Source organism: Suncus etruscus, chromosome 2 (assembly GCF_024139225.1).
Source record: "Suncus etruscus isolate mSunEtr1 chromosome 2, mSunEtr1.pri.cur, whole genome shotgun sequence".
NCBI lineage: Eukaryota > Metazoa > Chordata > Mammalia > Eulipotyphla > Soricidae > Suncus > Suncus etruscus.
The window spans coordinates 28,425,246-28,713,603 of NC_064849.1; the positions used below are offsets into that span (position 1 = coordinate 28,425,246).

The following is a 288,358-nucleotide window of genomic DNA, read 5'->3' on the forward strand; positions in this document are numbered from 1 at the left end:
TCTTCATATAAAAACTGTTTACCCTTTTTTCATAGTTCAAAGTGTATAATGTTTACTAAAGTCTAAAAATGTCAAATCATCATTTTGTTTTTCAGTAAGCAGAATATTTATTCACATATGTATTTAAGAATATACACACATTTTGGTTTACATGGAATATCATCATATCATGGAGAATCAGGATGTGAAACTTATTGGTAGAAATAAATTCTTCAAAAATTCTATTAAGCAGTTCCTGGGAACAAGAGAAATTACAGGAAGTGTGATTCACTTTCAGCTATAACCTTAGGAAAAATGATGCTAAAGTAACTTAAAAATTACCCCTAAGAGGGTTCGAGAGATAGCACAGTGGTAGGGCTTTTGCCTTGCCAACCCAGGAGACAGTGGTTTGATTCCTGGCATCCCATATGGTTCTCAGAGCTAGCCAGGGGTAATTTCTGAGCGCAGAGCCCTAAGCACTACTGGGTACAACCCCAAAACCAAAAAACAAAATTACTCCTAAATAAATACTCTTCAAAATAGCCCTCATTTCTGTAGAAGAAGCAAGTAAATTCTGATTTCAAAGCAAAAATTTTGGTAGCTGTATCCTAAAACATTGAGTCCCTTTTAGTTATTATTATTACTACTACTATTATTATTATAGACTTCAAAATGCCAACCTAATTAATAGGGATAAATTTAATTTCAAATTATTTATGCTTACAACACAAAGACATAACCAAACCTATATGTCAAATATTTGTAGAAACTTCTAGACTGCTTCTCATCACAGGGAAAATAAAATCCACATCTTCTCAAAGAAACTTTGAGATAAGTTACTTAATTCTACACTATTCTAGAACAGGAAAATGACCTGATTATTGATAACTTTGAAACAGTACATTGTTCCAACTCACAATGGCACTAGCCAAAGGGAAGAGATTTAGGCTTATGCTATACATAATATTTTAACAAGGGAGACAAGAACACTGAAAATAAAGTGATCCAAATATGCTTTCCAAGGACTAAAACAGAATCTCCAAAAAGATGGAAAGGATTTCTCCATCTCAGGGAAAGGCAGTGGTCCGTGGCTTTGCCTACTTTGTGGGGTGAAGGAAATAACTCTAGTTTATTTTAATGTACCATGTAATCTGGCTCATTTCCCATATTGTTCTGTGATTTGAACTGTGCAATTCAAAGGAAAACTTAGCCCAGTGCTTCAAATGTCATCTTGATACAACCTTTTACATTTCCAAGCTCACCTCTGTAATTTGTCTTTCTCCCCCTCCACCCTACCATAACTTCTTATTGCATTTTTAAATTTGATCCAGTTATAATAAAATCAGTGGAAATGATGATGATATAAGAACCAGGAAACACAGTTTTTTAGAATTGGAAAGCAGATTTTAGAGGCTTGGACACATACTTTCCAAGATGGACACATGAGGGCTGTTTTACTTGGATCATTTCTTGTTGGTAAATGCTTTACGTCTTACTCCCATTTCCATGATTCTGTCTCCTTATAGTTTGTCCAGAAGTTTTGTACTCCTGAGATTCTCTTGGTCTCTCTACATCTCACAGCCCCCCAGTGACCTTTAATACAAAGTCTCTGGTGGATTCTGGTTTTGTTTTGTTTATTTTGTTTTGTTTTTGTTTGGGGGCCACATCTAGTGTGCTCAAGACCTGACTCCTGGCTCTATGTTCAGGAATCACTCCCAGCAGGTTTAGAGAGCCATATGGGATGCTGAGGATCAAACCCAGGTTGTTCACATGCAAGGCAAGCACCCTACCTGCTGTACTATTGCTCCGACCCATTTAACCATTTAGTTTAAGTCATTTTCAACCACAGAATTCTGGCTTGTGTTGTGTCTCATGGAGCTTTGTTTAGAAACATATCAAATGAGTCAGTCACATGTTGCCTTCTGCATGGTACACTGTTTGTGGCAGAAGGAGTGACTTGCAATGATGAAGTCTATCCCTAAAAGATAGTGACACTGACCAGTAAGAAGGACTGGGATGATTTCAAAAGCTCTCTAACAGTGATTCTATTTCTTTTCAATCTAGAAATTCTCAAAAAGATAAACACACTAAACCCAAACATAAGAAATCATGTTTCTATTTTATGAAGAAAATGACTATAATATCTAACCATTTCACATGTGCACAATTACAGTAAAGCCTTTTTCAGGTGAATGATTTGTCTTTTGTTTTATTATGGCAATTTCCAACCTCACTTACAGAGAATTAGAGGGGCCAGAGTGGTGGTACAAGTGGTAGGGCATTTACCTTGCATGTGCTAATCTAGGACGAATTGCAGTTTGATCCCCCAGCATCCCATATGGTCCCCCAAGCCAGGAGTGATTTTTGAGCACTTAACCAGGAGTAACCCCTAAGCGCCATTGGGTGTGGCCCAAAGAGAGAGAGAGAGAGAGAGAGAGAGAGAGAGAGAGAGAGAGAGAGAGAGAGAGAGAATTGGAGAAAAATAACCTCTATGTTCTAAAGTAGAGAGGTGCAGCCAGGAAATGGCTCAAAAGACTGGAACACAGCTTAGCATGCCCGAGGCCCAAGTTATATTGCTGGCCTTGCATGGTCCCCCAAACACCACTGAAAGCAATCACCATGCAGAAAGAGAGCTGGAAGTTGCCTCCATTACTATTGGGTGTGGCTCCCAAATGCAACAACAAAAAAAACTTCTATCATTTCAACTCAAGAGGCACAATTTATAGTCTTTTAGACGTTAACTCAAAAATAAATGATCTAAAGTTTTCAGTGGAAAAGAATGCTTTATAATGAGATAACTTTTTTTTTTTATCATTTCCTGACCTTAGGAGGACCTGTTGTGTCAAGGCTGAAACATTTTGTATGTATTTGAATTAAGGGAACTTTACTTTCAAGAAAAGAGCCCATCTCACATGTTCTATTTCTCCATCAACATGAGCTGCAGCCCCAGATCATTTCCCATATTCAATTACAAGAGTCAGGAATTGTTCCAGCTCTAATTGACTCCAGGAATATTTTTCATTTAAAAATAATTGAATCCACTGCCATGTGTTTGCTGGAGTGGTTCTCTGATCTTGGCCCTGACAAGTTCTCTATCTTCACAAACAGGTGGGGTTTCTAAGGAAGCCAAGACACACGCTGAGCTGACAGTGCCACAATTTTCATTGGCTGAATCTACTCTTCTCAATGACCTATATATTTCTATAGCCTTATTATCTCCAGTATTTTTCCTTTATTTGTAATCGTTGACGTAGTCATGCTTGAATTGCAATGGTGAAGTCAGCTTTACATGCTAGATCAAAAAGATCATAGAGGAGCTACCAATTTCATGGCTCACAAAATAATGGTATCAATCTGTATAATTTAAGAGATACCAGAATCTTCTGACCCAAATGAAAACTCCACTGGCCTTGAAATGATTTGACTCATATCTGATGACAGAGAAGTCATATTAAGGTTTTGCTTAGAATTTTCCAGGTCAGTGAGTGTCTTTGCTAAATTTCACTGGTGGAACTGGGGAGTTTGGGAGGAATACTCATTTGAGTGTTAGAAGATGTAGAGTCACATTTTCTGGGAAAATGATCTCATCCAAGTTATAAGTTCATAGAGCTCATTTTTGTGCAGAATGGCTCTCTGTTAATAGAGAGACGGTGCTTAGCTTTACAACTAACTCAACTATTGCTTGTGTAATGAACTATTTCCAAACTTAGTGCTTGACAATTTATTGATTATCTTGAGTTTCTGAGTAATCCAGCTATTTGGGGGGGGCACATCAATTACTCAGGGGTTACTCCTAGCTATACACTCAGAAATTACTCCTGGCTTGGGGGACCATATGGGATGCTGGGGGGATTGAACCGTGGTCCATCTTAGGTCAGCTGCATGCAAGGCAAATACCTTACAACCATGCCATGGCTCTGGCCCCACAGTCCAGCTGATTTTAATTGACTTTACCATTGGGTTTGTTGCTCTCTAACTGGTAAGCCAAGGCCCTGCTACTCTAGGATGACTTCTGTTAAGAGCAATTTCCTTGCACATGTTGCCTCCCCTTACACCTATATCCAAGCTAGCCAGCTCAGTCATCTCAGGGTGGAAGCCTGCAAGGGCCCAAGGCTGCCAGGGCCTGGTGCTGCAGGCTTGCAGAGGCCTATGGGGACTGGTTGCTGGGTGGGTACAAGAGCCCAACAAGGGTCATCAACATGTAGCAACCACCCTCCTAGGTCAGAGAAACAGAAGAGATGAGAAAGAGAAATCAAGTACTTTTTATTCCTCCTAGAGTCAGAGACCTGCCACTGCCACCCAGGGGTTTCTGAGAGGAGAGAGATAGATGGAAATTCATCAGCCAGAGATATTTGGGCAGGGCCTGGATTTAAAAAAGAAAGAGAAAGGAATAAATACAAATCAGGCAACATCTCACTGATGCTTTAGCTCTAGCCCCCCATGAACCATCAGGCACTATTTGTTTTAAGTGCCTTCCCACTGTCCAAATCTTTCCCTTTATACTAGGCATGGCAGGGGGCTTGTATAGAGGACATGTCAGGGGGCTCATCCAAGTTCAACTGTCATTCAGTGGGGTTATCCAAGGGGCATGTCCAAGTCCAACTACCATACATTAACAGAAGCCTACCTGATAAAAAGGTTCAATAAGGTAAACAGGTGTATACTCACACCTTTCAAGCTTCTGCTTTTTCATGTTAACTGTTGTTCAGTAGGCCAAGAAAGTAATACCAAATAGCCCAGAGGCAGCATGGGAAGGTACTAAAGAGAACTACAGATTTTGGGGCTTCCCCTGGCTTGCTTCAACCTGGGAACTTTGATCTTCTCTGGCATTCATCCCCTGACAGCTTGCCTTGGCTGAGGTGAGTGTTTTCAGGCCGGAGTTGCGGATAAAGCTGACTCTGCTGGCCCCCTTAAACCCACCCATAAGAGGTCGAAGCAGAGGAGCATGGCCACTCCGCTTAGCTTCGCAGCTGTGCAATCCACCTAGCCAATGAATACCACCACAACACGTAGAAAAACCCACAGCATTAGCGTGACAATGGGGAAACTACGCAGACCAACTTCAGCCATAGAGAATGAAGATGGAAACTCTGATGAACCAACAATGGCCAACCACCTAAGCAGTCTTTCAGAAATGGAACTTAGAGAAGAAATATGGAGGATACTCACAGAACTCAAAGAAAGTATAGATCAGAACACTAATAAAAATCAAGAGAATATGAAGATAGAAATCAGAAAACTCCAAACTGAAATATCAGGTCAAATAACAGGTCTGAAAAACTCAGTAGATGAATTGAAGAACATAATGGATGAGCTTTCCAACAGGTTAAAAGCAGCTGAGGATAGAATTAGTATGCTGGAAGATGCGATGCATAACAATTTTACACAGCAGAAGAGATTGGGAAAAAAACCTTTAATCAAATGATCAGACAATGGAAAAATTACTCAAAAAATATGAGCAGATGAAAATAGAAGTCTTTGATAAGCTCAACAGAAACAACTTTAGAATCATTGGAGTCCCAGAGACCCAAGAAGAAAATCTCCAGGAAGAGTCAACAGTCAAGAACATCATCACAGAGAAACTACCAGAGCTAAGAAAAACATGTGACCAAATCCTGCATGCCCAAAGAGTACCAGCTAAAAAAGACCCCAGGAGAAACACTCCAAGACACATCCTAGTCACCATGATGAATCCCACAGATAGAGATAGAATACTGTAAACAGCAAGATCAAAAAGGGAAATTACATTCCAGGAAGCATCCTTGAAATTTACAGCAGACCTGTCACCAGAAACACTTAAGGCCAGAAGGCAGTGGTGGGATATAGTGACAAAACTCAATGAAATAAATGCTTTGCCAAGAATACTGCACCCAGCAAAACTCACTTTCAAGTTTGAAGGAAGTATACATGGCTTCACAGATAAACAACAGCTCAAAAACTTTACAGACTCAAAGCCAGCCTTAAAAGAAAAAATCTAAAAGAAAGATCTATTCTAAAGACAAGACAGAACAAAAAACACACCAAACTTCTACACAAAGATGGCAATAAATCCCATCACAATTATTTCTCTCAATGTCAATGGATTAAATACACCTGTTAAGAGGCACAGAGTGGCGAAATGGATCAAAAAACTGAAGCCAACCTTCTGCTGCCTACAAGAAACACACCTGAATAGTCAGAATAAACATAGACTCAAAATCAAAGGCTGGAGGAAAATCATTCAAGCAAACAACACCCTTAAAAAAGTGGGGGTGGCCATACTAATATCAGATAACACAAACTTTATACTCAGAAAAGTTGTAAGGGACAAAGATGGATATTATGTACTAATCAAGGGATATGTACAGCTAGAAGAAATCACTCTCCTAAACATATATGCATCCAATGAGGGACCAGCAAAGTATTTAATACAATTGTTGACAAATCTGGAGAGGGATATGTACAGCTAGAAGAAATCACTCTCCTAAACATATATGCACCCAATGAGGGACCAACAAAGTATTTAATACAATTCTTGACAAATCTGGAGAAGGATATCAATAATAACACAATAATTGTGGGAGACCTCAACGCAGGTTTGTCAACAGTTGATAGGTCAACCAAATGGAAACCCAACAAAAATATACTAGACCTGAAAAGAGAAATGGAAGAAAGAGGCCTAGTAGATATATATAGGACACTCCATCCACAGAAACCTGGAGACACATTCTTTTCCAACATACACGGGTCATTCTCCAGAATAGACCACATGCTGGCACATAAAACATACCTCCATAAAATCAAGAAGATAGAAATTTTGCAGGCTACCTTTGCTGACCACAAGGCTCTGAAGTTAGATGTGAACAACAAAAAGACACAGAAGAAAAAAATTAACACCTGGAAATTAAATAGTCTACTAGTGAACAACCAGTGGGTCCGAGATGAAATCAAAGGAGAAATCAAAAATTTCCTGGAAACAAACGACAATGAAAACACAAACTATCAGAACTTATGGGATACAGCAAAAGCAGTACTAAGAGGAAATTTTACAGCTTTGCAAGCACACATCAGGAAGGAAGAAGGAGCATACATGAATAGCTTAATGACACAGCTTATAGAATTAGAAAATGATCAATAAAAGAAACTAAAAATAGGGAGACAGAAGGAAATAACAAAGCTGAGAGCAGAAATCAATGAAATGGAAACCCAAAAAACAATCCGAAAGATCAACGAAAGCAAAAGTTGGTTCTTTGAAAAAAAATAAACAAGATTAATAGACCATTGGCAATACTCACAAAGCAAAAGAGAGAAAGAAACTTGATAACGTGTATTAGAAATGAAAAGGGGGAGATCACTAGAGACTGCAGAGATTCAAAGGGTATTCAGTGAATACTTTGAGAAACTCTACGCCACTAACTATGAGAACCTGGACAAAATGAATAAATTTTTGAACTCATATAACCTTTCACGGTTGAATAAAGAATATGTAGCATATCTAAACACCTCCATCACTATTGAGTAAATTAAAACTGTAGTCAAAAATTTGCCCAAAAACAAAATCCCAGGCCCTAATGGATTCACGAATGAATTCTTTTAAACCTTTCAAGAGGAACTACTACCAATCCTGTCCAGGCACTTTTATGAAATCGAAAAAACAGGAACACTTCCAAATAGCTTTTATGAAGCCAACATCACCTTAATACCAAAACCAGATAGAGATGCTGCCAAAAAAGAAAATTACAGATCAATATCCCTGATGAACACAGATGCAAAGCTCCTCAACAAAATCCTGGCAAACAGGATCCAGTGCCTCATCAAGAAGATCATTCATTTTGATCAAGTAGGTTTCATCCCAGGAATGCAAGAATGGTTTAACATCCATAAATCTATCAACATAATACACAACATAAACAACAAGAAAAATAAAAATCACATAGTCATATCAATAGATGCAGAAAAAGAATTTGATATGGTTCAACACCCATTCTTGATGAAAACTCTCAGCAAGATAGAAATAAAAGGAACCTTTCTCAATATAGTTAAAGCCATCTACCACAAGCCAGTGGCAAATATTATCCTCAATGGAGAAAAACTAAAAGCCTTCCCTCTAAATTCTGGTACAAGACAAGGCTGTCCTCTCTCACCACTCCTATTCAACATAGTACTGGAAGTACTTGCTATAGCGATTAGGGAAGAAAAATATATCAAGGTAATCCAGATAGAAAAGGAAGAAGTCAAGATCTCACTGTTTGCAGGTGACATGATACTCTACTTAGAAAACCCTAAAGACTCTACCAAAAGGCTTCTAAAATAATAGATTCATATAGCAAAGTGGCAGGCTACAAAATTAACACCAAAAAATCAATGGCCTTTTTATACACCAATAATGATAGGCAAGAGATGGAAGTCGGAAAGGCAATCCCATTCACATTAGTGCCACACAAACTCAAATATCTTGGAGTCAACCTAACTAAAGATGTGAAGGATCTATACAAAGAAAACTATAAAACACTGCTCCAAGAAATAAGAGAGGACACGCGGAAATGGAAACACATACCCTGCTCATGGATTGGCAGGATTAACATTAAAATGGCAATATTCCAAAAGCATTTTACAGAAAAGAGTAAATCTGTAGAGGTGGCTGGGTTCAAACATGGTGACTGCGAAGTTGTTTATTATTTTTTATACTTCATTAGTATACTTGATCTTCAAAACTGAGTTGGTAAGAAAAAATTTTTGCCTCTCAATCTTTTATTTTTTTTGGGGGGGGGTAACACCTGGCAGTGCTCAGGAGTTACTCCTGGCTCTATGCTCAGAAATTGCTCCTGCAGGCTAAGGGGACCATATAGGATGCCGGGATTTGAACCACCATCCTTCTGCATGCACGGCAAATGCTTTACCTCTCCAGCCTCATTTTGTCTCTCTATCTTAAGAGACTTTTAATTGCTAGTTTAATACAATTTCTGCAACCAATTGGATTTTTTCTTTGCTTTTGTTGTGAAAAAGTAGTTAAGTTTTGGACTCACAAGCCACAGTCATCACCATGTCAGCTCACTGGCCAGCTCCATTAATTAATTTTACTCTCTAGAGAGAGACAAGCCAATCTATGAAAACTCACATTAATCTATTCTCACAGCTGATAAGTCTTAGGCACCTCAGGAGGGTGCAGGCAATTTCCCATAAGCTGTTCCCATGATCTGCCAAAGTCTCTGCAACTGCACACACCCTTCGACAACCACTGCCAAACCAATGGTCCAACTTCATTCATATTACACTGATCTGTGCAGAGAGGCTTAACTGACAAAAGCTCTATATGACTCTTTGGGGGCTGAAAACTCTAGAGCCTTCTTAGTGTCAGGGAGGGCAGCCTTTCCATTTCCCTGCCTGATACATATTTCTGGAAACCCCATAAGCCACACCCATGACTCATAGTCAATGCCATGTCAGTTCATTGGCCCAGCTCCACAAATCATGGGATTTTTAGAGTGCACAGCTGTGTATTTTTCAATACTCCAAATTTTTCAAGACTGACACCCAAGTAGGAACATGTCAAATTATATATTAAATTATCACTAAAGCCACTAAGCTCAACAAATGAAGCCAATAAAACAGAATGATCAACTAGTAATAGCTTAATAAATTTTCAGATGAGATGATGACCCCATTATGAGTTATGAACATTTTTATAAATTTTCTTTTAGTGGAGGGTTTTTAAAAAAAATAATGTTATTATCATTTAGCTGTTACAAGCAATATTAAGTAAATTATTCATACCAGCCAAGGAGGCAGGCTTGGGAGAAGGTGGCAAACTGGTGACAATAATGGAGGAAATGTTACATTGGTGATGGCATTGGTTGATTATGATATGTGTATTCATTGTTTTTTTTTTTTTAAAAGAAGTACGTGGAGCTTGAGTGACAATGGGTAAAGTGCTTGGCTTGCATGTGGCCAACCTAAATTCAATCCTCAGCATACCATATGGTTTCCTGAGTCCCCACAAGGAATAATTTTTTTTTTTTTTTTTTGTTTTTGGGCCACACCCGTTTGACGCTCAGGGGTTACTCCTGGCTACGTGCTCAGAAATCGCCCCTGGCTTGGGGGGACCATATGGGACGCCGGGGGATCGAACCGCGGTCCTTCCTTGGCTAGCGCTTGCAAGGCAGACACCTTACCTCCAGCGCCACCTACCCGGCCCCAAGGAATAATTTCTGAGAGCAGATATTTGAGTTATATCTGAGCATATTTGGATTTGACCCAAAAACAGAAAAGAAAAAAAAAAGATACAGGATTATAGACTAGAGAGATTATAGGACAGTGGATAATGTGTTTACCATGCACTCAACCAACCAAGAGTTTGATTCATGGTACATATCGTCCTCTATGTTTTGCTAGGCGTGATCCTCGAATGTAGAGACAGAAATAAGTCTGAGATGGGGCCAGAGTGATAGCCGGTAGGGCATTTGCCTTACATGTGGCTGTGCAGGACGAACCTGGGTTCAATCCCCGGCATTCCACATGGTCCCCAAGCCAGGAGCAATTTCTGAGTGCATAGCCAGGAGTAACCCCTGTACATCACCGGATTTGGCCTCAAAACAGAAACAAACAAACGAAAAAGAAATAATTCTGAGCACATCAGGTTGTGCCCCCTACAAAAAATAAAAATACAATAAAACAAAAAGATACAGGCTATAAGTGATGCTAAAAAAGGGGGATATATAGTTTGGTTTATTGAGATTTAAATTTAGCTGGGCATCCATTATTGTTTCCTGCAATATCACATACAGAGTCAGGAGGACATCCCCATTCTCAAATCTTAGACAGCATTTTTTTTTTCTTGTGATCACCCCAAAGTCAGTTTTCAGTGCATATAGGCATACAAGGCTGAGGAAAAACAACATCTTGGTGATATTACTTAGAATTCTTTTCTATTGTTCTTCCAAAACTCAGTATTCCATGAACTTTGACATTTTTTTAATTGCAGCCAATGCTCTCAAAAAAAGAAATCCACTTTATTTCATGCACTTAGTGTATTTTCCATTAAACAAATGTCTTTCTAAAGACTCTCATTACAGACATTTGCTAATAGCTATTACTGTGGTGGTTTCATATTTGTGAGACTATTATGCAGATAAATATTATTGAATCACATTAAAATGCTTTTTCTTCTATGTAAAAATACATATTTAATCAAATATCCAAAGTATCTACAGAACATTGAACCAGTTTCTTCAAGATGTCAGTGGCTTGGAGCAAACAAATAGATATTCAAAAACTATTGCAGAATTAGAATTAAGACAGAGGTAAGATAATGAGCAGCCTTATACCATGAAGTCACCTATCGGAATCTTGATATGTAAAAACCATTTTTTTTAGATAGGGTTTTTTTTTTTTTTTTTTGCAAACAAGGAAAGTTTATGATCTGGATATTCAGGGAGTAGAAATGAATATTCATTTTATTTATTATCTGTGGTTATTTATTGCAATTAGGTTGGGGGGAAATGTAGTGCATTTCTTATTTAAAATTCTTACCACAATATTTACAGATAAAAATAACATGGTGTCAGGCCAGAGAGATAGCACAGCAATAGGGCATTTGCCTTGCACACTGCCAACCCTGGACAGACGGTGGTTTGATTCTTGACATCCGATGGTCCCCCGAGCCTGCTAGGGGCAATTTTTGAGCTCAGAGCTGGGAGTAACTCCTGACTACTGCTGGGTTTGACAAAAAACCTAAATAATAATGATAATATTAATAATAATAATAACAACAACATGGTGTCTGAATTGACTTTTAAAATGAAAGAGAGCAAAAGAGAAATGAGAAAAGGGAAAAATAAGAAAGAGAGGGAGGAGGAAGATAAAGAGAGGGGGAAATATGGGAGAATGAAGAATTTATTGCAGCAAGCTGACTATGGCTGCCAAACTCTTGTCAGACATTTATGAAAATTTGTGAAATTCCTGATATGTGTGCATTCTGGGAAATTTACATAATCCACTATGAAGTTTCCTAGAGCTTTGAAATATTAAATCAAAATGTTTAAAAGAGACCAGATTTTCTTTTTCTAACTTCTATATGTTGTTAATCACTTCATTTATACTTTCTTTTCTATTTCTAAAAAGCTGTATATATGCAATATCTTTCTTTTAAAATCAAAGAAGAAAAGCAAAGTACACAGAAATCACATAAAAACCCTTGTTGATAATTTGATGAGAAAAGTTCTCCTGAAACAATAAGTATAAATTGCCTCCTGATCTTTATTGTGATTACTACTACTACTATTATTATCACTTTATAGTTATTCACTTCCTTAATAAACATTTAGAATCCAGTACTTTCACTTTGGGGGCAGTTTGGGTCACACCTAATGATGCTCAGGAGTTACTACTGGCTATGTGCTCAGAAATCGTTCCTGGCTTGGGAGACCATATGGGTTGCCGGGGTGATTGAACCGTGGTCCTTCCTAGGCTATCAAGGGCAAGACAGACGCCTTACCGCTTGCGCCACCGCTCCAGCCCCTACTTTCACTTATATTTTAAGATTCATATATTCAGTGACAAGAGGTTGGCACATATAAGGAACCCATACAAGAAACCCAGGATTTGGGGCCAGAGCAATAATATAGCAAGAAAGGCACTTACTTGCATGTGGCCAACCTGAGTCAATTCACTCCATCACATATTGTTCCCTGAGGATAGACGGGAGTGAACTCCATAAGAGTAAGCCCTGAGCAACACCTGGTATGGCCCAAAAATAAACAAAAAGAACCCAGGAACGATCATATACATACTGTTCCTCCACTAGCAACTGAGAATATTTTCAAAAAGGGCCTAGAGTCTTGTAGCTACTCAACAAAATGTTTCTTTTTATCACTTCTTTATTCTTTCTGGGTTTTTTTGGGGGGGGGCACACCCAGCAGCGCTCAGGGGTTACTCCTGGCTATCTGCTCAGAAATAGTCCCTGGCAGGCAACGGGGGGGGGGGGGTGGGGGGGGAACACCATATGGGATGCCAGGATTTGAACCAATGACCTTTCTGCATGAAAGGCAAACACCTTACCTCCATGCTATCTCTCCGGCCCCTATTCTTTCTGTTTTTACTTTTTCCAGTTTAAAAAAAATTGGGGGCCACACTCAGGGGTCATTTCAGGTGGTTCTTGGAGGACTCTATAGAATGCCAAGGATTAAATGGTCTTAGGCAGTATAAGGCAACCATATTACCTCTTGTATTATCTCTCCAGCCCAATTCTCCTAATTTATTAACTTTTGTTTTTGTATATGCAATTCATATTGGTGTAAGACATCTCATTGTCCTTTTGATTTTCATTTTCCTAATAATAAATATCAATGAATGTTTTTTCCTATCCTGACTGATCATTTGTTTAAGTCAGAGGGAGAAGGACAAATATCACTCATCTGTGGCATATAGAGAAGCAAAGCAAAGGAAAAAACAGGATTAGATAATAACAAACCCTTGACCCTGAATTACAAAACTGAGAATAAGCAAGCAGAGAACTGCCCCTTAGAAAGTGTGTGTGTAAAGTGAAAGGAGCTGGAAGTTCCAGCTCACCTCAGGAAGCTCACCACAAAGAGTGATGAGTTTAGTTAGAGAAATTACTACATTTTAAACTGTCCTAATAATGAGAATGTATGAGGAAAATGGAAAGCCTGTCTAGAGTACAGGCAGGGGTCGGGTGGGGAAAAGGGAGATTTGGGACATTGGTGATGGGAATGTTGCACTGGTGATGGGTGGTGTTCTTTACATGACTGAAACCCAAACGCTATCATGTATGTAATCAAAGTGTTTAAATAAAAAAAAGAAAGAAAAGAAAGTGTGTGTGTGTGTGTGTGTGTGTGTGTGTTTGGGTGACTTTCCTTTTTACCCTGTCTAACCTTCAGCTCTCCCTCCTGCACCCTGGAGGAGGATACTTTCTTCCCTTAGCTCATGCACTCTTGCACACGCAGGTCTGGCAGCTGACTTGGTTCTGAAGCTGCATAGCCACTACCATCCCCTACAACATCCCTGGGATTAACACCAGAAAACATCATGTTGAACCTTCCCTCAGCTATGGGCTTGAAGAGCCCCAAGGGCCTTTTATTTATTCTCTTCACCAAGCAGGTTTTGATGAATTGGAACAACACAAAACCAACAAAATGTTTCTGTAAAGTGGACTATAAGTGAGCCCCCAGGAGGTTGAGTCTGGCTGGACCACAGATGAGTGGATGGGAGAAGACGAAATAATCGTCTCCAGATCACCTGGTCTGAAATCCATCCTTGGTGTTTGAGGGAATCCACCTTCAAGCACAGAACCAATCAGACCAACTGTGCATTCTGGAGTGTTCTTGCTTCTTTTCCTCCTGAAATTTAGTGTTTCTATGTATTCAAGAATGCATGAGGAAAGGGTGAACTTTTGTGCTTCATGTTTCCATGAGCCCACGCCTGTCCCTCTTTAATTTTCTTTTTTGTTTCTTTTTTCCATTCTCTCCTATTTCGATCTATGACTGGTCTTGACATCAGTGTTGGAAAGTTCCACTTTTGCATAGAATTAAAAAGCTGCCAAACTCTGATAAGGAGATCCAAATTTATCACTTGAAGGAAAAAGAAACACTATTTTTTCTATTTTATCTATGATCAAGTGAGGAGGGGAGTGAGCACAAACAGATGAGAATTTTGCCTTGTTAGTGTAATTCTGAGTCTCACAAAATGAGGCTTTTACGTTTCACATAGAGAATGAGCAAAGCATGGTGATTTTATATTAATAAATGAAAGACCAATATGATGCACATGCTTAGGAGAGAATTTGTTTTGCTCAGAAAGCTGATGTGGTTTTTCATTTGTTGTTGTTCTTGTTGTTGTTTTGTTCTGTTTGCTGTTTAGTTTGATTATGACTTCTATTTGTTAATGTTTGAATATCTATTTGAAATGGGATTTTGGTTGGATTAAATATGACACCAAAATGGGCATTGTATGTCTGTTGCACGTGTGGGGAAGGAGTCTCCTCATGAGTTGCCATGGTGATCATTGATTTCTCCATCACCCAACAAAGTTGAATCTTTCTTCCATAGATAACTTCCTCTTTCTTTGACAGCCAGATCCAAACCTCATAATCAACCAAACAACCTCTTCAAATGCATGTCTTATGTTGATTTCTTTCTTCCCTCATGCCAACAAAACAGGGTAAACTTGCTAAAAAATACTCCAATTTGGAACAGATTTCCAAACAGGGAGAAAATAAATTACAAAGCACTTTAAAATGTTTTTAAAAGAAAAGGTTTATAGCCTTTTTTTAAAAGAAAAGGTTTATAGCCCTTTCTATGAAGGTCTTAAATTATATGTAAAAATTTGTGTGGGAGAATGCGACAGGGTTGAGTGAAATGATCTATTTTGGTATTTGACACATCAGTAGGAACTTTAATGGACCTGAATTTTATAGTAGTTTTAATAATTATATTTTATAAAAATCAATTGTGACTTTATATTTCCAGACAGTAGAGAGTTCAGAACATCATGCTTTGAGGCCCCTGCTTACTTGACCTGATTCTCATCCTGTATTCTCCTTTTTTGCAGGTTTGTAACTTGATCTTTGGAAAGTTTATTCTGTTAGATGTTTGCTAAATCTTCTGATTTTTCTTTAAAAAAAAAAAAAAGCTTTAGAATGGTTTCTATACCCTTTGCACCACTGCATTGTCCCTGATCATCTCCAGTTTAATTGTATCTGACGGAAAAACTGAAACTGAGGCTTTGACAAGTCAGTTCCCAGTCCCAGTTGCAACAAAGTCCGTGTGAAAATGCAGGGCAAGCTGGTGCAGAGAGGGTGCCAATGTCTCTTGTCCATAAGGTCATGATGTGTCTCTGTGTCAAAAGTTCTTATATGTTTCTTTTAAAAGCTGTTTTATGTTTTTAGGTCCATGAATGGAACATTGTAAATGCCTGTCATACAAAAATTAAGAATAAACAAGCAAGGAAGGATTGTAGAGTAGGACAGGGGATGATAATGAGGACAAAAGACACTTGTGAGGACATAAGACACTTGTGGAATGTCTTAGGCACTTTGGTGATGGTGAGGTGTGGCAACTGTATACTTAGTGTAAATAGTAACGTTATTGTAAGCATGTGACCTAAACTAAAACGTTTTAATATTTAAAAGAAGTACTTTGCAAAATAGCAAGTATCTGGAAACAACCCAAATGTCCAACAACAGATTAATAGATAAAAAATTTTGGTATTGATGCACAAATGAAATACTATGCAGCATTAAAAAAGATAAAGTTGGAGAGATAGCACAGCGGCATTTGCCTTGCAAGCAGCTGATCCAGGACCAAAGGTGGTTGGTTCGAATCCCTGTGTCCCATATGGTCCCTTGTGCCTGCCAGGAGCTATTTCTGAGCAGACAGCCAGGAGTAAGCCCTGAGCACCACTGGGTGTGGCCCAAAAAACAAAAACAAAACAAAACAAAATAAAAGATAAAGTCATGCATTTCTCTGCCACTTGGCTAGAACTGGAGGAATCAACAAAATCAATTACCAAGCAACAGGATAAAGTGGAATAAAAGGATGGATGAATTAAAGATGACATAAGGATAATAGTGGAGGGTTGTGGGTACTTTGGTGATGGTGAGGTTCATTAACTTTGTACATCAATAGCTTATACTTGAATAAACTATCTTAAATTACAATGAAATTAAAAATAAAGTTTTATTTCCAGTTTTTGGAGGAATCTTCATATTGCTTTCCATAAAGGTTGGACTAGACGGCATTCCCACCAACAGTGGATAAGAGTTCCTTTCTCTCCACATCCCTGCCAACACTGTTTATTCTCATTCTTTGTGATGTGTGCCAATCTCTGTGGTGTGAGGTGGTATATCATAGTTGTTTTGATTTGCGTCTCCCTGATGATTAGTGATGTGAAGCATTTTTTCATGTGCCTTTTGGCCATTTGTATTTCTTCTTTGTCAAAGTATCTGTCCATTTCTTCTCCCCATTTTTTGATGGTATTAGATTTTTTTTCTTGTAAAGTTCTGTCAGTGCCTTGTATATTTTGGATATTAGCCCCTTATCTGATGGGTATTGGGTGAATATGTTCTCCCACACGATTCAGCTATACCACTCCTAGGAATATACCCTAGGAACACAAAAATATAATACAAAAATCCCTTCCTTACACCTATATTCATTGCAGCACTTTTTACCATAGCAAGACTCTGGAAACAACCAAGATGCCCTTCAACAGAAACTGTGGTACATATACACAATGGAATATTATGCAGCTGTCAGAAGAAATGAAGTCATGAAATTTTCCTATGCATGGATGTACATGGAATCTATTATGCTGAGTGAAATAAGTCAGAGAGAGAGAGAGAGAGAGAGAGATGTAGAATGGTCTCACTCATCTATGGGTTTTAAGAAAAATGAAAGACATTCTTGCAATAATTTTCAGAGACAAAAAAGAGGAGGGCTGGAAGTTACAGCTCACCTCATAAAGCTTACCACAAAGAGTGATGAGTTTAGTTGAGAAATAACTACATTGTGAACTATCCTAACAATGAGAATGTATGAGGGAGATAGAAAGCCTGTCTAGAGTACAGGCAGGGGTGGGGTGGGGAAGAGGGAGATTTGGGACACTGGTGTTGGAAATGTTGCACTGGTGATGAGGGGTGTTCTATACATGACTGAAACCCAACCACATTCATGTTTGTAATCAAGGTGTTTTAATAAAATACAACAAAATAAAGTTTTATATATATTTGAAACCACCGAGATCTAGACACATACATAGAGAAGATACCCACCTACAAGTCAAAATGAAAAGCCTTTGGAAATCTTTCCTACCATACCTTGATCTTATATTTTTACAGTGTCCAGAACTATGGGAAAAGGAAATTCTATTTATGTGTCATCTTGTGATGATAGCCGTAGGAAAGTAATAAATATGGTGAAAAGCTATTAGTTTTTTTTAATCTAAGTATGGGGAGTTGTATATAGTTGTTTAATGTATCTTTTTTTCCTTAATTAACTTTTACTTTCCACTGTAAACTTACATATTAAAAAGTTGGAAGGACAAACCCTTCTAGAACATCTTTTTAAGTTCTCTGGCTCTTAAGAAAATGTTCTCAAGCAATTAGAATTAAGTTCTGAAAGCGACAGATTTGGCTGCAACTTAGCTTAGAGAATAGAGAAAGCATTGGAAGTTGGACAGATGAAATGAGTAAGACATTGCTCATCACCCCAGCAGATCCACTGTTTCAGATTTCAGTCCACTGCATCTACAGAGACACTTAATGACATGATTGATTTGGAAGATGATTATTTGATGCAGCAGAATAGAAGGATAATGCAACAATTGTCAGCTTCAGGGTAGTTGGCAAACTTTGGGACACAGAGAAAAGACCAGAGCATGAGTTATATCAGTCTGCCAAGAATGCAAATAAATACATTTGATATTTTATTGCTTCCTTTGTAGATGTTTTTGAGGTCTCTGTCATATGAATTTATCCAAACAAATAAGAGGTTCACTTCGTTTTATTGTTGTTGTTTTTTGTTTGTTTTAGTTTTTTTTGTTTTTTTCAGACCTTACCCCCAAAGTTCTCAGGAATTGCTCTCAACTTGGGTGCTGGGGCTCAAACCTAGTCCTCTTGCACACAAAGCTTGCAAGTATTACAGCTTCTTCAGCTCTTTTTTGCCCCGATGTTGATTTTCTTTTCCTTTTATTCCAATCCAGGCCCAGACACCCCAGTGTATGGGTTATTTTTTCTCATGTGGCATTAAGAAGATAATAATGCAAATAAATGATAACTTCAGCTGTTACTAGTCTCTATAGATACTTGTATTTCTTTCTTTTTTTTTTTTTTGTTTTTTTTTTTTGTTTTTTGGGTCACACCCGGCAATGCTCAGGGGTTACTCCTGGCTGTGTGCTCAGAAATAGCTCCTGGCAGGCACGGGGGACCATATGGGACGCCGGGATTCGAACCAACCACCTTTGGTCCTGGATTGGCTGCTTGAAAGGCAAACACCGCTGTGCTATCTCTCCGGGCCCAGATACTTGTATTTCTTTTCTTTTAGTTTTGAACCAAAAGCATCCTTGCAGTGCTGGCTGTTCATGGTGCCAGGGATTGAATGGGGGGCCTCCAGCCCTTTAAGCTATATCACCAGTTTCAGCAATTACTTTTTTTTTTTTTTTTTGGTTTTTGGGCCACATCTGGCAGTGTTCAGGGGTTACTCCTGGTTATACCCTCTGGCATTATTCCCGGTGGGCTCAGGGGACCATATAGGATGCTGGGGATCAAACCCAGGTTGGCAACATGCAAGGCAAATGTCCCACACACTGTACTATCGATCCAGCCTGAGCAATTACATTTTTTTGGAGGGTATGCTTAGAGGTTACTCCTGGCTTAGAGCTCCACTCAGAAGTTGCTCCTGGCAGGGTTGGGGGATCATATGAAATGCAGGGACTCGAACCAGGGCCTGTCCTGTGTTGGCCTCATGTAAGGCAAAAGCCTCACCGCTGTGCTATGGCTCTGTCTTCCTAGCGATAACATTTTTAATGGCATCAAGGTTCTCAACCCTAGCAGAACATTAAAAGATTTTAAAACTAAACAAAATTATAAAGAATAATGAAGGATAATATCCCAATTATTCAGATACAAGTTCTAAGATAGGACTTTAGTATTGTTGGGTTTTTTTGTATTGGTGTTTTTTTTAATTTAATTTTTAAAGCTCGCCCTATAATAAATATCATTATACATACAACTAGGAAAAATGGAGAGAAAGTATAGGTGGTAAGGCACTTGCTTCATTCAGCCTGGTTTGAGTTCTCAGCACCACATGAGCACCTCTGAAGGTGGCTTCTGAGTAGAGAACCAAGAGTGGCCACTCCCTAGACCCCATAAGGAGAGTAACTCTAACCTAAAGCAAATTTCTAACCACAACTCCAAGTACTATTTGAGTCTTTGAAGGATCCTACTCATTAATTTCAATACGATTGATTTTTAGTTTAACAAAATTATCTTGAGGGACCTTTGAAATAGCTCAATGAGCTGAGTGTATGCTCAGGGTTTGATTTCAAGTACTTCATGGTAGCTGAGTACTACTGGATACAGCCTCCCAAATATAAAGCCAAGATATGTCCCTGACTAAACCAGAAATAAATAAAAACCATCTTGAAATAAAATTACATCTTCTATCATTTCACTCAAGATATTTTATCTTATTTTTGGTTTGGAAGAGAAACTTATTCTTGGTCATCTCTGTGCTTAGGGGTCACTTCTGGCAGTGCTCAGAAAACTTTATATGCAGTGTTCAGGGTCAAACAAGAGGTTAGCAAGACTTTAAATCCTTGTACCATTTATCCTCCCCAACTCAAAACACATTTTTTAAGTGTTTGGTATTGTTAGGAATGTAGAGAACTTGCCTTGCATGTGTGAGGCTCTGGGTTGGATCTTCAGCAACAACCACAAAGCGTCTGCCAGCCAAGCATGATATTGTGCATAAAAAGATCAAGTAGGATTATTGCACTTGCCAGCTATAGCATTTAAAATGACATTCTTAAACATAGAATTCTACTAGTGCCTGGTTTTTTTATTTTCAAATAAAATTTTCTCCTGAAAGGAATCAGGACTGCTTGAGAAAAACGAGAAATTTCAGGCATGAAGCACAGAAAGTACATCTGTTTATCCTACAGCAAGAAAGCTCTCAGCATCTAAGGAGGATGTTTCATAAAAAAAAAAAATGGAAACCAAAATGAAGGACTGCTCATGGCTACATGCGGGATTTCTTGAGCAGAAAAGGTATATTGACTTCAAGGTGATTTTTACACAATATAAAAAAAAAAAACTTTAGCTTATATTGACCTTCAAAATTAAGCAAGAAAAAAGAGAAACTAGTTTGCTACTAAAGTGATTACTTGGGGGCCCTTAGTGATAGTAGACCAGGTAAGCACTTTGCCTTGCATACAGTTGACCTGAGTTCAATCCCTGGCACCACATATGACCCATGAGTCAGCCAGCAGTGGTTCCTGAGTGTAGAGAGCTTTGAGCACTGCTGGGGTGACTCATAAACAAAGTAAATAAATAGTAATTATTAGAAAAAGTTTTTTAATCAGAAAAACACCAGTTATGGTATCTCTTCTGTTACACTAACAGTAGTAAGAGACCCTCCTCCACCCAACACAACTGTTCACCACATAAAAGGGAAGAATCAGTGCCTCTTAGTGAACAAAAGAAAATGATTATTGAGAGATTTAAATCCATGTGGTGAGTCATCCAAATGTCGCAGATTGAGTTAGTTTACAGGCTTCAACACAAGGAGAGGAAATGAGTTCGGTCAAGAGGACTTATGGGCATGCAAAACATAAATAAAAATAAAGTCAAGATATCTAGCATTTGTAAAACAAAAACCAAGTCATCAGCACAAAGAGATCCCTGGAAGTCTAAAGGGACTGCCTCTCAAGTCTTCAACTCAGGATTCTTTTAGATCTATATGAGGAAATAACTGAGATAGGGAAGATCACTGAAGGACTTAGGGAACATTGTATATAATTCATTCCTGACTGAAAGTAGTGTCCGAACCCATCAGCTACACTGGATTTTGTTTATTTTTTTCAAAGAACCAACTGTTGTTTTTATTAATCTTTCAGATTGTGTTTTGGGGGAGGTTTTCTATATCATTAATTTCTGTTTTCAGTTTCATTTATTTTTTCTGTCTGCCTATTTTTGGTTCATTTTGTTGACTATTTTACCAATTTCTTAAGCTATGCCATTAAGTTATTTATGTAGACTCTTTCTTCCTTCCCTATGATGCTTGCAAAACTATAAATTTTCCTCTTAATATCATTTTGCTGTGTCCCACAAATTCTGATAATTTGTTTCTGTATTCTCATTTGTTTCCAGGAATCTTTTGATTTCCTCTTTAATTTCATCTCTAACCCACTCGCTGTTCAGTATTGAGTTGTTTAATTACCAGGTGTTAAAGTTCTTTCTCGATGTCTGTTTGTAATTAACTTCTAATTTCAGTGCATGATAATCTGCTAAAATAGTTGTTACAAATTGTATCCTCTTGACTTTATGGAGGGATATTTTATGGCCCATCATGTGGTCTATCTTGAAGAATGTCCCATGTGCATTGGCGAAGAATGTATGTTCAACTTTTTGTGGATGAAGCCACTCTTTTCCATTTCTTCCTTCAGAACCAGTATATTCTGGTTGTTTCATCCAGGTTGACCTAACAAGAGGTGATAGGGTGGTGATGAAGTCTCCATTATTATTATGTTGTTATTAATGTCTTTCTTCAAATCTATCAGCAATTATTTTAAGTATTTTGATGGTCCCTCATTGGGTCCATATATGTTTAGAGTATGATTTCTTCCTGTTGTACATATCCCTTATTAATTAATGAGACTTATTAATATTATAAAATATAATACAATAAATAAGAAATGTCCATTTCTCTCTCTCTCTCTCTCTTTTTTTTTTTTCAGTTTTTGGGTCACACCCGGTAGCACTCAAGGGTTACTCCTGGCTCTATGCTCAGAAATCACTCCTGGCAGGCTTGGGGGACCATATGGGATGCCAGGATTCGAACCACCAACCTCCTGCATGAAAGGCAAATGCCTTGCCTATATGCTATATCTCCGCCCCCCCCCCCTTTTTTTGGAATTTCTATCTCTTTTAGCCTTACATCTCTTATAGCCATAACACTTTTAAGCTTAAAGTCTGAGTTGTCTGATATTAGAATAGCTACCCCAGACCACCCCATTCCTTTTTAGGGATAGTTTGCTTGAATGATTGTCATCCAACCTTTGACCTTAAGTCTATGTTTGCTCTAACTATTCAAATGTGTTTTTTGTAGACAGCAAAATGTTGAATTAAACATTTTTTATCCATTTTGCCACTCAATATCTCTTAATTGGTGCATTAGTCCAATGATATTGAAAGAGATGAATGTCTTTGGACTAAGTGTCATCTTTTAGTAGGAGTTTGGTGTGTTTGTTGGATCTGCCTTGGCTTAGAGTATACCCTTCAGTTCTTTATTGTTTTGTTTGTTTGTTTTTGTTTTTGTTTTTTTTGGGGTCACACTCGGCAGCACTCAGGGGTTACTCCTGGCTCTATGCTCAGAAATTGCCCTTGGCAGGCACAGGGGATCATATGGGATGCTAGGATTCGAAATACTGTCCTTCTGCATGAAAGGCAAAAGCCTTACCTCTATGCTATCTCTCCAGCCCCTCAGCTATTCTTTTAAGGTTGATTTTAAGTCTGTAAAGTTTGTGAGTTTTGTTTATTTGTGAAGTTGTGTATCCTTCCTTAAAACTTTGAATTAAAGTCTGGCTGGGTGAAGTAGTCTTGGAGAAGCATTCATTTTCATTGAGGTTTGTCACTATATTCCACCACTGCTTTCAGGCTTTTAGGGTTGCTTGTGACAAATCTACTGAACTATTAAAGATGAGTCTTCATATATAATTATTTCCTTTTTTCCTCAGGCTGCTTTCAGTATTCTATCTCTATCATCATTTCACCATTGTGGCTATTATGTGCCTTGGGGTGCTTTACTTTGGATTTTTTTTAGCTAGTACTCTTCGGGCACCCAGAAAATGATTGCATTCACTCTTTAGTTCTGGGAATTTCTCAGCAATGATATCCTTGACTGTTGATTCTTTCATCGGAGTTTTTTTCCTTGGTCTTTGTGACCCCAATGATTTTTATATTGTTTCTATTGAGTTTATCCTAGAATTCTATTGTCATCTGTTTGCTTTCTTTGAGGATTTTTTTAGCTTCTTCTCTTGTATGGAGGGATTATTCGATTCATCTTTTATAGCACTAATTCTGTCCTCAGAATCAGTAACAGACTCAGTAACAACAGCTATTACTCTTCTGGTTAGGTTTTCCAGTTAGGTTTTCATTTCATCTACCATGTTTTTCAGCCCTGATATTTCTGTTTGATGTTTTGTCATTTCTACTCTCATAACTTTTTTGAGTCTTCTGGACTGTCTTTTTCACATTTCTTTAAGTTCGTTGAACATTCATAATATTTCAGAATATTTCCTCTCGAAAGTCCTGGTCAGAGAGAACTTATGTTAGTGGCAGGTGTTGGTTGGGTCTCCAAAACTAGCATCTTTAGTCACAAGGTGTGGTGGAGTTCTGTGTAATTTTCCCATTGTGAACTTTGATGTATGATACTGTTATTAAGTGCTGTGACATAGCTCCTTAACTGGAAGACCTTCCTGGTCTCACACTCATCTGAACCCTAACTGGAATTATTTTCTTCCCAAACTCTGCCCACTACTGACAGGCTGCTGAGTCTGGATTCACCTATCCTTTCTGGAGGTTAATCCAATTTCTGGCTACTGCTTGTGTATACTCTCTTGCTGGTCTCATCCCATTAGCTAGATTGGAATGTCTCTTACGTCACAGATACAGTCCTTAAAATGATTAGGTTAACTCTAGATAAAATGTAACTGGGGATTCCACCTAACCAAAATTAATTTCAAATAGATCAAACTATTACCACAAAACTTACACCTGGGGCACAGTCCATAGGGCATTTGCCTTTAACAAGTCCGACTTGGCTTCCTTCCTGGCATCTGATATGGTTCCTAAACTTGCCAGGAGTAATTTCTGAGAGCAGAATCAGGAGTAATCCCTAAGTAACACTAGATAGGGCCCCACAAAAATACAAAAAAAAATTTCATACATTCTAGAACATAGTTGAAAGTATATATATAGGAATAATAAAAAACAACCATTTAATCAAAGGTGAATGTAATAAAATAGAAAAATTATAATCCAGGATGAGAAGAAAAAATAAATCACTAAAAAGTGACATATATAACACAGATGGCAGAGTTGGAAATTAAAATATTTTAAGGATTGCACTGCTATATTTAAGAAACTAGTGCAAAATTGAACTGATCACAAAATTGAACTTTGTTCAAAAAAAATAGAACAATTTAAAAAAAAAACTAGAAAAATTGAAGGCCCAGATGGTTTTATCAATGAAATAAGATAATCTTTTAGTCTTTAAAAAAATGAACAGATATTTTACACATTCTATAAAACAGCACTGTTCTAATCCCCAAACCAGAAGACTTTACAAAAAATAACACTATATATGTGTAGTGTACCTGAGACCCACCCATTTCTGGGAGGGGTCTTGGAAATCGGATAAGAGGTGTGACCTTACTTCCAAGACCCGGCCCATTCCTGGGAGGGGTCTTGGAATAGGTAGATAAACCTGGAAGCCAGGGGATTAAGGGTCTTTGCCTGTTTGCGCTGCTGGGCTTGGAGGAAGATGGCTGAAAGAGTTTAGACGCAGGGTAGCCTGGAATGGCTAAATGCTTAAAAGGTTATGAGATAGGCCACACACACGTGGTGGCTAGGCATGAATAAAGCTGATGGTTCCTAATGCCTGCCTGTGAGTGAGTCTTGATTACGCCGATTACCTGGGCCTGAAACCCGCCGGCTGCATGGGGGTTGCTGAGCCACGTGGCCTGGGATGGCAAAAAGAAATCCACCTCCATCCATCGCCATCCAGCCCCATCGTCAATTATTTAACACAACACATATGGATAGATTTTATGAACAGACATGCAAAAAATTCCAAATAAAAATTTAGTGATTAAATCAGTTGCATTTAAATAGGGGGATTTCTCTCAAGAATGCAAGGTTTGGGCCGGAGAGATAGCATGGAGGTAAGGCGTTTGCCCTTCATGCAGGAGGTCATCGGTTCGAATCCCGGCGCCCCATATGGTCCCCTGTGCCTGCCAGGAGCATAACCCCTGAGCTCAGGCATAACCCCTGAGCACTGCCGGGTGTGACCCAAAAACCACAAAAAAAAATAATAAAATAAAATAAAAAAAGAATGCAAAGTTTGTCGAACTTAATCATACCTAAAGCTAAAATTATAAAGCTTCTAAATGAAAACAACAAAAGAACTTTATGACAGAGCTAGACAAAAATGTCTAGAGACTCTGCAAATAAAATCATGAATGATAAAATTATATCAATAAATTGCATTGCATCATAATTACAACTTTTTTTGTTGAAAACCATAAGACACACTACAGACTGGGAGAACACACCTATGATTCAAAATGTGATTAAAAAGTACTTATATTCATAACTTTCACAATTCAGTAAGAAGGATCTTTAAACAAATACAGGCACAGCATTTGAACATTTTACAGACAAAAGTAGACAGTGAATAATTACATGAAAGGATGCTCAATATCATTACTCATTAGAAAAATAAAAATTGAGACTAATTTTATAAATATATATATAGAGAGATAGAATGCTAATTAGAATGACAAAAAATTTAAGAAAATGTAACCATACCAAGTGCTGATAAAGAAGACAAGGACAACAAATTGCTGTTACCCCTGCACAGAATATAAAGGTTATGCCCCTTTGGATGTTTTTGTAGCTCCTTTTTCTTCCATTTTTTTTCTTTACTTTTTCTTTTCTGCCGAACAAGATATTGAACTCAGAGCCTCACACATACTAAGAAAGTACTCTACTCTAAGCTACATCCCTTGAACCAACTTTGGTAGTTTCTTTAAAAATTTGAGGATCAGGGTTGTGGCACTAGAAGTAGAATACATGTTCAGCATGTATGAAATCCTGAGTTTAAGCTCCAGCACCACCACCACAATAAAGACAATTTTAATTATATATCTACCAATGAGATTTCTACAAGGGATAAGAAAGTGGGGGGGGGGCGCCTGTGTGAAAGCACAGTGGTAGGGCATTTGCCTTGCACATAGCCCATTCAGGACATGACAGTGGTTGGAATCCCAGCATCCAATATGGTCTCCTGAGCCTGCCAGGAGCAATTTCTGAGAGCAGAACCAGGAGTAGCACCTGAGGGCTGATGGGTGTGACCCAAAAATGAGAGAGAGGGAGAGTGAGAGAGTGAGAGAAAGAGAGAGAGAGAGAGAGAGAGAGAGAGAGAGAGAGAGAGAGAGAGAGAGAGAGAGAGAGAGAGAGAGAGAAGTAGATTACAAAAGGAAAGATAAGAAAAAACCTGTATCTTGGGCTGGCGAGATAGCATGGAGGTAAGGCATTTTGTCTTGCATGCAGAAGGTCAGTGATTCAAATCCTGGTATCCCATATGGTCCTGAGTCTGCCAGGAACGATTTATGAGAGTAGAGCCAGGAGTAACCCCTGATCACTTATATTCAGAACTTTCACAATTCAGTAACAAGGATCTTTAAACAAATACGGGCACAGCATTTAAACATTTTACATAAAAAGTAGACAGTGAATAACTACATGAAAGGATGCTCAACATCATTAGTCATTAGGAAAATAAGAATTTGAAACTAATTTTATAAATATATGTTATTTATTTGTGTGTGTGACCCAAAAACCAAAAACCAAAACCAAACAAACAAACAAAAAAAAACTGTATTTCAAGAGGAATAAAAATAAAAAACTACATTTGGAGTCACTCTTTTTGAGAATTATCCCAAATGTCCATCAACATGAGAATGGGTACAGTTAATGGTGCAATATTTATATAATAAAATTGATTTAATCACATAGACACATGCATAATTATGCTTAGTGAAAGAAGCCAGGCAAAAAATTAAAATACATACTCTGATATTCCATTCACATGAAATTCTAGAAAATGTAAAGTAATTTATGTAATAGAAAACAGATCTGTGGTTGCCCGTAAGGGGAAGGGGAGAAAAATAGTAAGGGGAAACACTGGGGAAATAATGAATAAATTTATGAACATTAGGGGCCAGAGAGGTGGCGCTAGAGGAAAGGCATCTGCCTTGCAAGTGCTAGCCAAGGACCGGCTATGGATCTATCTTCTGGTGCCCCATAGGGTCCCCCCAAGCTAGTGGTGATTTCTGAGCTCATAGCCAGGAGCGTTAAATGGGTGTGGCCAAAAAGACAACAACAATAAATTTATGAACATTAGAGCACTGATGACACCACAATTATTGATACACTTCAAAATTCACAAAATTTTATGCTTTAAGCACATACAATGTGTCATATAACAATTGGATATTAATTAGTCTGCTTTTAGAAGCACTGGAGCAATAATACAGTGCGTAGGGTATTTGCACAGAACCGACCTGATTTCAAATAGGTCCCCAACCCTGCCAGGAGTGATACTAGAGAGTAGATCCAAGAGTAAACTCTGAACACAGCTGGGCGTGGCTTCCCCAAACAAAAAAATATATACACAAAGTAAAAGCTGATAGAATGTTTGTATATTATCAGAGAGTTAGTCCACACATATAATATTTGAAAAGTTTAACAAATCTCTACAAGACATATAAGGTTGCTGACATAGTTATCAATTTATCAACTTTAATATGCTGGCATCATGTGCCTCCTAATGTCATTAGTAAGTTCTTGGCTTCATCTTTCTTTGCACAAAAGATTTAACCTGAATATTATCAAATCTTTATCCTCTGATTTCATGTTTATGGAAAATACCAGGCAAAGAAATTAAACAATACCTCCTTAAACAGTCAGGCAAAACCAGAATGGAGGATATTCTACTAGATAATTTTCCTCATCTCTTCAAAAAGTCAATACATGGGGGAAATTTATGTGGAATAACAAATGCCATCTGTGAATTTTTGCTGTATTCTACTTAAAAACAAAAGAAACGAAAACATTCTGGAGAAAATTGATAATTCAATAAGGATTAAAACTATCAAAATTTGTACTTCCTCCAGCACAAAAATCTTCTCTCAAGTTTGTTTACCACATGCTTAAATGGAAATTGCCTGCACAGAATTGCAGAAATCTTGGGAAGTCATTCTCTCTGGAACTGGTGCTGCAGTTTGTGTTTTGAAGCAGAAGAAAAATTGAAATGCTTCCTTAATGGAATAACACCATGCCCTGCTCCAGAACAACTGATGTATCTTGAACATGGAGGGAATCAGCTTCAGCTTCCAATGACCTTCCAGAATAATCACTTTTGGAAATAATTTTTAATTGAATCACCATGAAATACAGTTACAAAGTTGTTCATAATTTTTAGTCAAAAATGTCCAACCAGTGCACAGTTCCCACCACCAATATCTCCTGTTTCCTCTCCCTTGGATACCTCTACAGCAAGTGAATATCTCTCATCCTCTTTCTTTCTCTCTCTTTCACACACAACACACATTCACTTTTCTTTTTCTTTTTTTCCTTTAAGACACTGTGGTTTGCAAAATTGTTTCCGAAAGGATATGATGCATGTCATTTTACCTCCTTTCAGCACCCAGTTCTTATACAGAGTGATCATTTCCAAACTATGTTTGCCATTAGCTGTCCTTACTTTCTTTGCTATAACCTCATTCTCCTGCCCTTTGTGGTAAGCTTCCTATCACACACCAGTTTTTCTGGTCCTAATCTCTATTGTCTTCAGGTACATACTATCTTTTTGTATTATATGAATCTTAGAAGTGCAATCTTAAAATGAGTCTAAGTAAGTTAAATCTAAGTGATCTAAGTACGTTAAATCTAATCTAAGTAAGTTAAATCATTCTATCTAGCTTTTTCCCTCTGAATCCTTTTGCTTATCAAAATATCCATCCAGGGGCCAAAGAGATAGCATGGAGGTGGGGCATTTGTCTTGCATGCAGAAGAACAGTGGTTCGAATCCCAGCATCACAAATGGTCCACCGAGACTTCCAGGAGCGATTTCTGAGCAGAGAGCCAGGAGTGACCCCTGAGTGCTGCTGGGTGTGACCAAAAAAACAAACAGACAAACAAAAAATATCCACCCATGTATAAGCAAATTTCATGACTAAAAATTATTTTTCCCTAACTACTATATAGTATTCTATTTTGTAGATGTGCCATAGTTTCTTTATCCACTGACTTGTTCTTAGACACTTGGGTTGTTTCCAGATTCTGGCTATTGTGAATAGTGCTGCAATTAACATAGGAATGCAAATAACATTTCTGCATTGTGTTTTGGGGCCCCTACAGTATATTCACAGGAGCAGTATTGCTGGGTCATATAGGAGCTCAATTCCTTTTTATTTTATTTGGTTTGGTTTCGGGGTTTTGTTTTTTTTTAGGAACATTCATATTGTCTTCCAAAAAGCTTGGGCCAATCTCTCTTTGCACCAACAGTGAATATGAATGCCTTTCTCTGGAATTGATCTTTTAATTCCATTGTTGCCTTACACTGACACCATTAAAGAACATGTTTAAACAGAGCATGGGAGGATTGGTGATGGGAGTTGACACTGGTGGTGAGGTTGGTGTTGAAATATTATATGCCTAAAACTCAATTCTTAATAACTTAGTAAATCAAGGTTCTTAAGTAAAAAAATAAAGAAAGGAACCTGTGGGCCCGGAGAGATAGCACAGCGGTGTTTGCCTTGCAAGCAGCCGATCCAGGACCAAAGGTGGTTGGTTCGAATCCCGGTGTCCCATATGGTCCCCTGTGCCTGCCAGGAGCTATTTCTGAGCAGACAGCCAGGAGTAACCCCTGAGCAATGCCGGGTGTGCCCCCCCCCCCAAAAAAAAAGAAAAGAAAGAAAGGAACCTGTTTATAATCTCTTTAGGAAGATGAAAACCACTAATATATTTAGAGTAGAATTTAGAAAGTAAAACTTCAATTAAAGAATATTCTTTTTTCTAATTTTATTTTATTGTTGTATTACAGACATACAATGAATCAGGGCCAATTCCACCACCAGTGTTGACCTCCCTCCACCAATGTTCACAGCGTGTATCCTATAACACCACACTTTACCCAAGGCCTGCCAGTATAACAGGCCCATTCAAAGTTTAGATTGTTAAGAGGTTGGATCTCTTATTGTTTAGTTTGGCTTGGTTATTTAATTCTGTCCTTTTTTATCTCCACCAATACACCTGAGACTACTTGGCCCTTGGCCCCCATCCTTTCTTTTTTTTTTCTTTCTCCTTCTTAATTTTATGAAAAAAATGCAGAAATATGAGGTAGAACAGAGTAATTCATGATCCAAGATTCTATGTAAAAAGCAGAAGGCTTATCTAAAAGATAAATAGAATGTGTGGCAGTTTTTTGCATAGGTGCAGCAAAAGTTGAAAAAAATAGAAAGAATAAACCTATGGTTTAAAAACAGGGTGTTCCTACCCATGAATCAATCATCATGCCATAAGCATGATAAGTCAGGCATACTAAGTTGTCAACCCCCAAGGTCTTTCTTCATGGTCCCAGAAAAAAAAAAATCTTCTCAGTTATGGTTGTCACAGTCAGGCTTCAGTAATTAGAGATCTTGGGTTTTGAACAGATCCCATGTCAAAGTTAGGATGTCATGAAGTATCTTCTGGTTTCATCTCACCATTAGGTTGCAAGACAGGGAAACTTACCCTGAAAACAACTTAGTGCTGTTTCCAAGTCATCAGTGTGTCATATGAACCCACCCTGGAGCAAGTTGGTGCCAGGGCATCAATAAGGCCTTCCTGGTGCTAGTGCAGAAAACTGTGATGTTCCAAAGATGAGATCCAAGATTCAGGGGTAATGTCCAATCAACTGAAGTCTAGGTCAAGTCACTATGACACATGTTCCGGGTGAAAGATCCCCTGCAATAAAAAATTGTGCATAGTACATTATTAAAACAATCATAGTTTTCAAGTCTAGAATACTAAATAATATGGTAGAGAGGACTGTAAGAAGAATTTACACCATAAAGTATTGTCTAATGGGTCTTGAGCATCCTAGCTTCTTTCCTGAAATCAAACTGAGAACAAGGGCATTATATTATCAAATTAGCTTGAAGTTAAAATTAATTACAAAAATATACTCAATAAATGAGCACTCTAGCTAGAGTCTATGGCATGCAGTTGCCTATTCCAGTGTTATCTGTTATGTAAACATTAGGTCATATTAGTAGGCATAATCATATAAAAATAGATTAGAATATTTTTCAAGACATTATTGTAATGAGCACTGTATTTGGAGTCTAATACAATATAGCACCATAATGGAAACTAGGGTGACCCACTTATATGTCCAAGAACCATTGTGAACAAAAGATTAAAGAGTTATTATAGACATTAAAATTAAGACATTAAAAATCTTTTTTTTTTTTTTCGGTTTTTGGGCCACACCTGGCAGTGCTCAGGGGTTACTCCTGGCTGTCTGCTCAGAAATCGCTCCTGGCAGGCACGGGGGACCATATGGGACACTGGGATTCGAACCAACCACCTTTGGTCCTGGATTGGCTGCTTGCAAGGCAAACGCCGCTGTGCTATCTCTCTGGGCCCTACATTAAAAATCTTATAGTGAACACTATAGTGGAAGACCATGACTTCCAAATGCATTTCTGTGAATAAATGCATTAGAACATTATTATAGATGTCTATAAAAAGCAGTTAATTGGACACCTGCTTAATCTAACAATTGTATCTGTTGCTACAGTTCTCTTTGAAGTATAAAAGAGAATATAAACTTATGTGTTTCTCCTCTTCTGCTCAGTTTCTTTCCTTCTCCTTGGTATATTATGGAGCTAACAGTGTTCAAGACAATAACCATTTAGACCATTGTGAGGGTTTTTGGTGTTTTTTTTTTCTTTTTTGGTTTTTGTGTCACAGCCAGTGGCATTCAGGGGTTACTCTTGGCTTTACTCGCAGAAATCGCTCCTGGCAGGTTCAGGGACCATATGGGAGGTCAGGAATCAAACCCAGGTCTGTCTGGGGTTGGCTGCATGCTAGGCAAATGCCCTACAACTGTGCTATCTCTCTTGCCCCTCGACCATTGTGTTTTAAAAAATATTATTAATATTCTTTGTAGAGTCAGACCCCTGTGGTGCTTGGCAGAATATCTTTGGTTATAGTTTTGGAGAATAAATATATATGTTCTATGATTTCCTATTCAAGCAAACATTAATTTATATTCTTGTGATTGACAGAAATTATAAAGACTCTACTCTTTTGTCATTTATGCATAAGGTCATTGGCAGTAGGAGTGATAGCTCCAATGTTGGAGATAAAACCCAGGGTCTCTTACATCCAAGGTCTGTACTCTATGCACTGTGCTATATTTCCAGGCTCGCAGGTGAACATTAATTGCAAAGAAGGCTGTCAACCATACTGCAATAAATTTGGAGATCCAGTTTCTTGAAGGACAATCAGATTCATGAGATTCAGTGCCTTAGTTCACCACTTGTTCAGCATGTATTTCATTTACTTATTTTAAAACCCAAAGGCAGTTGAAAATTGAGTACTTTTCTTCTAGATAAAAATTTGACAAGTTTCTAAGAGATCTTGAACTCTTGGATGACATTAAGGGAAAAGAAATTATGTGGGGGGATTTGGAATGCTTAGAGTAAAGGCACATTTTCTTAGAACAATTGGACATGGATATACTTATTCATGGTAGATTTATTGGTGGATACTTTTTGATAAAATCAGTGAGGTCATTCTTTCCATTCAGAGTCTTATAAACTATTAGGAAGACTGCTGAATCTCTTCTTTTTACAAACTGCTTCTCTGGAAAAAGGAAATAGAGGAGTCAGCCACATTAAATTTTCAATCAGAGAACAAATGTTTCCTTTGGTTGAAATAGTACTTTTTCCCCTCTCCCAATGTTTCTACGGGCAAAATTCTGTATAGACTAGGAACCCTGAAAAATTCTTTTGATGGTTATTTCTGCTCCAGTGATCTTGAAATTTAATGTGTTCATGATTCTTAGCTGGCTGACTTCAAGCATACCAACCCTGCCAAAAATGACATCACAAAAAGAATTGGACTCTTAACCCAAAAGAATCCTGAAACACTTTGGTCTTCCTTGACTAAAGCCTGTGCTTGTCTTCCAAAGTTTGTGATGGGAGTTCTAATTCCATTGCTGTTTATGAATATATGTTTTCTCTCATTGTCAAATCAATATAAAATATTGAATGTAAGGGATGGCAATTGTAGGCTAAAGGATCTGATTCGGTGACAGAGTAAATTCCTCCCATACATGAAGCCTTGAATTTGATTCCCAGCACCTCAGATGGGAAAAAGATTATATTTGCATCTTTTCAAATAGCATTCTACTATATTATCTTCTCTTGTAAGCTAAAAATGCAGCTTTTTTCTTTGTGATATGTGCCAGTCTCTGTGGTGTGAGATAATGACCCATTTTTGTTTTGATTTGCATTTCCCTGATGATTCGTAACGTGGAACATTTTATCATGTACCTTTTGGCCATCTTTATTTCTTCTTGAAAAATGTTTGTTCATTTTGGAAGGGATTAGATGTTTTTGTCTTAAGTTTTGTCAGTACTTTGTATGTTTCATTTAATATCTTTATTTAAGCAGCATGATTGCAAACATGTTTATAGTTAGGTTTTACTTATAAAAAGAACACTCCCTTCACCAATGCAACATTCCCACCACCTATGCCCCCACCTCCCTCCTCCCCCAACCCCTTGCCTGTATTCCAGGTAGGCATTCTATTTCTCTCACTCATTGCCATTGTCATGATAGTTGTCAGTGTAGTTATTTCTTTAACTGAACTCACCACTCTATGATAAGCTTCATATCATTGGGCTCGTCCTTCCAGCCCTCATCTCTATTGTCTTTGAGTATTATTACAATAGTGTTTTTTATTTTTTTTAAAACCCATAAATTAGTGAGACTATTATGTGTCTATCTCCCTGTGATTTAATTCACTCAGCATGATAGTTTCTATGTACACCCATTTATAAGAAAATTTTATGACTTAATTTTTTTCCCTGATAGCTGCAATGCTTTCCATTGTGTATATGTTTCACAATTTCTTTAGACACTCATCTGTTGTCAGGCATCTGGTTGTTTCCAGATTTTGGCTATTGTAAATAGTGCTTCAATGAATATAGGTGTGCAGAAGGCATTTTTGTGTTGTGCTTTTATGTTCTTAGGGTATATTCCTAGGAGTGGTATAGCTAGAAAAATGGCAGTTTTAATATTAAGCTATGGAAATTTTCATACAAAGATATAATTTTAATCTGATCAATTATTACCTTAATAAAATTGCAGCTTTAATATTAAATTACTAGTTGATCAAATTAAATTATATCTTTGTATAAAAAAGTCCATATATTTTTATATGTTGACCATAATTAAGCATACTTTGTAAGAGATAGTCATAAATTTCTTCCTAAAATATAGAAAGAATGTACAAGCAAAATAATTTTTATATTCTACATATATAGGAAAATAGATTGTACTTGTCACAGATGGTATAACTGTGTATTTATATACATATATACATTTTTCTATGATAGATATCATTGCTTCTTAGTTTCCTAAAAGTGATACTGTAAATGCCTAAAAGAGCTAGGCATTATGCCAAGGGAACAAAACTATGTGTGGTATTTTTTAGTCAGTAGCTATGGCAGATATTATGAAGACTCTAGTTCTTTCCCATGCCCTAAAGCCTCACCTTTCAAGTATTGCTTTTTTCATCATTTATGCCTAATGTCATTCTTACAAGGTTGAGTTAAAGAAGTGGCAAGGAAGAAAAGACCTCTACATTCTTATGTTAATTGCAGCATTATTTACAATAACCAGAATCTGCACACAACCCAAGAGCTTGAGAACAGAGGAGAGGATAAAGAAACTGTGGTACATCTACTCATTGGAATACTATATAGCTGTTAGGAAAAACAAATTTATAAAATTTTCTTACATATGGCTATATATGGAGAGTTTTATGTTGAGTGAAACGAGTCATAAGGAGAGGGATAGACATAGAATAGAACTCATTTGTGGGATATAAGAGGGAAATAAGATAGCATGGCAATAATATCTAGAGACAATAGAGATGAGGACTAGGAGAGCCTGTCCATGGTAAGAAGCTTGCCACAAATAGAAGAGCAGGGGCCAGAGTGGTGGTGCGAGCGGTAGGGCATGCCTAACCTAGAATGGATGGCAGTTTGATCCCTTGGTGTCCCATATGGTCCCCCAAGCCAGGAGTGATTTCTGAGGGCATATCCAGGAGTAATCCCTGAGTGTCACAGGGTGTGGCCAAAAAGCAAATAAACAACAAAACAAACAAACAATGCCTAAATAGTGGAGCAGTGCAGTTAGGGTAAAGAAGAAATCACTATGACTATGATAGTTGGAACTAATCACTCTGGACAAGAACTGGGTGATGAAAGGAGATAACGTAATATGCATGGTACCCTTTCCTCAACAATAGTGCAGTGTCTAAAGGGAAAAAAAAGGAAGAAGTAAAATTCCAAGCACAGAGAAAGGCAGTGGGGAGGGTGGGAGGGAAACCAGAAACATTGGTGGCTGAACAATTTTGTGACCACAGAGTTTATATTAAAAGAAAAAAAAATTTAAGTAAAAAATGCTGTTGGAGAAATAGTACAGGATAGGGTGTCTTGCACATGGCCAATTTTGGCTGATCTCCCATCACTGCATAATCCTCCAAGAACCCCCAATAAACCCTATCACTGCATAAGACCCCCAAGAACCATGAAAATAAACCCCAAGCCTAGTATGGCCTGAAACCATCCCTGAAAAAAAAAAAGTGACAGAGGCTGAAGCTGTAGGACAATGGTAAAGAAAATTAATTGCCTTTCACATGGCTGACCCATTATCAATCTCTGGCACCCCATATGCTCCCCCACTCTGCTAGGATTGATCCCTGAGTTCATAGCTTTGAGCACCACTGGATGTTGCCCCCAAATCAAAATAGAAAAAAACCATGATAATGTAATATTGTCTACTTCATTTTTCTGGGATGGGGAGTCCCCAAGCAGTGCTCAGAGACCTAGAAGCCCACTCCTAGGCTTTCAGCCAATTGGACTTGCAGTTCAGTGGTGCTGTTCCGGTCCTGTGGTATGGGGACTCCCTACTTCACCCTAGGTGCTACTCAAGGCCTCCATGGCTGAACCAGGCAGTGCTCAGGGATCATGTGATGCCAGGGATTTGATCTGGGCCAGTTGTTGGAAGGCATGTGCCTTACCTTTCTAGCCCCTAGCTCCTTAAAACATCATTTTTTTCACTTTTGTTTGGGCCACAACTGGTGGTGATCAGGGGTTATGCCTGGCTCTGAGCTCAGGAATCACTCCTAGCAGTGCTCAGGGGACCATATGGGATGCCAAGGATCGAACCCAGGTCTGCCACATGCAAGGCACATGCCCTATCTGCTGCTCTATACCGCCAACCCCTATTGTTTTTCACTTTGTTAATTCCCCTGAACTTGCTCTGTTGCCCTGTTCCTCTGAGTTTATTTATATATAAATGTTGACCCTAAAAACGTAAGAGGTATTTTTATAGTTGATAAAATATTAAAGTATGATAAAAATAGAAAACTATTTTATAAGTAATCTTTGTGATGCCAGAGTATACTCAGGCCACCTTAATGGTGCCCAGAGTTCCCAGGGCTAAGTTGGCAGTGTTCTGGCTGCCAATTTATTGGAAGTTGAACAAGGATCAGCTTTATGCAATGCATGTATCTTAATCCTATACTAGGGGCTGCAATAATATAGTGGGTAGCGTGCATGACTTGCAACTAGCTGACATGGATTCAATCCATCTGCATCTCATATGATCTTCCAAGCCAGCTAGGAGTGGTTCTTGAGTACAGAGCCAGTAGTAAATCCTGAGTACTGCCAGGTGTCTTTCTACAAAAAAAACAAAATACAAAACAAAACAATACAATACAGAAAAACAACCCTTTATTAACTTTCTGGTCCCTTTCTTCAGATGTTTATTTTTTTACAGTTACAAATATTTTAAATTTAGAAATAAAAATAGTTTTTATTGAAATTAACAGTTTACTTTATCTCTAAAAATAATCGGAATTATTTCCTTTACATCCCCTGATGCCAGAAAAGTCAATGGGGTACACTTCCCAGATAATAATTGGCAATGGCCTCTTCTTCGTATGCTCACTGACCTTTGGGATGACAACTCAGAAAACATGTCTTTTTATCCTTTTATCCCATTTTTTGACAGGATTAGATGACAATACATATGAAACTTTATGAGAAGTTAACTTCTAAGACAAAAAAACAACAATAATCTTAGGGGCCCGGAGAGATAGCACAGCGGCATTTGCCTTGCAAGCAGCCGATCCAGGACCAAAGGTGGTTGGTTCGAATCCCGGTGTCCCATATGGTCCCCCGTGCCTGCCGGGAGCTGTTTCTGAGCAGACAGTCAGGAGTGACCCCTGAGCACCGCCGGGTGTGGCCCAAAAACCAAAAACCAAAAAAAAAAAAAAAAAAACAATAATCTTAGGATAAATCATAATTGAAAATCTAAATGTAGAATTGAGTAACAACTAATCTTTAAAGAGTGAATAGATCCTTTGTTATTTAAACTATTTTAATCCAAAAATATCACTTTATAAATCTAGTTCAACTTAATTTCACCTCCCAATAAAAAATAACATAGAAACATACAGTTCAAGAAGAGATAGTACAAGGCCGGCGAGGTGATGCTAGAGGTAAGGTGTATGTCTTGCAAGTGCTAGCCAGGGAAGGACCGCAGTTCGAACCCCTGGCATCCCATATGGTCCCCCCAAGCCAGGGGCAATTTCTGAGTGCTTAGCCAGGAGTAACCCCTGAACATCAAACGGGTGTGGCCCGAAAAAAAAAAAAAGAACAGATAATACAGGGGCCAGAGAGATATCATGGAGGGAGGTTTGCCTTGTATGCAGAAGGACAGTGGTTTGAATCCTGGCATCCCATATGGTCCCCCGAGCCTGCCAGGAGTGATTTTTGAGCATGGAGCCAGGAGTAACCCCTGAGCACAGCTGGCTGTGATTCCCCTTCAAAAAAAAAAAAAAGAAGAAGAAGAAGAGATAGTACAGTGGGCAGGATATTTGTCTTGGACACAGCAGGCCCAAGTTTGATCCCTGGCACTCCATCTGGTCCCCAGATCTGCTAGAAGTGACCCTTAAATACAGAGCCAGAGTAATCCCTGAGTACCATGCCAGATCTGGATGAAAACAAAACAAACAAAAACAAAAACAAAAATGAAGCAGAAAAAACTACAGATCAGGTTTATCTACAGATCACCTAAGTGACCTACCAGAAATTAGCAATGATATTCATTGGCATATAGTAAAAGAAGTTAATATAGCAGCTATTTTGGAAAGCACCCTGTAGTAACTTTTTTACATGTATAAACTCATTGGACAAACTCTAAGGACAAAGAAACTTGAGTAGATAAAGTCACTTTTCTGGCATGCCACAAAAAGTAGGAGTTAGCATTTATGCAAAGGCCAACTCAGCTGCAGAAAAACTTTCATATTTTTTTGTCATTAAACCAAACTGCTATCACCAAGCAGAACTTGGCCTGTAAGTATCATTAAACTTTAGTGAATCTTTTATAAAATAATTTCATTTTAAAGTATACTAAAAGAGACACCATTATTTGATTAATATTTAGCCATTTTCCACAGAAACACTCCATATAGTACAGAAAAGAAAACAACCTTTCATTTTATAAAGACCATTTATAAAATTTCCCTGAAAAACATACTAAGCAGTAACATATTGGTGTCATTTACATTAAAATTAGCATGAACTATGCTCACAAGTATAATTTCCACTCAGCTGAAATAAGAAAACAATCACAAATATCAAAACAGACACAATGATTTAAATGTCCTTGTTTTCTTCTTAATATATTATTGCATATTGAGAAAAAGTAAGATGTCCATGAGGGAGTAGAATAAAAGAAATTAGTAATGTGTTTAGAACCAAGAGGTGTGTATTTCTTTTTTTTTGTTTGTTTTGTTTTGTTTTGTTTTTGTTTTCTGGGCCACACTCGGCGGTGCTCAGGGGTTACTCCTGGCTGTCTGCTCAGAAATAGCTCCTGGCAGGCACGGGGGACCATATGGGACACCGGGATTCGAACCAACCACCTTTGGACCTGATTGGCTGCTTGCAAGGCAAACGCTGCTGTGCTATCTCTCTGGGCCCGAGGTGTGTATTTTTCGATTCTGTGAGAGGTCTTAACATGTCAAAATTTCCAGTGGGTATAATAATTTAATGTAAATTCTAATATTCTAAAATTAGGCAAAATATGGTTTATATGGAGGAATATATATTTAAGAATAGCCAATCACTTTAGAGGAAGCTGTATGCTTATGTACATACATTAATTTACATATACACAGGTGAAAAGTATGAGAGCTATATTTCTTGATAAATATTCAAATTATTTTCCTTCTTTGATTAGGGGTCCACACCTCTCTGCACTTAGGATTTACTCTTGGCTCTTTGCTCAGAGTTCACTCCTGGAAAGACTCTGGGACCACATCGTGGTGCCAAGGTTTGAATGTAGGTCAGCATCTTTCACTACACTAAAATATAAATGCAGCCAGCCCTCCTTCAATCCCTGGCAGTACATATTCCCCCAAGCACCAAAGGACAGAGCCTGAAGTAGCTGCCAAGTGCCATAGGTATGTGGCCCACTTCCTTCACTGAAAATAATAATAGGAAAAGATAGAAGTTGTATTGAGTGATTGGCCAGGCAAAGGTGTCTTGCAAAGCCCTGAGTTTGAGCCCTGGTCTTGCAAATATATAAAATTATCACTTGTTAAAATTAAAATAAGGACTGAAGAAATAGCATAATGAGAAAGGTGCTTTTCTTGCATATGGCAAACCCAGTTCACTCCTGGACAATGTCACATATGGTTCTTTCCCAGGAATGATCTTGGAACCAACAGTATATGATTATTCCCCTACCCCCCAAATTAAACTGAAATAAAAACTTGCTCCTTAAGCTCTCCTCTGCTTTGCTGTTGGTGTTGTTATTGCAGTGACCCCAAGTTACACACATACCTGTTTATAACTCGGTTGTGATCAGCCAGAGTTTACACACATAGTTGCACTAAGGATCTCAAATGACAGAAACACTGGAATCACACTCAGACATTTTGGAACAATTCCATGGATTAAACACACTGTTTCATGCCCACAAACCAGTGTTCTCCCAGTGAAATGTCCTTAGGATCCTAACATCAGCACTTTGTTGTAATTTGGTTGGTTTGGGTTGGGTTGGCTTTTTAGGGCCACACACAACTGTTCTCCGTGGCCAATCCTGGTGGTCTTTGGGGTGGAGGCACCATATTCAATGCTGAGGATGAAAGCTGGGGCCGTTGCATACAAGGCAAGTACCTTACCTTCTATTCTATCCCTTCAGTCCCAAACCAGTGTTTTATGACAGTGCTCAAGCTATATTGGAAGTAGGCACTAGCCTTGCACAGCACATGGCTGACCCAGTTTTGATTCTCAGCATCAAAACTTTTGGTCCCCAAGCAAGGCTAGGAATAATTCCTGAGTGCAGAGCTGGTAATTCTTGAGTACTGCCAGGTGTGGCTCCAAAAAACCAAACCCCCTTTCCCCAATAAAAACCAATTAGAGGACCAGAATAGTGAGTATTGCATTTGTCTTGCACTCAGCCATCCAGTGTCCCCAGTATCCCACATGCTCCCCAGAGAACTTTAGAGGTAATTCTTGTATTCTAGGAGTAACTTCTAAGCATTGTCAGTAGAGCCACAAAACCAAACCAAACTAAATCAATGCTTTATGATAGAAAAAGTTTGACTAAAAGTCTGCCACAAAATTTTAGGACCCATTAAGATAAAATACAATGGGAAAATGATAAATAAAATCTCAAACATTTCAAAACACTGCTACAAAACCATTTTATTTGGAATTTCCCTTTCTTTCTCAGAAAAGACATCAACGATCAAGTTAGGTGGTGCAAAAGGGCCTCTTAGAGATTTTTTTGGCTGAGTAGAAAAAAAGAGACTAAGGAAAATAAGAGTAGCAGATAAAATGTCCTCTAGGATAGCTGTTCCTGTCAGAGAAGAGGAAATTATAAGAATCAGCAAGAAGACTGCTGTAAGTTCAGCGGCAAGTTCTCTTACTACTGTTGTGTCTGTACTAAGGTTTCTGGAGAGTCATTTCCCTTCTAGCAATTAAAACACTAATTGCAACACGGGAACAAAATGCATCTCTTGCTTTTCCCTCCATGAAAATTGCACAATATGAAGCTTGGATTCTTGCTGTAAGTTCAGTAACAATCCTCTCTTGCTACTGTTGTCTATACTAAGAGTCATTTCTCTTCCATCAATTAAAATACTAATTGAAACAAGGAGAACAAGATATATCTCTTATTTTTCATGCCATGAAAATTGCACAATATGAAGCTGAGATTCTCTGTCCACCTCCCCAAGATGTGCTATCTTGCAAACGAGAAATGACCCATCCCATTAAAAACTGCAAAGTTATCCCTACTTCTGAATGAGCCTCTTCTTCCAGAGCACATCTTAGATGATGACTCCAATTGTCAGGAATTTCTATCTAGAGAAGTATCAGTCTCTCCCCGCCCCCCCCCACACTGTATGTCAAAGATAGATGGCCATGGTATAGGTTATAAATATTGTAATAAGTATTTGATAGAGTTAATCCACAATGTCCGTCTTTTAAGACATCAGACTAAGAGAACATGATGGGAGTACAAGAGTAATTCCATCTTTCACAAAATCACATGACAAATAACTCTTGTCAGAGTGACTTGGATCTGCTAGTAAGTAATTGATGATTTTGGTGCCCATTTACTGCCTACAGTGGAATTCTATGTGCATTATGTACATTTTAATTAGTGAGTTCTTGTCTCTGGAACTGAAATGCCAATATGACTGCAGTATCTTTCTCGAGAACAGAATTGAGCAGGTCTCTTGAGAACAGAGCTCAAATAGAAGTGCTAGGCTGCTAACCACAGCCAACTTGTTTCACAGTAGAGAGTGGGGAACACCAACACTGGAAATGTGCTGTTTGGGCAGAAAGGACTGTCACAGGTACCTCCCTGATTGCCTTTGCTGTCAGCACTGACCATGGCCACCATGTGCTGAATTTGACATACAAGTTTTCTTTTTTCTTTGTTTAGGCCACACTGTTTTGTTTGGGCAGTACTCAGGAGTTACTCCACCCTCAGAAATAACTTGTGTCAGGCTTTGGGGGACCATATGGGATTCTGGGGATAGAACCCATCCATACAAGGGCTTACAAGCAAATGCTCTACCTGCTGTGAAATTACTCTGGCCCTTAAGGAATGTAGGAACCTTAATGCTAAGAAGTAGCTTCTAAGCTCTGAACCAGCATTTTGTCCTCAGAGGCCACATACATGCTGTATGCCTCAATTCAAGTAAAATATAAAATGCAGCTAAATGACCTCATGCAGGTAGCCACCTAGATCTTCATATACTTCTCTGTGAAGAGCTATTTAGGTCCCTATATATCAAGCATTACTCACCAAAAGGGAGACAAATTAGGGTTATTTCACTTCTCTTTGGGTACTTGAATTCAATTAGTTTGATATTTTTATTATTTCATATTTAAAGGCTATCAAAGCTTATTATTCCTTTGTGTGTGTGGGGAGTGTTCACACCTAGGTATGTTCATGGGTTACTCCTGGCTCTGCACTCAGAAATTTCTCTTGTCAGTGTCAGGGTACCCTACAGAAGACCAGGGATTGAACCTGGGTCAGCCATATGCAAGGTAAGCACCCTTCTTGCTGTACTATCTCTCCAGCTCCCCAAAGCTTACTCTTATAGGAAAAAACATGTCCAAAAGCTCCTAGATATTATACCTTGCATTTGCATAAGGTTTTCAACAAGGGTGGGATAGAAAAATCTTTAGATTGTAAAATTCAAGGTGGTGAGCTAAAATATGGCAAAAGATCTAGAGGCCAGGCTTTGCAAGCACCAACCTGGGATTAGCTCCCAAGAACCACCAGAAGTGGTCCCACAAAAAAACAAAAAGATCAATTCAAGATGACATCTGCCCATTGAAGACACAGGTTTTTACTATTTTCTCTGGGAAGAACCCCATTAAATTAGTAGTATGAGAATAAAAGAAAAAATTTAAAATAACTCGATTCAGGGCACAATCTTCTATGGCAGTTGGGATTGGCAATGTGCTTTGAATCTCTGAGGAGGGTATAGCCTAGAATAGAGTGAATAGGAATTTATTTGTCAAGGCTCCAATGTGATTCTGGAGTTGGGCATGATACACAGGCATGACAAAGAGGAGACAAGGTTAAAAAGATAGAGATGAATCAAAAGTAGAATGTGGCAGCAGAACTGCTGCATCCATCTTTCCTATTCCCATCAGAGTGGCCAGACCATGTAGCACCAATGCCACCAGGAAAGAACTTAGTTTTCTCCTCCAAGAAAATGAATAAATCCCCAATTGACAAATAGGGCTGGCTCCATATCAATTATTTTGCTAGGTCACTGAGGAAGTTTGTTCCCAGACCACAGAGCACCTCCCATCTACTGACTGCACTCAGACTTCACGTTCAGCCTTTGTATTAGATGATTAGGAAAAATAGGTCTCAGAGAATACAGAAATAATTCAGATCATAGAAGAGACCTTCTAAATATCTCCATTATTAATCTTCTCCAGTTCATCACAGATAGCACTCAGGAAAAATATTTACAAGACAAGAAAAAGTTCTTCAAAATAGGAATATGTAGTAATAAAAAGTTTTAATCAATGAAATAGTTAAAAAGGAAGTTGTGATTATTCTTTCTTTCTTTCTTTCTTTCTTTCTTTCTTTCTTTCTTTCTTTCTTCCTTCTTTCTTTTTCTTTCTTTCTTTCTTTCTTTTTTTTCTTTCATTCTTTTTCTTTCCTTCCTTCCTTCCTTCCTTCTTTCTTTCTTTCTTCTTTTTCTTTCTTCTCTTTCTTTCTTTCTTTCTTCTCTTCTTTCTTTTTTCTCTTTCTTCTCTTCTCTTCTTTCTTTCTTTCTTCCTTCCTTCCTTCTTTCTTTCTTTTTCTTTCTTTCTTTCCTTCCTTCCTTCCTTCTTTCTTCTTTCTCTTTCTTCTCTTCTTTCTTTTTTCTCTTTCTTTCTTCTCTTCCTTCTTTCTTTCTTCTTTCTTTCTTCTCTTCTCTTCTTTCTTCTTTCTTTCTTCTTTCCTTTCTTTCTTCTCTTCTCTTCTTTCTTTCTTTTCTTTCTTTCTTTCTTTCTTTCTTTCTTTCTTTCTTTCTTTCTTTCTTTCTTTCTTTCTTTCTGTCTTTCTTTCTTTCTTTCTTTCTTTCTTTCTTTCTTTCTTTCTTTCTTTCTTTCTTTCTTTCTTTCTTTCTTTCTTTCTTTCTTTCTTTCTTTCTTTCTTTCTTCTCCTTCTCCTCCTCCTCCTCCTCCTTCTTCTTTTTTGTTTTTTTTTTTTGGGGGGGGTCATACCTGGATATGCTCAGGGGTTATACTCCTGGCTCTGATCTCAGAAATTGCTCCTGGCAGGCCCCAGGGACCATATGGAATACCGGAGTTCAAACACTAAACCACCATCTGTCCTGCATAGGCTGCGTGCAAGGCAAATGTCTTATCGCTGTGCTATCTCTTCAGCCCCAGAAGATGTGATTTTCAATAAGAAAAGGGTGCAATACCAGAACAACCAAACTTCAAGGAAATAGATCACAAATTCTTCCCAATGGAAAGATAGAGGATCAATCTTTATAAATAAAATTGTAATAAGTGAACTTTAGCACCCAAAGAGAAAAATGATAAAAGAAAACTTATATGTGATGTTTTATTGGTATTATATTATTTTGGGGGGTACACCCAGTGACCAGTGACACTCAGAGATTACTCCTGGCTATGCACTCAGAAATCGCTCCTGGCTTGGGGACCAATTGAGACACCAGGGGATCAAACTGCACTCCATCCTAGGTCAGCCGCATGCAAGGCAAATGCCCTACCACTGCGCCACCACTCCAGCCCCTGCATTATATTATTTTTGAGATCCTTTATACATTTTAAAATTTGGCGAAACCTCACCTCCCAAGTAATTTTTAGAGGCCCCGGAGGGATCACTTTTCATGATTGTTAGTCAACTGAAACAATGGTTCTGTGTAAAGGTCTGAGGCTATGGTGTTGCTTAGACATGCAGTCACCTAGCAATGTTCAAGGACCTCCAGGCTACACTTGGCCTGAGTGGGGACCATGTGATGCCAGAGATAAAACCCCGTGTCAGCTGAGCCTCTCTCAAGTGTACTCTCTTTCAGGCCCTTAGGAAATTTGTAGTAAATTAATGTTTCAGAATTCAAGCATATCATTGTGAAATTTCAAAGCACCAAGGAAAAAGTATTTTAAATTTTTCAGATTGAACAGGCCACCTATAAAGAATGTAATTCAACTTCAAGAAGTTTCTTACTTTGAGCTACATACATTAAAATGTTATGAACTGTGAATGGGAAATGGCCACTTTCCTTTCTTGACCATCAAAACTCACACATTTGCTTTGTATCATCTATTTTTAAGAATGTATGTGCAGATTGATACCAAAACAAAAAAGCCACTAACTAGAAATTTGATGACAACAAGTTTCCAGGTGCCAGCTAAGCAGCTGCTCTGAAGAAAATCAGTCCAAATTAGAATAGGACACCAGAGGTCTCTGAAAAGGCACACAACCGGAGAGATAGCATGGAGGTAAGGCGTTTGCTTTTCATGCAGAAAGATGGTGGTTCGAATCCTGGCATCCCATATAGTTCCTCATGCCTGCCAGGGGAGATTTCTGAGCATAGAGCCAGGAGTAACCCCTGAGCGCTGCCGGGTGTGACCCAAAAACAAAAACAAAACAAAAAAGAAAAAGAAAAGAAAAGGCACACAAGAAAGTAGAACACGAGAGAATGAAATCCAGCCAAAAGAATGAATGAGATATTCAGAATGTAATGAATGTAATGAAGATGGCAAATTATCTTTTATTCAGCAGCAATAATAGCAACCATAAAAATAACCATAAACTAGAAAAAACAAAAACACAATAAAATACTAAGCATTTGTATAACAATCAAAATCAGATGGGACTTAAAATAACTGGTAGAATATAAAAAGAAAAGTCATTTGACTTTGATGCCTCTACATGTCCTCTTGAGTGGTTCAAGGTTCATTCCAGGAAAATACAAAGGGGATATTCTTTCTATCACATTACACAACCCTGTGGAAGTCAGTATTCATAGAAACGAAAGCTCGGGGCCTGCACGGTGGCGCTAGAGGTAAGGTGCCTGCCTTGCCAGTGCTAGCCTAGGACCGACCACAGTTCAATTCCCCGGCGTCCCATATGGTCCCGGAAGCCAGGAGCGACTTCTGAGCACATAGCCAGGAGTAACCCCTGTGATTCACCGGGTGTGGCCCCCCCAAAAAAAAATAAAATAAAAATAAAATAAAAATTTAAAAAATAAAAGAAAGCTCATCTAAAAAAATATTTCAACATAAGGGCCGGAGAGAGGAGATAAGGCGTTTGCATTGCATGCAGAAAGTCGGTGGTTAGAATTCTGGCATCCCATCTGGTCCCCTGAGCCTGCCAGGAGTGATTTCTTTTTTTTTTTTTTTTTTTTTTGAGGGGGGGCACACCCAGCAGCGCTCAGGGGTTACTCCTGGCTATCTACTCAGAAATAGTTCCTGGCAGGCACAGGGGACCATATGGGACGCCAGGATTCAAACCAACCACCTTAGGTCCTAGGTCGGCTGCTTGCAAGGCAAATGCCGCTATGCTATCTCTCCGGCCCCAAGGAGCGATTTTTGAGCATAGAGCCAGGAGTAACTCCTGAGCGCTGCCGGGTGTGACCCAAAAACCAAAAAATAAAAATAAAAAAAAAATCAACACATAAAGAAAATAATGGCTGCTGACACTTCCCAATTATTTGGGGGACTGGGGGTGGGGGTGGGGAGGGGCTGGGGCCAGACCTGGCAGCACTCAGGGATTATTGCTGGCTCTGCCCTCAGAAATTACTCCTGGCAGGTTCTGCGGGGTGCTATATTTAATTCAGGATGAACATGTGCAAGACAAACATCTTACCCACAGTAGCATGGCTCTGGCCTTTCCTAGTTACTCTTATTTGAGCTGATACCTATAGAGCCTTCTCAGAATAGGGGAAGTCAAATCTCCTTTCAGCTTGAAGCACAACAGTCCAGTGCACCAAACCTTATACCCTTTAACAGAGACTTCCAACAGCAAAATTTAACCTTATTGAACTGCCAACTATCCATATTTGTTTCAGATCCGAGAACGCGAGCCCACGTGACAGCTCAAAATTATGTAGTAGTTGTAGTCAGCCCAGTCTTATCACAGGAAATCTGATGGAAAACTTACATAGAAATCTACCAAGTTGGGCCCGGAGAGATAGCACAGTGGCGTTTGCCTTGCAAGCAGCCAATCCAGGACCAAAGGTGGTTGGTTCGAATCCCGGTGTCCCATATGCCCCCCCCCCTGCCTGCCAGGAGCTAAGCTATTTCTGAGCAGACAGCCAGGAGTAACCCCTGAGTAACGCAGGGTGTGGCCCAAAAACCAAAAAAAAATCTACCAAGTTCACTGAGACAAAACAGTAACACAAAAGGGTCAATTAGCACCAACCACAGCCCATTTAAATCTTTAGATACTGACTTTAGTAACACCACGAAAAGATATAACAATCATTTCAAATTGACTTGCATTGATCTATGTTTTGATAATTCCATTTGCCTTTGTGTTGTAACAAGTAAAAAAATTTTTTGTGTCTGCAAGGGGGCAGCCTAGGGTGGTGAGTGGGAATTTGGGATACTGGTGAAGGGAATTCCAGCCACAGTGATGGTGAGATTGGTGTTTGAGCTTTTTTTTTTCCCAATGAAGATGGTTAATTCTTATTCTTTATTTTATTTTATTTTTATTTTGACCATATTGGCTTACATATCTTTCACAGTAGTATTTTATGCACATATTAACATTGAATCAGGGGAATTCCCATCACCAAAATTGTCCTCCATGCACCCCCCTCCCCTGTTCCCTTCCTGCAACCCATATCCCCCACCATCACCCCCGGGGTTCTAGAGTAAGTAGTCCCCTCTGTGTCTAGCTTACTATTAGTGATCATATATCTGTTTGGTCCTGGTACCCTCCCTTGTTTCCCCCTCTATTTGAAAGGCGGAGTTAGATAGTTGAGTTGTGTGGTTTTGTTTGAAGGAAAGAAAAGCACTAGAATGGGGTAAAAAATCAAATAAGCTGAAAATGGGCAGTCCTTCTAGAGGCTTTCAACCTCAGTCTGAGAGAGGACAGAAAAAAGGTAATTGAAACACCGCAACAATACAGAAAGAAATATCAAATAAAATATCCAGTGAGCTCTACAGCAATAAAGACAAGCACCACACAATAGTCTTGGTCCTGAAATCAAACCCTGCCGGAGTGTAAAAAGAAAGAGAAAGATAAAATAAAATAAAATTGGAGACATCAACTTCAATATTTACACCAAAACAAAGTCAAAAAATCGATCAATAAATAAAATATAAGTGGATAAAAGGATTATTTTGTGCTATTTTTTTTTCTTTTTCCCCCTGCATAGGCACAGTAACTATTGGGGACATTATAGAGGAAATTCCCTTGGCCTAGGAGATACAGGGTTTCTCCACCCTTGAAGTATACTGTCATGGGATTAACTATAGACTCCTTGCATGATCATTTACTCGGTGTTTGAACATTTAATACCTGAAATGACTCAATTATTAACAACTGGGTAAATCACAGTGTCATAATAAAATATTTAAATCCCCAAACAATTGATTCAGTTTGTAGATGAAGCACAGGAGGCTCCAATCTGTTTAGAATGAACTAGGATATAAATTTATGAACACTGATAAATTTTGAGAAATCTAAGCATTATAAAGTTTGAGGATCCTGATAGCTAATAGGAGGAAGGAAAATGGCTTAGTGTGGTGGTTACCATGTTCATTAAAATGGATAATCCCAAGAGACAACAAAATAAGAATGATTGTTAGTATACTAGTTACTACACTCACAGTTAGAAAAAGTTAAATGACACTATAAAAATACATATTGAAGGGGCTAGAGAGATAGCACAGAAAGTAGGGTACTTTTTTTATAATGGCCAACCCAGGTTCAATCTCTAGCAACCCCAAAACACAGCTAGGAATAAATTTTTTGCAGAATTGGAAGTAATCCCTGAGCACTGCCAGGTATAATCCAAAAAATAAAAAAATACATACTGGAAGAAAAAACAGGGGTAAATTCTCCTCCATGATAGCTGAAAATCAATATTTAATATCCAAAGACAGATCAAGAAGCAATAGTACCAGCACATAATTTAGTGATATATTAGCTGACCATGTATCTAACTCACGTAAGTGATTATGATGGTGCTCTGGAGAGATATGATGGAGGTGAGGTGTAATGAAACCGATCCTTTTTCACTGTAAATTGTCCTGAACTGTTGGTGTGTTTTTATTGTTGTAGGGAGTTCTGCAATGGAACTACAGAGCAGTAAGACCACAATGGAGTGGGGGATGTGATGACCATGAACATACAATACACGTGCTTGTACTCTAGAGACACATTTCTAGCCCCCATCTGCATTTTTCTGACTCTGTATATTATTACTCAATTTTTTAAGTGTCAAAGTTTTAGGGTCAGAATGCACGTTTTCATGAGGCCTAGTTCTATCCCCAATATCACATAATTTTCTGATCACCCAAGCCTGGAGTAGCCCTGAGCACAGCCAATTTTGCCCCAGAAATCAGAAGGGAAAAGATCCACGTTTTTAAAGTCCAAGTTAGGATGTTTCACTCCTTTTACAGAAACAAAGTTAATAAGTCACTTAAAGGTGCCAGGTCTCAACTAATGGCTATTGTCCACATTTATAATAGATTAAAACAGGTTAAAATTGCCCATACCAGAGACTGAAGAAATAATAACAGTAATTAGAGTGCTAACCTAGCAACTGACCCAGTTTCAATTTCCAGTACCCATTATGGACCCCTGAGCACTTGTCATGAGTAATTCCTGCTGCCCAAAAATGAAAAAAAAGAAAGAAAGAAAAAAAAAAACAAGAAAGTAAAGAGGAAAAAATCATTGATATGCTTTTTTTAATGAGCAATGTTTCAAAAAGAAGTCCACTCTTAAAATTCCGATTTACAAACAACATTTTTTGGTTTTGGGGGGCACACTGGTGGCACTCAGGGGTTATTCCTGTGACCAAGTAGTGTGTATTTGAGGTGGCAGGGAGACCATCCTTAGTTGACTATGCAGTGCAAGGAATTAAACTAGGGAGGGTTGCATGCAAGATAAGCACCTTAACCCCTGTTCTATATCTCCAGTCTAGGAATGTGTATTTGTTAAGAATTATATGAGCAGTTTTAAACTATGACCAGATTTAAGAGTCAAGGATGCCAACAATCAGATCTAATTAATTGGTATGTGGTAGCATAGTCATGTATATTTATCCTTTGTGCTTGACTTATGTGTTCTGTAGATCTGGTTCTCGAGGTTGAGAAGTAAACAAACATTCTTCTTCAGCAACAATGGCGGTTCTGGTTAGAGACCAGTGGTAAAGCACTTTTCTTGTATGTGGGAGATAATGGGTTTGAGCCTCAGCACTGAAAAATAATTGGTCTGGGGTATTAAAAACAAAAGATCCTATTTTGATTCCAGTACATATGGCTCCCTAAGCACTGCCAAGAATAAGTTCTGAGCTTCATTGGGTATGGACAAAAATCCAAAAATAAAATAAAATTATAAGTGGATCAGAGTGATAACACAGTGGTATGGCATTTGCCTTGCATGCAGCTGACCCAAGATGGATGCGGTTTGATCTTCGGCATGCTATATGGTCTCCCAAGCCTAGCAGGAGCAGTTTCTGGACACAGAATCAGGAGTAACTCCTGACTGCTGCTGAGTGTGGCCCCAAAACCAATATATATATTATATATTAATATATAATATATTATGTTATATAATATATTATATTTTAGAAGTGTACTAACCACAAACATAATAAAATTTAAGTTTCAAGACTCCTTACTTGAATTTATTGGTGTTTCTGTGGCCTTATACTAAAATTTGTAGGAGTACATTTTATTTATTTATTTATTTATTTATTTATTATTTATTTATTTAGGTTTTTGGGTCACACCCAGCGGTGCTCAGGAGTTACTCCTGGCTCTGTGCTTAAAAATGGCTTGGGGGACCATATAGGATGCCAGGAATTGAACCTGGGTCTATCCTGGGTTGGCCGTGCACACAGAAAATGCCTTACCACGGTGCTATGGCTCTGGCTCCGCATTTAATGTTTTTTTTAAATAATCATTTTTAAATTTTATAAATGCTTTATTATAATCACAATTTTGTGTCTATATATGATTTTTGTAAGTGGCTCTGACATCAAACTTGGGCTTTGCCTCTAAACTATGTCCCATAGGAGCACCATCATTTAACCACGAATGGTGAAATCATGATCTCTTCCCACCCTGCTTCATGATTATGTTGCCCCTGGGGTTGAGTCGCAAGGGAGTAGCCATAGAGATTTTGGAGCCATGATCAGGAAAATTGAGGGTTCTATATAATTTGTGTTTAGTGAGGTGCATCACAGGCTCCTCAGCATATTATTATTAAGCCCTATTCTGACACAAGAATAAATTTTAGAACTTGAGAAGGTGGCTAAAGGGCTGGAGCATAGACTCTGCGTGTGGATTCCCAGGGTTTGATCCCTTACCTCACCCCACATGCAGCTCAGCTTCACAAAGAAAGGAAACATTTTCAAGAGTGGTCCCACCGGGACTGGAGAGATAGCATGGAGGTAGTGTGTTTGTCTTGCGTGCAGAAGGACGATGGTTCAAATCCCGGCATCCCATATGGTCCCCTGAGCCTGCCAGGAGTGATTTCTGAGCGTAGAGCCAGGAGTAGCCCTTGAGTGCTGCCGGGTGTGACCCAAAAACCAAAAAAAAGGAAAAAAAGAGTGGCCCACCGTACACTGTTCTGGTCCATCCAACCTTCTGAAATGAAGGTGCAAGTCCTGACATTACCTTTATAATATGCCCCAACTTTGGGAAAACCAAAGAGGAGCTGGTCAGTTAGAGATCTTTTGTCAAGCTATTTTTTTTCTATATTTTAATTCCTGCATCAAACCAAACTCTAAATTGCCTTGAAATGTTACAGTTCGTATATGAAAAACCCTTGAATTTTTTTTAAATTAAAAAAAATTATAAAATAATCTTTTAAAAGGTGTATATATATGTGTTGCAAGTCAGCCCCTGAAGAGGTTGACTGATGGAGGGATGGAGGATGAGGCCTTTCTCTTCCAGCTTGGAGCACGCATCTGCCACCCTGTCTAGCCAACGGTTCTGAGGTGAAACGGTGGGTAAACAGCTCGCAGACAGTCAGGCTTGTGGAAATATTAGCTTTATCCGGTGGAAAAGACTGAAGTCCAAAGACTCAGCCTCAGTTCCAGCCAAAGCCTCTCGTCTTCCACAGACCCTTGTTTTTATTCCCCAGAATCAGGTACCACCCAATGGGGATCAGATACCAACCAATGGTGGAAGCAAAATCAGGTACTACCCTAGGGTGGGGGCAGAATGCCAGGTCACACCCTAGGGTAGGGCACAATCACCAATCAGGTTAGGGTCAGTAACATAATAATCCCCTAAAATATTTACATACACAACTTATATGGACTGGACTGATGTTATAGCAAGGTAGAGCACTTGAGTTGCATGTGGTTGACTTGGGTCCCATCCCTGGCTCAACACATAGTCCCCAGAGCCTGAGTAGGAATTATCCTTGAACAAAGAGCCAAGAGTAAGTCTGAGTAGTGTTAGTTATAACTAAAAATTAAAAAAAATAAAATAAGACTCTATCATCAAAATTGAAATGCTTGTCAGAGAAAGAGGGAGCTCTATTTTCAAATACCAGGCAGGCAGACTAGAGTTATTACTTACCAGGATCCTGCTAGTCTCAGCAGCAAGTTTGACAACAATCTTGGTTTGTGAATCATAGGTTATGAACCATGTACAGGGCATAATTTTTGAGTTATATATTAAATAGCTTATGTCCTAAGTGCTATTTTTTTTTTTTTGGTTTGTGGGTCACACCCAGCAGTGCTCAGAGGCCACTCCTGGCTTTTCGCTCAGAAATCACTTCTGGTAGGCTCGAGGGATCATATGGGATGCCGGGATTCAAAACACCTTTCTTCTGCATGCAAGGCAAATGCCTTACCTCCATGCTATCTCTCTGGCCCCTACGTAGGTGCTAATTTCTTTTTTTTTTTTTTTTGAACCACACCTGTTTGACGCTCAGGGCTTACTCCTGGCTATGCGCTCAGAAATTGCCCCTAGCTTGGGAGGACCATATGGGATGCCAGGGTATTGAACCGCTGTCCATCCTACGCTAGCACTTGCAAGGCAGACACCTTACCTCTAGCGCCACCTTTCTGGCCCCAGTACTAATTTCTTAATTTTGAGGATTTGATTCTTCTTTTTTTTTCTCAGTTTTTTAGGTTGGGAAATTTGGGGGGTTTGTGTGTTTGTTTTGTTTTTGAGCCACACTCAATGATGCACAGAGGTTATTCCTGGCTCTGCATTTAGGGATCACTCCGGATGGTGCTCAGAGTACTATATAGAATGCTGGGGATAGAACTCAGGTTGGCCATGTGCAAGTAAAAGGCCCTATCTGCTATACTATTACTCCAGCCCCAGGGTGTTTTTTTAATTTTGATTTAGTTTTTTGTCACACCTAGTGATGCTCAGGGGTTACTCCAGGCTATGTGCTCAGAAATCCCTCCTGGGTCCCTTGGGGACCATATGGGGCCTGGAGGATAGAACCCAGGTCTATCCTGGGTCAGCCGAGTGGAAGGCAAATGCCCTACCACTTCACTATCGCACCGCCTCACCAGTCCCAATTTTTGTTGATTACAATAGTGGTTTATATCTTCATTCTAGATGAATAATTAATTGTTATCTAGTAATTTGCATAATTTTCTTAAAAGGAGTCTTTAAAACTGGCTGTTTCAGGCAACTATATTTGTTCCTGCAGGCTCGGAGTAGATGTGGAAAAAAACCTAATGGCTTTCCCCTTTACAGCTGCCCAGTCTCTCAAAGACCAAATCTGCTGTTAGCAAGTCAGCGAGTGTGCCCTTGATGGATGTAATGACTCTGCAGGAACCTGTTAGTAATACTCAGAAAGAGTCTGTGTGGCCAGACAGATAAATAATATATCACTTGAAGGGTTTTGAACTTGTAACGTATTTTGGACAGAGTCATTCTTGACAAGAAATTAGGAAGGAAGCTCTTTCATGGTCAGGGATAAAAATAGAATAAAAAAGCAATTATGATTAGCCATATGAAGTGAGAGGTGATTTTCCTCTTGTTTTCCTCTGTTGGAAATATGATAAAATTGTCATGTGAAAAAGTGATCATGGAGATCTCATTAAATCCACCAGTCACATTTGTCTCAATATAACCTCCCACTCCAATTGTTTCTTTTTCTGCAGGATACTGCTGCAAACAGGATGGTCCATGATTTTATGAGCATGATGCAAGTAGCATATGGAAGAAATTGCCCAGTTTCTTGATTATAAACACATCCGAATCTCACTCCCAGCTTTAGTCCCTTCAAGGCATTAAGAGAGAAATCAGTTCCTATGCTGACAGATGTGCCCCCTTCTCCTCTGCATCCCATTTCCTGCAGCACGTTAAACAATCTCAAAATTTACAAAGAAGTCTTTAAAAACGGTTCATTTAAATTCTCTGCTCCGAGTGCCTTAGTCATACCTTAAATCTGTAGGACATGCATAGGTTACAACATTTTTTTTTAAATTTAGTGCAGCTGTAAAAGTTTGGTAAACTGATTTAGAGAGCACAGAACTGCTAGAGCTACATGCTTGCAGTAGAATTGTTCAGACCTTTTAATAATTGAGTTTCCAAGTATATAGCATTGAATATATTTTGAAATGCTTCATAAATTATTTGTTTGCAAGCCCCTTTTGAGAAGACTTAATATTCTAGAGCCCTATGACTTTGGAAAATACTGCTTTGGACTAAAGTAAAATGAGGACCTAGAAAAATAGCTCCACAGACTTGAGCACATGTGGCACCAATCTCCTGGGACTCCCACATGCAAAGCATGTGCTCAAGTCTGTGTGTCCTAAAACCATAGAAATAAATAAAGTAAACTAAAGTGATAGAATAAAGGTACTTTAAATACCATGAAATAACAAAATCTACATGATACTATGTATCTTTCATTAATTTTTTTTACTTAAAAAAATTTTTTTTTGGTGTTTGGGCTTCACCCGGTGATGCTCAGGTTTTTTTCTGGCTTTTCTTTTCTTTTTTGTTTTGTTTTGTTTTGTTTGGGGGGCCACACCGGCGGTGCCCAGGGGTTACTTCCTGGCTATCTGCTCAGAAATAGCTCCTGGCAGGCACAGGGGACCATATGGGATGCTGGGATTTGAACCAACCACTTTAGGTCCTGGATCGGCTGCTTGCAATGCAAACACCGCTGTGCTATCTCTCCGGCCCCTTTTTCTGGCTTTTCAATTAGGAATCACTTCTGACAAGCTCAGAAGACCATATGGGATGCTGGGGATTGAACCTAGGTCAGCCACATGCAAGTCAAGTGTCCTACTTGCTAAACTATCTTTCCAGTCCCTACTTTAAAATTTTTTTATTGAATCACTGTATATCAATTATTCGCAGTAAGACTATACATGTACTCAAAAGAAACAATTGGGTTCTTGATTTCTTAAGAGCTCCTTAGGGCCAGAGAGATAGCATGGAGGTAGGGCTTTTGCCTTGCAAGCAGAAGGATGGTGGTTCGAATCCCGACATCCCATATGGTCCCCCGAGCCTGCCAGGAGCGATTGCTGCCAGTGTGATCCAAAAACCAAAATCAAAAGAAAAAAGAAAAAAGAACAGATACTAAACTACTATATAAGCTTTGGGAAAAGATAAAGACAAGCTTATTTATTTGCATACTTTTCTACTCCCAGGGGTAGAAAACTTAAAGACACTACTATATAAGCTTTGGGAAAAGATAAAGACAAGCTTATTTATTTGCATACTTTTCTACTCCCAGGGGTAGAAAACTTAAAGACTCCTCCTGGCCCCATGCGTAGGGATCACTCCTAGTGGTTGTTTGGGGGAGACAAGGACCAGATTATGGGCAAGTGCATTACCCCTTCACTTTTTCTTTTAGGTTCTCCATTGCATTTATTTAAGATCATGAATGGCAATGTAATCCAAATGATGACCAGCTAGCAAGTTTAAGAGAAAAATCTTAAGTGCATATGAAATCTTGAGGAACCCTGAAGAATAAAACAACATTTTGTTGTAGTTGTGGTGCTCAGGGGTTACTCCTGCTCTGTGCTCATAAATTATTCCTGGGATGGTGTTTGGTGGACCATATCAGATGCCAAGGATTCAACCCAGGTCAGCTGCATGGAAGGCAAATGCCTGACCCACTGTGCTATCATGCTGGTCCCAATAAAAATAATTTTAATTGGTTTAGTTTAGTTTATTTGGAGGGTCACAACCCAACAATTGTCAGGACTTACTCCTTAGCTCTGTGCTCAAGATCACTCTAATGATGCACAGAGGAGCCATATGTATTTCCAGGGATAGAACCAGGATTGAATTATGCTATGCAATTGCCTTACCTCATTTACTATCTCTTTGGCTCCAATGAAAACTTTATTTATTTATTTATTATTATTTTGTTTTCTGGGTCACACCCAGTGGTGCTCAGGGTATTGACTCCCTGGATCCTGCGCTAAGAAATTGCTCCGAAATTACTCCTAGATTAGGAGACCATACGGGATGCTGGGGACTGAAAACACACCTGTCTTGGGTCAGCCATACGCAAGGCAAATGCCCTACCACTGTGCTACCACTCTGACCCCTCAAAACCATTTTAAAAGAGAACAGAGTAGGAAGACTCATATGCACTTGTTTGTTTCAAAACATTACAAAGTTATAATAATGAAAATAAGTGGTGTGGTATACAAACAGTCACATAGACCAATAGCGAAGAATAGAGTCCATAAATAATCCTTATATAGATGTCCCAATTACTTCAATAAGAGTTATAAACCAACCAATGAAAAAAAGACAATCTTCAATGAAAGATGTTAAAAAAAAACTGGTCATGCACATATGAAAGAATAAAGTTGAAATTTTGTACCATAAGTAAAACTGAACTAAAAATGAAATGCAGCCTTAAGCATAAGACCCAAATCTATAAAGTCAAATCTACAACAGACCAGTGGGTAGAGCATTTGCTTGGCATGCAACCAACCTGGGTTTAATCCCTGGCATCCCATATGGGCCCCCACTTCTGCCAGAAGTGATCTCTGAGCACTGAGGAGTACCGCCAGGTGAATGTGACCAAAAGCACACAATAAAAGACCCAGATATACAAAATTCCAGAAGAAAAATTATTTTAGTTTTGGGAATTAATACATCAAGAGTTCATCAAACTTGAGGCCAGAGTGATAGCACAGCAAGTAGGGCATTTGCATTGCACACAGCCAACCAGGATTCAATCCTCAATATTCCACAGGGTCCCCTGGCCACCACCAGGATTAACCCCTGAATATAAAGCTAGGAGTAATCCTTGAAGACCATTAGGTCTGGCCCCAAAACAAAACACACACAACACAAAGAGTTAATCAAACTAATCCAAAGCAAACTATAAAATATAAAATACGTAAAGAGTACAATATTAAATGTTAAAACTTTTAAGTTTCAAAGGACACAATAAACAGAATGAAAGGCATCCTATAGGATAAGAAAAAAATATTCTGAATAATATACCCTAAAAAGGGAATAATATCTAGAATATATAAAGAACTTCTATACCTTAGCAACAACAACCAAATCAAGCAACACAATATGAAAATGCACAAAGGACTTAAATAGGCATCTTACCAAGAAATGGCCTACTGTCAAAACAATATGAAAAGCCAGAGTTGATGGCCTCAAAGGGTTAGAGCCAAATTTTGTATGCGGGAACTCCTGTTTAATCTCTAGCTACATAGTTCCCAAATCCCATCCGTAGTATAGTACACTCCCCACCACCAAACATCATGTTTGGCTACAGCTTCAAGAGCCACTTGGCATAGTCCAAAAGAGGGGAAGGAATGTTTAAAAGGACAAGGAAGAAAGGGAAAAAGGAAAGGAAAGGTTTTCTCACCAATCATCAGAGAAATTCAAATCAAAGCTACAGTAAGGTATTATCTCCTTCCTTTTTGGATGATTGAAAAACCTGAAACAGAAAACAAATGTTGGAAAGGATGTAGGAAAAAAATAACCTGCTCATTGTCAGTGGACTATGAAATCATGCAACTACTAAGGAGTAGAAATGGTTTTCTCAAAGAACTATAAACAGAGGAACTAGGAAATAATACAGCAGTTAGATTTCTTCCAGCCAACAGTTGATTTCCTGAGCATCACTGGATGTGGTCCTGGAAGACCCTCCAACTGTCAGGGTATCCAGTGTATATTTAGCACCATGAGATCCATTCAGTACCATGTCCTTGGATTCTTGCACTGAAACTGCCCACCCTGAAAGGCTGAGTATAGCCAGTGCAGAGAGAGAGAGAGAGAGAGAGAGAGAGAGAGAGAGAGAGAGAGAGAGAGAGAGAGAGAATAGCCAGTGCACCCTGGGAAATCCTGAATACCACTTGAGGCAAAATTTAAAAGCAGAGCTACCATATGGTTCAATTTCATTTCTAGATAGAGCTTAAAGAGAAGTGAAGGCAGGATATTGGAGAGATAGTTGCACTCTTATAGCAGGACTATTCATAATAGCTAAGCTGCAGGCAGATGTAAGCCAAATATTCATGAACAGATGATGGAGGTAAAAGATGTGCTGTTTGCTTCAACAGAATATTGTTCAGCCTTAAAAATAGGGGAATATTCAAATACCTGATTCAACATGGATGACTCTTGAGGCTATCTGCGAAGGGAAATAGATCATTCATATCAAGTCATGTCCTATCTCATTCTATGTACAAGGGATATCTAAAACTAATTAATTGAGACTAAAAGTACTAGAATGAATGATGGCTTCCTGGAGCTGGAGAAAGAAGAGAAAGGGGAGTTATTTAATGGAGACAGATTTTATGTTTGATAAAGTGTAAAGGTATTTGAAGGTCTATTTTAAACCACCATGAATATAAAATTTTTAGTAATTTAAAAAGTGGTTGATATCACTAATCATCAGGAAGATGCAAATAAAAATAACAATAAAGTATCCTCTCACATCAAAGAAACTGGCACACACCACAAATAACAAGAAAAACCAGAGCTGGTGGAAATGTGGGGGAATAGGAACTCTCATTCACTGCTGATGCAAATGTAGACTGATTCAGACTTTTTGGAAAACAACATGGATATTCCTCAAAAAAATAAAAGCAGGAGATTACTACTGATACTACAGAAATTCAAAGGGTAATCAGATATTACTTTGAGAAACTCTATACCACAAAACAAGAGAACTTAGAAGAAATATATGAATTATTGGACTCTTATAACCTACCAAGGTTGAACCAAGATCTATAGAGAAAAAACTATAGAGAAAAAACCAAGATCTTAACAGATCTATCACTATAGAGAAAAATTAAAATGGTATTCAAAAGTCTTCCCCAAAACAAAAGCCTAGCCCCAGGTTAATTCTTTAACAAATTATTTCAAACCTTTCAAGAGGACCTTCTGCCAATCCTTTTCGGGCCTTTCTAGGAAACTGAAGAACCAGGAACACTTCCAAATAGTTTTTACCAAACTAATATCACCCTGATACCAAAAGTAAACAGAAATCCACAAAAAGAAACAAACAAACAAGCAAAAATCAGAACTACAGACCAATATCTCTGATGAACACAGATGCAAATATCCTCAACAAAATCTTAGCAAATAGAATCCAACATCTCATCAGATGCCCAACAACAAATGAATGGCTAAAGAAACTGGTACATCTACACAATGAAATACTATGCAGCTGTTAGAAAAAATAAAGTCATGAAATTTGCCTATACATAGATAGACATGAAAACTCTTGTGCTGAGTAATATGAGTCAGAGGGAGAGAGATAGACACAGAGTTGTCCTCATTTATCTGTGAGATTAAGAAAAAAATAAAAAGAAGTATGGTTATAGATACCCAGAGACAATAGAGTTGAGGGCCAGAGGACCACCCATGATATGAAGCTTACCAGAAATAGTGGTGAGTGCAGTTGGAAAAATAATTGCACTAACAACTACCATGATAATGATAGTGAAAGAGAAGAATAGAATGCCATCTCTTGAATTTCCCAAAGTTTCCAGAGTAACCTAAAATACCTCTTTATTTTTATCAAAATTAAGATTACACATATGTTCATGGATTTATATCATCTCTGATCTGGCTGTAGACATAGAGAGTCCCTAATAATTGGTAGGAACCTGAATATCTTTAATATTTTACAAGATCCATAGAGGCTTCAGAACAATCACCTGTAAGAAGTGCAATTTAATTGTACCTTGGGTCGAAGAAATAATATAAGAGACAAAGTATTTGCCTTAATCATGGCAAAATGCCTTACTTGGGTGTAAATCCTCATCAACCTCACAAGGTATCCTGATCCTACCAGGACAGTCAGGAGAAAGCCCAGAGCACCACTGGGAGTGTCCTCAAAACAAGCCAAAAATACTGCACCTTACTTTTGTTCCCTCATGAGACTTATGGTCCCAAGAAAATAATTATTTTTATAAGTTCATTATTGTTTGTTTTGTTTGTATGTATGTTTTTTGGCTTTTTGGGGTCACACCTGGCATCAGCATTCACTCCGGACTCTATGCTCAGAAATCGCTCCATGGCAGGCTTCAGGGAACCATATGGGATGCCAAGATTGGAACCACTGTCCTTCTGCATGCAAGGCAAACACCTTACCTCCATGCTATCTCTCCAGCCCCTATTTTTTCTAACTTTAACACACATTTCCTACATAACTAAATTATTTTATGGTATTTTATTTAAGAACAGAATGACAAAAGGAGGGGCTAAAACTTTAGCATTACAGGAGTGACTGAAGCATCCTAGTCTGAAGGAAGACCGAGGAAAGGTTTATTGTACACATGTCAGTTAATACTGTCTTTGACATTCAAAAGAGAAGAGAGAAGCTGTTTTCAAATCTGGCCTCAGCTAGTTGGCACAAAAATCTATTGGCAGGATCGTGACACTATGATAGGGCTAGGTTAGTCTTCTTGACTTCCCTGTGAAGGAAGTTCCTGCTAGCAAATTCTGCAGCACTTTAAACGACTTTGAAAAGCTATAAATTGCTTAAAGCTTTCAGAGACCATGTGGGGAGAAGAAGCAGTTTTTAAACCCCGCTGCAGGAAAAATCCTGGTCTTACCATCTGCTTATGAAGCACGAATTAATCATCTACTGTGTTTATCTTTTACCCTGGATCCACTATTTTTCTTTTTATAATTTTGAAGTAATGAATCACTGATATCTGAATCCTAAGTACTAGATCTGGCTAACACTTGGAGAGAAAGGATGAGGAGTCTTACCCCAAAGAAGGAGCTTTGAAGAATTTGTCTCTTCCCTGTTTCTATAGATAATACCTGGGTTGCTAACTCTCATCACTAATTCAATTTCTTTTTTTTTTTTGGGGGGGGGTTGGGCCACACCCGGCGGTGCTCAGGGTTTTCTCTGGCTATCTGCTCAGAAATAGCTCCTGGCAGGCACAGGGGACCATATGGGATGCTGGGATTCGAACCAACCACCTTAGGTCCTGATCGGCTGCTTGCAAGGCAAACGCTGCTGTGCTTATCTCTCTGGGTCCCGACTAATTCAATTTCTTATAGAGGAGAGCATATTGGTGTTATCCAGGAGCTAATTTGGGATGGATGATATTGGGTGAAGGGAATTAAGGGTCTAAATTTCCCATTGCAAAAATAGTTAACATAATCTCTGTGTGGTTGGCAATAATGGTTGCAAATATGACATTTGCTTCAAAAAGAAATTGATTTCTGCTAGTGATCACTTTGTAATGATACAAATGTTGGATAACTGCATTGTACACCTAAAATATAATATTGCATGTCAATTACTCTGAAACAAAATAGAAATCATAGAAGAAAAGAAGAAAGGGGGAAGAAAGTGATAATTTCACTTGCCTTGTAATCAGCCTACCTGGACTTGAGTTTATTTCTTGGCACCGCACCCAAAAAAAAAAAAAAAAAAAAAAAAAAAAAAAAAAAAACAGGCCCAAGGAGCCTTACTCAATGGGCTGAGCACATCCTTTTGCAAACAGCAAGACTGACTTTAATACCCAGTACTGCGTGGTACCCTGAGCATCTCTGAAGTGAACTGCTGAGCCCTGTTTGAGATGTCCTCCACAATAAATATAAAAATAAAATTCACTGGGGTTAAAGAGATAGTGGAGTAGGGAGGGACTCTTGACTTGCACACAGTAGATCAGAGGTTTATCCCCAACTCCATATGATTCTCCGAGCACTTTCAGGAGTAATTCCTGAGTACAGATCTAGGAATTATCCTGAGAATTTTTAGAGGAGGTCCAAAAACAAAAATATTAAAATGAAATAAAATTAATCTTCTGGTGAAAGTTACTGCTCATTCAATTCAGGATTTCCAGCTTCTAATACCCTTCTCTCTGGCATCTGGCATCAAGAAGGTTGCAGGCAGAATTTGGAGGAATGAGTGGTTCTTTGATGCCTCTCTAGGTAACCATTGCTTTTCTGCTGTTAGTTCAGCTGTCTCTATTAATTGTTTATCTTTCTGGTTTCTTCTCAAACTTATTTAGACTGGGTTCTATTTAACTTTAAGATATAGGCTCTTAATAAATCTTGATTACTGCCAGCTGACATGAAAATTAATAATAGAAGTATCCAATCAACCCACTTACTATAAACTCTGGGGCTTTAAATCATTTTATAGGTCTGGGTAAGTATACAGATACACTGGATTGCAAACCACTGGAGTCTCCATTTCTTCTGTTCTGGTTGACACCTCTAAGGAAAACTGAAAGCTTTAAAAAGCAACTTCAAATAGTCCCTTGGGAGCACAAAATACATCATTTTTTGCATAAATATAGTTTATTTAATAATCAGAAAGGAAAACATAAGATTGAAGCACCAAAAGTTAAGTGAAGCAAGTACACTAATAAAAATAATAGGTTCACAGATTTTGTCTTTCTTTTCTTTTCTTTTTTTTTTTTTCTTTTTTGGTTTTTGGGCCACACCCGGCGGTGCTCAGGGGTTACTCCTGGCTGTTTGCTCAGAAATAGCTCCTGGCAGGCACGGGGGACCATATGGGACACCGGATTTGAAACAACCACGTTTGGTCCTGGATTGGCTGTTTGCAAGGGCAAACGCCGCTGTGCTATCTCTCCGGGCCCAGATTTTGTCTTTCTTAACTAATATCTCACTATAACAAAATTAAAAACAAGTAATGGGGAAATAAGTGACTTCATTGTTTTCTCTTTCTTTAGTTTAAGTCCTTTTTTTTAGCTTAAGTTTCTAACTTCTATTTTTATTTAAAGAAGACTTTTAAAGAGTCCTGTTTATATATGTTTCCATGAGAGCCTGGAACCCATAGTGGGAATGGGTAGAGCACTTGCCTGGCACGCAGCTAATCCAGGTTCCATACCTAGCACCACATATGACCCTTTAGCCCCACTAGGAACAATTCCTGAGCACCATCAGGTATAACTCACAAACCAAACAAATAAGTAAATAAAAAGTTAGGGCTGGAATGATAGTAACAGTGGGAAGGGCTTCTTGCTTTGCACACAGCTGACCTTGGGTTTCAATGCCAAGCACTATGTGTAAGGTAGCCTGAGCCTTCCAGCCAAGAGTAGGCCCTGAACACCACTGGTTGTGGCCCAGAACCAAACAAACAAACTAGCAAAAAAATATGTTGCAAGAGGGATGAGATAGTACAATGGGTAAGGCATAGGCTGGTAAAGTGGAGAGAGTTCTTGCCTTATGCAGAGCTGAACTAAGTTTGATCCCTCCAAACTAAGTTTGGAGTACCATATGGTACTCCAAGAACAGCCAGAAGTGTTACTGAGTTCAGAGCCAGGAATAAGTCTGGAACATCACTAGATATTGACCCCCCCAAATAAATAACCCCAATGAGTAAGTCACTTGCTTTGTGTACAGACAACCCAGGTTTGAATCCTTGAACCACATATAGATCCCAAGTGCTGCCAGGAATAATCCCTAAACACAAAGCCAAGAATAGGCTCTGAGCACTACTGAGTGTGCCCCCTGCCAAAAGGAGTTTCCAGAGCAGTACAAAGAATTCTAATATATATGCACAGTCCACCCAATTTCTCCAAATGTTAACAACCTTACTACATTTATTTCCTTTTCCTTTTTCTCTTTATAGATAATTTTCCCAAATAATTTTAGGATTGAAGTACAGCCATGAATATTCCTTGTTCCTAAATATTTCAGGGTATATTTTGAGGGGAGAGACATCTTACATAACCAAATACAATGATCAAAGTCAGTAAATCTAATATCAATATAGTATTCTTGCTTATAGGTCTGACTCATATTTTGCTAATCATCCCACTAGTGTCTTTCTAAAAAATACAGACCATGCACTGCATTCAGTTGTCATGTCTTCTTGTCTACCGGTCATCTGATTATATAGTCTTAGTCTTTTATTTGTATTTTACAACGCAGATATATTTTGGGGGGCTGTAGCAATAGTATAGGGAGTAGGGCATTTGCTTTGCACATAACTGACCCAAGTTCACTTCACAGCACCCCAACTGGTCCTCCAAACCCCACTTGAATGATACCTGAGTGCAGTCACAAGTAGTGCCTTGAGTACTGCTGGTTGTGGACTCCCCACAAAGAAGTCCCCCCAAACATAAATACATTTAGAAAGTAGAGGTCAGTGTTTGAGTGTTCTAGATGTGAGTGAGATATTTCTTTGTGCTAGAGGCAGATTTTGCATCGGGGCCAAAAATACTACAGTACTGATGTCATGGTTTTCTCCATGATTTCAGCAAGAGGCCTTTGGGATTAGGGGGTACAGGACAGTCATTCAGTTAGGATGTTCTCTACCTGGTTCCTCCACAGTAAAATGATCAGATTTTGTATTATGCATCTTATAATAAGATTAAATGTTTATTATAATTTAGCTCATATGATTATAATGGTGTTAAGGTTTGGGGTATCTTCAAAGTTACTACACCTCACCATCACCAAAGTGCTCAAGACCCTCTTCCATGGTCCCTATGTTATATCTTGCCTACCTTTCCCTTTACCCACCTTGACCCCATCTATGGGGGGAAGATTACTGCTTGATAATCTCAGATTTGTAATCTGAGGATAAGATAGTCTTTATTACCTGGGGGATATTTGGTGGTAGAAACTGTACATTAGTAAAGGGAGAGTGTCAGAACATCATATGACTAAAACTCAGCCATGAACAACCTTTTATCTGTGTGTCTCACAGTGGTTCATTTTTTTAAACGGATATTCTGGGTGGCTAGAGAAGTACAGGGATTAAGACACTTGCCTTGCACACAGCTGATTTCCAGTTTGTTTTCCCAGTACTGCATATGCTTCTCTGAGTACCTCTTAAGAGTGGATCCTTAGGCACAGAGCCAAAGCCCTGTGTAACACCAAGTGTGACCCCCAAACAAAACAATAAAGGGGTGTTCTGATATAAAAAGTTAACAACATAAAAATGTTATTTTCTAATGGATACATATTTTGTTTTTGTTTTGTTTTGTTTTGTTTGGCCACATCTGGTGACGCTCAGGAATTACTCCTGGATATTCTCTCAGAAATCACTTCCTGGCTTGGGGGACCATAATGGGATGCTGGGGATCGAACCACAGTTCGTTCTAGGTCAGCCATGGGCAAGGCAAAAGCCCTACCTCTATACCACTGCTCCGGCCACTCTTATGATACATTATTGAGATTTAAAAATGAAAGAAGACTTTTGGGGTTCAGGATAAAAACCTTGAAAATCTCCTTGGAGTCTGTTTTCTCTCATTGCACTGTACACTAGCAAATTCTGACAGCATCTTCTTCACAATGCAAAATCCAAGCAGTCTCACCTAGTCCAAACAGCATCTTTTTTTTTTCTTAACTGAGCCAGCCATCCAAATTACATGCTTCTATACTCAGCCTCTCTAAATTATTCTTCACACAGCACCTAAAGTAATTCTTTGGAAACCAAAAACAGATTCTGCACACTCTGCCCAAAAACCTATAATGGCTTTTATCCAGTTGAAAATTTAAAAAATAGGGAAAATGAGAGAAAGAGTAGAGAGAAAGCTCTTACTTGCATGCAGATGGCCCAGGTTCAATTTCTGGCACTCCATATAGTTCCTTGAGTCCTTCCAGGGTCTGATCCCTGAACACAACTGGTGTGGCCCCTAAACGAAGTAATTAAATAGACATTTTTTTAAAAAAATCAGGCATGGGAAATATGATTTAAAGAACTGTGCTTTGCATTCAAAATCCCTGGGTTCATTCCCCAGTATTGCCATTAAGATCTTCTACACACTGCTAGTTATGATCCCATATCTAAACAAAATAACAATTAAACATCAGGATCATGGGGTCTGAAGAGATATTACCAGAGTTAAAGGTGCTTGCATTAAAACCTATTGACCTCCATTCAAATCTACAGCATTGCATATTTCCTAGACCACTGTACAGGTCACTTCTGAGTCACAGCAAATGCTCATGGCATAGCCCTTGAGCACTGATGACCGTATCCCCCCCCCCCATACACACACACAAAGTCAGGACCATAGAAGCTACTTTGCATGAAGGATTCCTGAATTCAAGCCCCAGCACCACATGGTTGCCTGAGTGTCACTGGTAGTGACCTCCAGTGTAGCTCTTGGGCACAATTGAGTATGGTCCAAAGGCAAACATAATAATTATTTTTAGTAATAATAATTATTACTAATAATATAAATTAAACTTAAATTTTTACAATTGTCTACAAGTCCTTCCATGAGAAGAATCTCTGCCCCAATCCCCTCAATGGCTTCATCTCCACCTACCCTGTAGTTTTCCTCTGTCTTACAGCTGGCCTCCCTGCTCTTTCTGACCTCAGAGTCTTGTAAATGCAGTTAAGCTCTGCTTGGATTACATTTACAATGGAGAACGATGTGGTTCTTTAAATTCTGCTCAGAGGTTATAGGAAGATTTACAGGAGAAGCCTCATTTGCCTCGGTTTTTTTGTTTGTTTGTTTTTTGTTTTTGTTTAATTTTGAGCTCGGGGCCATACCTGACTCAGTGCTCCTGGTTCTGCACTCATGGTACCACTCTTTTGATGGTATTAGGGTACTATTAATGGTGCTGGGGATTGAACCCAAATTGGTAGTGCTTAAGACAAGTTTCCTATCCGTTCTACTCTAGCTCTGACCCCACTTTTCTTCCTTTTTTTTTTTTTTTTTGTCCATCTTTTGTTTTTGTTTTCCTGGTCTAAACTCAGAAATTACTCATAGTGGACTTGAGGATCATAGAGGATTCTAGGGATCTAACCAGGGTCAGCAAAATGCAAAAGCAAGTACTCTACATATTATATTATATTCTGACCCCCCTCACCATTTTTTTTGTTTGTTTTTGAGTCATACTCGGCAGCATTCAGGGGTTACTCCTGGTTCTACGCTCAGAAATCGCTCCTGGTAGGCTCGGGGACCATATGGGATGCCGGGACTCAAACCACCATCCTTCTGCATGCAAGGCAAATGCCTTATCTCCATGCTATCTCCCCAGCCCCTTTATTTTGGGGGGGGGGTTACTCCTGGCTCTATGCTCAGAAATCACTCCTGGCAGGCACAGAGGACCATACGCGATGCTGGGGAGTTTGAAGCTATTGTTGCTGCATGCAAAGCAAATGCCCACCTCCATGCTATCTCTCCAGCCCCACCCCTCGCCATTTTAAAGTAGAAAACTACCCATCCACATCTACTACTCCTATCCTGCTTTCTTTTATCACAGCTCACTCTATCCCTTTATATTATATATTCATTTATTTCTATAGGTCTCTTACACAAAAACATAAATTAGAATATATATTCCATGAATCAAGTATTTTGTTTCTTGTTTGTTTACTTGTTTATATCATAGACCCCCAAACCATTGTCTAGCACACAGAAGATTCCATAATGAGTAATCTGAATGAGTTAAAGTGAAACAATATGTGTACATTATTATTATGACAATATTATAAGGGGCAATGCTTATAACCAATACCTCAATGAAGGTCATAGGTTATTATGAAGTATTAGGTGGTCAGCTTATTTTGTGTTTTTGTTTGTGAGGGCCATATTTGGTGATGCTCACCATATCTGGTGATACTCCTGACTCTGGTCTCAGAGCTTGTGAACCATATGTTTGTAGTTTTATTTGAGAATGTTTAGTATGAGAGCAGGGAGCCAATCCAGGTTTGATCCCCTGGCACCCATATGGTCTCAGTGAGCCCCATCAAGAGTCATTCCTAAGCATAGATCCGGAGTAAATTCTGAGCACCACCAGGTTGGCCCTTCAAAAATAAATGTTACTATATGAAATCATAATCCACAGTTTAAGAAGCTTGGAGTGGGCATTTGTTTCATTGCAACACTATTCAAAATAGCTAAAATCTGGAAACAACCCAAGTGTTCAAAAGCAGATAAGTGGATTAAACAAATTAATAAAGATAGAGATCTAGAAAAGCAAGTAAAGTATTAGTTTTGCATATAGTCCAACCTGAGGGTGGACTCCCACACTACATATTGTCCCTTGAGGCCTGTCAGGAGTGAACCTGCAGCAGAGTTAGGAGTAAATCCCAATCAGAGGAGGAGGAGGGGAGGAAGATGGAGGAAAGGAAGAGGAGGAAGAATTAGGAGGCAGGAGGAGAAGGAAGAGAAAAAAATGACAACTATGTTTACATATACTCAATATATATTAATACTTTGCTATAAGGGGGCTGGAATGATAGCAACAAATGGGTAGGGCATTTGCCTTGTATGCTGCCAACACAGGTTCAGTCCTGGCATCCTATATGTTCCCTGAGTTTGCCAGGAGTGATTTCTGAGTGTAGAGCCAGAAGTAACCCGTGAGTGCTGCTGGGTGTGGCCCCCCAAAACAAAAACAAAATCACAACAAAACATTGCTATAAGAAAATATTTAAGTCAAGCAACTTACCACCATATGAATATAACTAGATGAAATTGAGTGAAATTAGCCAGTATAAGAGGGACAGATAAATATAATCTCTCTCATATGTGGGTGACAAAAAGCATCATTGGGGAACAACAACTGGTCAAAAGCAACAAAATCTACAGAATTGGAGTTTACCATGGCAGGGAGACAAGCATGGATTGATGGAGAGAAAATTGTGTGTGTGTGGGGGGTGGGGGGGAGATCCTGAAACCATAGTGGAGGGAGGTAGAGTTGGTGAAGGGAATGGGGTTGGGACCATTATAATCATTGAACCCTGTCATTAACAGGGTTAATGACAACTATATATTATAAATAAAAAATAATGTTTTAAAAAGTTAGGAGTGTGCTAGAAAAGGGTATATAATGTTAAGTAATTGACTTGCATGCAGAGATCACAGTTTGATCCTTCATACCATACAAGGTCCTGAACACCATCAAGAGTGATTTTCTAAATGTGATTAGTCAATCCCGTTCATACACACAACCTCCCCATCACTGGAAATTCCGTCAGCCTCAGCCCACACCCACCATCTTCTGGAAGCAAAACTGCAAGTTTCTCTACCAAGCTCCAACTCATCTGAGCTGAGCTGATACCTCTGAGACATTATCAGAAGTAGGGGAAGACTTTCCTTTTTTGTGTGAAGCCACAACAGACATTGCCACATCCTAACACCCTCCAACAGAAATTGCCCATCTGGGCAACTTAATCGTATCAAACTGCCAAACCTCCATATTTGTTTCAGATCTATAGATTCTGGACTGCCTGGCTACAAGTGACTGCATGACACCTCACAATCTCAATAGTAGTTTTAGCCCAGTAGGATTACAGGAAATCTGAAGGGAAAGTTACATAATAATCTATTACACTCCATGAACCTGAACACATAAGGTTCAACCAAGCAACAACCAAAGACCAATAAATTCTTTAGACACTGAATATACCTTAACACCATGGAGAGAAACAATTACTTCCAATTTACCCATGTGAATATAAATTTTGAGAATTTCATTGCTATTTGCATTGTAACAATAAAATGAAATAAATATGTTTGTGCCTGCAGTTTAGAGTGGTGGCTGGAGAAGTTGAGGACATGGTTAAGGGAAGGTCACGTTGGTAGTGGATTGGTGTTTTGAATGAATTAATGCCTGAAAAAACCATATGATGAACAGCATAGTAAATCACAGTGTTAATTAAAAATATATTTTTTAAAAAACTAAAAACTTTTTTAAGGAAGAGTGATCCTTAAGCACAGAGATAGTAGTAAACCCTGAGGGACCAGTGGGTAAGGGCCCAAATGCTAGTATGCTACCCTGGATTCCTGGAATAGAGTAGGACATCTGATCATGTCCACTTGCACACCACTTTTAATGACAGTGTCTTGAATTTCTTTCTTCCTGCATCAAGGCTCCAATGTACCTATTCTGATACTGTTGAATACTTGTACTTATGTAATCACAACAAAAATACATATCCTCTGGGGCCAGAGAGATAGCATGGAGGTAGGGTGTTTGCCTTGCATGCAGAAGGATGGTGGGCTAGTATCCTGGCATCCCATATGTCCCCTGAGCCTGCCAGGGAGCGATTTCTGAGCATAGACCAGGAGTGACCCAAAAACCTATACACACACACACACACACACACACACACCACACACACACACTCACTTTCTCCTTTTTTTCTTCCCACCAGCTCTTACACCTGGATGACAAACTGGTCTCATTCTGCTTTCCGATCTTGCACACATGTTTAATATCCTCTATTAAGTTTCTTCTGCTGGAGGCTAGGTAACTCATCACATAGCAACGATGCCTTCCGAAGAGAAACGCAAATCATGTCTAATTGAATCAAACCCGGCTTCTGCTTTAAAATGTCAACTGTTTGATCAACTCATTTACGATTTCCTTTTTAGTGACATTATCTACTAGACATCTTTTCCTCCATGGTTCCCAAGGAGATTATACTTTGTCCTGATCTTTTGGAGTGGTCTTCGTTTATTATGCCTGGAAGACCAATAATAAGGGCTGGGATGCTCAGGTCAAGACTCCATCTGCCCTTTCCGCCTGAGATAGTTAGCTGCATCTCTGTCTTTGGAAAGAGGAAAAATAGGTTTGAACCACTCTGTCATGCTGCCCATCACCGTGGTTACACACTCCCTCTGGCCATTGTCACAGGCATTTTTCAGGACTGCTGAGATGGGGAGCAGGAATCTTAACTTAAATATGATGTGGCCTAACAAAGGCCAGGGACTCTATTCTGTGCTATGACAACCACATATTCCATCCTTATTAATGAATTCAGCAGGAAACACTCTTATTTTCAATTTATAGATCAGGAAACTGAGTCACAGAGATGCTAAGTAGCATATCAAATGCTATACAGAGGGAGACTTTGTATGGACTCTGAACAGGAAGTGTATATTCAGACACTCTATGAATATCTACATCGCATTAAATTTGCATAGACAGCTGCCCCCAAGTGAACACATTGTCTCTATTCTAAAGTCCATAAAGGAAATGTTAAGCCATGCTTTGTGGCCTTTTATTTTTTTTTATATATCCAGGCTCTCAAAAGAAAGGTAGGATTGGAGCAAGAGTAGAGCAGGTAGTGCAATAGTCTTGCATGCACCCAACCTAATCTCGATTCCCTGAATCTCAGTTGATTCCCTGAGCACTGCTAAAGAGTAACTCCTGAGTACAGAGCCAGGAGTAACCCCTGAGCACAGACAACGACATATAACTCTAATATGTGTAAAGCAATTCATGCAAAGCCAATTCAGTCCTGATGTGACTGCTTGAATAGCTCTGACTTAAATTCTTTCTCAAAACATTTTTCTTTACAGCAAAAACTCTTTGAGCCCCGAATGACCAAGCTTCCTGGCCTGCCCCTGCAGGTGACTCTGTAACACTGGCCTTACAATCTAGTCAGGCAGCTGCCTTATAATCATATGATCCCGGAATACCTATTAGTCCTCCCACACCAACAAATGGGATACCATGAGTCCTAAGAGTCACTGGTAAGTCCTAAATAACTGGAGATATTGGATTCCCTAAAAACTATTCAAATGATAGCACAACAGGTGCTTGCCCTGCATATGGCCCACCAGGGTTCTATCTCTGGCACCCCAAATAGTCCCATGAGTAATTCCTGAGTGCAGAGCCAGGAGTAAGTCTTGAGCTCACTAGGTATGGCACACAAAAAACAAACAAACAAACCAAAACCAACTGTGCAGACAAGGAACATAAATTTCAGTATTAACAGCATAAGAGAGTTTGTCATTATTTATGAAGCCATCACAGAATGAATGAGTCATGAAGACCAGTGGTGATAATGGCGAGGCAATAGCGAAAAGGCAAGCAATAAGCTGTCCCAACCTGAGAGGTTCCCTTGTTCTCCATAGAAGATGTGCTTTCTTTGCCTCCCTTGTGTTCCTTGTACCCCTCTACTCCTCCTTGGCTTTAAGCCCTCTAAGCTTCAGGGGAACATAGTCCTGAGAAAACACTGTATCATGTTGTTGAGACCACTTGAAAGAAGCACTTGATTTAATACTGTGCTAATCACTGTATAAACCTCTGAGATTTGGAGAACGGGTGTGAGGAAACATTCATCACTGCACAAGACAAAGCACTTCCTAAATTCCCTTTATATTCAAACTGTCACCTGCCAGAAGAGAGTGGTGGGTGTCTTCCTTCCATCTCTTCCTATTCTTCCCACAAGAAATTGGGGTCAGTTTCAGATAACACTATAAATGAACACGGTTTTACCCAACAACCCTTTAGAGAAGGTGTGGAGATAGCTGTTAGGAGAAATCTAACTCTTAACTACAGAATCATTATTCCCAAGGGTAATGTTGTTCTGCGTGCAGGAACTAATAGATAGATGATGTTTTCTGCTTTTGGTTTGACTTTGGGGTCTATCTGTAATTTTTAAATGAGGTATAATGTCCCAAGGGAACACTCTGAGCTCTGACCACTGGAGAAGGATTCCCACTGACACAGCAAATAAGAACCAGGGGAAAATTTTGGAGATCTCACAGTGCAGAGACCTGCCCTATGCTCTGTGGCTCAATTCTTTTAATTTTCAAGGCTGAGAATGCACCATTGAGTGAAATTTCCAATGTTTTTTTGGGGGGGTTTGGGCCACACCCTGTGACTCTGGGGTTACTCCTGGCTATGCACTCAGAAATCGCTTCTGGCTTGGGGGGACCCTAGGGACTCTGGAGGATCGAACCGCAGTCCTGCAGTCCCTCCTAGGTTAGAGTGTGCAAGGCAGATACCCTACTGCTTGTACCACCACTCTGACCCTGAAACTTCCAAATTATAAAGAGGTTTTTGCTCCATACCCTGTGTGTCGATCTCAGTTTCCTTTGGCCATGAGACTTTGCAAGTCCCCATGACCTGATAATAAGGAGGACCAGACTACAGATGTTCACCACCCTTCCTGCTTCTCAAATTCTCCCCTGCTTTGCCCTGTTCCACCACCCACACCTTGTTTTTTATTTATTGTTCTAATTTTTGTTTGTTTTGTTTGAGGCCACATCAGATGGTGCTTAGGTTTCACTTCTAGCAGTTCTCAGAAGACAGTGAAGTGTTAGTATCAAACCCAATTCCCTATACATAAAGCATGCACTCCAAGATTTTTAGTCTTTCCTACCTTTTTTGTTTATTTGTTTGTTTTGTTCTTGGGTCACACCCAGTGGTGGTCAGGGGTTACTCCTGGCTATGCACTCAGAAATCGCTCCTGGCAGGTACAGGGGACCACATGGGATGCTAGGATTCGAACCACCGTCCAACCTGAATCAGCTATGTGCAAGACAAACTCCCTACCACTGTGCCATCTCTCCTGCCTCATTCCTACCTTGTTTTAAATTTGTTTTGGGGATAGGGGGTCTTACCTGGCAATAGTTTAGGTTGCTCCTGGCAGAGTTAGAAATGAGTCATATGGTGACAGGGATTAAACCTGGGACTCCTTCATGTAAAACCTGTCCTGTAGCCTCTGAACCCCTACTTCACCCACATATGCAGTTTAATTACATGTGTGGAAGGTCAGGTAATTTGTTTGGAGGGATAGTAATAGAGCCACACAGGACAATGTGCAGTGTTTAGTCTTATTTCTGTGATTAGGAGTAACCTTTGGCATTTTGGGGAACTATAGGTGGCACCAAATCAGCCATATGTGAGGCAAATGTCCTCCTGGTATTCTGGCCCCCACATAACTAATTTTTTAAATTATTTTCGATGTCATCATGTGTCCTTTTTCAATACATGCTAATTGAGCCTGCATATAATAGATCCCACTTTAAAGTGCATCAACTGTTCAATTCCAGGTTCTTCAGAAAGAGCTAAAGGCGGGAAAGAGATGGCCAGGAAGCTTCGCACATTAACTCAGCTCTGCGGAGTTGCAATGTTCTACAGAACAGATCAGTGAATTCTCTTTCCTACTGTTTTCTCCCCCAATCACCATCATCATTTATGTACTGTTACATAAATAACAAAGAGATTTATTCATGTTTACAAATATGACTACCCAAAACCATAACATTTGGAATTAGGAAATATAGTCAGTCATTTTAATAAACTTCTAAAAGGCCCATCAGGTACAGTGGTTAAGGTGCTTGCTTTGCATGTGGCTGATGGGGGTTCTGTACCTGGCACCTCCCAAGGCTCATGAGGAGTGGTCCCCAAGCACAAAGCCAGGAGTAATCAATAAGTACTGCCTGTTATGGCCACAAAACAAACAAAAAGCAAAAATTTAAAAAAAATCAAATTTCCTCAAACTTAGAACATCTATCACTCCTTTTCCATAACCACAAAAAAGTACTTGCCTTTTGAAATGCCAGAGACATTTAACAATTACCTGGAGTAATTCTTCCCCTTTTTCTCTTTTTGTCTTTTTCATTTTTAGCTTTTTGGGCCACACCTACAATGCTTGGGAGTACTCCTGGCTCTGCACTCAGGCATCACTCCCTGGTGGGCTTGGGAAACCATATGGACTTGGAGGATAAAAACTGTATTGGTGGGCCCAGAGAGATAGCACAGCAGCGTTTGCCTTGCAAGCAGCCGATCCAGGACCAAAGGTGGTTGGTTCGAATCTCGGTGGTCCCATACCCCCGTGCCTGCCAGGAGCTATTTCTGAGCAGACAGCCAGGAGTAACCCCTGAGCACCGCCGGGTGTGGCCAAAAAAAAAAAAAAAAAAAAAAAAAAAAAAAAAAAAAAAAAAACAACAACCTTGTATTGGCCTTGCAAGACAAGTACTCTACCCACTGAATTGCATTCAGGCAATTCCTGCACTTGTCTGTTCTCTGGTGGTTTTCTTTCCTCCACTTCCATTCTCTTTATTTTCCATTTATTCTTCTTTCCCACAATCATTCCCTGGGGCATCTTGTTGTCTTCCAAAGAAATCTGGAGAGAATGTGGGAGGAATCCACTGAAAACACAAAATCTTTCCAGTCATTCTCCTCACAATCCTTTTCAATTTTGACTGGGGGTGGAGGGTCCATTTCTTCACAGGGTAGAATGCAATCTGGAATAACATAGGAACAAAACTTTATGGTTAAGAATATCTGAAGGCCAACCCTCCTCAAAAGTGGTGTAACCCACCACACCCAGATGCTACTGTTCTTTCTAAAAGTGCTGCATCATTGATATTTCTTTCAGAAATGCTACATCATATTACATAGTTCCATTGGACTTCTAGTTATATGAATAAAATCGAGGCTTAATACTGTGATGTTCAGAAGTTTTGGCCTTCCACATTTTCATATTCTAAATATTAGAGGAAAGATATGGAGACGGTTCAACCGGTTTTAGAATATGCTTTGCATGCAGGAAGCCAGGTTTGATTCCCTGGACACCACCAAAGGTTGCTTATGGATATCACTAACTGAGGCCAAAAAAAAAAAAAACAAAAAAAAAAAAAAGTAAAGTTTAAAAGGAATGAAAGCCCCTGAGATCCATGTCCTCCCAGCACATTTGCTACAGAGGGTGAGTGACTGGGAGGAGAGGAGTGTAAATTTAAGCAGGACATTGAAATTCTGTGAACCTGTCTCTGGCCCTCCATTCCCCCTTCTCTGCTGTCCCTGCATCCATGGGATTGGCATCTGTCTGTAGGTCTGAATCTTCGTGCCTTTTTAAATTTCAGGAAACATAGGGCCAGAGAGATATTGCAAGCAAGCGGTAAAAAACGCTTGCCTTGCCCAACCCGGTTCTTTCCCTCAAAATCCCATATGGTTCCCCTTATGTGTGCCAGGAGTGATTCTTGGGTGCAAAGCCAGGAGCAACTCCTGGGCACTGCGGGGTGTGGTTCCACCCCACCCCCCCAATTTCAGGAAACGGGGTTCTGTATTTGGGGGCTAGGGAGGGGGGGTGGACTTAAGTTCAGACGTGTTCTTTAAATAGAAAAAGGAAGCTAGCACGGGACTGCTTGGCTTTCGCCTTTAGACGCGAGCAGGGAACTCAGCATCTCCGAGGAGGACTGAAGCGGCCACGGCCACAGGTGCTAAGACTGCGGATCCTGCTCCCAGCGCGCGTCCCACATGACATCACTGGAGATCTCGGGCTGATGCGGGCAAGGAGGTTGGCCAGGACTCAGCTCCAAATCGAGCCAGAGAAACATGTACCAACAGGAGGGGGAGAACAGGAGTGGGGGAAGGGAGAGAGAGGAGGTGAGGAGAGAGAGAGAGAGAGAGAGAGAGAGAGAGAGAGAGAGAGAGAGAGAGAGAGAGAGAGAGGAGAGAGAGAGAGAGAGAGAGATGGGGAGAGGAGAGAAGAGATGGGGGAGAGAAAGAAGATGGGGGGAGAGATGGGGAGAGATGAGGAGAGGGGAGAAATGGGGAGAGAGAGGGAGAGAGGAGGGGAGAGAGAGGAGAGAGGGGGGAGAGAGGGGGGAGAGAGGGGGAAAGAGGGAGGAGAGATGGGGAAAGAGATGGGGGGAGAGAGACCAGCACCTTACCACTGCGCCCCGTGTCTGCGCGCGCGCCTGTGCGCGCTCGCGCGGGTGTGTCTGCGCGCGGCGCCGGCTCCTTAAGCAGCTGCACCCCAAACCCCAGCGCCCCGGGGGTGCCTGCACTACACCCCAGCAGCCCCAGAACAACTCTCAATTCCATTCCAAGTGCAACCCAAACCGATGCTCTCCACCCCCACGGGCCAGGCGGGCTGCCCGGAGAGGCGGAGAAGCGCTTGGGGACTGGAAGGGCCAGAAGGAGCGCCCACGCGTGGGGTGCGGGGGTGGGGTGGGGGGAAGCTGGGCGGCGAAAAGGCAGTCCCCCGTAGCGCCCCCGCCCGCCCGGCCAGGCCAGCTGTGTTTCCTCGCCCGGCGACAGCAGCCAGAGTGGGGGGAGAGGCAGAAGCGCCTCCTCCCCGCCCGGAGCCGAGGCGGCGGCGCTGGGGGAGGAAGGAAAGGCGCCTCACCTTGCCCCCCGATGAGGGGCGGATCATGCCATGGCAGCGCCGGCCAGCGACAGCGGCAGCGGCCACGGCGGGGGAGGCGAGCGGAGCCCCAGAAGCAGCAGCAGCAGCAGCAGCAGCAGCCCCGGGAGCGCCACTGGAAGCGGGGTCGCGGCGACGGGGACAGCGGCGGCGGCCTCTGGGGGAGCAGCCCGGGGCGCGGCGGTGACGGTGTCCGTCCTCCCTCCGCTGGAGGACTACGAGTGTAAAATCTGCTACAACTACTTCGACGCGGACCGCCGCGCGCCCAAGCTGCTGGCTTGCCTGCACACCTTCTGCCAGGAGTGCCTGAGCCAGCTGCAGCTCCGCGCCGCCGCCGCCGCCGCCGCCGCCGCCGTCGCCTCCTCCACGGAGCGAGCGCTGCGCCCCGCGCCTTGGCACGGGCCGCCCGGAGCCATCGCGTGCCCCGTGTGCCGCCACCGCACGCCGCTGCCCGACAGCCGCGTGCAGGGCCTGCCCAGCAACACCAAGCTCGCCGAGGCCTTCCCGCTCGCTTTGCGCGCCGCGCACGACCCGCTACCCCAGGACCGCCTCCCGCCGCTCCCCGCGCGCCTCCCCGCGCCCGCCAGCTCGGCCACCGGCACCCCGGCGCCCGCAGCATCCTCCAGCGCCGCCGCCGCCTCCCAGCTGCCCGCCGAGGACGCCGCCCGCGAGCCACGCGCCCGGCCGAGCTGGCGGCGCGCTCCGGGCGCCTACGAGAGCTGCCAGAACTGCAAGCGAGCGGCGCTCACCGCGGGCTGCGTGTGCGTGGTCTTCTCCTTCCTCTCCATGGTGGTGCTTGCTCTTCACCGGCCTCATCTTCGTCAACCACTACGGGGGTGGCGGGGCTCCCCCCGGGAGGCGGATCGGGCCCGGCGGCGGCCGGATCGCCCTCGCCTTCGCCCGTCGGTCCTATCTGCTTGTCGGTGGCTAGCATCCTGGCGCTCTTCTCGGTCGTGATCACTTGGGTCATCTGCTGGCTCAAGTATCGGCCCGAGAGCGCGGCGGGGGGCTTGGCGGGAGGCACAGGGGGCGGCGGTTCGAGGGCGCGGGTGGCAGCCGGTGGAGCGAGGAGAAGTGACACGTAGCCTCCTCCCTCGACGACTCCCGCCTGTCCCCGCCAGACCCGGGCGGCCCCGGAGAAGCTCAGCCTTTGGCCCCGAGCACTGGAATTGGACTACTCGCCCGAGCATCTCCTGCAGCCCCCAGGCGCGCACCTCTGCACACCCCGCTGTTGCTCTGGGGCCTGGGCCTGCCGCGCCCCGCCTCTTTCCTCCGAGCGGGCACCTGGGGAAATCCCAGGAGGCGGGGATGCTGGCACCGTCCTGGGCCCCGAGACTGTCCAAGGTCATCACTCCGCGCTTTCCGCACCAAACGCATTCTCTGGCCAAGTGTGCAGCTGTTCTTCTCCATGCACACATCCATGCACACCCTCCGGTCAGAAGATTTTGCAAACAGGACGATGGACGAATGGAACTATAAACCCCGCTGAAGTCTGGTCTTCGGTCCGCTGGAAGTTTCTAGTGGCTTTTTGGGGGAAAGATGCGCGTGAGCTTGCAAGCGCGGTTATAGAACTTCAGTTGTCCTGATGGGGGATGAATGAGATGGAAAAGGTATAGAGAAAGGTCTTATAGCTTCCCGGTGGTCCCGGGAAGGGTCGCGGGACTGAGCGTTTGGACCCTCCCTGGAGGTGCGGTGAGGGTGTCCCCTAGGCCAGGTGCCTGTCTGGGTTTGCAGTGGGGCAAGTAGTCCGCGCGTGTGCGCGCTCAGGACAGCCGCTCAGAGCCACCATCAATGTCCCGGGTCCATCCTGCTTCCCCGGAATTCGCCATAGCTCTGGACACACAGAATTTCGGAAACGGTGGTGGTGATGAGGTTTGTCCACTTTAAGAGCTGGGAGGTCAGTCTTCTTCTCCAACTGCTCTTAGGGGACCTTGGAGAGCCGGTTCTCCCTTCTCTTCTCAAAACTGACTTACTGTTGCCCCCACCTGGAAACTATTGAAAGCTATTCACGCAGAATATTATAACATTGCAGACTTTCCCCGCCTTTTTTCTTCATTTCATTTCGAAAATAACTTATTTTAGAGTTTATTCATCTGGAAAAAGCTGTGCAATACGGTTTCCGGAAGAGTTGTTTGATAAGAAGTAATATTTCTCCTATACCTCCAGTCCAAGTGCATTTCGAAATTATGAGCTGAAAACAAAGGCGTGTGGGTAATTAATTCAAGATTTTGTGCTATGAAAATTAAAAATAGTGGCCAACGGTGAAACTGGAAGGTTTTAAGCCGACAAACTCCCCCCCCACAATATATATGTATATATATTATGATGGATATATGTGATATATAAAGAAAGAAATCATTTTGAATTTGATTGTTATTGGAAATCACTGAAATATTTACATTTAAATGAAAAAATGTACATCATTCTGATTTTGTAACTAAAAAGATCAATTGCTATTATCTGTTGCAGGTGGTTTAGATGCCTTTTTAATGAGAAAACAAACAACTATACCAAATGCATTTTATATGAAAACATTCTTTATTCCACTTTTATTTGAAATTTGGAATAAGACCAAGTTTTCATGGCTAAATGTCACAGAAGCTACTGAGGGTACGCTATTATTCCTCATGTATTTATGCAAGTTGTCTGCATGAGTTCTTGACACTCTTCTATTAACTTGAATGAAGCATTTGTATCTGTCATAAGAGTGAAGAATGTATTGGTCCTGGAAAAGTAGAATGGCTGCAATTCAGGGATTGCATAAAATGGTGTGTTTTATGTCAGCACTGTCTTAATAAAAACAAGAAACATTTCTAGAAACAGCTATTTTCATGGCATTTATTTCATGGGGAAATTACTCCAAGCTATTAGTGTGGCACTTCTCTTCCTAAAATATGCACAGTCATCTAAAGACTAATCTTACTTTTGGAATAGAGTTGAGACTCATTCAATGGGTTGTATTTAACAGGTTGTCCTCTCATCAATTTATTTCTAGAACTTTTTTTTTTTTGGTTTGGTTTTTGGGCCACATCCGGCAGTGCTTAGGGGTTACTCCTGGCTCTCTGCTCAGAAATAGCTCCTGGCAGGCACGGGGGGGGGGGGGGGGGAGGGGGGGCCATATGGGGACACCGGGATTTGAACCAACCACCTTTGGTTCTGGGACAGCTGCTTGCAAGGCAAACGCTGCTGTGCTATCTCTCCGCATTTCTAGAATTTTCTAAAGGCCCAGATCTGCTGTTTTCTGAGGTTTGTTTATTTGGTTGGGGCTACATCCAGAGGGGCCCAGCTCTAAGGGAGGATGCGTAGGATCATGAGACCAGGAATTGGACCAGATTCTCCTGCATCCTAAGCAAGTGTCCAGCCCATTGAGTGATTTCTTAGGACCTGTTGTACTCTATTCAGAAGGGGACAAGTTATCATCAACTAAAAGTAAACTCTATTTTCAATCTTTCTTCTCAATTTCTCCAGAAACTTTTCAGATTTCTAATACTATTAATCACATTGCAAAAGTTGCTATAAATCTGTTATATTGCCAATAAGGAATTTGATTACTTTATATTTTTGTATAAATTCTTAATTTAGCTCCAGTGCTGAGATTCTGTTAGCATTTTTGGCCATGTTATTTCACACATGTACCTATGTGTGGTCATGTCTATTTATGTATACATGTGTGTATATGTACCTATATATGTAACAACTTGACTTTGTGGATGTAACCATGTGTACATAAATGCATACATGTGTTTGCTATTTCACTCCCTTAAATCAGCAACTTCGAAGCCTGTATAAAGTTAATTGGGACTAGCTTGCTTCTTACAGAGTTTATTTACTTTCCACAGGGGAAAGTTATAAACTAAATAATTTCTCACAAATGAGAAAGTGGTTGTTGAATCATGCTATTCCCCCAAACTAATCATATTTTGCTTCTATTGTGGATTGCATATATAATTTTCTCCCAATGAGAGATTTGAATATTTTGAAGTAAAACAAAATTAGCAGCTCAGTACTAGATATGGAGAGTTTTTTTTAAAATGGACTTATTTTGTTTTTATTGCAAATTCTGACTTTCTTATCAGAAACTGAGTGTCAAGATGAGTGATGGGAAAGCACATGTTTAGATTTTTAGTGGTTTCTGGCTTTTAGGTTTTGCAGATGTGATGTAATCATATGATCCCAGCCCAGATGAATTTCTAACACCTAGATTAAGAAGAGTTTTCAGACCTTATTGTTCACTAGGCTATTGGTGACATGGAGGAGAATTTTCCTTCACATGAAAAGTTTTGTCTTCTTGATGTGTTTTATTCAAAGCCAAATATGCCTTCCATTCCTGAATGTGAAGTATGAAGTTCCTGAGTGTGAAGTTCCTAACATGAAGTCACTACACAAAAGTAGAATTGATCTGTCCCTAGTACCTTCTCAAGTTTGTAGTGCCAACCAATCCTTCTACCTAGGATCTGAGGCTCCAGTGTTAGTGTAAGTGCTAGTCTGGAGTCTGATTCTCAATGGAAATCTGCAGGCAATGGATTTAATACTCCATCTCTGAATGCAGTATGATGAAGTTATCAGCATCCACACCCAGAAAATGCACTGCTTTGATCAAAGATCTGGATAGCATTATCTGTACCCAGAACAGTAAAGTCTGGATCTTGCCTTTCTTAGAAAAAAAAAAAAAAACTCCAAGTTTTCCAAGTCTTAACTTATTTGAGCCTCAGTCTCCTCATCTTTAAAGTGGGAAGAAAGGAAATAATTCTGCTGACCTTATGGTATTTATATGAAGATTTATCTCAGGAAAGTTTAAAGGGTAAAAATGATTTGGAAACTAATGACATATGTGAATCAATGACCTTGTCTTCAGTTCTCCAAATGGCTAGAAGCATGTCAGGCACCTTCTCTGACTATTCTATTTCAAGTGACTGTTGAAATTTTGTTTTCCCCTGATACTTTTTATCCACTGCAATAGCTTTGTATATGACTTCCTATTTTTTCTCCTCAGTCTCTTAAAACTAGGACATGAAAACCAGAGCGAAAATTTCATCCACAAAACCATGTTCAAGTTTTGATATTGTAAGTAATCAATAACTATTCTGTTGAGTGAGCTGAATAGAAAACTTGGGACTAAATATTCATTGACTTCATTCTCCACTCTTGAAACCCTGGGGGATTTGAACAATTACATTTTCTCCTTAACTTTTAAAGGAGTTTTTAAAAGTAATTTTAATTTTGGGTCCACACCCAGTGACATTCAGAAGTTACTCCTGGTTCTGAACTCTGTACTCCTGGCTGTATTGGGGAGACCATATGTGATACCAGACCCTAATGAGCAGCATGAAAGCAAGCATTCTACCTGTTGTATAACACCATGAAATTTAAAGAGCCTTTAAAATATAAAAGATAGATTTGAAAAGCACATTGAGCTTGAGAAAAATCAGTTCAATCACACAGAAACTATCCCTGTATTATATTTGGTGACAGAAACCATCGCAGAGATGAGGCATATGTGCTCTATTTCCTGTCATTTTCTGCATTGTGAGATTTCAAGGCCTGACTCTTTTTGGCTTCCAGCCTTCATAGACTTGCCCGCACACATACCACACACACACACACACACACACACACACACACACACACACACACACACACACACACCAAAGCTAACGCCATCTGCTGAGTTGGTGCAGTGAAATCTCCCACTACATTAAGAACAAGATCTATTAAATTTCTCGCTCATTGTCATTTTTCATCTTTTCAATTCTTCAGCCTTTGCCATTTTAAACCAAGCATCTTTCAGAGACTTGCTAACTTTGTAACATCGTAATCCAGAAATCCCCTCCCAAAATTCTGTGTTCCCCTTCAAACTTTGAAACATTTATTTTCCATTGGCTAGTGTTTGTATTTTGAGAATTCAGCTGACATGAAGACAATCAAGGACAATAAAGGAAAATGTGTAAGCTTGACAATTGCATACTTATAATTTCTCCTTTAAGTTAGTTTTATTGCCTATGTCAGAGTTTGGTTTTGAGGAATACATAATATTTACTGCAGTTTATTCTAAATCTGTGCTAGAAGTGACTGTGGTCAGATTTATTTAACCCGAAGTTCTGTGCATAGATAAAGAGTGGAGAGAGATTTTTATCATCCTTTTTAACATAATTTTATTATCTTGAAATCTTTTGATTGCTCTGAGAACAGCTTTGTCATATTGCTATCACTAGCCATGTTTCTAATCATCAGCCAACCTTAAGGCTTCAGCTTGCCAATGCAAATGAAAACATTCTGAGTGAAGCAAGCTTGTTTCTGCGTTAAATTCATAATAATTTCTGATTATAAAATTCATTCAGGGGAGAGTTCTCAATGTCCAATTTCCAAGAATATTCCTAGGAGCTCAAGAAGAATGTGCACACTTCCTTTAGAAAAAAAAAAGTTGTCTTTGCATGTAAAATTGGATTATCTTTGGTTTAGAAATACCACAACTCCATGGGGGTGGAAATGGGGAATGTTGAAGTGGAAAGAGAGAGGGGTGAGAAGGTATGCAAAAATATTATTCTATCCCTAATTTTACCAAAAAATATACATCCCGAAGTTATTAGAAGAGAAAGTTATTCATTGCAAGAGCAGCACACTTTTATTTTAACTGCTAACATTTCAACAATCAGAGTAATATATGGGAGCTTCAACATTTACTGTGTGGGCAATAACAATAATGGCTCACAATTATACTCTTATCTGATTGATGTGAGCATTATCATAGTATGTATCTAATTATCATAGTTCTTAGCTACTAAATATGCTTAGAAAAATATTTTGTAAGGGACCAGAGATATAGTACAGTGTAAAGTGCTTGCCTTACATGTGGTCCACCCTTATGCAGTGTCAGGGATGAATCTAAGCAGTCAGGAATAAGCTGGATATAGGGAAAAAATAAAGAGGGAGGATATAGGCAAATAAATAAACAAATAAAAGGTGGGGAGGTTGAGGGGAGGGAGAAAAAAAGTCACTTGGGAGTAGAGAACAATTGCACCCCGATTCATAGTTTTGGTTTAGCTCCAAATATAAGGTAGACAGTTATTATTGGGGAATAATACTCAGGAACCAAGCTTTGAAAGACAAAATGTTTGTCTCTAATGCCCCTTCCTTGTTAAATTTCCACACCGGATTACTTTTTGATTTAAATTTTTTTTTATTTAAACACCTTGATTACATACATGATTGTGTTTGGGTTTCAGTCATATAAAGAACACCACCCATCACCAGTACAACATTCCCATCACCAATGTCCCAAGTCTTCCTCCTCCCCACCCGACCCCCGCCTGTACTCTAAACGGGCTCTCAATTTCCCTCATACATTCTCATTATTAGGACAGTTCAAAATGTAGTTATTTCTCTAACTAAACTCATCACTCTTTGTGGTGAGCTTCCTGAGTTGATTTAAATATTACCAAAAAGTTCCCAAACCTAAAAAAAAAAGTTCCCAAATCTGGCCTTAAGCTACAATTATGCAAACTACTTTTTTTTTTTTCTTTTAACTGAGGAAAGCACCTTTCCTACCCAAGGCTTAAAAGAAGAGAATCACTATTACAAAGAAGTACTGCAGGTGGTTCTCTTCTGTAGACTGTCCAGTCCAGCCCACGATTTCGTTTTTCTTCTTTATTAAAATGCATGTACGGGCTAATGCATGTAGGGGCTAAATGCATATAGGATAATAACAGCAGGTAGAACTTTGCCTTGTATGTGATTGTCATGGGTTCGATCCCTGGCTTCCTTTATAGCCCCTTGAGCCTGCCAGAAGTAATTTCTGAGGGCAGAGCTTGTGTGCTAGGTATCGCTCAAAAACAAACAAAACAAAAATACAATGCAACTTTTGAGGGGCTAATTTCACTTATGTTTTGTTGGGGCCACACTATCTGTGCTGAGGGATTAGCGGTGCTATTATTCCTTGTCAACTCAGAGAATAGGGACTCTACTGTGTGGTATCAAAATAGGGCTCCTGCTTGCAAAGCACATATTTCAGCCCTTTGAGCCTTCTCCCTAGTCTAAATGTCACATTATTAATAAACTATATTAATAAAGGCAGAAATCCAGACATAGCTCAAGGATTGAGTACCTGCTTTACACACTAAATCTCATCCCACCCATACCTTGGGTTCCTAGAACTGCTGCCAGAAGGGAGCTATTCTATCTCGGATTTAACTCCCCAACCAAGGTGTGGTCCCTAATAGGAAGCTTGAACCGAAAAACAGACACGATTTTCTAGCAATTGGAAAAAAATGAGCTGTGCTTGGGTTTTAAAAGTTGCTATTCTATGATTTCGGATGACTGAAGGAAAGTTATTTAATCATTATTGTGATTAAATTTTTTTCTCCCCCCCCAGCTCTTTCTCTAGGTCTCTGTGTTTGTCTGTCTCTCCTTCTCTCTCTCCCTTTCTTCCCTCCTCCCTCACACACGGGCTCACTCATTAACTCACTCACTCACTCACTCACTCACTCACTCACTCACTCACTCACTCACTCACTCTTCCCTTGGCTTTGCAATTTCAGGAAAGTCCCACTTGGAAAAGGTGTTGGAACATTGTTCTCTTGGAACTCACTTGATTAGACGTTGTAACTCACCATCAATTAATAAAAGACAACAGTGAATGCAACTAGGGACCTGATTGCATTCCCTACCTCAAACCCGCCACCCAAAACAAAGGTCATCAGAATCCTGTGTGCTAACAACCAACCACCAAAAAAGAAACCCACGTGATCAAAATCCGTACGAATACTGGGGTCTGAGGGCAAATTCTGTAGATAACTAAGAAAGTCTGAGGTTCCAGGGAAATCAGCCTCGCCTAGGCTGCTGAAGGGGGATCGAGGCCGGGGTAGCAGGTGGCCCACAGATGTGCAAGGCCCTGAGCGCTCAATTCGTGGTGAAAGTATGGCGACTTCGCGGTAAAGCACACGCTCTGTCTGCCTGAGCTTTGGGTCCCCTGTCCAGTGCTGCCATATACATATTTAGCTAGATCAACTACCCACGGTTAGTTTTCCAGGTCTTTTCGTGTAGCTCTTCTAGTGCAAATTAATGACAACTTACACACACACACACACACACACACACACACACACACACACACACACACCTCTCTCTCTCTCTCTCTCTCTCTCTCTCTCTCTCTCTCTCTCTCTCTCTCTCTCTCTCTCTCTCCTCGGACAATAATTGTTATGCAGAAGAAGCAGCAAAATTGGTTTTCTTCCCTTTTCTAGCTGCGCGCTACTTTCAGGGGCCAAACGGAATCGCGGTCTGTCTGTGTGTGCCGCGAGGAAGCCAAGGATCCAGGGGTACAGAAAATAACCCCGAGAAGATTGCCTGCCCCCTGGGGCTGACCCCTGCCCCGCACCCCAACGCTTCCTAGACCTGAGAGAACCCAGGTTCGGGTCCGGTGCAGCTGTCGGGCCCAGGACTCGCCCTTGTTCGGTTGCAGCGTCTTCTCCCTAGTCCTGCCCAACGGCCCGCGCACTTGAAATTCGGACTGAGAATCGAATTTGGGGTGCAACCCACTGAGAAAGATCTGGAGATTCTGGGCTCATCCCCTCTCTTCTAGTCTGCTTCTTTCATGCCCGGGCGATGATAGGGTCTTCTTGGGTCTTCTGCCCTAGATTGGGTTTTTAGATTTGTGATAGGATCTTGCCTTTTCGATCCTGGACACCACCCACCTCACCCCAACTCTATCCACCAGGTTTAAGCATTTGTATCTACTTCGTTTTTTGTTTGTTGGGGCTACAACCTTACTCCTGGTTCTGCGGTTTGGGGTAACTCCTGGTGGGGCTCTGGGGATCCTGTGAAGTGCCAGAGATTAAACCCAAGTCGTGTGAGTGCAAGGTTTTACCCGCGCGAGGTGCTATTTCTCGGGGCTCCTTTTTAAAAGCAACACCTTTTAAAATAGCAGAAGGCCAGGTAGTAGTTTAAGCTGTCAGCGCGTTCATGGGATGTCTAAATTTTATATTCGCCTCTTGACATCTCATCCAATTCCGGAAAAGCAGAGAAATCTTCCAAAGATGTCTCATAAGCATAAGTTCCCTTGCACTATTCGTTCGGGTTCTCTTGGAACAAGAACCCCGAATACAGAGATGCTCCTAAACACCTGCACTTTTTAGCTTCAGGGGCTCTCAAGAATCTCCTCAAAACTGTCAAAGATGAAAGTTGTCCTGACAAAACTGGGCCCAAGGGTCCCCTCATACAGACGCGAAAGTCTGAGAACATGCCTTCTTAGATTGGGTGTTTTCAATTGTAGATTACTCGGAGGTTTCTCCAAGGGGCAACTTGGAGTACCTCGGGAAGGTCCAGGACAGAGATGACTTTCAAATAAAAAGCCAGTTGGAAGAAGGTGAAGGACCAGGGATTCTTCTGCAAGCAGTAGACACCAGCTGCTTCCTGCTTTCTGGTTTGGGAGAGTCTGATGGGAAGACGGCAATAAAAACTAATAAACTCTCCCTAAAAGAGAGAAAAAGTTGTTTGAAAATTGCAATAAGCAAACATTTTAAGTGGAATAATATCATTGGATGCATTGTAAATATGAAGTTAGTAAAAATGTCAAATTGCTCTCAATCAAGATAAAATAAATGAGTGCCTCCCTGAGGCATACATAAGAAGTAACTTTTGGAGGCTGGATAAATAGCATGGTGGAATGGATGCTTGCCTTGCTGGTGGCCAACGGGCCAACCAGGGTTCAATTTTGGGCATCCCATATGATACCTGTGTCCACTACCAGGAGTGATCCCTATGCACAGAGTCAGGAGTAACCCCTGCGAACTGCTGGGCATGACTCAAAAGCCAACAATAACAAAAAAGAAGAAACTTTTATTGAAATCGAATTTCTTTTTTTTTTTTTTTTTTTTTTTTGGTTTTTGGGTCACACCTGGCAGTGCTCAGGGGTTACTCCTGGCTGTCTGCTCAGAAATAGCTCCTGGCAGGCACGGGGGACCATATGGGACACCGGGATTTGAACCAACCACCTTTGGTCCTGGATCGGCTGTTTGCAAGGCAAACGCCGCTGTGCTATCTCTCCGGGCCCTGAAATTGAATTTCAACCAGAACAAGACAAATTAAATTAATGCATTTAAGCAGTTCTATCTCTCAGGGCTGAAGCAATAGCACATTTGCCTTGTAAGCAGCCAACCAGGGTTCCATCCCCAGCATCCAAACGTCCATATGGCATCTCATATCGCATCCCCACACACACACACACAGCCTGCAAGGAGTGACTTCTGAGCACAGAGCCAGGAGTAGCCTGAAAGCCACCTGTGTGGTCCCAAAACAAAACAAAACAAACAAAAAAGCAGTTTTATATTAGCCTTTCCAGGTGTGATCAGAGTGGCAAAAATGTTGCATTCTAACTGGTTATGTCACAATCATTGTCCTGAGTTTGAAACCTAGCACTGCCACTACCCAGCTTTGTAACAGATCACAATTTAAATGCCCTTTTCCCTTATTATAATTAGGTGTAATCTGGCTACTTTTGAATAAATGAACCTGTAAAGAGAACAATGCCAGCAACAAGGAAAGAATCAACACGATAGGGGTTCTTACTATATGATATGTATTAATAGACAACGTGATTTCTATGATATAAAAGCAATATAATATTGTAGTCATATTACAGCTGAAGCCGTGGTCCTGAAATTATATGACAGTGTATTACTAATAAAATTATATAGTGACTATGTGTCAGTACTGTTGCACCACATAAATACTCCTCCTTTTCTCCCAGCATACTCCAGTTAATAGGGAGCCTGGGGCAAGGGATATGACTCAGAGATAGAGCACCTGACTTTCAGTAAGAAGCCAAGGGTTTAATCTCGCAGCACTACAAAATAACAAGACAGCAACAACAAAGGGAGTTAAAGCTATTTTCTGATTACTTAGCTGCCTACTCCAGGATATTCCTCTGTCCTCAGAGATTTATCCTGGGAAGGAGCCTAGGACAGGTGGTGGAAGATATTTTTGCTGCCAGAGCTGGAGGACTTTGCTTTCTGTCTAAACACCCCTACCCTGCTACAACCTTCCTGCCTCTGAAGCAGCATTCCATAACTGATATTTTTAAAAATGTTTATTCCAAGTGTGATTTTGCTCATAGTCACCCTACTCCATCACCCTATACTTCTCTTCCATCCTGCAAAGTTCAACTTCTATTTTACTTTATTTTTAGCTTAAATTTAAAAATAGTGAGAGCAACCCAAATATACTCATCTTAATTTAATTCTTTTTTTTAAAATTTATTTAAACACCTTGATTACATACATGATTGTGTTTGGGTTTCAGTCATGTCAAGAACTTAATTTAATTCTAAGGCAGGGCATACAATGCATTTAGCACATAGTAGGTTTGCTACTATATTATTTTTATTCCTAATGCCCCTTTTCATCTTTTCAGTCCCTATATCCTGTACCCTATGATAGGCAAATTTCTCCTCTGTGCCCACATGTTCTGAAATGAAGTTTCCTATCATTTATTTACCTTTATATCCTTTTCATCAGAACCAGTCATTTACAGTTGACTACTACAAACTCATTGGTTGACATCAATTAGAGGTGATTTTTATCAGGAAAAGCACATTGTGTTCCTTTAGCATTTGGTTATTCCTTCTCATTTTCCTTTAGCTTCTTTTCCTTCTCTATTTCTCTCCTTTTCATTTTTAGACAACTCTCTTTCTAAAAGTTTTTATATGGAGAATTTTTTTCTATATCTGTTCTCTTCCATTCTCAGGATACTTCCCAGCACTTTGAATTCTGAAAAGATCCTTCTTTAATTTCTTTTTCCCAGGGGACCTTGCTAGTTTGTTCCCAACTACTTCAGGGACTTCTCTGACCTCCTAAATTAGTCTCTCCCCCCCAAAATTCTTTCCCCAAGAAAATACAATTTTCTCCTCTGAAATAGGGAGAGGGCTTTTTCCTCATTTATTGTAGTAGAGCTGAAGCTCCTTCACCCCCAGGCAGCTTTGTGCACATTCAACAAGAATGTAATCTTGTTTGGAGGTACATGAGATCATGTCTACTATGGGTGATTCTTAAGACTGTTAAGCCAAGAGAAAATACTTGGGGTTTCTGAGAATCTCATCTGCTTGCTTTGGAGATGGAAAACTTTGATCAGAAATCCCTGTCCCTTTTCTCCTGAGCTTTCTCCCTGCTGCTTAGCTTTGTAATTTTGTATTTTTTTCTCTCCAGCTCTGTGGCTTCAAACTCTAGTAAAATTGTTTTACCAAGAGTCTGTGATATGAAGTGCTACTTTTACTGAACTCTAATCTCTACATGTGCTTTGAGATACCTGTTCTTGACACAAGATCCTGATGGGTCAGGCCCACAGTCTATGACCTCTATTTCCTTAGGTGAGTTCCTTGGGTACCCAAGGTTTCAGAGATAAAGGAGCTCTCCAAAGTCCTCCTATGAATGTTGGGAGAGATAGTATAGTGGACCAGGCACTTACCATGCATGTTGCCAACCCCAGTTTAATCCCCAACATTGGATGTGGTCTTGTGAATACTACCAAGAGTGACTCCTGAGTTCAAAGCCCAGGGTAAGCTCTGGTGTGCCCACCCCCCCCCAAAAAAAAAAGCAAAATAACAAAAACCCTTTTCCTATTAATTCTTTGTGAAGTTAGATGCAACTATACCCTCTCAAATGATTTCCTCACCATTGATCTCCAATTTAGCAGCTGAGAATAAAGAAGTGTTCTTTAGAATCTGGACAAGTTAGTCCCTCCTCCCTCATTCCACTCCAGGTGCTGATAATTGCCCAAGGTCACTCTGGACAATGTGGGGCCTCCTGAGTGCAAAGCACTTTTCAGTCACCTCCTGACTGGTATTGAACATTTTTTTCCTTATTCACTGATTAATAATAAAGGGAGGAGTGCACACCCAACTGTGTTCAGGGCTTACTCCTGGTTCTTCTGTGCTCAGAGATCACTCCTGGCAGAGTTAGGGAGTGTTTATGCAGAATTCTAGGTCAGCTGCCTATAAGGCAAGTACTTTCCCTGCTGTGCTATGTCTCTGGTCATCCCAGCAATATATACATATATATGTATATATAGTCAGGTGTGGTTTGGGGGCCACACCCAATAATACTCAGGGCTTATTTCTGTCTGACTTTGCTTTCAGATATAAAACTCAGGTGCTCAGGGATCCCTATGGAGTGCTGGGACTCAAACCCAGATCCCAGCACTGGTATTTTTATGGCAATTTCCTGGGAAATCAGGAGAATGTGGATGCAACTTCTTTACCTATTAAAGTCCCCAACGCTTGGAATCTCATGAACAGAGACTCACAAGTACACGTGAAGTAAAAGGATGCCCCCAACATACCCAGAACTATGGTGGGTTCTGATTGTAGTTGTTCTCCCCAAGAGAAGAGGGAGGAGAATTAAATAGTTGAATGGCCATCTCCAAGGTTTTTTTTTTTTTTTTTTTTTTTTTGGTTTTTGGGCCACACCCAGTGGTGCTCAGGGGTGACTCCTGGCTGTCTGGTCAGAAATAGCTCCTGGCAGGCACGGGGGGGGGGGGGGGACCATATGGGACACCGGGATTCGAACCAACCACCTTTGGTCCTGGATCAGCTGCTTGCAAGGCAAATGCCGCTGTGCTATCTCTCCGGGCCCCTCCAAGGTTTCTTGACTGGGATGGCAGGTGCCTTACAGCCTGGAGGTGACACCTAGCTCCAAGCATTGGATGAGAATTTTCAGAGGGAAATGAATGATGTGAACAGAAAGATTATGTCCAGGTGAGGATGTGATTGATCAAGAATTTGGGAAGAATTTAGCCAGGAAGAATCTGCTGCTCTGTGCTCGACTTCAGCATTCCTTAGGTCAGGTTCAGCAAAATGGGTCAGATTCGAAGTTCCTGGTTCCTGTGTTACTGGCCAGAGCTCTGGACACCCAGTTTGGAGATCCTTTGTGCCTCACATCAGGTTCCCCACGACCTAAGGAGTGAGTTACTGGGCTGGGAGGGTTTGAGAGTTCAAACCAATGCTGGACTTGGCCTCTGATAAAGCTGCAAAGCCCAGAAGGAAGGCATGAAGATGTGTTGGCTCCCCCCAGGATCTCCCCTTCTGGCTGTCACACAGGAGCTGAAAGTCCAGAAGAGCAAGTGTAATCTCCCAATCTCTTCCTCTTCATCTGCTATGAATCATCATTTTGCACCAGGTAGAGACCCCAACTTACTTGATACCTAAATTACAGTGGGTGTGGGTGGGCTGGGAGCAAATAAATTAGCTTATATTAAAGCGCTGTGGCGGTGCCCGCAAAGAAATCTAAGTGCAGGGAACCCCGCCTCTAGCCAGCTCTTCCACTGTCTCTTTATCTAGAGCCTTCACATGTTACTCTGCCAAGAACCCGACCCACCCCCGCAGCGCCCACCTCTGTCTGGGCGCGCCCCAGCACCCTAAGGGCCCTGGGGCCCGAGCTGTAGGCCTGGTCTCCCTGCACCCCGCAGAAGCACTCTAGGACGCCCTCTGGAAATAGTCTTTGCTGCCTCCTACTCTAGTCGCTTAGCCCTGGTGGTAAATTGAGGATCGGTGACCGAGCCAGATTTGGGTTTCCTGCAGGTGCGACTATTTTTATTTATTTATTTATTTACTTATTTATTTTTGTCCAGTCCTTCCTCGGAACGGAGCGTTGGAAGAAAAAGAAGACGGGAGGTTTGAGTTCCTGGAAAATGGGGTATATTAGTAGTATCTGTGTACGAGTTTCTGCGAGTGCAGATGAGGCAGAAAACGCAATTGGGAGCCCCCCCCCCCCCCGCGCGCTTTCCTTTTGGGAAAACTCGGAAGCGCCCCGCTCACGCCCGTTGCAGCGTTTGGCACTAGCGCGCGGGGTCGTCGCCCTGAACTACGAGGACCGCGTGGAAGGTGATTTCCAGGCACCTAGAAAATTCCCTGGACCACTGCGGCTTTTCGATGGAGGTTCTGTCCCAGGATGAATCGGCTGTCACCCGCTGAGACGTTTTGATGCAAGAAAACTCCCATTCCAAGATTTCCTACATCTTGAGACTCAAACTCCTGTTCCCATCAAGGCCGCTGCGAACAACCCAGTTCTAAGTGGGTTCCCCCTCCCCCCAAAAAATGTGTCCGTGGGTGTTTCTGGGAAGAGATTAGCCTGGCTTTGGCGCTCCTTCTCCAGCACAAGCCTGCATCCCCCATGTTACAAGCTTTTCCCCTAAGTAACTCCTAAGAGATGCTCTGCCCTGTATCCATAAAACCAGAGGGCGCCTGGGCACGTCGGAAGTGGTCCTTAAGTGTGAACTCGCGATGCCCGTGAGCCTGCAAGTGACCCCGTGTGGCACATGGGTCTTTGCGTGGATTTCAGTGTGTCTGGAGGTGTGTGCTAGTCTGGGAAAGGCTGGGCCGGTGAAAGTCGTTCAATATTCCTTTTTGCAACCTTCTGAAAGGCAGCTTTTGGCTGACCTGTCTCCCTTTCTTCGTCCACCTGCTAACAGAAAGAGAACTGACTCTCCGTGGAGGGCTGCTACACTTAAAAAACTCATTTATATTCTACACAACCCCTATACAAAAGCATGTGCATCCCACCCTGCGGAAGGGTGTGTGTGTGTGTGTGTGTGTGTGTGTGTGTGTGTGTGTGTGTGTGTGTGTGTGTGTGTATGTGTGTGTCTGGGGGAAGAAAGAGTCCAGGGACTGCCCAGTGGCTTTGTGGAGGGCTCAAACACTAGGAAGCGGCTTCAAAGGTTTTCCTAATGACTTTTTGGCCTTTATTTATGCCCCTATTAATACAATATCCATCATGAAGATATCGATCTTTATCCTTTAAACTGATACGCTAGGAATCAATTAGCCATGCAGATTACATTTCCTACATATCCCAATGCTAATCTTTCAGACTCTGGGCCAGTGATATATATTTTTGCAGCCAGATAGTATTATATTTCCTTTAGAAATGAGAAGAAAAAAAGAAAGGGAAAAATAAACCCACCAACCCTGGAGTTTCATTCCTCTTGGGGCTACTTGTTTTAATTTAGGTTGGGCATTGGGAGTTCCGCCAAGTTTTTTCCGGGGTGTGTGTGTGTGTGTGTGTGTGTGTGTGTGTGTGTGTGTGTGTGTGTTTGCTTGTTTGTTTTGTAGGGAAGCAGAGCTTCTGGGGGTAGGTGACCTGAGGTGCAGGGTAAAGAACAGAGTCTGAGTATTTTGTGAGCTGGGGCTCTGGGCCTACAGGTTAGACACAGGCTTGCCCCCTCCAGCGACCAGGTGGGCTCTTTCTTCTGATCAGAAGTCAAGCCTTCTAAATCATTCTATTCTCTGACTCCTGACCCCTGATACCAAGGAAGTTGGAAGATTTCATTTCCAGAAAGAGAAATTTTGTTTAGTACAGAAATAGAAGAGCCAAAAAGATAGTACAGAAGACAAGGCACTTGTTTTGCATGTAACCAATTTGGGCTAGACCTTATTACCTCCGGGGCACTCTATATGGTCCCCCAAGACCCATCAGGAGTCAGATCAGGAGTTAACCCTGAGAATTGCCAGGAGTAGGAAAGAGAGAGGAAGGAAAGAGGGAAGGAAGGAAGGATGGAAGGAAGGAAGGAAGGAGGGAGGGAAAGAAGGAAGGAAGGAAGCAGATAACTCTAAAATCAAAAGAAATACCTACCTATATTGCATTAAGCTTCTTAGATTATTTCTTCCTTCCCTCCTTTTCCTGTTTTTCCTTCCTCCTTCCCTCTCTCCTTTCTTTCCCTCTTTCTCTTTCTTTCTTCCTCCTTCTTTCTCTTCTTTCTTTCTTTCTTTCTCTCTTCCTTCCTCCTTCCTTCCTTCCTTTCTTTTTCTTTCTTTCTCTCTTTCTTCCTTCCTTTTTCTTTCTTTCTTTCTTTCTTTCTTTCTTTCTTTCTTTCTTTCTTTCTTTCTTTCTTTCTTTCTTTCTTTCTTTCTTTCTTTCTTTTCTTTCTTTCTTTCTTTCTTTCTTTCTTTCTTTCTTTCTTTCTTTCTTTCTTTCTTTCTTTCTTTCTTTCTTTCTTTCTTTCTTTCTTTCTTTCTTTCTTTCTTTCTTTCTTTCTTTCTTTCTTTCTTTCTTTCTCCCTGCCCCCATCATCTGAAAAGATGGTGAGGTAAAACCACAATATTCTAAAAAGAGACTCTCATCTTTTTTGGCAAAGAGAGCTCCCAGAAAAAAAAATATCCAAAAACATACTTGTAATATTCCTCTTATGGGGCTGGTGCCCTTTGCTGGCTGGCACTTCTCAGGGATTTAAATGAATCCTACAGGGCTATACCACTTTTTCTTTACCTGTTGCATTTCTTCATTTCTTCAGCACTTTTGGCTTTATTTTCTGCTCAACACCTGCTTTTAATGCCTGGGAACCCCAGATCCTGGACTCAAACAGCCTCTTGCAGTCTCAGAATCCTTTGGCCTGGGGCATAACTCCAAATTCATTTAAATACTATGAGCTTGAACCCAACTTCTTGATTTATTTTCCTATGCTCACCCACTTTCCATTTTTATCACTAAAATGTCCTTTCAAAGATATTTTCTACAGGGATTAAAGGAGTTCAAGGTGAGATGCAGTAGCAGCTTGTGGTCTTGGCTCAGCAGCCAAGAGCACTGGAGTCAGAGACAGCTGGTCTGTCCAAAGAAGGTTCTGAAATCCTCAATTCTCAGTACCCCATCCTCTCCTTTCTGCCTTTACATACACCTGCCACAAAAGGAACCTACAGTCAGAGCTCTCTATCCCTTTGAAATGGCAGTTTTTGCAGTTTTTGAAGATGCCATTGAACTTTCTTTTTGTTCCTGATGGCAAGAAAAGACAACAATTTCATTCCTATTTCCCACTTCTGCTCCACCCCACCCCACCCCCGTCTCATATCCTTACCCTCCTAGCTATTTACCTACTCTCTTCCCCAAGGCCCATACTGCCACCCAAAAGAAATCATTTCTCCTGTCCCTACAGAGCTTTTACCCTTCTACACAAATTTCCCTATGCACATACATACATATACACACACATTCACAGGAGAACACTTACTGAATTTCTCTTCTAAATTGACCATTACTCCATAGACTATTACCAACTTGAGCAGAATAGATTTTGAAGAGTGAGAGGACTTCTCACTCTAATTTATGAGTCTCCTCCAGAATCAGGGTCTGATATTTTGGTTTTGCTATTTATATGAAATGACCCCCAGGCAAATAAAGGTAGTAGACAAGTTGCAGAGATCCTTTCTGGTCCTCTCCTACTGCCTTGGGGTTTGTTTGTTTGGTTTTGGACCACACCTGGCAGTGATCAGGGGTTACTCCTGTGGTCAGAATTCACTTCTGGCAGGCTTGGGGAACTATATGGGATGCCAGGATAGAACACGGGTCTGGCACATGCAAGGCAAATACTCCAACCACTGTGCTATATCACTCTGCCCCCTACTGCCTTTTAAGTTTCCCCCCATCTCTCTTTTTTGCCCTTCTCTCTTTGCTTCTTCTCTTTTCTCCTCTCCTGAGCTGATTCTTCTCTTTTCTCCACAAAGTACATCTGTTCTTTACAGAGATCCAGCACTGTCCACCCAGTTTCTGAGCACTGCAGAGGCAAAAGCAAGAGCTGACCCCTGACACATTTCAGTGCCACCCCAGGCAGTTCCTAAATCTAATCTCACTCCTTATATTTTTCCAGTGGGCGAGGAGAGTAATATCAGGCCTCTTTACAAATATTTGGCATGGAGGATGGGTTGTCTAGAGGAGCTAGCATTGGTCAGTCCTGTGATGGTTACTTTCTTCCAAGCATTGACGTCTCAGGCCAGCCAGCATGGGTGCATAACCTGTCTTTAGGATTTCATCAACATGGGAAAGCCCTTCTGATGGGTTGATAGTTTTAGAGCCTTTGTTCAAACTTCCACCTGCATCCTGAGCTGCCATCCTAGCCCTTCCAGTCAGTTTTCAGTCAGGCTTTCCAGATGGGCTGAAAGAACAAGATGTCTACCAAGGCGTCAGACATTACCTTCTCTCTATCCTCATTGCTACTAGGACCAGGGCTTTATTCAACAGATGACAATTATCTCTAAAAACTGTGACTGGCTAGAAATGAGGTAATCTCACAGTACCCCCTGGGAAGCCTTGGGCTATGAAAGACTTGGTAGGGAGATGCACAATGCTGGTGATTGCAAGCTGAAAGGTGTTCAGCAGCTCATGGAGAAACCAGTAGTGTGTGTGTGTGTGTGTGTGTGTGTGTGTGTGTGTGTGTGTGTATGTGTGTACACTCAAGGGTTACTCCAGGCTCTGTGCTCAGAAATTGTTCCTGGTATGCTCCAGGGACCAAATGGAGGATCAAACCCAGGTCTGTCTCTGTTCTGGGTTGGTCACATGCAAGGCTACCACCCTACACTGTCATCTTTTCCTCTTGTGACTAAATACACTCACCAGATCCATGGAGACAGTCTTTATTTTTTTGCCACACCCAGCATTGTTACTCCTGCCTCTGCACCCAGGACTTACTCCTCATGGTGTTCAGGGGACCATGCCTGATGTGTGGGGGCTGTGGGACCCAGGTCACTTCCTGTAAGGCAAGCACCCAACTAACTGTAATAACACTCAGGCCAAGCAGTCTTTAAACCAGGGGTCTCAAACTCAATTTACCTGAGGGCCGAAGGAGGCAAAGTCCGGGTAATCCTTGAGTGCAAAGTCAGTAGTAAGCCTTGAACATTGGGGCTTGTGACCCAAACAACTAAAACAAAACAAAACAAAAAAAGATTCCTCTAGGGCAGGGCCACAAAATGTTGTACAGAGGGCCGTATTTAGTAAATGAACCATCATGAGCCTCCCACTTGGACAGGTAACCAGCCATGTATTTCACCTGAGGAACCTCTAAAACTCAGAAGTGTCAAATCAATCAGCCTCCCTCCTTCCCTCCTTCCCTCCCTCCCGCACTCCCTCTCTCCCCTTTTCCTTCCACTCTTCTTCCCTTTTCCTTCGCTCCCTACTTTTCTCCTTTCCTCCCTCCCTTACCCTCCTTTTCTTTTCTTCTTTCCTCCCTCGTTTCTTTTCTTTCTTATTTTCCTCCCTCTCTTTCCTTTAGTTCCTTTTCTCCTTTTCTCCCCCTTTCTTCCTTCCTTTTATCTTTCTTTCTTTCTTTCTTTCTTTCTTTCTTTCTTTCTTTCTTTCTTTCTTTCTTTCTTTCTTTCTTTCTTTCTTTCTTTCTTTCTTTCTTTCTTTCTTCTTTCTATATACCTTTCATTCTTTCTTCCTTTTTGCATCTTCTTTCCTTTCCTCCTTCCCAATTTCTCCTTTTTGTGTATGTTTCATTTTTTGTATGCAAAGAGAGCACCGACAGTAGACACCATGTCTGTCTATCTTCTCAACTCTATTAGCTGCTAGCAGGGTGATTTGTCAGCCCCTGAATAGGACATGGCCTCCCTGGCAAAGCTGAGTCCAAAACTGCAGGCCACAATCCCTCAGCTTCCAAATCCTACTGTGGGTCACTCTTTTACCAATTACTGCCTATACAGCAACCAGATTCAGTAGGCATGTCTCCTCTCCTCTGAGCCATCAGCTGCTCTGTGTGTGTTTTGTGTACCTGGTCTGCATGGAGATGCATGGGGAGTGGGCATGCGTGGGCATGGGGAGTGGGGTGTCTTGCTTCCTGAAACATTTTCAGAAGAAAAGCTGGTGGCCCCAGCTTTGGGGGATAGGGAGACAGTGACTGAAGTGCAGAACTTTGGTGTATTTTCTTCAGTGGAAAATCTGACGACCTGTTGAGCTGTTTTGCACCGTCTTAGGGATCTGGGCTTAGTCTATTCCAGCTGCTAACTAAGAGTGGGAGCTACCAGCCCAGGTACTCTACTATGGCTTCCAGGAGATGGCCAGTGTACCAGGAGCATTAGGGCTTGTGGACAGCAGTGAGGACATTGAGGTAGACCCTTCTGGTCTGCAGAGTTCCATGCAGACTGCCAGAGTAGAGAAGGACTGAGTCAATGTTTAGGCCCTCCAGTGAGCAGGCAGAGGATCTGCTCTGAATAAGGAGAAAAGCAATCCCTGTTTACCTCCACTTTCCTCCTGATCCTCTTTTGTATATTGCTATGGCACGTTTTTTGGGGCATGGATCAGCGCTCAAGGACTCGAGATCCACCTCAACAAGCAGTAGCTGAATTCAGGAGCGTCTCCCAGGCCATAATCAACTGCAAGGAAGAGACGCACTCAGGGAAGCAAGTCTGTAACCAGTTCTTCCTTTCACGGAGTTGCCATGGTCTGGCAGGAAAGCGCTGCTGCGACAAATCACCTATCACAGGCAGGGCTCTGATGGGCGCAAAATGAAAGGCGCCTCACTCCCGACGGTCTTCAGCCAGCCCCGCAATTTGCCTGCACTGGATGTCCCGGTGCCAGTTCCTGCTATCCTCTGGAAGTCTTTGCTAGTCACTGCTAGCTCTCTGGCTGGCTTCCTCCTTCACACATGACTGCTGGCCCTCAAAAAGAGACAACTGTGTGTGCCTCACATCTTTCTGGGTTCAGAGAAAGGAGGGAGAGATATTTAATTCTCTGAGAAGGGGGTAACTAAACAGACACAGACTGTGAGAGGAGTCCAAACTGAAAAACCAGCAACCACCCTTTTGGAAAATAGAAGCATTTAATTTGAAACCAGGTTCAACAACGGGGGTTCGTTCTGAGAAGTTCCCTCCTTTGTACCTAATGCAAAGCGGTGTCTCCATCCCTCTTGGGTGAGAAAAGGTCCAGAACCGCTGTAGCCGCAGTCGGGATCACCTTGCCTTTTGTATCTGCTCAGCTTCCTCCCATGCCAATGAACTTTTTAAGGTCCAACTCACAGCCTGTTAATGAGTTCTATGTATAGAATATATCTTGTTATGTCGCCTTTGAATTTTGCCTCAGTTCAAAAGTAGAGAAGCGTCATTAAAAAAAAAAAAGCAGTCAAAGACAGAATGGAAAATTCTGGCATAGGAAAAATTCAAAAATCGCCAAAGGAAAGGGGGAACTTGAAGCCCAGAAGTCATTGTTTCCTTTATTTCAAAGGGGGAAAAACCTGCCTGATTCTCATCCTTTTGATTGATTAAGGCCCTGAATACCTCCCAGCCCCGGACTGACAGTCTCTGAATAGACTAGGGCGCATAAAGCACAGTGCAGAGCGCGGGGCTGGCACTCAGGGTGTAAAGGAGGCGAGTTCGCTGGCACTTACCAAGTTATAAATAAAAGGCTATGCACAATGGTACCTTCTCTCAGGACAGACAGTCTTTACAACACTCCTGGCGTCATATCCTGCTGGGGACACTTCAGTTCCTAGCCAAGACTTCGCTCCTTTTATTTTTCCAGCAGTTTAGTCTGAATACCATAATAAATTCCTGAGAACAAACGCCCGCAGCCGGGCAAATGTTAACATATAGATGCATTTCTGCAAGAGCATGGGGGCGAATCTACATGTCTGAGATTTAGAACAGCAACTTTGCAGTATGGATATGGGTTTATTTATTTTTATTATTATTATTCTTTTTCAGCCAAGGAAAGGAGACCGTTTTCTTGCCCACTCCTCTCCCCTATCATCCACCAGCAAGTCAACCAACCACCATGCCCAAAGTTGCTTAAACTTCGCACAACCCCTGTCTCTAGACTAAAGGCCACAAGAGAACCGATCAGATCCTATTGGCCTCCTCCTGGGATGAACCCCCTAACAAGACTAGGCCAAGGGGGCATAGACCAGAGAAAGAAAGGCAAAAACGGGAGCTCCCGAGGTTTCTCAATAGTGTCACAGAGCAAAAGGGAGGGTGGGGGAGAGAGAGAAACTCGAGATAAAATAAGAATAGCCAGATACAGACGGGCAGAGAGTGGCAGAGACAAAATGACAGTAGGAAACCGGGAGACACACAGAGGGAGAGAGAGACAAGGATCTTTTCCTTCGGGTCTCCTCTCCTAGGCTTCTCCCGGGAAAGGGGCGCAGCGCCGGGCCGGTGGAGGCCTCGGCAGGCATCGGCGGAGATGGGAAGAGAAAGTGGCCGCTGTCGCCCAATCAGCGCGTGTCTCCGCCACCCGGGACGGTCTCCCCGTCGGCCAATCGCAGCTCAGGGCTCCAGACCAAGCTTTGGGTGAAAGAACTAATAAATGCTCGCGAGCCCGAGCCCCGCACTCGGTGTCCCGACGGGAGGAGGCACCGACCGGCGCGCTCCCGCCCCACCCGTTCCCGGGCTCGCCTCGGCGGCGCTCAGAGCCCCTCCCCGGGCCCCCCGGCCACGGGGCTGCTCCGGCAGACGCACCCCCAACTTTTCCACCCCGGGTTAGGGTTCCTGGACGCTGGGGCCTCCCGGTCCTGCCACTGGCCCGGCTTTCACCTCTCTGCACCCGAAGCGTCCAGCACCCCCTTAACTGCGCCCCCCAAGAAACCCCTAATCCGGCTCTTTATTGATTTTTTTTTTTGGCTGGGGGAGGGACTCTCGACAAGTTGGAGGAGTTCCCTAGGGTCCCCAGCACCGGCTCCAGGATCGATTTCGCTTTCACCTGGATATAATTTCCCAGCGAGGCTGCCCCCGCGATGACTACGCTGGCCGGAGCTGTGCCCAGGATGATGCGGCCCGGTCCGGGCCAGAACTACCCGCGCAGCGGGTTCCCGCTCGAAGGTAAGGGAGGGCCTTTGCGCGCCGCCCTGGGCCCGGGGCCGGCCGCTCCACCCTCGCCTGGAGGGCTCACAGGTTTCTTCTCGGGGTCCCCTCAATCCAGACCCTGCCCCCTCCGTCACCCCCGAAAATAACAGTCGGGGCGAGATCCATCCCCCAACTCCTTTTGCAAAAGGGAGCTTGCTGCACTTCTCTCCGCATGCCCGGGTGGAGCGGGCGGCTGGGCCTGCTCCCAGCCGCCTCCTTTCCCCTTCTTGTTTCGGAAAAGGCTTGGCGGAGCGGCGAAGAATCGGCTCCCAGTGCCCGCAAACCACTTGGCCGCAGCGTTTTGGATCGTAGAGGGTCCCCGCTACGCCCACCTTTTACTTAAACTCCAGTGACTTATGCAAGAATGTTCCTGCAGTCGCTAAGACTCAGGAGGTGACGCTCAGAGGCGTCGTGGTCAGGATTTTCTTTTCTTTTTTAGCGCGAATCGATCGATTAATTAATCAATCAATTAATTAGCCAGAGCCCGATTCATCCGAAGTGGCGCCTGAAAGTTGCCATAACTCTTTGACATTTCGAACCAGAAGGATTTGCAAGCTCGCGCCCCTGTTCTGGGGAGTTTCAGGAACCTGGGGTTCAGGAGCTCAGCGCCGGGGCTTCTGTCCTTCTCTCAGTCAGGCCAGGCCAGGGCACCTGTAAGCAAGTTTGCCAGGCGACTGTCCGGAGGTGTAACAGGTGACAAGCGCTGCCACCTGCGCTCTGCTGGAGAGACCCTCTTTGACCCTTGGCCACTGTACTCTTAGTTACACACCCCAAGAGCTGTCAGCGCCTCCGTGTCCCTAAGAAAGTGGAGAAGTTGCATGTATAAGGCAGAGTTAGGAAGGAAGAAGCAAAGTCTGGAAAAAAAAAAAAACTGCAGAAACTTCTGACTCACATTATATCCATATACCCAGGGTTTCCCCGCTCTGTGCCCCTCAGTTACCACCTTCCCAGGACCAAAGAGGAACTGAGTTATTTTGCTAATACCCCATCCTCTGCCCCCAAGGTTTGCTTAATTGTTGGAACCCACGCGATGGGAAAAGGGGTCCAGAGCCCAGCAGTTTCAGGTGGTAGTTGGCGAAGGCCGGGGAGAGCGAATTTCCGGAAATGACTTTCCTTTTTGCTTCTCTTTGCCTCGACTCCAGTGTCTACACCCCTTGGCCAGGGCCGAGTCAACCAGCTCGGCGGCGTGTTCATCAACGGCAGGCCGCTTCCCAACCACATCCGGCACAAGATCGTGGAGATGGCCCATCACGGCATTCGGCCCTGCGTTATCTCCCGCCAGTTGCGCGTGTCCCACGGCTGCGTCTCTAAGATTCTGTGCAGATATCAGGAGACGGGCTCCATCCGTCCCGGTGCCATCGGGGGCAGTAAGCCCAAGGTGAGCCCCGCCAGGTCCTCCAGGATTTAGGGAGAGAAAGAGGGCAGAGGGCAAAGGCTACCCGTCTGGGGATTTGCAGGAGTTATTTGTCAAGTCTGAGAAGGTTCAGCGGTAGTTAGAAATGGGCAAATTAAAGTGCTGCCTGTACCTTCCTAGGCTCTGGGCTAATTAATTAATTCTAGGGGAAAGCACCAGCCTTTTGGGCAAAAGAGATTTGGCCTTGGGTCTCAGAAATGTTGGAATCTTGGAGCATTTTTCAAAGGTGAACACCTCCACGGCTGAACTTCCTGTACCACCTGTTGATTTCTTTCCCCCACTGGAATCCTCGATCCCCGCTCCTCCCCGCACTCCTTTTCCATCCAAAACTCATCTAAGGAGTCCAATTTGGATTTCCTAGTGGGGCTTTTCAGACCCTCATTCCCACACACTCCATTTCCATAAGCTGGGATTGTCTTCAAGGAGTCATAGGCAAGAATGATTTGTTTTCATTGTCATGAGTGGCTTTGAAAGAATCAGTTTGGTGCTATCTTCGAATTATTTGGATTCTCCGTTGAAAAAGAAGGGGAGTCGCACCCACTAGGACTGAGTGTGAGGGTCAGCGTTTCCTTCTGGAAGTGGGGGAAAGCCAGTTTTATTTTTTTATTAGCCATAGGGCAAAATCAAAAAGAGAGTTCATGGAAGAGAAGAAGGGTGTTTGACCCTTCTTCACCTCTTCCTCCTTCACAACTCTTTTTGCAAGCTGGCTAGGACTCACTGCAAATTTTGTTTTATAAACTAAAAAAGGGAGCCAGTCTCTCCATATTACAAAATCGAAGTATTCAACTTTTACATTGCACTCAGTTTTTCCCTTTACCTAAAATCCAGTACTCCTTCCTGGAGAGAAGCAAGCTTTCAGAGATAAATTGGTCTTTCTGCTCCTCTCTCAAGCATGTCTTTTTTAGTTTCATTTTCGCATTAATTCGGTATGAAGTTACCTTCTTAATTTGCAGGAATCAGAAAGCATCTTCAGCCCACTTCCCCATCTTTTCAAATGTGATAACTCTTCTCAATTGACTTTGGTTCTCCAAACTTATCTGGAGAGAAGGAAGGTCTTCAGGTTGCTGGGATGTTTGGGGGTAAAAAAAGGATCCTTTCCACTTTTTAAAATAGAAACTTTTTTTTTTTTTTAATAAAAGCAACTTGCTAAAAGGGAATTTTGCAGGGAGTGTACGAAGGAACATCTGGCGAGAAGGCGGGAGCACCTGGGTACCAACCTGCCTATTCTCTTAAAGCAGGTGACAACGCCTGATGTGGAGAAGAAAATTGAGGAATACAAAAGAGAGAACCCGGGAATGTTCAGCTGGGAAATTCGAGACAAGTTACTCAAGGACGCAGTCTGTGATCGGAACACAGTGCCCTCAGGTAGCCGGGACACCTCTGTTTCCCCTAGAAACATCGGGATCAGCGATAACCCCTAGACACATCGGGGTCAGAGATAACCCAGCCGAGCCAAGCGGGCCATAATCACTCCCCAAAGATTCTCCCAACACTCGGGCCGGCCCCTTCCCGAGACCCTGAGATATTTGCGAATGAGGCATTCTTGGCGCGTTCTGGAAGGGAGGCTGCGGGGTCCCGGGGCGTTGAGGACCGCCGCAGCGGGCTCCCCAAAGACGATTTCTGGGGAGGAGGTTGGGCAGGAAACGCGAGACGGGGGCCAAGCGTTTATTAATATTGATGTTCCCTTTTAAAGAGAAACAAATGTTTTGGTAACCCCAGCCAAAGGGAGATGGGGCCACGCCAGGCAGCCGAGGCTTTGCGGAGCGCGCCCAGAAGGGGAAACCTCAGGGCCGCCGCCCCGAATTTTCCCCCCGAGAGTCCCGGGGACCATCCGGCGCCTCCGGCAGCCCGTTGTGGGGAGGCGGAGGGAGAAGAGGCGAGGGCAGGCGGGAGAGTTTGTTTTTAATTAAAAGGAAACTCCCTTTCCCCCACTTCGAGAACGAGATATTTCAGAGCATGGATTTGTTTACCAGACTGGAATCTGGAAAAAATAAATGGGGAGGGGGGAATGCATTTTCTTTTGATTTTTTTTTTTTTTTACAATAGGAAACGATTCTGCAGTTGAAATTTAAACCCCTAGAGCCTCCAAAAAAAAAAAAAAATTGAATTGCTGGGACGGGGCGGCTGTGGTTCTTGCTCCACTAATGTCGAACCGCAGGGCGCGATGCCTTCAGGTGTGGGCGGCAGGAGGGGGGCACAGGGGGGTCCAGGGTGGGCTGGTGAGAGAATCCGCCTAGATTGGAGACCCGGAGTTCCGTTGAGAGTCCCCGAAGGGAACCGCTTCCTGCTGGGCGGAGAGAGGGAGAAAGCTCGGCCTCAATTTGGAGGTGCGTACTCCTCAAGTTTCTGTCCGGAGATGAGGCTTCTAGGATGGGGTGGACGGGGGATAAAAGATGCTGGAGGAGAAGGCAGACGGCTGAGTTAGGCAGAGGTGACAGAGTCCACGCTGTGAGTTTTTTTGGGAAACCCTCTGGGCCCCCGCAAAGCTCATTCGGCTGCGCTCCCTTCTTCCTCCCGCCCCCAGTGAGTTCCATCAGCCGCATCTTGAGGAGTAAATTCGGCAAAGGCGAAGAAGAAGAGGCCGACCTGGAGAGGAAGGAGGCGGAAGAGAGTGAGAAGAAGACGAAACACAGCATCGACGGTATCCTGAGTGAGCGAGGTAAGGCCTGTGTCCTGGATCCCCAACGGCGAGCCAGCGGAATCCCTGATGGGGTTCCCGTCCCTTTTCGCCCCTATTCTTGGCGGCAGCTTTGTTGGTCTTCCAGAGCAAGGCCCAGAGTCACCCTTGCAACTCACGACAGCAGCATCTCTTACTTGTTATCTTTGGTCTAATTTTGGCATCTTTCTTCCTTCCCTCCTGTTGGAGCTCAGAACTTTTAATTACTTAGATATGAGGGAACCCGGCTTGCCTTTAGCTTAAGGATCTGAACGACTGGTTAACTGGAGGGTGTCCATCAGGTCCCCAAAGTTGAAAGAACTTTTGTGACCTTAGGATAGGCTCCGGTCTATCCACTCCAGGGGTGATTTTTTAGCAAATTAGAAGGGAAGGTAGGGGGAGAATGAAGAAGAGGGGGAGGGAGAAGAAGAGAAAGAGAGAGTAAAAAAGAGGTAGTCATGGCCATATGGTATTGGCTGCCTTATAAATGTTTATGTATATATTGGTTGTTTTTATTTTTATTTTGGCCTCAATTGCTTTTCCAATATGATTTGAGGGATTTGAGGTGTGTGTTTCATTAGGTACTTCTCTCTACCAGAGGTTTGTGAACCAGCCCTTCCTTATTGGTATGACCTGACAGTATATAGAAAAATAATTCCCTGCAAGTCTAAGTCCAGCCAACTTCATTGCAGCCACAGTCACAACTTCTGCATGACCATGGTCGTTAGGGATGGAAGCACCGGACACATTTGCACAGGGTAGAAAGTCTCTGAGCTAGCCTGCCATTCCCTTGCCTGAGCCAAGACTCTGTTGGTCTGAGTTTAGTTTTGAGTTGCCCAGGAAGGGTAGATGATCTGAAGTGGTTACCACTGGCATGATGGTCGCACACTCACTGCCAGGTGGTGACCAGGATAGGACTATAGTACAGGAAATTGGTTCCTCCTTTTACTTTCAATAGCCCGGTCCAGCTGGATGGACAGCTGGTCCTGGAAAAAGCAGCTTGACAAACCCATGTAAAATCTGTATACAATCTTAGATGTTTCCTTAGATTGAGATGATACAGAACCATCTTTGGGGATAAGAAATCTTGATGCTGTGGCATACACAGGAAATCAAGAAAAACACATCCAGTCTAAGGCTGGTTGGTCAGTTGGCGCTATGTCCCTTGAAACTGCCTTTCCTTTTGGAGGAATACATTTCTGCTCTGGTCTCTAAGAAGTCATCCTCTCATTGATGTCAGACCTAAATCTAGCTCAGAGGGCCTAGCTAGGGCGGACAGTAAGAACCAGACAACCTCAAACCAAAATGGGACCTTTCAGGCAGTGGGGCCAGGAGCGTAGATGGATTGGAAAAGCTAGGGAAGAGGGACACATGGAGGGGTGCAGGGCTTTGCTACTTGTTGCCTGAGGCATCAGCTGGGCAGATTCGTAGCTCCCTCCAAGCACAGGCAACCGGGGCCCAGGAGACAAAACGCCCCAAATGAGCTGGTCAAACATTTGTACAACTTTTCCAGCTTTTACAAAGAAGGCCTTCTCTACACAATCTACACTTGGAGATGAACTTGGAAGACAAAGCTTGGAGAGTCCATTGAAACTCACACTTTAGCCCGGCCCAGACAAAGCTCTGGCTCGCAGCAGCTTGATGTGAACAAAGGAAGGCAACCTTTTTATAATTCAAGGAGAAAAGAAGAGAAAACAGCCCCACAAAGGGCTGAGAATAGACATTATGGGCTGGCAATGAGGGATGAATTATTCAATGAGCCCCAATAGCTGCTGCACCAGGAAGTTTTATGGACTCTCCAGCGTGGAAAAAGTGGTCATTTCACCTACAAAATGTTTCTAGTCTTTTGGGCCGTCTAGCTGGGCTGGCTGCCATCCAGGAGCAATTGCTACCGTTTTTAAAAATCAGAGTATTCTCCCCAGCAGGGGCTGTACCCATTGAACACACACACACACACACACACACACACACACACACACACACACACACACACACACACACACACACACACACACACCTCGGAGGCTGGAGCCTAATTTAATTTGGGGTTGTCAAGGAAGACGCAGCTCAGTCTCTGCAGCGCCTCGAGTTCCCATTCCAGATGAGCCCTGGAGGGTAAAGGGTGGGGGGGGGGAATGCAGAGAAAGGAGAGAGTGAAGTTTAGTTTGATGAGAAGTTTAGAAATCTTTTTTTTTTTTTTTTTAATCCCTTTTGTTGTTTGGACATCAAAAGTCACAGGCTGTCCCGTTTTGTAAAATACAATCAGTGTTGATAAATGGTTCCTGGCGCCTAGAGGAGTGGGGGTGACTGGTCGAGGGAGCTGCATTTGGGCACTCTGGATCGGTTTGGGCTGGCTCTCTTCTTTGCCGATAGCACCTCAAGCAGAAGTACCTCAGTGGGTGCTACTGAAGATCACTAGCTTTCCAAGTGACATCTTTCGGCTTGTCAGGGTCAGGGACACGTGGAGAGAGACGCTGACCTTGGAGGTGATCAAAGGTACCCTCATTCTTCTCCCGTAGCCTCATTTCTTTTCCTCCTAGATGATGTCTTGCAAATTCTTAACTTGCCGGTGCTCATTCCAAGAGTACCACCGGTACTCTCTAGCCAGCTCGCCCTACTTGGGGGGAATACATTCTAGCAGCTCTTTTGTAGAGTGAAAGGAGAGGACTGGGGTAGCTGGGAACTCCCTTCCCCTCCACCCACATCCCCAAGCCCCAGGCCACTCTGAGCCAGTCCCGAGATCCGAGCAGGCACAGCTGAAAGTGCCAGGCCCTGGTGTGGTGGCACCGTGGACTGTGGACTCGGCCCGTGCTGGGGACACTCAATGGGCGCCTCTGTTCCTCCCCCGGCGCGGCCGAGCGGCCCGCGGGCGCCGCCACAATGGGCCGCCCCCCACCCCTGCGTCCTGGGCCAAAGCGCCGCGCCGCCCCCTCCCCAGTGCTCAGGCCGGCTCGAAGCTTAGCTCGCCGAGCTGCAGCCGACTCAATTGCCTCCATTATGTCCTTCTCACTTTCATCTAGACACTGCCCGCCTCCCCCCTTCTCCTCCTCTTTTTTTTTCCTCCCTTGCCTGAGGCTCACATTAGTGAAATTTCTGCAACCTCCCCCCTTTACCCCCCCCCTTATTTTAAAGAAAGCCCTCAACACAAAAGCAGTGACCAATCAATAGAAACTGCTCCTTCATCTCCTCCTCCTCCTCCTCCTCCTCCTTCCCCTCCTCCTCCTCCTCCTCCTCCTCCTTCTCTAACAGCAGGGTGACGCTTTTCCTGTTTGTGAGTTTTGGGAAACATTTTTGCTTTGTGCCGTAATGGAATTAGAGGACAGATGAGGACTGTAAGTGGACACGCGACTCCAAGACTCCCTTAAATATTTAGATGCAACGTTACAATTACTGACTTGTTGCTGCGGCTTTGAAGTGGCAACCCGGGAGTGCAGGGGGAGAGAGGCCACGTCGCCAAATTGATGTTTTGATTGGGGCTGCTGATACACTTTCATCGGACTTTACCCCACCCCCCCACCCCTTTTAAAATCACTAGCGAGCGTGGGAGGTTTGCCACAGTCTCGAAGGTTGAGCTGCAAGACCCCCAAGCGAGGTTGGATTGGGTTGGGTCTTAAAAAAAATCCTTTTATGTCAACCCGCACCTGCCCAAGTGGACACTTATGGAAAACTGGTAGTGTATTTTTGTTTGTTGGTTTTTCTTTGAAAAAAGGAGAAGTGACAAAAGTTTTGCAAATTTGGGAACGGTTGGCAAACTTGGGAACTCTACGGAAACAACCGAGGACGACGTCAAGTTTCCAGCGGAGTAGAGATAAAACAATTAAACCCGTAGACAAGTCCCAAAGGTCCTTGGAAGCATTTTGTTTCCCCGTGAACTCTTTCAAAGAGCTCTTAGGCGTTCATGGCCCACGAACGCAGGCGACAAGGTTTGCGTGGAAGGCGAGAGAAATTTTCCCACACATTCAAGTCCAGTGGTGTAAGATGTTAGGACGGTGAATTCAAACTTTTATGAAAGTGCACAGCCCCCCTCTCCAAGCCCATTCATTAGAAACACCGCTTTGACTCCAACGACCATCTCTCGTCTACAAAGTAAATTTCCCATTATCATTTTTCTTAACTTCTTGCAATATGCAGCGAGTTTCTTTCGTGTCCTTAACAAAAAAGTTTATTGGAAATATCCGAACTTGCCCTCCTGCGTGCGTGCCCCTCTCACGAACTTAATAACCTCAGTGGCTGGCCTTTAGGAAGGATTTAGAAGGAAACCCCCAGCGTTCAGGATGGTAGCGCTTCCTTTCTTCGGTTGTTTGTTTGATTGGGGGGGGGGGGGGCGGGAGTCTGTTCGCTTCCTTTAGCGTCTTATTGAAAACATGCAGATTTTCTAATTAATGCTTGAAATCGTATGTTTATTTGGGAGTTTGATGTGATTGTTGATAGCACCGGAACGGGGACCGCGGGGCTTCAAGTGCGTAATGATTATTCAAGGGTCACCGAAGAGTCCCCAGGGCTGTGCAGTGAAACTACATCAGGCGGCGAGGCGGAACCAGCAAGTGCGTCCGGGTTCAGGGGGAGTGGGCGTGCAGACCCCAACCAGGTGAACTGGAGCATTGCTCCCCTCCAACCCCCAATCCATATTCAAACAGTCACGAAAACGATTTTGGAAGACCAATAAATAAAACAGAACAACAACAACAACAACAAATCTACCATTATTACACACCAATTAAAACAACAACAGCCACAAACAAAACAAAGCACCCACATTCTTCTTCACCGTGAGGTTGGTTGTGTTCAGGTTGGACATAAATAATCAAAGAGAATGAAAAGCATTAGCAAACGGCGAGCGAGAAAGCGATTTTTGGCCAGGATTGGACTGTGAGAAGAATCAAGCCAATGTAGTTGTAGGACAGGTAACTTATTTATGCGGGTAAATAAAGATTAAAGAACCATTAAGACTGTACATATATATAACTAAGGAGACACTAAAAAGGCAATTAAGCAGTCAGTTTAATGCCTTATCTCACTGGCTGCTCCGGGGTTGTTTTACAACTAGGAATTAAAATCTGAAAAGGAAGTTTTCAGCAGCTCTGGCCAAATATTGATTAAGTAGCTGTTTGTTGATACCATTGTTAACCCCCTTAAAAGGCCAGGATCCAAGCCCCTTAGTGACCATCTTCTATTGTGAAAGGTTCTTAACCACAGAGATCAAAGCAGGATCATTTCAATTTATCTGTCTTGGAAAATCCTCCCTTTCCTCGGAAATCTCTAAGGAGGATTGGCCAAATTCGCTTTGGGAAATAGGAATCAAAACCAGTTACATGTTATAGGTTTGTAGAAAAGAAATTCACGGGGTGTTTTAACTTATGATGAGTTGTTTAGAATTTAGGCGAAGAGAGTAAGTTGGAGGGTGGGAGGCAAAAGGCATGGTAGCTGCCCTGAGATGTGCCACTAAATTTCTAAAGCTGGAGATGTTGAATTTGTCTTCCAAGTGAGAATAATATAAAGGAAAGATATAAATTTTTTATATAAAATTAGGTGGAGAATGATTAAAAACATTGAAAACTTGGGGTTATTTTCATCTGAATTTCTCTACATGTGTTTTCAAATTTTTGTGTTTATAGATAGGCAGTTTCATGTGTATTCTTAAATCTTTTGTAATAGAGATGTTTGTATGTATAGTTTGTGCATTGTTAGAGTTTATTTATATGTCGGTCAATATAAATTATGTTGGCAGCAAACTATCCCCAGTTGCACGAAATAAGGTCTTATTTGTCCTATAGTTCAGACTTTCTTGAATCACCAGAATTGGAGGCAACCAGAATCTCCCAATTCATATTCAGCACCAAGTAAAAAAACAAAAGTCATTTCTCTGTATGATTTTTACAATTTATTACAGTTTTTACAAGTTATATCAATTTTTACAATTTATATTTACATGAGCTATGAGAATTTTTGATTCAAGAATTTAATATATCTGAGATTTTCCTTTCCTTATGAGAATTAAAATTTCTGAAAAGACATTTTGGAAAATAACATCTCTGAGTTTAATTTACAAATTCCAACAGATCACTCTAACTAGGGTTGTGAAATTTATGCCAGACCCAGGCTTTGGATATTCAATTGTGCATCATTTATCTGCATGGGGTATGTGGGTGTTGGGCTGGGTTTCTGAATTCTCCTCCCTGGTATGCTTATTTCAATACTTAAATAAGTGTGCAAAGTTTTTTTTAGAAATTCACTTTATTTTTATTATTTCTTGCTGACACTATGATGTTTGAACATTGAACAAGATGAATCTTGAAATACAGTTAGAATCATATGTAGATATTTCAAATATTCTCTTGTAATCTTATAATTAACCAGTCTACCTATTTTCATTGATATAGACCTCATCATTGAGTGTAGAAGAAATACATGAAATAGGCGAAATTAGAAATGTGAGTAGCTCAGTTCTGTTCTGATTCCTATGTCCCAGGATTAGATTCAGTACTAGAGCTTCTTTGTTGCATATTTAGCTTATTCATGTATGTTATACACATACATGTTAAAGTAATTTTTCCTTTTGGGAATCAAGCTACATGTCATAGACTGCTAGAGTGGGAGAGGAGGGTTGAGGGGAGGTACATAGACAGCACATCAAATTTGAGTTCCAAGTCTGATCTCAGTGCCAAGGCAGAATTGCTGACTCAAATACTGACTATATCAATTATATCTCAATAAAACTGGGGAAGTAAAAACAACTTTAATATTTTTTTTTATTTTGGCTTTTGGGACAAGCCTAACAGTGCTCAGAGATTACTCCTGTCTCTGCACTGAGGACTTACTCCCTAGAAGAGTTGGGGGTCTAATCCAGTCCAGTCATATAGAAGGCAAGTGCCTTACCTGCTGTACTATCTCTCCGGCGCCCCTAATACTTTTGTTTAAAACACACACAAACCGCAACTTGTGTCTTCAGCTGGGTAGCTGTAATCTTAAAAGGAATTTTGATCTTGAAAATGATTTTGGTAGTTGCTATTTTTTTGGAAGGCTTATACTGAAGAAGAGAAAGAGGCTGTCCTCTGCTCCTTTGGAATAGATTGTTTTGCCCTATTCATGCCAGTCTGTAGAAGTAGGAACTCTGTTTTCAACTCTTCATATAGTGTTGGACTAAACTATGAGTTCATACAATGTTAAGCTTTTGGTGAAATTGAAACATCTCTGTTCCAAGCTTTCTAATTTCAAATTATCTGCATTGGGACTGTGCTCCCTAGTGCACAAAGTATATGTACTTTCCATTTTGTAAGAATGTACAAGTTGCTGAGTTAATTAGTAACAAAATAAAGTATCTCTCCAAGAAAAATAAGCTAGACATTTGACCAGGTAAATTGAAAAAATATGTTAAGTGCTTATGAAGATACCTGAGGAATAGTGGGCTTTGTGATGTCTTACCTTCAATGTTTGTTTGGCTTCTTTCTTAGTAAAAATTAAGACTAATAGTCTGCTATGGATATGACTGATTCTCATGAAAAAGAAATCATATCTTAACAAATGACAGTGATACACAATTTATAATTCAATTTGCTACGCTGCCCTCCTGGAATGGAAATTACTGAGATTTATACCATGTACAGTTGTGAAGTGTCTACATTTTTGCTGTGGGACTTTTAACAACAACCGGTCTTCTCTTTGAGATAAAGCAACTGGATCAAAGAAGTTTAACTTTTTGTGTCTTTCTTATATTACAGTGGTGGGGAAATGAATTTCAGTAAAACAATGAGACCACTTGACAGGCCATTGCAAACTATCTGTATGTTAGTTTCTTTAAACTTGTTTTGTGATTTTTTTTTTTTTTTTTTTTTGGTTTTTGGTTTTTGGGTCACACCCGGCAGTGCTCAGGGGTTACTCCTGGCTGTCTGCTCAGAAATAGCTCCTGGCAGGCACGGGGGACCATATGGGACACCGGGATTCGAACCAACCACCTTAGGTCCTGGATAGGCTGCTTGCAAGGCAAACACCGCTGTGCTATCTCTCCGGGCCCTTGTTTTGTGATTTTATGACTCTTATGAATTTTTACTTGGCCAGAGTACTGCAGGGCCGACATTACATTACTCTAAATTCTTGATTCCAGCAACCGTTTTCCCACTCATTCTGGATCTAATTCCAACAGATTCCATTTAAAAATAGTTGATCAAAATGCTTTGTGACAAGGATGGGAGATTCTTCTTGGCTGGCCAACATAGGATTGAGGGAGAGGAAATACCACTGATTTTCAGCATTAAAAAATTTCCAGGGTCATATTGAGAATTCAAATAGTATAGTTTTATGGAGAGTTAAATGCAGAGTTTTAAAAAATTATAATCGTATGCTTGGCATATTTCTGGAAACAACTGCAGAATTAAATGTACTTGGCCTTGTGTCATTAGATGCAAATAATAAGTAAGCTAAGGCAGATAATTAAGAAAGGAAAATTTAATTCCTATGCAATTTGTATCGCAAACATGGAATTGGTTTCGTTTTTGTGAACTTTCATAGTAAATGCTTATATAGCCTTTATAAATTTTCATTTTTAACAGAAAACCTACATTTATATGCTTGTGATTTTTAGAGATATATGGGTATACAAAAAGCAAAAAAAAAAATCAATGGTACCCTTCTTCCTAAAGTTTTTGTCAATGTAGCATTTTAGGCATAACTGACTCAGTCAACAGGCTTTAAGGACATGATATGAGTATATATAAGTTCCTTATATTCTTTATAGAGCTTATGTTATGACTTATTTAAAAGTCATCTAAAAATAATTGTAAAATCATAGCCTATTTTCAAACATATTAAAAACCTTTCCCAATATTCAACATACCATGACTTAAAAATAACTTGGGCAATGGGGATGTGTGTGTATACTTGTGTGTATATCAATTACCATGATTGAGCTTATCCCGAACTAAAGAAAAATTAATTGGTCCAATTCATTTTATTATCAGAAAAAGCAACAGGTTTCTTTTTACTAATTCCCTACTTGGCTGGTTTCCTGATTGAGGTTCACTTTTTTTATTTTTACTGTGCTCTCTTAAATGCCCTGCAAAGTGTTTTCTCAAGTTTTTGCTTGCTTTGTGAGAGCATAGTTCCTAAAGTAAAAGTGTCTTGTATCACCATGATTGCTCTCCAGGGGTCCTCAAACTTTTTAAACAGGGGGCCAGTTCACTGTCCCTCAGACCATTGGAGGGTCTGACTATAGTAAAAACAAAACTTATGAACGAATTCTTATGCACACTGCATATATCTTATTTTGCAATGAAGAAACAAAACAGATACAAATACAATATGTGGCCCGCGGGCCATAGTTTGAGGACCACTTCGGGTCTAAACCAAAGATGAAGCCACATTTCAGGTGTGACTCCTTGAGCATCAGTTGTGATGTCTGTTCAGGTGGGACACATAACACCAATTTCCCAAGGTGACATAGAGATGAGGTGAAAAGAAGGAAATATATGTATGTACTGTCATAACAACACTCAGTCTTGTGGAGGGTGAGAGGAAAACACTGAAATTCAGAAACTGACCAGCCTACAAACTGGCAGATGGGCTATGCCCAAGGGCAGATAAAAAGCTTAATTCAGGGCTTAAAAGCAACAATGAAGACAGACACACAACAAACACCAAAGTCTACTTTCACAGAGCTGTAAAAAAAAAATCTAATCAACTGAAACAAATGATTGACTTCTTAGAAAAAATAATAAAATGATAAAAACCCTTCACAAGGAGGTGTCAAAGATATTTTGAGTGACCTTCCACTTCCCAGTTCTATAAAGTTTACTTTTTCATCTCTCATTAACTTAGCTTTTGAAAAATTGCTTCAAATCCAACTTGTTTTTTTTCACAAACTCTTTTTGCTGAATCAGAGGTCCACAGACTGATTTTGCAGACATGTTTCCTATAAGCCTTACTCTCAAGTCCTGCCACAACGCTTTATTCTGTGACATTGATTTTTGTGCAATTCCTCCTTACACCTTTCATATCCTTCAGTCTATTTCATTATTCCTGTGGCCTTATTAGATGTGTCCACACACATTCTTCTTTCTTTAAAGTTGTCTTTGTTTAATTCTCCGCCTTTAAAACTGGATTGCAGTACTAGTAATGAAACTAGTGGCTGAGATCTTTATGCTGGATTACATTTCAGTAACCTCCCTATTGGATTTTTCTTTCCATTCTGCTTCCCACCCCACTCAGAGATTTGTGTTATCTGGGTACAATTTGAAAGTGAAGAAGAGGCAGTCTGGTGGAAAGGGGCGATATTTTGAAGGGGGGCACAGCTAGAGAGCTCTTGCCCCTGAGTTTCTCTGGCTGCAGCAGCTTACCACTGCAGCCTCTGGAGAGAAGTAAGGTTGTTTTTTTATCCCCACATGCACTGGGCTGACCTGTCTCTGAAATAGGTCAGGCTGGGGCACAGCCAGTTTATGCAGCTGTTGCGGCTTAGGCGTCACTGCAGGGCAGCCGGGGCTCCTTGGCTGGCCCCTGGTGAACTGATAAAAATTCGCTGGTGAAGCGAGGGGCCTTCCTTCTGGACCTAGCTGGCCCCCTGAAGGTTTTTAGATGCAAGGGGACTCCTGGATGATGGAGGCCAGCTCTGGGTTTAAAAGGCAAGTGCTTGAGTCTTGTTTTTATTTCAAAGCACACAAACTTGTCATTCTAACAATTTCAAAGCAAAGATGAAACTGGCTAGATTTTATTTTTTTAAATCTTTTTTTTTTCAAAATATATAAAATAAAAAAATTATAATTAAAACATTTTTAAATTGAATCACAGTGAGATACAGTTACAAAGTTGTCCATGATTGAATTTCAGTCATACAATGTCCAACACCCCTCCTTTCACCAATGCATATGTCCTACCACCTGTGTCCCAGTTTCCCTCCTATCTTCACTTCGTATTGCCCTCCTACCTCTATTGCAGACATTAAATCACCAGTTTTATTTTGAACAGGGTTAAATACTTATTCTGTACAAAATTAAAAAGATATGAAAGAGTGTACAGAGATGATGCTCTTTATATCTCTGGCCCCGCATCTTTACTAACTTTCTAGAAATTCTAAGTGGAAACCTAGTGATTATATCCTGCAGATTTTGGTTTGTTCACTTTTTTGGACCCAGATTTACTCTTTGATTTCTACTCAGGGATCACTTTTTGTGGGTCTCAGAGAGCTGTATGGAGTGCCAGCTATTGAATGTGGGACAGCTGTATGCAAGGCAAGTGCCTGCCCAGTGTACTATCTCTCCAGCCCTTCTAACAGATATTTTTCTTTTTTCCTTTCGTGTATAAATTACTTTGTGCTTTGACTGTTTTTCTTTTTCTTTCTGTCCCTTTCAGAAAGTGTCTGAATAATAATTTCATATTCTGGGGTCTGAGCAGAGTGCTTCTTTAGCCTGTTTTGATAGCTGCATAGTATTCCATTGCCTGCAACTGATGATTTATTGAACTATATTTATATCCTTTGCAACCCAATAGCACCATATGGTATATCTGTAAGTTTATTTGTAAAACAATTCCTTAATGTCAGGGACCAAAGGAATGGTATTGTTATTTGTGTAGCTTTGGAGGAATTTGGATTCTATGCTGAGAACAAATGGTAGAGTTGTGCTTGTAAAGCCAATTGCAAGTGTGTGTGTGTGTGTGTGTGTGTGTGTGTGTGTGTGTGTGTGTGTGTGTGTGTGTGCCTGTGACCACTTGCATAGGACAAATTAGCCACTTGCTTTTACTGGATGTCTGCATGGAAAAGGACAAAGTTTGACATTTCTGCTTAGGAAAACATTCTACTGACTGAACTCTCAGGAAATTTCTCGAATATTCTGTTGTTTATCTAAACAGAACATTCTGTTAATTCAAGAAAAGTGGCCCATATTCCATAACCTGTTGGTTCCTTTTAGTAACCAACTTACTATTATTACTGCTTATTATTAATTTTGTAGCCCTTAAAATGATGTATGGACCAGAAATAGCTGAGAGCTAGAGCCCATGCTTTGCATCCATTTCCCTGTATTGCATGGTCCCACAAACACTACCAGAACAACTTCCAGGCACCGAGCTGAGAGTAGTACCTTCTCTTCTGAGCACAAAGAAAAAAAGATTAAATATGCTAAACATTTTTCCTTATTTTTCTGTGCATGAAAGATGACCATAGTTTTAGAACTTTGAAGGACTGATTCTGACTGTTGATTACAAAGGTGGAATTGTTATTTATGGTCATTGACTTGGTTTTGAAAGAATAAGAGAGATTATGATTCATAAGACACAGTCCTGTATTTTCTAATTTTTGTGATGTACAGGCTTAATGCTCAGGGGACTTCTTGGGTTTGGTAAGGGCTTTTTCTCCCCTAATTTTACAGACTTTTAGAGCATAGGCATTCATTCCTTTCCATGCACAAAAGACTTTTTATGTTTTTGCACGTACCTTGCCTCCCTCAAATAATTCTAGCCTATTTTCCCTTGTATCTGATGTCCGGGAAATAAATTGTTGCTGTGGCTGAGTATCTGGCTTACCTAAACTGGAAGACTGAGCCTTGAGTTGATCCAGAAAGAACTGTTCCAGTCCTTGGAGCAAAACCACCCCTCTCTATGCCCCCTCAGGAAGCTGAGATGAGATTGCCAGGCACTGTCAATGTCTCAAGTCATTCCTTCTTGGAAATAGGCCCTTCAAAAATAAGAGGAGTTAAAAGCTAAGGATTTAGTTCTGAAACTCAAAGTCTTGGTTGGGTTTAAAACAAAACAAAACTAAGTCTGTTTTATGAATTGTTCATCTCCACATGCTTCCCCCGCTAGCTCTCCTCCTACAAGCATGTAGCAGTGCTGGTGTGTGAGGCAGAAAGTATTTTATCCTAATGCTAGAACTTGTGTTTATGCTTGGGTGAAAGACAGCTAGCAGGAAGTTCCACAAAGAGTTTCTCTCTGCTTCTCCTCCAACAAGCTGATGGAAATGTAGAGGCATCAGTTTGAGGATATAAGCAGGTCTGGTGTTTTAAGAGCATCTGCAAAGAGCAGAGAAGAAGTCAGAGCAGCTTATTCCCTTCACTCCTGACCTCAACTCTGTGCAGGATTTGAATTGAATCAGTCTCATAATTTTTGACATTCAATTATTACCTATAAAACCATGCAGCTTTTCACATAGAAAAAAAATGGTTCAGGAACTGTTAATCCTAACCAGAAACATCTTGATTTGTTCATCAGGTTGCTATGAGATTCTTAGTAGAAATTTAGACCCTAGAAACCACGTGGTTTCAGGGCCATATCTGTAGTCACCTCGGGTTCTCGAGGCATTGTTTTCAACTCAAAGAGAAGGGAAATGACCAGTAGATCTATTCCCAGGAGATTGGCTCTGTTGTCAGAGAGCTGAGTGGTTTTATTAACTCAGATGAGACAATTCATGGGGTATTTTTTTTTTTTTGCTATAAAAATTTAAATGAATTCATCTGGGGGACATGCTTTAACCTTCCATTTTACAATTCCTAAATGCATGGGATCTCTGTGTCTGAAATTATTGGCTACATTCTGGAAAGTTTTCAAAGTTCCATATCCAGTGGTGCTCAAGGGCTATTCCCAGATTGTGCTCAAGGGTCTTGCCTGGTGATGTTCAAGGGGTCAGAATGTGCCAGGGACATTTTCCAGGGCTCTGGCATACAAAGCATGTGCTCCCACTCTTTGTCTTCACAGCACCTTCTCAGACCACTTGTAAAAGGAGTTGAGAGCTCCATTTCAGGAAGCAAGACAAATGCCTAGGGTTTCCTTCTCATGCTTCTTCTAACAAGCTACCCTCCAGAGCAAGAACTGATGTTAGGCTATATCATGGAAGCTTTCCAGGTGGTGAATTTGTTGGGAGATTATGCAGACCGAGCACTGTCCGCCACACACGGTTGGAAGGGCAGGCTAGGCAACTTCTATAGTTTCTCACTAGAAGCCACTGTCTGTCTGTGGTCACTGGCCCTGCTAAGCTCTGAATAGTTGCTAAAGTTTGGTCTGAAAGAAGGCAGCCAATGGAGGTCTGCAGATTAGGGCAAAGACTGCCAACAGTCAGGCCTAAGAGTGCTGGTGGGATGTCTGGGCTGTGGAAGGCCCTCATTATTCAGAATAGTTTCCAGGTAGAAGGCCAAAGCAAAGACTCGTTATTTGGCATACATTTCTATGGTGTTTTCTGTCATTTGTAAGAAAATTGAAAGTAAACCACAGCAAAGGCTTTTATTCCTAATTGGGTACTATTGGATACCTTGGGCAGATAAGGAGAAACAACTTCCTTATTACAAAACTCAAATGACATATAGACCCAAATTTGTTCAGAATCTTTGTTTGCTGACTAACTTTCATAGTTTAATTGAATTACTATAATTTAATGTTCCTAGTTTCAACTAATGATTTTCTCCCTGAAATGAAACATTTTTAGTATTATTATTAATACTCTTTAAATTGGAAATCCAAATTGAATTCATTAGGAAAGACAATGACTATCTTTCCCACTGAAGTTTCTAGGACTTGGGAAATCTATTTGGAAAAAGTTTAGGAAAAATAGAACCATCATTCAAACTGTAGTTTCTGAGACATGATGTTAACTTCTCTTTTTACATGGATGCTCAAAAATATTCCTTCCTATTTTTGTTTCCCCCAAACCTATTGAAATGTTTCTTTTTTTTTGTTTGTTTGTTTTTTTTTGGGGGGGTCACACCTGGCGGTGCTCAGGGGTTACTCCTGGCTGTCTGCTCAGAAATAGCTCCTGGCAGGCACGGGGGACCATATGGGACACCGGGATTTGAACCAACCACCTTTGGTCCTGGATCGGCTGCTTGCAAGGCAAATGCCACTGTGCTATCTCTCCGGGCCCTTGAAATGTTTTTTACACTTTCATTTCACAAAGTCTTGACTTTAGCTATTAGCAGGAAGGTATTTTCTTCTTTTCTGTCTCCCTCACTCTGTCCTATTTCCATCAGGGTTACCTTTTCTTGTGTATCCCACTCTACTCTAATCCATTCAATATCTGCTTCTACCTACTCTAGCTCATTCATCTGAAGATTAACCCTTTAGTCCTCCTAGGGTAATAAGCTTTTTGTGTTTTGCAGAAACACCCTGGCAGTTAACAGCAGGACCTGGAGGAATGTATCCATAATAGGGTTCTAGGTATCATGTTGGGAAAAATCCAGGCATAGATATCTAATGCTTGTCAACCACATATCAACAGATACTGTCCTCACAGTGAAGAGGTTTGCTTAGTCTTACATGAAGAAACTCCATGATACAGAACTAGTCCCATCAGAGCATTGCTCTAGCCAGGAAGTGGCAGAACTTGCTGGGTATAATGAATTCCTCACCAAAGAGGAGGGTCTCTCGACTTCTGGGGTGTTACAGAATGGTTTGATTTTTCCTGGCAAAGAGCATGGCCAGAAGGACAATAGGGTTCTGTTTCATCCGACAGTCATAGACAGGGGAGGTGCTCAGGTACAAAACCAATAAACCAAACATCTGACCTGAATCTCTTTAGTAAAATGTGGGAAGTGACTGAAGTGATCCGGCTCTGTTTCTTTCCATGGGGTTACCATCATAGATCCACTAGCTGAGAAAATTTGTGGAAATGTAGAGATGAAAGGATGGATATTCCTAAACTCTTAGCACTGGGTGCTTGAAGAGTATCTGCATTATGCCAGCATACAAAACTATGGGCCACAGTGGAGTGGGATCCATTTGCTCTATATATTTGGCAGTTTTAAAAAGCCTGTTATGGGGTGGGAGATATATCACAGAGTAAGATGCTTGCTTTGCCTCCTAGTTACTGTGGTTCAATCTCTGGCACCACATTGGGTCCCCTAAGTACTACCAAGAGTCACTCCTGAACACAGAGGCAAGAATAACCTCCAAGCACTACCCAGTGTGTCCCGCTAAAAGCAAAACCAACTTCCCCTCTCAGAATAAACAGCCTATTGTGATTGTGGGCTATTTTTTATGATCTTTGATTCCTTAGACTTTAAAGTGGGAACTTAGACTCATCAGTGGTCTGTAAGTATTAGGTAGAGACTGGGTAGAAGGACCTAGAAATAGAGCATATCTCCAACTTCTTTCAAGTGGTGGATAATGAGGAAGAAAACCTCATCAGAGGTGGGTTTACCATAGAGTTGATGAATCTTTATTTCCTGATGCACCCCTCCCAAAGAACCCCACAATATTTTTATGACATTGGGTTTTTGAAAATATAAAAATTAAGATAGTTTGAAGTTTATTTTTTCAACAAGCGTTCTGTAAATGATGAAAGCTTCAGATCCCACAAAGATGGTATTTCTGCCTGTGCCTACACTCTTGGCACTCTCTGGCACAGCTACATATGAGAACAAATTAGCATCAGAACCATGCAGAATATGTAGTTATGCTCAGTTATCCTTTACTTGTTCTTTTTTTTTTAATTTTCTTTTAGACTTCACTAGTAATACACTGTCGGGCCTTACTTTTGCCTCTCTGCTCAGATTTTATTCTTAGAAAAGCTCAGGGGAATATATGTGGTGCCAGGGATTGAATCCTGATCTTAGAATCAGGGTTGCCATACCTGCTGTTCTTTCTTTATAGCCTCTGTCTTGGATCTTAGAGTTTGCAGAATGTTTTCTCCAGTCTTAAGCCCTGCCTGGTTTCCTCATAGATCTGTAAACTTACCTGAGTGATCCTTATACACAGTTTGTTTCATCATTTTTTTTTTTTTTTGGTTTTTGGTTTTTGAGCCACACCCGGCGGTGCTTAGGGGTTACTTCTGGCTGTCTGCTCAGAAATAGCTCCTGGCATGCACGGGGGATCAAATGGGACACCGGGATTTGAACCAAACCACCTTTGGTCCTGGATCGGCTGCTTGCAAGGCAAACGCCGCTGTGCTATCTTTCTGGGCCTTCATCTTTGAAGGGGACTCATATTTTGTTTTGTTTTGTTTTTTGGGCCACACCCAATGATGCTCAGGGGTTACTCCTGGCTATGTGCTCAGAAATTGCTCCTGGTTTGGGGGACCATATTGGACGCTAGGGATTGAACCTAGGACTGTCCTGGGTCAGCCTCGTGCAAGGGCATACACCCTATCCCATGCTATTGCTCCGGTCCCTGGAGGGAGCTCCTTTGTAGACCTCACTTCCCAGAAAAAGTTGGGGGACACCCATCCCTGCACCGGGGTTTGCTCTGGAAGGCAAGAGCCTTCATTTTACAGAGAGGGGACATTTGAACACTCTTGACTGTCAAGAATCGACCAATTTTGGGCCCGGAGAGATAGCAGAGCGGCGTTTGCCTTGCAAGCAGCCGATCCAGAACCAAAGGTGGTTGGTTCGAATCCCGGTGTCCCATATGGTCCCCCGTGCCTGCCAGGAGCTATTTCTGAGCAGACAGCCAGGAGTAACCCCTGAGCACTGCCGGGTGTGGCCCCCCCCAAAAAAAAAGAATTGACCAATTTCATATCTAATATTCATACTGTCATCAGCTTGCTTTCCATTTCTGGACCTCAACCCCTTTTTTCTTAAAAAATTGGCAGCTCTGAGGCTGGACATGATCACATTGATTTCCCAGTTTTTTCAGGCACAGCAGCTATGTCCCACTTTCAGACAACTCTCAGAAATTCCAAGTAGTGACTGGAGCAGTAACTTGTACTACTGTCACAAGTAGTACAGCAGGTAGGCTTTTGCCTTGTATATGGCCGGCCTGAGTTCAATCCCTGGTATTCCTAAATCCCCCGAGCCTGCCAGGAGTAATTCTTGAGTGCAGAGCCAGGAGTAAACCCTTTGCACAGCTGGGTGTGGCCACCAAACAAAATAAATTCCAGGCAGCAACCTGATAAAACGGTGGTGCCAGAATGGAGGTGGCTGCTCCTCTATGATTTTGTAAGTGAACATCTCTTACCTTTTTGGTGGAAAGGATGCCTTGGGTTCCAGAGGATTGAAGGTGGAGGAACTAGGAAGGGCATGTGGCTGACCTAGGTTTGATCCTGGGCATCCCATATGCTTCCCTGAGCCTGTTGGGAGTGATACCTGAGCACAGAGCCAGGAATAACTTGAACATAGCAGGAAGAATGAAGATGAAACAGACATCTGTTGTGACAGGAAACACACTGTGGGGTTGTTTTCCACAGACTCGAAGAAGGTATGCTTTGGTGCACCTTTGGTCAAGCTGTAGCTTCCAGTTGCAACTAGAAAGACCCAGTATGAGTATTTAGAAAACTTCTCTAGTTAGAGTACCTTAAGCAACAGAATGACAACAGTCTTGCTCTTAGATAGGTTGGTCTACAATTTTCCTATGTGCAGGACTTCTGGTAGTTGATTCTATCCAAGCTAGAAGCTGAGTTGAAGGCAAATGAACACAATGCATTCTCTCTGAGTGTGCCATTACACCTTCATTGAATTTCAAAACCTGTAAATATAAAATTAGAGGAAGCATGTGTGCTTTTTTTTTTTTTTTTTGCCACACCCAGTGGTGCTTAGGGGTTACTCCTGGCTATCTGCTCAGAAATAGCTTCTGGCAGGCACGGGAGACCATATGGGACACCGGGATTCAAACCACCCACCTTTGGTCCTGGATCGGCTGCTTGCAAGGCAAACACCGCTGTGCTATCTCTCCAGGCCCAGAGGAAGCGTTTTTATGTTTGTTTGTTTTGTCTCTGAGTTAAAAATACATACATAGATCCTGGAAAGATAGTACAGGAGTAAAGTACTTGCCTTACCTGTGTTTGAACACTTAGCCCCCAAGTACCAGTAGGAGTGATCCCTGAGTGAAGTTATGAGTAAACCCTGCACACGGTCAGTTGTGGCCCAAAAATGAAGATAAAGAATACATTAATATATACTAACAGTGTGGAAAGAATCTTTGTGAATTCATCTTTTCCATGCAGAGAATTTAAGAAAAATCTCAGAGTCAAAAGATAAATTTAAAATTGAACATTCTTAGTGTGTTTGTTCTCTTTGTGAAGATTTTGCTAGCAAATATTAAAACTAGATGGAGGGCCAGAGAGATAGTTCAGTAGGTGAGGTGCTTGCCTTAGACATGGCCGGCCTGGATTTGATCCTCAGCATCCCCTGCGTATGGTCCCACCAAGACTGCCAGGGATGATTCCTGAGTACAGCGCCAGGAGAAACTAATGAGTATCACGAGGTGTGGTCTCCAAATAAACAACAAATTAGAAAGAACATAAGAACAATTTTACACGGAAAACCGTTCCAAGCAGATGTCATGTCTAGTGAGAGGAGATTTCAGTCCTTCTTTTCTCTTACTCTCTTGCCTTTATTTTTTGTGGAGGAAAAGTATTTAAAAATTCAACATCTGGGCTGGAGAGAGCACAGCGGTAAGGGCGTTGCCTTTCATGCAACCAACTCAGGACTGATGGTGGTTCAATTCCCGGCATCCCATATGGTCTCCTGAGCCTGCCAGGGATGATTTCTGAGCAAAGAGCCAGGAGTAACCCTTGAGCGCCACCAGGTGTGACCCCAAAACAAACAAACAAAAATCAAAAAACAACAACAAAAAAAAAACAAAACAAAATCTCAACATGTATTTGCTGAAATTTTAGGTACATACTCTGAAAATAGACAGTGATTCATTCAAATCCTGAAATCCATAATCAAAAAGACCAAGGGCTAAAATTAACACTGTAAACTCCACTGTGAAAATGTTCTTTTATTGTGAAACATCTTTAAACATATAAAACTATCTGGGTGAATATTTACATACACAGTTTTTCAATGCCCATGTCCATGATTGGGGGTTTGTTGTCATTTTATCTTTTGTGGAAAAAAAATCAATTTTGCGAAAACATTTGTAAATAAATATTTACTGATCTTTTAAAATAGAAGTTAAGGGGCCCGGAGAGATAGCACAGCGGCGTTTGCCTTGCAAGCAGCCGATCCAGGACCAAAGGTGGTTGGTTCGAATCCCGGTGTCCCATATGGTCCCCCGTGCCTGCCAGGAGCTATTTCTGAGCAGACAGCCAGGAGTAACCCCTGAGCACCGCCGGGTGTGACCCAAAAACGAAATAAAACAAAACAAAACAAAACAAAACAAAATAAAATAAAATAAAATAAAATAAAATAAAATAGAAGTTAAGGGCTGAAGTGATAGCACCTTGGTAGGGCCTTTGCCTTGTACGTGGTCAACCTGGGAAAAATCCGGGTTTGATTCCCTGGCATCCCAGTTGGTCTCCCAAGACTGCCAGGAGCAATTTCTTTTCTTTCTTTCTTTTTTTTTCTTTTTATTTTTGGGACACACTCGGTGATGCTCAGGGTTTAGTTCTGGCTCTGCACTCAGAAATTGCTCCTGGCGTGGGGACCATATGGGACACCAGGGGATCATCCTAGGTCAGTTGAGTGCAAGGCAAATACCATACTGCTGCACCACCACTTGGGCCCCTTGCTAGGAGCAATTTCTTTGCACAGAATCAGGAGTAACCCTTGAGCACCACCCAGTGTGGCCCAAAAACCAAAACCAAACAAACAAAAATAGAAGTTGAAGGCCAGAGCAATAGCACAGCAGGTAATGTGTTTGCCTTGCATTCAAGGCATGATCTGGGATGGGCCCAGGTTTGAGCCCCAACATCCCATATGTCCCCTGAGCATGCCAGGTATGATTTCTGAGTGCAGAGCTAGGAGTAACCCACTGGGTGTGTCCCCAAAACAAAAAACAAATAAAATAGAAGTTGAACGTCATAAAAATGGGAACTTAGTAAGTAGAGTTATGCTCCTTTATAAACTGAGAATAATAACTACTACTGTTACCACACAAAATTTTATTTATTTATTTATTATTATTTCTACTTTTTTGGGGGGGAGGTCACACACCCGGCAGCACTCAGGGATTACTTCTGGCTCTGTGCTCAGAGAACGCCCCTTGCACGGGGGATCATATGGGACGCCAGGATTCGAACCACTGTCCTTCTGCATGCAAGGCAAACACCCTACCTCCATGCTATCTCTGTACTCAGGACAAATGTATTGAAATTTTGAACTTTGAACAGCAAATTAAAATTTTTATTTGATGAGAGAAAATTTTGACCTATGTATTAGAGAAGAAATCTCTTGTAGCTACTTTCAGTCAACATTAGAACTTTGTTGAGTAAATGACACACAAAACAATTCATTATTGACTTCTCATTTCATATCTATAAGCAAACTGCTGACTTATACTAGCACATACATTAGGTTGTTACAGTTTGACGAAGTTGAGCTTGAAAAAGTCTTGGAATATATATTTTTAAAATTATAGTTTGAACAGCAAGATAACCATTTCACTTTTAAAACAGCAGGCATTTATAATGCTTTGCCAAGTTTGGGGTGGTGAGAAGTATTTGATTTGAGTATTTGATTACTTCTACCTAATTTTTTTTCTTGTTATTTTAGGGAAGTGCTAGTTGAGATTGAAGAAAAGTTATTATTCTGTTTAACTATATAAAAACACTAAAACATTTTAGGGAATGTAAAAATACATATGCTTTGGGTTAAACTATGAGCCATCTTGGATATTTTAATAGTGTTTCCACTATAAAGTAGCAAAAATGACTTATTTCTTAACTTTCTTTATACAGGAGGTTACATTTGCTGATTAAAATCATTTGAACATGTTGGAAGAACATTTTAACATTCTAGGAATTAAATATTTGCTGTTTCCCATACTGCTCAATATTAAAAGAGGCATTTTTAATCTAGGGAGTATTGTTGTGACTGCTTTTATAATTACTTGAGAAATTTTTAAAGTGAAGTAAATATAAATAAGTATAAATATAAATAATAAATATAGATAAAGTGAAGTAATTATAAATTTATAAGCATGAAAGAAAATGAAATCAAGCATTGTTTAAACTGAGTACTTTACATTTTAGGGTAAGTATATGTCACTGAAATTATTTCTATTAGTAATGCTTTAATAATTTGCTGTACAATTCATTTGGGATGTTTGAGATTAAAATGATCTCCATAGAATCGGGAGAAAATGAAACTATTAATGTTTTATAGGAGAGGATCAAACAAAGCAGAAAACATTCTAGAATCCATACTCCCAACTTCCTTTAAACACTAGGATTTATTTCACAGGTCCTTTGTGAAGTTGATTTTTTTCTTATAATTGGTTAGAAAAGGTAATTTCCCTAGGCTGGAAAATAATATGGAACTCCACATTCACTGCTAGGGCAGATTGCAATATAGATTTGCTTTTATTTGAATGATGGGTATTTTCTAATGAAGGAAATAAAGGGAGACAAAAATTATTATACTGACTTTGTTACATTGCAGTTAAAAGTTTATTCTATTATAGTCCCACGAGCTGTCAAATTATGTAAGAGTAACAACAAGTTTCTCAACAGGGGGAAAAAAAGTTAAAGAAAAAAATTGCCTTAGAGAGGCTACAACTTACAAAACCTTCCTACCCACTAAGCTTTGTGCAGCTGGAAATACAATTGAATATTAATTCTATCAGACCTCGTTGACTTAAAAGCTCAGATGGATCAGGAGCTGAATTTTGGCATTCCTTCATTTTTCCTCTCTTTTGTTCGCTTGACACACAGCTTTTCTATACTGCCTTTGCGGGAACCACTGGCAGGGACTCTGGACAATCTGTTTGAGGAGGAAAGGATTCCTCCAACCAGCCGCCAGGGATTTAATTAAATACTGTTCATCCTGTCTATCTCAAACAGCTGAAGAAATAGCTGTTGGCATAAAGGTACCAACGAACTTATGTTCTATGGTGCTAATAGGGCGTAGAACCCTCCTAGTATTATTTTGAAAGTTAAGAACAATCACAATGTAATAGATCGGCCCCAATTCCACTATCATGTTCTAAAGGACAGTGCAGACTGAAGAAATTATTTTGTTTATTAATTCAGGTTCCATATCCTGCCAGGCTGGCTGGAGGAAAAAAGGAAAGAAAGGTGTAATTTTAAGCACACACTGATTTGTTCTTATTACATAACAAAAGTCTATTTCTTTATCATGTTATCATTCAGTTAATAAAAATTAGCTACAATAACAGCATCAACTTAAAACCCCCTCAAAGTCCAGGAGATTTTCTTTCACAATGAACATGAATACTGTTCAGAAATACAAACAGTCAAAGGATAACTTTAGGTTTGAAAGAGAAACCTGGCAAGGGTAATTGAATAAGCCTGGGTCCCTTGCCTGTGTCATGGTGAGGGCACTCAACATGTCATAATTAGGTTTATTGAGGGCCATTCCAACAATCTGCTTCTATTCTTCCTGCCTTATTGTCCACAGCTAGGCAAATAGCCAAGGGACAAAAGGAATCAAGTGCTGACAAAACATGAAAGACGAAAAAGATTTAGCTGCTTTTATCAAAGAAACTGAGAAGGACTTTGTGTAAATAAAATAAGCGACTGACCATCTTGCATTTAGGCAATGCCGTTTTCATTAGAATTAATTCTTGACATATTGGAAGAGTTCCAAGGGAAGGATTTCTACTTCTGACAAGTTTAATTTGTAAATTAAAAACAGTTGGTTAAACATGAGCCTCCATCAACAAAACTTAACCAAAGCCATACACGACAAAGGCCTAAGCAGGTGAAAAAGAGAATTACTTTGAAAACAAAGTCTTCCCCCAAATTATGCAAATTCTTATTACTTCATAACAAATGTTTCCCATTGAGGCCTACAGCAGGATGTCTGCTCCTTGAGGTTTGTTTAGATCACATTTTCTTCCCCTTTAAGCCTCTTTAACTGACATAACACTTACTCCGAGTTGGGAAACGCGTGCTGGTTCTTGGGAGGAAGGTTCGAACCGAGGTAGAAGAGGGAGACGGGTGTTTTCTAAGAAGCTAAACTACTCTCACTATTGCAAGTCTCCAGAGTTCAGGGCTGCTGCTTTCTGGACTTTGTCTTCATGGAAGGTGAGAGTCTCTGCTTCCCAACTGGCACCCGTTCTGCAGGCTGCTCCTCTACTGCGTTTGCTGAGCTAAGAGCTCAGCCCACCCCAGGTCTGTGTTACTAAAGGGGAGGGAGAACAAACACCTGTAGCTTTGTGTAATGACTTAATGACATGGAGAAAGTGCAAACTTATAGGTCAAGCTGCCTTGCCTTGTGCCGCAGGGACAAGGCTTTCTTTTAAGCCTGGGAAAGCCCCTACACAGAATAGCTATTTGAGAAGAGAGAGCACCTTTCTTTCCTGCTGCAATCTAGGCAGCTGGGACGCTAAGCTTTCAACCGGGATCTCTGTCTGGCATGAACCTGACTAGCAGAAGCACCCTCTTCAGGCGATCCATGGAATGGGGTGGCCTAGGGGAACAGATCTTTCATTTGGGCACTGAAGCCCCAAAGTTTCATAGAATTACATAGGAAAGGCGAAGCCTGGGTAGCTTGGAGACTGATTAGACTTTAAAATTTCAAGTTGTTTTATTTTGACTGACAATAAAGGGAAACTTGTCGTGTGTGTGTGTGTGTGTGTGTGTGTGTGTGTGTGTGTGTGTGTGTGTGTGTGTATGTCTGATCCCAAGGCAAAGACCAGAAATTATTCTCAGAGGACCATTTTCATCAGCATTAGCCCCACTTGTACCTTTTATTGCTATGGAGTTTCTCAATAGTTGTACTAAGATCATTGTAGCATTCTAGGGAAGCCCTGACATGCCTGCATAGTACAAACCTTTTCCTGTGGCTCATTAAACTGGATTTGCAGTCTTAACATTTATTCCACTTATGGAAGATTTTGGTAAAGAAACCACAGAACATTGGACAGTCCAAATCAAATTCTGTACCAATAGAATTATGCTTTTATGAAAGAACTTGGGGTAAAAATTCTTTGGATTTTGTTCTGTTTCATGTTTGCATTTGCTGTTTTGCCCTGGGAATATCACTCAGTAGAAGCCCTCTCCAGACCTCAAAGGGTTGCTGCCATGTAATAGTGACTCTGAAAACATTTGGAATGCTGGACACATAGAAAGTATGACTTACTTACAATCTGCTGATTGCTTTTGTGCTCATTGAAACAAGATTTGGTAGCTGATTGACTAGCTAGGATACCTTCTCAGAATGTAATTTTAACAAGAATCTTCCTGGGGTTAGTTCAAAATATACCGAAATAATTCATGACATACAGGACCTACTTTTGGGGGATAAAATGAGTTTGTTTGCTTTTGGACCACACCCGGCAGGGCTCAGGACTTACTACTCCTGGTACTGTGCTTAGGAATTGCTCCTAGGGATTATACGGGTTGCTTAAGAATCAAATCCAGATTGGCTGCATGCAAGACAAACACCATACCCGATGTGCTACTATCATTCCGGCCCCTGGAATAAATATGACTTATTTATTGCAAAGTGGCATAGCAGTGCCTCTGGAGAAGCACAGCTAGGAAGAAACTACTTTTAAGGTTTTAGACTTGGGCAAAATAAGTCTTTTGATTTGCACATTGTTCTAGTGCCGGTTGGTTGATGTCACAAGACTGGAAGGCGCAGCAGGCCAGGAAGAAGTTTCTCTGGAAGGAGTTGGGGATTTATGCAGATTGGCTGACTCCCTGACATTTATTTGCTGCCCTTTTCTCACTCTGTTTTGGCAACCATGCCCCAGCTGGACAAGCTCATGGAAAAAGAAAACCAGTGAAGAGAAGATGCTTTGGTTTTTACTTTGATTTCTTCAAAGATAAGGGAGAAGGCTTTCTTCCTTTGCTTTAGCATAGCAGTAGCAAATTTCTGTGCATAGATTTAGAACTGGCAACTCATTTTGGGAGGCTGATTGAAACATTTCAACAAGGCCTTCCTTGTTACGTCATGGAGAGTAATATCAACTCTTTACCAAAGCACCCATTGAAGAGAGAAAGGTCCACGCGATGCCTGCGTGTCCTGTCTACTAGAGGCCTGACCAGTATTGCCTTTGTAGCTGGGCACCACCGATGTTTGTCTGAGCTTTTAGCTAAGATGATAATTCACCAGGACTGAACTCCTTCTTTAATCACCAACCTCTCCAAAAGGAGAATGATGAAGAGGGGAAGCCTGGCTTACTATTTCACTCTGTAATCATTTATGATTTGAGCTCTATTTTACCTTACATTGACCCCTGTGCTGTTGGTGTGCTTATTCTATAGTTGTGGCTACAGCATTACAAGTGGTGATTTCTTTGGGGGGGGGGGGGAAGGAAACCAGTGCCTCCATGATGGGAAGATAGATATATGTATATATTTTGCTATTTAGTTTAGAGATCAGATAAAATTCTCTGAACTGAGGTCTGAGGTATTAAAGCATCAGTAATTTAAGCTCAACTGTTAAAGCAATGCTATTTACATCTTGAGCAGTAAGACATTACTTTGGAGGAAAATTACCTATATTCCTCACTGTCCCTTCTCTTGCATTTCAAAGTTAACAGCATTCTGTCTCTGTTACTCCTGTTGCAAAATGTGGACTGAAAGCTCTGTCTCTTGCATGTCGCCAACTCCATCCTTGCAATTTCCATGTGGAGATACGGGATTAAAACTGGTGAACGGATTTGCTTATTGAGGGCAGCAAGTTTTAAAAGAAACGTTGGGGAGGGGGGAATGTGCAGCACACACTATAATCTTATTTATTTGATGTTGTCCATGTTTGTAGGCTTAAAGAAAAAAAATTTTTTTCTGTTGTTTACTCTTGTTTGTTTGCACTAATCACTACTTAAGGCAAAGTCCTCTGAGGACAGACTTGCCTTCCTGAAGCCTCGAGCCGGGGCTGACCATTCAGGCATAAAAACGTGCTTATCTGCAAATGAATGGCAGCTCTTTGCTTCATTAAAGCCCCTTTCTCTTTTGGCACTCGCATTGTGACCCTTTGATATTAATTCAAAGGGCAATTAAAGAATGCGGCCCATCTTTGAAGTAAGGCATTCAGGGCAGGGATAGGGATGAACCTGGGCCTCTGATGGACTGTGTGTATTCAACAGGCCTTTTCAAGGCAGTTTGAAGTGAGTCAAAGAAAATGGGCAGGAGAAGGTCAAAGAGAAAAAAGGGGCTAAAGAAACAGTCTGTATTTGTTCGGAGTATTAGCCAAGCAAACTGCAAATAGCAACAAAATGAAACAGTTAATAGAGCAGCCAGACAGAGCCGTGTCAATCACTTAACTCGAACAGCATTAGGCCTACGAGGCTCCCTCCGCCCGGTTACCTAATTATCTTGGGAAAGGCAGTTACTGGAAGTAATGGTATTGTATTTCTTTCTGCTTACTGCCCAGAAAAGGTGATAAATACTCCCCTGCTTCATAATTATGCAACATATATACATAAAGGAGTAAGAGGGGGGGAGGAGGGGGCAGGTGGGGGAGGAAGCTTTCTTGAAGCCCAAGTTCCTAGTAAAAGGTCCAAATATGGCACAAATATGGCATTTTTCAAACATTAGCATGCTGGAGAATCACTTAACTCGTTTCATCTGGAGCTGGCTGAAATATGCATGGTTTCTCCTTTAACAATCCTTAAAGACAAACACGTTTATCCTTCTAGAAAAGTTCCCTTATACAAAAAAAAAAAATAAAAGAAGTTGCTCTCAAAGAATAGGAAGGATTGGGCCAATGATTCCCCTCTGCTTAGAAGCAAAAGAACAGATCGAAGTGAAGTCAGCAAAGCAAGCTCTTAAATCCCGGTGCCTGGCTGTTCACACGCCTCTTGCTTTTGCTGGAAGACTCCTGAATTGTAGAAATTACCTAGAGGGGCTGGAGGAGGAGGAGGAGGAGGAGGAGGAGAAGGAGTAGTAGGCCTGGGGGCCTGATTGGAGGCTTGCTCAGTTTCTATTAGTGTGGTTAGGGTGGATATATTCGGATTCCGCTTTTATTGTCCATTAGAGAAAACAAAAGAAGTCAGCCAAGCACTTCTTTGAAAGTGTATGCAACCTGATTTTTAAAAGATGTGTCCAGCTTCCTTGAGGTGGGGGGAGTAGGGATAGAAAGGGGGGAAACCCCACATGAGCAGTTTTTAAAGAGGACCTGAGAATTCTGTCCAGATTATTTGCAACTTGGGCTGAAGCAGATTGTTGTTTGATGTCCTGTTTGTGCATAATGGGTTTTGTTTGGAGGGACAGTAATAGATCTGAAGGATTTGCTATGCAGCTTTTTGACATACTGTTCCAGAATGTAGCTATTAACATAAAAGTTCCTGCCTTTGTAAAAAAAAAAAAAAAAACTCCATTATTGAACAAAGTACTCAATTGCTCTGCGTTTTGACACACCAATCTTACATTGGTTTTCAGAAATGGTCCCCTTCTTAAAACAATCTTGATTTTTTTTTTGGGTGGGGGGAGGTCACTCAGAGTGAGTTGTATATAAAACTATGAAAACAAATTATATGGTTAATTTTTGAATGTAGGAATAACTACAGCTCTTTAGTCCAGCCATCCCATAAATTCTCTCTCCTGCTCTGTTCAAAACTCTTGACAGAACAATGTTAAGAGGAATCAGGAGGCGTTTCTACAAGAAAACACAGCAATAGCTGCTTTAGCGAGCAGAAATTGCCTGAATGAATCTGCAGATTTCCTTGTCTGGGGAGAGTGCACCACAAAATATCCCCCAATAATAATTGAAACCGAATTAAGCTAATACTTATAAACTAAGGGAAAGCTACTTTATTAGAAACAGAATAGCTAGAAAAGTTGCACCCTGGTGGCCGTGGAAAGGAGAAGGATATATATTTTTGTTTTTATGATAATGTTGAAAACTTATCTTTCTTTGGTTTAGAAAAATATGTACTTTATTTGATGTCCTTGTTCAGGGTGATTATCCGTCATGCTGTCTGGAAAAAAAATCACCTGTAGAATACTGAAGGTATTGACATACCTCTTAAATCAGAGTCAATTAGAAGGAAGAAAACTTGGATATCTATATTATGCTCTCACTGTGTTCTTGCTTTTCTGTGTGTTCCTTTCATCCTTTCTGGGTGATTTATATTTTCTAACAACTTTTTTTTTTTCTAACCTCCTGCCTTTAAACCACTTTTTACTACATGCTCAATTTTTGTTGCAAGGTAAGAAGGTTAGGGGTGGGAATCTATGGAGAGGGACAACAATGTTCTTTTATTTTATTTTATTTTATTATAAACAGAACAACCATGATCTGTTGATAAAAACAACACAATTTTTCTGAGATATGAGTTAGAATCCTGCTATCTTTAGATGGGACAATGGGTCTCAATCCAAGGTTCCTTTTACCATTTGCTCTCTTTCTTCTTGTGAATTTGGACAGGGGTGGCTAGATAAAGCTTGTAGAACACATTTCAATGTCTCATGCTGGTAGCTCCTATGAGGAATTATAGATAAGGTCTATCATTTCCTACCCTTTTTCTTCAGGGTATATAAAGAATTCCTGGAATCTGAGTGATTGGGGGTAAAGAGTTTTGAGGATTTTTTTGTGCTTCCTCCAAGTCAGAATTTTTTGTCCTATCTCTCTTGGATTAAAGTTTGTCCTTGAGGGTCAGGGAGACAAAAACACACGCTTTACATGTGGGAGCCCAGAGTTAGCTCTCAACAAGCCCCATTCCTTCCCCAAACCCCAGCTCCCCACCCACTGCATCTAGAGTGATTAACCCCTTCCCCACAATGGCACTGGGTATACAAAAACATTGCCCTTGATTCAACAATCAGCCCTCCAATAAGACATAAAAAAATCAAGTGACACTAATATGCACTTCCTGTTTAGAAGAAGTACTACTTCCCAAGAAGCAGAAATTTAGAGATACTCAGTAACATCACCTAAAAGCTGGGCTCAAAATTCAGGCTTTATTTCACCACTCTAGAGCTTTCTCTCTTAATGCCAGATTATGGAATGTAGTTTCTGAGAAGCAGAGTAGCACAATAAGCATGATGTGAAAACAGCATGGATGTTTTCGAGGAGAGGCTGAGGACCTCTGCACTGTGCATCTATGAAGTGATGCCAGTAGTGGTCCTCGCCTTATGAAATTGACAAAATTAAAAAAAACACATTATGCGAAGTGTGCCTTAATAGGTATTGAATATTTTTCTTACATTCTTTCTGTGTTTGTGTGTATAGGGAAGGGGTTTGGATATCATCCTGTGATTTTTCAGGGCCTCTGTGTTCAAGGATCTCTCCTGGCAGTGCTTAGGGAGTTGTATGCAATGCCCAGGCTCAAACCAGGGTTCGCAAGATACAGGGTAAGTGCCTTACCCTTTGTATTGTAACTACACACTGTTCCTGTTAAACTTACTTGTGATGTGTACCCCAGAAATGAATTTTCCAGATAGCTAAATAAGTTTCAACTTTAGGGCTCTTACATACATGGACCCCTGAAAGTGCTGGAAGTTTGCTAAGTGCTGTGATTGATTGCTCTAGATATGAAGTGAAAACTGTATATTCCATTGTAAGTTGTCTTGAGGCACACAAAAAGGAACTCTGGGAAATTTATTGTGATCCTCTATCCACCCCCTTTCTAAACAAACGTTCATTTTGTGTTGGGATTTAACAGTCTATAGTTTATTTCGAAGACAGTTCCCAGAAACTCTGATTGGCAAGTGACTATTACCAGTACTATTGTGTTGACAATGCTTTGAAGCCCTTAGTGAGATCTCCTCCACAAGTACCAATGAGGCAGGTTTTATCAAGTAGAAGATTCATTATTTTTTCTATAGGTTGGCTAGTGTTTGAATCAAGGTCAGAGACAGTTCTGCGTTTAAGGTGCTTGTCTTGTGTGCTATTGACCCAGGTTCAGTCCTTTGTATCACAAGGTCCCCAATTATCACTAGGACTGATCTTGGAGTAGCCTTGAGCAGTGAAGACAGTGACCTAACACCATCAAATACTCTCCTCCCCAAAGCACAATAGAATAAACTAGAGTTTGATTCATTCACATTTGAATAGAATTCTAATTGTACCAAATTCTATGTGTGGGTTTGAATTAAGGGCATCAAAATCACCATCTTCTTCTGAAATTGTCTGATTCAGGCTTAGAAAATGTTTGAACTCTCAGTATCCTTAAAAAAGGAAGGAAAAACTTGTAGAGTTTTAAAACTTAAAATTATGGGATTCGAAAATAATTACTGGGAAGATATGAAATTAAGAAGGTTGGGTTTGTGTGCTTTTAGGCCATACCTGGTGGTTCTCAGGGGTTACTTCTGGCTCTGCACTTTGAAATCAATACTGGTGACACTAAGGGGACTCAATGAGAAGCTGGAGATCAAAACCAGGTCATCCACAAACAAGTCAAATGTCCTATCTGCTGTACTATCACTCAGGCCTCGAAAGTTAGAATTTATCTATTTAAGATTTGGAGACCATACCCAGTAAGTAGTTCATAGGGACTATTCCTGGCTCAGTGGTCTAGGGAAGGTTGCTTATGGTAGTGCTTGGGGATCAAGTGATTCTGAAGACTGAGCTTCTGTATGCAAGGCATGCACACTTATATGTTTAGTTATTACTCCATTTCGGAATTTAGTTTTAATGGGGGTAACAGAATCTCTATGAAATAGGATTCAATTCAGATAGTTTTATGAATAGTAGACAACAATCTATACAAACCAAATATGCTTAATGGATGCCTCTTCTATGTTAGTTGCTAGCAAGAACAGCAGCTGATAAGATAATTAAGATGATTTTGGGGCCGGAGAGATAGCATGGAGGTAAGGCGTTTGCCTTTCATGCAGGAGGTCATCGGTTCGAATCCCGGCACCCCATATGGTCCCCTGTGCCTGCCGGGAGCAATTTCTGAGCCTGGAGCCAGGAATGGCCCCTGAGCACTGCCGGGTGTGACCCAAAAACCAAAAAAAGATAATTAAGATGATTCTGCCAGCTCCATAGACTCATTTTATTCTCAAAAGAAAAGTAAAGCAAACAGTGAACACTCATGTTTACAGCAGTCTTGTTGCACTCTTGGGAGGAGGGAAGGGCCAAGTTCTCACCCTGCTGAAACCTTGGCAGCTGCACTCACAATCCACTATTGCTGCCACACCAATGGCCAACTCCATTACTTTACCATTGATCTCTTCAGATACTCTTCACTGACCAAATATCCAGGTATGCCAGTATTTGGAGTGAGACCACTGGGGTCTTCTAAGAGTAAGTGCAGGCAGCCTTCCCCTCACTCTTTCATACTTCCATGTTTGTCCATGCAGTCACAGACATGATTCCACAACAGCCACTATGTCAGTCACAGATACTGGAATTGTTGGCGCACCTGGCCACATATGTGGCCTCATGGTACCTCCAAATTTTTTCAGTACTGCTCCCAGTAAGAACATGCCAAAGTAGATGTCTAAATAGCATAGAAGTCACTTAACGTTGACCAACAAAATCAATTAACACAGAATGATCAACTAGCAACAATCTGCTTAGTAAACCTTTAGACAATGACTTAATGACCCCATTGTGAGATATAACAAATTTCACAAATTTTATTTGGTTGAAACTTTTGAAAATCCTATTGTCACTTAGTTGTAAACAAATAACATAAAATAAATTATTTTATGCCTGCCAAGGGGGCAGATTTTTGGGGGTGCATGGGAAGCTGGGTGCAATGGTAGAGGGAATGTTACACTAATGGTGGGATAAGTGTTGTAGCATGGAATACCAGATAACTGTACTATGAGCAACTATATAAAGTAAACCAAGGTGTTTAAATAAAGTAATACAAATTTAATTTAAAATAAGGTAAATAAGAATGATTAATGTTTCATGCTCTCCAGGAATCTCTATTTTGGAGGGGTATGTAGGCACATAAGCAGTCCCTATCAGTCTAATGCACTGAAATACATTTAAGGTGCAAGGCATCTCAAAAATACATATCATCTGATCAGCCATAGTGCCTGGAGTTGAATATCTTATTAGCTGAAGATCATCACAGGAAGGACTAAAGGGGAAAGCATTACAAGCAAAAAATTGGAGCAAATACACAGTATATTTGGGAATTGGGAAGTAACAGAAGAAAATGAATCTTGTCAGTAGAATTCCTTGGTCTTAAAAGGCAAAACAAGGCCACCTATATGGTTTTTTACTCTTTCAATCAAAACAAGTATATAGTGGGTAGGGCATTTGTATTATATGAAGCCAATCTGGTTTTGATTCTTGGCACCCTGTATGGTCAGTACTTCAAGCTCACCAGGAGTGAATCCTGATCTTAGAGCCAGGAGAATGTCTTATGCACTATAAGTTTTGGTGAAAAAAAAAACAAACCAGAACAAGTGACATAATTCTTTTAAACAAATCAGTTAAATTTTTAAAAAGTAAGTAGGTCTCTCCAAATCTATTGGGATATAATTAACCTAAAGTTTTATGTAACTTTAAGGTATGCAATATGATAATTTGATACAGCTATATATTACAAATTGATTACTACCATAATGTTAGATAACATTTGTATCATATCATATCATATAATTGGTATTTATTTTCCTATGGTGAGAACATTGAAAAGCTATTCTCTTAGCAATTCTCAACTCAGTATCAGTGATAATTACACTAAAGACAATATTTCAGCTATATTATCAGAAATATTTTAATATGCTATAAAATGTAACCATGGTGCTGGTGCATTAGGTCTCTGAAACTTATTCACTTTTACTTGGGTGGAGGTTGGGCCATACCAAGGACAGTGGTCCTTTGGTGCTACCCCTGGCTTTCTGTTTAGGAGTGACCTCAGGCAATGTGTGGGGAACAAAATTTGGTGTCAGGATTAAATCTGAGTTTATTGCATGCAGGGAAACTACCTTACCTCTTGTTCTATTTCTCAAGTCTTAAGAAGTTATTCTTCTTACAATAGGAATTTTGTCACAGATCAATGGTTGTCCTTTCCCTCTAATCCTATCCTTGTTGACTATTATTTTATTCTCCATTTCTTTGAGTTTTAAAATTCCACAGACAAGTGAAGTTCTCTATATCTCTTAGTTTACCAAGGCTATCTATGTTTTTTCGAATAGGTAGATCATAAAGACACTTTATTATTATTATTATTATTATTATTATTATTATTATTATTATTATTATTATTATTTGGTTTTTGGGTCACACCCGGCAGTGCTCAGGGGTTATTCCTGGCTCCAGGCTCAGAAATTGCTCCTGGCAGGCACGGAGGACCATATGGGGCGCCGGGATTCGAACCAATGACCTCCTGCATGAAAGGCAAACGCCTTACCTCCATGCTATCTCTCCAGCCCCATAAAGACACTTATTAATATATAAACACTGATTTAGAAAAATAAATTTCGGGGCCAGAGAGATGGCATGGATGTAAGGTGTTTACCTGCATGCAGAAAGTCGGTGGTTCGAATCCCAGCATCCCATATGGTCCCCCGAGCCTGCCAGGAGCGATTTCTGAACATAGAGCCAGGAGTAACCCCTGAGCGCTGCCGGCGTGACCCAAAAACCATAAAAAAAAAAGTAAATTTTAGGGCCAGAGCAATGGTAGACTGCTTTGCCTAGGAAATGTGCACCTAAATGAGATTTGCAATTTTATTACTTTTGTTTGTTTTGAGTCACATCAGGAGTTATCAGGAATTACTCTTAGCTTTGTGTTTAAGGATCACTCCTAGAGGAGCTCTGAAAACATTCTGGGATTTTGGGGATCAAATATAGATTTGCAGTGTCCAAGGCAAGCTTTATTCCTGCTGTACTATCTCTCAAGTTTCTCCAACTTTTGTTGTTTATTTTGGTCATATCTAGGAATGTTCAAGGGCTCTGTGCTGAGGAATAACCTCTGATAGTGCTTTGTATACCATCCAACCTTGTTGGAGACGTCACTGCATGCAAGGCAGTGCATTTTCTCAATTCTTTCTCTATTCTTTTTCTCGAGATCTTGAATCACACAAATTTTACTCTCCTTTTTCTATTTACTCAAGGAGGCAGTCTGAGCATAGTTTTAAAATTCCAGTTTTTTCTAATATTTTAATGAATCTTTTTTTCTTTCTTTTTCTTTTTTGGTTTTTGGGGCCACACCCGTTTGATGCTCAGGGGCTACTCCTGGTTAAGTGCTCAGAAATTGCCCCTGGCTTGGGGTGGGACCATATGGGACGCCAGGGGATCGAACCGCAGTCCTTCCTTGGCTAGTGCTTGCAAGGCAGACACCTTACCTCTAGGGCCACCTCTCCGGCCTTAATGAATCTTTTCTAATATTTTATTTTCCTTCATTTTTTTAAATTTAAATTGACCTTTTGTGATTTTTTATTGACCAAAAACAGACTTTGTGGGTCTTTTAGCATTGAAGTAAAACTTGTGTAATATGCGTAACCATTTTTGTTTTTGTTTTGGGGCCACACCTGGCAGTGCTCAGGGGTTGTTCCTGGCTATGAGCTTAGGAACTACACAGGGCTGTGCCCAGGCAGCCATATGGGATGCCAGTGTTGGCTGCTTGCAAGGCAAGTGCCCTACCCCATGTACTATCACTTCAGCCCTTTGTGAAACCATTTTAAAAGTGAGTAGTACGGTGGCATTAAGTATATATATATATATAGTGATGTGCAACTACCTACTCCAGAAATTCTGTTCTAAATACTTCATCACCCAAAAGAAAATCTTGTGTCCAATAAAAAAATCCTGTACCCATTTTCTCAACCCCATCACATCTGTCATCTGTTCATATAGATTGAACTTTTTTCAGCTATTTTATATAGATGGAATCATATATGACATTTTGTGTCTGACTTTTTTTCAGTTAGTATCATATTTTAGAGATTCATTCACATTGTAGCGTGTACCAATACTTTATTCCTTTTTAGGGATTCATAATATTCCACTGTAGATGCTTAGTAGATTTGTTACTCCTTTTCAAATATGTGGACATTTTGGTGGTTTCTACATTTTGGCTGTTACCTACTGTACTACATGTAAACATGTGCACACATATTTGTTTTCTCTGTTGTGTTCTTCAGAGGAATTTTTAACATACTTATTTTTTAAGTAACCATTATCACAGTTAGAATGCATATAATTCGGGGGCTGGGCAGTGGCGCTCGAGGTAAGGTGCCTGCCTTACCTGCGCTAGCCTAGGAGACGGACCGCGGTTCGATCCCCCGGCGTCCCATATGGTCCCCCAAGCCAGGAGCGACTTCTGAGCGCATAGCCAGGAGTAACCCCTGAGCGTCACCGGGTGTGGCCCAAAAAAAAAAAAAAAAAAAAAAAAAAAAAAAAGAATGCATATAATTCTATCATTCTAAAATACTCATATCCCTTTAAAATTATATGTCCTCTGTACTTAGTTCTTATTGACCTTTTGACCTGTTTTACAAATCAAAACATTTGGTTTTTTTTACATTACAAAAATGTCAAACCATTGATCTCTTCAAAAAAAGTAGTTCTGTTTTTTTTTTTTTTTTTTCAAGGGGATTGGGATAGAGGTAGGGAACTTATCGGACAGAACTTAAGACTTATTTCTGGCTTTGGCTCTGTGCACAGGAATGATCCCTGATAGCATTCAGAGAACTATATTGCAAAGCTAGAGAAAGATCTGACTGCATGCAAGGCAAGTGCTTTATCTCCAGTACTATCTTTTTGGCCCTATAGTTCTGTTCTTTAAAGAAGATCATATATTTTAAGTCATATGCATGTAACTTTTGGAGACCAGTTTCTTCCACTCTGTAGAATTGTTTTGAAATTCAATCAATAATTGTACATGCCAATATTTCATATCTCCCTTTAACAATTACTGAATAAGTATTCTTTTGAATGATGTATCAAGTTTGCTTATATATTCACTTATTAAAGGTCTTTTTGATATTTCCAATTTTTTTTTCATTATAAATAGGCCTGCTGTAACATCAGTTTGAAAAGTTTGCTTTAACACCATTTTAAATTTCTGAATAGTAATTAGTAGGAGTGATTCTGGTAGGCAAAAGTTTATGTATAACTTGATAAGAAATTTTCTGTTTTCCACAGAGGTTATAGTGTCATATTTTCTCAGCAGTGTGTGGAAATTCCAATTGTTCTGTATCTGTACCAGTCCTTGGAATTGTCGGTGATTTTTAATTTAAGCTATGCTAAGAAATGTGTAGTGAAATCTAATAATTCATCTTTCCTTATTCATTACTGATACTGAATTTTGCTTTGATGTATATTTTGCTCATTTGTATATAATCTTTGGTGGATTGGCCATTCAATTATTTTCTTATTCTTTTTTTTTTTTTTTTTTTTGGTTTTTGGGCCACACCCGGCAGTGCTCAGGGGTTATTCCTGGCTGTCTGCTCAGAAATAGCTCCTGGCAGGCACGGGGGACCATATGGGACACCGGGATTCGAACCAACCACCTTTGGTCCTGGATCGGCTGCTTGCAAGGCAAACGCCGCTGTGCTATCTCTCCGGGCCCTCTTATTCTTTTTTATTCTTTAGTGCTGAAGATCAAACTTAGGGCCCTATTCATATAAAAAATACATGCTTTATCAGCCTTTCTTTACTCTCACTTTAATTGTTTATTTTTTATTATTGATACATTTTGATATTCTCTCTATACTTTGTATACAAGTCATTTATGATTTCCAAATATTTTTTGTTTCTAGTTTGTCCAACTAACAGCGACTCTTGAAGAAGAAATTTCTATTTTAATGAAATTCAAATGGTCACTTTTTAAATTTAATGATGACTTTGAGTATTATATTTAAGAACTTTTCTTAAACCTAGTTCCTAGTCATGAACATTTTTCATATAAAACAGAAGTATGTGTCTGCTGTCTCTTTTGTAAATTTTTATATGTGGTTTTATGTTAAGATCACCATTTGATTATTTTTGTATGTAGATTTATCATTTGTTTAAAAGGCTATCTTTTCTCCATTGAATACTATTTGCAGCTTTGTCAAAATCATATGGCCATTTTATGGGAATTTGTTTTTGGACTCCACCCTATTCCATTAATTTATGCGTCAGTTCCTTGCCTAAAACTAAAATGCCTTGATATATAATATGCCTTGATATATAATAATACTTAAAATTCAGTAATGGGATTCCTTCAACCAAAATTGATTTTAGCTATTTTGGAACATTTCCACATACATCTTAGAATTAGTTTATCTATACCAAAAAAATCTTTCTGGGAGTAGAAAAGGTATTTTATTTTTAAAGGTTTTGGAATATATGCTGATGGTCAGAATGATTCTATATTACACATAAGGTTAATAAAATTATCTAACAAATTGAGAATGCCAGTCTAGCCATTACAGTCTTTTTCTTTGTGCTCAGTTTTAGTGAAACAGTTTGTTATAAGTCAATGATATTGAGCAATTATATCTACACCAGAGACAGAAATTTTGTACTGCTACATATTTAACCTGCTATGGACATTTGCCATGCAACAGTTGAAATCAAGCTCAGAGAACAAGAAAGGCATACATGAAACATTCAATGCATGCGCATGAAGAACAGGTCAACTTGCCAAGAGCTTTTGCATCATTTTTTTTTTAATGTATATAGCTTTAAAACCTTTGGGTCCCTTCACAAACATTTGCAAATGTGCAATGTTATAGCGTTTCCAATCCAATGTTCTGGCCCTTGAATTAAAAGCTAGAATCTCGGGGCCGGAGAGATAGCATGGAGGTAAGGCGTTTGCCTCTCATGCAGGAGGTCATCGGTTCGAATCCCGGCGTCCCATATATGGTCCTCCCGTGCCTGCCAGGAGCAATTTCTGAGCCTGGAGCCAGGAATAACCCCTGAGCACTGCCGGGTGTGACCCAAAAACCACAAAAAAAAAAAAAAAAAAGCTAGAATCTCAAAAAACTCAGAGAGGGAAGTAGAAAGTAAAAAGTTTGCTTTCTTTTTATTTTGAATGAGGAAAAATACCCACCTATCCACCAACTAATCTTCCTTTGATGGGAACAATTAGAAAGAGGCTATAATATTCTTGGTATCTTTTCCTTCTCAGGCAGAGGTTCATCGCTAAGCTCCAAGGAACTAATGCTCTGTATCACTAGACATGTACACTCAGCATCAGCATACATTTTTTTCCCTATCCTTTTGCTAACATTCCAAATAGAATTAAAATGGAGCACTTACAAAACAAAATGTGAGCTTATTGAGAATGAGCTTAGAACGTAATCAAGAATTCAACAAATGAATCTCAAATTTGGCAGCTTGCCTGTGAAACTCTAGGGCTTTGTGAAGAGAGACTTCGCATCATCTTGAACATCTTGGCAGCTCATTATGTGCACATGTCTGCCAAATAGTTCAGTTTGTCTATTTGATTTCGAAGGTTCTGGCTCACAGGCTTATTTCAGGTTACTCCTTAAAAACCGTGTATCAAGATGATTATTTAAGGTTAGAGTTTAACAGTTAAGTAGTCTCAGAAATGTTGCAGACTGCATAGCATTGGTGCTGAATATTTGTGCTACTTAAGTTGATTTAAACTATTTATGCAAACTGTAAGAGCTCTGAGTGATTGTCTAGGTGGTTTCAAAAAAAGCATTATTTACACTTTTTGTGATATTGCCTGAAATACTTTCTCTGTCACTTAGTCAAGAACTTACGCTGTTAAAATATAACCACACAAAAACTAAGAAGTAGTTATTTGATTTACTTTAATTTATTTATTTTGGTTTTGGGGCCATACCCAGCAATGCTCCTAGCCTGCTTCTGGCTCTCTACTTAGGAATTACTCTTGGTTGGCTTAGGGGGCTATATGGATTGCCAGGATTTGAACCAGTTTGGCCCTGTGCAAGGCAAGCACCGTATTCATTATACTATTGGTGACTCTGTCTGCATACTTGATTTTTTAAAGAGCAAAAGAGGACTCAAGAAACATTTGCCTTGCATAAAACTGATCTGGTTCAATACTCAGTGTCACATATGGGCCTCTGAGCACCCCAAGAATGATCTCTGACACACTGAAAAATCACTGTGTGTGGCCTGACACCCTCCCCCCCAAAAAAAGAAAATCCTGATCAATAAAACTGTCACAGTTGATCTAGTGATGATAATGATAATGTGTCCCTACTCCCATGTCATCTACATACAGTTTTGATATCCCTCTACATTGTTGTAATACGCTGCAAAAAACATTGCTTAACTATCTTATTGATCTAGAAAGTGAGGTTCTGAGAAGCTGACTAGTGGACCCAATGTCTCGAAGGTAATGATGAGTCAGGGAGCAAGACTTACTCCTTAGGGGCCTTTCCTCAATGGCTTTCTCCTGTATGATGGAATAAATCCCACCCATATCTATGAAAAAAGAAAAGGATGACCTCAAAATACCAAAATACTTAAACTCTTAGACAAAACTTTTGACATGGCTTCCTCCACTAAAACAAAATAAAAAAATTTAAAAGACAAATGCTGAATTTGGGATCACAAGCTGTCTTTGAAATGTTCTCTTAAAAGTATGGACTCAGGGTTGGAGAGACAGTACAAAGGGTAGGGCTCTTGCATTGCATGCAGCTGACTCAGGTTTGATCTTTGGCATTTATATGGTCCCCTGAACCCACTGGAGTGAATCTTGAGTGCAAAGCCAGGAGTAACCCTTGAGTATTGCTGGGTGTGGCCCAAAAACAAAACAAAAAAAGAATGTATGGGCTCTTGTAATTTTCTTTTTGTAAATATAATCAGTGTTACTTGTGAGCATAATCTCTCTGTTTGGACTGGTAGTTAGAAATCCCTTTCATTTTGGTGTTCTTAATAGATGTTGATTGGTATATTGTTATGGCTAGTCTTTTTATTTGATACATCATACATTACCTGCAAAGTGCTCTTTTGCTTCGTACAACTCTTTTTTTTACCTTTTGATCTAGATATAAAACAGGCAGAAGCAATGTGTCCTGCCTTTAATGTAATATGATTCCAGGAATTAGGAATTTCCATCTCAAAATGTATCAGGAAGTGGGCAATGGGCCTGTTCCACAATGATGTTTTGTTGGATAAGTTTTGTTGGTTGCTTCTAACTGTGTGTGTGTGTGTGTGTGTGTGTGTGTGTGTGTGTGTGTGTGTGCAGTTTGAAGCCGTAGGAGTAGGTATTTTCTCTCACAAGATTTTAGTTGGTCTAGATGAGGCAAGTTATAGAATACTAAATGTTAAGGAAATTTGGAAATTTAAGATGAATTATTTTTAAAGGGAGCCAGAGTGGTACAAATCTACTGGAAAGAAATTCCCTTATCGAGTTCTGCTGTTGAGGCTGCTCACTTCACAGGATGCCCCAGGGTTTGATTTTTTTTTTATAGTGTGTATTAAATCAGTGCCATGCAGTCAATAGCTGATTTGACCCTAGGGAATAAGAGAATAAGTTGTGTGTGTGTGTGTGTGTGTGTGTGTGTGTGTGTGTGTGTGTGTGTGTGTGTGTGTGTGTAAATCTTTAACATTAAAGATGAGAACTTATTTTTTGAGAACTGCAATTCTAATCTACCCTTTAGAAAATAGTCAATTACTAGTAAAATTTAACCTAACCAAAAAAAAAAAAAAAAAAAAAGTCCCAGAACAAAATCTCCATCTGCCCCAAATATTCTCTAATTGCAAACAATATACAAGGTTTAGGAATCAAGTCCAAAGGTTAAAGGTTCTGTCTGAACTGCACAGAGAGAGGAAAGAGGTATATTGATGCATGTCAGTTTCCAGATTCTAGGGTCAAACAGTTGTTCCTGCGGGGAACAAGGCATCTTCAGAAAAAGTGTGATTATCAAACAACAGGTCAAAGTTTATCTCTGGGTCAATGAAAAGGAGGAGGCAGGGTGTGCTGTCATTCTAGCTCTGAATATAATCTTTGTATTTAAATCAAAATTTGACAAGTACTTAGATTTTTTTTTTTTTAAGAAATCAACCCACTCTACCTAAATATTGTGTAGGAATGAAATAACCAAAGTGTAATCACACTGTTCGGTAAATTATATATATAAATTATATATAATTTAAATAATATATTATATAAATTACATATATAAACTAAGGACCCTATAATTTAATCGGGAGGTGAGGAAATGGTTATTACCATGTTGCAGATGAAATAATTTAGGCTCGCGGTTAGCTTTGAAATCATAATTAGGGACAAACAAAAGACAGCCTATCCCTACCCGTCATTCCCTCCAACATCAAAAACAAACGGTAAAACAAAAAAAATAAATAAATACATAAGAAAGAAATGGGATGATAGGCCTTGTTCTTATTTTCACTTGATAGAAATGGATTGGGAGCGCGTTTAAGAAAATTGAGTGATGGGAATGTAGAAAGTGGGGTCTTCTTCATATGACAACCCCAACTACAAACATATTTATAATAAATAAATACATAAATAAATAAAAATAATATTAAAGAGTGGTGAGAATCTCTGCGAAGTCCATGCCCTCCCTGGAAGCGGTTCTTTTCTTCTGCCCTTCTCCGCAGAGGGCGGCGCGCATCCCTTTCAAAGCCGCCCCGGGAGCCGCCGCCGCGCGGTGGGAGCCGGAGCGCTGGAAGCGGCGGGACCGCGGCGTCGGGACTGCCCCGGGGAGCCCGCGGCCACAAAAGGGCTGTTTCCTGCCGGGCAGGGAGCCTTCCCGCCCCCGAGCCCCAACCCACTGCGCCTCTGCATGCCAAGTTCTCCCCCTACCAATCCCAAGAAAGTTTCAGGACTCTAGAACGTTTCTCGGGTAATTTTGGGGGGAGATGATTTTGATCAGTGACCACTGCCTGATCTGACCAGCATCCGAAAAAGATGTTCGATGATTTTTTTTTTTTTTAGCTTTAAAAGGATGTTTTGGAAACATTTTGTCCGTGGAAATCTCCATCATTAATGTGACCAAATCTTAATTACTTATTTAAGCTAGTATGTTTTATTAGGAAATTAAAAAAAAAAGGCGTTGAAGGGAGAAAATTATGGTTCTAGCCTAGTGCTAAATGCTTAACATAGAAAAGTGTTAACAATTAGGCGATTGGGTTTACCTGTAGAGATTTAAAAAATAAAGCAAAATAGCCTGAATTCTGATAAGGACAAAACTTCAAAACCAAATATTCAATGTGTCCATATGAAAAGGAAGGGCATGCGTACATTTAAACGCAGCACAGATGGCTGTAAATGTATGTATCTTTGTGCAAAGTTCAGATACCAAGTCCCCTTTTCTTTTCTTTCTTTTTTTGTTTTTTTTTTATTTTCCTTTCTTTTCTTTTTTGAGTCACACGGGGCAGTACTCAGGGCGTAGTCCTGATTCTGAGCTCAGGGATCACACCTGGTGTTCATCAAAGGAACGTTTGCAGTGCCAGAGATCAAATCCAACCAGATTGTTAAAGGCAAGAACAGCTTTAAGCCCTGTACTATCTTTCCTGCCCCACCCCAGTCCCCCTTTTCTCTTATTTTTCTCACCTGCTCACCAAAAATATATCCAGTGGCTCTGAGTAACTGTGTGTGTGCCTAGAATGATTGTTTCCAGATTTTTACAGAGCACAATATACCTGTTACTAGTTATGTCTACCATCAACAAGTCGCCTAATTAATTACTCATAAGTCTCACAGTACAGAATTCACAGTAACATTCGACTATGTATTTGACCAATTTGATCGAATTGTGTGTCTGGTTGGTGCACTGTCTTTTTAGCGGGAGACTAGCCTGGGGACAAAGTCATTTCAAAATGAAGACCCCATTCTTTTTTGTCAAATTCATCCATTTCAGAAATGGAGTCGGGTTACTCTCCATGAAACCATCCTAGCGGTCTCCCCTTTCTGGTGTGTAGGCAAAAGCCATTTCAAAGATGGTAAGCTTGCCCATTGCTCTCACACAGTATTCATGAGAAAACGAGACTTCCAGGCTACTAGTAAAGAAAAGTTAATTCCTTGCAGTAGAAAATCAAAGCCCCAGTTCCAAGCCTCCTGGAGTGGGGGAGGGCCTGGAGGTCTTTAAGCCTGGGGGATTGTCTCAGCGGGAGTGGAGAGGGAGAGGGAAGGATGAGGAAGTGCCTGCTTCCTTGTGTGCCCGAGGGATCTTGCTGGACCAAAGTGGGGGTGGAAGGACACCCTTTGAGAGGGAGGAATGGCTTTAAGAGGAGGTTTGGCGGGGCTCAGATCAAGGAATCTTCCAGAAGATGGGAAGCCCAGTCCTGGGGCTATTTGGACAGTAGAATGATTTCTAGTGAGCAAAGAAAGTTTTTCTTAGGAAATTTGGCATGCTGATTGCCAGCTAGCCTGTTTGCCCCTTTGGAATGTGTTTGGTTCTGGTACACTCCACGAAGCCAAGGAAGACGAGAAGAAATCTGGAAATTTGCGGATAGGGTGTGAAGAAAGCAATAGGGATGGGATTGTAGGTCCTCATGGTAGGCTGTCAAGGACTAGGAATATCGACACATGAACATGACAGTGTCCTTCATCACTCTTTCATTATGAACAATTTCTCAAATACACTTGGATGCATGATGCATAACTACATGGTGCCTGATGTAAAGCAGAAGTTCCATCCTCACAACGCCATGAAGCTAGGAATTATTTTCTCTGTCAGATGTGAGCCCCCTGGGTTTGGGGGAGGTTAAAAATTCTGGCCACTTTCACATGGGCAGATCTAGTATCTGACTCTAAGTGAAATCAAACCTCCAAATCAAGCTCATTTAGTTCACTACATGTCACAGAACCAGAGTCATGCAGAAGAGACCCGTGTTAGTATTTGTAAAATTGACAGAATATTGATGTGGCAAATGCTAGCTAGGTTGTAGTACTATTTATTATATTACATCTTTGGGCTCTTGGCTTAAAAGGGTATTTTTTGGAATCACCTTCAAATGATTTGATTTTGCAGACCTGGGGCGAAGCCCAGAAATGAACAAATATCTCATGTAAAGCTAATGCAGATTCTGATGGACAGGGATATCTTTGTTGAATAGTAACCTTATTATCTTCAAAAGTTACTACATTGTCCCTATTGACAAGGTTCTGATATCCTTTCCCCATGCCTTGGTAAACACAGGAAACATTGCCTGTATTTATCAGTTTATGCTGCACAGATATTTTCTATCGATAACTCTACTTCTCAACAGTAAAACAATCTCTATCATTTTCAGTATTAAAATCTGATATTATGGGTCTGGAGAGAGAGAGAGTATAGTGGGGTAGGGCACTTGCTTTGCATGTGGCTGATGTGGGTTCAATTCCTGGTATCCCATATGAGTCCTCAAACACTGCTAGGAGTAATTCCTGAGTGCAGATCCAGGAATAACAACTGACTACCGCATGCTGTGGCCCCCAAACAAACAAAAAACAAAGAAAAAACCCCAATAAAATCAGATTGTGATTCATATTTTTGAAAATTATACATTTTCTCTTTCTGTGGTGAAATCTGTAAATTAGTTTGCTTATTGAACAAACCAAAATCTTTTTTTCTATTAATGACAAACAGAAAAGTTAATAGCAAATCTTAAGTACTTGAGCATCTATGATACATGCATGTTGATATTAACTGAAATGTTTGTCTCTGTTAAAGAGTGACATGAAAATAATATGAAAATGATTTTGGGATTGGGAAGATAGCCCAGAGGGTTGAAGTACATAATGTGCATACAGATTCTCAGGTACCTTGTTTTGTGCCAAGCACTAACAGAAGTAACCTTCCCAAAGCACTTGCTGGATGTGGTCCCCAAAGAAAATAAGACATCTGAGAGATCTCCCAGGAGTTTCAGCCAGCTCCAGTACTTTTCCCTATATACTAAGTAATTATAGCATTGATAGACATCAACTGGAGATCAGAGTGATTTCTCATCTAGAGATGAATTTCAGAGGTGTATTTGTGATTAAATAGTTCCGAGACCTTGGGAAACCCAGCTTTCCAAAGACTTTCTGGGTATCTAGGAGACCCTGAATTTCAAATCTTTGCAGTAACCTGATATTTCTGATGCTTTGGACAATGGTTATTGCAAGAGGAGGCATGTCAGAACAGACAAGCATATTTCAGTATAACAAAACCATTCTAAATGTAAGGTGAGAAAAGACTGACAAAATGTAAGGTGAAGGAAAAACTCAGATGGCTAGCCCCCCACTTCTCCAGACAAATAACATATTCACTGAATACACAATGGAATTAGAAGTCCAACTATTATCTGGTTAACCATCTAACATGTCTGACTGAAAACTTAAAATGAAACTCTCCATTTAGAAAACGTTTGCAATTGGCATTTCCTGGAGATTGGATGTCAGATGTTAAAAATTTGATATTTGCTGTGGTTTCTGTTCTGTTCACCTTTCTGCATATACTGCTTTGCACAGAACTGGACATTGAGTGGAGACTAAGTAAGCAGTGGATAAATAAAAATGAAACGAGAAAAATTTGTATAAGATCATTAAAAACAGGCTTTTTTCTTGGAGGAAAAAACACATGTCTATGCATATGTAGTTATTGTATGTCTTATTATTTAAATTATGGTTATATTTTTGACAACTTGTTTTATTACTGTTTCTGGTGGTACATCATCTCCATTTATTCATATAGACAGGGTCTTGATTGGCACTCAGATCCTGAATTGTGCCACGGAATGTCTTGACATTTTAATTTTCACAATGCTGGGGATTGAAACCAGAGCTTCATATATGAAAGGATTGTTCTCTACCACAGGACCTTTACTACCCCAGTTCTTATCTAGTTTTTATGAACATTAGCACAATAAATTCAAATCAGGATATCAGTTTTGTACTTAACACTTTAATTATTTTTCACTTTATATTTACTTTATATTCTGTAGCATCTAGTTATGGTTAGTTATGTCTTGATGAAAATTTGTTTTTTAGAATTCCCTGTTCATTGCTATTATTCTTTTACAGAGGGGGAATCTGAGACAAACATAACTTAAGTAGCTTGATGAACTGACACTCTTGGTCGAGAACAGAGTTCCGTGACTAGAAGTCTAGAAGTACAGTTTTTTTTTTTTTTGTTGTTGTTGTTGTAGCTGCCTTGACTATCTTTGTTAATCAAGTAGGTAATTTTGCTGCCCTGGGGGTGACTATTTTTATAAAAAGGATGGCCAATGTATATGAGTACCAGACATAGTACTAGGAAATATGGTTTTAACATTTCTGAGAGTATAAACCAATGGGTCATGTTATGACATTCTTGACAATCCAATGTCTCAAATAAGACAACAGTCAACATGAATTTAAAATAAGCATAGTAGCAAATCTGTAATCTACTAGAAGAACTGTTGACTTTTCAAGAATTTTTTTTTTTTTTTTGTTCTCTGCCTTCATGTGAATTGAGCAATACTTTAGTTCTTGGATTTTGGGTATAATTAATCAACAGCTACATCTAGCATCTGCTTTATACAGTTGAATGACAGTATAAAGACGTGTGACCCTATGGAAAAAGGTCCCATACAACTTTTTTTATTATTAAATAATTTCTTTATTTAAACACTGTGATTACAAACATAATTGTAGTTGGGTTTCAATCATAACAAGAACACCCCCCTTCACCATGCAACCTTTCCATCACCAATATCCCATCTCTTCTCTCCCCCATCCCTGCCTGTATTCGAGACAAGCTTTCTACATCCCTCACTCACTGACATTCTTATGATAGTTCTCATCATAGTTATTTCTCTAACTGCACTCACCACTCTTTGTGGTGAGCTTCATATCTTGAGCCGATCCTTCCGGCCCTCTCTCTAGGAATTATTTCAATGTCTTTAACTTTTCTTAAAACCCATAGTTAAATGAGGCTATTATATGTCTTTCTCTGACTAATTTCACTCAGCATAATAAATTCCATGTACATCCATGTATAGGAAAATTTCATACTTCATCTCTCCTGACGGCTGCATAATATTTCACTGTATATATGTACCACAGTTTCTTTAGCCATTCATTTGTTAAAGGGCATCTTGGTTGTTTCCAGAGTTTAGCTATTGTAAAAAAAGTGCTGTGATGAATATAGGTGTGAGGGTCCCATACAACTTTATCTTCCTCATGTCTGTACATGGAGGAATAACAGTAGTAGAAGACATATGCCAACACTTCAGAGAAAGTGGAACTTGCACAATGCTATGGAAAATGAGAATTTTGATTCTGTGTATTGAATGATGGTGATATGGTGATGGATTCTGATGGAATGAGATATTCAGGGAAGATATTTAGCATAAAAGTCTTATGTCACTTCCTACCTCCATTATATCAGTTATATAAGCCAATGCATATCTAAAATAGAGGATAATAATAGTGCTAATTTGAAGATTTAATGAGTAAAGGCAAAAGACCTGCCACAGTACCTTGTGCGTAGGATTCATAAAGCACTGATAATTTAGCAGTTTAAATTTGTTTCAATAAAGTCAGTATTTTTGTTTATTGGTCACATCGACTTAGTTTCTCTTTGTAATGTTTAGCCATAAAAATGCCTACATGGGGGCTTGGGTTATAGTAATGGTGTTAAGTTGCTCCCCCACCATCCCTGGTTCTAAGCCCTGGCACTATGTAATTTCTGAATACAGAACCAGAAATAGCTCCTGAGCACTGTAGAAAATGTATCAACCCTCTTTCCCCTTCCCCCCAAATTACATGAATGGGAATGACTATGTTCCCATTAGTTTTCTTATATTGGGGCTAATTTATTTTTTGAAAACTTCCTGCTTCTAAAATGTAAAAATCATTCATAGACTATAGAACATGAAAACATTTTCACATCTTTAGTTTGAAGAATTAGCTTATTTACTAGTACCACATCTATATTTGTAGTAAGCTCCATTTTTAGAATTTTTCTTGACAATTCTGATGGAAGTTATTCCTAGCTCTGTTTTCAGGAGTGACCCTGACAGTGTCCTGGAGACTGAATGTGGTACCCAGAGACTGAACTGGGAGCTGGATCTAGGTTCTACCTTCTGCAAGTCAAGTATCTTACTCACTGTATTATCTCTTTGGCCCTCAAATGAGTCATTTGGGGTAAAACTGCACAAGTAGGTACAATATTATATTCAGAATTCTTTTAAATATCAGAATAGAGTCACATCTTCAGATGCAATAAAGAAGACATGCACATTTTTATTTTGGTACATGCAACATGTAAGAATAAAAAATCCAAAGTTAATTAGCATGAATAGATTTTTAATGGTGATTATTGTTGTTATTCTGATTGTTTTAAAGTTCAGGAGGTTGTGAATACGGTGATCTTATAGATACTAAAAGAGGTCACATGTAGACCAAGATGTTGAGTTGACATAAGGTGGTCCCAGGCTTTCATTAAAACAACCTATTTGGAGGAAATTTTTTCACAAAGAAATAATTTTCATAAACACTAAAGTAATACATACTTTCTAAACAAATATGATATTTAAAGTGATACCTCACAAGTTTTTTCAGTGGTGTTCTGTTTGAAGTTCAAGACATGCATGCAATATTTCATGACTGTTATCAACAGACTGTCTTACCTAGGATATGTTTGAGCTTTTCCAAGATAATTACATCGGATTAGAAAACAAAGCAGAATAGTTTTTCTTATTTATTTATCATGAGGTTCTTTGAACTTTCTATGACCCTTATACTTTATTATTATTTAACAATTATTTATTATTTATTATTATTACTGCTTTATAAGATGTCTTTGCTCATTTGCTGTGGAGGTGGTTGTATTTGAAGGTTGGTTTGTTGGTTGCAAAGGAATTGGAAGTCTGTCCCTTTTGGAAGACTTTAGATATTTATAATTCTGAGTATTTATTTGCTTGCATGTTTCCATGCTATTGGGAAGAAGGGGTTGAATGGAGGTTCTTATTGCTGTTGTTTAGGGATGCTTAAATTATGTTTGTGGCAAAAAAAGAGAATGTAGAAGGAGAGTTTCTTGTACACTGCTTTTATAGATGCCCTACTTTTTTTTGATTTTGTTTTTGTTTGTTTGTTTTTACCATTGGTTCAGGAGCAGAAGAGGATTTTTGATGAGACCAACTTTATTGCCAAGAACTTTTTTCTAAATCCCAGAGAGAGCCCAAACAATATGTCACATGATCATATGATTTTGTAAAATAAACAACTGTTAGTTTTGTGTTCTCTTGTTTTTTGAGGGTATGTTGGGCCACATGTGATGGTACTTGGAAAAACTCTCAATGGTATTCAGGGACCATGTATGGAGTCACCTACATACAAGGCATGTACTCAGTCCTTTTATTTATCTTTGGCATCTTGATTTCTTTTTTTTTTTTTTCTTTTTTCTTTTTTTTTTTTTTTTTTTGGTTTTTGGGTCACACCCTGTGACGCTCAGGGGTTACTCCTGGCTATGCGCTCAGAAGTTGCTCCTGGCTTCTTGGGGGACCATATGGGACGCCGGGGGATCGAACCGTGGTCCGTCCTAGGCTAGCGCAGGCAAGGCAGGCACCTTACCTCCAGCGCCACCGCCCGGCCCCGATTTCTTTTTTTTTTTTAAAGAACTCTGCCCCCAAACTGCTCTCCCCTCCTGTTCTAACTGTAAAACTTTTGGGTTCCACAAATGATGGGCCTGCCTTTGAGTTGTACGTTTAGGTTGGGGCATAAGCTTTCTTGAAAGGGGAGGAAAAAGACTTCTTTGATAGATAATTTAGTTCTCTAGAAGTTGAGAGGAACTCTTCCCTAAAACTGAAGAAGAGAAAAGAACAAAAATTTCAGCATTTGAAGCTGAGAAACATTTAACATTGTTCATAAATTTTTTGCATTTAAAAAAAATTAGGAAGTCTGAGAAAGGCATGTGCTTTTAATTGATCAAAGAAGAAGCTCCAACTTTTTTTGAGGTCTGTTTTTGTTTTAGGGTCACACACAGAGGTCCTTAGGGCTTACTTTTGGCTTTACTCAAGGGATGACCTCTAGAGGTTCTTAGGAGACCATCTGGGATGCTGGAGATCAAATGCAGGTCAGACTTATGCAAGGCAACTATCATGCCCACTGTACTATTTATATGGCTAAAATACTTTCTTCTTTATTTTTTTCTTTTTCTTTCTTTTTTTTTTTTTTTTTTTTTTTTGGTTTTTGGGCCACACCCGGCAGTGCTCAGGGGTTACTCCTGGCTGTCTGCTCAGAAATAGCTCCTGGCAGGCACGGGGGACCATATGGGACACCGGGATTTGAACCAACCACCTTTGGTCCTGGATCGGCTGTTTGCAAGGCAAATGCCGCTGTGCTATCTCTCCGGGCCCTCTTTCTTTTTTTAATTTTGGAAACCCCCAAAGTGAGAGAGATTTTCAGAAAGCAGGCACCCTAACTCCAGAACAAGCAGTTGATTGGAATAAATATTAAGTTTAAAAAAAGACTTAAAGGTAAAGAGTTGTTCCCCACAACAGACCATCACATAACCACCTACCCAACAGAATGCCCTGCTAAAATACTTTCATATTTTTACTTTCCAGAAAGAGAAAGGCTTCATTTAACTGTTCATTTAATTTAATATTGACTAGTGAAATTTGTTTAATTGGTCCTCCATTATCTACTATAATATAATGACAATGATATGGTAATAATGAAAATCAAGAATATATTACATGAATGTTATAATTAATCAAAAATTTAATACATTTTTATTTGGTAACTATTGAAGCCACAAAAGAGACGATTGACTGTGAAAATATTCAAAATAAAATAGAACTTGGGGCTCTATATTATAGGGTCAGGCTTCCAGGAAGTTGATCTGGGTTCATCCTTGACACTACATATATCTCCTGAGCACAGAGCCAGGAGTAAGCCCTGAGCAAACCTCTATGCAAAAACAAAACAAAACAAAACAAAACAAAAACAAACAAAAACCACAGAACAATCTTGCTAGATTGAAGTAGAATTGCCTCTATGCTTTTGTCAATCATTCTGTCCCTATTTTGGGATAAAGTCAGTTTCTCTTCTTTTGTGAACTCGTCACTTAAAATAACCTTTGATCTTTGTTACAGAAGAACCATTTCTCTTAGAATAGCCTTGAATTTGTTTTGCAAGCCAAAATATTCAACTTCAAGCAATGAAGCAGTTTCCCTCAAAACCGGCTCTTTCAGGGCTGGAGAGAGAGTGCAGGCTTAAGGCAGGGCTTGAACCCTGGTTCAAGCCCTGATATAGCGAGCACTGCAGAGTCCAGCTCTAGAAACCCAAAGACCACATGGTTCAGCCCTGAAGACCTTTTGAGCTCTACTTAGTTGACCTCAGTGCTCTCTTAGCCCTATTCTCGGGCCTCACACTACCCAGTTGGAAGAGAAACACTAATAGGGCCTCAGGCCCCTTGAATACAACGTAGAGGCCAAACCACAACAAAACATGTGTTCTAAGTAAGGCATTATTTGTTTTCATTAACTGATTAATTTTGTTGTTCTTGAACTTTGACTGTTTGACCCTTTTAATTAATTAGACTCTCTGCAGGGATATACAACTACATTTATACACGTTCAAGGAAGTGATCGTAGAAATGTGTCGTTACAGAAAAGTTGACCTGACATTCTGGAAGAGTTCATGTATGAAATCTAGTGAATAAGAGTTTGAAAACCTTGGTGCCCAAGATAAAAAAAAAAAAAAAAGAATGAGGGGGCCGGAGCGATAGCACAGCGGTAAGGCGTTTGCCTTGCACATGGCCAACCAACACAGGAAAGACCCCAATTCGAGTCCCGGCATCCCATATGGTCCCCTAAGCCTGCTAGGAGTGACTTATGAGTGCAGAGCCAACAGTAACTTCTGAGTGCTGCCGGGTATGACCCAAAAAACAAAAGCCAAAACCAAAACCAAAAAAGATTTGACTTGAAAGCTTAGTGGATAAGTTCAATGAATAAGGAAAAGGGTTGAGGCTAGGGAGATAGATCAAGGATGCACTTGGGAAATAACAGTATTGGGTATCATCCTCACCATCAGTCCTGTATTAAATAGGGAAGAGCTGAGTGCATAGAAAGGTGAGTGTTCTTGGAGTTGAGAGAAAGGAGGGGTGATGTTGACAAGGAACTTCAGAAAGGAAGGCTTTTTTGTTTGTTTGTTTGTTTGTGGGCCACACCCTGTGAGGCTTAGGGACTACTTCTGGCTTGGGGGACCATTTGGGATGCTGGGGGATCGAACCGCAGTCTGTCCTAGGTCAGTCATGTGCAAGGCAAAAAGCCTTACTGCTGCACCATCTCTCCAGCCCTGGTTTTATGGATTTTGATTTGAAAATGTGTGTGAATTTTTGTTCATCTGGGCAGCATAGGCAACCTCAGTAGAACAGGCAGAAGATGGGGAAGTCAAACTCTGTCCATTTTGGCAAGCACATTGGATTCTGGGGAGTGAGTTTGTTCTAGTTCAGTGAAAATCTTAAATTCCACTAACCGATCTGTTATAAAGCATCGGTGTACATCTTCAACTGCACATTAATGGAAAGCTTTCAACATTTATTTATTTTTTTTGGTGGGGCTGAGAATTGAACCCAATTTTTTCTTGCATAAAAGGAGGGTGCTCTCTTTTTATAGTTACAACGCTGGCCTACAAAAGCTTTCCACAGTTTAAAACTAATTGACTCTAAAAGACAAGCATTATGATTGCTTGTAAATATCTGAATATATGTTAAGTGATGAAAGAAATTTGTTAGCTACATTAAACTTCATTGTAGCAGTTTTAGCAGTGAACACTGAGTGATTATTTCCTTACTCTGACCTCTCACTGGTTTGCTGAAAGACTGAAAATCTTGGATATCAACTTCATTTTTTTTCCCGCCCCATCAACTTCATTTTTTTTTTTTTGTTTTTTTTTTTTTTTTGTTTTTTGGGCCACACCCGGCGGTGCTCAGGGGTTACTCCTGGCTGTCTGCTCAGAAATAGCTCCTGGTAGGCACGGGGGACCATATGGGACACCGGGATTCGAACCAACCACCTTTGGTCCTGGATCGGCTGCTTGCAAGGCAAACACCGCTGTGCTATCTCTCCGGGCCCATCCATCAACTTCATTTTTTTATTTTTTTTTGGTTTTTGGGTCACACTCGGCTGTGCTCAGGGGTTACTCCTGGCTTCATGCTCAGAAATAGCTCCTGGCAGGCACGGGGACTATATGGGACACCGGGATTCGAACCAACCACCTTTGGTCCTGGATGGGCTGCTTGCAAGGCAAATGCCGCTGTGCTATCTCTCCGGGCCCCTCAACTTCATTTTTAAGACAAGTATCTAACAATGAGCTCCATCAGGAGTGATCATTGAGAACAGACTCAAACTGCAAAGAGTAAGTAAACCCTGAACACAGCCAGGTGTGATCCAAAAACCAAAAGCAAAACAAAAATAAAAACCAAATATTCCAACAGTGTTCATCATATATTTATGAGGTAAAAACCTTTAAAACTCAGAAATAAGAGCCACTATATATATATAAATATATATAGATATATATATATAAATATTTATTTTCCTCTTAACTATATTTTGAATTCAAAGTGTTTCATCTTATTTTTATTTTATTTTATTTTATTTTATTTTATTTTATTTTATTTTGGGTTTTTGGGCCACATCTGGCAGTGCTCAGGTGTTACTCCTGGCTCTGACCTCAGAATTTGCCCCTGGCAGGCTTTGAGGACCATACAGGATACTGGGGTTTGAACCCAGGTCTGTTTCAGTTCAGGTACATGCAAGGCAAATGCCGTACCACTGTGCTATCACTCGGGCCACTCGTCTTTTTTTATTAGTATTTAAATTAAATGAAAGTAAAACTGTATCTTCCACAGTTGAATGGAAAATAGAACTAGAGGGGGCCAGAGTGATAAGACAGTGGTTAGGGCATTTGCCTTGCATGCTACTGACCCAGACCCCTCCATTACACACCATAATGTTCCCAGGGCTGGAGAGATAAGACAGGGGTACAGATTTTGCACATGTGAAACTCTAGTTGGCACCTGAGTATTGTTGGGTGTAACTTTGGTGGCCCCTGAACACTGTCAGGGTAACATTAACAGCCCTCTGCACAGCAGAGCGAGCTCCAGAGCACAGAATTGTCAGTTGAGTTGAACCATGTGGTTTAATTGGCTGAGTTTCAGTGGAAGTGACTCTGGGGTCCCCTGAATACTGCTTGGGAAATTTGCTCCAACAACAAGCAAGAAACAGAGAAAGAAAGAAAATGATTCATCTGTAGATTCTCAGGAATTACAAGTTAGTAAATGTGGTAAAGAGAAAAGAGCTGGGATTTGGAATTCAAATGTTGTTGATTTAACTTTTTGAATTCAAAGGTTGGAGACTATTTGTCACTAATAATTCAGTTAAAAAAAAGAGGTATCAGGCTAGAGCGGTGGTACGAGACATAAGGCCTTGCACACACTAGCCTAGGATGGACCACAGTTCGATCCTCCAGCATCCCATATGGTCCCCCAAGCCAGGAGTGATTTCTGATCACAGAGCCAGGAGTAACCGCTGAGTGTCACCCGGTGTGGCCCAAAAATCAAAAACCAAAATAGAGGTATAATTTTATCCACTTGCATTATATTTATTATTTCTAGATGTAAGATCAAAGGATACCTACAATATCATCATCAACTCACTTAACACAAAATGTGAATATCCCAAACAAGTGGTAGTGAAAATATTTAAAACAGTAATATAGGGGCCGGCAAGATAGCACAGCAGTAGCGTGTTTACCTTGCAAGTGGCTAACCCAGGACCAATGAAGTTGGTTTGAATCCTGGCATCTTATATGGTTCTTCATGGCTGCCAGGAGCGATTTCTAAGCACAGAGCCAGAAGTAACCCCTGAGCAATGCCGGGTGTGACCCTAAAACCAAAACAGCAGCAGCAGCAGCAGCAACAACAACAACAACAAAAAAAACCCAGTGATATATTCCTAACTTTTCCTCCCTCTCCAATCTCCCTGTCAATCTTCTTCTTCTTCTTCTTCTTCTTCTTCTTCTTCTTCTTCTTCTTCTTCTTCTTCTTCTTCTTCTTCTTCTTCTTCTTCTTCTTCTTCTTCTTCTTCTTCTTCTTCTTCTTCTTCTTTCTTCTTCTTCTTTTCTTCTTCTTTCTTTTCTTCGACGTTCCCCCTTGGATTATACTCTTCAACTGTTCCCCTCACCGTTTCTTTCTTTCTTTCTTTTTTTTCTTTCTTTCTTTCTTTCTTTCTTTCTTTCTTTCTTTCTTTCTTTCTTTCTTTCTTTCTTTCTTTCTTTCTTTCTTTCTTTCTTTCTTTCTTTCTTTCTTTCTTTCTTTCTTTCTTTCTTTCTTTCTTTCTTCCTTCCTTCCTTCCTTCCTTCCTTCCTTCCTTCCTTCCTTCCTTCCTTCCTTCCTTCCTTCCTTCCTTCCTTCCTTCCTTCCTTCTTTTTCTTTCTTTTCTTTCTTTCTTTTACCACAGCCAGTGATGCTTAGGGTGTTTACTCCTGGCTCTGCACTCAGAAATTGCTTCTGGCTTGGGGAACCATATATAGGATGCAGGGATCGGCCTCATGCAAAGCAAATGCCCTATTGCTCTACTGCTGTGCTATCTCTCTGGCCCCTCCCCTCCCCTTTTTTATATGTAATTTTTTACTCATATGTTCAAAACACTTGCCTTACTTTGACTTCTATCAGAAAAAGAAAGTATTTTAAGAGTTCCCTGTTCATTGTAGTTTGATTAGAAAGGGGTGGATATTTGTGGGAATGTTTAATAAAAACAACTATATCTGATGACAGAATTTTGACAATTTTTTCTTTATTATTATTTGATTATTTGGGGCCACACTCAGTGTTACTTAAGGATATCTTTTTGGCTCTTTGCCCAGGAATGACCTCTGGCAGTACACTGAGACTTTATATGGTATCAGGAAGTGAACTAGGGTTGGACACATGCAAGGCAAAAGCCTTAGCTCTGTACTCTCTCTCTCTCTCTCTCTCTCTCTCTCATTCTCTCTCATTCTCTCTCTCTATCTCACACTCTTTTTCGGGGGGGCACACCAGGCGGTGCTCAGGGGTTACTCCTGGCTCTGCACTCAAAAATGTCTGGCAGGCTTAGGGGACCATATGGGATGCTGGAAATTGAACCCAGGCTGCGTGCAATTTACACTCCCTACCGTTGTGCTATCATCTCTCTCTCTCTCTCTCTCTCTCTCTCTCTCTCTCTCTCTCTCTCTCTCTCTCTTTCTCTCTGACTTTCTGTCAGTCTTTTACCCCTTCACAAAACAAAATGTTTTATTTATTGGCCCCTTGTCTTTTTATTGTGAAAGTAGATATGAGTGAGAGTGGTTTGATTTTCATTTCATTGTGTTTGCCCTTATGTAAGTCTACCTGTAGGGGGCAAATGTTCATTTTGTTTGTTTGTTTGTTTGTTTTGTTTTGTTTTTGGGTCACACCTGGCAGCACTCAGGGGTTACTCCTGGCTCTATGCTCAGAAATGGCTCCTGGCAGGCTCAGGGGACCGTATGGGGTGCCGGGACTCAAACCACCGACCTTCTGCATAAAAGGCCAATTGCCTTACCTCCATGCTATCTCTCTGGCCCTGCAAATGCTCATTTTAACACATTCAAGTGTTTCTACGGCAATAGAGGAATATATTGAAAGTCATGGTTCTCTATAATTTTAGAATTTAAGTTAAATTTTTACATGCCAACTATATAATATAAATCACTAGCTTTATAACTTTAAACTATACTAATAAATGTATTAGAATACATGTTTCAAGAAAAATTTTATTTTCTCTTCTGCTATGTAGCTGCTCAAGAAGTTAAAAGAATTTTAGTTATTTTTTTGGACATACCTACTGGCCTACTGGTTGCTCAAGGCTTACTTGGGCTCTACACTTAGTGATTACTTCTGGAAGTATTAAGGAATAAGTACCATATGCAATGGTTATTGATCCTGGGTTAGCTCCATATAATACTCAGGTACTGTAATATCTAGTCCTCAAGGTTAAAGTAATTTTCTTAATAGTAATATTATTTAGGAATAATATAATATATTTGGAATTAATAATATAATATAAATTACTCCTGGCATTGCTCAGGGGATCCTATGGATGCCAGGGATCTAATCTGGGTCCAGACCTTGTAAGGCAAATATGATCTACTATTTCTCTGGTTCACCCTATTGACTTTTAAAGCTTCAATTTTATTTGGCTGGAAAAGGTGGTAGCCTTCTTTTATGTTTTCTTATTTTTCTTCTCTACTTCCTTCCCATACTCTGTAACCTATCACGTGCTAGTACATTTTCCTTCAGCTTTGCAAGGCAATGTGGAGAGGCAAAGCATTATCCTAAAGGCCTGCTACTGAATAAATTACATGTATATTTATATTCATGTATGCTTGTGTATTTACATACATAAACAACATCTTAAATATAAACGTTTACATATATAAGTTAATGACTGATCCATCCACATTGACTGTGGATACTAATCCAAATGATCAGATAATAAATTGTTGAAAACTATACTTCATTTTGCCTACATAGATACTTATCAGTGGACATAAAAGAAGACAAGAATTTGCCTCCAAGCAAACATATTCCATGTTTCCCCATGGAAACCAAAATGAATGTTGGCACAAAGGAGAAGCCGAGTATACTTAATTTCTTTTAGGCTAGCTGCCTGATTTTTTTGTTGTTGTTGTTGTTAAATGTAGCTTTTTTGTTTAGGCCCTGAGGTATTGTGGGAGCACAGAATTTATTTACTTCAGAGCTACCTTTTCCATTGATCTCACAGTACAGACATATGCTTTGGTTCAGGTGAGCAGTGCCATCTGGACTATATTTTTCCCTTTTTCTTGTTGCAGTGTGTGTGTGTGTGTGTGTGTGTGTGTGTGTGTGTGTGTGAGAGAGAGAGAGAGAGAGAGAGAGAGAGAGAGAGAGAGAGAGTGAGAGAGAGAGAGATTGGAGTGAGGCTGGTGATTAAACCAGGGGTTTCTCTCATTTGGAAAGGTGCTCTACCACTGGGCCACATCCTCAAACTTCCATTTAGAATATTTTGTTTATTTTGGGGTCGTATCCAACTATGCCAGGGGCTACACTAGTCTGTGTTCAGGGTCCCTCTGATGTCAGAGATCAAACCAGTATGCAAAATTATCTCTGTCCCTTTTTAGAATTTTTTTGTTTGTTTTTTGGTCACACCCAGTGACACTCAGGTTATTCCTGACTCTGCACTCAAAATTGCCCCTACCAGGCTCGGGGGACCATATAGGATGCTGGGAATCGAACTACTGTTGCTCCTTGGTTGGCCAGGTACAAGGCAAATGCCCTACTGCCTGTGCTCTATCTCTCCAGCCCCATCTGTCCCTCTTTAGAATTTTTTTTTAAAAGGAAAGAAAGTGTCAAACAAAAACTGAGTATCCTTTTAAGGTGGATAAATATAGACTGGTGGATTATGGGTGGAATCTTCAGAAGAATAAACTGATAGGAAATTAGACAAGGTTCCTATTTCAAACATATGGCGATTTTTTTTTCTTTTTTCATTTTTGGACTATATCTTGTGATGCTCAGTTATGTTCAGGGGTCACTCCTGTCAAACTTAGGGGACTGTATTAGATGCTGGGTATTGAATCTGGATCAGCCATGTGCAATGCAAATGCCATATTTGTTGTACTATAGTTTCAGCCCCAGATTTCACTTTTTTTCCTTGGTGGCTGAGCAGTCATACATTATGTATACTACACCTATTTTGGTTTTGCTTTGGAGTTTACACTCAGCGATGCTTGTTACTCCTGCTTCTACACTTAGAAATTACTTCTGATTGTGTTTGGGGGACCATGTGGGATCAATGCCAGGTCAGTCCCATGCAGTGCAAGCAGCTTACATGCTGTAATATGATATGGGGGTTTCTTTCTTTTTGTTTGTTTGTTTGTTTGTTTGTTTTTGGGCACCCAGCATCGGCGCTCAGGGGTTACTCTGGGCTCTGAGCTCAGAAATCGCTCCTGGCAGGCTCAGCGGACCATATGGGATGCCAGGATTCAAACCAACATTCATCCAAGATCAGCTGCTTGCAAGGCAAATGCCCTACTGCTGTGGTATCTTTCCGGCCCCTATATGGGGGTTTCTACAAATATCTCCAAAGACTTAATGATTTAGTTTTCTCTCTCTAACATATGTATATAGGAAAGTTCCTTCTTAGGATTCCTTTTTGCCTTGTAGGATTCAATAGCATAAAGGAGAAGAATGATAGAATGACTACAGTTGCTAAGGATAATGACCATTTGTGGGGTCTAGAGACATAGTATTAGGTGATATGGCTGAACCTGGTTTTATTCCTGGCACTGATCACAGAGCCAGGAGTAAGTAACTCCTGAAAACTGCTGGGTATGACCTAGCTCTCCTAGCCCCCAAAAGATGTGCATGAATTCTGTGCTTTCTCTCTCTCTCTCTCTCTCTCTCTCTCTCTCTCTCTCTCTCTCTCTCTCTCTCAAGTACACACATAGTTACTTCAGAGAGCATATGCTTTACATGCTATAGATTTCAAGTTTGATTCCTGGCATAGCATAACTGCCTGAGCATTCCTGGCACAGTGTAACCTCCTGAGGTATGTAAATATCTTATGGCCCCAAACATTTCTGGATCCCAATAGTGAATCAGCAAGCCTGCACAGTCACATTCAGTATTGCTGTGAAAAATCTCTGGATCCCCTGAATTCTGTTTGTGAGGTGTCTACATCACCTCCACTTCTCCCTCACCCAACCTCTAAACCACCTGTTTTAACCTATATTTTTCTGATTAAAAAAAAATCTATCTCAGAAGGTTGACCAACTTGCTGTGACTTAGATAGTGCCAAGTGGGCATTTGAAATAGATTGGCTGTCTCCAAAGAGACATCAAATTAAGACTATTTTCTCCTACCCTGGAAACACAAAACAATATAAAAATGCCCACTGCTCGCATATGTTCATTGCAGCACTATTTACAATAGCCAGAATCTGGAAACAACCCAGATGCCCAAAAACAAATGAGTGGCTAAAGTAACTGTGGTACATATACACAATGGAATACTAGGCAGCTGTAAGGAAAAGAGAAATCATGAAAATTTTCTATACATGAATATACATGGAAACTATTATGCTGAATGAAGTGAATCAGAGGGAGAGAGAGATAGACACAGAATAGTCTTACTCATCTGTGGGATTTAAGAAAAATAAAAGACAGTATGGTAATAATAGTCAAAGTAATAGAGATGAGGGCTGAAAGAACCAACCATTATATGAAACTTACCACAATTAGCAATGAGTGCAATTAGAGAAATAACTACAATAACAACTATCATGACAATGGTAATGAATGAGAGAAATGGAATGCCTGTCTCGAATACAGGCAAAGGGGTTGGAGAGAAGGGAGAGGGGGGCATTGGTGGTGGGAAGGTGGCACTAGTGAAGGGGGAGGGTATACTTTGTATGATCAAAACCCAACTATAAACATATTTGTAACTATGGTGCTTAAATAAAAATAATATTATTAAAAAAAAAAAGCTGCATTGAAAAACTATAAAAAAAGACTATTTGTCCAAACCTTTGTTTTGTCTTCTTCTGAATTCAGTGGTGACTATTGCTTAGATGTAGGGAGGAAAATGTTTAAAACACCCTATCTAGAAAGTGGATAATAACTAATTCACATTTTAGTCATCTTGGTTCCCTTTCCAATTCTTCCCGGGGTTCTCTGGTGGATTATTTTATACTACAACACAAATCTATTTTTGCTGTTTTGTTGGGGTAGGGACATATAGGATGGTGCTCAGGGGTTAGACACTGCCAAGACACTTGGCAGTCTTCTAGGACCTTCTGTGAATCAGGGAATTGAACCAGGATCATCTGCATATAAAACAAGTGTCTTAACACCTGGACCATCTCTGGCTCTTTGTCTTTATTATTGTTTATTTGGGAATGTGATACTAATCTGAAAACCTTACCAGCTTTGCAGGGTGAAGGGGTGAAATCACTTCACTTATTATCCCTTCCTTTCTAATTTCTTGAGAAATATTTTCACGCCAGCAGGTATCTCATAAATGATTTCAGATGATGACCTTGATGTTCCTTCTAATTTTACAGTAAAAGTAAGCTCAGCCTTCTCTTTTGCCTCTGGGAAGAAGGTTCCTTTTATTTATGTTGTCATAACTTCTATCTTTCAACAAGCAATAATTGACCCAGATAACATCCAGATTTTTGAAACATGCTTTCTAGAGCCTCTTTCTAACTTATAGGACCCACTTAAAGGCAAAAATCAAAGGAACAGTCTTGAAATGTCATGTGGGAGGCTTGAGTCAAAGCATTTATGCATTAATTTGATCTCTATATTAAAGAGCACAGTTCATACAGTCTATGGCACTGTTATTTAGCAAATAATGTATCTAGGGTTTTCAGCCTCAAGAGGCTATTTAATCTTGCTGTTGCTGCAGGGCATGTCTGGATCGCTTTGTATACTGATGCTCTTCTTCTGTGGAAAGACCACTGGCATTGGGAGAGAGGCGGTGATCTAAGTTTCATTTTCTGAGTTTTATCTCCCCCAGAATGTTATTCATATCTGTATTCCTGATGCCACGGTCAAGGTCCACCACATCTGTGGTTTGGGACAATTCTTGACAGTTTCTCCCAGGTTTTGTAAAATAAAGAGTGGCCTATAGCTTCTTCCAATGATTCTGCAGTTCTGTAAATGCTCCTCTCTGGCCTTACTGTTCTCTTAGTCATTATCTTTTCACTTCCGTTGGAAGCATTCTGGCACAAAAAGTGTAGTATTTAACTTTCTTCTTAAATTTGCCTTTCTTCTTCTTCATGAGATTCCAAACATCTCCTGTCATTGCTAATCCTGGTAAAGTTTCCTCAGGGATAAAGCTGTTCAGGTTTTAGGCATTTTAGGTAGTTTCAATAAGAATGATAAAATAGCATTCTTTTGTTTTCCAACCCTTGAAAGGCGCTTGTTACCTCTTTTATATATGGAGTCTTAGTTTATTTGTTGACTTTAAAATGACAGATGCACGCAATAGTGAAAACATTCATGGTGGAAAATAAAGATGAAGGTGGTTCTTTGTCAGTTGTGTGAAGCAGCCTAATGGTGTCTTATTCAAAGCTATGTAAATATGGCTTAAGTTTCATGGCCAGAATACTTTCTTGGTAACCATACGCAGCATAGTTTTTATATCCTTTCAAACACCACCACCAAAAAAAAAAAAAAATCACTCACCTTTTATGGCAATGTTTTCACAACTAAGCTAGGGAGTTGACTGTGACATTTGAGTCCTGGCACTGTAGACCAGGAAGAAAAAATTGTGATGACATTGACCACGGCTTTGCTTCCAAGCCACATCAACCCTACTTCTCAAATGACAATGCTAATAAAATCTTTTGTTTGATATGTATGATCCCAGACCTAGACCTTATTCTTTAGACCTCACTTTTTCTCACCTATCATATGGGAATGACATTACCCTTCCAAAATGCATTATGATGAATATAAAGCAAAATACATATAGGGAAAGTAGAAAGCCAGTTTCAGTTATTGTGGCTGTCAGTTTATCAGTGAATGGCTGCTTTTCTTCTATAATTATTACTAGTTGAAAATTTTTGTTTATGGGAAATTTTTTTTGGGGGAGTCATAATGTTGGAGGAGCCATCATAAGAGTGCCCTTGAGCCCATTTTCTATCTCTACCTAGTTATATAAACATGATTTCAGAAATAAGTTGTTCTACATGTCAGTGGATGAACCACATTGCTCAAAAAAACGTGGTTTCAATCCAGATAATGAAAACATAAGCTGAATGAAGCTCCTGCTAAAGGGAGCTGTTTGCAGCTTGTATTTTCTACCATTATTCAGAAAATAGTTTTCCAGAGGAAAGTGAGTATGTTTGAGGGAATGAAATGATTAGATGCAATTGTTTCTTAGACTGTTTAGTTCTATTTGTTTTGAAATCATTGATAAAATTAATGGTAATCAGTCGAGCCAGAGAACATTTCTAATATCCTACTATTCGGGGGGAGGGATGTGTAAGTGAAAAGTGAAGGAAAAGTATATCATTACTACACAGAATCTGAACTTTTCATAGGATTTATTTTTTTTAACACATAACATCTTAGATAGGAGTATTTGACTGTGAGTTTGAAAAAAAAAAATGCCAGTTGTTCTTTTCACCTTGCTTGCAGTGTTCTGATATTTTTATCCCCTAACTCAATTTCATAGACTATTTAGGAGTTGTCACACTTTTAGTAATAATTGTGTCAAGCTGTGCTGACAAAGTGTCCCAACATAACTGTTAATACGCATTGTCATTTTAAGTATGAAACAGTTTAGCTAATGATTTATCTCTTAGAAGGCAACACTTGGGGGCAGCTGTATGATTTGTCTCTTTAGCAAGTCAAGTAATTTCTTTAACAAAATGTTCAGCACAGATGGGCCATAAGCTGTCAGTGAACTATTATTGTGTCTGCATCTGCTTTGCACTCAATGCTCTGTTTTATGTATTCAGTTACTTAGCTGCAGCTCCGTGAAAAGGCGAACCTACTCTGATTGGCAAATAAAATGTTCATTTGTCTCTTCTTCCTATTGTTTTGTTTTGGTAACACATGTCAGCAGCTCAATTACCCAGTTCATTAACAGCTCCCAAAGGACTCGATGGCCAGCCCATGATAAGAGGGCAAGTGTGGGGCATATGGTCCATAATGGCCTCTCTCCTGGCAATTGTAAATAAAAGTCACTTGGCCCTTTTCCTTTCAGGAGAACTACTGTTTGCCTGTTCCCCTTCAGTGTGCAAATTACCTTTCTTTGCTCCTTGCAACCCAAGCCCAGTAACCGAGAACCTTGTTTCCTCAGGAGCCCTAAGAACCTGGAGAGAGGAACAGGCTCTTAATTTTAATTATGACTGACTTTGAAGCTCCTGAGGGGGAAGGTTCTTATCACAGGAGACTATTCTTAGAAAGCTGTTAGCTGATTAATTAGTTAACTAATCAGTTTCCTAATTAAATAGCAACACATTTTCTTGGAGCCTGCCTCTCTCTCTCTCTCTCTCTCTCTCTCTCTCTCTCTCTCTCTCTCTCTCTCTCTCTTCCTCACTGATATGCTCTGGTGTCGGTTACCATGGAGTTTAACACAGCCATTAAAAATTGTAAATAGCAATCCCTTGCAAGGGAAGTGTAGCAGGTGGGGAGCTTGGTAGAGAAGTGCAACTTCATGAGAAACTCTCCTGTTGTAAAGGGATTTCTTGTTACTCTTAAGTTTCTAACAGGCTTTAAGGAGCCACTGGGTTAATTTGGGTCAATGTCAGGTACCTAAGCCAATAATGGCTTCTTCTTTTGGCTTCTTCCTTTATGCTCAGTCTTGGAAGGAGATGCTGAAACAGTTCGGTTAAAGTTTTGTGGCTCCCTGAAGCAAAAATGTTCTTGTAGTGAGAGGGGAGAAAACACACAAGCATGTTTTTACTTAGACCTACCAGGAAATAAAACTACTAAAAAGAATCACTAGCAGAACTTCAGTGAATGAAGGAGAGAAATCAGCATTATTTTCCAGTGATTTCATTACAAAGGAGGCCTTTTAAGTAGCTAATGAGCAGGTAGTGATGCTCCTTAGTGGGACTGATTTTTCCAGAAAGAGGATTCTCTGTGTCCTTATAAATCCCGCTCGAGGGGCTGGAGTGATGCTACAGCAGGAGGGCATTGCCACTTATCTGGTTTCAAACCCAACATCCCATGTGATCCCTTGTGCAATGCCAGGAGTAATTCCTGAGCACAGATCCAGGAGTAACCACTGAACATGGTGGGGTGTGAGCCCCGAAAACCAAAAAAAATGAAAGAAATCCTGCATCCACCTGTAACTCAGAGTGATTCAGACCTTCAGGTATTTTGAGCACAGCTCAACAAATTTCTATTCAGAGAGGCAGTTGGCGGGTCTGACCATCTCTGCCTATCAGCCCTTATCTTAAACAAACACCCAAAGGTCCATGTTGTGCACTTCAAACAAGTCCAGGGCATGGCAGCCCATGACCCCCCCCCCCACCCCCCGCATTGGCCCTGCGGCTGGTCATATTCATAACCAATCTGTACTCGCCTCCCAGGGCAGCAGCACTTGGGGAGTTGTTGAGTGTCAGGGTTTATTTGTGCTATTTTGATTAGCGCCAACCTGGCAGGAGCTTATTTTCCTTCTAATGACCCCGTGCTGTGAGAAGACGGCTTCTGAGGGGAGCACTTAGGTCAGAGGGGAGGGAATTGCGTTACATTCTCCAGTCCCAAAAAGGAACTGCTGGGCAGGAACAAGAGTAGGTAAATGGCTGGAGGCTCTTAATTAGATTTAAGGGCCTTAAAAGAACCTTTCCTGAAGAAAGCCCAGAATTTCCTTGCCAAACTTCCTACTTAAAAAAAATTTTTTTTCATTTGCGAAATATTCTTGCATTGTCATATTTGGGGTGGAGAAAAAAACAAAGGCTATAAATAAAGATGAAACCAAACTCTACCACCTTGCAGAGATCATTAGGCAAAAGAAAATGACCTCTTCTGATTTATCAAAATAACAAAATCATTGAGTTCTTAGCTTAGGAATCTACAAAATTCAGTGGTATAGTTTGTTACTTTGCTGCCCATATTTCCTGGATCTGTTTTAGGATTTTTTGTTGTCCCTCTCGGCTGTGTTTCTTGCAGGTCGGCGTGCCTCTCTTTTCATACACAGAACTTAAAAACGCTAAACAAAAATAATGTTGCCCACTTCTTAGTTTGTGAATTAATGTGGAAGAGAAGCTTCCAGGTGCTGAAGTCTCTGAACTGGCTTGGATTAACCCCTACCGTGCATCCATCTCCAACCATCCTCCCCCTCCGATAGGAAAAAAAAAAAAAAACCCACGTCCCCTTTTTCATCCAGCCCAGCTTTCTTTGTCTCTGCGGCTCCCTGCCAGGCAGGTGTCAGAGTCCTGAATGAAGGAAAATGCTCCATTGATGGGTTCCACAGATGGAGCGTGGAAATTGGGAGAATAGGCCGCAGCCACAGGCCATTTCTCGGGATCCAACAAAAGCCTCCAAATAAGTCAACAAAAATCCCAAAGATCACAAAAGGAAAATGTCATTTGTCATTTACTCTGGAGTCTATGAGGGAATATCACTCTTGCCTTGCTCCTCCCGTCTTTCAGCCGAGAGGTCATTTCTCTCTGTGTAAAAGAGCCGCTTCAGACCCAAAAATGGTTACTTGTCCCTTTGTACCCTTCTTGTTGAATGAAAAAAACTTTCAGACATAGGAGACTGTTCTGGAATCACCCTATGGCATATACCTATAAAATATCTTGAAACTGTCAGCTTGTGAGGAGAGCGGGTGGCGGGTGTCAAGGATTTCAGGGAACTTCATCATTTTTTTGATTTTATGTAAGCAATCTTGTTCCTTGATTTGGAGGTCCAACTTTGAGTACAAATAGGAACAGGTTTAGCTCGGAGATACCGGCACAGAGGAAAATCTGATTTTTGCTGGGACCATTTTTCTCATGAATGACCAAGCAATAAAGAAGTTTAAATCCCAACCCCCTAGAGCCATCCCACATCTCCTCTCCTGTCCATAAATCACATTGTGTTATACCTCGGATAAACACTATTTCAATGGTTTTCATGTTTTGATTCTTGCTTTATTCAAATGAAAAACAGTGGGTAGAAAAACAGTGGGCCAAATTCATGCTTGGGCATGATCTTGTTCTCTATCTTTTTTGCTTTTCTACCATCTCCGACTTATATTGGTTTGGAAAGCAATAATTACAGAATTCCATGTGACTAAATCCCTATAAAATTGAGGTAAGATCTCATATATAATAACGTTAAGGAGGATGAAATATTTCCTCAGGCTACAGCTGAGGTCACAAGGGGTTAACTGACAAAGACCTACTCTCTAATTCTGTAATTCCTTCTTTAATTAAACTTCATGGTTGGTCCACTAGTGGTAACACTGCCTTCTCCTCCCAGTTTGATTTGTTTCCTAAGGAAGAATTTGTAATCCCGTGGAAGTATGATTGTGGTCTGTGCTTAATGCTCCCCACCCCACTGATTGTTAATTTCTCCAAATATATCTTGTGAGTTACTGTGGAATATTGGGAACACAAAAATTGGGTACTATAGACCTAAAATTTGCTTGTGATGAAAGAAGAAGCCCAGAGTTGAAGTGCCCAGGCTTCTGGAGAGAGGTGACATATTCCTGTGATCACATTAGAATTTCTTCCAGGGCCCGGAGAGATAGCACAGCGGCATTTGCCTTGCAAGCAGCCGATCCAGGACCAAAGGTGGTTGGTTCGAATCCCGGTGTCCCATATGGTCCCCCGTGCCTGCCAGGAGCTATTTCTGAGCAGACAGCCAGGAGTAGCCCCTGAGCAACGCCAGGTGTGGCCCAAAAACCAAAAAAAAAAAAAAAAAAAAAAAAAAAGAATTTCTTCCAAATAACTTGTGACTAATCCCAACAAATTTCAAGTTATTTATTTTCCTACTCTTGTCTTTAGAGAATTTAAGATGACTTTACAGCTCTTTATAACACAGCTCACCATATTCTTTCATAAAAAGATGATAAACAGAACGAGTCATTGGTTCAGTTGTTTATGGTGGTAGTATATTTTAGATCAGATTTTAAAATCAAAGATCTGTTCACAAGTATTTTTTTTCTCTCTAAGAAATATTGGGTGGATGCAGTGAAGTAGGTGACTGCCTTGGCTGTATGCCTGTTGCACACCTGAGCCTCTTCCATCCTTGTCAAGAGAAGTGTTGATCCTGCTTCCTTTCATACAACACTCTCATAAAAATTCTTAATGGAAACTGAAAATAGACTTTGATTTCTTAAGTCCATTCAATACATGACAAATCGATTCATTTCTTAATTCCAGTAACCAAACTTTGACTCTGTAAAGAATTCAACACATGTTTGTTGAGTTAAATTCAATTGGAACACTGATTTGTTTTACAATATTGCTGTTCTAGTTTTGTGAATTTCATTTAACTCTGCTAAGTTTCTGAATATTGGGACAAATGAGAGCAAGAGTGGAAATCCACTAAATGATTTACATTGGAATTTATGTTTTGGTTGATTTTTAGCTTTCCTCTTCAGAAAAGAAAATGTACGTGCTTGTATATGTGTGTGTTTGCATGTAAGGTAAAGCTCAACATCTATTTTATTTGTTGTTATTAGTTGTGATCAGACTTGGTGATGATCTTGGAGGGACTACCAGGGCCACTCCCAGTAGCTGGTAGTTGTGGTGGATGGGGCTCACAATGCTAGGGATCATATCCAAGGTATGTAAGGCATGTGTTCTACCACTTGAATGATATGCCTAGCCCCTTATCATGGCAATATGGAAGAGAAAGTAAAATGCCAGATAGGATTAGTCATTTGTCTTTCATGCAGCTGATCCAGGGTTTAGTCCTTGGCACCCTGTATGACCTGCCAGAGAAGTGAACCCTAAGTATAATGCCAGGAATAAGCTCTGAACATAGTCAGGTATAGACTCAAAACCAAAAAAAAAAAAAAAAAAGAAAAAAGGGAAGAGGAAGTGTATCCTGGGCAGTACCACAAAACTAACTAATCAACTTATTCTTCCTACCTGTATGATCAGAATAATTTCTTAGACTCAGTTTCATTTTTTTTTTTTTTGTATAAAGAGGTAAACGTACAAGTGTGTGTGTGTGTGTGTGTATTTGTGTGTGTGTGATTGAAGGAAAGAAATGCCTCATTTCAGGTCTGGTTTGTTTCTTTTTTACTGGCAACATGGAGCTAAACTGTTGTGTTCATCAGAATGGATTGTAAGTAAGTTTTGATTTATAGTCACTTTTCCAAGTGTGATATGAATATGAATTAGAATATGGTCTGAAGTTGCAAAACAATTCAGAGCAATAAAATTTTCACATGGAAGGTCATGTATTTCTGTGAATTTATGAGAATTACTCTGCCATTTAAGATTGGGAGACTATAACATAGTAAAGGTGTGTTACAGTCTATGATTAAACAACTTAAATGCAATGAAAAAAATAATATTAGGGTTGGACACTATAGTCCAGAGATTATATTACTAAATATTACTATTATATATAATATATAATATTACTATTATATGCTATAATATACTATTATATTACTAAAAAGAGTTCCCTCTGTTCGTTCGTTCATTCGTTCGTTCGTTCCTTCCTTCCTTCTTCTCATCTTTCTTTCTAACTTCCTTCCTTCCTTCCTTCCTTCCTTCCTTCCTTCCTTCCTTCCTTCCTTCCTTCCTTCCTTCCTTCCTTCCTTCCTTCCTTCCTTCCTTCCTTCCTTCCTTCCTTCCTTCCTTCCTTCCTTCCTTCCTTCCTTCCTTCCTTCCTTCCTTCTCTCTCATCTTCCTTCCTTCCTTCCTTCCTTCCTTCCTTCCTTCCTTCCTTCCTTCCTTCCTTCCTTCCTTCCTTCCTTCCTTCCTTCCTTCCTTCCTTCCTTCCTTCCTTCCTTCCTTCCTTCCTTCCTTCCTTCCTTCCTTCCTTCCTTCCTTCCTGTGTATGTGTGTGTGTGTTTTGGTTTCTGGGTCACTTCCGGCAGCACTCGGGTTACTTCTGGCTCTGCACTCAGAAGTCACTCCTGGCAGGCTCAGGGGACTATATGGGATGCTGGGAATTGAACCTAGGTCCATACTGGGTTGGCCGAGTGCAAGGCAGATGCCTTACCCTTGTGCTATCGCTTTGGCTTCATTTCATTTATTTTATTGCTCAAAGGACCAGGTAGGAATTGAACCTAAGTTGGCTGTGTGCTAGGCAAATGCCTTCCCTGTTGTATTTTCTCTTTGGGCCCTTTATTGGCTTATATTTATTTCAATTTTTTTTTAAAAATTAAAAATTTTTTGGTTTGAGAGCCAGACTCAGCAAAAATCAGGGAATACTACTGGCTCTGCACCCAATAATTACTCCTGTCAGTGGTTGGAGGACCATATGGGATGCCATATCAAAGCTGGGTGGGCTGCATGCAAGGCAAGCACCCTACCCTCTAGCTTCCTGTTTTTATTTTGTTTTTAGAGCCAGTAATCGAACCCAGGCATCCTACATGGAGAGCATGTACTATCTTGTGATCTTTCTACCCCGTACAGAGTATATTTAATGTATTTGCTATGTGCTGGTAATTTATTAACTTATTTAGGTAAATCTCTTGCTAATACTACTTTCTATTTCCTAGTTCTAGCATTTGCTGTTCTGTACAGAAAACAATTTCTTTCTATTGAGCAATGGTTACAAAACCATCAGATTCTTTGTATCTAATATCTAATTTCTTCTAATTTCTTGAGTGCAGTTGAACTTTAACAGAATTATTCTATTTGTGCTTTCATAATGTGATTTACTTTTAAATTGTTTTTGGATAAATCCAAAAAATTTAAGTTCAGGATATTATTGTGAATTCTGTCCTGTGTGAATAGTGACTTTCATTTATATGGAGTGACATAACAAGTAGTATTTCCGCCTTTAGAAATAACAAGTATTTTCTAGCTGGTAAATTAATCTTGGGTTGCTAATTTAACATATTTAAAATCCCACATCCTTTTGAGATTTACAGATGGGAAAGAGTTAGAATTAAGTTTTGTAATACTTTGGCTTTTAAAGTGCTAAAAATGATTGGTTGACTCAACTCAGACAATTTTCTACATTTTTGCAGTGTTTTTGAGAAGATGCAATAGGGAGGTTGTCCTAATTAAATGTGGCTGATTTTTAATAAATAGCCTAGGAATAAAAGTATTGATTTATTAGCCTGTTAAGGAAAATCCTTCATTTTTTATTTAAAGAACCATGATTTGCAAAGTTATTGATAGTTGAAATATAGGCCTATAATGTTGCAATACCTACACCTGTGTCAACTTCCATCACCAGTGTTCCCATACTTCTTTATTCCCCACCCTTAGCACCACTCCTACCCTCTGCCTGCCAGAATGACAGATACAAGTTTCATGGATTTCATGTTTTCAATGTTGTTGAGTATGTGCTTTGGGTATTTAACTATGCCACTTTTTCACATCACCAATATAACCAAAACTCTGACCTCTGTTCCTCTATTACTTTATTTTCTCATCTTCTTTGATTTCTTCACAAATAATTTTCAAATGATATACAAATTCCCAAAGCTCATCACAGAACTTCAAAGATTTGAGAGAATCCTGAGAGTAACATTTCTAGTTTGTTTTACTCTACCCAATGGCATCCAGGGCTTACTCCTGTCTCTTGGAATACTACTGGAAGTGCACAGGAATGACATTTGGTGCATAGCAAGCACCTTAACTCCTGTACTGTCTCCCCAGTTCCAATATATTCATTTTTAAAGTTGTAAAGTGGGGGCAAAGAAATAAATATTAGAAATAAATATGAGTTCAAAACTTAAAACTTTTAGCTAAATTTTCATACTTTTTATTAACAATTTATTTAACAATTGCATGCATCATTACATCTGTAGACTCTTACTTTTTAAAAGCAGAATTCACTTATTAAAATTATGTTAAATTTTGTTATTTTGATGTTTAGTTTTACTGCACCACACCACCAGCAAAGTACCCCTGACCCTCCACAGTCATCCTTGTCACCTCTACTCTGATCTTTATTCACCCCATCACTCACCCCTCTGCTTCTTAATCAGCCTAGTAATCCAAACTCAAGCATTTGTCATCCTTCTATACTTTCTATTCCCTTGTCAAAACTTAAATTTTGTTCTGCATTTTTCTTCAACTCGGGCAATGAGCTTCTTCTATTTACTCCAAGGGTCTAGCAGAGAACAAGATGGAAAGAGGCCATAAGTTTATGGTCTGGACTATGACTGTCAAGGTGAAAAACAATGGTCTTGACATTCAGCATTAACTCTCCCTGGTACTTATAAATCTGAGTAGCCTTTTTTTTCCCTTCAGAAGCCAGAAATGGATTTTGATTAATTGACCTGACAGTGCGTGGCACATCATATTTACATGGGAGGACTTAATAACCCCAGAGACTCCCATAGGAAACATGGAAAATTTCCACAGACTGGGATCCTAATGGGATCACAGTTAGTCAAAGTGTCAGCCAAGATCTCACATTCTCACAGCAGAAGATTCTTCTTGCCACTTTTTCAATGCTTTGACTTTGTCACCCAAATTCACATTAGCCAGAAAGAAGAGTCAAGGTAACAGGGGATTAGAACATGGAAGGAAACATTAAAGTGAAAAGTTATTTTTTTCCTAGGAAAATAAACAGTTTGTTTCTGGGGGATGATGATACTTGTATTTTAAAATATATTATGGAAATTATTGTGTATAAATTATGGCAGAATATTTTATACAATTGGCATTTTTTTTTTTGAGAAGGCAAGAAGAATAAATGTACAATAGTCTCTGAAGATTTCTTTTGGGGATAAGCTGGCAAGCCAGGGCTTGCTCCTGGCTCTGTTATGAGGGATCACTCCAAGTAGGATTAGAGATGCTAAGGATTGAACCTAGTCTGGCTGTGTGCAAACACCCTTTTCTGTACCATCTCTTCAACCCTAGAGATAGTTTTAAGTAATGGCATCTAGGATCTATAAAATCAATATTGATTACTTAGGTCAGGGGTCCTCAAACTTTTTAAACAGGGGGCCAGTTCACTGTCCTTCAGACTGTTGGAGGGCCAGATTATGGTAAAAACAAAAATTATGAACAAATTTCTATGCACACTGCATATATCTTATTTAGAAGTGAAGAAACAGAATGGGAATAAATACAATATGTGGCCCACGGGCTGTAGTTTGAAGACCCCTGACTTAGGTAATCATGTATTTCTTACATGTAAGAAACACATTCTCAGAGCTCAAACCAGATCTACTAAATCATCAGCCTGGGAAATTGGACTGTAGTCCAAGTTTTAATAAAATTTTCAAAGAATTGCAATGTTCCTAAAGTTTAAAAAACTACTGCTGTTCAATTATATTCATATTATTTTCATATAAATAGCCATGTGTCATATGTGTATCCATTTAAGTTGTATTGAGAGCTTTTAGTCAATACATGACATTTCTCAGCATGTTGATGCTCATTTAAAATATTCTCATAATTAAGAAAAGTATTTTTCTTTTTAGTTATTATAATAAAATATCTAAAAATAGTATTTTTATTAAATCAGATCATTTATATTAAATTAAATAGCGTAATTGAAAAAAATCATCTTTATTGACTAACATACATTAGATGTATTATTAATATAGTTCCCCCATTTGGGGGGCCACACCTAGTGATGTTCAGGGGTTACTCCTGGCTATGCTCTCAGAAATCAGTCCTGGCTCGAAGGACCATACATGACAACGGGCATCGGACCCAGGTTCGTCCTGGGCAGTCACGTGCAAGGCAAACGCTCTATTGCTCTGGCCTCTATACAGTACCCTTTTGCTTTTATTCACGAGTATTTAGCCATGAACTTGAAAGATAACTTATTAATTCACTCAATTATAGTATTTAAATGTGTAATAATATAAAAGTATTAAAGTATTCACATTAAAATCATATTTATGGCTTATTTTCATGCATAACTTTGGGAACAGCTTATAAATTATATATAAATTGAATGAAATTTCAGACTCTGGTAAAGCAGAGTTAAATTTGAGTTTCAGATAAAAGAGACTTAGTAGAATGGGAAATACCAGATTTATCTTTGGTGAGGGTGAGGTAGATTGAACTGGGTTGGCCAAGAATAAGGCAAACTCCATATCTCTATGCTATCTCTTTGGAACCTGAGAAATTACTTTTTAATGTTAGTGCTACCTGCATTTCTCTGTGTCCTCCTAGTCAGAGTAGGAATATGAGTTGCCCCAACAGTGATATTAATAGTCTAAAATTTTCTGGTCTTTCTTCCTCACTTGCTGGCAGCGCACATCAGCCACTTCCCTGGCAGGTTCCTTAGTTACTTGGGGAGAGTTTTCAGAACATATTGAATATCCTTCGAATCCACAACTGCTCTGACCCTTTTTTTTTTCTTTTTTTTTTTTTTTGTGTGTGTGGTTTTGGGGTCACACCCAGCAGTGCTCAGGTGTTATTCCTGGCTCCAGGCTCAGAAATTGCTCCTGGCAGGCACAGGAGACCATATGGGACACCGGGATTCGAACCGATGACCTCCTGCATGAAAGGCAAACGCCTTACCTCCATGCTATCTCTCCGGCCCCTTCTTTTTCTTTTTTTATTTCCTTTTTTTTTTTTTTGTTTTATGTTTTATGGGTCACACCCAGTGACGCTCAGGGACTACTCCTGACTATGCACTCTGACCCCCCCCCCCACCAGGTTAGCGTGTGCAAAGTAAATGCCCTACCGCCTACACCACTATTCCGGCCCCATGCTCGAACCCTTTTTAATGCCTTGCTGTGAAGAAAGCCTCAAAGAAGGATGCATTCCTGTCCAGAGCCCAGCATCTTGAAGTCCCTTGAACCTTAGAATTGTCAGTAGGGTCTGCTGAAGAGAAGACAGCTTCAATCACGACTCACAAACATATTAGATAATAATATACAGGCAAATTCCTATCCAATTCTTAGCTTTGTATTTTCTTCCTTATTATTATTTCCTTTTCCAATATGTATTAATACAAGCAAATTGAACCTTTGCTAGGGAGGTAACAGCAAAGCTGAATTCAGGTCCATAGCTTAGGCAGGGCTTGGTTTCATGTTATATCATTGCTTATCTTGAGGTGCATAATTTGTTTTAAACATTAAAATCCCATTTTCACTTTGACCTGGGGTCCTTAAATAAGGGAGGCTATCCACCCATTTAACAATGACTTTTGGACTTTGGAGTCCAAAGTTCAGATTCAGGATGGTCGACCAGAGTATGCTTACATCTTCTTAGAACTGTTATTGAGCTTGGCATCAGTAGTACTAAAATTCTTCTTAAAATATGGTAATGAGTCACTAATATAGCCATAAATGATATTTTTTTGAGGAATGGAAATAGCTATGGGACTTCTATGATTTTATTATTTATTAAAATAACAATGTATCATTATTTACATTTATTATTTATAAATATTTAGTTTTATTTATGATATTATTTATAGATAAAATTATTATTATTTTATTATTATATTGCATTTTATGGATACCATGTCAAATGTGGAGTATTTAAATGTCAGATTTGTAGGGTTTTTTTGTTTGTTTTTTGGGTCACACCTGGTGGAGCTCAGGGGTTATTCCTGGCTCTGCACTCAGAAATTGCTCCTGACAGGTTTGGGGACCATATGGGATGCCAGGTATTGAACCTGGGTCTGTCCTGGGTCGTCAGCTTGCAAGGAAAACGCCCTATCACTGTGCTATCGATCTGGCTCCTAAAGGTCACATTTGTTAATAGATTTTCTGGTGTTAAAAATTGGTGGAACTGTCTCAGAACCAAGTTAATTATGATGCTTACATTAACCATAAATGGGGTACCCATTAGTGCTTAAGAGGAGGCACAAATAAGTTGAATAAGTCTAGTCCCTATTTTCTAAAATGCATAATGAGTTTAAATGACAGATGCAAGGAACAATTATTGTATGTAGGAGCTTGGAGAGAGAGTAGGTAAGGAGATTAAGTATCATTGAATAATGTCCCTTGGCCCAGCAGGCCTAGATACCTAGAGGAAAACACTGGACATTGATGATACACTTCAAGAGAGGGCTTTGAATCATTAGGATTTGCTCGGACTTACTTTTTCACTCACCATTGATGTGCTTTTTCTTCCTGTGCTCTTTTAGCCTCAGCACCCCAATCAGATGAAGGCTCTGACATTGACTCGGAACCAGACTTGCCCCTCAAGAGGAAACAGCGCAGGAGTCGAACCACCTTTACTGCTGAGCAGCTTGAGGAACTGGAACGAGCTTTTGAGAGAACTCACTACCCTGATATTTATACCAGGGAGGAGCTGGCACAACGGGCAAAGCTCACTGAGGCCCGAGTCCAGGTACTGACATCCAAACCTTCTGCTCTGCTCCACTTCCAGATATGAAATGAAAAAGTGGTCCTCTCTAAGCACATTTTACACCAGTAAAAATAGATATTTGTGAAAAAAAAAAAAAAAGAGCTCTTCATTGTGAATTCTATCTCTAAGTCTCACAGAACCTTCTTTATTCTCCCTAAGTCCTTTTCTTTATATTTCACCTTGTTCTGTCAACAGTAGCAGGACATTCTTTATTTTCATTTGCATTTATAAGATCTCACCATCACTCTGCCCTGTGAATCTCTTTTGTTTTAGATATATCTGTTGTATACAGCCATATTTTTATTTGACTTTGCTAACCAATCAGAAAAGTGTTTTCCCATCTATTAGTGGGGAAAGGCAGTCCAGTTAGGTTTATGATGTAATGGATACATTTAATTTCTTTCCTTTCATGTTATTGGATATCACTATTTTTGGCTGTGTGTTGGTCACATCTAGCAGTGCTTAGGAGGTTTTCCTGACTATGTGCTTAGGAAACAATATGTGGTGCCAGAGATTGAATCTGGTTTTGCTGCATGCCAGGCAAATGTCTTAACCCTGGTACTATCTCTCCAATTCCCTGTACATTTATATAAAATAATGTATACATTTATATAGATATAAATATTAAATAATATATACATCTATATAAAATAAAGTACTTTATAGAGTTAATCAAATTTTTTCGCTTTTCATTTGGACCATATCCACTGTCCTCATGGATGACTGCTTGCCAGCCTCAGGGAACCATATGAGATGCTGGGGATTGAATTCAGGTCAGCCAAGTGCAAAGCAAATGTCCTACTGCTGCACTATATCTTTGGCACTATGTGTCTAGAGTTTAAATGTGATTTTCATAATTTGTTTTCTTTTTATTTGTTATTTTTGTTGCTCTTCCTGGTGGAAAGCTATACTTAATAGTGATGGTAAGGGAGCAATATGTCATTCCAGGAGTCAAGCCCAGGACCTCAGCTATGCCCAGTCTGACCTCGTCACTTCAACTACATTTTTTGACTTTCTTTGGATTCATAATATTTTTGGCTAGTTATGAAAGCTCACATCTTTTTAGAACTATAATTCCTAAAATATTGCAATAGGCATAAAGCATAATTGTTAATTCACTCCCTTCAGTTATTATTTGAGGACTGGTTTTCTTCCAGGCACTAATTGGATTTTAGGGTTGGTGTACTAATAATAGCAGTAAGAGTTCAGAGTGCTTTCTCTGTGCCAGGTACTTTCTTTTCCACAACTTAATTTTTAAAAATTGAGATAATATTGATTTCCATGAATGTGTATGTTCCAGGAATGTGCTTTTACACACATCTTCAAAGGTAATTTGTCACAATGCATCTACCAACAATATGTAGAAAACCCTTCACTTTTCTGTCTATTGGCCTCCCTCCACCCTTGGTGCCCCTACTCATCTCTTCACCCTGGGTGTCCCTACTCATCTCTTCTTCACTAAGGTAGTTATTTTATTTTTTTTAAATTTAGAATATTTAAGTAGCTACACAAGATCACCTTTGATAGAAGTATTGGATTATGTATACCTCCTCTCCAACCCTTCGAACTATGAAGGAGTACACATGTGTGAGGAAGTAAAACCTCTTTTTTTTTTTTTAAAAAGGGGGGGGCAGAGAGATAGCACAGCGGCATTTGCCTTGCAAACAGCTGTTCCAGGACCAAAGGTAGTTGGTTCAAATCCCGGCGTCCCATATGGTCCCCTGTGCCTACCAGGAGCTATTTCTGAGCAGATAGCCAGGAGTAACCCCTGAGAAATTTATAGCCTAGGAACATTTCAAGTAACTGTATCATTTAAGGACTTCTAACTTTTTTTTTTTTCGTTTTGTTTTGGGACTACTCCCAGCAGTGCTGTTTCTATATTTAGGAATCATACTAGTGGAGTAAAGGAACCATATGGTATACTAGGGATTGACTTGAATTGGCCATGTGCAAGGCAAGCATCCTACCTGCTGTACTATCTCTCTGACCCACACTTTCACTTTTTACAGTATTACATCTATTTTGCTTGCATTATAGTTCTGCGGATAAATGTAAAGTCATATCCATTTATTTTTCTACTTTTCCAGGCCCACTTTGTTCTGGAATTTGGACTCTATACTTTCTTACTCCCATGCTGAGTCTTGTCCTTAAGATTAATTGAAGACTAGTCTGAATCTAAAATCAGACAATAAGCACTTAAGAAATGAAAGAGAGTGAGGGAACACTGAAAAGAGTGTTTGGTGCTGTTCTAACTCATTCCTGGCTTTGTGAAAAAATAAGGATGGATGATAGAATAACTCTTTATAAAACTTTCATAACTTATATGTACAGTGACCAGCACTGGAATTTGGCTTAGTGACTGTCAAAGGAGAAAAAGGATGACCCATTAACTTTCAAAGGACCTGGGACCAAACCAGTAAAGAGTGGTTCATATTTGTCTATACAGTGACCTCCTCTGCAAGGCAGGATTCTCATTAACCTAACAGCTGTCCTAATGTGGCTTTAACCCGGTGACTCTTTACATTCCTTATGGCTTCATTAGTTCCCTTGGGACTCATCATGTCCTGCATTTCAGCTATGATCTACAGCTTAACAAATTCTCTACAACATACGGCATATGGATCTTTTACTTAACCCAGCAGGAAAAAGAAGAGAGTAGTTAATCACTGATTAAAATGCCAGAACAAAATCCTTTAGTTTTTAGAAGGATCTGGGAAAGCAGTAGCAAAATCAACTGAGTTTGAGTGATAGCCAGAGACTGTGAGTTAGTTTAATTTGGGGCACCTGGGAAAACTAAACACCAACCCCCCAAAAAAAAACCCCAAACACATCTACGTTCCATTTTTGTATCCCTGAAGAAAAATATTTTTAGACACTGTTGAGTAGACATGAGAGTAAAGTGATAACAACCTTTTAAAAATATCTTATTTAAGATGTGTCTTCACAGTAACTATATTTATTTATTATAACCAAATCTGAGCACACAATATAAGAATTACGATACATCAGACCATTTGCCCAATTTGCCTTCCAACTACCCGTTATCCAATAAAAGTAGGCATGAAAGACTGGTCTGTGGTGAAGAATGACTTGGAGATATTTAGTGATGTATGCAAATGTCTAGTGACTCTTCTAAGAACTCCTTTCACAAAATGCAGTCATTGCACAATTTTCTGCAGAATTTGTTCTTGATAGGTTGTGTATGATTTCAGAATGCAGTTGTGTATGATTTCATGTGTGTCTGTGATCTCCTTAATGGTATTTATCTTTGTCAATTTTGTCTATCCCTCACCCAGTCTACTCTTTACTCATTATTCAGAGATGGTATCAGTTGGGTCAGAGAGATTGTAGAGTGGTAAGGCACTTGCATTTGTCTGAGCTGGGTTCCATCCCTGAGCCCCACTAGCTGTAATCTGTAAGCACAGAGCCAGGAATAAACCTTGAATACAGATGTGCCTCCCCACCCTCCCAAACAAGATTGAGTAGCAGTAGTGGTAGAAAGACCCAATGGTCCTCAAACTACGGCCCGCGGGCCACATATTGTATTTATTCCCATTTTGTTTCTTCACTTCTAAATAAGATATATGCAGTGTGCATAGAAATTTGTTCATAATTTTTGTTTTTACTATAATCTGGCCCTCCAACAGTCTGAGGGACAGTGAACTGGCCCCCTGTTTAAAAAGTTTGAGGACCCCTGCCGGGCTAGACTGTGCTCTAGGAAGAGAGGACTGAGTAAAAAAAAAAGTCCAGAGAATGAACAAATTAACCTGAATTAATCTACTTGGAAAGTACAGGATTTGGTGTTGCAACACTAGACATCTCTGAATCTACTGTTTTATCAAGCTTTTTTTTTATAATCTAAATTTTACTCTTCTATGGATTGCCTCGTAGATTCTGTTCTGAAATTTTGAATTTCACTTAAAGAACTCAACATGAATAAGAATTGCCTTTGATGCTCACATTAAAAATGTTAACTACTGAATTATTGATGAGTGAAATTAAGCTTATGTTATGGGACAATTAGCACTAATCTATGAAACTGGGAAGCAAATTTGACCTAAGACTTCAGCCAAGTCAAACAGGCTCTCAATTGTTTTTGAGGTGTTATTTGGGCACTTTCCTATTTGCTCATAAGCACAAAAGGCTTTAGCAGTTAACGGAAGGACTGGAAAAAAACAAAGCAGGTTTGTAATTCTTGGCTTTCTCAGACAGATGTCAATGTGACATCTTTGCCTAATAGCTACACTTATTGAACACTTCATATCTTGTAGGTATCTTTTTTTGGGACTTTGGTTATTTTGTCTCAAGTCATCATCACTACTTTGTAAAGTAGTTTTCTATTTCTTCCACTTAGCAGATGAGAAAATGGGGGGGGGGGGCGCAGATAAATCAAAGAAATTATTTCAAGTCAAAGAAGTAGTAAAAAGGTGGGGAGGCCAGGATTCAACCTTTGCCTGGTTTATGACTTATATTCAAAAATGTCTAAGGTCTGATCTTTAAAAATGTTTAATTTTGCCTTCTCTTTAAGGCTGTGTTCTTTCTACCTTGAATATTTGTTTGTCTCTAAGTTTTTTTGCTTGCCTATTTATTTGCACTTTGGAAAAGTCAGTGCTCTCTTTTCAACACATTTCCTTTTTTTCTCAAATCTCACATCCTTCTAAGCAAATTTTATTTAATAACAGCTATCTGGCTTCACTTTAAATAAAGAAATAAAATTAAAGTTAAGCATTTCCCAACTTATGTTATTGAGAAAATAAGTTACTTCTTTTACCAATAAAGAGAAAAAACATGAAAACCTTATCATCATTGTCCTCCTCTGTGTTAGAAGAACATTTTTAACTAATTTAAGTTTTATTTTATAAAATTATTGGGCATTATATTACTCTATCAATGGACTTAAAGATCATATCTAAAGGCATGCATAAAGTTTTTTTTTTTTTTTGGGCCACACCCTGTGACGCTCAGGGGTTACTCCTGGCTATGCGCTCAGAAGTTGCTCCTGGCTTCTTGGGGGACCATATGGGACGCCGGGGGATCGAACCGCGGTCCGTCCTAGGCTAGCGCAGGCAAGGCAGGCACCTTACCTCCAGCGCCACCGCCCGGCCCATGCATAAAGTTTTATGGAAGGACTTTGCAAACAGACATACAAGTCAGGAAAGATCCATAGGACAAATGAAAAATGAACTGGCTATGATTTAGCAATGAAGTAGTAATATGCTGTGAATTTGCTTACATATAGTTTGATATTATATAGATAACCATAAGTAATAAAATGTGCTTATATGCCCAACTGCTTATGAACCTCAGTTCTGAACTCAAGTATATCTAATGCTCTTTCCCCCTTACCATGCAAAATTAATGAAAATGCCAGGTGATATGTGAGAAGAGTGAGATCACTTTGAATTTTGGATAATAAAAGTTATATATAGCTGACTTTCTGTAGGAGTTTTTCTGTGTGGCCTGTTGGTAGACAAATTGATAGGGCACTCATATGCTTCTCAAGAATGATAAAGATCTATTTGCCATTGCTACCAACTGTCATTCTTTTTTAGACAAAAATTAAGTTTCTAGTGATTATAACCAGAGTCAGCAATGTCTTCAACATTTTAGGTTAGTTAGTGTTATATACCAATACTGTTCAATGATTATTAAAATTTGCTGATTCAATATTTATAAAACTATCTGACTTCTGAGTACCAAAGGCATGTCTTTTAGTTAAAGATATATTGGTAGCGATATTCCAGTATCATTAGATTTGACCAGTATGGGCATTTAAAAATGGAAGTTATTTCAAGGATTCTTTCAGCCCTGTCCTCCATGCCTGCCAGGAGCGATTTCTGAGTGTAGAGCCAGGGGTAAGCCCTGAGTGCTGCTGGGTGTGACTCAAAAACAAAAACAAAAACAAAAAAAGACTTTGGGGATTTGGGAAAGGTATAGTGCTAAAGATCAAACCAGAGTCTTAACATATGCAAAGCATATACATTACTACTAAGCCACATCCCTGGTTCTAGAAGATATACCTTTGTGTATGGGAGGGCATAAGTGGTGGTTCTCAGGACTTATTGCTCATTGCACTATGGATCATCATGGTAGGGTCAAGGGAATGATATGGGGTGCTAGGGATTGAACCCAGGTTAGTTACGTGCAAGGCAAGCACCCCACCCATTGTACTATTTCTCTAGTCGAGATATTATTTTGTGAATTGAAAAATCATAATTACTTATTTATATTTTTTTTTACTTAATTTTTACTTACACCTGGTAATTCTCAGGTCTTAGAGCACCTCTGTGCTCACGGATCACTACTGAGAGTATCAGGAGACCAGAAGAGTCAATATGATGGTCCTTATTTTCTTATTTATAGAAGGCAAGGACACTCCTTAATTTGTCATTTCAGTATCAAACCCCTAATGCCGTTTAGTTTTGTTTTGTTTCGTTCTGTTCTTCATCCTTGCTAGTTGTAAAACATGCAATAAGCTTGCATTGGGTAGAAAACCAGAAAACTATGGCCTGAAACAGGCAGGTTAATTACCAGTCATTTTCCTAGAAATCATGCTCTATATTTATTTAACCTAAATCAAAGCAGGATATCAATTCCTTTATTTTTAAAACTCTTGACCCTACTATGGAAGATTTGTTTTTAAATTAAGATATACTTCCACCTATTTACTTTTATTTTTTTATTGCACGCATATAAGAGATTGTACAGTTAACATAATTTTTTCAAGGAAATATCAGGTGCCTGTGTTTTGTTTATTTAATTTTTTATCATGTAAATTTTGTTTTTATCTTATTTGTTTAAATTTTTATTGATACCATTATGAACTACAAGTTCTTAATAGTTGTATTCTGGATATATGTGACGGTGAATTAGGACTATTCCCACAATCAGTGTTGACCTCCCTCCACCAAAGTTCCCCAGGGTGCATACTATATTATATATATATTAGCCCCCTGGCCTACCAGTGTAACAGGTCTATTATAAGGTTAGATTGTTATGGTTTGGGTCTCCTGGTTCTATTTTTGTTCACGTTGGCTTGGGTATTTAGTTCTGATTTTTTTTTTCTCCGCCAATGCACTCGAGACCACTTGGCCCCTGGGCCCCATCTACTTTTCTTTCACTTCTTTCAATTTGTAGAAAGATGCAGATATATGAGGTAAAACAAAATAATTCATATCCCAAGGTTCTATAAAAAAGGTAGGAGACCCTACCTAGAAGATATAAATACAATTAAAAAAAAAAAAAAAAACAGGGGCCGGAGCGGTGGCACAAAGGTAAGGTGTTTTCCTTGCCCATGCTAGCCTAGGATGGACTGTTGTTTGATCCCCTGGTATCCCATATGGTCCCCCAAGCCAGGAGCAATTTCTGAGTGCATAGCCAGGAGTAACCCCTGTGTCATCAGGTATGGCTCAAAAAACAAAAACAAAAACAAAAACAAAAAAAAAAGAAAAGAAAAGGGGGGTTGACAGAGATTTTTTTTGTTTGTTTTTATTTTTTATTTTTTTGCATAGGTACAGCAAATTTTGGGGAAATTAGAAAGAAAATACCCCTGATCTGAAAAAACAGAATGTCTCTACCCATGAAGCATCCTGTCATAAGGCCAACTACAGGGCCTGGAGAGATAGCACAGCGGCATTTGCCTTGCAGCCAATCCAGGACCTAAGGTGGTTGGTTCCAATCCCGGTGTCCCATATGGTCCTCCGTGCCTGCCAGGAGCTATTTCTGAGCAGACAGCCAGGAGTAACCCCTGAGCAACGCCGGGTATGTGGCCCAAAAACCAAAAAAAAAAAAAAAAAAAAAAAGAGACCAACTACAGGCTCCAGATATACTAATTGTCCAAGCCCAAGGTCTTTCTTTATGGTTCCAGGAAAAGTTCTCAATCATGTCTCAATCATGTCACAATCAAGCTTCTGTAATTAGAGATCTTGGATTTTGCACAGATCCTATGTTGAAGCCAGGTTGTCACGGAGTATCTTCTGATTTAATCTCACTATTAAATGGCAAGGCAGGGAAACCTGCCCTTAGAGCAAGTTGTGCTGTTTCAGGGTGTTATATGAACCTACCCTGGAGCAAGTCAGTGCCAGGGTGACATTAGAACCTCCCCAGTGGAAGTTTGATTCCTGGCGCTGGTCCAGAAAACCATGCTGGTTCCTAGGATGGAATCCAAGGTTCAGTGTTGGATGGTCGATGTCCAATCAACTGAGGCCTAACATTTTTGAGTTACTATACCTATTAGATAAGAACTTCTTTCTATATGTAGGATTTCCCCATTTTAATGTGCCTATGCAAAAAGGAACAATGTCACATGATACTATGGTGCATTTGGGTGTAAAAATAACAAGCTAAACAATCTCTATAACCTGGCTCTAACCTGAACTCAGATCCCAAGAAAAACTTATCTTCTAGAATTTCCTACTAAGAAGATCCCAAAAAGAGATTGGGTAAGCTACCTCTACATACAGAAATATACAATAAGAATTATAATAGTAAGGAAATGCATCTACAGAAATATATGAAGAAAATATAGATATCCCTTTAAGTATTTTGAGATTGTGTGTGTGTGTGTGTGTGTTTGTGTTTGTGTGTATGTGTTATAAAATCCAGACCACATTTTCATCCTGTGCCATGGCCTTGTGGAATCTGAGAAATGGTTCACAGAAGTCAGGGGTCAGGTAGCATCCTTGAGCTAAAGTTCTCTCCAGAGCTGATTTAGGTAGCAAGTCACAGTCCATAGTGAGGGAGAGGAGGGAGAAAAGAGGCTGCATAGAATGAATCAGCAGGAGCGATGGCAGCAACTTCTTCCTAGGCTGAGATAAGGTGGGCAGGAAGGCTGTCCTTTCACTTTGGGATCTGGCTGTCAGTTTGCTGGGGCAGACTGAAGGTTTCAATTTCTGAGGAGTTAAGAACTGGAGGTAAAGAGGGCTAAATAGGAAGAGAAAACAGACCAGGGTTGAGTGGTGAGAGAATAAAAGAGGATTTGTAAGGTGGTAGGCAGAGGAGGGGGGGAAAAGAGGGGTTATATGTAAAAGGGACTATATACAACATTACGTACAATAAAGATTAGACATAGAGGTGTCCACCACATATACACTTACACATACCCATGTAGACAGACATTGGAGATCAATTTGTAGGTGGCAGTTGAAGAACTTACCTTTATGGAATGGATGAGAATGCTTAAAAAATATGAGGCTGGCACATCAGGGGGAAAAGTGTGGAGTTACTTTTGGCTCTGCACTCAGAAATTATTCCTGGCAGGCTTGGGGATGCCTGGGATTAAACCAGGGTCTGTCCTGGGTCATTTGCCTGCAAGGCAAACATCCTACTGCTGAGCTATTACTCTAGCCCCTGTCATAGTTTCTTTACATAGTCCTTTGTTCTTGGGCATCTGGCTGTTTTTAGGTTTTGGTTATTGTGAATATGGATGGGCTTTTTGTTTCGTTTTGTTTTGTAGAACTCAAAGCTACTTTCTGGCTCAGGACTCAAGGATAAATCAGCAGTGCTCAAGAGACCATATGCCATTCCAGGGATTGAACTGGGGCCATCTGCAAGTGATAACAAAAGTCTTTTTAACTTCTGAACTAGCTCTCTGATCCTAAGAACTTATATTATTATTTTATTATTTATTTAAAACACTTTTTTTTTGGGTCACATCCAATGGTGCTCAGGATTTATTACTGACTCTGCACTCAGGAATCATTCTTGGTGGTAAGGGGTTGGAAATACATACAGGATGTTGGGGATTGAATCCAGGTGAGCTGCGTGTATCTTACCCACTGTACCATCTCTCTGATCCCCCAAGAATTTTTACATTCTGCTTCTGGTAGGTAGATTTAGAGTCCTCAATGCTTACTTATATCATTTTATAAAAGTAAAACCAAGACCCCTCTTGAGTCTTATATTCCTGAAATTTCGGATTTGATCTTTTAGAAATATTTGTAGAAAGTTGTGACATTTCTTCTTATTAATTATTTGATCAGATACTTTTTTTTTTGTAAAATCAGGTTATGTAAAATTTAGAATGAACTTGAGTCAAAGTAGGTTTTGGAATGATGGAATAATCAGTCATAACCACCACCAGATACACCAAACTTGACTTACTGAGCTACGGTTAAAAAGGAAATTGGCAAAAAGATCTTGACAGTATGCTCTAATATTAACTAGAGCACTAGCTTCTAGGTTTTTTCTAAAGGATCTATACAGTAGAACTGAAGATAGAGAAATCTAAATGAGTGAAGTACATCAGAACTTTGGAAACTTCAACTCTCCTTCTTCCTAGTGCTGTTTATAAAGCTGGGGAAGCACTGTACCTAAGGAGTGCACTCACCTCAGCCAAGTATGCCTTATTCATCTTGAAATTTTCTAATATTAATTATGACTATGGTATGTAGTAGAAAACAGTACACTTCAGCTATAATCCGACCCTGATCTTTTAGCAAAGCTTCCCCAGGCCAATGCAGCTTGTGCAAACTCTTCTCCAAAAATAATTCTCTTAGCCTGATGGTTCTGGGAGTCATGACAACAGATGCTTAGACTTGCACTGAGAAAACAATTGATGCAAACTTGAAATTGAGTGCTGTTCATGGTTCTATTATCTCAGGTGGCAATTTATTAAGTTAAGTAAAACTCTAATTCAATTATGTATCAACATGGGAAAATATTGACTTACTTTCTTTTCCTGTTGGAAATTGGAGTATTAAATGTTAGTATTTTGAGGAAGTTCAAACAGCTTTCTTTACCAATATTTTGCAATATGACCAGGGAAGACCAGAGTCTTTTTTTTTAGACAAATGTTAGGGTGGATAATAAAAGTTTAACAGATGTCTTGGCAAAATAGTTGTTAAAAGGAGCTTCTTTGCTTTAGAAGGGAAGAAAAATTTATTTTTATGTTTTTACCCTGTCTCCCTGAAAATAAAACAGTGTCTTATATTAATTTTTGATCCCAAAGATGTGCGAGGTCTTATTTTCAGGGGAATTTTATTTTTCCATGGAGAGGAACATGGTACACATTTATTGTTAAATGAAAATAAAGGAAATTTATTACCTGTATACAGTATGGTAGTATGGTAGTTATCAACAGAACCCAGACAATCTGTGAATCCTACAGAAGCCAGTCTGGGTGGCCCTAGCAGTTTACAGTAAATTAATTTTCATTTCGAGATAGAGCCTAGAGGGGAGCTTACTTTTGGGGGATGCCATATATTCTATCCAGAAGGAAACCTGTAAATAGGATTTATTTATGGAGAATGTCTTATTTTTGGAGAAACACGGTACAATATTTATAACAAAAAGCTTGCAGCTAAATTGTACAGTTGTTAACTTTGTTCTACAAGAAATCAACTCTCACATTTTATGACACAAGTTGTTATTTTGAGTTATTATTTTCATTTGGAGTGACTCCTTTTTGAGGAGTCTTATCCCAGCTTTAAAATGAGTTGAAACTGTCTATACTCCAAACTTTTCTTTCTGCCAAATTTTCTTTTCTTCTTGGAAACATGGAACACTTCAGTCAAGTGAGTAATTATTAGGATTTCTTTAACTACTTTAAAATTTTATGAGGACCAATCTTCAGGCTTCTTCATTGTGGTACTCATAACTTATTTTGTTAAGTCTTTTACACCCTGAATCCTTTTGATTCCAAATAAAGTGTTTTCACAAAATTGTTTATAAGAAACTTAAAAATCATAACTTTTTAATAGAGATACACTTGACATCCACTGTGTGTAAGCTTAAGGGATGCAAAACACTTATTTGATTCACTTAAAGTGTAGTCTAATTTCTGTTGTAGTGGTGAAAATATATATTCCTATCACGTCATATCATTATTCTCCTTCTAGTGTTGGAATAATTAAGGTCTTGTGTTTTAGCATATTTAATAGTTCAAATATAAAGGTTTAGTTTTTATTTTGTTGTTTGTTTGTTTGTTTGTTTTTGGGCCATACCCGGCATTGCTCAGGGGTTACTCCTGGCTGTCTGCTCAGAAATAGCTCCTGGCAGGCACGGGGGACCATATGGGACACCGGGATTTGAACCAACCACCTTTGGTCCTGGATTGGCTGCTTGCAAGGCAAACGCCGCTGTGCTATCTCTCCGAGCCCAAAGATTTAGTTTTTAATTGCTGCACAATATATTAGATATCTAGGGCTCATATATCTACAAATAACTAACATCAATGAAATTTTGATATAGGAATTAGTATACCTTCAGTTGGTAACACTCCTCTCTCATTTTGGGGATTAATCACATATATTCCCTTTTGCAAGAAATATTTTTGCAAATTCTATATCTAACTTTTGCATATATAAGAGCTGGAAAGACCATGTAGCATGCGGAAGGTCGACTGTTAAAATTTCAGAGCATTTAAAATATTCTGTTACATTTCTTGCCTTTTTTATTGCCATTTCTCTCCAGTTGTCCACACAAAGTTCTTTGGCTTTGAATTTCTCAAAGATGTTTGTAATAATGAATCAAGCTCTTTCAAATGAACCTCATTTTCATAGTATTAGGTAGAGGATATAAAAGATACTTAAAGCAGTTTTTCAAAGAAATAATCAATCCACCGGTTCAGAAAGGAATTTTTATAAATTGTTTTCTTTCTTGAAATATCCCTTTACTGTTGATTTCCATTAAACTCATTTCAACGTCTACATTTTGAAAGGACTAACAATAAATTATTTCATTTATTCTAAAAACTAGTATATAGACTATGAAGGTCTGCCTCTTGTGATCAGAGGAATACAAAGATAGACTAAAATATAAAGATTGAGGCCAGAGAGATAGTAGAGCAGATAGGGACTTGCTTTGCAAGTGACTGACCTGGATTAAATCTGTAAAGTACCATTTAAACCCCTGAACCTAGCAAGAACAATTCCTGAATGCAGAGCCAGGATGAAATCCTGAGCACCACTGGGTTTGGCTGAAAACAAAACAAAAATACAGGGTTTTTGTCATAAGGCATGAATAAATTAGGTCTCATGTAATATGAGGTTCCTTTAGGCTCATGGGGCATTCCTAGATTGGTATGCTGTATGAAGGTGGAGGAGAGTTCATGGTAGGTAGTTCCTTTTTCCCTTCTGTCTCCCTGCTGACCCATTCATTCCATGGTCATTGAGAGGCACCAAAGAATTCTTGCAGGACCGTGAAGTCCCTCTCTAGACCCATGACATTTAATTCTCCTTTCTCTCTAGACAATGCAAGACAGAAGGTGGAAAGCTTTTGCATCTATTTGCCTTGTCATAAGGGGTCTTTAATCTGTTGTAGCATGAAAAAGTCATTAAGAATGCACTATTTATTTCATCAGTGAAGTTCTCAAAATTTAAATTAAACCCATAGGTCTGGTTTAGCAACCGCCGTGCGAGATGGAGGAAGCAAGCTGGGGCCAATCAGCTAATGGCTTTCAACCATCTCATTCCTGGGGGATTTCCACCCACTGCCATGCCTACACTGCCAACATACCAGCTGTCAGAGACCTCTTACCAGCCCACAGCTATTCCACAAGGTAAGGAGGAAGGGAGGCCAGAACTAACATGTCTCACCAATGCCTGGTCTTCTAGAATGCTAACTTGATGCTGTTTGTGTATTGGTTACATTGCTGTAGAATATCTTTAATGCACCTATCATAGAAACAGTTCAGAAGCAGTTTATCTATGACAGTAACATATATATGGAAAATCATATACCATTTCCATATTAAAATTTTTTTGGTCATACTCTGCAGTACTTAGGGATTACTCTTGTCTCTGTGCTTAGAAATTACTCCTTACAGACTTGAAGGATTACGTGGAATGCAGGAATCAAAGTGGGTTGTGTTTAGTGGGTTGTATGCAAGGCAGGTGCCCTACCTACTGTACTATCTCTCTAGTTCTTCATTTATGTATTTTAAAACAAGACAAGGATGTAAAACAAAACGACTTTGTGTGACTTGCTTTTCTTCTGCTTAAGTTTCACCTCTGTGTTTGTACTCCAGTCAGTCTACAATAAATTCAAGTTCTATGATAGTTACTGCAATAACAACAGGGAAGGGTTACTTGATGAAAGTCACTATAGGCTAACACATGGAGGTGATAAGAAAAATGATTTTTTATTATGAAAGATAGTTTGCCAGGCATTCTAAACTAAACTCACATTACATTTAAATACTTTGAGACTATATTTGCTAAGAAATTTGAGAGCCGAAATTCTTATATTGGGTAATTCTTGTGTTGATTAATAACATTCCCTTGCAAAGTAGGTTTGTTGGCATTGTTAATGTGATTTCTGAATTACTCTTCTGGGTGCTTGGACCATGAAAGCGTATAAGTTATGTGTTTGCACTTAGGTTCAGAGAGATGACTCTCTTTGTTCGGTGTGAGTCTCTACCTGAATGTTGAGAAATGCAGTTTGAAATGAATATTTGGTGTGACCAATACTGATGACTTGGTGACTGTAAACTTTTGCACTGAACTTTCCCTATTGGCTTACAAAGGACTTCATGGCTGATAGTCTTCTTCATTGCAGCTGTATCGGATCCCAGCAGTACCGTTCACAGACCTCAGCCGCTTCCTCCAAGCACTGTACACCAAAGCACTATTCCTTCGAACCCGGATAGCAGCTCTGCCTACTGCCTCCCCAGTACCAGGCATGGATTTTCCAGCTATACAGACAGCTTTGTGCCTCCATCCGGGCCCTCCAACCCCATGAACCCCGCCATTGGCAATGGCCTTTCACCTCAGGTCAGTGCTGTGATTCCAGACAGACCAGTTGCTGTATACCAGAACCAAAGTCAATTCCCTGAGGCAGTCATATAATGAATTGCCAAATTTAAACCATAATGTATTCTTTATACAAGCCACATGATTTCAGTTTTCTAGTTTCCTTTCTCTCCACCCTTCCTACTGGCTATATCAAAACTTGCAGCAGAGACTTTAAATCCAAACACTTTCGAATGTAATCCTGCATGTTTTATGGTTACACTTAGCTGTCAAGACATTTGTCATCCCCATTTGTATGAGCTTTGGTTATGAAGCCCACTCACTCACACACAAAAGCACACACTCTTACATGCTTACACACAAACATGCGTTCTCTTTCTTTACTTCACTTTTTGAAAAAGTATTTGATCAGTTGATGGGGGTGAGCAAAGTGCACCTATTAAAATAAACCAAAGCTGTTTATAAAACAATCGGAGAAGGTGCAAACAAGTTGTGTAAACAGAGACCCAGCTGATAACTACAGAACTCTGGGATAAATGAGATATAAATGCCCAAATTAGGAGAATTACTGCTCTTTGGGGGGAATATATCGAAATTTGAATGTCATAATTGTTTTTCTAATTTGCATTGGACTATGAGGTTTTCTTGAGCGATCATATTAATAAATTGCCTTGATAATTGCTTGTCAGAGGGTTGGTTAAATTTCCTACATGTGGCATCTGTCTGAGGTTGACATTATTAGCAGTTGTTTAAATACAGATCACTTGATTTTATTAGAGAGCACTTGGTCCAGGTGCTGAGGCTAGCTGCCTGCTAAATTTGGAGAAATGTCACAAAGGGCTTGCAATCTATAATTGCAATCAGGAATCTCTTCAGGGCTGAGGGTGAGAGTTTTAACAGCTTTATCTTTTCTTAACCCCCTTTTTCCTCTTGGTGGCTAGAAAAACAGAGAGAAGCACAGAATGACACAAATGAAAAGTGAAAAGACAATTATACTCAATTACACACTAATCACTGACTATCACCACTGCCTAAGCACCAAGAGGGCATTCTAAATAAGCAGAAAATGAGATTTTAATGGCACAAAGGGTGGCCAAAATAACGACTCATATATCTTTGCCTTCTTCGTCTTCTTCAACTTCTGTTTTGTGCTTTGTGTCTTGGGAGTGGAGTTCCTGGGCTCTGCACAACAGTGATAACTCTGAGCAGCTGAAAAGTTCAAAGTCCTTAGAGTTGAAAAGAATGAATAGCAAAGGCAATGAAATAAACATTTATGCCTAAAGGCAAAAAGTTCATAAATCCTTTTTTTGTAACAGTAAATGTAATTAAGTTTCATAGATTCCTATAGCACATCCTGGGATTAAAAAAAAAGAGAGAGATAGCTTTAAACCTCAGCCGAAAAAATAACAACATGAAAACAATGAACGTGCTTCCTACAGAACTTTAATACATTTAATTTCTAAGTGCTGGCATTTGTGAATGTGATTTTTGCATAAAAATCATAGGCTGAATTTAATAGGTTTATCTTTAGAATGCTGAGAGAGACACAGAAAGAGAGACATAGAGACAGAGAGCATATAAGGCTCTTTTGCAGTTAGAAGAAACATCCGTAGTTTTATCTCTACAGTTTTTAATACAAGTTGTTCAGAGCTATAGAAAAGCTTTCTATGAATATCATTTGCTTAAAAGTTTTAATAAAAGCAGAGTTTTACTTGAAACATTTTTATAAGGTGAGACCCAGAAATCATTTCCTAGGTTTTTCTTAGTGTTCAATCATAATAAAAATAACAACAAACATATGTATTCTATATATTAAACTGCTAGTTCCTCCTATGACAACTGTATTATCTTATGTTAAAATAAGTATAAGTACCAGCACTTGATCTGGAAACTGTTAATCCTTGATTTTAAGAAACCTGGCAACAACTCATAAATTGTTGGTAGAGTGAAACCAGTTCATATTGAAACCAGTTCACTATCAGGCAATATAAAATTCTGTGCAATTTTTCAAGCATATTTTATTATGTGCTTAGATATTACTTTAACTTCTTACTATTACTTGGGGAATGTATAAGATAAATCACATATATACCATTTACTATCACCTCTAACCACACTGCTGGTACTTCATTTATCTTAGCTCTTGTAGCATCTCCAGTGAGTTAGAAAAGAGACATTTGAAGTTTCTTATTTTCTCAGGTAAAGTTAGAAAATTAAAAGCAGTGAGTTGTCAAATATATTTTCAAAAGAGTGACGTGGGAGACATTGGGAATTAGAGCTCAGATTTTTATATCCTTTATGATTTATCTCCTACCAGTAATGCCTTTCTTTATTCAAGGAGAGAAGCTACCATACTTTCGGTTGTGTTGTGGCTTTTCAAATACATTGTAAAGTTATTACTCAAAGCCCAGATCTAGCAGCATTCTTTAATGATTTACTGTTGAAGAGAGTGAAGATAGGTAACTTTTAATGACTACTTATAATATATGTTTCATATTTTGGGTTATATGATATTAAAAATGGAACAAATCCTCAATTACTACTTGTCCTCTTCGATGCTTTCATTTCCTCTTTCTCTATTTGTATACCCCAAATGCAGACACATCCATAAAATTTCAAAGAGCCTATTAAAGGTCTGTTAGATTCTTGGATATAGAGGTGACAGATTTTGTCTTTTGGCTTTAGTGCCTGTCCACTATAATTCATTCACAGGTAAAGAAGAAACAGGTTTTATGAAAAATAAAGTCATTAATATTTTAAAATTATTTTGTAAAATGTGTTTTCTAAACTTCTGGGTTTAGGCTAGTTAATAAATATATATGTATATATATATATATATATTTGCTTTGTTTTGTTTTTTTTTGGCCACACCCGGTGATGCTCAGTACTCCTAGCTATGTGCTCAGAAATTGCTCCTGGCTTGGGGACCATATGGGACGCCAAGGGATTGAACCTAGGCTAGCGTCCTAGGCTAGCGTGTGCAAGGCAGACACCTTACGACTTGTGCCACTGCTCCGGTACTTAATATTTTTTGTTGACATATTCCACAGTTTTTATTTTGTATACATTTTCTATTAATTTTTTTTGTGTGTGTGGTTTTTGGGTCACACCCGGCAGTGCTCAGGGGTTACTCCTGGCTCCATGCTCAGAAATTGCTCCTGGCAGGCACGGGGACCATATGGGACGCTGGGATTCGAACCGATGACCTTCTGCATGAAAGGCAAACGCCTTACCTTCATGCCATCTCTCTGGCCCCCATTTTCTATTAATTTTTAAAGTTCCCCAGTAATAATTATATTTATGTTAAGGAAGAAAGTTTTGTTTTGGAGAAGAAATCAGTTCCTAATGGCAACCACTTCTAATCATTTTGCATATTGTTTTGGAATTCTTTTTGAGTCTTTTGTTTTAAAAAAAAGTATAATAAAGTGTCATATGCTTATGTTTGCATCTTGCTTTTTTCTGTCTTTGCATTTTATCATAGGCCCTTTTCTTTTAATTAAATAGCATTGTTGTTAAGTGTTTTGAGTTGTAGAGTGTCTTCATTATAAACCTTGCCAGTGAAGGCTATTAGATATATAAAATAAATATTAGAGAATCTATCTTGAGCTTTCTCACCAATTCTCATTGAAATTGATATATTGTTTGCCATTTAACCTGAAAACATGAGTTAGAATGTATTTATTTGGGCCAGAGAGATAGATTGGAGGTTGGGCATGCATACAGAAGGACTGTGATTCGAATCCTGGCATCCCGTATGGTCCCCCCGAGCCTTCCAGAAGCAATTTCTGAGCATAGAGCCAGGAGTAATCCCTGAGCACTGAAAGGTGTGACCCAAAACAAACAAACAAACAAAAAAAGAATGTATTTATTTATATATGTGTATTTATATACTGTTGGAGAATGGGACGTCTAGTTTCTGGGCAATATTATTTGCTACCATAATAACAAATGTTTTTCTGTATGTAAATTTTAGTCACTTTACATTTTGGGGTGTCTACCAAATGTGCCTATACCCTCAAGCAAAGATTATTTTTGCAGATTGGATAGTGCCATTAGACAACTGGTTTTTCCCTGTCCTTTTCTCAGAAAAAGTGCCTATTGAGAGTTGGGTGTAGAGCAGTGAATAGCTGTGACTATTCTGTGAAGTTGGGTCAGATCAAAGTAGCAATAAAATGATATGTATTTGTGACTTAAAAAACCTCAAAATACTGACAAAGAAATCAAGACAGTACTTATATCTTACTTGAGGTTGCTAAAAGAAGCTATATACATTTTTGGTTTTATTTTTTGGTCATACCTGGCAGTACTCAGGACTTACTCCTAATTCTGCATCCCAGAGTTACTCCTAGTAAGACTAGGGGGACAATTTGTGGTGCTCACAGGTTGGCTGTGAGCAAGGCAAGCCCCTTACCTGCTGTACTTACTATCTCTCTTGCTCCATGTCTTCTTGACTATTGTTGTTTCTCTTGTTAGAGGGAATTGGTAACTATATTTAGGAAATATTCCTATTTAACTTACAGAAAAATAAGATCTAGATACCACAATCATGTTTTTGACAGGGGAGTTATTAACAGAATAAAGAACCAAATCCATCCTCTTCAATTTTATGCTAATTCTTCTATACACACAAATTGCATATTTCACTTGCTGAAGAAGCATAATATACTAGGATGTTTTCCAGGGTCCCAGCAATGATATTTGAGCCAATTTTCCTTCTGGCATGGCTCAAAGGCTTGGCCTTCTCATGGCCACAAAACACATGATCTGCCAGACAAATGGCAGTTCTCACTGATGAGTGACAGAAGGGACAGGGGAATGACTTAAAAAATTATCTACTGTCTCTGACTTTTATTTAAACTATACAACCTTTTAAGGAGGACAGGAATAGAGAAGAAAGAGGAACTATATCTGTATGAAAAAAAGAGTACCACTCATTTTAATTTCAGCAATAACCCCTTCTTTTGAAAGGTATGCTCCCTTGATATGAAGAAATGCAAAAGGGATACAATGGAGAAGAAAACAGTTTGAGCTGTTCTGCATGTACATGCATCTTTCTGCATGTACACAAGAGAAACAGGAATGCTGTTAATAAAAGGGGTATCAAGGAAATGTTATTATATGTTCTTCCAATCAACTCTCCCTTGCAAGAAATACTTCTCTCACCTTTCCTCCAGCTCCAAAACACACATAGCCACTCCTCCCAAATAAGGCTGATTAAATTAAAACGTTATCATTTCACACACCAGTCCCACCTCCAACTACAAAATCTGTAGTTCTTCAGGGACCGCTTCTAATGACTTTTTGAGTGAAATATAATATCAGTGGGTTCCTTGGTTTCTAGGGAAGCTTTTTTGTATTGTTATGTAGCATACCAAAAAAATGGACCAACTTGGCTGCATTTAAGGTTCATCAACCATTGCAAATGATTCTTCAAATGTTTTGGGTTTGGTAAAACCTAAAACACATTTTACCCAGCACTTTCCCTCCTTAATTTTTCAAACTGTGTATTTTAGGGAAAATTTGATCCATGTGGTTTTGATTCATTTACTCTTATATCATTGACATTTTTTTTTCCCCGCGGAGCCATTTGATATCCAAGAACTTTCTGAGCTTTTCTATGATCGTTTTAAGCATTTTCCTTCTTAAAGAAAGAGGAAGTCCTCATTGCAACCTCAGAGGCCATAAATTGTGAGTGCTCTCAGTTCAGTAAAACTTAAATACATTTGGTATAAATCTGGTTTATTATGAACACATTATGCTTTTGGAATCGATGGGCTAATTTTTGTTTCTGACTTATGACTGAAACTAATGACACAAAAATAAAATAGGCTTAAATGACAGAAAAGCTTTTATTTTAAGAGATATTTAACTGTTATTAAGAAATTCCCACAGTAAAAACTATGCTCCGAGGTCTCAATTCCAATTTTGCCTAGGCATAGAACAAGATGTGATTGAGTAACTACTGTATTACACCTGTTCTATTTCATGGGTAATCTATTGAAGAAAGAAAAAAAAATTCTCATAAAGACTTGTCTACAGGCTTTAAAAAGCTTGAATGTTTGCTCACTACTCGGCAGCATCTCAGGAACAAAGAGCTGACCTGGAGAGCTCATTAAGTTTATCAGCCATTCATCTGCTCAGTCTGGTTGAATCCTCCCAGCTTTGTGGATGTGATGCTGTCTATGAAATAGATCCAGAAAGGAACTTCATACTAATGAGATTGCGGTTAATAGTGTAGGCCGCCAGGATCAACGTTTGTTTCTTATTCATATTTTACGAAAGAAAATCTTTAATTGTACCACCCATCCAGTTGCCTTTAAAGAATAATATTAAAATTGAGATTATTAGTGTGTAATGTATGTAAATTGCATATTTGGTGTCAGCTATGCCTATTAGGCAGCTTTTCCATTTCATGCATATATGTATTAGACTGTCGTGGTTCCATTTCAAATTAGATTTCAATTGCTCAGCACAGTTTCTTTTGACAAACATTTGTTAATCCTGAAACTTATTAAGGAGAAGCATTTAAGTGTTAATATGTGTACACAAAACTCAAGACTGCTTTTGATTTTGCTTGTCACTTGGGGGGCCACAGTGTTTACAATTATCCCCAATTTCTTAGCTGCAAGCCCAGATGATGGTTCTTTGTCCATGGAAGGTGTAAGGGCTACTGCAGGTGAACTCGTTGTCAAGATAGAGGGTGACATTAAGAATGGTTGTAATGGGAATTCTGATTTCACGCAGGGACAGAACAATAAGGCTTATACCCTGGTGGCAGGATCAGCTCCTGATTCAGGACAACTATTTGTCTGGATATTTTCAAGCACATATTTAGAAGTGATTTGATGCTACTTTGATTGCTTCACACACAGGGTGTGGATTCCATGCTCTCGGTTTATCTTTATCATCATGAAAACCAGACAAGTAGGTGGCCTGCCACAAATCTTATTTTCTAGCAGTGGTTTTTTTTTTTTTTTTTTTTTTTTTCTTACCTTTATGCTTGCCAGAAACACCTCTGTTGGGAGAAAGGAGATAATTTTATTGAAGAGATTGGTTGGATGTCAAACAGCTGTGACAGAGAGGCTTTTGGTGCAAAAGTGGCAACTTCTCCAAAGCTTATACCTCTTTTTATATCATTAGTAAAGTAGTTTATAAGCTTAGAACTGAGACTTCAGAAGCCTTCCAGGTTTATGATGCCTCAAGGATCGTTGACCTTCAATGAGGCCACTTTAGTTTCACTAGTAGTATAGCCGTCGGCCATTTGGGTGTTTCCATTTTGCCAGGTTGGGTTTTGGAGATGTTCTGCTCCATAGTGAAAACATTGCAGTTAATCTATTTGTTAATCAGTGCAGGCTGTAATTGACCTGGTGCCTTTGGTTTTTCTCTGAAGGCTGTGGTTTCTCTCCTTAAAGAAAATGAGGAGAGCCCTGGTTTATGTCAGCTCTGGCCACAGCCTCCTGAGTTGGTTACAGATTTGGAGATTTGTGAGAGAAACGACAAGTTGGCCAAAAATCTTTTTGAAAGAAAGGGAATGAGCAACCAGCCACCCATGACTGAATCTTACATCATGTCACTGAAATGAACCACAAGAAAACCTTTCTTGTTGAATTAAATTTTTTTCTGTCTGCAGAATTGATTTAAATAGAAACTCTACTAGCTACTTTCTTCTGTGCATGGCAATGCAAAAACCCCATGGTTTTTAGGCCCATTTGAATTCTTTTAGCCATTGAGGGAAAAAAAAAACCTGAGTATGATTGCTTGGTCTACAACTAAGCTACTAGAATAAAAAGTTTTTCTTTATAAATAATACACAGCAAAGCTGCACTGGATTCTAATGTGAGGCCAATGCTCTGAATCAACCCTTTATATGTGGTTGGAATGCAATGTAAAGCTTTTAATTTATTACCGCATTTGCAAAATGGCAATATCTACAGAAATCTGAATACTTGCATATTTATTCAATTAGGGTTTGAATGTAAGCTTTGTATGGCAGACACAGAGGACTGGATTCAGTCATTAGTTGTGTACTATTTTTTGTTTTTTTTTGTGTTTTTTTTTCCCCCCTAAAGAATGTTTCAGCAAAACAGTCTGGGTTTCATCAGAGGTGTGTATTTTTCAATGTACGGTATGATATTTAAAAATTACTCTCGACATTTAGCTAGACTTAAGTAAACAAGAGCCTCTGAAATTGGTGATTGTTTTGTCTCTGTTAATTAATGGAAAAGTTGTCGAATTGGAAGATGCTTTGAGACAGTGCATTTTATAGAATGACATAACAGGCTACTGTATTCTTACTGGAAGGAACCTTTCTTGATTTGAGTGTTAGTGGCCAGACTAGTGGTGCTCGGGAGTGATCCTTGTTGGTTCTGAGGATCATATATGGTAGTAGGAACTCAATCTAGGGTCAGTTACATACGACATACATACATACATACAGTTACATACATACTTTACCTTCTATACTATCTATCCTCTGACCCCCCATACACACCTGGAGGGAATATTTCTTAACTGTGAGTTGAATGGACAACCATTCCTAAGAGCTGAACTAATGAAGGAGAAAGGCATTATTTAAAGAAAGAACTCTCCCCCCCCTTACAAAATACTGATGTTTCATTTTGGGCAGCTTGCATTAAAACATCTAAACTGTTCCATCTGTTCTGAAATTTACAAAAACTTAATAGAGTTGACCCTCTACTTGCATGAATTTATAAGAAAATTCCAGTTTAATATCCACCTTTTCTATTTTTCTAGCCAGTTTCTTGTCTTAGACTGTTGATGTCACATTGGTGTATTGATACTCTGTAAGAATACATATTAAATTAGAGTATATTATAGTGTCCTCATCAATCCTCTTATATCTATGAGCTTCTAGAGGAATATTGAAGGCCACAACTATTTCTAAACACCTAAAACTAAACATTCCTTTATAATAAAGGCACATTTTCCAGTGGGCAATTTGAAACAGTGACTTGGGGAAAGAGGATTCTGAATCATCAACTTGGTAATGTTACAGATTATATTCTTTTATTTTTCAGAATCTCAATGCATGTTTAATCCTAAGCTACTAAACACTCTGCAAAGTCTATAGAAACAAGTTTGAAAATAGCTAACTGCCCTCTAACTTAACTGTTGATCCTTTTTGCTACAGACCACACTTCTAAATATGGAAAAATTTTACCTAGGAAGTACTGAATGGAAGAAAACCCTGCTAGTTGGGGGCTGGAGCAATAGTACAGTGGTAGGGCATTTGCCTTGCATGCTGCCCATCCAGGATAGATGGCGCTTCAAATCCTGGCATCTCAAATGGCCCCTGTGCCTGCCAGGAGCAATTTCAGAGCGCAGAGCCAGGAGTAACCCCAGAGGGCTGCCGGTTGTGACCGAAAAACCAAAAACAAAACAAAGAAAAACCTGTTAGAGACTCATGCAGTGATTCCTCTATTACTAAATGCTTGATTTCTTTTTTTCATACGTGATTTTTTTTCTAGTTAAGTTTTAATGCTACCTTCTACTTCAATCTAATTATCAGCTTCCGTATAAGAAATTGACAGGAAAAAGAATGATTGTAAAGATACTATTAAATGATTCATATAATTTAGAGGGACAAAAAGGAAAGAAAAGAGAGAATTCCTATCCAGTCAATTTGACTGTTGTGTGAGTACATAGGTTTAGTGAAGGAACTCTCTCTACAATTAAAAGCACATTAGTTCCAATATTTCCTGACATTCATTTTCAGGTAAGTTACTCAGCTTCCATTTTATCTTCTGATTTATCTTGGAGGATGTTAAAGAGAGAATCGTTCTATAGAGTTTTTCTAGGAACATAGTATTTAAGACATTTTTTTTAGATAAAATAATAATACTATGGTTGAAATTGGGCTTTCATTATTATTTACTTAAAAAATTACATGAACTGCTGACAAAAATAGACTTCTATTTGTCCATAAACAAGAAGGCAAGTCTGGAAACTGAGTAATAGCAAAGGAAAAACAGTTTCCTGACTGGAGTATTTTCAAATATTCAGCTTAAAGTTTTTAAAGAGCTTAGAAACCAAATTAGTATTCACACAGAATGTGGTAACTGTAATGAACCTGGTATAGGGTGGTCCTCAAACATAGTATTTAAAAATGGTGCTTGTTAGAGTAAATTAAATTTCATAATACTAGAGTCTACTACAGATAGAGTTGATGGTTATTCCTGGAGACTGAGTAGACAAGATCATCTTATTTTATTTTTCTTATTCTTGTTTATGTTTCTTGAACTATAATAGTGTCAAAGTCACAGTAAAGATGTAGTTATGGGGCCGGAGTGATAGTAGAGTTTTTTGAACACATGCATTGCACATAATGACTTTGGGTTTGACCCTTGGCACCTAGAGCAACCAGAGCCTGCCAGGAATAATCTTTAGTGCAGAGCCAAGATTTAGCTCGAGCACTGAAGGTGGTCCAGCACCATCACTGCCCTCTCTCCACCACTGCAAAACTTTCTGCTTCTAAGGTACAAAATAGCTACGTTGGAAGCATGAAATTTACACTCATGTTGGGGAACTTGGTGGATTCTCAGTTTTTCTTTTTTTCAGCAAAGGTGGTTAAACAACAAGAACATAAGAAAGGCTCTAGGCAGTAGGGACAATCTAAATACTTTGGAGTTCACTGATTGGGGAACATTCTTTTAATCACAAAAATTACAAAGAGACTAGTTTGTCAAGATCTGCAGGGGCATATTTAATTTCTGTAGATCAAAGTCTTCTGTAAGTGACTTTATTGTGGGTCCTATATTGCCAGTTTACATAAAAATGACTTTGCAATAGAGACATAGCTACTGTTCAACTTATGAAGAGAACACAAGCACATTTTCAGATGGAAAATCAATATAGCAATGAAGCCTTTATTAAGGCTCAGTCTCTGAAATTGAGGAAAAGAGGGAATTACTCTCACTCAGATTTTAGCTTAGTGGTATAGTAATTTCTGATTTTTGTGAGAGTGCTTTCAGATGTTGTCCTCTTAATCTTAAATGAATATTTATTTATGCTTTACCTCAAAGCCTGTGAAACAAAATCCTTCTACAAAAGGTATTTTCATTCTGATTAGCTACTTATTGAATCAATATCACTTGTCTTTCTCAGTTGAATCTTCATCTAAGTACATGTAAAGAAACCTGTTGGGAGACTTTATTTTATCTCTAGGCATATAACAGAGTCTTGTAATATTGACTTCAGATCGCCACAGAAATATTTGATGACATCATATATGGTCTGGAAAGAAGAAATTTTCTTGTTGAATTTGATGAATGTTTTAGCTTTGATAGTAGTGGTAATGTCTGCTCTTCACTTAGGGTAATTATTGGATGGAAGGGAAAACATAAGGGGGTTGGCAGCACAACATAGCCCCAAATCCTTCCGCTTCAGAGAGGTAGTGTCTTTTAGAAAGACAATGTGAATTTCTAACTTGGTGTGTCTGTGTATGAGAGAGAGAGAGAGAGAGAGAGAGAGAGAGAGAGAGAGAGAGAGAGAGAGAGAGAGAGAGAGAGAGAGAGAGACTGAGACTGTTTGAGTTATGAATGTTTTTTTTTTTTTTTTGCTTTTTGGGTCACACCTGGTGATGCTCAGGGGTTACTCCTGGATATGTGTGCTCAGGAATCGTATGGGACGCTGGGGGAATGAACCGTGGTTCATCCTAGGTTAGCGCCTGCAAGGCAAACACGCTATCACTTATGCCACAGCTCTGGCCCCTTGAGTTATGAATGTAATAATCAGAGTTAATTTCTTCTGCATTTCCTTGATTATGGAAATAGATTTACCTTATGGGAAATTAGTGAAAGCTTTAACTGCCAACTTCACCAAAAAATTAGGGGATCTTCTCAAATGTTAAGGATCTTCTGCTTTCTGTTTTTGGCATTCAATGTCCCAGAGTTAATAGTTATTGAGCCAACAAGTCTTGAAGTTGCTATGTAATTAAAGTGGGATCTATGTTTGATTTGCCACAGTCATATTTTCAGACAGGTTTTTGAAATAGACAGGTTTGAGTGCAAGTCTTTTCAAGGGGCCTACTTAGGTGGTGAGAAATTTCCTGAAGTGAGAAGAGTTAACATCAGGTAATGTCATTCCTCCCAAAAAGAGTTTGAAAATCTCTGTGTTAAGTGATGAATGAGGGTATCTGACCCACATCTGTTTTACATTAGAATGGAACATTGCCCTGACATCGTTAGGAGCATTTGTCAAGATTCCCTGGACAGAGCTTCTGTAAATTACATGCTGCAAATGTGTCAGGGTCAGATAAGAGGATATCATTAACTCCCCAAGTTTACTCAGGACTCTGCTGGTCCTTCTTAATATGCTAAGGGCCAATAATTTTCTTTGAGCCATTTTGTTAGATTATTTTCATTCTTGGAAGAAAAAATATATATGGTCCTCCACAATATAGCACATGTTCTTTTCTCATAAATCATATTAATTGTAGACATGGTCACAAAGCATTTTAAATTCAGGCATGCGTAAATGAATTAAAACATATGAGAATTTCATCGCAATCAATGGGGGGTCTAAACATCATCAAATACCAATTCTGTTAACGGACATATTTTTTCATCTAGGTAAAATTCATTTTTTCTTCTTAGCATTGATTTTATTGATAACATCGACATGCTATGATTGTTCTTCATTAGTAGAATAAAACATAGATATGTGGTGTACATGTGTATTTCTTGTGTACCATTTCTGTGCTCAGTCTTCACCCAGATTTTTATTTTTGCCATAGCTTTCTAAATATTGCTATTGACTGAACAGTTTAGCTTTATTAAGAAGTAAATATTCTAAGGAACTGACAACATAAAATTGACATTAGTTTCTCACAGTCCTGGAAGTTAAAGGATGTTACTTACAATTTAACAGACAGTCCTTTACTACAATGGACAAATAACACTTGGAAGTTTTATATGCACCATAAGAACCACATTTGTTTGGCATTCAGTCTCTCATCATGCATTAAACATAGCCACTTAAAAAATGTGAGCTAAGGATTAAAGTGAAAAATAAGGCTGCTTATAGGTGGACATTTTATATGCATGGACTTTCTCTCCGCTTAGGTGAAGGTCTGCAGTGCCCTGTCGGTAACTCTTGGCATGGGTGGAAAGGTCAGGATATTTACCTAAAAGAAACTTCTGCCTCCAGGCCACTTCCCTCTTACAGCTTTCAAACAGACAGGGCCCAAAATCTAATTATTTAGATGCTAATCAACTGCAGGATAGTTCCTAAGGCATTTGGATCTGAAGAGAACATTTTCAGGGAAGTTTCCTCAGTTCAAATGTAAACTTTCAGCTCTGATACAGTCCTTGAAATTTAATAGTTAGATAATTCCAGTAATAGCCAACCACATTGACCAAACACATTTGGGAAAACATTTGAATATTTTGGTTTGGTTCTGAAGTAAATAATCCACAAATTAAATATATAATGTATAGAGTTGGTAGACTTTGGTAAAGGAGGCAAGAAGTTTAATGTAATTCAGTCGCTTACATCATACAAAACAGATATTTAGTTGACTTCAAGAAGAAAACATGGTTCAATATGAAAGTTGAAAATAACTGATTATTTAAACACAAAAGAAAATAAGGACAGGAAGCAGGATTCCTACTAAGAAAAGATGAAGTATCTAAATATATACTGTAATTTGCTAAATAATTTTAGATTCTTGATTAGATTGGGGCACTTTCAACTGACACTGTAACAGTAATACTTATGCCAAGACAAATATTTTCCAGATACGTTGTTTTCAATGTAAATCTTAATTTGACCAATGGCTTTTATCTTTTATATTTAATCTTACAATAGGAAAATTAATTCGAGAGAAATGTGGCATGAAGCGATTGTAAAGAGTTAACTGTTCCTGAACCATAGAATCTTCCAATCAAGATAGAAGCAACCTATTTGGAATTCTGAAATTTGAGGATATGTTTAAAGAGATCTCCAGAAAAGGACCCTAATAATGTGTTTAGGGTGAGGGGTGGGACTGATCAGGGCTTACTCCAGGCTCTATGCTCAAGGATCACCCCTGATAGTTAATAATATGAATGAGGAATGAAGTCAGGGCTATGCCTTCTGAATTTGCTTTTAAAAGGTTATCTATTAAGAAAAAGTTAAGTTGCATTTCTAGAGAAATGTTTTTGAAGATGATAATTTAGAAATATTTTTCTTGGCCTTTGGATGAGAGGTTTGGGTCACACCTGTCTCAATGTGCAAGGTGTCACTTTTGATGTTGCTGCAGTGGGGTGGGGTCACATATGCTGAGGATGAAACTGGGTCAACTACGTGCAATTTTATTAAATTATTATTTATGTATTAATAAAATTGCATGTCGTTATTATTGCAGGCAATATTGTACAAACTTTTTGAAACAGCTTTTGGTTTGGACCATACCCAGCAGTATTCGGGGCTGCCCTCTGGTTCTGTATTCAGAAATCATGCCTGGTAGAATTCTTGGAATCATAGGGGGTCTGGGAATTGAACCTAAAAAGCCTCTTGACCACTGTATCTCTCTGACATGTAATTGAAAAAGTATTATTGTCATTATTTTATTTTATTTTATTATCCAGTATAGTGCTCAGGGGTTACTTCTGGCTCTGTGTTCAGGAATTACTCATGGAAGTACTCTTTGTATCAGTGGAGTGCAAGAGATCAAACCCAGGTTAGCTACAATATTGCTCTGTCCTTGACCCCTTAAGTTTGTTTTCAGCCACATCCAGCAGTGCACAAGGGCTACTCCAGGCTCAGAAATTGTTCCTTATCACATTCAGCCTATTAAACTTTCTCCAACTTTTAGCTGGCATTAATGAAAAAAAAGAGGTCAATGTTTTATGGACAGAATCATAGAGCCCTGAGTCCAATCCCCCCCCCCCCATCCACTTTACCTTTGAAATTGTGAAAAATCAGGCATTTGGGTTTCCCCTTCACATCCAAATTAAAAACAAACAAGCAAACAATAGCAATGATAACCAATAAATAGGCAAAGAATTTACTGGTGGCCTGCTAAGGAGCAAGGAAGGGAAACCCACTTTGCAACTAATCAAAATTTGACTTTAGGCTTTAAATTACAAATTACCAAGTATATATAAAGGAAATCTTGACAATAATTTTAAGAAGAAAATACGACAGGATGACATTCCAGACCCATATTGGGGGAGTTTTAAGAGGTTCTTTTACCAGTTTCTTTTGTACAGAAAAAAGAAATTTCCAAAGCTTCCCTTGAACCACATGAAATACAAAATAACTTTGAAAGAATTTACATGAAAGTGTAATGGGACCCTTCCATAGAGATTTGAGGTTTTAAATTATGTTAGGGGAAAGTAATGCATTTTGTATTGATATATTCACTATATATTTCCCAACACAGATTTCCTTTTTAATTTTTAAATTAGTAGTTTCTAAAAAATGTGTATTTCTTAAATGTTCTCCATGTGAAATATTGACCTAATTTTAATTCAGACTCAATGAGGGAAAAGATTTGTGCCTCTGTCTTCATCCTCAGATGATTTTTTATTTGATGGCCAGACCTGGTGGTGTTCAGGGGTTAGTCTTGGCTTTGCACATAAAATCATTCCTGGCTCACTTGAGGGACCATATGGAATGCCAGGGATCCAACCTCTGTGGGCTTCACCTTTTGGCAAGTCCCATACCTACTGTACTAGCGCTCAAACTCCTCCTTAGACAATTCTTGAAAAAGCAAATACAATTTCAAACTGTGACCCTTCCAGGGGAAATTACAAATTGTGGAAGAATGTCTGTCTCATGCTTTCTATCAGGAAAGGCAAAGGACCAAGGTAAAGGATCCTCCTTATTTTTACCTTATTATTATTATTATTATTATTTTGGTTTTTGGGCCACACCCGGCGGTGCTCAGAGTTTACTCCTTGCTGTCTGCTCAGAAATAGCTCCTGGCAGGCACGGGGAACCATATGGGACACTGGGATTCGAACCAACCGCCTTAGGTCCTGGATCGGCTGCTTGCAAGGCAAACACCGCTGTGCTATCTCTCCGTGCCCATTTTTATCTTATTTTTATCCCCTCCCATTAACCATCCAGGGGGTATAACAAATACATTACTAAGCAGAAGACTCAATAAGCTTCTCTTCTGTCCCTTTCACCTAGCATCTTTCCTTCCAGTTTAGGCCCTGATCTGCAATGTCTAAAGGACACATGTCCTGAATATGGAGGAACTAGATTTCTAGTATCTGCAATATGGCCTTAGCACATAGGTCTGTATCTTTTTCCCCACTGTTCGAAAGATATAGTACAAGTATCTTGTTCTACAATACTATCTTTTCAGCAACTGAAAAAAATAATTGCTACATGAATTTTGCTTATGTAAGACGCTTGTTTTTCTTTTAAATTAAATTAGTTATTTATTAGTTGAGGGGGGGTAGGCCACACCTTGTGGTGCTCCTGGCTCTGTGCTCAGAAATCACTCCTGGCAGGCTCAGAGGACCATATGGAATGCTGGGAATTGAACCCGGGTGGGCCCCAGGTTGGCCAAGTGTAGGGCAAATGTCCCACAGGCTGTGCCCTGAAAGGGGCTTGTTTGTTTTTTTTTTAGATTTAGGATCTTCATGACTTATTTTCCCATGGACAGAGTTACTGTTACCCTCAAAGTTATTCAAGCAAGTTTTTAAAAATATTTTTTAGGAGCCAGAGTGGTGGCACTAAGCAGTAAGGTGCCTGCCTTGCGCCTGCTAGCCTAGGATGGTCCCATATGGTCTCCCAAGCCAGGAGCCATTTCTGAGCGCATAGCCAGGAATAACCCCTGAGCGTAACTAGATGTGGCTGAAAAACCAAAAAAAAAATTTTTTTTTAAATTAAAGCACTGAGATTTATAGTGCTTTAATTAAAAGCTAAGTTGTAGACGTATAGTGTTCCAGCACCAATTCTACCATCAGTGACAATTTCCCTCCAATGTTCCAGGTTCCCTCCTCTCTTCCTACTCCAGATTGCATATTAAAATTTTTTAAATTATTTTTAATTGAACCACTGAGACACAGTTACAAAGTTGTTCATGATCGAGTGTCAGACATACAATGTTGAACACTCTTCATCAGTGCATTTTCTACCACCAATGTCCACAATTTCCCTGCCCCCCCCCCAGTGCCTTTATGGCAGATATTTTTTTCCTTTCTCTCTCTCCTCTCTCTCTCTTCTCTCTCCCTCACTCCTCCCTCTCTTCCTTTCCTTCTCCCCTCAATTTTTTTCCTTTATTCCCCTTTTATCAGCCTGCATCTTGACAGGCATTTTTATATTTTGGTTATTAAAAGTTTTGTCTCATGATTATTTCAGTGTTATTGACTCTGTTTTGAATATTTCGTTCTGACATTTTTATAGCACTGATATACCTGAATGCTTTTCACCCGTCTTCCAACTCTGCCCCTCCATCCCCACCTTTCTTGCTCCCCATCTGTCACTTGAAAGAATGTTTTAAGGGGCCGGAGAGATAGCATGGAGGTAAGGTGTTTGCCTTTCATGCAGGAGGTCATCGGTTCGAATCCCGGCACCCCATATGGTCCCCTGTGCCTGCCAGGAGCAATTTCTGAGCCTGGAGCCAGGAATAACCCCTGAGCACTGCCAGGTGTGACCCAAAAACCCCCCCAAAAAAATGAAAAAGAAAGAATGTTTTAAATAAAATTCTACTACTACTCATCAACCCTATATAGAGTACTTTCATGGCTCTTCTGAATTTTTTGGGGGGGTGTGGGGAACTCCTGGCTGAACTCAGGGATCACTCTTGGTAGCGATCAGAGAACCAAATTGAGTGCTGGAGATTGAGTCAGTTCTTCACTATGCAAGGCAATAACCTTACCCTGCTACTATCTCTTTGGCATCATGGCTCTTTAAAAGTAATATACTATTAACAGTTTTAAGATTGTATCTCTAGGCAGCACATTATTTAGAACATGTATTTTCTGTATTCAGAACTGCTGCCTGTTTTGCTTCTCTGTACAAGATTTTTATGTTCCCCATACATTACTTTTTTTGCTTTCATTTTAAAAATCACACTTTTCGTATTCTAAAGACACTGGTCTTGCCAACAGGATATGGGTTAGCAGGAAGAAAAACTGTAATTCTCCCTGTTCATTTTTACCCCTCAGGTAAATACACAGAAAGACATCTGTGTATTTAATTTGTATATAGAATTGTAATTAGTTCCAATATGTAATTAGTATATAGAAATAAGAGTAGCAGAACACTCAAGAATACATTCTGGGTTACTTGAATGTTTAAAATGAGAAAATGAAGTGTTAAACATACAGGTCTAGGCAGGATCCTCCAAGAATCCCAGTTTTGGAGAATTTTCATTCCCTTAGGGCTTATTCAATTAATCTCAGTTAAACCAAAACTCCAACGTAATTATTTTATTGGGCGGTACATAAATTATTTGAAAAGACTAAGAAAAATAAAAGATATTTTACTCCCTAGCTCAAGAAAATTTAGAATCAGAGAATTAAGCATATGTTCACACTTCTTGCCCCTAATTTTTTGTTTCCACACAGTAGTGCAAATGGGGACATGGAAGTGGAGAATAGGGTCTGTGAGGGAAAAGTTTCCTCAGTCGAAGTTAACATGGTGGAAGAAAGAGGTCTCCAGTGAAAGAGTGAACAGACTGTCCCCCTTTATCCCTTTATCTGTCCTCTTGCTTAGCTTGTCTCTGGGGGATAATTGAAGATGGATCTGTTTAAAGCTTTATTTCAAGAAGATTTCATTTAGCTATAAGGATTATGCAAACTCTCCCCAAAGGGAATTGTATTGGCCTCATTGATTTTGGAATTTAATTTAGGCAGCTCTCTAGGATGCAAGATTTACCCTTCACACCCTCATTGCTAGAACCCCTAGATAGGATTCTCTTGTCTGAATTCCTGCCCTGACCGGCAGCTCAAGCCTCAGTCAGTCAGAGCTCAGGTTCCACTTCTGCCTCATTTCTTGTGCTTATTTGTCTACATTCATCACATCTCTTTCAGATGTTCTAATAGACAGCAGGAATATTAACTTTAAATACACAGCTCTAAATATAGAACTCTAAAAGATAGCAGGAATATTAGAGCATTGTTGTCCGTTGTGTGCCTCTGTATTCAATGATGTTGTAAAGCAGGTAATTTGTTTTGGGATGCTTTTATCTTAGCTGTAATTTTCTTCTGTGATTGCTTTCTGAATCCTGCCTTCTGAATTGTCTGAAGTTGAGAAAAATCACTTTGGGGCTCATGTGGCCGATCTCCAGCTGCAAAATTAATTATCCACTTACTTCCATCACAAGCTGTTGTAAGGGTCAGTGAGTTTGAGTTTGTAGAACATGTCAGTGTGCTAATCTGAAAGTTGTTCTATTATTACATTCTTTAAAAAAATTTGTCTTGCTCTTCAGGGTTATTTCCTAGACTCAGTGAATTTTTAATTTTTGATTGTTTATTGTTTATTTTTGGGCAACGCCCAGTGCACTCAGGGGTTACTCCTGGCTCTGCACTCAGAAATTACTCCTTTGGAGTAATGGTCCTTTTGAGGACCATAAGGAAAGCTGGGAATCGAACCAGGGTTGAGTTCATTCATGGCAAAAACTTACTAGCTGTGCTATTGTTCCAGCCCCTCAATGGACTTTTTAGAGTATGTTTGCTTTGGAGGGTTTTTTGGGAAGGGTCTCTTAACACTTCTTATATATGAAAACTAATTTGCAGGAGAAATTAAAGTATGGATCATAGGGTAGGTTTCTTAAATATTATTGTTTTTTATCATTTTTCTAATAAGCTTTTATTCCCAATTAATACCAAGCTCTATATTAGCTACTGGAGGTATAAAAATGAGTTTTTCTCAATGAAAAACAGGTAACGAAACTTAACATTTCCAAGTGAGGGGCTGAGTAAAGTATAAGAGTGCATAAAAATTATTTCTCATGATTGAAAGATGGTCAAGATAAGGAGAGAAACGTGATTATGAAGAATCATATGAAAACGTAGGAATATTGAGTTGCATAAGAAAATTTTGATTTAGAGTCAGTTAAGTTTAAAAAGAAAAATTTGCCTAGAGTGATCATTTCCAACTACCATTGTCATAGTACTGAAAGGAGATAAATTGATATACATAATACCTCTTCAGTAAGAATATTGCAAACACAATGTCTAAAAAATGGAATAAGAGGAGGAGGAACAGGAAGAGGAGGAGGAAACTACTACTACTACTACTACTACTAATAATAATAATAAATAATAATAATATAATGTCTGCCACAGAGACAGATGGGGGAGGGATGGGGTAGTAGGAAAATTGGGGACTTTGATGGTGGGAAATGTGTACTGGTGATGGGTGTTAGACATTGTATGACTGAGACTCAATCATGAACAACTTAGTAACTGTGTATCTCATGATGATTCAATTAAAGAAGAAATATTTAAGCGAATTTTATTTAAAAGTGTATATGAACTTCAAGGTGTAATATATGACTAGACGTTATTCTATATGAGTCTATACAATTTTTTTCTATTTCTGTCCCTGTGTCCCTTTGTCCTTCTTTTCTTTTATTCTTTGAAATTCTAGTCAGATTTTATCTCTAAGAGTATGGTATATTCTCTTTTTCCCCTGCCCCCATCCTTTCTTCTTTATATTTCCTTCTTTTCCCCTGTCCTCGTTCCACTCCCCCTCCACTTTTCTTTTACTGAAACTGCAGTCAGATGTTATCATTGGGTATGATGTAATGACTCTGCCACTTTGAATTGCAGTTCCCATCAGCTGGACAAATCTTTAACAGAAGATTTCCAAAGAACTAAAGATTAGACTTTTCTAGTTATTCTTTCAGCTACAGGCCAGTTCTTCCTGCATTTTAACTGCTTTCAAATCTGCCTTTCTCTTTTAGGTAATGGGACTCCTGACCAACCATGGTGGGGTACCCCATCAGCCCCAGACTGATTATGCGCTCTCTCCTCTCACTGGGGGCTTGGAACCTACCACCACAGTGTCAGCCAGCTGCAGTCAGAGACTAGACCATATGAAGAGCTTGGACAGCCTGCCAACATCTCAGTCCTATTGTCCACCCACCTATAGCACCACAGGCTACAGTATGGACCCCGTCACAGGCTATCAATATGGGCAGTATGGACAAAGTAAGCCTCAGACTTTCTGGGGGGGGGGGGAGGGTGAAAAATGTTGAGATTTCCATGAGAAAGAGGAAGAGGAGATTTGATGAAACCTCACATCCGAGGATGGAATTTATGGAAAGGAATCTCTTGTATAATTATTTTCTTAAATGATGTCAACAAAGTCTTGCGGTTATTAATTGCTGAGACGTGAAACCTGATTGCCACAAGGTAAAACACGAGGATTGGCCAAAATGAAATAACCCTTGGCATTAGAAACACATGTTCTTAATGAGGTCAGCTCAAGGATCATATGTGGTATAATCCTAAGGACACAGAGTTGTGTCAAACTTGTCTCAAGAATAAAAATATTAGTCTCGATCCTTTGATACCAGAGTATTAAATATGACATTGTCAACCTGTAGCTGATTTTGCCTCTCACTGTAAATTGTCCCAGCTTGACCTGAAGCTGTGTGTGTTTCCTTACAGGTGCCTTTCATTATCTCAAGCCAGATATTGCATAAGTGAACTGTCCACTTGGAGCTAAAACTGGTCCTGTTTCCAGTCTCCACAGCTTTGACATGAAGAATCTTCTGAGAAAGAGAGAGTATGAGAATGAGAGAGAGATCACCCTATGGGGGGCAGTCTCGACAGGAGACAAAGAAGAGATTAATTATTCTTCCTCCAGTAGTCAGTATCAAGTTCTTCTGAACATGTTGGACTCATGCAGTGGAGACAAGGAAGACCTGACATAATAAATGGCAAATACAATATTTTAAGGTGATAATTGAACATGGATAGGTATCACAATACCCCAACTCTTTAGTGCTGATCATCAAGGAGCTAAAACATTCCGTGTGTGTGTGTGTGTGTGTGTGTGTGTGTGTGTGTGTGTGTGTGACTTAGTTGGACTTATTTGGGCAAGCAGAATGTCTGAAAATATAGTCAGAGAACACTTGGCAGTAGAACATATTGGATTGGACATCCGATGCTGACATTCAAGATTCAACTTTAAAACTGCTCACTTTATATAGCAGGAATGGGGGAATCCTTGACGTATACACACTGGAAATTGATATAAAAGTGAATGCCACCATTTATTTTTAGGAAGTTAGACTAGATGTAAAGGACCTCCCCAATAAATTATTTGTTATCTTGTCCTCATTTGTAATCCAGTTGTCATCAGTATCCCAGACAGACCAGTCTTGCCAACAGGATATAGGCTAACAGGAAGAAATGTTGTTTACTGGAAGGGAGCAGAGTGTTATGTGTTCCCACTTCATTTTTATTTGCAAGTTAACCTGTATAGAGGGGAGGGAGTGGTGAGAAGAATTGATGTGCATGCTCACTGCTGCTCTCAGTGCGCAATACTGAGTACCTCACCTCTGCTTTGGCAATGACCAAGGTCAGGTAAATAGAATCAGAGCTATATTTTTGCAGGTGCTTTATTTTTGCAGCCCATGATTCATTCTGGAAGAATGCAGTGATGTTTCACATTTGCTAGCCACCCATACCCAGTTTGCTCCATTTGCTCAGAGACCACATTTGTGAATAATGCTTTTTTTAAAATAACGACGTTTACATTCTTCCCTTTTCTATGAAAGGCAGGGCAAAAGCAGAAAATGTCCACATGTCCCGCATGTGCTTTTAAATTATACAATGATATCCAATACGAAAAGATGATAGGACTGAGGTTTACATACGTTTGTGTGGTGACATTTTAGAATGTCAATAAATTTGTGTTTTGCGATGTTAAGAGGAACAAGAAGGTGGAAGGCAGTGTTATTTATTTCTTTCTATTCTTGGAACCATGAATGAGGTAGGCACAAATACATTCCTTTTAGAGTTAAGAACTATGATGTAGTAAGTTAGTGAGATTAGTTGTAGTACCGAGTGTAGTTCATACAATGGTGGTGGATAAAGAGAAGTGCTTTCTCTGTGTTGCAGCCTCAACCAACAACAATGTGTTGTAAAAATGTCCTTCATGTAAAAATGCAGTAAATATTTACTATTTATAATGAATAAACAGTTATAAAAACTCTCATATTATTGCTTTTTTGGGGGAATCAAGTACTAACTTGGAAATGGGGAACCCTAACAAACACGTATGTCATTTCTAATGGTACCTAGATGCTGACATGGACAAAGACTGTTACACAGGCCACAGTTGCATTCTTCTAAAAATTTTTTTTGTATTATTTTTTTGTTTTTTATGTCATAACCGGCAGCGCTCAGGGGTTACTCCTGGCTCTACACTCAGAAATTGCTCCCAGTAGGCTCGGGGGACCATTTGGGATGCCGGGATTCAAACCACCGTCCTTCTACTTGCAAGGCAAATGCCTTGCCTCTGAGTTATCTCTCGGGCCCCAAATTTTTTGTATTCTAATACTATGATTTACCAAGTTGTTCATAATACAGTTGTTTCATGCATTAAATATTTCAACACTGATCCCACCACCAGTGTGCCCAATTTTTCACCTGCCCCATCATGGGCACAAACAAGTTTACTTCATATTGTTTGTTACCACACAAAGTCAAATGGAGTTATCAAAACTTATCAACAAGGGTCATTTTGAAATAATTGTTATACTTCTTCATGGTATTATTAAAGTCAGTGTCTAAGGATTTACTAGGTTGTAGTTGGAGCTAAATGAGTCTTCAGCATAACTGTTTAGGCTCAATGAACTTGCTAGATTTCTGCCTAACTTTTTTTTGTCGGTTTATTTTTGTTTTTTGGGCCACACCAAGTGACACTCGGGTCTGAGGGCTATGCACTCTGTCCTAGGTCAGCTGCGTGCAAGGCAAATGCCCTACCACTGAGTCACCGCTTCAGCCCCTCTGCCTAACTTACCCATCATTTTTTTCTGTGATTTTGAGGTGTTGTGTGGTCACGTGATCCAGTATTTATACATCTGAAACAAATTCAATGTCTTGGCAGTTTGATATGGTTAAGTTGGAAGCTGGACCTTTTCTGTTGTTGGGAGTGGTGGATTGCTGTGGTTTTACATAGAAAGGGGGATCTGCCTCCACTGATTCTAAGAAGGCCCCAAAAGTATCAGCTTGGACCAGACCACTAGGGAAGATTCAGTCACAATCATTTCCTCTTGGAGCTTAGTACAGGGGCTGGGCCATTTTTTCTGCCTGGAAGAAGCTGCTGGGTTCTCTAATACTGGGAGTGGGTTGGGGATGGGAATTTGGCTTACTCTGAATATGAGAATATCCCAGTTTTTAGCCTGTAATCTGGCTCTACTTGAGAAGGTTCAACTGCTCATCTGATTTGAATTTTGTTCTTGAACTGGATTGTTTCTATTGGAGGGTTTTGGGTGTGATGGTGGACTGCTGTGGCTTCAAGGAAAAAGAGAATATGCTTAACCATTCAAAGAAGATTCCAGAGGTGTCAGCCTGGATCACACTACCTGGGAAAATTCAGCAGCAATCATTTGCCTCAGGAACTTAGTTAGCCTTTTGGGCCACACCTGGTGACACTCAGGGGTTACTCCTGACTATGGGCTCAGAAATCACTCCTGGCCTGGGGGACCGAACCACGGTCAGGTTAGGTTAGTTTAGGTTAGCGTGTGCAAGGCAAATGCCCTACCACTCACACCAAAACTCCGGCCCCGTGATTGTGCATATTTTTTTAGGAATTTGACACTTGTACTTTCATATATTTGGAACCTAGAAAACACCCTCACATCTAACTCTCTTTCTGCTAATTTTTTTTAGATTTATTTAATCTCTTTGCTGTCACTTGGAAGCAGTTTCCTTCTAGAGTACTAAATTCATTTTCATTTGCCAAAAATCACCAGCAGTAGAATTTTTTTTATTGTGGACATTCATTATTTTAATGAATACGGGCTAAAAACCCATCACTGCATGATAGCCCAAGCACCACTGAGAGTGATCTTCGAACTCTGCCCTGAGAGCCCCAAGCAACATTGGGCCAACAAAATAAATAAGATAAAAAGCTTTCCTCACTTTTCATGAAAACCTTTACTACTGATTTTGTTTATTGTTCCCTCCTCTAGCCCTCCTTTCCACTTTCCCTATCTCTTTTGTAATATCTGAATATGCTATATGTTAGAGGAGTTCTTCTCACCTGGTGGATAAAGGAGAGGAATACTTGATTATTCCTCTCCAAAGTATGACAGTTTTTATTGGGTAAATAATCATAATCTCTTTTGAGTTTCCTACCTGCAAAGAATTATATAGTTCTCTCAATTCTAATATGAAGCCTTGATCTATCTTCTTTCTTTTTTTCTTTCTTCCTTTCCATCTTTTCCCTCCCTCCTTCCTTCCTTCCTTCCTTCCTTCCTTCCTTCCTTCCTTCCTTCCTTCCTTTCTTCCTTCCTTCCCTCCTTCCTTCCCTCCTTCCTTCCTTCCCATCCTTCCCTCCTTCCCTTCCTTCCCTCTTTTTCTTCCTTCCCTCTCTTCCTTCCTTCCTTCCTTCCTTCCTTCCTTCCTTCCTTCCTTCCTTCCTTCCTTCCTTCCTTCCTTCCTTCCTTCCTTCCTTCCTTCCTTCCTTCCTTCCTTTTCTTTCTTTCCTTGATTTTCTTTCTTTCCTTGATTTTCTTTCTTTCATTTATTTGAAATTGCCACTGGAAAACTGGGATTTGAGTCCCAAAAGGTGGATTTCAGAGCCCATGCTTATATTTCTACTTTTGTCTTTGCCCAATTCCAAACTAGAATGGGAAAGATTTATTTATAGTCATATCTAAATGTTCACTGTCCAATCATGCAACAACTAGCCATTCTATTGACATTTAAAATAATGACAAATGAAATATAAATATTATTTGCTCAGTTTCAAGACACATTTTAAGTATGCAATAGTCAAATGTAGCTTTTTGCCACATGTGGATAGAAATAAAAAAGTTTTTTTGGGGGGGGTACACTATGTTCAGAGCTTATGCTCTTTGCTTAAGTTTCACTCCAGGAGGGGCTTAGGAGACTATTTGGAGTGTTGGAAATCAAACCCAGTCACGTGTATGTCAAGCACCTTAACCACTGTCCCATTTCTCCAGCCCTGGATCCTTTTTATTTGGGGGGGGGGGCGAACCACACCCAGTAGGGTGTGGCTCGGGGGTTACTTTTGACTTTGCATTCAGGAATTATTCCTGGTGGTGTTCAAGAAGCTGTGGGGGATTCCAGGGTTAGAAGCTGAGTTGGCTTCATGCAAGATAAATGCCCAACCCTTTGTACCGTGTCTCCAGTCCCATAGACTAAGAATATTTTTACTTTTGCAGAAATTTTTATTGGTCAGCCCTCAGTTGAAAACATGATTGAATCTCTTAAAAAAATCCAAGTGTAGGGCAGAGTATAGGGATTCAGTACCTTGCCTCGCATGCTGCCAATCTCCAATTTGATTCCTAATATCCCCCAATTATTGTTGGAAGTGATACACAAAGTCAGTATTCCCTGAGTTTTATTAGGTGTGACTTCTAAGCAAAGACAAATTCAATCTCCCGATGGAAGTACCCAAAGACTTAAAGAGCATAGGGTAAATACTTTCAAATTCTTGAGTCTCTTTTAGCTCCCACATGTTGCCCATTGCCCTTTTTCTTAAAATGATCAATTACAAAAATTAATATAGGAGAAAAGGAATGTGATGCTTTCTGAACATGTACTTTAGCTGCCTAGTCTTTTTTTTAAAAAGACTCTGACATGGCATTTACATTTAAATGAACTGAGGTTCAAAATTATTTACCAGTTTGGTCAAAGCTGCCTTTAAACAGATACAGCAGAAGCAGATTTTGACTTAAGCTTGTTTTTGTGGCAATACCTGCAATACTCGCTTCAATGACAATATAACTCATGTCAAAATTCAGTTTGAAAAAAGACACTTGAAAAGAAATTTATCCCAATAAATAAGAGACATCAGAATGCGGGATATTGTAACAGGAACATAACTCCCATGTCATTTTCTATCCTGATCTTAGAACTTGATGTGAACATTTAATTTCTGTTTGATAGATTTCATACCTTCTTTGTCTCTCTATGTCTGCTATGGAAGTTGCTTTGCTTATATTTTTTATGCTAAAATTCTCTGTAGATTATTATTCCCCCCTGATTCGTGTGTGTGTGTGTGTGTGTGTGTGTGTGTGTGTGTGTGTGTTGACTTTATGTTCTATGGATCTGTATTCCTCCATGTCTAACTCCATCTGATGTACCTATTCTCCTGACATAAATAACTAGCTTTTGACTGAACTTGACCCTTATTGTGAGTAGATATACTCCCCTTCGTCCATATAATTATATAATTTAATTTGAGAAGTTAATATAAGTGCTGAAAATAAAATTATTAAATCGTGGATGTACTAACGTTAGCTGCTCGAGTATTTCTTGGCAGCCATTTTCCTAAAGAGGGAAAAAGCACATCTGTGTTGAAAACAAACATTTTATTTTAGTCCCTTAATTATCCCAATTTGGAACTGTATTTTTATATACACATGCATATTGGGGAACTTACAGAAAGAATATTCCTTAGTATTCACATTCAGTCAATATGATAGAATATCCTACTGGTTCATGGTGGTGGACATAGAGTCTGAGTTGAGGTAGGGATCAATTAATTAATGTCCTTCGTATGGATGTGGCCTGGAAGAATTAATCTTTAAGTTAAATAATGTGGAACCAACAAATCTGAATAGGAAAGAAGTCTCTCTTAAAAATTGTCTTGAATCACAACCCTTAGAAGTAAATGAGTTTAGTGTTTTATTATGGATAAATAGAGCTTCAGAACAAATGTTGGGTGGCATTATTTCTACAAAGAAGTTCACAGAATTTTTTCAACTATTGATCAAACTCATGGATCTGGAATCAGGGTTAGATGACACATGGGAGAAAAGGAAGAAACAGAACTAGGCTTAGATTTCTAGCCAAATGCTAGTTATATAAGATAATTCCCTTTTTCCTAGTTCTATACTATAGTATTACTATTATATATCAAGTTCCTAGTACCTGTTTCTCACCTCTACTTGCTTACTGAACAAATGAAGAAATACTTTCCCCATTTAATCTTCTAAAAAAGGAGACTATCTCAAGGGTGTATGAATTAGGGTCAGCAAGTTTAATATTGCAATCACCTCTGGTGTATGGAGATGAGAGTTTGGGTCATGTCAGAGCAAAGGTACACTGGTTGTATTGAGAATGGGTTGTTACAAAGCCACAGAAAAGGCAAGGGAGGAAGAGAACGTAAATAAGTCATGCATAAATCACATTTGTGCTGTTTCTTAATGATGTAAAAGGCACAGCTGGCTATACTTGATCATAAAACTAACCAATAAATTTTATGAGATCTGAGTTGATGATCAGAATAATTCACCACCATAATCAACACCATCACAATCATTTATCCCTGCAAGGGAAGTCTTTTAGCATGTAGAGACACATTAGCTTTAGCTTCGCCCAAATTATGCCACCAGATCTTAAGTCAGAAGAGGAGAGGTGGATAGAGAGCCATTCTATGATGTTGTGTGAGACTGAGTCATGGCTCACTGCTCAGCAGTGTGCTCTGATTCACTTATGTTCCCTATTGAAGAACTATAGATATCTCTGCTCTCCCAAAGCAGTAGTTCTTAGGATATTTCCCAGGAAATGTGTTGCCATCTTGTTCCTCAGTGTCTTAGAATCATGGGGCATTTCAGTGAGTCTTAATCATGGAGTAGAAACATGATTCTCTTTTGTTCTTGTGCTTCTGGGTCCTCCTATTCTATGAAAATGAGATTTCACACAGCATCTAAGCCTTGAAAGCAATTCCTTTTATGGCTGGCTTTCTTCTTGTACAGTGAAGTGATAGAAACAGTGATTCTTATTTCCAAATGTATTATTATAATTTTAGAATTCAATTTTATTTTAGGCATCGTGATTTATAATATTGTTAATGGTAGGGTTTTATGCATAAACCATTCCAATACCACATCCTCCATAGGATTGTCTGCTTTCCTCCTTATATAGCTCTACTTTATGGGTATGCTTTTATAAGGGCAAATAAAACACAATTCCTGTTGTTAGAAGACTGAAGGCTGAAGAGTGAGGCAGGTCAGTGAAGACAAGAGTTGGAAGGCTGGAACAATACAGAAGTTAAGGCATTTGCCTTGACTGCAACAATCTTGGTTTAATTTTCACCATTACCTGTGGCCTCTGGTCCCACCAGGGATCATTCTTGAGCAGACATAGAAGTGTCTGAGCACCATCAGACTCAATTGTCTATCTTCCTCCAAAGAAAAAGTTGAAGTACAAACAGACATTTAAGGCAAAGGCATACTGAAATCACAAGAGTGGCATCATTCAAACTGGCATTAGAAATTTTTCAGAGGACAAGGATTCTAAGGACAAGTACAAAGTAAGTGGTCTTATGTGGTATAAAGGGCGGAGCAATTCCATTTTTACATGATGAGGGTTCAACTGTGGAACTATCAGATCAAAGGAGCTAGGAAGGTCAAATAGGTCTTAGAAAACAGGCCCAGAGCCAGGGCTTTTTGGGAATCCACCTGATATGGTCCAAAATGTCAGAGATATCAGAGGCAAAATGGGACAGTTCTTTAATTTATACAAAATGGTTTAAGAGATTTTCAGCCTCAGCAGCCTGAGAGGAGACTTACAGGAGAAGGGAATAAAAATAGATCTACCTTGATTCTTGCTTTCTTAATCAGATCACCTTAGCTTGAGAGGTATGTAAGGAGGACTCAAGTGGTCCACTTTTTATTTTCTGATTTATTTATTTATTTGTCCTTGGACCACATCTGGTGGTGGTCAGGGCTCACTCTGGCTCTGCATTCAGGGAACATATGGGGTGCCAAGGATCTAACCCTCAGGTTCAGCTATATTATTCCATCACTCTAGTTCCCCATTAATTATGTTTCTCAGTAAAATTTCTGTCACTGCTACCAGAGCAACTGAAATGATCCATTCTGACCATGAATGCATGTAGTTGACTGTTCTGAGTATGTAGAAGTCTCATTGCTCACCTTTATGTGTAAAAATGGGAAATACTGGGATAAGGGTGATAACTCAAAAGGCTTAACACATTCTTTACACGGGGGAGCTTCACGTTTGTTCCAGAATATGTGACCTTTTCAAGAATTGCTGGTCAGTGACCCATGAGCTCAGAGCTAGGAAGAAACCCTAAGCAGAGCTAGATGTGGTCACAAAGCAAAACTAACAAACAAAAAGAGCTGGGGGTGTAGGAAAAAGCTGTTTTATTTTTCTATGTTAAGTTCTATGTTTAAGTTCTTCATTGGGCAAACTTTGCCTATTGCCCTTCTCTTCCAAACACATTGAAGGGTAACTTCTTTATAGGAAGTGAAAGCATATGTACATAGAGATGATGAAAATTAAGTAGTTTTGCGAAAGGATAGCAGAGTCCTTTAGTGGGCAGAGTTGGTTTTTGAGGCGGGAGTGGGGAAAAGGGAACAGGCACATTCAACTGTGCTCATGGATAACTCCTGGGACCATGATGTAGTTCTAGGGATCAAATCAGGTCTGGCTGCACAAAAGAAAAGTGTCCTAATGTCTGTGCTATTTCTCTGATCCCAGAAGAAACATTTCAGATGTTCTCATTAGATTGCAAGAAAACCAATGATTTCTTTCTACACCTGGAAGCACCGAACCTTGCTCAGTGAAAGTATGCTGATCACAGAAACACACAAAAACACTGAGAACCCTCCAGTGCATGCAATTTGGATCTGGTGGAGCTGTTTTCTTAAGCAATCATGGCTTGTATCTGTCTGCCAATAGAATAGAAAATAGATGCTTTACTAGATTTTGAAAATTAAAGAATTTAAAAAATAGAAAAGTATGATTTATAAAGTTGAAGGGTTGTGGGTGTAGGAAAATCACAAGGGAACAGAAAAAACTCCAGAGGTGATAGGAGAACTGCTATGGAGCCTGTGAAGGGTTTACTGGAGCTTGGAAGATTCCTGTAGATTGGTGTGAGTTTCTGGGCAGACATTGGAGAGATGAAGGCCAACACCCAGAGACAACTCCAAGAAAAGAAAACTTCTGGAAAACATGCTGGCGCACTCTCCTCCCCTCTCTCAAGGTGTGTGTGTGTGTGTGTGTGTGTGTGTGTGTCTGTCGGGGGAGTGTCCTGTGGGATAAACCTATTAGAAGCTGGAGGATACAAGAGCCAAGCAATCTACCCAGAGAGCAGGGCTTTGAGGGACCTTAGAGCCTGCACCTTTTTCTGTCTTGCAGTCCCTTTCTGTTTTAGATCCTTTAAAAAAATCTAGTCTCCCTTAGGAGTTAAGGAAAGAATCTCTTCCCAAACAGAGCAGCTGCAGAGTGACACTAGCACTTGATGCTTAGAAAACCATGAAACAGGGAAGTTTGGAGCCCTCAGACACATCAGTGGTCCAAAAGCAGAAGATAGATGATGTGAAAAAGTGAGATTTGTATAAAATGGAATTACATACCAAGAATCCCAGAGATTTGGGGATTGGATGATATCTGGTCAAAATGAATTTTGGGGGATTAAGTTTTGTGGGTATTTGTGTTAGGTGGCCATCTGCCACGCAAAGTAGAAGACATAGTAAAGAGTATAGAGATAAATTTATTAAAACTCAGCACAGAAGGCCTGTAAGTTAGAGAATTGAAGCCCTGCACAAGGAAAAAGCAATCAATTTATACCCAATTTTTGCTGTTTTTTTTTTTTCAACCTCACATCATCATTACCAGTAATTTACTTAGAGCAAAGCAAACATACAGAAGCAGAAACAGCGATTAGGACATTCTGACCAGGTTGTGACATACATTGTTTTCATCCTGCTGCATGGGTCCTGATGCCCTGAAGTCTCACTTCAAGACTCTGGGTAGTCTGGAGAGGCCGACTCAACTCCTCTTGCTATTCTGAAATTGTGGCTTATACCGGCCAGCTTGCACTCAATGAAGAGGAACATAAAAAAGAATGTGCTGGGCCAAATTTACAGCAAGTGCCTTGCACTTGGCTGACTTGGGTTCGATTCCCTGTATCCCATATTATCCTCCAAGCCTACTAAGAGTAATTTCTTAATGTACAACCAGGAGTAAACTCTGAGTGCTGCTGGTGGGTGGAGCCCACTCCCGACCCCCACACCCCAAATATGAAAGTATTCATTATTTGTTAATATACCAGGAGATTTTAAAAATAAGACTTACTCATGTAAATGGTTGAAAAAATTTTTTTTATTTTGGATGGGCCTTACCTGGCACTTCTTGAGACTCCCCTTTGGAGCCAGATTTTCCACATGTAAAGCTCCAGTTCTTTGAGTATTTTGTCAACTCAAAATTGTTTCTAACAGATTTGTCTCCATCATAGTTGTCTAATGCCAATTAAATTGGCACTTTGACCTCTGCCTAGCAGATGTTGGTAGCAGAGAATGAGAAAGACATACAAGGAGTCAGACAAACACATGGATTGTCCAAGCGTTAGGTTTCCTGGGCATCCATCCCCCCATCTCATAGGCCAGTCATTAATAAATACAATATCACTCCTCTTATCTTCCCCAGGCTTCCAACAGATGAACCATTGTTGGACAGAAATATTAAGGGCAGTTAGTAAGCACATTAAATTTCAGTAAGTATGTGAAGATCAAAGACTGAGCTATTTTACATAGCTATCAGAAGGCAGCCTTAAAATAGAAAGTGTTGGATTACTGGTCCCACCTTAATTAATATTCACACTCCACCCTAGGGTGTGATCTATGGGATTATTGAATTATTTCCCTATTTGTTATTCCTCTCCCATCCTAGGGTGTGGCCTGGTTCTTGTCAGTATAAGCAGGGGTCTGAGGAATGCAGGGCTCATTCTTTGGTTTTTCTCCACTTAGATGCTTTTCTTCTTAGGAATAGAAAGCTGTGTGGCGGGAATCCTTGCTTGAGTGCTGGATTTTCTGAACCCATTCTTTGTACCTTTTCACTGTGTGGATTATTTCCTGCATCAGTGTTTGCTTCCAGACCCATGTCTAAATAGATCCTCGTTTTGGAACCTGGGACTCCGCTTATAGAAAGTTCTGACCATTTTCTATTCTACTTAACCCATGTACTGAAAGACAACTAAAAGACCCTACACAGTGACTGGAGAGATAGCACAGGGTATGGCATTTGCCTTGCAAGCGGCTGACCCAGGACCGACAGTGTTGCGAATCCCGGCATCCTATATAATCCCCTGTGCCTGCCAGGAGTGATTTCTGAGTCAAGAGCCAGGAGTAACCCCTTAGCGCAGCTGGGTGTGGCTCCAAAATCTAACCAACCAACCAACCAACCAAACAAAATCTGTAAACAGTCTTATTCTACGCTTGCCTGGTGCATTTTTTTTGGCCACACCCAGTGATGCTTAGGGGTTACTCCTGCCTATGTGCTCGGAAATCGCTCCTGGCTTGGGGGACCATATGGGACACCAGGGGATTGAACTGTGGTCCATCCTAGGCTAGCACGCTCGCAAGGCTTACCTTTTGAACCACCGCTCTGGCCTCAGCAGATATTTGTTGTCTATTTTGCTTTTGCTTGTTATTTTAGTCTTGTCTGGATCCATTTTTGAAAACCGTTTGCATTGTAGAGCTGAACTTTTACCTAAAGGCATATCCTACCCTTGAAATTTTTGGTAGAGTAATGGTGAGGTGTCTATTTCTGGAGATTAGGATTGTTTTGGTTATTCTGCTTAATTTATTTCATTGTCAACAGGTTGGACCTGTTTCTTGAATAAGATAAATTTGTTGCTTACTTTTTATGCTTGATTATCATATGACACATGATTTTTTTATATGCAAAATAGAAAAAAGGGTTTAAGGATATAGTCTAAGGGTTAAACCATTCTCTGTTGGTTTGATTCCCCAAATATAATTTCCTGAGTGAAAAATAAAAATTCATGAGTTGTGAGACCACCCAAGGCACGATATATCTAAACCCCACACAGCCGGGCCTGAAGAAGCAGGGTAGTGGTAAAGAAATAATACCAAGCAACTCAGGAAAGGATAATCATGGCATCAATGGCCTTTGCCTCATGCTCTCTCTGCCTCAGCCCCAAGATAGGACTTTCCTTTCTATATTCAAACCAATTCCAAATACCAGGAGGGGGAAGGTCAAGTTATACAGGTGGGATTTTACATACTGAAAGAGGTTTAGGAAAGGAAGAAGTTGGGGTAACACCTTCGTTTGGGACTGATAGCTTTGTATCATCTTACACCTGAGTAACACCAGGAGTGATCCCTGAACGAGGAGTCAATAGTCCCAGATACTGCCGGGTGTGGCCAAAACCCAATAAATAAATAAAACAAAATAAAACAGAATCACTTGTTTTATGTTGCGATTGATTGAATATTAAGATCGATTATTACATAGTTTATCCTTTATTTTGTTAATGTAATATTGGATGAGAAATATTAAAAATAGGAAAAAGTATAGTATGTATTTAGGACTGTAATGACTTTTTTACTATATGTTTTATTTAAACAACTTGATTACATACTTGATTGTGTTTAGGTTTCAGCAATGTAAAGAACACCACCCATCACCAGTGCAACATTCCCATCTTCAATGTCCCAAATCTCCCTCCTCCCCACCCTACCCCCACCTGTACTCTAGACAGGCTTTCTATTTCCCTCATGCATTCTCATTGTTAGGATAGTTCACAATGTAGTTATTTCTCTAACTAAACTCATCCCTGTTTGTGGTGAGCTTCATGAGGTGGGCTGTAACTTCCAGCCCTCCACTCTTTTGTGTCTGAAAATTATTATTGCAAGAATGTCTTTAATTTTTCTTAAAACCCATAAATGAGTGAGACCATTCTGCATCTCTCTCTCTCTCTCTCTCTCTCTCTCTCTCTCTGACTTATTTCACTCAGCATAATAGATTCCATGTATATACATGTATAGGAAAATTTCATGACTTCATCTCTCCTGACAGCTGCATAATATTCTATTGTGTATGTGTACCACTGTTTCTTTAGCCATTCATCTGTTGAAGGGTATCTTGGCTGTTTCCAGAGTCTTGCTATGGTAAATAGTGCTGCAATGAATATAGGTGTAATGAAGGGATTTTTGTGTTGTATTTTTGTGTTCTCAGGGTATATTCCTAGGAGTGGTATAGCTGGATCATATGGGAGCTCAATTTCCAGTTTTTGGAGGAATCTCCATATTGCTTTCCATAAAGGTTGAACAAGACGGCATTCCCACCAGCAGTGGATAAGAGTTCCTTTCTCTCCACATCCCTGCCAACACTGCTTGTTCTCATTCTTTGTGATGTGTGCCATTCTCTGGGGTGTGAGGTGGTACCTCATAGTTGTTTTGATTTGCATCTCCCTGATTAGTGATGTGGAGCATTTTTCCATGTGTCTTTTGGCCATTTGTATTTCTTCTTTGTCAAAGTGTCTGTCCATTTCTTCTCCCCATGTTTTGATGGGATTAGATATTTTTTCTTGTAAATTTCTGTCAGTGCCTTGTATATTTTGGAGATTAGCCCCTTATCTGATGGGTATTGGGTAAATAGATTTTCCCACTCAGTGGGTGGCTCTTGTATCCTGGGCGCTATTTCCTTTGAGGTGCAGAAGTTTCTCAGCTTAATATATTCCCATGTGTTAATCTCTGCTTTCACTTGCTTGGAGAGTGCAGTTTTCTTCTTGAAGATGCCTGTAGTCTCAATGTCCTGGAATGTTTTTCCTACCTGTTGTTTTATATATCTTATGGTTTCAGGTCTCATATCGAGGTCTTTAATCCATTTGGATTTAACCTTCGTACATGATGTTAGCTGGGGGTCTAAGTCCAAATTTTTGCAAGTGGCTAGCCAGTAGTGCCACTTGTTGAAGAGGCTTTCTTTGCTCCATTTAAGATTTCTTGCTCCTTTATCAAAAATCAGGTGATTGTATGTCTGGAGAACATTCTCTGAGTATTCAAGCCTATTCCACTGATCTGAGGTCCTGTCTTTATTCCAATACCATGCTGTTTTGATAACTATTGCTTTGTAGTAAAGTTTGAAGTTGGAAAAAGTAATTCCTCCAATATTCTTTTTTCCCAATGATTGCTTTAGCTATTCTAGGGTGTTCCAAATGAATTTCAAAAGTGCCTGATCCACTTCTTTGAAGAATGTCATGGGTATCTTTAGAGGGATCACATTAAATCTGTACAATGCTTTGGGGAGTATTGCCATTATGATGATGTTAATCCTGCCAATCCATGAGTGCTTCCATTTCTGCGTGTCCTCTCTTATTTCTTGGAGCAGAGTTTTATAGTTTTCTTTGTATAGGTCCTTCACATTTTTAGTCAAGCTGATTCCAAGATATTTGAGTTTGTGTGGCACTACTGTGAATGGGGTTGTTTTCTTAATGTCCATTTCTTCCCTATTATTATTGGTGTATAGAAAGGCCATTGATTTTTGTGTGTTAATTTTGTAACCTGCCTCATTGCTATATGAGGTTATTATTTCTAGAACATTTTTGGTAGAGTCTTTAGGGTTTTCTAAGTAGATTATAATGTCAGCTGCAAACAGTGAGAGCTTGACTTCTTTTCCTATCTGGATTCCCTTGATATCTTTTTCTTGCCTAATTGCTATGTTAATAGGAGTTAATAGGAGTGGTGAGAGAGGACAGCCTTGTCTTGTGCCAGAATTTAGAAGGAAGGCTTTTAGTTTTTTTCCATTGAGGACAATATTTGCCACTGGCTTATGGTAGATGGCCTTAATTATATGGAGATAGGTACCTTCCATTCTCATCTTGCTAAGAGTGTTGATGAAGAATGGGTGTTGGACCTTATCAAATGCTTTCCCTGCGTCTATTGATATGATCATGTGATTTCTATTTTTCTTGTTGTTGATGTTGTATATTATGTTGATAGATGTATGGATGTTAAACCAGCCTTGCATTCCCGGGACGAAACCTACTTGATAGTAGTGGATGATCTTCTTAATGAGGCGTTGAACCCTATTTGACAGGATTTTGTTGAGGATCTTTGCATCTGTGTTCATCAGCGATATTGGTCTGTAATTTTCTTTTTTTTTTTTTTTGTAGCATCTCTGTCTGGTTTAGGTATCAAGGTGATGTTGGCTTCATAAAAGCTATTTGGAAGTGTTCCTGTTTTTTTTTTTTTTTTTTTTTTTTTTTAATTTCATGAAAGAGTCTTGCCAGGATTGATAGTAGTTCCTCTTGATAGGTTTGAAAGAATTTATTAGTGAATCCATCTGGGCCTGGGCTTTTGTTTTTGGGCAGACATTTGATTACTGTCTTTTTTTTTTTTTTTTGGTTTTTCGGTCACACCTGATGGTGCTCAGGGTTACTCCTGGCTGTCTGCTCAGAAATAGCTCCTGGCAGGCACGGGGGACTATATGGGACACCGAGATTCAAACCAACCACCTTTGGTCCTGAATTGGCTGCTTGCAAGGCAAATGCTGTTGTGCTATCTTTCCAGGCCCAGCCCTTATAATTTTAACAAAGGTTATTATTAAGTTGTGTTCTAATTTTTAAAAAGTAATGCAATTAGAAACTTCAATAAATCATTTTTTCATCAACATAAGGATATTCTCAACTTCTATTTTCAGCTAGTCTTAAGTAAAATATACTACCCATATATATTCATGATCATTCAATTACATTTGTCTTAGACTATTTGAATTGCTGTTACAGAAGATTAAAGTGTGGGTGGATTATTAAAATATCATCTTTTCCTCACAGTTCAGAAGTCCAGAATCAAGGCACTAGTAGATCTCGCTGGTGACTATTGAGTCATGCTTCCTGGTTGGTTCATGGCTCTTTCCTTGGGTTCTCATATATTTTAAAAGACAAAAGAGATCTTGTATGGGGTAGAAGGCAGGGGAAGGTATCCCTTGAACAAGAGTATAATTCCTATTCATGAGAGATCTGACCCTATTTGGGAGGGGGTCACACCTGGTAGTACTCTGGAATTATTCCTGGCAGTGCCAGGAATTGAAGCTGGGTTGGCTACATGCAACATAAGCACCTCACCTGCTGTACTATCTGTGTGTCTGATATTCACCTTCTCCATCTAATCACTTCCCACTGACCCTCACCTAATATCACTACATTAGGAATTACAATTATTTAAATCATTTTTTCCTGTGTGTAGTGTAAACTTTTAGTCTATAGCAACATTTAAAACTTTTAAAAAGGAACAATGAAAGGAGATTTTAGAACAAAAATGCCATCTCTACATATTCCAATTCCCACATAAATAGTTGTCCAATTTCTCTATGTATGTATTCATTATAATTTTAATAAATTTTGGTTACCCTCATGGTTTAGCCTACATTATAGGCTTTAAACTGTATTCTATTTCTTCTTTGTGCTGATATTTGTGCTTTGCTAGAATGTACAATAAAGAAGATGTTTAATAAAAAGTAAAGTTCTTAAATCTGTTACATTCAAAACCCAGAATTTATTTTTTTTATTGTTTGCTGTGGGTTCTTATTTGGCCTAATTTATTGACATTCATATTTAGTATAAAAAGAAGCTGTCATTTGTTTTTGAGAAAATATCTCAACTTGTATTCCGATTTTTGCAGACTTCTCTTTATATTATTAAAGAGTTTGAGGTGTAGTACTTATTTATCTGTGGTGGTCTATATAAAATATTTGGACTTTGGGGAACTTCCTAATATCTTTATGAGGAAAACAGATTAGGAATGTCATCTTCATTTTACAACAAGAATGCAATGAGCAGAAAAGTAAAATAATGAGTCAAATTTCCACACTCAGCTAGTAATGCTAGAGCCTGGAGTGCAGTTTAGGTTTTCTGATTTTTAGCTTAATTTTCTCACCACAATACCAGGCTTCAGTTACACTAGCTTTTCAGTGGACTCTTAAATATATAGGTAGTGTTGTTTGTTGATCTCTGCTTATATTATTTAAATCTGTTAGAGACACTGGCTTTCTTTTTTAATTAATATCTTTATTTAAACACCTTGATTACAAATATGATTATAGTTGGGTTTCAGTCATGTAAAAAACATCCCCCTTCACCAGTGCAACATTCCCATCATCAACATCCCAAATCTCCCTCTTCCCCACCCCACCCCCACCTGTACTCTAGACAGGCTTTCTACTTCCCTCATTCATTCACATTATTATGATAGTTCACAATGTAGTTATTTCTAAGCTTTACTACGCATTAGAAATCATTGTTTTATCCTCTGATAAAAGTTAGTTTTGTAGGATTTTGCCAGTTCACCAATGAGATCTAGAATAAACTTCTTTCTTCCTCCCTCCTTTCCTTCCTCTCTACCTTCCCTTCTCCCCTCTTTGCCTCCCTTCCTCCCTCCCTCCCTCTTTCTTCCTCCCTCCCTCCCTCTCTCCCTTTCTTCCTTCCTTCCTTCCTTCCTTCCTTCCTTCCTTCCTTCCTTCCTTCCTTCCTTCCTTCCTTCCTTCCTTCCTTCCTTCCTCCCTCCCTCCCTCCCTTCCTTCCTTCCTTCCTTCCTTCCTTCCTCCCTTCTTTCCTTCCTCCCTCCCTCCCTCCCTCCGTCCCTCCCTTCCTCCCTCCCTTCCTTCCTCCCTCCCTCCCTTCTTTCCTTTTTCCTTCCTTCCTTCCTCCCTTCCTTCCTCCCTTCCTTCCTCTCTTCCTTCCTCCCTTCCTTCCTCCCTTCCTTCCTCTCTTCCTTCCTTCCTTCCTTCCTCCCTTCCTTCCTCCCTTCCTTCCTCCCTTCCTTCCTCTCTTCCTTCCTCCCTTTCTTCCTCCCTTCCTTCCTCTCTTCCTTCCTTCCTTCCTTACTTCCTCCCTTCCTTCCTCCCTTCCTCCCTCCCTCCCTCCCTCCCTCCCTTCCTTCCTTCCTTCCATCCTTCCTTCCTTCCTTCCTTCCTTCCTTCCTTCCTTCCTTCCTTCCTTCCTCCCTTCTTTCCTTCCTCCCTCCCTCCCTCCGTCCCTCCCTTCCTCCCTCCCTCCCTTCTTTCCTTTTTCCTTCCTTCCTTCCTCCCTTCCTTCCTCCCTTCCTTCCTCTTCCTTCCTCCCTTCCTTCCTCCCTTCCTTCCTCTCTTCCTTCCTTCCTTCCTCCCTTCCTTCCTCTCTTCCTTCCTTCCTCCCTTCCTTCCTCCCTTCCTTCCTCTCTTCCTTCCTTCCTTCCTTCCTTCCTTCCTCCCTCCCTCCCTCCCTCCCTCCCTCCCTCCCTCCCTCCCTCCCTTCCTTCCCTCCCTCCCTCCCTCCCTCCCTCCCTCCTCCTTCCTTCCTTCCTTCCTTCCTTCCTTCCTTCCTTCCTTCCTTCCTTCCTTCCTTCCTTCCTTCCTTCCTTCCTTCCTTCCTTCCTTCCTTCCTTCCTTCCTTCCTTTCCTTCTCTTTCTTTCGGGATACAAGGGTGGAATCTGGGTTAGCTGTGTAAAGGGCAAGCACCCTACTCAGTGTACTATTCTGATTCAGTTAAGCTTTTCTAAGTCAACTTTGATCAGTGACTCAAAAATCACCCTTTAGTTGTGATAAGTGTTATTCCTTGGATTGCTATTAATGGCTTCTCCATATTATGAGGTATAATTTTTGTATTATTACATAGTAATTCAGCAATGTGATGACAAAATGTCTGCCACTCAGAAAGTTTTTATACCTTTCCCAAAGTTTCATAGCAATTCTGGCTTCCTGGTGAAATCTAAAAGAAAAATTTACAAAACTGTTAATGGTAGGATTTCCTGCTTAAAGCATTCCTGCACCACACTTTCTGGCAGTGTCTGCTTCCCTCTACATGACCTCACCCCATCCCTCCGTTTGGAGAGCTTCTTACTAATGACTGAATCTTAGTTTCTGTTGCTCTTGGGCCTATGTTAACCCTCCATTATTTTCTTTATATTTCACATTAATGTCGAATTCCATAATAAAGAATAAAGGCAGTGGTTTCTTATTAGAACCCTATTGAAAATTAAATAAGATATTGTATTGTCAGGGTAATGGTGAATGATGGATTAAAAATGTGTAATTAATATTATTGCTTAATCACATTAAATATAATATGCAGATATCAGATGTTTTCCTTTTAAGCTCAAATGGCAATATTTCTGAGATCCTAAAATGATGAGGTGGTGGTAAAGATTTTTAATAACCATGAATGGAGAATTTACAAAATAACATTTTTTCATGTGAATATAACATATTGACAAGATGAATTCATAGTTTCTTTTGCTTTTTGGCCATATATGGTCATATTTTATAAATGACTTTCTCTTACTGAGCATTCCAAAAGAAACTTACTCTTAGAATCAATGAAAACTATGGTGATTCCCAGAGGGAAATAAAAAGAGAGTGAGGGGAAAATGTTCTTTTGATGGTAGAGTTGTTACAAAAACAACATATAAAGTAGAAAGCTAAACTTATGAAATTCTGTAAAACTATAAATGAATGACTGAATAGGAAAAAAAGTAAATAAAAGTACTGGCTGTGGTCATCTTAAATATTATGTCCTATTGCTATAGAGATAAATTAGAACTGATATTTTACAAATGATAAATAAACTATGTGTCTGGTAACTGGGAGATTTTCAGGCACTCAAGAAAAAATTGGATGAATTACTGTACATAGCACATCATCATATAAAACTTGTCTAAGAGACTAATATCACATCACAGGAAATCTGTGCTTGGGTGTAAATATCTTCCAGTCTTTGGAAACATAGTATATATTATCCATTTACTTAGGCTGTGTCATGCAATATGAAAATAGACCAGGAAAGACGACACATCTCACTTGACCTTTGTGGACTGATTTAATAAAGTTAGTTTGATACAAAAATATAAAACGAGTAATTGCTGATAAAAGCAGAACTGTGGCTTCTTTCAAATCCTCCTTTCTTTGGAAACACTTCACAAGCTTTATTAACACTTTAATGTTTTCATAATTGGTGGCATTTGTCCCTGAGGCTGTGTGGCCCTCCTGGAGTTGGGTTTCATTAGAGAGGAGATTCCTCATTGCCTAGGTTTTCATCTCCTTTCAGCACTCATCTTGATATCTTTGTCTGTATAATTAGGCAAATATGTTTCCAATTGTTTTACGTGTGTACACATTTCACCCTCTTACTGCTATCTTGATTGATGTTTTATGGGATACATTTCCAATTGGTGGCCTCCTCTTTAGAGAGGTGCCAATGGCTGCTTCTGTATCCACTTATGTTTCTATCAGTTCCATCTGCAGGTGTAATTGAATATGGTCTTTCTCTTTCTGGGTCATAGCTGGACCTCCTGGGTTTTACAATGGAGATTCTATTACCCCATCATTTCATCTACTGTTATTTGCTTTATGTGTTATTCTGATTTAAAGTGATATATGGACTTATTCAAGAACATTTGGAGACTATGGAGACATTTAAAGAAGCCTCTTTGTGGTTTGAAAACTATCGTTTTGTAACTGTGACGGTCAAGTGAGCAATTTCTTCTCAGAGGCTTTTCTGACCTCCCAAATATGTCATCTGGTTCCTCCCAAGAAGAGAGGACTTTATTTTCTTCAGGGCACAGATACTTTCTTGACTATTTGTAAATTATGAAGGTGGAGATATTCTCTATCTTAGTTTATGGCAATTCTATTCTGTCTAGAATTGCAGGAGACACATCAATCTTGAAAAATATCTGCTGAGTTAGTGAATGAATCCACTTATTATTTTAGAACATAGTAATAATACTAAAAGGTTCTAACATGATAGCTGTTTCTGTTCTCAAACTCTGCCATAACCATTTCAGTTTTGCATTGTATCAGTCAGGATAGGTTGGGCAATGCTGCCATAACAAAGTTGAATGTTAGTGACTTAAACTAATGCAGGTTTAGTTCTTGCTCTGACTCCATGTCTGATGTGGGCTGGTAAGAATGTTCTGTCCTTGCAGGAACACTAGCTTATGGATCTTTTATCTCTGCATATTTTTTTTGGTATGGCTGGGTATTGAGTTGGACTTCGGCTCTTAAAACTTCTGCCAGATGTGACACCTTTTACATCTGCTTATATTTTATTAACCAAAGCAAGTCACATGACTAACCTTAAAAAGGACTGGGAAGTGTATTCCCACCATGTGCCTGGGAAAATATCTGGAATTATTTTAACTACAGCACTCATAATGAACACGTGGGTTAATAGCACACTTGGTAAACAATGGAAAATAATTTAATTTTGTACTCTAAGCCCCCAGTACTTCTCTCCAGGGGCAGTTATGGAATATTTTCTCAAAATTTTTTCTTTATATGTAAACGATTGTGGTACATATATAGATATATGTGCTCCCTTTTAATACTCAATAATAGTCAAGAGACACAATTCTATCTTTTTACTTCATTGTTAGATTGTTTTATTTCTACATAACTTATGCTGAAAATTTTTCTATGTATATCACAAAGTTCTCCTGCATTTGTCTTCCTTGTCAAATATACCTAATTCTGTACTTCTTTTTCCATGGAAAACTAGAGTACTTTCCTTTGATGGCAATACTAACAGCGCACTTAGATGGAGTTGTTGCAGAGGAGTGTAACAAGAACCAGCTTGGCCTGGCTTCAGAAATATCTGGTTTACAAATCCAAATCCTACTGATTAGCTGAATAGGCAACTCATTAAACCTCATGAGTCTTAGTTTTCTCAACTATAAAATGGTGATTATTAACTCATCCCTCACAGGATCATTATGAGAGATAAACAAAGTAATTTTCCTGCAGTCCCATGGTTGTTCAACATATACATGTTGGTGAGTGTTTCTAGTTATTGATTTTAATTGAAGGGATTATTCATACTGACTCATAGTAGAAGGTACCAGTAAACATTGGAATGTATGGATATTCTGAACAATCATCTTTCCCCATTTCTCATGTATAAAACAGGAGAAGAGAAACTGGGGTGTATTAGTTTTATGATTTTGCTTATTTCCCAGACAGACAAGTATGAGAAGATACTTTGCAATAAACATAAACACATCATAAAGATTCCTGAGCATGCACAGAAATAACCCAGAAAGAGGTGTTTTACTTTTTTTTTATTATATGACTGGGCCCTCAGTTCTTTAGGAATTTAGTATTTATTTGAGTTCTATTTGCTCTACTATAAAGAGAGAAAAAGGCAGAACAAAACACTAGACCAAACAGAAAGCAAAAAACAAAAAATTTGATTGGTTATTCTCTCTAGCTTCCTTTTATTTATGCCTCTAACTATCTTGTTATGGTAAATTATTGTATATTGGGAAGAGGAATAGGGCATGAAAAAGATCATATATACTTGATAGTGTATAGGCTCACCACATATTTGATACTAATGTCTTTCTTGCATAGCATTTCTTAATTAATGGCATCATTTTTGTCCACCTTGTGGTTTTTGCTATGTGTGCATTTGGTGTTTTTGGATGCTTTCTGTTCATCTTTTCCTATCTTCTTGACAACTTTATTAAATGGTCATGATTTTTACAATAATTTCATAGCTAAAACCCATAATTTGAAAAATCCTGCCTGTATTTTTTTTCAGTTGTTCTCTAACTTTACTGGCTAGCTATCTAGATTGCAATGCCTTTCAAATAATTACACATTTGTACTAGAGAGACACATTTTACTTCTACTCATATTCCATTTGTCAATGCGATCTGTACACCAAGGCTAACTTCAAAAGTCCCACTCAAATTCTCCAAGTGATGTTTAAAGGGCAACTAAAACTTCATGTGTCTGTGCAGAACTCAGTTCCCTGTTTTGTCACTTTATTCTCTCACATTGCTTCTCAATTTGCTAAATGGTATCACTATTCACTGGATCATGCGTGAGAAGTTTTGTTGTTTTTTGTTTGTTTGTTTGTTTTGTTTTGTGGTGCTCAGGGCTTATTCCTTGCTCTGCACTAAGGAATTACATATCTCTCCAGCCCACAAGTTCTATTCTCTAATCCCCCACTTATTCAATGCTAGTCACACAGGCTTGCTTGGAGTTTTTAATACTCCTAAACATGCTACTCCTCAGGGCATTTGCATTTGGTGTCTATTCTTCCTAAAGCATTAATCCTTTAGTAATTCTGCAACTTTGTTTTCTCTAACCACTCCCACCAGCCTTTGTCTTCTTCAGAGGTCTGTTGGTTTAAAAATATTTTTTCTAGAATAAGGTAATAATACAAACAAATGCATAGAAATAAATCTGTAGTTTTTCCTTATTAGAATTTATATATTTTCTGTGAATACATATAGATTTTATATTATATGTGCTTATTGTATGTACATATTATACATTTTAATACATATGCATTGATATGTACAAATGTAGGTTTTCTGTGTGCAGATATTATATTTGTCTGACATTTAAGTTTATGTATGTAAATAAATAAATAAGTGCATCTATACTAATAATATTTTTGTTTATACCTCTATAACCAAACCAGAAAGATGGATTTATAAATAAAAAATTTAAGTCTTGGAGCCAGAGAGCTAGAACAGTGGTAGCGCTTTTTGCCTTGCATGCAGCCGACCCAGGATGAACGGTGGTTCGAATCCCGGCATCCCATATGGTCCCCTAAACCTGCCAGGAGCAATTTCCGAGCACAGATCCAGAAGTAACCCCTAAGTGCCACTGGGAGTGACCCAAACACCAAACTAAACAAAAAACCCTGAAGTCTGCATATTGTTGCTCTTTTCCTGCTGTCTATATATTTGCATGTACAAAGTTGCTTATTTGTTTTGTCTTCAGCACAATTACCTGTGATTTTATTAAATTTTTACACAACAATTGAGAACATGAATAGTTTTTTAGATAATACTGCAGGGGGGAAAGCATGTCATAATTCTATTATACCTCAATGGGCAGGGTACATGCAGATGTTTTCTACGACTTTACCAACTTAAGCAAACTTTCTGCCTTCATCTTCATGTTCCCTTCTCTAGATAAGTTTGCAGAAGTAGCACTGCTATGGCAAGTAAACAATTTTTTTTTTCAGTCAGCAACTCATACCTCTGCCTATAAATATGCTCTCAGGGGGTACCAGTAGTGATTCACTGGGGCATATTGCTTCTTTCTAGCCCAGGTTGTCTGATTTTGAGGTTGACAATTACAGTAATTAATACATTAAAAAATTCAGGTGCTTGCCTGGATTGCATTTTCTATCAGCTTCCTTTTAGAAAAAAATACATTCAAGTGAGAGCATCTGGGAATTAGGACAATTTTTACATAGTTCATAAAAAAGGAGGGAGATAAATAAGATTCTGAATGCAATTCAAAATTCCATTAAATTCCATCATGGGCATGTGTACCCCTGAATGTTTGAGAAAGAATATCTTAAAAATATCATCAAAGTACCTAAAAGCCATAAGTATTTTAATATAATTTTACCACAGCATTTAGAATTGAAACACTTCCTTTTTATTAGAACTCACTGGACATTAGTGAAATAAAACAACTGTACAGATGTCCTCTTTGTTCTAAGTTCTCTTTCCTGGTTTGCTATTTCACTGCTTTATCTTTTAGAGTCTGTAATTATTTAATTTTCTTAGTTTTGAACACTTAATATGAGTTTAAAAGGCTGTTTCAAAAAATATCTTAGGTTTGGGCCAACTAGAGTAAAAGCTATAACAATAACAGAAGAATAGCAAACCCAAAGGCAAATTTTTGGGTGGACCAGAGGGAAAAAAAAACATTAAAAAAGGCAAGACATTTACTCCAATGAAGTAAACATAGTGTAACACAATATGCTCAAAAGTTATATATAAAGTCCATTGAAGATGAAGGGAAAGTAATTGTATTACATTGACTAATACATATATATATGTATATATTTATATATATATACATATACAACCTGAAACATTACTTTGTTTTAAAGTGAATTTAAATGATTAATTTCTGCTATCAAGTTTTATCAAAAGAAAGCCAAAAAGCAGTAATTTTGGAAGATTGTTATTGAGCTCTCGGAATTTACTCTATCAGAGATGTCTACTCAGGACCTAGAGCACTCATCAAATAAAAACCAAGACAGGAGAGGGCATTTCATAATTTCATTGTCGTTGATGAGACTGTCTTAGCCTGAGTTTTTTTTTTTCTTTCTCTTTTTCCATAGGAAAATAAGAATTGAATTGTAGAAAGCACAGGGGGTGTTGCACAGAATATGCCGCTCCAGTGCTATCACTTCTATTCTGATCTTGCTCAAGTTCATCAGGGAAAATCAACCATGGCAGCTTATTCAGTGACTAAATCTTGATATTTTTCTGGCTTAATTCATAACATAACTGTAAGCTATTGCTCTGTGTTTATATTTCCCATCCATTTCTCACATTTCCAAAGCATGTTGATATGTGATCCGGGCAGTTTAGCTACCATAATTGGCATTTTTCTTGGGCCAAAAGGAAACAAATTCCTTATCCTCCATACTTTTTTAATTTCTGAAAAACAACAAGTAACATGGTTAATCCTCTTTTTGATCTTTTTTCCTTTTGAATTTTCCTTATATTCTTCTTTCCCTCTTTTAATCTTTTACTCTCTTTTTAATCTTCTCCTTTTGCCCCACCCCTTTTGCTTGACTTCAAGTTATGTGTTTCTTTAAAAGAATTGGTCCAGTCTATGGAAATGGGTCTTTAGAGGCTGTTCAAAGGGCCATTATCCACATGGAGAGGCCCTACTCTTTCTTTTAAGAATTTTGTGGCAGCATTTGCCAAGATGTCTCAACAGACTATCTTTCACAGTATTAATAGAACATCAATCTTGCGGACAAAATGATGCCGAATGAAATGATTTCCTATGATGAAGTAAAAAAAAAAATAAGATTTTCTTCATCTGCAGATACATGTGAGACAAAAGTTTATCTTAATAACTCAGAAAAAATTGTTAGGAGATTTACAAAAAAGCCTTTTAAACTAGAAGCATCCCTACACCCTTTTTCTTTAATTTTGATCAGATGACTTTTGTGAGCCTTGTTAATCAGGAGGATAGGTTATTTAGGATGAGGGAACTGTTGAAGAATTAACCTTTACTTTCTTATACAATTTTGAAATACATATTATATCCCAGCGACATTGTTCTTGCTCAAGGTAGGCTTTTCACAATAAGTAGTTCGAAGGAAGGAAGGAAGGAAGGAAGGAAGGAAGGAAGGAAGGAAGGAAGGAAGGAAGGAAGGAAGGAAGGAAGGAAGGAAGGAAGGGAGGAAGGGAGGAAGGAAGGGAGGAAAGAAGGAAGGATGGAAGGATGGAAAAGAAGGAAGGATGGAAGGATGGAAAAGAAGGAAGGAAGGATGGAAAAGAAAGAAGGAAGGAAGGAAGGAAGAAAGGAAGGAAGGAAGGAAGAAAGGAAGGAAGGAAGGAAGGAAGGAAGGAAGGAAGGAAGGAAGGAAGGAAGGAAGGAAGGAGAAGTTTCATATAAAACTGCAGAGGTCTCATACATAACTTGAAAGACTTGATTTTTTACACGAGTTACCTATTTCTTGTATAAGTCACATTTTCAAAAACACATAAGATTGGCTGTTGGTCTAATATTACACCTTTCTCTTTCATCTTTCTTTTTACTACAAATCCTTAATGACAAACGCAGGCTAGCCAGTGATACTGATATACCGCGAGCTTAGCATGTGAATTAGTCATCAGACAATCAGTTCAGGGGTCAGGCTTAGAGAAACAGTGCAAAGTTTGCAAAATGCAGGTCGGCAGAGGTGCTCTCCACTTCAAAGGGGGGCGTGCTTAGCTAGGAGAATTTGAATCCCAGGCAGAAACAGCTGGGATTGTCGTTTGCCCAGAGATGGAGAGTTGGTGTGGGTCTGAGCATGTTTGTAGCTGAGATAGGGTTTCACTACTTTGTAAAATAACAATTTACTTTAGATGGCTGTGTTGGTAAAACACAATAGGAAGTTGGAGTTCTACAGAAGCCCGGGTCACGAATATCAAGTAGGGGGATGGATGAAGGACAAATAACAATAAAAGAGGCCTCTGAAGTTTCCCCCACGTGGTTGCTTGCCCACGACAGTGAAGGATTTCATTTCCTGAGAAATTTATGAACGCGTTTTTCTGCTACAGAGTGAAGTTAGAACATGGCTTTGTTTGGACACTGAAATGAAAATATTAAATTTTGACATTTAGTTGGAAGATTTGAGAATATGATTTTTTTTCTATCTTGTATGTTTTCAACAGGCGTAGCCAGGTTTTCATTTGAAAACATCCTACACGAAACCAATGAATCTTTTTCAGGTGTAAATTACTTTTTCCTTGGGGAAATTAAGAAGTAGAGCCAAACTGACATGTTACCCTAAAACTTTTAAAACTAGCTTTAATTAAAGTTGCAAGCCACATTTGCATTTGAATGGAGTCTATGAGTGCACTTTAAATCCCTTTTGTTTTGGGTTTTGGGACACACTCCACAGTGCTCAGGGATCACTGATAGCAGGCTCAGGAGACCATATGGTCACTGGGGATGAAAAACGAGTAAACTACCTGTAAAACAAGCACCCTAATCATTTTACTATTCTGAGTGCATTTTGATTTCAATTCTAGGGAAGATTTCACTTCCCAGAATTCTCAGGGTTTCCAGGAAATCATCTATAGTCAAGTAGCATGAATTCTGCTAGTAGAGAATGTACTGATCTCAAGGTGAAATTCCCCTTTGCAGTTCCTGGGAAAGGTTACTGCACAAATGCAGAGAACTTAGATTCCTGCATTTCTCAGCATTTATTTCTCCACTACTGGAAAGAAAACTGAAAAGCGAAATAAAAAATTCTACAGAAGAGAAAAAAAATCTAAAATTCAAACCATATGACAACGCCCATTTCTTCGTTTTCTTTGTCATGTTGTTTTACTCTTTTCTGCCATTAACTGTCTTTTTGGGTTATAGTTGCTTCAAGAAAGCCATTTCAAAGAAAGATCTTTACCAGGAGTTCAATGACAGTAAGCATTGAAGCAAAAATGTGACCCGTGCCTGGTGAAATATTACTTTGATGATGAAAGTATTCTTTGACGCTGAAACAAGGATAACTCTTCTCAATGCTTGTGGAAGGTTCCTACCTCAGAGATGTAGGTACCTTATTTAGTTAATTCTGGGTTGATAAACAAACTACTGCCTCAGTGTAGAAGAAGGTCCAAAGCAAAAGACCAGAGACTAGCTTTCTAAATCATAGTTTTATTTGTAAAAATAAAAATCTTTAAGAAGCAGAAGAAATTATAATGATGTTTCCTTCCTTTATAAGTTCTCATAAGCATGGTACTAATTTATTAAAGAGCATCAGTAATGAAAAATTTTGGTTGTATTCTTTTAAATTATGAATTGAAAAAGAATAAAAGCTGTTTGAATCAAGAATTGTGACTAGTTGGAGAATTTGTCACTTGTGATATTATCTGGCTTAAATCCCATGTTTTTACCCCCTTTCATTGAGAATTAACTTCAGAGAAAATGTGGTAGAACAATCCAGGTTTGGCCCTTCCTTTTGAACTAATACCACTGAATAAGGAAATATATCAATTCCCTTCTTTCCTATTTTCCTTCCCACTCGATTGAGCTCACATGCAATGAGAAAATTAATAGCACAACATCTGCAGAGCATAATTATAGTGCTGTTTTATGTCCTTTTACTGCAAAGCTGGGAGTTAAAAGCTGACATTTTCCCTTTCCCTGATTTGAGAACAGTCAACAAACCATTTAAGGCAAGTGTTGTTTTTTTATTTTTAGTTTTCACTGGTGGCCATTCATACTCATTGATTTCTCTACGTTATTTATATAATATTTAAAAGGTATATTTATGATTTTCCTTCATCTGTTGTGATGACAATGTGTGTGTGTGTGTGTGTGCGCACGTGCGTGTGTGTGTGTGTATGTGTGTGTGTGTGTGTGTGTGTATGTGTAGGGAATGAGTGCACAGTTCTGTGTTGACAGAGATCCCAAAAGGCAGTGTCACTGGGGTTGTACTTGGCATGATAGGTGGTGCTAAGAACTTAACTACTAGCTTCAGACCTACAAGGCATATGTTATAGTACTGACCATCCAGTAACCTTGGATAAATTCAGATATACTTAATTATTAGTTAAAGATGCAATATACTTATTGATTATGTGCATTAATTTAGAGATCCTTTCTGTTTCTTTTGAATATCAGGATTTTCAGTGATTTTCTTTCTTTTTTAAGGTAAAACAAATAAGTTTTTTTCTTTTTTCTTTTTTTTTTGGGCCACACCCGGTGATGCTCAAGGGTTACATCTGACTATATGCTCAGAAATTGGTCCTGGCTTGGGGGACCATATGGAACACTGGGGGATAAAATCATGGTCCATCCTAGGCTAGTGCGTGCAAGGCAAATGCCTTACTTAGTGTGCCACTGTTCTGATCCAAAACAATATAGTTTTTAAAATTATTTTCCTTATATTAAATTAAAAATATTATCAAGGCACCATGATTTACATAATCACTCATAGTTATTAAGCATTGAAACCCAGTTGAGTTTCAGGTGTCCAGTGTTTCAACACCCATCCTATCACTACTAGCTTTGACTTCTCTTCACCAATGTCCTCAGGTTTTTACCCAACTCCCAACCTGCCTCCTTGACAAGCACATTTTTAAGTCTGTCTGTTCAGTTGAATCTCATGCATAGAATATTATTGGTTTTGTAGTTTAGAATATGCATACATTACACCACTGAAGGTTTCTCAATATCCCTGCCCTCTACCCCTATTATTTCCCATCTATTGAAAGAAACTTATAGAAATGCAAAGGGAGAGAAAAAGACAGATACATGGTTTAGAGAAAACACATGCTTTTCCAAAGGAAGAAAAGGCTTTCAACAATTTTTTGTGAAGGGGTTAAAATTATGGTCACATTATGTCTAGTAACTTATATTTTTTTTTTCACACAGTACTGGTGTATAAGGATAACTCCATTGACTACAAAAGCATCATAATGGTTGTCTTGTAGCCAACTTTTCTACTTTGCTTGTGTTCAGTACTTGAGTATCTACGATGTGGCAGACACAACTCTGTCATGTATGGAGTAATGGTTTACATGTTGAAGCTGATGCATGATGATTAGCACAAAGCAAACTTTGGGGACAAAAAGTAATAGAAAAAGATAACTTTATTAAATGAAATCGTTGTTCAGGTAACATGGTGAGGCAGTCATACTGGTATCATTTTATTTACTCATTAGAGTAATTCTAGAAAAATTTATCTCTGATTTCACGGACTGCAAGAGAGACAAAGTTAGATAAATGAAAAGCAAAGGTTAACTAGACTGTGTTCTTATTGCTGTTTTATGTTTCTATAGTTCTGGTGATAAAACCAGAGCTTACACATGTTCGAAACTCACCACTGAGCCACCTTTTGAATTCTAACTAGTTATATATTTTTGTTTTATGATTTTGGGTCACACTAGTGGTTCTTAGTAATCCTGCCTCTGTACTCATGGAAACTTCCTGACAGTGCTTGGGGGCTACATGGGATGCTGGGGATCAAATCCAAGTCAGCCGCATGCAAAGCAAACACCTTCCTCACTGTGCTATCGCTCCAGTCCCTGAGTTCTAACTAGGATTTGAATTCATATTTATTTGATTTTAAAATTCTTCTTTGTGGATTTTTTTCTTTTTTTGACTCTTGGTTATAGGATCTTATTCCTGGCTTGTTAGGACTTATTAGAGGTTGGAGGTTTAGAGTGAGTTCAGTGAAAAGTTGATGAATGATAAGGCTAATTAAACTCAGGCCTTTGTGTCATGGAACATAATTCTTTCTGACAGAAAGATCCAAGAGCCGAGGCAGAGATGTACTTTTGTGAGGCTATGGAATGATGAGGTGTCAAGGAGTCAGTTTTGGACAGGGCACTAAGATATACTTGGTAAATCATTGATTTTGTTTTTGTAGTTTTATTTAGATGTCTAAAAAGCTTGACATTATTTTATAATGGGAATGAATAAAACAGAAAAGGGGAATGCTAACATGTATTAGACTGTACTTTCCTGTCTTCTTTGACTTTGAACTTCTGCATGTAAGAAAACGTATAGTCAAGAATTAACTTATAGTCAAGTATTAAGAATTCTATAGTCAAGAATTAAGTTACTAAAGAAATATTTATAGATCTTGATATAGCTAGGTGGTGTACTTGCTAATTATACTGTTGATGGCCTTGGAAGTATCCATTTCCTCTTTCTACTTTCCTTAGAGAATTTTTATATTATTGTGTTGTTAGTGAATCAATTCCATGCAGCTGTCTGTTGCAAGGAAGGTTAATACCACCATTGCCCCAGCTCTTGGCTTACTAGAATTGATATATGGGGATTCAAATTTTGTGTGATGGTAACTTGTTGACTACTGAGCCAGGGATTAGGGAGGGGCAATCCATATTTTACTTTCTGGGAAAAGTTCTGTCTCCCAAGGTAGTTCGAAGTTTGAAAGAAGAGATAGACACTACATTTTTTTTTTCTCCTGTCACTTTATAATGTGATATTATAAGCTTAATTTGGTCATTTAGTTTCAACTTTTTAGATGTATCTGGGGTGCACAGAGAAAAGAAAAGAAGCTAACTTCCTCTGGCCATCATCATTGATCTATTGTTTTAACCAAAACTTTAGTTATCTTCAGTTTTGGGCTTTGTTATGTCAAAGATGAAAGATCCTTTTAGCTTGCTTGAGTTTTGTTCTGTTGGTGATAGCCCAATAATACTCTCACTGATAAACCTGATTTTATTATCATAATTGTCCAATTTTGGACACAGTTCTATTCCATTCCTATTGCATGGGAAATGTTTAGATATACCTAGATTTTTTTTTCTTAACCTCAGTCATTACTAGATTAATGAGCTTCTATGTTGGAAGAACTCTCAATTTTTTGTCATTTACCTTTACTATTGGAACTTCTTTCTTCAAATTGTTTCTGTCTCCCAGAAATAAAATATTTGGAATTAGAATATACTTTGCAATTTTTTCTGCTCATTATACTTTATTGAGATTTCCTTTAGCCTTGCTGAGAGAGTGTGCTTTGATGGTCATTTATTCCCCCTCACCTACTTTGCTTTCCTTCCCCCTTTAGGTTGTTGTGATTTCCAGGGTTTGCACACTTGATGTGGTACTAAATATCACAGATGGTATTTTACTCTGCATGAGGGCTCATGCTGAGACATAATGGGTGCAGTGTTGAACTATGCTATCACAAATAACCTTGTTTGATACTCTAGTCTCCATGTGATTTAAGAGATTGCTTGAGCTAGAAGGATAGCACAGCAGGTCAGTACTTGCTTCTCATGCAGCCAGCAGGGATTTGATCTCCAGCACTTCTGAAACTATTATCAGGAGAGATTCCTGAACAGAGTCAAGAGTAATCCCTAAACACTACTAGATGTGATCCACAAACAAACAAACAAACAAACAAAAAAGAGATTCATTAGTCATCTCTGCTGAACCCATCACAATCAACCAATTAGTTCTACTTAGGAATTTTGTCTTGGTGGTGGGAATTTTGCATTGGTGAAGGGGGGTGATCTTTTTGTGACTAAAACCAACTACAGTCATGTTTGCAATCACGGTGTTTAAATAAAGATAAAAAATATTCACACAAAAAAGGAATTTTGTCTTAAGGTTTAGAATAAAATACAGGTACAATACACAACACACAAGCAAACATGTGCACACACACTGTATTGCTAATTATATGATCATAATTTAAAAAAACTTTATTATCATCACTCTCCATATCAAATCATAGAACTTTTCCAGACAATTCTGAAGTCCCTTTCTTTGCTCTATCACAGTAATGATTTTGAATTTCATATCTATCACTTTCCAGAGTTTTCTTGTTTTTTCATTACATGGTTTATTCCTTAAACACTGGCTTAAGGGGAGGTGATTAGAGGGCAGGTGTTGGAAACTATTCTCCCCAGAATCTTTTACACAGCTTCCTGCTTGGCTCACAAATAAGAATCCAGGACTCCTTCTGCTAGCTTCTTTCAAATTTACCTTTCACATTTTAAGACTTGCCTCTCTCAGAATTGTTAACTGTCTTATGGGACATCTTTTTTCTTCCTTCCTTTGTTCCTTAGTTTGTTACTTCCTTCTTTTCTTCCCTCCTTCCTTTCATTTACTTTTCCTTCCTTTCATCCTTCTTTCTTTCAGCCTTCCTTCCCTCCTTTCATCCCATTCTCCTTCCTTTCTTTCCTTCTTCCTACCCCATCCTTCCTTTCCTTTATTCCTGCCTTCCATCTTTCTATACTTCATTCCTTTTTTGCTTCCCTCCTTTTTCTTCATTCCCTCCGTCATCTCTTTCCTCCTTCCTTCTTTCCTACCTTCCCTTTGCTTCTACTTCCTTCCTTCATCCCTTCCCTCCTTCCTTATTTTCTTCATTTCCCTTCTTTTCTCCCTTTCTGTCTTCCTTCCCTCTTTCCTCCCCTTCTTCCTTTCATCCTTCCTTCTCTCCCTCCATCCTTCCCTCCTTCCTTCCCTTTCTTCTTCCCTTCCTTTCTTGACTCTTTCTCACTCTCCCTTCCTCCCTTCCCTTCTTCCTCTTGGGCACTCTCTAACCTACCCTCCCTTCCTTTCTTCCTTCCTTCCTGATGTCTAACAACAGGTGAGTAGATCCTGAAGATGTGGCACATAAATACAATGGAATACTATATAGCTATAAGTAATGCTGCAATCATGCGATTCACTGCAACATGGATGAAATGGAAAGATATCATGTTAAATATAGTAAGCCAGAAGAAGAAGGATAAATACAAGATGGTATCACTTATATGCAACATTTAGAATAACTGCATGAAAGGAATGCAATGGATTCATTATCGGGGGTTGCCTAGAACACTCTTGATACCACATGAAAGAAAAATGGAGTAGAAAGACACTTGTGAAATAATAGGGGTCAGGAGTCAAGGGGATTTATATAGGAAATATTAAGGAAGGGCAGAACTAAATATCAAAACCATGGAGTCAACAACACTGAAATCATTGAAGCCCAAGTTTGTTTAGATGGCAGGCTAGAAAGAGGAGGTATGGAATAAACTCTGGGTTCATTGATGGAGAGAGGTTGACATTGGTGGGGGGGGGTGCTGAAACATTGTATGTCTAAAACTCAACTATAAATCACTTTGTAAATCATGGTCTTTCATAAAATTTTTTAATAAAAAAGAGCAAAAGTCAATTACAGAGTCACATGCCACAAAAAAAAAAAACAGGAAAAATTAAAATGTTTGGAGACATTAAAAAGTTTCAGTCAGGAAACAGGTTGACACTCTATCAGGGGTCCTCCAACTTTTTAAACAGGGGCCAGTTCACTGTCCCTCAGACCATTGGAGGGTCTGACTATAGTAAAAACAAAACTTATGAACGAATTCTTATGTACACCGCATAACCTTATTTTGCAATGAAGAAACAAAACAGATACAAATACAATATGTGGCCCGCAGGCCATAGTTTGAGGACCACTAGATAATTAAGTTATGGTTTTGCAATAGTTGAGATAATTCTTAAATTTTCTCAATTAGTTATTCTTATATTTGCTTTTCACTTTACCAGCTTGCCAATATTTGGCTTTGCATTCAATAATTTCATCCCTAATTTTTATAGTTTTAGCCCGGTGATAACTGCCTTACTGGGGTTGAATATCCAAGTAAACATCTGTATTCTTAGCCTGTCCAATGTACCTGGACAGTGTAGATGACATATTTCTTTCTGTCTATCTGAACTACCTTACTGATTTGTTGAGTTTTGCAGTGTTCTTGAACCACCTGTGCATTGCTGTAATTGCTCATGGGCATGAAGCAGACTTTTTTTTTTTTTTTGCCACAGCAACGTGGTGGGCAGAATGATGCTGTTCTGACATTCATGGAGGTTACTGAAGTTGCATTACAGTTTTTTTTTCTATTTTTTTCTTTGGTCACAGATACATACAATTTGAACTCCATGGTGAACATATACCTCTTATGAGGTTTCTGCTTTGTTTTCATCCATAGAGTTACTGATAACCTAGGGTAGGGTTTCTGGAAATTTCCTATCCACTTATTCTGAGGCTTACAGAATTTCCTTGCCACTTAATTTTTTATTGAAGTAAATGTGCATAACAGAAAGTTAGTCATATTGAGTGTATAATTTAGTGTGATTCCGTATACTCACCATGCTATGTAGTCATGGGCTCTGCCTACCTTCCAGGCATTTTTGTGGGCATTGAGTAATCACTCCCAATTTTCATTGGGTCTTCAACTCTGGGCTACACTCATCTGCCTCTGTCTTATGTATTTACCTATTTTCCATGAGTAAAATTCTACAATGTCTCAACATATGTAGTTAGCTTCTTTCCCTTTACACAATCATTTCAAGGTTTCCCCAATCTGTCCATGTATCTTTTTTCTATAAAGCTAAATACTACTGCACTGTATGCACACATCACAATGTATTTATCAATCTTTTCTTGTCACAGTTTTATTGACTATATTTTTGGGTATTTGTTTTGCTCTCTAGTTGTTCTGAGAGTTTCTGGATATGGATTTGAGGTGATCTGCAGATTATTCCCCTCACATCAGTCATGACCTCAGAATTCTATCAGAAATGTTACATGAAATTTTAAGTGCTGAGTCAGGTTTCACTGAAAGTGAATGGAACAGGGTGTTGCAGGGAAGGAAGGAACACAAAATTTATAGAATTCTTGGTGCCTTCTATTCTTGACTCTTTTCCCCTAATGATTTGATACATATACTTTTAGTTAGCCATTGTGGGTATATTTATGCTCTATACAACTAAACATATCCTTTTTGACCATCTCACACCAAACTCAGTCTTGTGTTTTGCCTATATTCCAGCTTTAGGTTCGTTCCTTGGGAATATATTATTGAGAAAATATATTTTTGGTAATAATAAAAAGAATGTCTTTTATTATGATCTAATTGAAAATAATTTTTGTTTACAAAGTCTAACAAAAATTATTAAGTTATCATGGACTCATATCTTTTCTCCTAATTTTGCATTTGGTTATTTTCTTTGTTATTACTTCCTGGCTATGTGAGACTTCCCTAGGTACTCAGCTTATGACAGGGATACTTTCGCTTAATATTAATTGAGGTAGTACTGATTTATTAAGTCCATTGACTACGGACAGGGAGTATGAGTAACAGAGTTGGACAAATGCTAGACAAAATGTGTAGTTAGTTAATGCTTCTGTCCATGATGATCCAACATGGCATTCTAGAGTACAGAAGAGATGTGCCCCACCTTGAGGAGACAGAACAAAATGTTTGTTATAGGAGTTTAATGGCCTGATCTCTTTGTCCAGTGCAGTTCCTATAGTCAAGGGTAATTTAATGGAGAAGTTTATAGCATAAACTTAGCATTTGCAGCACCTGGGAGAGTGGGACCACCAATTTGGTAATGAAGATTTTAACCAGGCCATAGCTTTCTCTGACTGGTTTCTTAAGTTAAGTGTTTTTCCCCCTATTTTTACAGCTACATATATGTTATGTATAGTTGTATCTCTAAATTCCACATGCATATAACATAGAAGTATACCTAAGCATTAATGCACATGGGTGTATTCACAATGTATGCTTAAATATGCTTCTATTTTATACTGGCATATTGTTATGAATATAAAAGCATGTTTTTAATTTTTTTGGTGCAATCTACTTAGACAAAATTATGGTATAGGTATAGAGGGTTTGGTTGGTAGAGGGTTTAAGGAAGGAAAAAGGCAGAAATCTGAAATAGGATCATGGGGGCTAGTTTCTAGAAGGGGTGAGTCTTGGTACATTGATAGTTGAGGGTGGGCTATGTGAACCAAGATCTCTTAGGAAGGCTAAAGGACACAATGTTTCCTTAAGAAGGGAATGGTCAGCCCGGAGAGATAGCACAGCGGTGTTTGCCTTGCAGGCAGCCGATCCTGGACCAAAGGTGGTTGGTTCAAATCCCGGTGTCCCATATGGTCCCCCGTGCCTGCCAGGAGCTATTTCTGAGCAGACAGCCAGGAGTAATCCCTGAGCAACACACCGGGTGTGGCCCAAAAACAAAAACAAAACAAAAAATATATTACTGTGAACGATATGTAAGCCACTATGATTAAAATAAAAATTATATTAAAAAAAAAAGAAGGGAATGGTCCTTTGGGTACCTGGAAACAAAATCACAGGACAAGTCTAATCACTTCTAAGTCATATTTTCTGAGGGGAAACTGGATGTTCTGGGAATACTATACTATATTTTGAGGCTTAAAGGGAAAATGTTCTCTAGGTTGTGGTGTGGGGTAAATGTGGAGGCAGCAGGAGTGGCTGAGTAATGGGTGATTAATGTCTTAAGGCCAATTTCATTTTTCAGATTTACGGTTCTGTGACTTTCTTTCCTTACTATAAATAAGAAGGTTGTTATAGAAGCAATGGAGTCATGTGGGTCTCACTATGAGAATTTCAAATTCATGAAAACATGTGACCATCTTTTGACATATCACACAGTATTTGTATCAAACCCATATTTACAAGTTTTGTGATGAGAAAGCATTCTCATCCTTGGGTTTTTAATGTGATGTTGTATGAATGTTGGTGCTATCATAAGCCTCCCTCAAATGGTTTAATTATTGCATGTTATCTAATAATAAGTTATCTAGAATTTACTGTCTATGTACTGTAATGTTTCTATCTAAATGGGTTGAAGGAAAAAAGGGACAGGAAAAGGCTTCTCTCATCTTTGACTTTTAAAGAATTGTCAAAACCCCTTTGTTTCCTTTCCCAGTGTGAACCCTGCAGGCAGAGAATGGAGGGTAATTTTAGAAAAGGCTGATACATAATGAGACCCAAACCCATGAGGTCATGACCTGTGACTTCTATAAGTTCAGAGTATCTATTTTGGGAGGGTGGTATTCGCAATTCTGACACAGGGTGTCTACAATTGGTCTCCAATCTCCTTTCCCTAATAGCTTTATTGAGACAAAAGCATGATGCAGGTACATCTGGCACTTTCTCTTTCTACACTTCTGTCTTCTGGTTACTCTCATAATTGTTTTAGGACAATTCAAACGTTTATCTCTTTGTTTACTCCTTCACTGGAAGCTTGATTATTCCTAACTCTAACTTTGGTGCTTTCATTTTTTTCAATTTGACACCAATTGACATTATTAATTTCTTGAGAGAATTTTGCTTTAATAAGAAGCATTTTTATAAACTGCATTGTTACCCATTATTTATTTACCCTTCAAGTTTCATATTATAGAATATTAACTCTCTGACTGTTGGGAAAGAGCTTTCTTGCCCTGTAAGAGGAATATATAATAAATTTCCTTCCTTCCTTCCTTCCTTCCTTCCTTCCTTCCTTCCTTCCTTCCTTCCTTCCTTCCTTCCTTCCTTCCTTCCTTCCTTCCTTCCTTCCTTCCTTCCTTCCTTCCTTCCTTCCTTCCTTCCTTCCTTCCTTCCTTCCTTCCTTCCTATTCTGTTAATATTTTTCCATTTATGAATTGTTTATTATTATTATTATATTTTGGTTTGGGGGAGTCATAATGAATGGTGTCTAGTGTTTTGCTCCTGGCTCAGTCCTCAGGGATCACTCCTGGAAGGGTTTGCGATCATGTGTTGTGCTGGGAATTGAACCCTAGTCAACTGCTTACAGTGATATTAAGTTTTAAGAGATTTTGAAGGGGGTACAGAATAGCTCAATGACAAATGTGCTATCTCGGAAGTTTGACTTCCAGTGTCTTTTACACGAATCAAATAGTTCTGTGTCTAGGATCCCTGGTGCTGGAGTAGATTATTCTATCTTCATCATGCTTCAGTCAAATGCGTGAGCTCCGCAACCAATGTATGTGATGCCTTAAGGGGGCCTCACAACTGAGAATATGCCAATACTGTATGACCACCTGCCAGTACAACCAGAATGTTTAGAAATTTCACAACTAAAGTAGTGTGGAGCTGGAGGCATAGGACAGTGGGTAATAGACTTGCCTTGCATACAGCTAACCTAGGTTCAATATCCTGTACCATAAATGGACCCCTCAGCACTGCCACTAGTCACCGTTGAGCACAGAGCACAAGAGGGAGTTCTGAGTCCAGATGTGTCCCCAAATCAAAAAAAAAAAAAAGAAAAAAGAAAAAAGAAAATCAGAAAAACAGCTAAAGGAGTGTGAACCTTGGTAGGCATTTATGCCAGCACCACAAATGATGGTGTGTGTGACTGTTTCTAAAACAATAGCAAAGGGAACAGAAAACAAAATAAAATAGATGTTTTAGAAATTAATTGAGGGTACAAATTGGTATAATTTAAAAACCCAACAAATTCTAGGACCAGGGAATAGTTCACTGTCTTAAACAGAGAAAGCTGGGCCTGGAGAGATAGCACAGCAGTGTTTGCCTTGCAAGCAGCCGATCCAGAACCTAAGGTGGTTGGTTTGAATCCTGGTGTCCCATATGGTCCCCCGTGCCTGCCAGGACCTATTTCTGAGCAGACAGCTAGGAGTAACCCCTGAGCACTGCCGGGTGTGACCCAAAACCCCCCAAGAAAAAAACAAAACAAGAACAAAACAAAACAAAAAAAAACAGAGAAAGCTACGAGTATGATTCCCAGCACTGCCCGCATGTCAAGTGCAATTTCCACATGTTCAGTATAATACCAGCAGCACTGCTATTGGGTGCTGCCACAAAGTATGTCATTTCTGATGACACCAGATAAGTCTAGAGTCAACCACCAGAGAAGCACCAGAGTCAAGAGTGTGAGACCCACAACATGCCATCTCAACATCATCAAATCAGAAAACAAGGGGCGGGGTTGAAGGATCAAGTACCAAAAAAATCTTAATCTAACATGAAACAGAGGTAGAATTTGTATTTTTAAAGACTTCTGGGAAAAAGAAACATCAAAAAAAAAATACATGAAATCAGTAAGATGATGCAGTGTCCAGGATCTCAGAGGTTTCTAGATTAACTTATCACCATGTGATATGAGATAATGTCTTGCCAAAGAATGGGTTCATTTAGGGAACAAGATGATTTTGTTTCCCACGGCCAGAAAATACTATGCTATGCTTGTGATCACATGACTTTATAAATATATTTCACGGCTAAGTCTGTGGGACTGGAATTGGGTGGGCAAAGGTTTTGTTTTTTTTTTTTTTTTTTAAATTTGCCAAAACATTGAATTTGTTTTCTCCTGTGGTTTCCGAATGGTGCTGAGACACCCATATGCTGCTTCTTTGCAAACTGAAAAGCTTGTAGTTCACAGCAGTCAATTGTTGGAAATGAAATGTCACAAGTTAAGCACAAAAGCCAGGAAATGACAAGCTTAAATTTTTTTCTGTAAAGGGTCAGAGAAGAAAGATTTTAGGTCATCTAGGCTGGGAGACAAAACTGAGGAAATCATGTATTTATACAAAAGGAAACATTTCATAATTCTCTAAAAATCCAAATTAAACATATAAAGTATAATGTAACAAACTTGGCGATGCAGACCTACAAATAAAAAGAGTAAGAGTTTGGGAATGATACTGAATTGTGGTTCAAAATTAGTTATCTCACCTATAGAGGCAGCTCAGAGTTAGTCTTGAATGTGTTGTTCGAAGGTTTGATCCTAAATGTTGCATGTCTGCCCACCCCCCATGTATCCCTCATAAAAATTGCTTCTGAGGGTCATTATTCCTCCATCAAATCAATGGTAAATGTCTGTCTGTGAAAGACATTCTTAGAGAAATCTGGGGGTTGCAGTCACTGCAACCAAGTGTATGTAATCAGCACAAAGAGAAAGATTCTCAACAATTGAGAGCATAGGGAAGGGAATAGAAAAAAATCCCGTTATATAGCATAACGGGAAAGTTAGAGTTCATCTCTAATTTTTATTAAGTAAAGGAATTATGGCACTTCCTGAATATATTCACAGTGAGTCATCAGTGTTCTTTACATCCTAGGGAGAAGGTTAATCCCAGTACTCTATTTCTAGTAGGTATGTCTTTTGGTTAAATATAATATTAAATGCATTTCTCAATGTTTTTTTAATTATATTTTATTGAACCCATTGTGATTTGCAAAGTCCTTTATAGTTGAATTTCAGATATACAGTGAATCAGGGCCATTCCCACCACCAGTGTTGACTTCCATCCGCCTATGCTCCCAGAGTGCATCCAATACCACCATCCTTTGCCCGTTGGCCTGTAAGTATAATAGGTCCATTTAAGTTTAGAGGTTAAAGTTTGTCTCTTGATTCTATTGTTGTTGACTTTGGCTTGAATATTTAGTTCTGTCTTCTTTTTCTCCATCAATGCATAGAAGACCACTTGGCCCCTGGCTCCCATCCTTTCTTTTTTTTATTATATTCTTGATTTTATAGAAAATGCAGAAATATGAGGTAAAACTAAATAATCCATGTTCCAAGGTTTTATGAAAAAGGCGGAAGTCCCTATTTAAAAGATAAAAAATAAAAAAATATAAAAAAGAAAAAAAAGAGGGTGGTAGGGTTTTTTGTTTCTTTGTTTATCTTTAACATAGGCACAGCAAAAGTTGGAAGACATAGAAAGGAAAATTCATTGGCTTAAAAATAGGGAGAACCGGGCCCAGACCCGGAGAGATAGCACAGTAGTGTTTGCCTTGCAAGCAGCCAATCAAGGACCAAAGGTGGTTGGTTCGAATCCCGGTGTCCCATATAGTCCCCCATGCCTGCCAGGAGCTATTTCTGAGCAGACAGCTAGGAGTAACCCCTGAGCACCACCGGGTGTGGCCCAAAAACCAAAAAAAAAAAAAAAAAATAGGGAGAACCTACCTAAGAAGCATTCTGCCATAAGATGAAATACTCTGGGCATACTAAGTTGTCGAATCCTAAATTCTTTATGGTTTTTGTAAAAGTTCTCATGATTATAGCAGTCAGGTTTCTGTAATTAGAGATCTTGTATTTTTGCACAGATCCAATGTCAAAGTCAGGGTTTCATAGAGCATCTTCTGATTTCATTTCACTGTTAGGTGGTGATACAGGAAAACTTGCCCTGAAAGCAAGATGTTGCTGTTCACAAGGTGTCATATGAATCCACTCTGGAGCAAGTCAGTATCAGGGCAACATTAGGGTCTTCCCTGGTAGAAGTTTGATTCCTGGTGCTGGTGTAGAAAATCATGCCAGTTCCAAAGATGGGATTCAAGGCTCTGGGGTAAATAGCTGATAGGTGATCAACTGAAGCCCAAGTCAAGTCACTGTGACAAATGTTCAAAAAATTCTTTCTTTTATAAAATATTCATTTTGTTTTGTGACCACAGCCAGCAATGCTCAGGGGTTACTCCTGGCTATGAGCTCAGAAATAGCTCCTGGCTTTGGGAGACCATATGGAATGCTGGGGATAGAATCCAAGTCTATCCTGGGTCAGCTGCATGCAAGACAAATGCTCTACTGCTGTGCTATTGCTCTGGCCCCCTTTTTTTTAATTTTTATTAGACTATTGTGAATTACAAGTTCTTAATAGTTCTATTTCAAGCGTACAGTGACAGTAAATTAGGGCCATTCCCACAACTAGTGTTGACCTCCATCCACCAAAGTTCCCAACATGCATCCAATGCTCCTTGGTCTGCAAGTATAACAGGCCTATTTAAGTTTATATTGCTAAAGTTTGTGTCTTGATTCTATTGTTGAATTTGGCTTGAGTATTTAGTTCTGAACTTTATTTTCTCCAAATAAGAGGTAAAAACAAAGTAATTCGTGTCCTAGTGTTCTATGAAAAAGGGAAGAGCCTTTATCTAGAAGATACAAACAAAAGTAAAACAAAAAGAAAAGGGGAGATGTCAGGTTTGTTTGTTCGTTTTTGCATAGGCACAACAAATGTTGATGAAATTAGAAAGGAAATACTCTTGGCCTAAAAAAACAGGGTGTCTCTACCCATGAAGCATACTGTCATAAGACAGATTACAGCTCTGGACATAAAAGTTGTTCAATCCTAAGGTCTTTCTTCATAGTCTCAGGAAAAGTTCTACTTAGTCCTAGTTGTTTTGGTCAGACTTCTGTAATTAGAGATCTTGATTTTTTCACACATCCTATGTCGAAGCTGGGTTGTCACAGAATGTCTTCTGTTTTTATTCTGATTCACAGTTACATGGCAAGGCAGGGAAACATGGCCTGAAAGCAAATTTTTTTCTGTTTCTTGTTCATTAGGGTGTCATATAAACCTACCCTGGAGCAAATCAGTGCCAGGATGACTTTCGGACCTCATGATGAAAATTTAATTTCTGGTGCTGGTGCAAACAACCATGCCAGTTTCAAGAATGGGATCCAAGGTTCAGAGTTAGACAATCAATGTTCGATCAACTAGGCTTAAGTTGAGTTTCTATGACAAATGAATAAGAACTTCTTTCTATTTGTAAGTTTTTTTCCATTTTAATGTGCCTATGCAAAAAGGAAAAATGCCATTGTTGGGGTCTGGGGATCAATCCCCCTCTCTCGAGTGGCATCTTGAGCGTTTTAAGGAGATACAGAGCCATGAATATTTGTAAAAATGATTTATTTTCTTCTGGTGCCAGGGACACCAGGGCCAGTGCTAAGGGATGAACCCCAGAGCAAAAGGCACTGAAACACAATTCTCACAAGTTTTTATACAGCAAAGGTATAGCATCACCATTCCTTATTTTACAGCTGGTCTTTATCTTAGAAAAAACATTTTAACTCAGGCATCTTAACTCAGTTAGGAGAACATTTGTTACAGCAAAGAAATAACCACAAAAGTTAACAGTGGGTCATAAAACCTAAAGGAGGTGGTTACATTCTTTATCATGTAGGATAAATATTACGTCTAGGGTTGCATTCCTATGCTAAAGGATGTGGGGTGGATGGCCCTCCCTTGAGCGGGGTGAGGACTTTATCTTTCTCTCTTTGTGCTGACCTGAGGTTTTGATATTCAAAACAAGAACTTTTAAGACCAGGAGTTAGGGGGTACCTTTTCCACTGGAGATCACTCATCTTTTGTTGTCACTGGCTTGTGACTCTGGCTTGTGACAGCCTTAGAGAGTGTCACTGAGTTTTTATGAAGAACTTAAAACTTAAAGCAAAGCTGCACTTAAAAAAAGAACTCCTTATAGGGAAAACTCCTTTCCTTTTCACCATATGATACTACTGGTGCATATGGGGGTAAAATTACTAGCTAACCAATCCCTTTATTGCCACGGCATACATAAATTTTTAGGGGAGCTCAGCCCACCAGATATATCCTCAGATTTTCCTGATGGGGAGAACTGAAATAACCCCCCCACGGGGTTCCTCAAAAGGCCTGCTGTGGATGCCTTTTTCCCCTGTGTGATGGTTGAGGAATTTCCAAAGAGATGCTTAGCATTACATTTTCGGTCATTATTTGGCTATCTCCTTTGTAAATCTCAGACAAAATTGTGGCCTTTATCAAATAATTTGACTCAGAAGTTCCAGCACCAAAGATTACTTGAGACCCCTTTTCTGGATATATTTAGCCCTAAAAGCAAAGACAATGTTTATTCTCTTTTTCAAATATGTCCTTGTAGCTGCAGTCTCTGGTTATCAAGGGCAAATGCAGATCCTGGGCTATTGACTCTCCTTTAGAAACAGGGAAACACATTTTAGAGGATTTGGCTCCTTCCTTTACTTAACCTCTACTAAAACAACAGAGTCCAGCCCAGTAAAGATCAAGTACCTAGATATTTCCTACTTCCTCCTAATCCTGATTTTGCATTTGAAGTAAGCTTGAAAATAACTGCCTTGAGTTGTAATAATCTCCTTTGTAACTTAGAATTTTTACAGTCACACCCATATCTTAGGTATTGTTACTGTTGTACTTTGCTTTGTGATTATAATTATTCTTCTCTACACCTATGGCTGGTTTTGCCCCTATAAAAACCCTTGCCTAAAAATTAAATTTGTCGCACTCCTGCCAGAAGATGTGCTGACCCCACATACACTGTGTGTGGTATCATTATTTTATATTTTATATTCGTCCGTTTCATACACCCGCTTTCTTTCGTGAAGTATTTCATCCCCACTAGAGATGCTGAGAAGCAAGATGCCTGTAGCACTTTAACCTGGTTTTAACATGAACACAGATTCCAAGAGAAATTTATCTACTAGAATTTCCTACTAAGCAGATCCAAAATAGGGATTGGGAAAGCTACATCTACAGAAGAAAATACACAATGAGAATGATAACTATTAATAAAATCCATCTAAATAAATATATCAAGAAAATATGCACATCTCCTTTAAGTCTTTTGAAATAATCTGGGTATAAGGAAATAAAATCTGTAGCACAGCTTCAGCCTTGGATGTAGCCTTGTGGATTCTGAAAAAATGGCTCATAGCAGTCTCAGATCACGAAATGTTTTTGAGCTGAGTGTCTCTCACGAGCTGAATGTGGTACCAAGCAACAGTCTATAGCAAAGGGAAGTGAAAAAGAGCAACTCAGCAGCAGAGGCAATGGCAGCTTCTTCCTGTGTGAAGGCAAGGTGAGCTGAATCTCTTTTCATTTTGGGAGCCAGCTAGCAGCAGGTTGGAATGGGGTGGGTGGAACGTTCTGGATCCTGAGAAGTTAGGAACTCAGGGTAAAAAGGGTTAAATAGGAAAAAATAACAGATAAAGTGTGAGTGAGTGAAAGAATAGAAAAGGGTTTGTAAAGTGGGGGGAGGAAAGGATATATATATATATATAAACAAGAGGAAGGTCTATATACATAATAATCTAAATATCTTTTCTCAGTTTTTTAAATTGCCTATCACATGTCAAGTTGGAGGTGGAATGGATGGGGCGGTAAGGAAGATATAATAGGTCTTTCTTTAGGGAATTGTTTTTGAAGAGACATCTAACATTTCCTGCACATATACCTTTGAGCTGTGACATGAATAAGTATTCTACATGCATAATCACTTTTGGTTCTCACATTATCCTTTTCAATGTTTTTAACTTTATTTTATGGTCAGAACCAGATTTATAGAGTCATAGCTAGTGATAATCAGGTACAAAACCCAATTTTAAGAATTATATGAGAAGAGACTCATTGAATCTAACCCTAATGGAATTGGGACTATCATGTCCATTGTAGATGTGAAAAGCACAAAGCATTAAAAAGCTTCCCAAAGCTATCGAGCTGAGAAGGGACATACCTGGGATTCAAACCCACACATTTTGTGCTCTAGAATTCAGACAGTCAATATTGTCTTTTTTTTTTTTTTGGTTATTGGGCCACACCCACAGCTCTCAGGGGCTGCATCTGGCTCAGCACTCAGAAATCACTCCTGACTGGCTTGGGGAACCCTATTGATTGCTGGAGATCAAATCTGAGTGGGCTGCATGCAAGACAAATGCCTTACCTTTTGTGTTATCACTCCAGCCCCAATATTATTCATTTTTATGTTAGAAACATATTATTTGAGCAAGATCACATAAGTAGCAAATGGCAAACAGGTTTGAAAGAAAGGAATCTGATCCAGACTCCTTTCTATTTATTTCAATTTATGTATGTTCCCACTGCCTCTATTTTTGCTTTATCTTGGGAATTAACTTGTGAGTACATTGTTCCAAGGTACAGGAAGGAGTTTGGGCCTGCTCATGAGAAGATGATACAGTGTCATTTCTACATTGTCCCAAGAGAGAGAAAACTATTAAAGATGAGTGTGAGCTATGCCAAGTTATAAACCTGAACACTGCAGGCTTAGCTAAGCACTGATTCATTCTTGGGCACATCATCTAATCTCTACAATTCTTTGCTTTCTATCTTCAGAGTCAATAAAAGACATTTCAAGAGGAAATGTTAAAAGCATTATTGAAAGAATTGTGATGCTTAATTTTTTGTGTCATCTTAACTGGATTACACATTGTTGTGAGTTATTTTTCTAGATAAATTCAATGTCTACAATGACTTTATTTAAAGATGAATACACTTAACAATGCATGTGGCATTTTCCAATCAATAGAAGAAAAAAAAAAAAACGAAGGCCTCTGAAAGAACTTCTATCTGAAATAACATCAAAGCTTTCATGATTTTCCAATTAGGCCACATCCTCCACAGAATAGATTCTAGAGAATTATGAACATTACAATCTCTAAAATGGAGTCATAACTATTTTTGCTTTAAGGACAATAGATAATCTTCACTTCTTGGTGATACAAATGATTTCTTGGTGATACAAAATGTATCTACATTTTACTGTTGCTCATTCAGTTTACATATAGTAAACCTTAAAATTAATAGCACTCTCAACTTTGAATTCCATCCCAATTAGAATGTATTTGCAACACAATTTTCAGCTTTGCTATAGTTAAAATACATATATAGTTCCCTCTTCCTAAAGTCTGGCCGATGTGCTGATTAAAGGAAAATGGCATGGTGAATTCAAAGATTTTTAACTACTATATCTAATTACAAAGAAGAACATGCTACTTACCAAAAATTTGAACGCATTCTATAATAAAAAACAAGGGCAATTAACAATCAAACAAGCAACTGCTTTCTTGACAGGCAGATGACACAGAACAGGACTAAGAAAGCAGAGAGCTTTTGCTTGACGAGGAAAACTGAGATGTTCCTTCCAGTTGTAAGGTAAGATCCAAAGAACATTTTACTTTGTGGTTATAGGACCAGGGAGGTATTCAGGAAACACCAGAATTACTTTGCTTGGTCCCATATTATTAAAACAAAGTAGAATCTATCTTAAGATCGGAGTAAGTGTATATAATTTAGACATTAAAAATAAAAATTATTTTAATAGAAGTTTACATGGTAATTATTTTTTTGAGTAAGGTATTTTTAGCAGTACTTGTTTATAATGCGTGTTTAAATATAATTTTTTTGGCAGTGTTATTCTTTAGATATTTAATTTTATGTTCTAAATTTCAGTAGAGATGTGTTAATATCTCTCAGGGACTTGGCTGGTTAAAAAGTTAACATCAGATGAGATGAAGCAATGGTACATAAAGTCCATAAATGTTACTATCATTGTATACATGTAAATTTAAATACAACATACAAAACAACAATAAAAATATAAATTAATGGGGCTGGAGAGTTGGCGCTAGAGGTAAGGTGTCTGCCTTGCAAGTGCTAGCCAAGGAAAGGACCAAGGTTCAATCTCCCTGGCATCCCATATGGTCCCCCCAAGCCAGGGGCAATTTCTGAGCGTGTAGCCAGGAGTAACCCCTGAGCATCAAATGGGTGTGGCCCAAAAAACGAAACAAAACAAAAAAAACAAAAACAAAAACAAAAAATATATAAATTAACATGAGGCCAGAGAGATAGCTTAATGAGCCAGAGGCACATCATTCCTTGCATGTGAGATGTCTGGCACCTGAGTTCAATCCTCTACATTGCTGTGAATAATTTCTGAACATTGATCTTAGAGTTATCTCTGAACATTGAGATGAAAATAATCCTTAAGCATGGAGCTGAGATGGTCCCTAAGTACTGCTGGGTGTGGCTCAAAAAGCAGAAAATAAAAGATAATTTAATATTCATAATAAACCATACACTTTTTATCAAGGCTAAAAAGTTTTAGAAAAATTAAAATAATTTTCTAATAAGTTCAACTCTTGATTAAAAAAAGCTTGATAAAAATGTAAAATCCGGGGGCCGAGAGATAGCATGGAGGTAAGGTGTTTGACTTTCATGCAGGAGGTCATGGGTTCGAATCCCGGCGTCCCATATGGTCCCCCGTGCCTGCCAGGAGCAATTTCTGAGCCTGGAGCCAGGAATAACCCCTGAGCACTGCCGGGTGTGACCCAAAAACCAAAAACCAAAAAAAAAAGTAAAATCCTGGGATGGACTTCTAGAGATGTAAATGAATACATCACATTATATTATTTTAAGTAGATGCTTCTTTCTTTTCTTTTTTTTTTTTTTTTATTTAAACACTGTGATTACAAAGTTGTTCATGATTGAGTTTCAGTCTTACAATGTATATCCCTCATTCCCATGAATATTTCCTTTCTTCCCAGTTTTCCTCCTATTTTCCCCCTTGCCTGCCTCTAGGGCAGGCATTTTAGTCCTCTCTCTCTAGCTTTTTTCTTTAAGACACCATGGTTTGCACTATTGTTCATGAAAGAATATTGTGCATATTGCTTTATCTCAGTTCAACAGTATTGTCTAGAGTGATCAATTCCAACTATAATTTTCATAGCGGTCTCTTTCTACCCTAACTGCACTGTTGTGTATGTAAATATTTTTGGGATTATTATATTACTGACCCTACCCTGATCGGTGATTGTGCCCTACCCTACTAGGATGTGACCTGGCATTCTGCCCCCACCCTAGGGTGATACCTGATTCTACTTCTACCATTGGGTGGTATCTGATCCCACCATTGGGTGGTACCTGATTCTGGGGGATAAAAACAAGGGTCTGTGGAAGGCGAGGGGTGGTTGGCTGGAACTGAGGCTGAGACTTTGGACTTCAGTCTTGTCCACTGAATAAAGCTAGTATTTCCACAAGCCTGGCGTTCTGCGAGCTGTTTACCTGCCGTTTCACCTCAGAACCATCGGCTGGACAGGGTGGCAAATGCGTGCTCCGAGCTGGAGGGGAAAGACCTCATCCTCCATCCCTCCATCAGTCAACCTCTTCAGGGGCTGATTTGCAATACTGCACTGCTTCACTCTTTGTGGAAAGTTTCCTACCAGGGAATGGTTCTCTTGGTCTTCTCTCTATTATCTCTGGAAATGACCTACTTTCCCCCTTATATCCCACAAATGAGAGAGTTTATTATACATATATCTTTCTTACTTATTTCACTCACCATAATACTCTTCATATTATTCATGTATAAGCAATTTCATGACTTTGTTTTTTGTATAGCTGCATAGTATTTCATTGTGTAGACATACCACAGTTTCTTTACTCATCTGTTCTAGGGCATGCACTTGGGTTGTTTTTAGATTCTGGTTATTGTAAATAGTACTGTGAAGAGCATAGGAGTGCAGTGGGATTTTCTGTATTGAGCTTTTGTGTCCCCATGCTATGTCCTTAGGCATGGTATTGCTTGATAGTAAGGGAGCTCAATTTCCGTTTTCTGAAGAATATCCATATTGTTTTCCAAACAGTCTGGACTACTTAGCATTCTACCAGGAATGAATATGAGTCCCTTTCTCCTTGCATTTGTACCAGCACTGGCTGTTCTTGTTCTTTGTAATGAGTGCCAGTCTTTGTGATGTGAGGTGATATCTCATTCTTGTTTTGACCTGCATCTCTCTGATTATTAATATTGTGGAATTTTTTTATGCGCCTTTTAGCCATCTGAATTTCTTCTTTGAAAAAAATGTTTAGAGACTGGAGTGATAGCACAGCGGTAGGGCATTTGCCTTGCACGCAAACGACCTGGTATGGACCTAGGCTCAATCCCCAGCATCACATATGGTTCCCTGAGTCTGTCAGGAGCAATTTCTGAGAGCAGAGTCAGCAGTAACCCTTGAGTGCCACCGAGTGTGGCCCCAAACCAGAAAAAGTTTGTTAATTTCTTCTCCCCTTTTCTGGATAGAATTAGATGTTTTATTCTTGCTGAGTTCTATCACTGCCTTGTATATCTTAGATATTAACTCCTTATCAAATGGGTATTGGATGAATAGTTTCTCCCACTCTGTGGGTAGTCTTTGATCCTAATAACTATTTGTTTTTGAGGTTCAGAAAGTTTATCAGTTTAATATAGTCCTATTTGTTTATCTTTGCTTCCACTTGTTTGGCCACTGGTATTTCTTTTTGGAAAATGTCTTTAGCTTCAGTGTCATAGAGTGTTCTGCTTGCATTTTACTCTATGTACTTTATGATTTCAGGTCTAATAATACAGTCTTTACTCTATTTTATTTGACCTTTGTGCACAACATTGAATAGGTGTGAGCTTGCTTTATTGGACTTTTATTTATTTATTTATTTATTTATTTATTTATTTATTTATTTATTTATTGAGCCACAAGAAGCAGTGCTTGAGGAGTAATTTGGGCTCAGGGCTTGCATAACCACGTTATCCTGGGGATCAAAGCTGGCTTCTCAGGGGCAAAGCAGCTGCTCAGTTTGTTGAGCTGTGTCTTCAACCCAAGCCCATACATTTTATTGTGGAAACCATAGTTTCTTCTTACAAACGAGCTAACCATCAAAATCATTCTAAATTTTCCCTTGCAAATGCTTGTTAATCACTTCCTCAATCACTCTTTGAAAGCAATATTCTTTTATTGTTATACTCTTATCTTTATTTTGAAATGACAGGTGATGTTTAAATATATTAGCACACAATTGGACATTACCCATCATCACAAATTTGGAGCACTTTCCAAATTCCTTTATGAATAAAGTAATAAATGAATAGCCTAGTTTCTTGTGATATCAAATGTTTCAAGATAGTTCCATCTCAGTACGAAACACAGTGAACATTCTAATATAGACAAGTGCTGTTTTTTTGAGAAGCCAATTTTCAAATGGCCTCCTGGGATCTTTGTTCACTTCTGGCTTTCACTCCTTTGTTGATGACTTTGAGAGGACAGAGTATGAGTTTCAAGTGTGATGATTATCTCAGTGAGCTTCGTCTGGAATTGTTTGTTTTTGCCAGACAAACATTTTTGTCTTTCATTATTATGCCAGAAACCTCAACAGTGACTTCAAAACATTTTCCATTGAGTTTCAGAGAAATTTTATAAAGCTGTATTACATGACATAAAAAGATTGCTAAAAAAAAAAAGTCACAATTTGTGAAATATGCTTGGGATGCTTGGGTTTAAATGCCTTTATAATCAAGATGACAAACCTATCTTTACCTAATATATCAGGGCAAATGTAACATATTTTGCTATATTTGATTTAAAAAAACCTTATAATTCAAAAAAATTTTGAAATATCTAATGTTGCCTATCACTTCTTGGTCAAATGTGATTTTCTTTAAACTACAGAGAACCAAAAATTGTGTACTGTAAATGAATGTCTCAGTTCTGCCTACCTATTGGTTTGTTTTTATAGTTCACTTATACTGAAATGATTTGGATTATCTTTATGGATAGTTTCTCTGCCAGGCTCTTTGCAATCCACTTGTTCATTTTGTTACTTGGTTCAGTTAGAACCAGATAACATCACTTCTAAAACAGTTTAGTCCGGTGCATGTAAACAGCAGAATTTTCCAGTGTGCTGCATGAGAATTGAGGAGAACAGACATCTAGGTCAAAGGCCCTGTGTTAGAAACTTTTGCTCCTTTGCCAGGTCACTTAAAATTAAGGAACAGCAGGTTAATAGGACAAATAAGGGCATGAACATCAACCTATACAATAGACTTAGGAAAAGGTCAGAGTGCTAGTACAGTGTGTAGAGCACTTGCCTTGTATGAAGTCATCCTCGATTTGATCTCCAGCATCCAATAAGGTCTCCAGAACCTTCCAGGAGTGATCTCAGAGTGCAAAGCCAAGAGTAAGCCCTAAGCACTGCCACGTGTGACCTAAAAAACGAAGCCAAACTAAAATAAGACACAAACAATAATATTATTAGAAAAAGATCACTTACCTTTCTTTATTAGGACAACACAAAAGTAGGATCTTTAAAGGTCATCTTCCACCTCAGTAACTGCTTGAAACATGTTTGTGGTGTAAAACCTTCTCTATTTATATTTTATTTTAAAGTTAAAAATTATATATGGTTAACTTGAAATTACAAAGTTATTCCTCATTGGGTTTCAGGCATATAATGATTCAACTCCAATCTCTTCACCATTACCACCCTTTTTTTTTTTGTTTTTGTTTTTTTTTTTAATTTTTATTGTGACCAAAGTGCATTACAAATCTTTCACTGCATCATTTATGGTACATAGTGACAATGAATGAGGGGCATTCCCACCACCAGTGCTGTCCTCCCTCTGCCCCTGTTCCCAGTATGCATCCCGTATCTCCCTCCACTATCCCCCAGTATGCTAGTGCAACTGGTCTCCACTTTACAGCTTGTTGTAGATTGAGCATCTATTCCACCATCATTGGAGATAAAAAGGATAAGAAAAAGGGGAGAAAAAAATTTGGTGACAACTACCAAAAAAAGAAAGAAGAGAGAGAGAGAAAAAAAAGAAAAAAATGGAAGAAAAAGGAAAAAAAATGGACCTGGCAAATAAAAATAAATCTCTAAATAATAACCACAAGCGTGAAAAAGAAAGAGAAAAGTGGAAGAAAAAAGAGAAGAAAAATAAAGTAAAAAACTAACAAATCAAAACAAAACAAGAAAAAGTATGGGTGCTGGAGTGGTAGGGTTTGGCGTTCCCCCCACTTTTTTTTTTTTGCATAGGCACAGTAAGCATTGGGGAAGAAAGGGAATTCCCGTACCACCCCTTTTTAAAGACTGCTATGAAATATCATATTGAAATATTGATATAAACTATATCATAACATATATCACATCTATGAAAATATTTCATATACCTGTGGAAATCAAGCTCTCTTATATTATTGTTTGTTTTGGGGCCATACATGTTGGAGCTCATCAGGGCATACTCCTTACTCTTTACTCAGGGAAGCACTCCTGGAAGTGTTTGGGAGGTAGATAGTGCCAGGGTTCAAACTCTGCATGCAAGTGCAAGTCAAGTGCTCTCCCTATTGTGTTATCATTCTGGTCTCTCTTGGAAACAAATGCTTTCATTTTCCATAGGAAATACTTCAAAATTAGGCTTGGTTAAAGTACTAGTATTGTTATCATGCTGGAAAGCTACAATTCATTCTGAATTTTCTATGTGAATAAAAGGAGAACTCTGTGAATTTGGAAAAAAGCTATTTTAGGTTGGATGGTGGGTTTCCAAAGGTTGATAATGTGTTACTTTATGTTACGTTTTATATATATATATATATATATATTTATATATATATATTGATATTCCAAATATGATTGCGGAGAACTGTTTTCAGTATTGGGGCCTGAGATTTTATTATAGGAACCTTTCAGTGTTACAAGAATCGAATGAAAAGGACTTGTCATTTTCTTCACTCAAAATTCTGCCACCCAGGCCACTTTCCCTCAATCTAAATAACTTATTTGGAAAGCAAAAAGAATCTTGAGTCTTTTCTCTATCTTTCCCTACCTCCTCAAAATGTGAAGTCATCTGTCAGCCTTAAGAGTGTCGCTGTGGAAATTACTCAGCCTTGGAGAATTTCATGCTAATAACCACAGCCACATTCCAGATAAATTAAGTGTGCATGAATTACTGAGACCCCAAACCACCATTCAATCGGCACCTTCCATCAATGCTGCTTCATTACCATAGTTCATGTCATAGTCTTCCTTAAGCTAGAGACACACCTTCACAGGGACCAAGACAACTGCAAGGAAAATTGTTTTTGGCTTTTAATTTTATTTAATTATTTTGGGGGTTTGGGCCATGCCCAGAAGTACTCATGGTTTACTCCTGCTCTTTTCTCAGGGATCACTCCTGGTAGGCATGGGCCTGGGTCTACAGACACAAAATGTAATTGTGTTTTGAAATGTCAGAAACATTTAATAATTACTTGGGACCAATTCTTCCTCTTTTTCTTTTCTTCTTTTTTCGTTCTTTCTTTTTTTTAGGGGATCAACCCTGCAATGCTAACTCCTGAGTAACTCCTGAGCATTATTCTGCTTTCTGAAATCCCCTTGTAGGCTCAGGGGAACATCTGGGGTGCCTGATATTGAACCCAGGTCAGCCACTTACAAGGCAAAAGCCCTGTCCACTGTCTTTTAGCTCCACCCCCTATTTTTGTCTTAATTTTAAATGAAACACTAAGACATATGACAGTCACATCATCTTGTGTGTAGTTTCTATGGAGTTTGGAAATAAAAATAAATGATTTTCATTGTGCCCATGTGCTTGAAGACATGAAGGAACTACTCAAACTAGTGGTATGAATATATCTTCACTCCTGAATCACTTGACTTGTTCCCTATTTCTACACTAGCTCTTTGGTTATAGTAAATGTGATTTTAAACTTGAGACAAAGTTGAAAACAGAAATAAAGTTATCCAGTGATAGACCAGAAACTGTGTGAACAAGAAAAATGAGTCTGATTGGAGCAATTGTTTGGAGAAAATGTATTCTGTGAAACTTGCTTGGGGCTAAAACCATTCCCATTTCTTGAAAGGAGTTAAGTCCTTGAAATAGAACAGTTTCCTTATTTAAAGAGCCATGTGACTGATCACATGAAAAACTAAAGGGATAGAGATGAGTTTTATTGAGGCTCCCCCACTCTTGCCCTAATTGTTCCTTCAAAATAGGTTTTCAAATGGCTAGAGGGAGCAAATCAGCATAAGCAGAAATGGTTAAATTCTTATTTGGAATTCCATGGGAATTAGCAGTCTGTAGACCAAGACTCTGGCTGAAAATGTCATGGTTGGACCATGACTTCCTACGGGGCTGCTGTTCATGGCCAGTTTCTTGTTTTTCTTTCTTCAATGCGTACATATGCCCAGAGGCTGTTTGTAATGGGAGAATTTTAAGAAATTCATAAATTTAAAACACCCCACACATACGAAATTCTTTCTGAGTATGTCATCCTCAAATTTTTTTCCTCAAGTTCACATAAAGTAAAACAGCATAATAGCCTACTCTTTGTCATAGTTTCTATCACGTTCTTTATTGCTCTTTAATGAATGATACTAGGTTCACTAGAGGTTCAGGATAGACTGGCCATCTGAAAAACTGCGTTTATGTGACCAGAAATCAATTTTGACGTTTAGTTTCTTGAAATCCGTGCACCTCACATTTCATTTTAGAGAAAACAAACAGCCTAAAAAAAACTGATGCAAACTTGTATGCCTTGACCAAAAGGATTTTTTTAACATGCCCACTTAAAAACGTTTATGTAATATGAATTAATGTGCTTTGTATCTAGGAAAAAATGCAGACTCTTCAAAGAGCAAGCATCTGATCTTTAGGAACTGAGTTCATTGAGGTTAAATTGTGCTCAGAGTTTAAGGTAAAGAAGAAAGTAAAGAGATTATACCTCGTCTTATGGCAGGAAGAAGTTCATTTCCAGGGTAGAAACTTCTGAAACCCATAAAATATGTTCCAGATTCAAGGCTGGATGAGTTCATGCATTATATCTAGATACTGCCCCTCTGCTGAAGAGGGAGGCACCTGGGAACAACTTCCTTTAATTTATTGAATAAGGCTCACAACATTCAAAGTGTATGTGAGGGGCACATTTTATAAATCAATTAAAATTCCGTTTGTATTGGCTACTAACGATTTGTTTATTAATACTGAACGCTTGAAACAAGCTAAAGTGAAATGTGGGTCAACCCTGAAACACTGAGGAGTGATGAGGAATTGCTAAGCTAATAACAAAACATTTCAAGCAAATTCTAAAAGGAACCCTAGCTTCTAAGTTTTCCTTAAGCCGCGATTCCTTTTTGACAGCCAGATAAACTTGTCAGAATATTGCTGCTAAGTACAAAACAAAAAATTGAGTCTTAGTCAAAACCAAACAACAAACAGTTGATGCAGCCCTACAAGTACTTTTATTCATACACTGAACTTTCCTAGGAGCCAGCAAGAAGATTGTTATCACAGCCATTTCAAAGTAGGGGTGAGGGCAAATACAAAATAGAAAACACACAATACCTGCAGTTATAATGTGATAAGAAATTATCTGCAATTCCTATTAGTGGCAAGAGAAGAGAAAGTGTTCAACCATTGTTGTTTGGGGAAGGAAGCATTCATCCATTATTGTTTGGGGAAGAAAATGTTAGATTTTATTTAACTTTTGTTTTGTTTTGGAACCCTTATCTAGCTCTCTTCAGGACTCACTCCTGGCTCTGTACAGTACTCAGAAATGAGTCTTGGCAAGGACCTGGGACTCTTAGGGTGCTGAGGAGAAAAACTGAATTGTCCATGTGAAGGCAAGTATTTTACTTGCAGCAGTACTACATCTCAGACCCCAGGACATTTTAGATTTATTTAGAGGCTAGTAAAATAGAAATATAATTTTTTTCCTAACAAATTGACAGAACATCCTGAAATCTATGAGAGAAATCTTTACATAATCTTGGACCCCAGGCTAGAAACTGGTAAAACTATATATAAAAAAGTGAGTTTAGGCTAACAGCTTTGCCTCAGAGTGATGAAGTATACATGCCTGGCATAGGCAAGGCCCTGAGTTCTGTCTTTTGTGTGGTCTACATGAACCCTGGTGCTTGAATGCTGGCAAAGCACTGAACCATTAGGCACCACCTGACCAAGTGCTGCTGGAACTGTCTCCATTTCCTGCACCACTATTTCTGGCATCTATTGAAAAACAAACAAACAAAAACAAAAATTAAAACCAACAAAAACACCCCAAATAAAATGTGAGACCATGAGCACAAATTATTGGATAAGATTTAGTCTAATTTTGATTATGAATAGTGTTTACCACATGGATATTTACTCTAAGAACCTGAAAAATCAAACCAAATCACCACTACCACCACAAAGAACAGACCAAAACAAAATAAAACAAAACACTCCAACAAACTGCAAAAAGTTTGTTTGGGTAGAGTCTAAATAGGCTGTCTTTTCTCAAGATACAAATCTATTTAAGTTTACACCCATTTTGTATTTTGTCAGATTGCACCACTTGATTTGTTTGCCTTATATTTTTATTTATAGGCATCTAAGTACATTATTGCAAATTAGGCCAAATAAATAAACATATATATGATTGTGCATATGTACATCTGCATGAGTGCATAAAATGAAGTGCAAAGATGTAATAATTTTAGATTGAAAGACATAATGTGTAGATTATAAATAGTCACATGGCACCTCTTGAAAATCTTTCACTAGAGAAGTTGCAAGGTTTTTTTTGTTTGTTTGTTTTCTTTGGCCACACCCATTTGATGCTCAGGGGTTACTCCTGGCTAAGGGCTCAGAAATCGCCCCTGGCTTGGGGGGACCATATGGGATGCCGGGGGGATCGAACCATGGTCCTTCCTTGGCTAGCTAAGGCAGACACCTTACCTCCAGCGCCACCTCTCCAGCCCCGCAAGGTTTTTTTCAACTTTCACCTTGTTCATTCTTTCACTCTGTGGAGAAACAAAGTGAAAAAAAAAAAAAAGATGGCAAATAGAATATGTCTAGATGAATTTGTCCACAGGAAATTTCTGAGTTTCATAAAACCTCATTGAGAAGGGCTGGAGAGATAGCACAGTGGAAGGGCATTTGTCTTGCTTGTGGTCGACCTGGGACAGTCATAGGTTTGATTCCCAGCACTCTATATGGGACCCCAAGTGCAGACCAGGAGTGAACTCTGAGCATCACTAGGTATGGCCCAAGAATCAATCAATCAATCAATAAAGTTTTTTTTTAAAAAAAAGCGCCTTATTGAGAATTGAGATACTTTTTTCCAGATCCCTGCCATCCGAATGTCACATCTCTTCTCTCTAGATATACAACACCTACTTTAAAAAGTTTCTATTATAGAAGAAGTGACTCTACCTCCTAAGACTTTATTTTAATTTTGCAAACACCTTATTATTAGAAAGCACTTCACAGAAAAGAATTCTTTTTTTTTTGACTTTTTAGAAAATAATTACGGTAGTATGAATTGCTGAGGCAAGAATTATGCTCATAAGGTTTTTGCCTGAAGACAAGAAAAGAGAAAAAAGCATTGATTCTTACTGTACCACAACTAAAATGATGGTCACAAAAGAACTTAAAGATCTTTTGTGACTGCACCATCATATTTTAAAAAAGACTGTTGTAATTTTTATCTTGTGACTTGTCTAGACTCAGGCATAAGAGTTTTGAATTCTATTTCTAGTTTCCTAAAGTGGTATAAGTCACTAGACATTTTAAAGCTGCAAGTTTTTTTTTAATCAAAAATGGCAATAATAATGTCTGTCTGATAAAATTTAATAGAATTTAACAGAAATATGACAAAATGTAACAGAAACCAAATGAAATAATGCAAGAAAGTTACCAGTTTAGAATACAATAGATTAGAAGGAATGTTTAATTTACAGGTGGTAGAAAGTTAAAATAATCATTCAGCGACCTGAGAGTATAGTGAGTAGGCTGCTTGCCTTGCACACAGCAAACCCGGGTTAGATTCCTTGCATCCCATATGGTCATCCAAGCAACCAAGGAGTAACCTGTGAGGTGTGGTCCTAAAACAAAATAATATAAAAGGGAAATTTATATTCTACATAACCAGACACTTGGAGTTTGGGAATTATAGGGACTGACTAAAGTACTTCAATCAGGTCTTTAGAGATTCAAGTATTTCACACACACACACACACACACACACACACACACACACACACACACACACACACCAACATTTTTGCACAATGGCCCTCATCATGTTGCTTCTATTCTCTGTCAAGATGTCCAACCAGCATAAAATAATCAAAACAGGGACCCAGAGAGATAGTACAATAGGTAAGTCATTTGCCCTGCATATGGCTATCCCAGCTTCAATCTCTGGCACCACATATACTCCCCCTTCCAAGACTGATTGTGGAGCACTCAGCCAGAGTAGGTCCTGCATACTATTAATGTGAATCCCCACATACAGAAAAATCAGGTCTTTGCACAATAAGCTCCATAATAGATTCTCACTTGATCCTCATTGGTCAAAGATATATCACACAGCCATTTCATAACCTAATCATTGAAAAGGGTGATGTGGTTACTATCATTAGCTTTAATTAATCAGATGCCATTTCCTGGGTAATTCTTAATCTTTCCTAGAAGATTACTGTAAAAACCTAAGTGTTAACAAGCTGTAAAGTGGAGACCAGTTGTACTAGCATACTGGGGGGTAAAGGAGGGAGATATGGGATGCATACTGGGAACAGGAGTGAAGGGAGAACAGCACTGGTGGTGGGAATGTCCCTCATTCATTGTCACTATGTACCATAAATGATGCAGTGAAAGATTTGTAATGCACTTTGGTCACAATAGAATTAAAAAAAATAAACCTAAGTATTAGTAACATAGATACTTGAAGACCACAACAGTGTTGGCCATATTAACCCTTCATTCATTGCATTATTTCATAATTTAGAAGGATAAGAGATCATGGTGCAGGATCTATAACATGACCTCATCAGTTCCTTATTCTGTGTGATCCTGGGCAAATTATTTATCCTTCAAAACCTCATTTTTTTCATCTATAAAGTGGAAGTGTTCTTAGAATTATTTTTTACTGCAATAACAGTGATATGTATGTTTTAAGGGTGCAAGCAAATAATAACAATGCCATCATCTTTTTTAACACAGTCTATGGACAAGTTTTAGCTGACATTTCCCCCTGCCCCACCTCTTGTTAGTCTCAGTTTTTTTTGCCAGAGTCTAGGAATTTGTTTGCCTTGGGCACTGTCTGCTTTCCCACTTTGTTTCTTTATATGCCATATATAAGGGAGATCATCTGGCATTTCTCTCTCTCATTTATTTCTCTTAAATAACATCCTTCAGTTCATCCAACTTGTGAAAAAATGGAGACTGTAATTGATTGTAACAGCTGAGTAGAACTAGCTGTATATACCCAAAATTAAAAAAAAAAATTTAGTCATCTGTTCTTGGACTCTTGGGGTGTTTCCAGATCTTGGCTATTGTAAGTAGAATTTCAATGAATGTAGGCATGCAATATCTTTAGAAATTCATGCTTTAATTTTTCTGGGATATATGTTAAGGAGTGGAATCATTGGGTTATATGAAAGATCTATATTTTAATTTTGAGATTCTATTTTCCATCAAGACTGAATCAGATGACATTTCCACCAAGAATAAGTGAGAGTTAATTTCCTACCATAACCTCCCAGCACAGTTTGTTTTTGACTTCTATATAGAAGATATTCTCACTATTATAAAAATGCAAGATTTTACCTTTTCTTAAAGCATGAGTAGACTTCTAATTTGTGTCAATACAACCTATTATTTACCAGCTGTTGGATATTTGTTTTTTTTTTGTAGATTTGAGTTATTATAAATACTATTGTAGTAAACATAGGTATACATATGTTGTTTTAAATTAGTGTTTTATGTTTTTTTTACCTTCCCCACCCTTACCTCCAGTGTTTTATGTTCTTGTGATAGATACCTAGGGGTGAAATTACTGAATCATGTTTATTCCTCAGCATTATAAAAAATAATGCATGTAAAAACCATTTATCAAAAAGTTCTCTTGAATTTTTATTTAAATGTATAAAATAAATAACATTTTATGATGGTTCTATTAAGATTATATAATCATTTACATTTTTAAAATTACCTTTTATTGGGGGTAACCACACTTGGCTATGCTCAGGGCTAACTGGTGCAATGCTTGAGGCCATTCTTGGTGGTGCATGGAGGACAATATGGTGTTGGGTTTGAACCTCAGGTTCCTGCATGTTTCATATTTATTTATTTATTTATTTATTTATTTATTTATTTATTTATTTATTTATTTATGAGGTCATCAAACCTAGTGATCCTTGGGGGTTACTCCTGACTCTTAAAACCACTCCTGATGGTGCTCAGGGAACCATTTGGGATGCAGGAACTGAACCTTGTTAGCTGCATGCAAGGCAAGTACCCTACCCACTGTCCTATTGTTCTGGCTCTCAACTTTTAGTATTAAAGATAACAACTAAACTCAGAAATCGCACCTGGCTTGGGAGGAACCATATGAGATGTCAGGGAATCTAACCGTGGTTCGTCCTAGGCTATCACTTGCAAGGCAGACGCCTTACCTCTAGCGCCACCTCTCTGGCCCCAGGAATCACTCTTCTTGAGGCTCAAGGGACACTGCAGGATGTTGAGGATCCAAACTGAGTGGGCTGAGTGTGATGTAAATGCCCTACTAACTGTGCTATTTCTCAAGCCATGATTTCACATTTTGGGGGAGGGCACACCTATCGACGCTCAGGAGTTACTCCTGGCTCTGCACTCAGAAATCGCTCCTGGCTTGGGGGACCATATGGGACTCTGGGGATTGAACTGTGGTCCATCCTAGGTCAGCTGCTTGCAAGGCAAATGCCCTACCACTGCGCCACTGCTCCGGCCCCTAATTTTATATGTATTTTAAAAAGAAATTTTAAATTGTGCATATGATAAAATAAAGAAAAGTGCATAATATATAAAGGTACAGTTTAAGGACTTATTAAGGACATTATTATTAAGGACATCTGATGTCTCCTTGATTAGATCTTTCATAAAAGTTTTAAATAAGTATTCATGTGAGCCATATTTGTCAAGAAATAACATTTCAAGTGCCCCAGAAGTCCTCCTATACATTTTAGATGTTGTAGCACTTTTAAACATATATCTGTATATATCAAATATATAAAATCAATGCAAGTTTTTGAGTTTGACAATGTGTCATAATTATCTTAGATAATTTTATGTTCTATATGGTCCTGTAGTAATCATTATTCATGCACAAATATTTATTATGTGTTAGTCATCATTTCAGCCTAGGTTATTTCTCCAGAAGCCTTTCTGTCAATATTAGAAGATAAAATTGATAATAATGTAATTTCTGCTAAGCATCTAGTCCCAGAATTTCAGTTCTACCAAAAAAATCCTTCCTACACATTAAATTAAGTGCCTATCAGGGAATGTCTATGAAGAAAATTCTGGTAGTTGGGGAAGGAGCCATTTCAGTGTATGAGGGAGAAAAGTGGAAGGAGGTCATCAGAGTCAGGAGTAGACCCTTTTTCCAACTGCTAGAATGAAACTCTTGCCAGTCAGAGTATAAGCTAGAGTACTGAAATGAGTTTAACCTCTATTTTTGGAAAAATAAAACCTAGACTAACCATGTTCTGGTTCTATCTAACCAAGATTAAAAGCAAGATTTGGAGTGTTCACTTTATTTTCAAGTAGTTTAATAATGTCACAGAATTGTACATAGTAGTACAATGATAAGATTCAACAAAAAAAAGTTGAAAATATCTGGTACACAATTAAAAATGACTAGATGTGGGTTAGAAATAGCTCAGCTTCCAGAGTACATGATTTTTCACAGTATACTTGGGTTCAATACCTTACCAAATGGTCCTGTGAGCACCATGGAAGTGACTCCCAAGCACAGAGTCAGGAATAGTTCTGAGCACTTCTGGGTGTAGTCCTTAATCCAAAAGTTATATTATCAGGCTTGAAAAAAAAATCCAAATATGGCTGGAGCAATAGTGCAGCGGTAGTGAGTTTGCCTAGCATGTGGCTGATCCAGGACGAATCTGGATTTAATTCCCGGCATCCCATTTGGTCCCCCAAACCAGTAGCCATTTCTGAGCCAGGAATAATCCCTGAGCATCACTGAATGTGGCCTAACAGCTCCCTCCCCAAAAAGAATCCAAATACTCTGGGAAATCACAGATTAAATTAGCATATAACAACAACATTAAATTAGTTTTATTACTCTCATATTATAATTTTAGATAAAAACAGTAATGTGTTAAAGAGAGTCATGGAACAAAAAAAAACAAATTTGAAGACAGCAATAGAAACACTTTAAAATGACAGACAAAAGAGAAAGTAATAAAGAAGAGAGGGAGAGAGAAATAGAAAGAGAGAAAGAGAGAAATAGAGAAAGAAGAAAAGAAAGAACAGACCATCAAAAAACTGTTGGGTTACTTTCAAATGAAAAGTAGCCACATACTTGAAGTGCCCAGTGCGACAATTTAGAGTCATGGGTTGAGAGAATACCAAAAAATACTTAAAGAAATAATATTTGGAAACTTTTTTTGGGGGGGGTCACACCTGGTAGCGCTCAGGGGTTACTCATGACTCTATGCTCAGAAATTGCTCCTGGCAGGCTCAGGGGACCATATGGAATGCCAGGATTCAAATCACCTACCTTCTGCATGCAAGGCAAGTGCCTTACCCCATGCTATCTTTCGGGCCCCATAATTGGAAACTTTATAGAGTAGATGAAAACTATGTTCACAAGCACAAAGATCAACTAATCCCCAAAGCACACTAAAGTTGGCCCATTTTGATAGCATAGGAGTTAAGGTGCTTGCCTTCCTTATGACTTATCCTGTTTGATCCCCAGAATCATATACATTGTCTTCCAAGTACCCCCAGGAATGAATCCTGAGCACAGAAACAGAAGTAACTTCTGAGTACTATCTGATCTGCCGCCAAACCTCTTGTACTGCAAGATCATAATTGATATACTTAGGTTGTATGAGAGAAAATATTAAAAAAGAATGATTAAACTCTGGGCTTTTTGGTTTGCATCTTATACCATACAAACACATACCTATCTTTCCTTTTTACACACACATACATACACACTTAATTTAAGCAAGGTTTTTGTTCCCCACATTTGGTTTGATTAAAACTAAGCATTTGCTTTGTGTAACTACAGAAGGAGAAATTTTATGTTAAAAGTTAATTCATCTGATCTGATTTGGAAACAGCATATCCCCTTAACCATAAGAACATAAACTCACATGAGACAGCTGTTTCCCAGTTCTTGCTTGGGAATTAGGCTCCCAGCAAAATGTTTCACAGGCATGTACAACGCCTTTAAGCTCTTGATGATTATCTACAGCAATTAGGTTGCAATGACATCTGATGTCTCCTTGATTAGATCTTTCATAAAAGTTTTAAATGTTAAGAAATAAAATGTCCAAGATGAGCAGGCTGTTTCAAGGAACAAAGAATGCTACTTTAAATCAGACAGTCATTTAGGACTAGAACAGATATTTTATACATTGAATGATATGAGACCACACTGTAGAATTTCAGGATAGATCCTAAAAGTCAGCTTACTTTCTTCTCTCGATATCTACTAAAGAATTATGGGAGCTGCAGGGGTAAGTTATGACTTGCCTTGTTTCCAAATTAAAACAAATAACATTGAGTTTTAAAGGTGTTGGTGTGATAGTAGGGCATTTGTGTTGTATTTGATTGACCCAACTTCAATCCTTGGCACCCCATATCTCCTCCAGGAGTGAATCCTGAGCAAGAATAAGAAATAAGTCCTGAGCACCATTAGCTGTGGCCCTAAACAAAACAATCACTGCCATTTTAATACTCTGGTTAAAAAAATGAATGTGACTGAATAAATTAATCAGCCTTTTATATTTATTTCTACAGAGCTTGCTAAAAATTCTATTGCTAGGATACACATTTAGACACCAGTTGTTGACCATTTGGAATGGCAAGTCACTAACGTTGACCCCAAGTAATCAATTCTGAGAGTTGCAGATCAATCTTTCATAGCAGGTTTGCTTACCAGCCTATTTCATTAGATACTTCTCCATAATTTATGGCCATTTCTTTCTCTTTGCCATTAAACTTTTACAACATGCTTTCATAAAGCCAAATAAGACCCCTGATGTGGAAACATCAACTTATCTTTGTAGTCTACTCATGCTTTCTTTAATGTTGTTGTGTCATAGTTTCTACTAATGCTACACACTGTTCTAGGTTAATGAAATGCCAGTTTTTCGACTAGTAAAATTACCCATCATAAAAGAACTGCTGGAGGGGCCGGCGAGGTGGCACTAGAGGTAAGGTGTCTGCCTTGCAAGCCCTAGCCAAGGAAAGATCGCGACTATGGTTCGATCCCGGCGTCCCATATGGACCCCCAAGCCAGGGGCAATTTCTGAGCGCTTAGAGCCAGGAGTAACTCCTGAGCATCAAACGGGTGTGGCTGAAAAACCAAAAAAGAACTGCTGGAGTACTGACTCCTGCAGTAAATAGTGTATAATTCAAGGGCAGTTACATTGAGGAAACAGCAACATCTACAATGTCTAAAATTATAACCAATTTTTTCTGTATTTTATATGTCCCCCCAAAACAAAACTTTTACTGTATCAGAAATGTTAATGTTATTTTTTTGACAGTTCTTAAATCAATAAATCTAAGCATTTATATTATATTACCAATATAAGAACTCTAAGTCCTTGCACATATATTAAATAAATATTAAAGAAAAAACTGTTTTAGGTGGTATTTTTCAATACCCAAACTGTATATTTGTCAACAAGAATTGATCTTTTTTTTTTGTGACGGGAATTTTTATTTTTTTATTTTATTTTATTTTATTTTTATTTATAATTTTTATTTTGATCATAGTGATCTTTTTATAGGGGGGGGTGAAGGGTATTTGGAGCACACCTGCCTATGCTGAAAGCTTATTCCTGTCTTTGTGCTCAGGGATCACTCCTGGTAGTTTTGGGGATACTATATTCTGAGCAAATATCTCCAATACTCTTTCATGTCTGAAGAAATGTTTCTAACAGTGATTTTGGATGAGGATAATTATGTAGGTTTCTGTTGGTGCTTCTATACGTATATTTTGCACTCATTCAAGTGGATAGGAACTATAGAAGTGATGGTGCATCCTTCCAGATTTGCTCTCTTCCTGTCTTCTTTGCCACTTCTTTCTAAGAGCTGTCATGTCTTTCTGTATTGATTTCAAATCTGCTTTCTACTTTGTAACTTTGAATTTGAATCATTTGGCTTTTCTGTGTCTGTGAGTGTGTGGGTGTGAGTGTAGTGGATTTATGTGTATCTCTATGCATGTGTGAATGTGTGTATGTGTGCATTCAATGGGGATTAGGCAATCTTTGAATATAATCCCGTGTAATAGATTCCCTAGATTTTTGTTTGTTCTTTTTTTGTTTTGTTTTGTTTTGTTTTGGGGCCACACCCGGCGATGCTCAGGGGTTACTCCTGGCTGTCTGCTCAGAAATAGCTCCTGGCAGGCACGTGGGACCATATGGGACACCGGGATTTGAACCAACCACCTTTGGTCCTGGATTGGCTGCTTGCAAGGCAAACATCGCTGTGCTATCACTCCGGGCCCAGATTCCCTAGTTTTTACCAATCTTACCAGTTACCTAATTCCTTGATAGAAGGTTAGTTGTCCAGGTGTCATCTTAAAGAAACATGTTACCTAATGTCTGAAATGAATCAACGCTTACCATATATCCATCTCTATTGTCAAAATATATTTATATATATATGAAAAACCTAAACTCTAAAATTTGAGTCACTTTTCTAGACCTCCAGAAACATTTTAAGATCATAACTGATGTATATCATTGCAAATTTATATAACAGAAATTTTGTAGTATGTAGGCTTTGCCACACTAATAACCAGTTATTTCTCATAAACTACTTCATTCACACCTTCAATTAAACATTAAATAGCACTGTAAATTTGCTAGAATGACTAACATGGCATTCATTGTTCAGGTTGCTGGTCTTGGAACTCCTAAATGTTGAAGTTGTACAATGATGAAATATACAGATTTTAAACAATCAGAAATTTGATATCTCATGTGTTCTCAAGGTTCTACTGATGCCATCGGTAATTAGTTGCCAAAATTTTTAGCATCTTCACTTTCATTAAAGTAAAATTTGTAGTCAAGTACACTCATTAAAACTATACATTGGGGCCGGAGAGATAGCATGGAGGTAAGGTGTTTGCCTTTCATGCAGGAGGTCATCGGTTCGAATCCTGGCGCCCCATATGGTCCCCCCTGCCTGCCAGGAGCAATTTCTGAGCCTGGAGCCAGGAATAACCCCTGAGCACTGCCGGGTGTGACCCAAAAACCAAAAAAAAAAAAAACAAAACAACCAACTATACATTATGCTCTTCAGTGTATCTGCCAGATCAGCTAGTGGAAATTGTATTTGCATTAAAAATATAGAAATGCATCTGGGCTTTTCAGCTAACTTTATGCAACAGTCTGTTAATATTTTATGTACTCTCATCATATCCTACCCAAAATAAGCTTTCTGAACCGGCTTCCCTCTTTTTGCTACTTACAATTCTCCCAGTTACCTGGAAGCAAAATTCCCAAAGATGTCTATTCTTTCTTCTCCATCGCTTCTTACTGAGTCAATAATCTAATACTATGTTTCCTTCCAAAATTCCCTATATGTAGACCCTTTCTTTTCATTGCCATCCCTTTCATTCTGCCATTCCATAGATACTTCTTATCTACTAATTCCCTTGAATATTGTTAAAGAATACTGAATGTGAATTGCAGATTATTACCTCTTTATTACCTCTGATATTCAAGGATAATTAATACTCAATTTTTATTCTTTAGGAGTTTAGAGATTAATTTTAGTGACTCGTGTCTAAAGTGCCAGTCTCAGAATTTAATGGCAAGGGGAAGATAAGGCAGGCCCACCACGTGTGTTATAGAAATTCAGAGTGATTTTCCTCACTTCATAAAGTCTGCAATATTAGATATTAAATGCAAATTTCTTATCCAGGCATTCAAATGCTGCAAAAGTAAGACATAATTAAACATATCATCAAGTTATAAACTTATCAAGTCAACCTCTACCTTTTTAAATTTCCCTAATTTTTCTCTGAAATATATTTCAAAATATTTCAAATATCTCATTTTTTCTTCTCTTTTCTCCTTACTTTATATGTTGTTCTGTGAACAATGTTGTGTGTGTATATATATATACATATATATATACATATACATATACACACACACATATATCAGTACCTATTTGGAATGCAACCACCTGTCTTTCCTGTATACCTGATAGGATTCCTTTTTCCTTTCAATGCACAGCATATTTTTTGCAC

The 288,358-nt window shown here is 39.3% G+C and overlaps 2 protein-coding genes and 1 non-coding gene across 3 annotated transcripts; 2 read left to right on the forward strand and 1 right to left on the reverse strand.

Moving 5' to 3' along the window:
- Window positions 1-78,282: 78,282 nt before the first annotated feature.
- On the forward strand, window positions 78,283-79,395 carry LOC126000975 (RING finger protein 223). Its single transcript, XM_049768161.1, is given in 3 exon segments — window positions 78,283-79,071; window positions 79,073-79,123; window positions 79,125-79,395. Coding segments are annotated over 3 exon segments (1,071 nt in total). The 5' UTR covers window positions 78,283-78,288; the 3' UTR covers window positions 79,362-79,395.
- Window positions 79,396-102,747: 23,352 nt separating this feature from the next.
- Window positions 102,748-219,942, forward strand: PAX3 (paired box 3). Its single transcript, XM_049768159.1, has 9 exons — window positions 102,748-102,832; window positions 103,999-104,234; window positions 105,506-105,635; window positions 106,795-106,929; window positions 183,148-183,353; window positions 196,704-196,869; window positions 197,868-198,082; window positions 218,934-219,180; window positions 219,643-219,942. The coding sequence occupies exons 1-9, from the start codon at window positions 102,748-102,750 to the stop codon at window positions 219,675-219,677; spliced, it is 1,455 nt and encodes a 484-aa protein (XP_049624116.1). The 3' UTR covers window positions 219,678-219,942.
- LOC126002777 (U6atac minor spliceosomal RNA) lies at window positions 175,110-175,230 on the reverse strand. The gene has a single exon (XR_007493415.1). It is a non-coding gene; the product is annotated as a U6atac minor spliceosomal RNA (small nuclear RNA).
- Window positions 219,943-288,358: the final 68,416 nt, after the last annotated feature.

Bases quoted from the DNA above. Each gene is read 5' to 3' on its own strand.
- PAX3 (XM_049768159.1), top strand. From the start codon at position 102,748: ATGACTACGCTGGCCGGAGCTGTGCCCAGGATGATGCGGCCCGGTCCG. The intron at 183,354-196,703 runs GTACTGACATCC...TTAAACCCATAG, and splicing joins TCACTGAGGCCCGAGTCCAG to GTCTGGTTTAGCAACCGCCG. The intron at 219,181-219,642 runs GTAAGCCTCAGA...GTTTCCTTACAG, and splicing joins ATATGGGCAGTATGGACAAA to GTGCCTTTCATTATCTCAAG.